This window comes from Megalobrama amblycephala, linkage group LG2 (assembly GCF_018812025.1).
Source record: "Megalobrama amblycephala isolate DHTTF-2021 linkage group LG2, ASM1881202v1, whole genome shotgun sequence".
Taxonomy (NCBI): domain Eukaryota; kingdom Metazoa; phylum Chordata; class Actinopteri; order Cypriniformes; family Xenocyprididae; genus Megalobrama; species Megalobrama amblycephala.
This window is the reverse complement of record NC_063045.1, coordinates 47,254,675-47,476,305: the sequence shown is the minus strand read 5'-3', so window position 1 is coordinate 47,476,305 and position 221,631 is coordinate 47,254,675. Positions and strand designations below refer to the sequence as shown.

At 36.2% G+C, this 221,631-nt stretch overlaps 7 protein-coding genes and 1 long non-coding RNA gene across 22 annotated transcripts in view; 4 read left to right on the top strand and 4 right to left on the bottom strand.

Annotated features, from left to right (window-relative positions):
* Window positions 1-18,182: 18,182 nt before the first annotated feature.
* rnft1 (ring finger protein, transmembrane 1) lies at window positions 18,183-64,496 on the top strand. Of its 3 annotated transcripts, XM_048181621.1 has the most exons (11): window positions 18,183-18,471; window positions 29,404-29,473; window positions 56,874-56,967; window positions 58,953-59,395; window positions 59,484-59,560; window positions 60,713-60,813; window positions 60,971-61,124; window positions 61,211-61,369; window positions 61,453-61,518; window positions 61,661-61,762; window positions 63,404-64,496. In XM_048181621.1, exons 4-11 carry the CDS (start codon window positions 59,008-59,010, stop codon window positions 63,536-63,538), a joined length of 1,182 nt encoding a protein of 393 aa, XP_048037578.1. In that variant the 5' UTR covers window positions 18,183-18,471; window positions 29,404-29,473; window positions 56,874-56,967; window positions 58,953-59,007; the 3' UTR covers window positions 63,539-64,496. The 3 variants fall into 3 exon arrangements, with proteins under 3 accessions (XP_048037578.1, XP_048037576.1, XP_048037577.1); XM_048181619.1 differs by lacking the exons at window positions 18,183-18,471; window positions 29,404-29,473; window positions 56,874-56,967 and adding an exon at window positions 57,186-57,394; XM_048181620.1 differs by lacking the exons at window positions 18,183-18,471; window positions 29,404-29,473; window positions 56,874-56,967 and adding an exon at window positions 58,699-58,846.
* A 1,460-nt stretch (window positions 64,497-65,956) lies between these two features.
* On the bottom strand, window positions 65,957-129,953 carry rps6kb1a (ribosomal protein S6 kinase b, polypeptide 1a). 7 transcript variants are annotated; one of them, XM_048181604.1, is made up of 19 exons: window positions 129,815-129,953; window positions 120,044-120,147; window positions 117,292-117,351; window positions 91,471-91,600; window positions 84,808-90,501; window positions 83,693-83,736; window positions 83,414-83,531; window positions 80,646-80,714; window positions 77,159-77,306; window positions 76,919-76,976; window positions 76,241-76,341; window positions 76,034-76,124; window positions 74,842-74,932; window positions 73,080-73,187; window positions 72,917-72,979; window positions 72,737-72,814; window positions 72,496-72,603; window positions 71,136-71,248; window positions 65,957-67,923 (listed from the first exon to the last, which is right to left on the bottom strand). In XM_048181604.1, exons 5-19 carry the CDS (start codon window positions 84,877-84,879, stop codon window positions 67,662-67,664), a joined length of 1,524 nt encoding a protein of 507 aa, XP_048037561.1. In that variant the 5' UTR covers window positions 84,880-90,501; window positions 91,471-91,600; window positions 117,292-117,351; window positions 120,044-120,147; window positions 129,815-129,953; the 3' UTR covers window positions 65,957-67,661. The 7 variants fall into 7 exon arrangements, 6 of the variants coding, with proteins under 6 accessions (XP_048037561.1, XP_048037562.1, XP_048037564.1 ...); XM_048181605.1 differs by having other exon boundaries at window positions 84,808-91,600; XM_048181607.1 differs by lacking the exon at window positions 129,815-129,953 and adding an exon at window positions 120,269-122,790 and having other exon boundaries at window positions 84,808-91,600.
* On the top strand, window positions 124,329-140,239 carry LOC125262773. Its single transcript, XR_007183601.1, has 3 exons — window positions 124,329-125,445; window positions 125,655-135,073; window positions 140,106-140,239. It is a non-coding gene; the product is annotated as an uncharacterized LOC125262773 (long non-coding RNA).
* Window positions 140,240-155,326: 15,087 nt separating this feature from the next.
* Window positions 155,327-158,387, top strand: ptrh2 (peptidyl-tRNA hydrolase 2). Of its 2 annotated transcripts, none has more exons than XM_048181656.1 (2): window positions 155,327-155,346; window positions 157,457-158,387. In XM_048181656.1, exon 2 carries the CDS (start codon window positions 157,459-157,461, stop codon window positions 157,984-157,986), a length of 528 nt encoding a protein of 175 aa, XP_048037613.1. In that variant the 5' UTR covers window positions 155,327-155,346; window positions 157,457-157,458; the 3' UTR covers window positions 157,987-158,387. The 2 variants fall into 2 exon arrangements, with proteins under 2 accessions (XP_048037613.1, XP_048037611.1); XM_048181654.1 differs by lacking the exon at window positions 155,327-155,346 and adding an exon at window positions 156,237-156,375.
* A 135-nt stretch (window positions 158,388-158,522) lies between these two features.
* Window positions 158,523-198,105, bottom strand: cltca (clathrin, heavy chain a (Hc)). 2 transcript variants are annotated; one of them, XM_048181562.1, is made up of 32 exons: window positions 197,799-198,105; window positions 187,023-187,230; window positions 186,671-186,673; window positions 183,079-183,347; window positions 182,655-182,816; window positions 182,165-182,278; window positions 181,857-182,030; window positions 177,000-177,197; window positions 176,473-176,673; window positions 175,329-175,481; window positions 175,086-175,208; window positions 174,776-174,913; window positions 174,520-174,684; window positions 174,231-174,411; window positions 170,446-170,609; window positions 167,565-167,690; window positions 167,344-167,486; window positions 166,733-166,967; window positions 166,505-166,627; window positions 165,733-165,878; window positions 165,379-165,562; window positions 165,061-165,253; window positions 164,809-164,966; window positions 163,368-163,640; window positions 163,092-163,259; window positions 162,686-162,835; window positions 161,786-161,917; window positions 161,565-161,675; window positions 161,285-161,455; window positions 160,969-161,190; window positions 159,927-160,002; window positions 158,523-159,832 (listed from the first exon to the last, which is right to left on the bottom strand). In XM_048181562.1, exons 1-32 carry the CDS (start codon window positions 197,838-197,840, stop codon window positions 159,696-159,698), a joined length of 5,043 nt encoding a protein of 1,680 aa, XP_048037519.1. In that variant the 5' UTR covers window positions 197,841-198,105; the 3' UTR covers window positions 158,523-159,695. The 2 variants fall into 2 exon arrangements, with proteins under 2 accessions (XP_048037519.1, XP_048037520.1); XM_048181563.1 differs by lacking the exon at window positions 186,671-186,673.
* A 1,595-nt stretch (window positions 198,106-199,700) lies between these two features.
* Window positions 199,701-203,814, bottom strand: btg3 (B-cell translocation gene 3). The gene is made up of 5 exons (XM_048181648.1): window positions 203,657-203,814; window positions 202,530-202,736; window positions 202,263-202,400; window positions 201,978-202,179; window positions 199,701-200,362 (listed from the first exon to the last, which is right to left on the bottom strand). The coding sequence occupies exons 2-5, from the start codon at window positions 202,700-202,702 to the stop codon at window positions 200,150-200,152; spliced, it is 726 nt and encodes a 241-aa protein (XP_048037605.1). The 5' UTR covers window positions 202,703-202,736; window positions 203,657-203,814; the 3' UTR covers window positions 199,701-200,149.
* Window positions 203,815-206,971: 3,157 nt separating this feature from the next.
* LOC125262734 lies at window positions 206,972-218,158 on the bottom strand. 4 transcript variants are annotated; one of them, XM_048181600.1, is made up of 13 exons: window positions 216,930-218,158; window positions 216,580-216,628; window positions 216,066-216,406; window positions 215,682-215,975; window positions 215,519-215,599; window positions 214,995-215,096; window positions 210,661-210,827; window positions 210,070-210,130; window positions 209,774-209,927; window positions 209,574-209,632; window positions 209,155-209,463; window positions 208,964-209,047; window positions 206,972-207,455 (listed from the first exon to the last, which is right to left on the bottom strand). In XM_048181600.1, the coding sequence occupies exons 4-13, from the start codon at window positions 215,962-215,964 to the stop codon at window positions 207,277-207,279; spliced, it is 1,479 nt and encodes a 492-aa protein (XP_048037557.1). In that variant the 5' UTR covers window positions 215,965-215,975; window positions 216,066-216,406; window positions 216,580-216,628; window positions 216,930-218,158; the 3' UTR covers window positions 206,972-207,276. The 4 variants fall into 4 exon arrangements, with proteins under 4 accessions (XP_048037557.1, XP_048037555.1, XP_048037554.1 ...); XM_048181598.1 differs by having other exon boundaries at window positions 209,574-209,924; window positions 216,930-218,151; XM_048181597.1 differs by having other exon boundaries at window positions 209,574-209,927; window positions 216,930-217,512.
* Window positions 218,159-221,492: 3,334 nt separating this feature from the next.
* Window positions 221,493-221,631, top strand: part of LOC125262717 — a 7,669-nt gene continuing 7,530 nt past the window's right edge. For both annotated transcript variants that reach the window (XR_007183595.1, XM_048181561.1), the window contains exon 1: window positions 221,493-221,631. This exon is cut by the window's right edge and continues 134 nt beyond it. The gene's annotated coding sequence lies outside the window, so the exon portion shown is untranslated.

The window sequence follows — 221,631 nt, the reverse complement described above, 5'->3', positions numbered from 1 at the left end:
AGTTTAACTCTGAGATCTTGTCATCTTTTATTACCATTTTTTAAACTAAAGGGAATAAACTGTATTAATGAATGAAATGTTCAAGGTGTCTGAATAATTTTTGGTTTGACTGTATTTACACCAATCGTGTTCACATTCAAAAACGTATAAATATTGGATATATAATATTGGAAACTTATAAATAAATTTCAGTCACAATGTAACTGGTCAAGCATAATAGATTAAAGGAACTGCACAGTATACAGTTAGTGAGGGACTTGAGCATCTCCCTGAACGTGTCCTTGCATTTTTATGTGGTTCCACGACAAGAGCCGCGTTTTTTGTGTGTGAAGAGGACTATCAAAAAGAAATATAATACACAGTGGAGTGTTAGGCGTAGTTAGACACGCAGCTGGCTGAATGAAATTACTTTCACTCAAGAGTTTAAGTGAGATGTATTCCCATGGATGTAATAATCAGATGCCAACATCATTCGCTGCTTTTCTAATGGTAGTGGGGCTCTAAAGTGCATTTAGAAAATTAAAACTTCATTGATAAGCAAACAAACCTATTAGCCACATCGGTACTTCACAGTGATTATACTTTTGGTCTATAGATTTGTACAAATATTCAAACGATATGTCCGTTAGATTAAACACTTTTACTTTAATGCATATTTGCAAGAGGTAAAATTATGAAGGCTTTTGATGTGAAGGGGAAGGACGGATCCAAAGCGAAGGAGGTGGATTGATGGCTGCATTGATTTACAAGGTCATGCCTTCACATACTCGCACAATAGATCTGTCAAAGGTTGGCATGCACATCAGGCATCTCTCTCACACACACACACTCAGATATTCTATTCATTCTTTATCTCTATTATCCATTACATAAAAAAAAAAAAAAAAAATTAAAAATATTTTTATAACAAAAAAAAAAAATTTAAAAAATTACATTTTCATGTTACTTTTTAACATTTCCGCAGATGCTGTTTATCATGCAAAGCTGATTCTCCACCTTCCTGACAGGTTCCTTTAAAGGTTTGTCTGATAGCCACACACACTTTCACACGTTGTCGCACAGGGCATGTAAGACACACCACTAGCAGACATGGGACTCATCAGTGGTCAGTGGAATGTGTGTCAATAGTAGTTGTAGGGCCACAGTTCAACAGCAGACCTGCTGTTTACACAGGCTAAGTGGTGATATCCTTCCTGCTCCTTTCAGCAAAAGTGGAGTCAAGGAGGGATTCAGAGGTTCAAAAAGGGTAATTCGTGTAAATACAGAAGCAGTCTGACTGCTTCTTTCAGTACACACATATGAATATATGCAGACATGCATTCACAAACACACATATAGACATCAAGTGGCGACCCAACACAGTACCAAAATTGTAAAAAATTGAATATTAAAATTCATCAACATTAATATTACCATAAACTACATTACTGGTCAACAGTTTGAAAAAAATAAGATTTTTTAATGTTTTTGACAGAAGTCTCTTATAATCACCAAGGTTAAAAGTTAAAAATATTGTGAAATATTATTACAATTTAAAATAACTGTTTTCTATTTTAATATACTTTAAAATGTAATTTATTCCTGTAATGTCATAGCTGAATTTTCAGCATCATTACTCCAGGCTTCAGTGTCACATGATCCTTCAGAAATAATTCTAATATGCTGATTTGGTGCTCAGTTATTATCAGTATTTATATGTTTACTCAATTATTAATAATGGTTCTTATCAGTGCTGAAAACTGATTCTTTGATGAACAGCATTTTTGAAGTAGAAATAGTTCATAACATTATAAATAAATAATAAAATATTAAAACAATTTATTTTTAATAATATTAATAGTAATCTTTCTTACCCAAACATTTTGAATGTATCATGGTTTCTACAACAAAACAAAACAAAACAAAAAAGGTTTCAACATTTATAATAATAAGAAATGTTTCTTAAGCACCAAAGCAGCCTATTAGAATGATTTTGAAGGATCATGTGACACTGAAGACTGGAGTAATAATGCTAAAAATTCAGTTTTACCATCACAAGAATAAATTACTTTTTAAAATACAAAACAGTTATTTTAAATTTTAATATTTCACAATATTGTTTTACTGTACTTCTAATCAAATAAATGCAGCCTTAAGCATAATACTTCTTTAAAAACATTAAAAAATCTTAATTATTCCAAACTTTTGACTGGTAGTGTACATGTGCAAAAAAATCAATTGAAATCAGGCCCGGTTCCACGGGGGGGCCAGGGTGGGCCTGGCCCACCCAATCAGAGGCTTGGCCCACCCTGGCCCCACACCACATAACAGCCAATCACAAAATTAGTGTGATATTCAATTCAGCTCCAGACCAAGCGGCAACCTCCCCCTTAGTAGTGCTGCTAAAATATATATTTTTTCTAAACATGTCTCTAAAATATGTTAAACCGTTCAATACCGCTTCTCTACAGTATCCATATGACAGCGAGTTCACGCACATCGCAGCCTCCTGTCACTCACTCAGCGCAGCGGCAGGCCTCGAGACTCTCGTTCGGTCCGGTTGAAGCATTTTTGTTATGATAACAACTGATACGACAACTTTAGCATTCATTCATTCAGTGTTTCCCATTAATGACCCTGTGCGCCGCCACCGTTTCATAACGAACCGAAAATTTAAAACATAAATGGTCTCTACATTGTATTTTGCCAATGAACTAAAATCAAAACCGTAATGGCTTTGTGCCTTAATAAAGCACCAAAATATATACAGTGATTAAGTATATACTATTTAGTCTGTTTGTGCTGCGTTTTAAAGAGAAGTGCGCACTTTGCTCACACGATCAGCTGGCGATTTGGTGATCAAAATTGATTAGAAATTGGCTACAAACTAGTATTTTAATTTTCCTATACGTTGTGTAAAGTAGCCTAACCAATATATATATATATTAGATTGCATTTGTTACAATAGCCTATATGGATATTACTGTCATGTATGTATTATTATTTTATTGTTATAATTGTTCGGCATCCTAAAACACCTAAAACGATGTAGACTTTATATCACAACTAAAAATATGTTTGAACCCTCTTTAAGTCAATGTTGTTTTTGGTCAATTTGCACACTGTACATGAGTTGAAACTCTTAATTTTGAGCTTCCAAAGTGCACCAGATTGATGCATTTAACCTTAAAATGTACAAAATTTTCTTACGGGGGTGCATGCCCCCGGACCCCCCTAGAGGAGGTATTGGACAAAAGTTCTAATTTCATACAGTATAAACAGCTCGTGCAAAAAAATTTAAATAATAAATGTTGCAAATATTATTTATGTTATCTCACATTATATTTTGTAATGTGATTTTTCAAAATAGTATAATAGTTTATAACAATAACAATAACAAACAACCCTAACAATTGCCTTATCTATATCAATAGACATGTGAGATTAAAGCATTAAAGCCCCCCACCAATCCGACCGGCCCACCTGGAATATCATTTGGCCCACCTTTCATCTCATATCTGGAGCCGGGCCTGATTGAAATCATTCTTTTTTTCTATTTTCGAAGTCTAATATTAATTCATTGTAATAACTTCTTTCATTTGGTCAAATGCTTCAGCAAAATGTTTAACTCATGAAGGTGCTCAAATATGATGCTTGATTTTGCTTCCAGACGTTGGCTGTGCTGTCTCCCATCATCAGGTGTGTGGATCAGCCACCAGAGACACCCTGAACGAGGAGTGTGTGAGGACCTCTCTGCTCTTCCACCACTGCAATCAGCCTAATACCCTGTTAGCTCTTCAAGCTGAACCAGAGTACACAGTAAGGGTTCACGGTTATTTTAGTAAGAGCTCCAAACCACTGAATGGGTCATTTAGGGGGTAATTGTGGCCCTGGCTGAGTTCTCCGCTGGATGTCCTTGTTTAGAAACACTGAAGGATTGAACAAGCATCTCTGCCCCTCTCATCTCTGAAACTGCAGAGAGGACCTGCTGACCACAGACGGTGGCTGCCTCCAACTATAAACCTCCCCTGAACCGTGTAAGATTGTGTCCGTCAAGCTCAATACCTTTTCAGCTGAACTCTGGGAAAGCCTTCTCCTTTGTTGCTCTAATAAAAAAAAAAAAACATAATAGCTTCTCATTTATATTCTCACCTATATATCTCACTTACTCACACAAGGAGTTTTCAGCAGGTTGTTAGCAGGATGAATTCTATTCACAATTTAGTCGGAACACCATTAAAATGTTCTACAGCCTCTTGTTTGTTTATTCAACAGTGTAAATTAAAGGAAAAATATATAAAAAGCAACCATTTTTCTTACACCTTATACATGTTAGTGTATACGCCTTAAACTTTGCTTGTACAATACTCATCAAAATGTTGGGGTTAGTAATATATATTATATAAATACTTTTATTTAGTGATTATAAGTGACAGGAAAAACACATTTATACTGTTACAAAAGATTTCTTTTTCAAATAAACTCTGTTCTTTTGAACTTTTGATTCTTTTGAACAATCTAGAAAAAAAAAAAAGATCATGGTTTATACAAAAATATTAAGCAACACATTGATTTTCTACGGAAGAGGATTAGGGCCAAGCAATAATAAAAAAAATAAAACCATCTCAAGATTAAAGTTGTTAAATTTCGAGAAAAAACTCGTTAAATTTTGAGAAAAAAGTCTAAATAAAATGTTGAGAATAAACTCATTAAATTACGAGAAAAAACTTGTTAAATTTCAAGAAAAAAGTCGAGATAAAATGTTGAGAATAAACTCGTTAAATTTCGAGAAAACAACTCGTTAAATTTCGAGAAAAAAGTCGAGATAAAATGTTGAGAATAAAGTCATTAAATTACGAGAAAAAAGTCGTTAAATTACGAGAACAAATTCGTTAAATTATGAGAAAAATGTCATTAAATTTCGAGAAAAAAGTCGAGATAAAATGTTGAGAATAAACTCGTTAAATTATGAGAAAAAAGTCGTTAAATTACGAGAACAAATTCGTTAAATTATGAGAAAAATGTCATTAAATTTTGAGAAAAAAGTCGAGATAAAATGTTGAGAATAAACTCGTTAAATTATGAGAAAAAAACTCGTTAAATTTCGAGAAAAAAGGCGAGATAAAATGTTGAGAATAAACTCATTAAATTATGTTTGTTCTCGTAATTTAACGACTTTTTTCTCGTAATTTAATGACTTTATTCTCAACATTTTATCTTGACTTTTTCTCGAAATTTAACAAGTTTTTTTCTCGTAATATAACGAGTTTATTCTCAACATTTTATCTCGACTTTTTTCTTGAAATTTAACGAGTTTTTTCTCGAAATTTAACGAGTTTAATCTCGAGATGGTTTTATTTTTTTATTATTGCTTGGCCCTAATCCTCTTCCGTAATTTTCACATTGATAATAATAAGTGTTGTTTCTTGAGCAGCAAATCATGATTTCTGAAGGATCATGTGATACTGAAGACTGGAGTAATGGATGCTGAAAATTCAACTTTGAAATCACAGGAATAAATTACATTTTAAAATATATTAAAATAGAAAACAGTCATTTTTGTAACTTTTATTTTTAAAGTAAAAAATGAATCAATACATAATCAACCCTTTTTCCAAAACGTGTTTTTTTCTAACCCTGATTCATAATGGTAAGCCTATTATAATAAATATAAAACGGATAGCTCCGGCCCTTGATTCTGATTGATTGAGCCGTGTTCGAAGTCGTTCCAAAATTCACGAAAACATACAGCTGACCGCATTACATAAATATCGATGCGCCACTGTTGCTGCATCTGTCTTAGCAACCACTCTATGCTGTGGTGGCATTGATTGTGGTTAGCTGAAAAAGTTTGACATGAAGTACACTAAATCATGCACCTCCGGCGAATCACCCGTTTTAAAAAGCGCCGAACAGAGGAGAGTCTGCTGGCCAAAAGAGAACACGACAGAGCTCCTAATAAAATCAGAATCAACACTGGAGATTCTTAACTTTACGGAGATTAGATCGGGGCTATTTGAAATGTTGTAAAAGCATCCCAGATGTGGCGTTTTTATTTAACAGGTGACTTTTATTTAAAAGATAACCATACAGTAAAAAGATAGTAATGTTTTATGAGCAGTAGGATAGCCACATTAATCCGCACAGTCAGGCAGAGCCGAAGCACAACCAAAACAATGTTCTTCCACAAAATATCCTTTTTTAACCGCTAGAGGGACATAGTTACATAGTGTACCTTTAAATGGCAATAATATTTTACAATATTACTGTTTTTTTCTGTATTTTTAATTAAATAAATGCAGCCTTGGTGAGCATAAAAGAGTTTTTAAAAACATTAAAAAAATATACCGACCTCAAACTTTTGAACAGAAGTGTATATAATATCATGAATTAGTAATTCATAAATATCATTAAGGTTTAGGGGAGTCAAGTGCCATGATATTTAATGGTGCTGATCCTACAGTTTTGTTAAAATATATTGTTTTTTAAGAAATAATACTAAATACTATTCCAAACCTTTTTTCTTCATTATGATATCAGGGCAATTGTGTCACACAGACATTGTTGACAATATGCATTTTTTAATGTATTTAAAAAAAAAAAAAAAAAAAAATAGAATGGACAAAAAAAATGAACATCATGTTATTGACCAATGCTTTCAGTTACAAATAAGAGCGTATTGTATCTCAGCTCTCTTTGGGCGCATTTTAACAAGTTCTGCAGGATTGTTTTGGGCCTATCACTTAGCATTAGGAGCCGGGATTGCTTGTATGATACCGCCATGGTACACAGTTCAGACCGGGCCTGCAAGACTGGAAAGCGCTGTTGAACACACAGGAGATTAACAGGAACATTCCCCTGTACACAAATGCAGACATGACAGATGCTTTTGTTGTGCACCTGATGCGGGGAGGGGTGTTCTGCAGGGCTGCTGCCTTTCCCAGCAACACACAACTACAACTGAACATCCCTGCCGCTAAATAATGTGACACACTTTCCCTCTCTCTGCTGTCTATTGCTGTTTCAGCACTGTTAGAAATCATGTCACTTCATTCATCTCTCCCTGTCTTTTCCCTCTCATACCCACTCCCTTCCTCTCTCTCCACGAGCAGATGGATAAAAAGCGCCAGTATCACGGCTTCTTTTAGTTAAGCTGCAGAAACAGCATGAGATTAATAAATTCAATATGAATAGAGAGTTAATGAAAGGAGCCTCTCCCCCTCCCCTCTCAGCTGTGTTTTCTGTCGTCTGAGGAGCCTGTAAGTAGCACCATTGAAAAGCAGGAGTCAGCAGAAACAGCCCCTGGATCGCAGATAGACTTTGACCTCTGCAGATTCCTCTGTGGCAGCTCACTTTGTCATTCTTCTGCAGCTTTTACCAATAAACACATCAACATTTAGATCTGACACAATATGGGCACAAAAACACATTATTGTAATAAAATGACAATCAGTTAAATTCAATGTATGGTAGTATTGCTTGAAATTAATTCAGTTCATTAGGAGGGGGGAAACAACTGAGACTGTTTTCCTGAGCCCTGGGTTCTCTAGGGATGGGGTTTTCAAACTTTTTGCAACCACACAGATCCTCAAATATAAAGATCCACCTGCGAGGGAGCCCCAGGTAAAAAAATAAAGTATACTTGAATGCACTAAAAAAATACTTAAATACAAGCAAGTACATTTGTAGTACATTCTTATTTTTAAAATGGTAAAAGTTATACACTAATTAAAAGTATATTTCTACTTCAGTATGCTTCAGTGCACTTGAAAAAGTATAATAAATACCACTAATACTTAAATTGATTTTTAGCGCATTGAAATAAAGTATACACTCTATTTAAGTACACTTAATAGAAATGCACTATAGCGCTAACACTTAAATTGATTTCAAGTGTACACTGTAAAGAATTATTTTCCTGATTTGTTATCACAACAATTTTTCTTTTGTCAAATCAACTAGTTAATGTGGTTCAGATAACATAATATTTTGAGTTTCTGTTAATTAAATCAGTCACCTTCATTGTATTAACTCAAAGTTTTAATTTCAGTTAACTTAAAATTTTAAGGCAACCCGGTAACTTACTTTTTACAGGGAAAACCAACAATTCTTTTTTACAGTGTAGTCAGATAAAGTAAACCAAATATACAGAAGTGTTTTGCAAAAGTGTACTATGAACGCTTTACATAAAATTTTAGTGAATTTTTATATATATTATCACTGTTCTATTTTAATGGATATTTCATGAAAATAAATGTATACATTTGAAATGAATTATTTATTGTATAAAAATATGTGGGCAATTCATTATAAATTTCTATTCTATAGCCTATTTTCTATACTTTCTGTGAGTGTATTTAAAAATGTATAAGATGGGTTCAAGTGGTAACTAATACATTTTTTAATACAGAGATAGTATGTTAAAAGCACATCTTAGTTCAAATTCACGGTGTCTCAAAATAGCACAGTTGAGTACACTTAGATGTTCTTAAGATTATCTTAAGAAGTACTAAAGAATCATTTTTAGTATATTAAGAACAAAATTAGTGTGTGAAAATAGAGATCTTTAAGTACATTAAGGAAGTGTATTAAGTGTACTGAAATAAAGTGTATTTTAGTGCACTTTTTTTCACCTGGGCCCCCTTCCCATTATAGACAGCTATATATCCATGTATAAAGAGCCTTAAAAAGATTAAGTGACGTAGTTTAAAGGCAACATGTTTCCAAAATTAAATATTTGTCTTTCATTTTGTCATTGTTCTAAAGGTAAAGTGAATCATAAAAAAAAATATTTGGAAAATATTTTAAGATAATGTATCATTAATTTCTATAATAAATACTGTATATTGTATTTTTTTTTTTTTTTTTTTTGTAGACACCATGATACATCATTCAAAATATCTGAGAAAGCAAGATAATTTTTTAAAATTGTTTTAATATTTTTACTTTTATTTTCCAAGGATGCATTAAATTGATCAAAAGTGACAGTAAAGTATAATCAAATAAATGCTGTTCTATTCATCAAAGAATGAATACTGATAATAATAAGAAGCATTATTAATAATTGAGTACCAATAATAACTGATAATAACTGAGCACCAAATTAGACTTCTTTCAAAAGCATTAAAAAATTCTACCAACCACAAACTTCTGAATGATAGTGTAGTACTACCAAACAGCCGTTGTGTTAATATTAATTTAAAAAGTTGTCACCTTTTACACTTAAAGTAAGACATATTCCTCTGAGCTCCATCAACAGTTAGGCAGATCCCCCAAAGATTGAAATCCTAGAATTGCCCCCGCATTCAGTCAAATCTGCGGTGCACCTGACAGACATGATATAAAGTTAAGGCACTGAAAGATGTCAAATAAAATAGATTAAAATAGCACAACCTCAAATTTAGATTTTTCTCTTTTTTTGACATTTTGACAACTGTCTCTCGGGGGACTAAGAACAGATACGCATCAAGCTTTCTGTGGAATCCAGAAATAACACCCGTGAGCGTCACCTCAGCAAGCCTGCAAAAGTCCAAACATGCTGAGACGTCCACAACGAACAAGACACTGAGAAATCAGCCACCCACACAATTTGGCCCTGCTTTCCCCTCGCTCGTCTCAAAGGACAGAATCAATGACAAATGAAAACCACTGTCCTCTCTTAAATCAAAGCATGCACACGCTGCAGTTTCACCTTGTGTCTGGGTATAGGGGCTGCCAATTAGACATGAAACAGTGGGTAGCGGCGTCCTTGCCAGGTTATCCTCAAGGACAGGCATCAGAAAGGCAGGCCTGCCAGGAGGAGGGGGGGGGTGACTGGGGGTCCGTGTGCTCGGATGCTGCCACAGAGGACATGGCTACAGGTTGGCCATCTGACCACAATTCGTACAGTATTTTGACATGAGATGCTGAATGATTATGTAGCCATTTACACAGGCAATATAATGGGAAACCCCCAACATCCAGCTAAAAATGATCAGAATTTTAACTGTAAAAGACAAAAAAAATATCCTACAGTAAAAACCTGTTAATACTTCACAGTAAGTTCACTGCAGAGAAAATCTGTAATAGATCTTATGGGGCATTTTATGTAACGTTACAGTAAAATTCTGTTAAATGTACAGTTTTTGAAAGTGAAAAAGAACAATTTTATAATGTACAGTGAAAATAAATAAATAAATAAACAAATAAATAAATTCCCAGACTTCTCTGTATGAGAATTCTGATGGTCACATTTACTGTTTTTTTCAATGAAATAACTGAATCAGTTATGTACATGAGTGTTTTTTTATTCATCTCATGTTGTTAAATAAATGTTTATTGCATTATTTTAGTGTCATGTGTTATCATGATAATGATTTGTGTTTATGACACTGTGTGTACCTTCTAGGCCTGTAGGCTATGTTATATTTACCTCAGCTTGAAAAGCTAATTGTGAATGAACTAACATTATTTCAAGGTACACTATCATGTAACATTTTTGTTCAAAATTAAATAGTAAATAATGAGTCAATGCATCATCAGTAGTTATTCAAATTCAAAATGTGTTTTGTCTTACTGATTCTCTTATATTTTAGACCTAGCGGGATGGTTTTCACAGGATATTGCGTACATAAAGTCACTCGCCTGTATAGCTTGTCATAGAGAAAAGTTGTTCCGGCTACTTTGGCGGTGGTGTAGAGAGTAGCACGTCTGTAAGAGTTCACGCCGTGAACGCAGCATTTGTCTCAACCAATCACGCCATCTCGTAATCTTGAAATGACAACACGTGACGTTATACTCGGAGCTGACTGGGAATGATGCGTTTCTATCATGCTTTCTATGGCCCCACTATCAAAGCCTAAAATGAATATACAGCGGTCAGGCGGTACAGCGGCCACGTGGTACATGTGGGAGCTTTCAGAAAACTCCCAGCTTACAAGCTGTAATCACGAGCTCTACGAGGACGTGAACGCTTTTACAAGCTAGAATCTCGTAACTACAGGAATTACGAGGCCGCGTGAACGCACCTAAAGACTATAGACAAAGAATATTCACTAACAAGCAGCGAAACTCAGTAGAACGTTCCATTGCAACAACGGCGCCCAGCAGCTGCCCTGAGTTCCCGCCATTTTGGCGTGAAAGCGACTCGTCGGTGCACTAGTTTCTATGGCAATATCAGCTGCTTTGTTAAAAAAAAAATCACTAGTACTATCACTAGTGATCATCAAATCCTTTTAAGTTTATTTTACAGACTTTGTGTTTAAGTCTTCCACTTTTTTCACAAAACCTTTGCTCTCTAGAAACCCAGTCAGTTTGGGTTAAAATTGTTTGCAGTTCAAGTATTAGCATTATAAACACTGAATTAATACCAACATATGAAATTAAATTAAGGACATGCATCAGAAAAATTGTGAATGTTGGACAATAAATAACAGAAAATAACAGCTTGATTTTGTAGTGTTGTATGTTAAAGCAAAAGTGTCCAAACGTGGGAATTGTGATAACGGACACAGCAATGCATCATGTATTATAAGATCATTATGTTTGTATAATGAACTGAAATATATTGTTTGCTTTAAACCATGCTTTAAACATGATGACCTTAAATTTATTAATTATTAATTTACTATTAATAAATGTGTAAAGTTGCATAAAATGGAAATAATAAAGTAGGCTAACTACGTTACCTCAGATGGTTGAATGGTTGGATTCCACATCTGGTAAAATAAAACATATATAAGACAATACAACATTTACTGTAGAAGCCATAAAATTTACTGGTGACTTAATTTAAAAAAAAACTGTTCTATTGCGCTTCTGATTTGGCAGTGAAATTCGCCGATTTTGGGTGCGTAAGATGTGAAGGATTCTATGGTCCAGTTAAGTATTTTCACCCGATCATGGCGGCCGCGCTACCGGAGCGCCATCTAGTGGCTGTTGCCCAAAAAGGATAAGAGTTTCGCCTCTTGGGTTCTATTCGGTTGTTAAGTCTGACGTCACGCGGCAGCGCTTCCGGGTCCTAACCTGGTCCTAACGCGAGAATGGAGCGCGCAAGATGGCGCCGTGAGTACAAGTGTTGAGACCTAGCGCCCATTAACAAAGTTAAATTTAAGCAATAAAACGGACTTTTTGCTTTCAATCTGCGCCCTATTGGGATGTTAACTGATAATTGTCTGCTACGGTTTGCTCACGTTTAAGAAAAAATGTCAACTGATAAGAAACGGAAGAACTTTGCGACGAAGAAGAAAGAATTGGCTGCTGACATGGATGCGTCAGCCAGCTCTGCTGCTGCCCATAACGTCCTTGTCGACAGTTGTCACGATTACTATGGACCTGAAGAGAAAGTGGAATTTTCGGTGATGTCTGTAGAAGATTTCCCCTCACTCCCGTGTACTCCTTTGAAGCCTCCTTCAAAAAAAGGCCGAGGTGAGTCCGCTGACGACATAATTTCGAAACTCTCTGAGCTCATTAACATGAGGTCTGATAAACTCGAGTCAATGGTTGCTGCCAACACTTCTCACATTGCCGGATTGAGAGAAAAGCTGAACTCCGTGTGTAATGATGTGAATGAGGTGAAAACCAAAGTTTCCCAAGTAGAGTCATCGCTGTTGAAAGAGAGTAATCGAATCACTGCAGTGGAGTCACGCATCACTGAATTGGAGCGGTACTCCAGACGTTGGAATCTGAAATTACATGGCGTGCCAGAAAATGTCGACGAGAAAGATGTAAGGAAAGAAGTGGTTCGCATTTGTCAGAAACTACTGCCACCAGAACACGCTGATCGTCTCCCGGATGTGATTGACACTGTGCATCGTGTTGGTGTCAAGAAAATGAACTCTGCCCGCGGTGTAATCATCCAGTTCTCTTCGCGTCTACACAGGGCAGCAGTGTGGGCAGCGGCCAAAAACTCCATTTATCTACGGGAAAACGGCCTGCGCTTCAGAGAGGATCTTTGCAAGGCCGACAGAGAAAGTAGAATGAAGTTGTGGCCATTAGTAGACGAAGCACGGAAAGCAGGAAAGATTGCCTACTTTGTAGCTGGTCGTGCCTTTGTGGAAAAAAAAGAGATTTTTCCATCAGGGTGAATTTTCTCAACTTTGAGATAAAATATTTACATGCTTATTTATAAAAAACAAACTTTTCTGTTCTTCACCAAATTTTTTTTACATTTATTTATTTTATTATTATTTTTTTTTTTAAGTTAAATTCAATTTAAAAATGGTGCTTTTGTGCACATGGTCCTTTTTGTTCAAGACCATATTTTCTGGTGACCATATTTTCATCTCAAGATCCGATAGCTAATGTCCTTATTCCGTCCGTTTATACCGACGAAGCTACAGTTGATGTGGTGCTTTCTGTTCTCATCACGTTTAGTAGTCGTCTTTGAGCTTCTGTTTTGAGAAATTTGTTCAAGTGACTTCTATTTCTGCCGTTTTATTCTAATCTTGCTTTTCTGATGTCCTTGTCTTTAATTTCTCTCAATGCCAGGGGACTTAGGAACAATTTAAAACGGAAAGCCATTTTTTTATTTGCCAAACAACATAAAACGGATTTTTGTTTTTTTCAAGAGACTCACAGCATCTCTGAGGATGTGCCTTTTTGGAAATCCCAGTGGGGAAATGACATTTTTTGTTCTCATGCTTCTCAACGCTCTGCAGGTGTTTGTACACTCAAAAACTTATTTGCTGGAAAACTTCCCTATACAGACTTTGATACTAATGGACATTTTCTATGTCATGTTGTTCAAATTCATAACTCTAATTTCATTGTCATAAATATTTATGGGTACAATACAAAGGCAGAAAATGACATTCTTTTAGATAGAGTAGAAGAGAGAATTGTTCATTGGTTAGCTAAATTTCCTAAAGCACATATGATTTTGGGTGGTGATTTTAATATCACATTAGATAACGTGATTGATAGATGGCCTCCAGGATCTTGTTCTAACACAAATGTAAAGCTAAAAATGTTAATGCAACGATTTGATTTGATTGACGCTTGGAGAGTTAAGCATCCTAATAACACTACTTTTACATGGTGTAATAATTCAAGGTCTAAACAATCGAGAATTGATCTGTGGTTAGTTTCCCATGTGCTTGAAGACAACCTAAGTACTAATATTTTGTCTACCCCATTATCTGATCATAAGGCGATACAAATCAAAATTGATCTACTGCCGATATCCTCCACTAAATTTTATAATTCTTATTGGAAACTTAACAGCTCAATACTGAAACATGAGACTGTTATTCTAGAAGTGAAGAAATTTATTCATTCCTTTTGGACTAAAGCTAAAGCAGAAAGGGTCTATGGTAAACATTGGGAGTTGCTTAAATTTGAATTGGGCAAATTTTTCAGAAATTATTGTAATAATATTGCCAAACTTAAAAGAGCCCAAGAAGAGAACATCATTTCCACCATTGCTTACTTGTCTTCTAGATTCCCTAATAGCTTATCTGTGGAAGAAAGTAATACTCTCTTTGAATATCAGCACAAATTGGATGAACTTTATAAATCAAGAGCTGAAGGTGCCTTTGTAAGGTCCAGAAGACGCTGGCTCGAAGAAGGAGAACAAAATTCAGCTTACTTTTTTAGATTGGAAAAATCTCTGACTAAAAACAACATTCATCAGTTGAAAATTGGTAACTCTTTCTCTGAAGACCCGAAAGAAATAGCCAAATATTGTTCAGAATTTTATAAGAATCTTTATAGCAGCCGATTCTGTTGTGACAGCACTATATCCTTTATGGCCTCGGTAGGTAGCATTGATGGTATTAGTGCTTCCGATAAAGATTTTTGTGATCGCCCCATCACACTAGTTGAGGTTCTTGAATCTATAAAAAATTTAAAAGTAAATAAATCGCCAGGTGTAGATGGCCTCACTTCAGAATTTTACCATAGATTTGCAAAAGATTTGGCCCCTTTTCTGTTAGAAGTAATTTATGAAAGTATTAGTATGGGATCTCTTCCTTCTACCCTAACACAAAGTTTAATAACTCTTATCCCCAAACCTAAAAAAGACTTACTATTAATTGATAATTGGCGCCCGATTAGTCTTTTAAATTGTGATTATAAAATTATTGCCACAATTTTTGCCAAACGTTTAAAAGCCATTTTAGAGGACATAATAGATGAAACACAATCAGGCTTTCTAAAAAATAGACACATCTCGAACAATATTCGATTGGTTCTTGATTTGTTAGATTATTCGGAGTTAGTAGGTGATGATAGTTATATGCTTTTTCTGGACTTTTACAAAGCCTTCGATTCTATCGAACATGGTTTTATTTTCAAAACCTTAGAAAAATTTGGCTTTGGGGACCTGTTCACTAGAGCAATTAAAACTTTATATGCCCACGGTAATTCTTCCATTAAGCTCAAACACGGCACCTCTCCAAGATTTGAACTGCAGCGGGGGATACGTCAGGGGTGTCCCATTTCGCCATACTTGTTTATATTGACTACACAATTGCTAGCCATTTACGTCAAGAATAGTGCCTTGCAAGGAGTTAGTATCATGGGAAAGGAGATCATCATCAGTCAACTGGCCGATGATACTACCCTTTTCCTTAAAAATTCAGACCAGATTTCTTTAGCTCTTAATACTATCAAAACGTTCTCCAATGCTTCTGGGCTTCACCTTAATGTGCTCAAATGTGAATTAATGCCAATAAAGCAATTCTCCGTTTCCAGCATTTGTGATATCCCAGTCAAAGAGACAATAACCTACCTTGGAATAGTAATCTCCAAAAATCCCAAACTTAGATGTGATTTAAACTTTTTGCCTATTATAGAGAAAACTAAAAGAAAATTTAATCAGTGGCTTCAGAGAGACTTATCGTTGAAAGGAAGGATTCTGCTCTCTAAGGCAGAAGGCATCTCACGTCTGACATATGCCGCCATCTCTTTAGAACTTGATAGAGTGATGTGTAAAAGGATTGACCAACTACTATGTAATTTTGTATGGAAAAATAAGACTCATTATGTAAAAAAATCTGTTTTGTCCAACAGCTTCAGTAACGGTGGTCTTAATTTTGTTGATTTTACAACGTTAAATAATACATTTAAGATCAACTGGTTGAGGAATTATTTGAGAAATCCATCCAGTATTTGGAATATTATACCAAAATATGTATTTTCTCAATTGGGGGGTTTGAATTTTCTTTTGATGTGTAACTTCAGCATTGAGAAGATCCCTGTTGCTCTTTCCAATTTCCACAAACAAGCACTATTGGCATGGTCTATGATCTTCAAACACAACTTTTCTCCAACCAGTTACTTCATTTGGAATAATAAGAATATTTGTTATAAACATAAGTCTTTATTTTTTGAAAATTGGTTTAAGAATGGAATCAATCGGGTTAGTCAACTATTTAATCAGGATGGTTTCCTATTTACTTACCAAGAGTTTCTTTCTCATTATAATATTCCTGTTACTCCAAAACAGTTTGCCATTGTATTTGGTGCTATCCCTAATGGTGTCACTATGTTATTTAGAAGCTGTAATAGGGTTTTGACAAGTTCTGAAATGCCTCTCCCAGACCCGACTGACACGTATATAGGCAGAATATGCTTTAAATCTACACTAAAAAGTAATAGAGATATTCGTTCTCTTTTTCTTAATGATTGGGTTTCCACTCCTCATGTCATTTCAATATGGAATAATTTAGTGGAAAACATATTGTGGAAGAAGGTTTGGACTCTTCCTAACAAGTATCTTTTGGTAAATAAGGTCAAAGAGATTTCATTTAAGCTTATTCATCGGTACTATCCTGTAAAAACCTTCATTGTGTCTAAATTTAAATTAAATATAGATGTGAACTGTACTTTTTGTGATACACAACCAGAAACTCTCTTTCATCTTTTCTGGCATTGTGATCATACAAGAAAACTTTGGCAAGACATTTGCCAATTTATGGTAGACTATATATATGAAGACTTTGAGCTTTATTTTAAGGATGTCTTGTTTGGATTTGTTATTTTTGAGAAGCAGCACGAAAATGTTTTTTTTCTTTCCAACCTAATTATTTTACTTGCAAAATACTTTATCCACAAATGTAAATTTATGAAAGTGACCCCCTACTTTTGTCACTTTCAAGAAGATGTTAAGATCTATATTAAATCTTTATCTACCTCCTGTAACAAAAAGGCTACTAAAACTTTAAATGTATGCTCACTTTTTGGTGTCTTTGTATAATCTTTATTTTGTTTTATGGGGAGGATTGTTTATGTTGTTATTTATTGTTATTGTTTAATTGATATTTGCCCATTTATTTATTTTTATCCTTTTTTTTTTTTTTTTAATTTAATTTATTTTTATTATTAATATTTATTACTATTAATTATTTTTTCTTTCTTTTTCATTTTCAATGTGATGTCATGTTTGGCTATCCCTGAACCCCTGGCTCTTTTCTCTTGACTATTTCTCACTTCTGTACTTTGTAAGCAAATGTGTAATTTCAATAAAAAAAAATTCAAAAAAAAAAAAAAAAAAAAAAAAAAAAAAAAAAAAACCTGGTCCTAACGCTCTATCTCATACCACAAGAAAACAACAAATGGTGCTATACATACACGATGTGGTGTATACTACAAACAAATATATAATTATAACCTTTATCTCCATACCAAAATTCCAGATGGCCAGACAATGATTCATCTTTTATAAATCATTCATATCTGTGACGCTGTGAGCACGGAGACTGTTGTGTAGACTGTAAGTATTTAAAATGTTTAACTTTTTTAAATGATTGATGTTTATAAATATTGAATAAATAGCGCTCATAAACGGCCGTCGATGGCATTCTCAAGTGAAACGAGTCGAGGCTTGGCCCCGGAAACGGCGTTCTTTACCTCACGACTTAACAAGCGGATACTCAAGAGGGTTCACTCCAGTTATGAATGGGAGAAACCATAGACATTATAATAAACATTATTATATGTCTATGGGAGAAACTGCAACGCGCAATATGGCGGAATACGTCCCGCCTTCTAAGTAAAAGAGCCAATCGCTGATTGATAAAGTCAATGCGTCACAGCAGCTGCCGTTAGAGGCTCCGGTTCCCATAGAAACCTGAGACTGACGCATAAGACTGATTGGCTCGTCTAGCCTGAAAAATAGGCTTTTTAAATGCTATTTAAGCATAAGAAACAACATTTATGAGACGGTTCATGTCAGATTTTGTTGCTGATTTGAAATATGTAATTTATTTGTGAGTTCGCCAAGCAGTTTTTGATATTTCAGGATTCCCTCATTCAAATAGATAGGCTGCCCGGAGGCGTTGCAAATATGGCCGCCGAGTGGACAGACTTTCTTTGAAAGGGACTTTGGTTGAGCGCGCAAAATCTTCAACCTCCAGGGAAAAACGCAGATGAGAGTCGGTTGGCAAAAAGAGAACGCAACAGAGCATGTAATAAAATGATAATTAACAGGGGCTTGGCTTTTCGGAGATGTCGAGAACTGAGGGATTTGAAATGTAAAAGCGGCGCGGAGATGGCGTTTTTATTACTCAACAGGTGAGTAAAATATTTTATTGAACAGTTAAATTGCCATATGTAACGTTAGCTCTGTGTCTAACAGAGTTAATAGTAAAGCGTATTGTGAAGGGTCATTTCATTATGATTGTTGTTTTAACGCTGTTTTATGAGCAGTAGGTTAATCTGTCTCTCAGAAAGCACCGTATTCATCCGCACAGTCACGCTGCGCAGAGCCGAAGCACAACCAAAACAAGTTTTTTTTCGCAAAATGCACGCAGATTTGTTTTTTAACCACTAGATGGCCATAGTGTACATTTCAGTTAATGAAATACGTGTTTGTTTGTTTGTTTACTGTAAAATTAATTCAAAATCTGTAGATCTTAAAATGATGCTATGGGCCTATTTTTATGATAAAGTTCTGGCAACCTCAGCTGCAGTTTTTGTTTTTACCGTAAATTGTACTTTTTTTTAACATTAAATTGCTGTAGAAGTAGCTATTTGGCTGTTAATGTAAAACAGACCGTTACATTACAACTGGGCATTTTACCATTTGTTTATGTGCAGGTGATGATGTGCGTGTGACAGTCTGGCTCTTATCCGAAAGGCCACTGGTCACACGCATACTCGCCGAAACACTTCTTGTGCACCAGGCCACAAGAAAGAGTGAAACTGCAATAGCAAATGGCTCAGTTTAACGGGTGTTAACACAAAGAGCTATAAAGTGCGACAACTGTGCGATAAACACTCATGATAAATTGTAATATGCTCTGTGGAGGATATGGCAAGGATGTGCAATCTGACGCTGTTTGTGCGTGTGTGTGTGTGTGTGTGTGTGTGTGTGTGTGTTTGTAAAATTGAAAACGGTTGGAATCAATATGGGTATTACAGCATTAGCCATGGAGAGATATACCATAAACTGTTTCAACATGCACCCATAGCAAAGCAATTTACACACCTGCTCAGTGCTTATGAATAATGCATACTCATATCAGTGCTGCAGCAGAGCCATGTACTGTAAGCTGCTTTAATAACTGTATGAGTAAAGTCACCTTTGATACTAATTCCTAGATGTATGGAAGTGTGTGTGTGTGTGTGTGTGTGTGTGTGTGTGTGTGTGTGTGTGTGTGTGTGTGTGTCTTATCTGAGTTCATCTTTATGATATTTCTTGGACTTTTTATTTTATGGACTTAACCTCCTAATATAATAATCATACTCATTTATTATTTCAACAAGATCATAAAATCTATAATAATAATTTTTATTATTAATAATAATATTATAAACATTTTAAGAATTTATATTTATCATTCTTAATAATGATAATGAAATACTATTATTAATACATTAATATTTATAATAATAATAATAAGTAAATATTAATGTATTAATTATTTATCATTATAATTATTACTATTTATAATAAACTATTGTTATTAATAAATTAATATTTACAATAATGACAATATTATTGCAAAAACATTTTATTATAAATAATAAATATAAATAGATATTGTAAAAAACAATGTCTAATAATATACATTTTAAAGATTTAGCATTTACTACTCTTTCACGTCTCTCCTTTCAACATTTCTTCCTTTTATTTTTGGGTTACTTATAAAACTGTCACTCCCATTTGTATCATCGGGATGTTTATCATGTTTTGATAGTTCCTTCAAATGCATTTCCACACAAAACATTCAACTCAAACTCGAGCTCTGTGAAAGTTGTGAGTCTGAGAGCCCTCAAGCAAAAACATTGTGTAATCAGTGTGTATGATTGGAACCACCAACAGTCTGCAAGAGTTTTGATGAACAATCGAACTGTTCAGTCTGTCTCTTGAACACAGATCCACTGCGAGTATCTAGATCTTGTTCAGACCATTAACGTGGGTCTGGTGATTTCAATCGCACAGACTGATTACATAACAATACTTTTGCTTAAGGGCTCTTCCACTCACACATTCCAGCATGAAAAGAAGCTTAGAGATATGGGAACAGCAGTCAACCCATATTTCAGCTATGGGCAGCACAATCACACACAGGTTTCCTTGAGAACTCTAACCTCTAATAACCACTAAGCAAATGGCTTTAATATGTCTGGGATATGATGAAACACGTCCTCTCTGGGCAAAATTCATCTTCTCAGCATTTTTTTTCCCAGCTAGTTGGTACACAGAGGTTTAAAATGTCTTTTTGCATGGTGGATCTGCATTGCACAACAATATATATATATATATATATATATATATATATATATATATATATATATATATATATATATATATATATATATATATATATATTCTGAAATCAGTGCAGTGTAAAATAAAATAAAACAAAACAAACAGCATTAGATAATATTGAAAATTGGTGTCACTGTGAGAAATAAAGGAAACACAGTAACACTTTACAATAAGGTCTCATTCGTTGTATTAACTTACATAGCAATGCACAGTAACACTTTACAATAAGGTTCATTAGTTAAACATTAGTTAATGTATTAACTAACATAAACTAACCATGAGCAATAGATTTGTTACTGTATTTACTAATCTTTGTTAACATTAGTTAATGAAAATACAGTTGTTCATTGTTTGTTCATGTTAGTTCACACTGCATTAACTAATGTTAACAAGATTTTAATGATGTATTAGTAAATGTTGAAATTAACATTAAAAAGATTATTAAATGCTGTAGAAGTGCAGTTCATTATTAGTTCATGTTAACTTATACTAATGAACCTTATTGTAAAGTGTTACCCAATGCGCAATACATTTGTTGCAGTATTTTTTTAATAAGTTAATAAAAATAAAGTTGTTCATTGTTTTTGTTCACAGCGCATTAAATAATGTTAACAAATACAACTTTTGATTTTATTAATGTATGAGTAAATGTTGAAATAAACATTAACTAAGATTACTAAATGTTGTAGAAGTGTTGTTCATTCTTAATTCATGTTAACTAGTTAACTAATGAAACCTTATTGTAAAGTGTTACCGGAAACACTTTACAATTGTTTCGTTTGTTAAAGTGAACTATCAATGGACACTTCATCTACAGCATTTATTAATCTTAATATCAACATTTACAAATACATTTTAAGATCATATGTTGTATCTGTCAACATTAGTGCACTTTGAACTAACATTAAATGCTGTAAGAATTATAATTGCTTTTTGTTAGTTAACGTTAGCTAATGCATTAATTAATGTTAACAAATGAGACTCTATTGTAAAGTGGGTAGCACTTTATTTTACAGTCCTGTTCCCCATGTACATATTATGTACTTATTATAGTAATTACTGTGTAATAACTAGGTAGTAACCCTGAACCTACCCCTATAACTACAGTTACTTTATAACTGTAAACCCTAACGCTCAAAATACTTAATTGGTTTGAGTAGGACAAACTTAAATTGAATAAATTAGTTCAGCTAAATTAACTGTTATGAGTATTTAGAACTTTCTTTTTCTTTTGAGTTCACAGCACTGATATTTTTCAAGTAAACTGAACTGTTTCATTGTTTTGAGTTGTATTAATTTCTTTTCATTTAGACAAGTTGAACTGAAACTGGGCTAGGATTTCTATTTCCCAGCATGCTTTACCCATGGCGCTCGAAAGGGAGAGTAGATGCTAAAATTAAGTGTTATATAGGCTAATGTTTTTTGTGCAAGATTAATGGTAAGGGAGATTTAGTAGTGATTAATGTTTTGTTATGTTTTGTAATGTTTAGAGAGTTACCATCATGGTGACAAGTGGCATATGCGGCTTGCTTTACAAAGAGCAGGTACATGTTTTAAGTTGCTGTACTCATTCAGTAAGTGCTATACCATGCTATTGTTAACACGTTAGACAATTAGCAAGTTGGCATTTTCTGAATTTTCTTATTTTGGAATTTTCTTCACTGTAAAAAGTGAAGTAAATAACTCATTTGATTTGCAAGAACTCAAAATAAACTAAATTAACAATTTTTTTTATCTTAATTCCTATTAAAATGTATGAGTTAGCTAACTCAGTACTTAAAGTTAGGAGCAATTAACACACATGAGTATTACTAACTCAAAATAAATACTAACTCATACATGCTTAACAAAGCCTGAACCTCGTCGTCAGTCCATCAGTCGTATTTTTTAAACTTCATTGTTGATTCGAATAGCAAACATCTCTTACTGCACTACAACAGGCTTTAAAAAAACAGTGGATGAAATAAAATGCTGCATGGAGTCAACCAATCAAAATGCTGCATGAATTCAACCAATTGACATATTCAGCATCCAAGTCCCACCCCCGAAAGTTATAGAACTTTGAAAAAGTTCTACCTAGCAAGCAGGTACTTTCTGAGGGGGAATTTTTTACCTGGTACTTAATTTAGTTCCTGCGGTCGAAACACACCGAGTACCACCCCAAAGTTCTTAGTTCCTGTGGTGTAATTTAAGTGCACTGTAAATTAAAGTGTTATCGAAATAAAATCATATTGTAATATATAAAATTTCAAGTGTGAGAAATTAAGCCTTTTTTTTTTTTTTTTACTTTGATGTGAAAATGGGTTTGACAATGAATATACAGCTGTCATTTAATTGCAATAAATTGCAGAACATTGTAAAACAAATACTGTGAAAGTACAGCAAATTTTTATTTAAATACAGCAAAATTATTACAATGACCTGTCTTTTAAAATGCCACAAAGTCACTTTTTCCACATTCTGATTCCGTAGTTGTGATCCTCTTTTCTCTTTTCCTTTATGGCTACAGGAAGCCGGCTTAGTGCTGGGTGTCTGAGTGAGTTTGCCAGGCTTTCTATGGGAGAAATACATAATTAATGAAGAGTGTGCTATTTCTCTGAACACACAGGGAATCACTCCTTTCAACTTTGTCTCAGACCCCCACCAGGCAGCGTCTGCAGGGTTCTCATGACACACAAACACACACACACACACACACACACACACACACACACACACACACACACACACACACACACACACACACACACACACAGAAGTACGACCCCCCGGTGCCCTCTCCCCCCGTCTCATGCTGAACAGACACAAAGGGAGCAACTCTCTCTCACTGCCTCCTTTTCAATATCTTCCATTCTCTCACCTTCTCCCTCCTTTTCTCTCTCTTGCCCATATTTCTTCTCCTATCGAACTCTAAAGTCTTACTCTCTCCTGTGTGCAGTGGCGGCATGCTGAGGCTAAATTAATTTGGTGGTGCTGCTTTCTTTATTTATTTTCTTTTGTTGCTTTTCAACTTTGTGATTAGTCCATAGCCCCAGATTCATGCTAGACTTGGCAATTCCGTTTGGCAGACAGTGATCTTATCCTGCAGTCAAATATTGTAAGTACATGCTCCCAGTGGGAATCTGTGCCAGGAGAGAGAGAGAGACTAAACGAGCAAAAACTCTCATAAGATAAAAAGCGAAAAACACCACAGAAAAATATTTCTCTGATGTACAGGCGTCCATTAAAAACTCTGAACAAACTAGCTTCTTCTTTCTAATTTGTTTCTTTACAGCTGGAACGAACATTGTGTTATACTAATGTGAAAATGAAAGAATGGCAACTAGTAGCTGGGCATATATTATAAACTCCTTCAAAGTCTTTTATATGGTGTGCACAAATCCTTACATCTGACAGTAAGAGTAAAAGCTCTTTACTAGGAACTGACTCATTCCTTAAAGAACATAAAGGCATCTGAACTATACAGACAGTGAAATGACAAGAAACAAATGGGACGCAGTGCTGCACTTGTGCAGCTCGTAAATAAGGCATACAGCAGGCTGAATATACTGTATGTGCTGAGATTGGTTCTGTCACTTACCTTGGAAAAATGCAGGGCAAATGTGGGTTGATGGAGAAACCAGTGGATCTCTTCTTTCATGCTTAGGTCCACAGGAGAAATGTCGCTGTGAGGCTGTTTTTAAATTCGGGATATAAGTGTAAATATAAAGTTATAAGAGATATATGTAAAGATATAAATGTACAGTTATTTATTATTGAAATAAAATGGCTTTTAAACATACAATATAAATATTCAATTATTGCTATTAAATATTATGTTTAATGACATTTTATTTATAAAACATATAAAATATATTATAATAAAAATACAACAGTAATAATAATAAGTTTATCAATAAGTTTTATACATAAAATCTAATAACAATAATGTCAACAACAAAACAACAACAACAATAATAATATTAATTATGTTATTATGATTGATTATTATGATGATGATTACTGTTATCTTCTTAATGACTACCTAAATCTTGAAAGGGATTTATTACTGAAATAAAATCACTTTTAAACATTCAATTAAATTATTAAATTATTACTATTAAATATTACATTTTTAATTACTTTTATTTATAAAACTTACATACATAACTTACAAACTTACATTTAATAATAATAATAAAATACAACAACAATAATAAAATTATTATTTTTTTATCATTAAGGCTTATACACAACATCTTATAATAATAATAATAACAATCATCAACAAAAAGTGACAATAATAATAATGTTATATTTATTATTATAATTATTATAGGAATACATTAATAATTGCGTAATTTTTAACATTCAATTTAAACATTACATTTTATGAAATATAATAATGAAAATAAAATATTATTTTTTAGAATAATATATAGAATATTGTATTTGTATTATTGTATTTTGTAAAAAAAAAGTAATTCTTATTAAATTATATTTTATAATACTTAATAATAAATGATAAAGATATATGCATTCAAATATATATATATATATATATATATATATATATATATATATATATATATATATATATACAATTTTAATGCATATAATTTTATTATTTATTATATATGTGCACATAATTATTATTATTGTTATTTTTATTATTATAGGAATAACACATGGAAGGGTGTAGGCCTGGGTAAATGTCAAGTTCTTCAAAAATACAGCATCCATTATCTACATATCTTTTGGCACATAACAAATTCCAAATTGGCATATCACTGGGGTGTGTTAAGTATCACTCCTCAAGTAAAAGCAGGTTTACCAGCCACTCAAGTTTGGTGAGATCATTTTCCCTGTTCTGCTTAAGGATTAAAACTTGTAATATTTAATGACTGTTAAATGAAACATTTCATCCATGAGAATGATTCTCTGTTTGATGCAGCTGTTAAAATAAACCTCTGCTGGAATATCGATCGATGTAAATCACTGTTCGTTCTAAGCAGCTCTCTGAAGATCTCTTCCGCAGTTACTCATTTAAAACCTTTCCTTCTGTTCTGGTTCATCTAAGCAAATGTTTTAAAGTAGTGCATGACAAATCGTGGTACACACATTACTGAAGTCATATTAGGTTGTTCTTTGGGTTCGCCAGCCATCTGCTCAGAACATTACACAGAAAAGTCGTCAAAGAAGCTTTATGAATCATTCTCATGATTAAGAGCTGTTAGCTTTGACTCTTTAGCTTGATTCTTAAAACTGTTGTGGCCTTGCAAATCATTGGCAACATTCTAGGGATTCTATTTATGTAATGTGTCCTCGATCTAATTCTCTCAGTGTTAGCCGTTGGCCTGCCTGCCTGACTGTTTTTCTCTCTGTACTGTGTTTGAGGACATGTTTCCCTAATGCTGCCCGACCACTCGCAGCCAGAGAGTCTGGCACAGGAATGATTACCTGTCTGTATGATCAATTACCTGATTACTCTCTGGATACACACTCGTGGCATGTCTCTGGAGTCATGCTTGCACACGCACACTCAACACACACACACACACACACACGGTGGGAGAGACTGAACGCCAGGGCACTTTCTGACAGAAATGGGTTGTGAAAAGAGAGGACAGAGTGAGGGAGAAAAGAAAGAAAGAGAGCTCAAGGAGTTGGCTCTAGGTATTGTGGCTTGTGGCTGGAAAACACTGTTTTGTTTCTTGCTTCAAAATAAGTCTCTCTCCTCTTTATGATGCAAACTCAGTGGTAGGGATATAAGAACATTTAAAACTACCGACCACATTAAAGGGATAGTTCATCCAAAAATTAAAATTACCCCATAATTTACTCACCCTCAAGCCATCCTGGGTGTATATGACTTTCTTCTTTCAGCCAAACACAATCAGACTTATATTAAAATATCCTGGCTCGTCCAAGCTTTATAATGGGAGTGATTTGAGGGTGAGTTTTTGAAGCAAAAAAGTGCATCCATCCATCATGTACGTACTCCACACTGCTCCTCCCCCGGAGCTCGCGCTTGCCTTGAACAGCATAAACACAGTTTACACAGCTAATATAACCCTCAAAATGGATCTTTACAAGATGTTCGTCATGCATGCTGCGTGCATACATCGGATCATGTAAGTATAGTATTTATTTGGATGTTTACATTTGATTCTGAATGAGTTTGAGGCTATGCTGCGTGGCTAAAGCTAACATTACACACTGTTGGAGAGATTTATAAAGAATGAAGTTGTGTTGCATTATACAGACTGCAAGTGTTTAAAAATGAAAATAGCGACGGCTCTCTTGTCTCCGTGAATACAGTAATAAACTATGGTAACTTTAACCACATTTAACAGTACATTAGCAACATGCTAACGAAACATTTAGAAAGACATTTCACAAATATCACTAAAAATATCATGTTATCATGGATCATGTCAGTTATTATTGCTCCATCTGCCATTTTTCGCTATTGTTCTTGCTTGCTTACCTAGTCTGATGATTCAGCTGTACACATCCAGACGTTCTGCCCTTGTCTAATGGCTTGATCATGGGCTGGCATATGCAAATATTGGGGGCGTACACCCCGACTGTTACGTAACAGTCGGTGTTATGTTGAGATTCGCCTGTTCTTCGGAGGTCTTTTAAACAAATGAGATTTATATAAGAAGGAGGAAACAATGGAGTTTGAAACTCAGTGTATGTCTTTTCTATCTACTGAACTCTTGTTATTTAACTATGCCAATATAAATTCAATATTTAATTCTAGGGCACCTTTAATAAAGGCCTTCTGAAGCGAATCGATGCATTTGTGTAAGACAAATATCCTTATTTAAAACATAAAGTTAAATAACGAGCTTAAGGCGCGACAGCCATACGCATTCGTCGTATGTCCAAAAAGTGTTAACTTCCGTGACGTAGTACACAATGCCATGACGTTCTACACTACTCCATGACGTACTACACTATGTCCTACATTATAACACATAGTACGTCATGTCGTTAGGCTTGTTCGAGATGCATCGGTGCTGTGCAGACTGATCGGCGTATGACATCAAAGTACCGTGAGGGCGTTTGAATAGCATACGACTACTTATGCTTTTGAATCGCTTTCGCGGTACTTTTAATGTCATATGCTGATCGGTCTGTTCTGCGCCGATGCATCTCAAACAAGCCTATAGTGTACTACGTTGCGGAAGTTAACGTACATCAGGTGCGTATGACTGTTGTGCCGGAAGCTCGTTATTTTACTTTATAAAGTTTTAAACATGGACATTTGTCTTATGCATCGATTCACTTCAGAAGGCCTTTATTAACCCCCCCGAGCCACGAGTATGTTTTATGATCGACAGATGCATTTTTTTGGACTTCAAAAACTATTTTTAATATAACTCTGATTATGTTTGGCTGAAAGAAGAAAGTCACATACACCTAGGATGGCTTGAGGGTGAGTAAATTATGGGGTAATTTTCATTTTTGGGTGCACTAACCCTTTAAATCCAGTTACTTTTCCTAAGTTGATGTACCTATTGAAACAATTTGTTTTACTTGCTGTTTCAATAGATAATACATAAACATAGGAAATTATTAACAACAACAACATTATTATTATTGTTGTTGTTGTTATATTAATATAATTTAAATATTTTACATTTAAAAAGAGTCATCAATATTTTTGATCAGTTTGGTTTGTGGAAGACTGAATTTTAAATAATGATTATTAAATTATTTAATGAATTATTGAATTTTTTTAAAATTAAATTATTATTGAATTTTAACAACAACAACAATTATTATTAAATATTATTATTATTGTTGTTGTTGTCATAATAACTATTGTTTTTGGTAAAATATTCTAAATATTTGTACAATTAAAAAGGGTCATCAATATTTTTTATCTGTTTGGTTCATAGAAGACTGAATTTTAAATAATGATTATTAAATTATTCAATAATTAAATTATTATTGCATTTTTATAATTTTATGAATAAAAAGGTCAACATATTTTATATCAGACTGTTTTAATCAGTTAAACTGAAAAGCATTGTGCAGTTATCTCATTGCTAACAATTAAATTAAGTGACAATTAAGCAAACTGCCTTGATACTTGATATCCACTTGATATTTGCTCTACTCCAATATGAGTCTAAAAAATAAGATTTGTGATTTTTTTTTCCATATCCACTACAATGGACTGAAGCAACGTAAAAGTGCTATTTTAACCATACTGCTGATCTAGAGTTCACAGCATGTGAATTAGTTTTGTAGAGTGTGTGTTGCTGTATGTTCACTCATTTCATATTCACTGTTTCTGTCTCAAATTTTTTTTTTTTTTTTTTTTTTTTTTTTTTAAGTGAATAGTCACTTTGAGGACAAATAAAATCATAATGATAATAAAAGGTAAAAAGTGGCCTTACTCCTCATCCTGTCTATAGTCGGTTAGCCACGCTAGTTTAAGTTAGGGGGGGTCATATCTTCATTGTGATTTGTTGATCAGGGACTAATCAGTGACCAGACATTACTCATTTTATAAAAAAACAACATTTTCTTTTTTTCTTTTTTATTGCTTTAAACAAAAAAAACAAACATGTGATGTCCATTCCAGTGGGCCCAGGAGTTAACAGTGTCTGATGGCACCTGTAAAATTTGCACTGATTTGTAGCCAGTGACATTAGGAGTGAGACCAAGAACTATTTGTTATAATAACCTCAGTTTGACCTTCTTGTATCATTTTTTTTTTTTTTTTTCAGATAAACGCACAGGTGCATGCGCATCAACAGACCCCTTGACTAGCAGCATGACAGTTTGCAGCAGCTGAAAGTAGGTTTACAGTTACAGAGGAACACACTAACCTTCCTGAACCCTCGCACACACCGGCCCATCAAATCCCTTACAAGAGAAACACATTAGACTCTCCTAAATCACACACTCACTGACATACACACATATACTGACTGGCAAACCCATATGACCACGACTAGAGTGTGATTATACAAGCTACTGCCCGGAGGGATTTATGGGTAAAGATGGTGCATCTGAGAGATGGAGAGATTACACAACAGAGACAGCTGTCAAGTCATACATTTCTCCATTACTCACATCATCAGGTCTACAGGTGGAATTATTTTTTTTACACTAGAAAAATCCATTTTATCAAGATATCAAAATATTTTCAGACTGTGTTTACAAAAGAGGTTGACAGTGAAAAGATATTCAGAAAGCACTATGACCAGAACGGTGAAAGATACTGTGAAGGAAATTGCTCACTTCAGGAGAGGAAAGATATATATTTTACAAGGGAGAAAGAGAACTGGTCTTAGCACATTTTCTAAGCCAGTCTTGTAGAGCAATCACACATATTAGACTGAAGGAGACAGGGCTGACTGCACACACACACACACACACACACACACACACACACACACACACACACACACATGCTGTAGACTGTAAGTGTTCTGAAATGAGAAGTCTTCACGATGATATGGTTTAAATGAGATTATCTTCCCCACACAGCCATTGCACAAACCCAGACTGAGGGAGAGCAGCTCTTTATGACAGCGAAGGCTTGATCTGGGGGGTTCTGGATTTCTATCCATGCTGATTGAGCCAAAGCAGATTCTTTTACATTCATAAGATTCATAAGCGTGATACTTCCATAGAGCTCATCTGCATTATCAGCAGGTGCTATAAAATGAAGGAAGACAGCAATGTTGTCATCAGTATGTTTGAATTATTCATGTGCAATTAAGCAGTGGCAAATATCATATCACAATGAGTTATTGCTCATTAAAGTGTGAGATAAAAATGCTCAAAATACATAAATAAATAACCTTAGTGAGTCATTTATTGTCTGACGTATAAGGCTGTTTGTCACTCTAAAGATGTAGTTGAGCTTTTACATTAAGGTATTAAGATGCTCTGGGTCATCCCATGACTGTGATTTGTGACTTATAAGAGAGACATTATATGCATGACATCATGCACGGAGAGTAAAGCAAATCCCCTGCTACATTGTTGATCCCTTGTTATACAATATTATACACACTGCAATGTTTGCAATTGCACTGTCTTTTTTCCATAGGCCTGTTCATTCACACATTTTAATTGAGTTAATTTGGCCTGTTTAGATGGGAAAAAAAGAGTTGTTTACTGATAATAAGTTACAATATTTAGGGCAATTTTAAATCCCATCCTAAATGTATTCTGCAGATCCTGCAACTTTTTGCATTAGAGATTAGATATACAAGCATTAGAGATACAAATCCCACTACCTCTTATAAGAAGTATTAGAAGATTTATTTACTTATTTATAATTATGCCCATTTAATTTGAAGTTTATTTAATAGTAAAAAATGACAATACTTTTTAAAATAAATTTGATTTTTTTACTTGTTTAAAATTAACGAAAGCGCACAAATTAAAGGGTTAGTTCATCCAAAAATGAAAATTTTCTCATTAATTACTCACCCTCATGTCATTCCACACCCATAAGACCTTTGTTCATCTTCGGAATACAAATTAAGATATTTTTGATGAAATCCAAGAGGGTTTTTTTATCCCCAATCAAAGCGTTCACCGCGCTCTCCCAGCTAATGAGGTGCAATAACCTATATTTCAATTAAGAATACAAAGAAATTTTTTTATTTTTATCCCCCATATCAACATAATTACTGTCATTCAAGGTTCAGAAAGGTAGTAAAGATATCGTTAAAATAGTCAACGTGATTAAAGTACCGGCGTTATGACGTAGAACACGGAAGCGCTGAATGTAAACAGCATAGGGGAATCGTTATTTTTATTTTGTTTTTGCACACAAAAAGTATTCTCATCACTTCATAACATTAATGTTGAACCACATGGACTATTTTAACGATGTCTTTACTACTTTTCTAGACCTTGAATGATAATGGTAATTACATTTCTTTTTATGGGAGATTAAAAAAACCTCTCAGATTTCTTCAAAAATATCTTAATTTGTGTTCCGGAGATGAACGAAGGTCTTGCAATGACATGAGGGTGACAGAAATTAATTTTTTGGGTGAACTAACCCTTTAAAGGTCCACTGAAGTGCCTTTGAAACGTGCAGCTTTATTTATTGTGTTGACGTAATTTCCCATGAAACAGGAAGACATGGCGGGATATATCTAGAAGCTCCTCTCTTTTTTCAAAATAGCCAATAGCGTTTCGCCTAGATCACAGCTTGGCCAGAGCCATTAAAGGGGGGGTCTAATGCTATTTCATGCATCCTGACTTATGTACACTGTTAAAGAGTTGCATTCTCATGCTAAACATGGCCAAAGTTTCAAAACATGAGTTGGAGGTATGCAGCCAATTTAGGGGCTGCACCCTTTCGAAGGCTGCGTACATCATCAAGGCAGTCTCATGTAAGTAAAATAATCATTAGATTGCAACAAAAGAAAGAAATTACAGTCAATTTTATTATGGTTACTTTTCTTAAATAAGACATCCTTGATGACGTATGCAGCCTTCAAATGCGACCTCCGGAGGACGCAGCCTCCGAAATGAGATGCAGCTCCAGTCACCAAAGAGTGTGTTTTTGGTTGTGAGGGAAAGATTACTCCCTCGCAACTTTTTGATTTCAGGGGGACTTTAAGGGTTAGTGACAGGCACAAAAGAATCAAATGTCATAAAATGAATAGAAAATAAAATAGCTCATATACTACTTTATCTGTCCTAAGTCTGACAATAATCATTTTCTGAAGGTTAAGTGCCTCCTGAAAAATGACTTTCACATTTTCTAAGCATTTCAAGTCCTATATTTGTATCCTATTCATGGAAAGTGCCTGTTAGTCCAACATATGACTTCTAATTCCAGACATGAGAATGTTCATATTTCGTGTTGGAATGTTGGATCTGTGTTGCCACAATCCAAAGGTCAAGCAGCAGCTGTGACATGCTGCCCGCTTCTTTTTCATCAAAGAATCCTTCTGGAGGGAAGTCAGTCAATAGCAGGCAATAGGAGTCGACCTTGTGCGGTCGGCCCAGCATGTGTGATATATGCTAATGTATGTACATTTAAACTACAGGAAGCTGACATTAATTAACGCATAATGATGTGCACACAAAGGTGCTTTGCTGTACTGTGTATCTCTGAAAGATGTGTTGACGACCCACTGTAAAATAATTGAAAGTCTAGGCTTAATAACTGCAGTGTGAAGGTGGAGCCATTGACCAAGCACTCAAGAGTAATGGCTGTATAAGAGAAGGTCCCTGAGGACAAAAAAGACAGAGGCATTGAGACATCTGTCCACATATCTCAAGGACATACAGTCTGTGCCAACATACATGTCATGTACAACATACATTCTGTATTTTTGAATATATTTATATAAATTTCTATCCATCTGCTCATCTATCTATCTATCTATCTATGTCTGTCTGTCCATCCGTCCATCCATCCATTATCTATCTACAGTATCTATCCATCCATTATCTATCTGTCTGTCTGTCCATCCGTCTACAGTATCTCTCCATCCATCCATCCATCCATCCATCCATAATCTATCTACAGTATATATCTATCATCCATCCATTATCTATCTACAGTATCCATCCATCCATCCATTATCTATCTATCTACAGTATCCATCCATCCATCCATCCATAATCCATCCATTATCTATCTATCTACAGTATCCATCCATTATCTATCTACAGTATCCATCCATCCATCCATAATCCATCCATCCATTATCTATCTATCTACAGTATCCATCCATCCAGTATCTATCCATCCATCATCCATTATCTATCCATCCCCAGTCTGTCCGTTTGTTTGTCTGTCCATCCATCCATCCATCCATCCATCCATCCATCCATCCATCCATAATCTATCTACAGTATCCATCCATAATCTATCTATCTATCTATCTATCTACAGTATTTATCCATCCATCCATCCTCAGTCTGTCCATTTGTTCATCCATCCATCCATCCATTATCTATCTATCTATCTATCTATCTATCTATCTATCTATCTATCTATCTATCTATCTATCTATCTATCTATCCTCTGTCTGTCCGTCATCCATCCATCTATCCATTATCTATCTATCTACAGTATCTATCTATGCATCCATCCATCCATCTAGCCATCCCCGGTCTGTCCATTTGTCCGTCCATCTATCTATCTATCTATCTATCTATCTATCTACAGTATTTATCCATCCATCCATCCATCCATCCTCAGTCTGTCCATTTGTTCATCCATCCATCCATTATCTATCTATCTATCTATCTATCTATCTATCTATCTATCTATCTATCTATCTATCCTCTGTCTGTCCGTCATCCATCCATCTATCCATTATCTATCTATCTACAGTATCTATCTGTGCATCCATCCATCCATCCATCCATCCATCCATCATCTATCCATCCCCGGTCTGTCCATTTGTCCGTCTATCTATCTATCTATCTATCTATCTATCTATCTATCTATCTATCTATCTATCTATCTATCTATCCTCTGTCTGTCTGTCTGTCCATACATTCATCTATCCATTATCTATCTATCTATCTATGCATCCATCCATCCATCATCTACCCCGTCTGTCCATTTGACCGTCCGTCCATCCATAATCTATCTATCTATCTATCTATCTATCTATCTATCTATCTATCTATCTATCTATCTGTCTATCTATCCGTCTGTCCGTCCGTCCATCATCTGTAGTACCCATCCATCCATCCATCCATCCATCCATCCTCTGTCTGTCCATTTGTCCATCCATCCATCCATTGTCAATTTGTCAAAATGTCCACACACATACTGTATATATGTACTTGTGTGTGTGTTACATAATGTCTCTATAAAGTATATTTAGTGTATAATGTAAAATGCAAGTGGACTACTGTAATATAGCATTACAGTGATTATACAGGATTACAGTATAGTGAGCATTGTCTGATTATACCTATTCTGTCTACAAACGTTTTAATGATTGAGGACATGGTTGTTCTCCCAACATTCGACTACCTTCTGACCTGCCTCAGCCTCAGTTTTCCAAATGAAGCTTCATGAGATGCACCTCTGAGCTATTTTAGAGAACTGGTTGATCATTTGTTGAGCTAAAGCTTTACATTCCCCTTCATTAGTGAAATTCAAAATTCACCTCCGCAATTCATCAATTCATTTACAAAAAAAAAGTCTTATAGAAATGTATAGAAAATATACTTGACAGTTTATAACAACTAGTTGAACCATTTTGAATTTAAAGGCTTACACTATGAGCTAATGCCTAGATGTTTTGTTTTGATGTTTTGACATAAGCAATTGATAATGTGGGAAACAGCAGGCAATTGTACATAATCAATTGCATGAATGTACCAAAGCATTTGCAGTTTGTTTGAAAGAATGAGAAATCGCTTTTATGATGTGCACAAGTGACTAGATGATGTGGAGGTTGAACAAGTAGTTTTGAGAATTTCAATTGTGATCTGAGAAATTCACCAAAGCGACTGAGAAAAACTGTAATTTCATTTACGAACAATAACCATTGCTGTTTAGTGAGACAAAAGTGGATGTTGGCTAAACATATTGACTAAAAGAGATCTGTCAATCAAATATGGAGATGACTGAGATGTACGTATGATATGGCAGATATGTGGCATTTATGTAAGCATGTTTTCATGCTGCTAAAAGCCATTTAGTGACCTCATTGAAGGGCGAATGCACATAATCTCCATTTCAGATGAGAGAAATCATCAATGTGAAAAGAGGGGTTGTCGGTAGGGGTCTGGCAAAATGTAACCACACACACACAGAGAGACACACACCTGAGGGCAGGTGATCATCTTCCTCTCCATGAAGCACCACATCCACGAGAGATCAGGTTGTCATGGTAACTGACCTACAAGCTGATTAAGGGAGCTCTGATAGAGAGAGTGTGAGTGTACGGTGGTGAAAATGAGACATTACGCTCAGACAAAGAACGACATCAAACACGTCTTCTGCTTTTTTAAATGGCTGAAAATTGCAGCTGAATTTCAATCACAGATCATCAGTTCACACCTTGAGCGGCAAACCAGCAAACCTGATGAGATATTTAAGGGAAAGAAAATCATATTTAACGTGTAACTGAAGGTCACAGTCACTTCAGCTGGACTGGTCTGACTATTTTCTGCCTGTGCCTCTTAGCTGAAAAGAGATTGTTAGTTTATATAGCCTACATCAATGAATTTGATTAGTTTTACAAAAAATTATGCTTGTGGTCCAGTATATTTTGTCTTTACAGCCTGAATAAATAAACATTAAAAAAATTATTAAACAAAAAGATGCAGATGTTAACAATGTTAGAGTTTTAAAATCAGATTGTTTGAACAGAAAAAATAACCCTTGAAATAATGAGGACAAAACCTTATATACACACAAAAAAAAACCTCACCCACATATGTAATCTTTTTTAATTTATCACTTGACTTTTTTTCTTATTAACAATATAGAGATTTCCTCAGTCAGTCCTTTGTTTAAATCACTCCTTGCTATGAAGCGCCATCTGCTGTTAGTAAAAGTACCATACCCTTTAAGAAGAGTCTTTTCTTTCTAAAGTCGTCACCTTTATTTATATAGCGTTTTATACAAAAGAGATTGTTTCAAAGCTGCTTTACAGTGATAACAGGAAACTTATTCAATGATGCAAACAGAGTTTAATTCGGCTGTACAGCAGCTCTAAAAGAAAATAGTGTCATTGTTCAGCTGAAGTAAGATTCAGTTCTGTTGTAAAGATCATCAGTTATTACAGTTTGTCTCAATCACTTTATTTGGCACCATTCTCAAAACAGTCTTAACCTTCTCTTAACTGTAAGTTCAATTGTCACAACAGTTCACTGAAACATCAGAACGCTCGCATGTCTGCAGTTACTCGTCCAAAACATTTAATTCATGCTTCAAAACCTAGTTTTGTAAATTGGTCAATGCCACCAAAATAAAAAGTCTCTTTGTCATCGTGTGAGCCATACTGCTCAAACTGTTTAGATGGTTTTTCACCATGGAAATATTTTTTTGCTTTCTACTTTTTAGTTGACACTGTCTGTTTTCTACACCATAAAAGAATGTCAGTTTTGTATGTATTGTATGTGAATGCTATTGTGTTTCTCACACTGAGCTTTTTAGATGCAGATTTCAGCAGTAAATAAAAACTTACTAGGAAAAGTCAATTCTATAGTACTCAAAGAAAATAGACACACTTTATATTAGGTGTCCTTATCTACTACTTACATTAAAAAAAAAAATAAGTACAGTGTACTTATTGTGTTCATTTTGTATTGCAAAACACTTTTGCTGCTATTGAAGTGGATACGGGTAAAGTTAAAAATGGCAGTGATTGTGCTGGGCAAACTCCATATAGCCTACTGTATGCTTCCAAACTTGATTGGTTGATTGGTAAGATTGTTATTCCTATTCATTACAATGGCAGGCCGTTTGTCAATTCAGCAGACATTACAAACATTCCATGTCACAGGTATTTATGGAATATATATGCATATCTGACAGATTTTGATAACTGAATGGATGATTTTGCATTTGGAGGCTCACACGATAAAAGAATGTTTAGAAGTTATTGTGCAAATGGTAGACAGTTGGACTTAGTCTTTTGCACATATGCCAAAAAACATGCAAATTGCTTAAATCAATAAGAAACTCAAATCTGTAGAATTCAAATATTTCATCCAGTTCCTTTGCTTGAAGATCGGATTCATCACGCCAGTATGAAGACGAAGCTGGTCATAGGGGTCTGCGCAGAGGACTTCTCTGGTTCTTTTGGTCTTTGTTGAGGATCTGTGCCGATGTTCTTCACTGGGGATTAATAGTAAAATACATTGTTTATGATTTTGTTATATTTCAATTGAAATAAGTTGGTAGCCACCTATTAATTTTAACTTGTCTGTCTTTTTCTTCAAAAAAGCAAAAATATGGGTTACATTGAGACTTTTACAAAAGAAGTCAATGGGGCCAATCAATAAACATTAAAATCTCACTAGTACAGCCAGAACATGTAAACAATATTTATGTTAGGATGATTTTAGTGTGAAAACAAATTGAAGAACATTTTCTGTGTAAAGGTTAAATGGCTTTGTGCTAAGCACATTTAAACAGCTGAATATTAGCATAAGAAAGATATATATATATATTTAATAGTTTATGATCTCATTATATATTTCTGTTGAAATAAGTTGGTTGGAAAGGAGAGACAGAGAAAAAATAGATAAAGGGAGTTTGTCTGTCACTTCTCACTTTATCCACATCCTGCTCTTGATATGTCCATTCATATCTGACAGGTAGTAATTTATGTGTCAAGTTAACCTCTATAAGCTACACTTACTGTATTCACTTGGACAACAACTTTCACATTGAGCAACATGATTACATGGTAGTGAAGGAGAGGGGTGTTGCTCTCATTCTGACCTCATTAACCTTATTTAAGGTTTGACTCCATGATGAGTGGTCTAAGAATGAAAGAAAGATTATCTAAAGCAGGGGTTCTCAACCTTTTGCAAGCTGGGCCCCCCCAAAGCTGGTTCATTGCAGTTGGGGCCCCAGTGCGTGTGAGCATTTCACAAAAACTAAAGGAAAGCTTTAACTGTAGCCTATATTCTGACTAGTTTATTCGTTTATATATATACAGGGTGCGATTTGTGAAAAAACAGAGGGGAGGATGTTTTGAATTTTTTTTTTTTTTTTTTTTAATTTGTTAAAAACCACAGTGCTATATACTATTTTTTGGCAGCTGTTACAGAAACATTTAAATATATATATATATATATATATAGATATTTGCACCACTAAAATTACATTAATAATTCTTAATTTCTGATAGAAATGCAAAATCAATCGGCCCACTGAGCAAATTACGTCCAGAAGACGTCTTTTTCAGGTCTTGTCTCAGGTTGAAAAGACGTCCACTGAGGGGCCAGAATGAAAGTTTTTATGACGTCTTTTTTGGACGTCTTCTGAACATCCGATATAGACGAACACGCACAATCACCAAAGGAGAAAAATCACAATTTTTAAGCCACCATCGTGGAGATGAGTGTTTGCTTTAGTTGGGCTCTTGACCCTTGCCTTATTAATATTAGAATTTGTTTGGGCTGTTAACTCAGTCATAACAGCCAGACAAGCAAAAAGAAATGATCAGGTGTTGGTTATGTTTTCACATAATCATTGTTTGACCTGAATCACTGAACTCATCTAGAGCCCAATCTCTGAGTTAGATTTACATTATTGATTACAGCAGCACTGTGATTCTATAGCGGAAGATCAGCTTTATCAATGCGATTCACATGATTTCAGAAAAGGTGTGTTGAACAAAAAAAAAAGCTTTTAATTTAGGCACACACAGACATCAAGAATCATCCTGTGAATCTCAACAGTGGTGACCATCAAAAAGCATGTTGCAGTGCATTCTGGGAGCAACCAATCAAAATTCATCCATGGCTCCCATCATGCATTGCTGCATGAATAAATTATGAGCTTAATTTTTTTAGTAATTTCCTTTATTCTCATATTTTATTTTGTTCTGTTTATGTGACTTTTTAGTAGCTTGTTTTCTAATGTTCAGAGTTGATCTGTTGATCAGAATATGTTGCTTGTCACCATTGTTGAGATTCACAGGCTGATTCTTGATGTCTGTGTGTGCCTAAGAGAAATTATTATTTTTTTGCTCAGAACAACTGTTTGTGAAATCCTTCAGATTACATTGATAAAGCTGATCTTCTGCTGTAGAATCACAGTGATGCTATAATCAATAACGTAAATCTAACTCAGAGATTGGGCTCTAAATGAGTTCAGTGATTCAGGTCTAATAATGATTTTGTGAAACATAACCAACACCTGATCATTTCTCTTTACTTGTCTGGCTGTTATGACTCAGTTAACTGCCCAAACAAACTCTAATATTAATAAGGCAAGGGTCAAGAGCCCAACTAAAGCAAACACTCATCTCCACGATGGTGGCTTAAAAATTGTGATTTTTCTCCTTTGGTGATTGTGCGTGTTCGTCTATATCGGATGTCCAGAAGACGTCCAAAAAAGACGTCATAAAAACTTTCATTCTGGCCCCTCAGTGGACGTCTTTTCAACCTGAGACAAGACCTGAAAAAGACGTCTTCTGGACGTAATTTGCTCAGTGGGGGTAGTTATTAATAGAATAACGAGACACAAACCTTTACATTCAATCGCGTTTGGCCCCATTTATTTTTGATCACAGTGCATACACGTTTACCTCAGATTTTTTTTATATAGAATAAGCCGGGCCGTACGCAGGGTTTCATAATTCCCGAGGTCAGAAAATGTTGTTTGCTAGGGGGTACGGGGGCATGCTCCCCCGAGAAAATTTAGATTTCCCTGGTGTACATATGTGCATTTTAAGACGTTTCAAGGCCAACAAAATGGATAACAATAGCTTTAAAACCATGTTTACATGCATGCACAGTTTTGAGGCAGCTTTAATCGCATGTTTGGCAATTTCATGACTTCACTTACAACAGAACAACGACCATCATTGCTCGTAGTTTCTTTTGCGCTTTATTTAAGCTATAATAAAGTCATTATGCAGCGCGCGCCGGCGCATTTGCGCATGCAATTCTTGAGTGCGCTCCACAAGCACAGTATAGCGGCTGATAGGACAGTCATGTTCATTTTCTGAGTTTTACAGACATAGCCTGACAAAATCTCATCTGACCGCAATTCACGGTTGTTCAACTGAAGCTCCCTCGTCGTCACCTGCACCTTTTCCGCTCTCGTTTGACTTGAGCCTGGCACTGAGACGAAGTCGGAATGCGCGTCTGAAAAGTGTCCTGTTTGTTGTGGTGGTAAAGAGACAGTTCTATAGGCTAAACGCAGCGTTTTACTTGGCGATGTTTTAAAAAAAGATTTTTATTTTTGGTATTTTATATGCTCTGTTGGTGGTTTGTGGAATAGCATCACCCGGGGGGATATTTTTTATCCCCACCGGGGATAAAAATATTTCAGCAGAGGGAGGGATACATAGACCAGAAGGGGGAAATTCCCCCCATCCCCTCATACAAATCGCACCCTGTGTGTATATATATATATATATATATATATATATATATATATATATATATATATATATATATATATAAACTAAATACGACCTCACGTTTTATACGTTTGCAGCCTCTGAAACTTCCGTCCGTCATAAAAATTAATTCGGATGGTTCGATTTTCTGCATTTTTCGCATCCGTAGCAAATATTTTGAGGGGTTTTTGACAATTGATCCACCAAATGACGAATATGAAAAAACGAATACGACAGTTTCGGACTGAGTCAGGGTGCAAGGACCTTAAACTTTTGAGGCTTGTGCAGTTTCTCGAGGAGAAATCAAACAAATGAGCGCCGTTTTCTAAAGTCTATGAGCGCAGCACACACAAATAAACAAAATTGACATACTGCAGTTAAATTTCAAAATGTGGTGTTTTTATATTTATAACATTTGAATACAGTTCAGCAACATACATCACACGACCTGACGACCAAGAGAGCTGACAATTGACCATCACTTAATTGACCATCATCACCTCGCGATTGAAAATGTGACACTGATATGACAGTTCAACAAACAAGTTAATAATATTAAGTCACTTACATTTTAGACAAAATAATGACTGTCTATTTTAGCAGCGAAAATAGATCCGATGAATCCAAACAAAGATCACAACATAGCGCATCTCACAGCAACACTCAACCGTGTTTTGAATGATTCAGTGTTTTGAACAAATCGTTTGAGTCAAAGATTCAATGACCCATTCACAAACATCTGTCTCATTCTTGATGAATCGGCCGTTTGAACGAATCGTGAATGAACGACTCAGTGACTCGCTTAATAAAACCGCTTATCACCTGCATTTGCGCCGATTTGCGCTCACTATCGACAAACCAATCAAATTTGTTCAAAACTTTTTTTTTTTAATCAGTCCAAACACATTTTAATTTTTATTCAGGAGTTATGTATATACAAAACTATAACGTTTTATGACAGTAGTTTAGTGATAAAAAATTTTGCAATTTTTTTTTTTTTTTTCAGTTTTTTTTCCTCCCATCCTTGTAGCCACTCGCGCCCCACCGGTTGAGAACCACTGATCTAAAGCATGATATCACGCTACAGTGTTTAGGGGAATCATAATTCATTCTTAATTAAATTCATAGCTCTTATAAGGTTTCTCTCAGTGCATTATATCACAGAGAAATACTTGTGTTCAGCATGAAACGGAAGTTGCGATAGTCTTTTCTTCCCTATTGCAATGTACGTCCGAGTGAAAAGGCTTCTCAAACAACAACAGCAAAAAAAAAAAAAGTAGGGCAGGACTTGATTTTTTTCTTTACATTGGGAATTGATTGGATCGTTGGATGGTTGTGGTTTGCTAGTGCTGTGATCTCATGTGAGTGACAGGTTGTCCTTCCCTCATGCCAGTAAATACGTCATCAGAGAAGAGAAGAGATATTGCTGCAAAAGGGATGGGAAAGTTATTTTGATTAAAGATTATGAGTTCACATTAATTTTTTCAAAAAAAAAAAAATTTTTTTATAAATATTGCTATATCCTATAAAAACAAGAATTGTCCATTTTGATTTCATGATGACTTTTAAAAGATCAGTTTGTATCTTTAGTGCTGGAAAATGCCAGAGGACAGTTATTATTCAATAAGCACCTCCTGCCAAATAAGACACACTCCCAGTTCAGTCATATTAACATTTTCTAAATGTACAACAAGATACTTACATCCATTCCTCCTCAAATTAAGCTGCATTATCCTAAAGCATCATTTAACATGCTCGGTTACACAGAATGACCCATAAATTTAGATTAGTATGCCTGTTATGGGGTTTTCCATTTTTTAGGGCCCGAGCACCGGTGGTGTGAGGACCCTGTTGTAATTGCTCTGTCAATTCTTCTTCTTCTCCGAAATGAATCACATTTTTGAGGGCCTTAACATGCTCGAAAACTCAGGAAACTTTGCACACGCATTAGAAGTGGTGAAAATTTACATCTGATATGGGTTTCAGAATTAGGTGTGGCATACTTTCACATACAGGTATGAAATTTGGTAGACAGATGTAACAGCCCAATACCTATAAAAAAAAGTCCCTGGGTACAAAATCTGTAAACAGGAAGTGAGATATTTTGAATTTTCTCTGCAAAATTTTTGCAGTTTTTGCCATTTCCATTTTCCAAACTTCACGTTTGATAAGAGTCACAGGAAATGACATGCTTTGCACTGTAATTCACTCCCAGAAACACATTTATATATGCCATGAAGTACCAAACATAATAGAAACACATTAAATCATGCAAAACTTGGCTAAGTGCTAATGTTTGCAATTAACGCCACGAAACAGGAAGTTGGTGTAACTCAGGCATACAATGTTCAATCTGCTCCAAACTTCACATGTTTGATAATAGTCCTGGCCTGAAGACATCTACTTGGCAATATTCAGTTATAGTCAAAGCTCCACCTGCTGGCAGCAGGAACTGTGGTGCATCAAAATGCCATATTTCTCTTCTATTTATCTGCTTAAATGAATATTTCGCCCACTGTTCACCGTTTTCCTAAGGCCACCAGGTGGCGGTAAGCCTGGGTGCAAGGTCCCTTTCATCGCTGCTTGCAGCTTTAATTTATGGTTTGTTTTTTCGTTAGCCAGGAAAGTTTTCTTAAAGCTGCTGTCCATATGTTTTGCTTCTTTGTGTCTCTTTGAAACCTGCAATTGCAGCTATATGCTGAATTATCATCTTTACGTCGGTTGTGCTTCGGCACGGCTTTTCAGTGCGGACGAATCTAATGTTTGCTGTCAGTCAACACATCAGTGGATACTGTACTTCGGAATCACAGATTCAACGTCTTGGAATTATGATCAAAATAAGAATTTTCACCGGAAAATGTCAGAACGTTAATCTAACGTTCCCAGAACGTTAGTTTTTGGTTCCTAGAACATTATTCTAACGTTAATCTAACATTCCCAAAAGGTTAGTTTTTGGTTTGTATAATGTTATTCTAAAGTTAATCTAACATTCCCAGAACGTTATTCTAACATTATTCTAACATACATCTAACGTTCCCAGAACATTAGTTTTTAGTTTGTATAACGTTATTCTAACATTAATCTAACGTTCCCAGAACGTCATTCTAACATTAATTTAACGTTCCCAGAATGTTAGTTTTTGGTTTGTATAATGTTATTCTAACATTAATCTAATGTTCCCAGAACGTTATTATAACATTAATCTAACGTTTCCAGAATGTTATTCTAACGTTAGTTTTTGGTTTGTATAATGTTATTCTAACATTAATCTAACATTCCCAGAATGTTAGTTTTTGGTTTGTATAACATTCTAACATTAATCTAACATTCCCAGAACGTTAATCTAACGTTAGTTTTTGGTTTGTATAACGTTATTCTAACATTAATCTAACGTTCCCAGAACGTTATTCTAACATTCCCAGAACGTTAGTTTTTGGTTTGTATAACGTTATTCTAAAGTTAATCTAACATTCTCATAACGTTATTCTAACATTAATCTAACTCCAACACTGAAGACTGGAGTAATGATGCAGAAAATTCAGCTATCACAGGAATAAATGACATTTTACAATATATTCACATAGAAAACAGCTATATTAAATTGTAATACTATTTCACAATATTACTGTTTTACTGCATTTTTTTTATTAAATAAATCCAGCCTTGGTGAGCAGAAGAGACATATTTCAATTGTACAATTACAATTGTAATGTTTCAAAACTTTTGAAAGGTACTGTATTTTCGGCTTTATTCTGTGATCTTTTTTTTTTTTTTTTTACATTATATAATGTGTCCATGAGGACTTAATGCACAAGTGCTTGTACATAAACCAATCATAAAATTGTCATAAAATATAGGGAAATTTTTTTTAGATATTGGTTATTGTTCAGCAGTTTATTTGATTTCTTATGAAAAGCAAATTGATTTAAAATTAAAAATTAAAAAAAAAAACTATCAATTAGACAAAGGACAGATAAAAACTGGTATTACACCCAACATTTCTGTCCTGCTAACTTCTGAAATGATGGCTACACCCCTGCTTCACATGATTAATAATAGTCTTAGCCTGAATACATCTACATGGCAATATTCAGTAATAGTCAAAGTGCCACCTGTTGGCAGCAGGAAGTGTGGCATGTCGAAAAACTGTAGGAAAACTGTATTTATAAACTGTATTTACTCGCTTACATGCATGTCACCCACTATTCGCTGTTTTCCTAAGGCCACCTGGTGGTGGTGGCCCTGGGTGCGAGGGCCCTTTCATCGCTGCTTGCAGCTTTAATTTATGATTATATTCCTGTCTGGACACAGTGTCTGTGAAAGTACTTTCTGTGGGTGGGTGGTGGTTAGACAACTGATCTCTAACCTATGTGCGTAGATGTGAATGTCTCAATGACATTACTAATAGGATATGGTTGCATCAAAATTTTGATTGAAAATTCAGAAGCTTTTGCTTGACATGTTGACACTTTTTTACAAAATCAGATATGAAGACTTCCACATGCATTAAAAGGTTTCACAAGGTAATTGTCACGGGTTGGTTCCACAATGAGGCAAGTAGAGGATCTGGTAGCACCAGCCTTACTTTATAAAACTAAATAAACCAAAACAAAACACTCTGGGCACAGGAAGGCACAGGAAAACTATACAAGAGTAACATATACATTGAAAAAAAACAAAGATATATTAAAAATGTCCATTGCGTTTTTGAAAAGTTTCGCGTACACACAACAACGTTGTTAGAATGATCCCCGTTTACACGGATCCTCGAAAATGGCTAAAAGCGCTGTATTATAAATGCCAGGCCAGTAGATGGCGATGTCACTTTGTAAATAAATACTACACGCTTATAGATTAAATGCAACCTATGCACATGATATCACTATTTTCACAAATTCGCATTTTTGTAGTTCACGTGGAGACGATAACTTGCACTTTGAGACCCATTCTCAAAGTTTTGCATTTTCAGGCCCCCAAAACATTGTCGCGTGAATGAATGGTCAAAAGGTTAGACATGGTTGTTCGCGTGGTGAAAAAAGCGTATTTAAGTGGGATTTGGCAGTACCGTACTGACTCTTATTTTGATGACTGAAGATGGCGTGGTTTGACAAATCAGATGAAAGGGTCGCGCACATGAGCGAATGAAATATATCGAAGCCATGAACAATTTGTAAACCACAAACGAAATTAAATCTCATTTTCCGTTTGTTACATTTAAAACTAGACAAGCTGTCTTTTCATTTCTCGTAATTCCATTCCAAATAAGAAATGAAGTGATTAAAACTTTCTTTTTTTCTCTGTCTCCTAATCTTAGCCCTAGCCCTGTATCTCATCCCTCATCAAAGCTGAGCTTTGATAGATAATCTTTTAATTTTTGTCTGTGTCATTGAAGAAAGTAAACATAGGGTGAACTGATATGTGTTTTATGATTCATATTCTTAGAAAAATTTATTTACTGAAGGCTACCAGGAAAGCTAGGCAACTAAGTAACTTCATTCACAATATGTGGACAGGTATGAGTGGACCAACAGCCCACTGTAATACTGCGGCCCACGGCAGCAACGCGGGGGACCTCCTTCATAGTGATGATGTCGAGCTCCTACACATCCTGTCCAAGGCAGTTGATGAGTTCAGTTTAGAGTGGGCGTCTCCTGCCGTGCCGGCCAAAAGCCGTCTGGATGAGTGGTTCCTGCAGTCAGACCACAGCCGAAAGGACACCCCGCGGAGGCCTGGCCTCCTCCCTCCTGTCTTCTGTGGTCAGCGCTGAACGAGTGGCGTATGTTAAACTCAGAAGGAGGCCCATATGGACACACCAGTGAACCCCTCAGGTCTCTTCAGCCCAGTGCTCGGCGAGACCACACATTCCTTCTGCTGCTGCTCGGCACGAACGTGAACTGGCGGTGAGACCAAAACAGACATGGCCTTGACAGGGACAGCAGGCCGGCACTGTAAACAAAGCCACGTTCCTGATGCTGTCTCTCGGAGGAGGAAAGCTGCACCCAGCACCGAAGACAAGCCACTGAAAAAATCTGCTCGTTCCCTGTTGCAGGCTGTGAAAACAACTGTCATGTTTGTTTTGACTGTTCTACTATGCAACCGTGCAATAAAGTTTAAAAAAAAAAAAAATGCAAAACTGACCTCAATATCAGAGCAATTTTCCTCCTCCTCTCACTCCTCTCACACTCGTGGTATTAAACTCCCTGCTCCCCAATGGCAGTCCACCTCGCCCGCTGTCCCAATTCATAAAAGCTTGACAGGCGCTGCCAGGGGTATCAGAGTGGGTTATGAAATCAATAAGGAATGACTACACGCTTCAGATCTTTCGCAGACCGCTCTGTTTCAACATGTCCACTGTACAGAAGCAGAATGCTTCAATTCTGCGGGAGAAATTACACAACCTTTTCGCAAATTGTGTTGTGGAGATCATGAGAGCGGCAGATCATGAGAGCGGCTTCTAGAGTCGCTATTTTCTGGTGCAGCGGGCTCCAACCAATCTTGGATCTGAGACCACTGAATCACGCACTATCAAAGCGCTCATTCAAAATAATTATGCTGAGGCAAATCCTCTCACACATCGGACCTTATTTTCACATTCAGGTAGTCCCTTGCCACAGGCACTTCCTAAAATTTGCTTTCGAGGGGATAGCATATCGATTCCCGGTCCTACCCTTCGGGTTATCTCTGGCCCCACATACGTTCACGAAATGCATAGATGTGACTCTCTCCCCTCTGAAGCAGAGTGTAATGTACATCCTTAACTATTGAGACTATTGGCTGGTTTTAGCCCAATCATAAAGTGTGGCAGGGATGTGCACAGACATTTTGGGGGGCAGGGGCTCAAGTGGAAAAAAGGGCACTTCTCCTAATTATTTATTTAAAAAAATAATAAACCCTTACATATATTAAGACAACTCTGACTTCCTTACCAATTTATATTAATTTCCTCACACTCACGCAATTCTTTATTTATTCTTGATTTAAACAAAATAATCAGTTCACACAGAGACCATGGTCTTCGTTAGTACTGACTAGGTTTATCACAAGAGCGGACAACAGCAAAGGAAACTGTGCCTAAATGTGCATGTTTTCTACACTACTATTTTCAAGTAGCTATATATGTAATGACTGCACCAAGGAGAGGGACATAGTTTCACTAATAATTTGTTTATTTTGCACAAATCAATAAATCGTTTTAATTCTTTTGATTTTATTGGAATACTTCTTTCATGTAGTGGACAATTTTAAGATTTTGGTTTATTTTTGCTGCCATGTCTTTTACTCTAATGGAAAGAAAACTTAACCCTAACCCTACACATTTAGATGGTGTTTGTTTTAAGCGTACTACCATCCATCTGTTTGCATCTGTAGATTTCTTCTTAATTAACCAAAACAAGCTAATCTACATATTAAAACACATCAAGAGTTTTTTTCCCCTGAAATGTTATAAATACATTATATATTATAACAAATGCCTGCAGAGGGCGCCAAAAGCCTGCTGATTTTTGTTGTTACACAGCACGATCAAATCCACGATTAAAGCCAACCACCATAATTAAAAAAATATATTATTAGTTAAATAATAATATTCAGCCACTTTTTTTTCTTTTTTTGGATAGAAATGCTTGTCTGGCTATCACCAGACCAAGCTCAATTTAAAATTGAACATTGGTCTGTCGAGTCTGTATGTATTTTCTACTGCACAATAGAGTGCCCCAGGGATGACGTGTTTTTGTAGGCAAAATCCGGAAGCGAGTTAGCATTTTAGGACTTCTGGTTCCAACGCCGTCAAGTCTATGGGTTTTTTGAATGGGTTTTTGCTAAATTGCCTGAAATAAGGTCTGTGGTTAACAAAGCCTCTAAATACTTTCACGTTTTGATGTATGACATAAAACACACCAGTTATAACCCACTTGTGATTTTTTAAACTTTTACTGTGTCTTAAAATCGGCGGTTGCTAACAAATTGCTAAAAGGGACTACTTCCTTTGGCGGGGACTTTAGACGTCATCATTAAAAACGGGACATTTGGACAGCATTTCTCATGAAAAAGTGGATAAGTATTAATAACAGCGCAGATCATAATCAGCGAGCATGTTTTGAAATAAAGTTGTTTTCTAAATAAAGTTTGAGGAAGCTTGGTGGTGACGACATTGATCCGCGACCATGGTGTGCTGTAGTCCGTTTATAGCCTACTGTTAGCCTTTTATATCTGACGACTTTATTTAGGCTTCAAAATCTATAAATGTTGTGTTAACTTGTAAAGATTATCTTGATAGACAAAACGTGTAAGTGTCATAACCCTTTGTTAAACACAGAGCTTATTTTCTGCGATTTTCCAAAAGTCTATGGGAAAAATGCATAGGCTTTCAACCGAGGGAACCCGTGCGCCGCTAACTTCCGGGTTGGCCTACAAAAACGCGTCATCCCTGGGGCACTCTATAGGTGAGATCAACGAGCATTCTTCATGCAATTGGATAGTCCTTCAACCAATCAGATCAACGATCCGGGTGACGTACTTACAACGCAAAAACTCCAGACAGGTTTAGTTTGTATTGGTTTGTAGCATTGATCAGCTGTTTGCAGAAGCAGCAATGGCACCGAGTGATTTTTGCAGGTTGAGCAAAAAAAAAAAAAAAAAACATGAAAGTGAGTGGTATTTACACCCACTCGAGCGATTTGTTTGCTAAACTAAAGTAGTCATTCAGCATCGTCGGGAGGTTAAAAGTAATTAGATTTTTGTGCTTGCCGTCGCTTCTCTATCGTCATCGTGTTATGTCCGCCAATAGCGAGCAAGGTGGATAAGCCAGTCTGTGATCGGTTCCCGCAAAAGTGTAACAGAAGCAGTAGAAATGAATGTATGGGTTTCCAGACTGAGTTGCTGGGTGAAATCAAATCGCCGGCAGATCAGGCTGGGTTTACCCAGTCTATAGAAATGCTACAGCCACTTTTATTGATGTATTCTCCTGTGTAAGCATAGATTTAAGAATAACATTATATAATGCTGTATTATGATTTTTAAATAGTTTTAATGAATCGTGCATCCTTAGAAAACTGTCTAATAATGCGGTTCATGGATGCTCCTCTACTGGTATTGACAGCCCTACCGATATCTTCAACATGGTTCAAAACGCAATGCATAACACATTAAAATAAATGAAATTATAATATGACATAAATTACATTAGTATCAAATCAGGCAGATTCGTTGCTGGTGGTCAAAGTATTAATGCTGCGTTAAACTTATAAATAATCTCACCCTTAAATAGTTTCACAATAGTTTCACAAATTTCACATGTTTGTGAACATAGGCTACCTGAAAGAAATGCATGGGGTGGATCCATCTAGGGCTTTTTTCTCATCGCCAGACAGCAGTTGTATTTTCCCGGGCATAGTTGTCACAAGTTTTCAGCCAGCAGCAAACGTAAGGTGGGGGCGTACGTGTGGGAATGAATGGCGTGTTGCAGAGGGAGGGCATCTGAACTCGACAAAGATGCTTTAAGAGGACCACTAAAATGCTTTAAGAGGATGCTCGGCCAGATGCTTACCACCTCAACAGTGTGCAGATAAGGGCTCCTGCGTATGTGACCGCTTCAGCTCTGGCCGAAGAGTCGTGCTGAGGAGTATGTGGCGCTCGGGCACCTACGTGTCAAAGTGATGCGCTAACCCCTTGGCACGATCACCAGGGTGTTCCTATTGGCCAAGTGATAAGTAGAAAGACTGTTATGACAAATGCATCAAGCAAAGGCTGGGGATCCATGCGATGGCAGACCAGCCTTCAGGTTGTGGTCAAAATCGGAGAAGTTGTGGCACATAAATTGTCTAGAGCTCCGTGCTGTTCACCTAGCTCACAAGTGCTTTCTCCCTGATATTCTCCACAGTCACGTTCTCATCAGGACAGACAACACGACAGTGGTAGCATTTATAAATCACCAAGGGGGTGTGAGCTCGCAGCCTCTGCTGTAGCTAGCAAAAGACCTTCTTCTGTGGGCAGATCAACACCTCCTCTCCATTCGGGCAGTACATGTCCCTGGACATCTGAATTGCAGTGCGGGGTGATCCACGGAGAGTGGAGATTACACCCTTTGACTGTCAGTATGATTTGGAGTGTATTTGGCAGGGTGGAGGTGGATTTCTTCGCACACACGAGAACACTCACTGCCTTCTGTTTTATTCGCTGACACAATCTTCCCTGGGGGTGGATGCACTTGTTCACAGCTGGCCAAAAGCGCACAAGTATGCCTTTCCTCCAGTGAAACTTCTGCCTTGCATGCTTTGCAAAATTAGAGAGGAGAGGGAATCAGTTCTGTTAATGGTACAGAAATGGCCCAACCAGCTGTGGTTGCCAGAACGGGTGGAGATGCTAGCAGCTCCTCTGTGGACTATCCCGCTGAGGAGAGGCCTCCTGTCTAAAGCACAAGGAAAGATATGGTACCACAACTTAGAGTCATGGAATCTTCTGGCCGCTTGATGGAGCCCACCAGCAGCAGATGCGCTTTCTTAAACTCTTTCTCTGAGGCCAGGGAATCTTTACACAAATAAATATAGAGTTTTCAAAAATTGGTGCAGGTCATGGGGCGAACACCCATTTAACTGCCCAATACCAATAATTCTTGCCTTCCTTCAAGTGTGTTTTGATAGTGGCCGTACACAATCCATATTGAAAGTGTATGATGTTAGAGCAAGTCAATTCAGTTGTCATACATAGTCACATTCAACAATGTTAATATGCTAAACACAATATGATTCACTTTTTATAAATTGGTAAACACAGAATATTCTAACTATATTTATAATACTTAAATTATATATATTTAATCTATTTATCAACACTTCAGTTACATTATGGGAAGGTGTCCACCCAAGTTTATCTCCAGCTCTAATCCATTGCTTCTACCTTCAGTTAAACTGCTAACAGTGATTGTAAATTAATTGCCTAAATTATTACATATTACATTTTATTACATATACATTTGCTAACTGCATTCTTTAAATTATAATGTTGACATGCATTCTCTGTAAAGCTGCTTTGAAACGATATGTATCGTGAAAAGCGCTATACAAATAAATGTGAATTGAATTAATTAAACCCACCTGAAGCAGTTAATCAAGGTCATTAGGATCAATGAAAACTTCCAGGCAGGTGTGTTGAGCTAAACTCTTCATGAAGAGGAATAAACACCTCTGATCTATGGCCATTTCATAAATCTCAGTTCATTTTCTGTGAAACTACATAGCATTCATAGACTGGGTAAACCCAGCCTGATCTGCCAGTGATTTGATTTCGCCCGGCAACTCAGTCTGGAAACCCGTACATTCATTTCTGCTGCATCTGTTACACTTTTGCGGGAACCAATCAATTCCTTTTAACCTCTCAATGATGCTAAATGACTTCTTTAGTTTAGCAAACAAATCGCTCGACTGTGTGTAAATACCGATCACTTTCATGTTTTTTTTGCACAACCTGCAAAAATCGCTCGATGCCATTGCTGCTTCTGCAAACCGCTGATCAATGCTACAAACCAATACAAACTAAACCTGTTTGGAGTTTTCGCGTCGCTCTGCAAAGTACGTCACCCGGATCGTTGATCTGATTGGTTGAAGGACTATCCAATTGCGTGAATAATGCTCGTTGATCACGCCTCTTGTGCAGTAGGAAATACATAGCAAACTCCCCAGACCAATGTTCATTTTTAAATTGAGCTTGGTCTGGTGATAGCCAGACAATAGCATTCAAGTAACAATTAACAAATCTTGCAATAAAAGAGCTTAGGTTTTCTATTAATGAAAATGTCTTTAAAGCTGTAGATTCACCTTATGTAGACCATAATCTGTTTAAATATCACAAATAGCCATGTCAGTCACATTCTCAGACTTTTATTTGAATATTTTTTTTGATAAACAGGCTAAACAGAATGGAGATTAGTTGCATTCCTCAAATTTAGTACAGATTCAGGAATATGAATGATTACTTGATCAAGATAAGGTACAGGACAGCATCAAGTCCCAGGTCAGGTTATAATCCTATTGACTACAACTCAATATATTATCAATGTCACATTTATCAAGAGAGTGCTTCTCATTTTTATTTTTTATTTTTTTTATTGTCCATCCTCATCTGCCTTCATTCCTATTAAAGGAAAGGAGTCAAGGTACTCTGCAAGCATTGAGTAATAGATGTGCACATGTGCTATGTGCAAAGTATGATATTCTTGCTCATGTTCATGTCACTTGCACTAATAAATAAAAAAAAAATAATAATAATAATTATCCTAATAAATATTACTAAAGCAAGATGGATGCACTATTTAAGAATTTAGAAAATGGATGGTTTATTCAAACACTTTAATAACGTTTTTAAATAAATATCATTAGATTCAGTAATAATAAATCAAATGCAACTAACAAGCACAAAAAACAAACAAACAAAAGAACATAGAAATAATAAGAAATATGCACCATTGTTTGAAACCCAGAGAAGTCGGGTGGTTCAAAAAACACAACTATAGGATCAAAGTCCCTTTAAGACAAGTCATTTCACTCGGCGGCCATCTTTGAAACGCCTCTCGGGCATCCTGGGCATCCATGCAGCTCCTATCTCTTTGAATGGGGAAACATCAAATTCTCCAAAGCTGCCAAGCTTTTGATTAAATTTCATATTTGAAATCACCAATGAATTCTGACAACTGTCTCATAATTTTTTTTTCCAAACGCTCGAATCATGACAAAAAAACCCTGTATTTTTTAGGCTGGATCAAGCTAATGTGCATGCGCAGACCTAAATGCGCATCTCTTGTGCCTCATTTCAGAGGCGTGCTTCTGACTGTTTCTGTAGAAACCAGTGCTTCTAATGGCCGCTGCAGTGACGCGATGACTTTACCAGTCGGCGATTGGCTCTTATTTTGAAGGCGGGACTTATTCCGCCATATTGCGCGTTACACTTTCTCCCATTAAAAACAATATGAGTGACATGTCTTGTGTTATTCTATAGTCTTTGATAGGATGCACCTGTGTTTTCTTTCGAATGAGGAGGAATTGAGTAGACTACTTAAAAGTGCACATGCAAAACCAAAATGGGCGTTTACCAATTAGTGGCCAAGACAACAGATTTTAGGCTAGGATTATAGGAATCTTGTAGGATTTGCAAAATTTGTCTCAGACGACCAAATCGTGGCCAAAATCACACAGTTGTGAACCTGCCTTTAGTTCAATGTCTCTGTCTCCACCCATGTGTGCTGTTGACTTTTATCAAAATTTCAATGTTGATCCAACATACATTAAACACTGAAATGTCAATATCAACCAAAATGATGGTTTGGATCAAAACTCAACATTGTATCAATGTCACCATGCTATTTGGGTTAAGTGCTTTCGACCCCGTTTTAAGTGCAGGTCAAAACACTATCTGCTTTCCGTCCCAAAACACTGGGCCAGGGCAGAGCCACTTACTGCATTCTTGCTGTGCCCTGTATGCGTGTTGTGTGCGAAAAGCCTGCCTATGTCCAAGCAAAAACTGTTGCACTGGATTGTCAATGCACTTGCTTTGGCTAATGGCTGTTGCCTTATTCATTATATATAATTAAGTTGAAATTAACAAAACTTCAACCGATTTACATGTGATGGCGCTGTTGCCATTGCCATTTCATGTCCTCTGTTTCACCAGTGTCAACTCTACCCCCGGTATGACAGGGTGTCGTTTTAGGTGCCGCCCCCTGAACTTCTACATGGCTTCGATCAAGTCCTGTAGACGTGTTTACCAAGAACACCAGTATCATTGCCACTCTCATTATGAATCTGTGTGTGAAACCTAACATACTTAGTCGAGCCAGGATCCCTCGCTGTAACACAGCGTGATTTTATACGTTACCCATAAGCGTTAGCAAACGCAATATCTTGTTCCCACATCTCAGGGAACTGAGGTTACAAATCACATTACATGAATTATTATTAGTTTGCATTATTTCTGTTGGTCGTTTAACATTTCTATCATAAATCAATTGTCAAATATTAAATGATTAGTTTAGCTACTTGCCTCTTATCTCACACTTTTATGAACTGATGCATCATGCTGGAATTCACACTCCGCAGCTCCTGTTAACATAAAGCCCACCTACTTTGATTTGATTGGTCATCTCAGACATTATAACATTGACGAGTGTTATTTGATTGCTGAGGAAGCTCAAATGAGAAGGTCATTTATCTTGGCATTGTGCAATATCTTTGCAGCACCAAAGTAGAGTTAATATTAGGCAATTATTTCACAACCTTTACTATATACTCCTCTGAAAAATACTGAGGTCTGGGTCAATGGTGGGTACAGCCCTGACCCCAGTGTAGCCTATAGCTTAACAGAAAGCATGCAGGCAACACTGACATCCAGTTCTCCTGTAACACAAGAGTTCATGTCTTGAGGTCAGGTCAAGCATCTGAAAGAAGTTCTTGTTTCAATACAAGTCAAGCTCAGTCCACAGCTTTTGTGCCATAATGTTAATTTACAACCTAAATTACTTTCGAAAATTCTGTCTTTTTATCATCTTTTTTATTCTTCAAAATTCTGGTTACATTGAGACAATAGAAGTGAATAGGCCGATCTATGGACATTAAAATACTCACTTTTTTAAAAGTAAAGCCAGAAGATGTAAACAAACAATATTAATATTAACATTATTTTAGTGTGGAAAAAAAAAAACAATTGCTTGGTAACCTTTTCTGTGTAAAGATTATGTTCTGTGTAATGCCTTTGTTGCCACATTTTGTAAAAATAACAAAAACAACTTTACAGCTCAAATAACACTGAAGTTTTAACAGAAGAATTAATGCAAGTGCTTTAAAAAAAATTATAAGCTTCACATTTCTATATTTAAATCCTACAAAAATTCACCATTCACTTCCACTGTAATTGCATCACGATAATCTAGTTTAAAATAAATAAATAAATAAAATGAAAATAAGAAGTGAGGCAAAAAAATTTTTTTTTGGTAATCAACATTATTTCACAAATGCTGTAAATTAAACTTAACTTGTGTTTAACCCAGAATATTCCTTTAAGTCTAACCTTTTAAAAACATTCATTTAAATGAGGTACAGTACTTTCAATAGCAGTAATTATCACAAAGACCTACATTGAGCAACAGCAAAGTGACCTGAAAGAGAGTCAGAAAGATGATAGCCCAAGAGGGCCAAAATCTATTTTGAAGTGTTGGATAGTATGTTATGTTCACATCCGAGCAGACAAACACCATGCTGTGGGGTCAAGTGAGGTGGACACTGGACATGACTAGGGGAGTTCAGATAGGCCAGACTTTGATTTTCTAATGTAGATATGCAAGGCCGTTTATAGGCATAGGTGAACTAGGTGAACTATACTAACTTCTATCATTTAATCAATCGCCACCTTAGCTGAACTCTAAAAATGTTAAAACATACTGAGAATGTAATTTAAGCCTTTGTTTTGTTCACAGAATTATTGGACAAGGTTTACTAAATTTGTGTAACGAAAAGACATTAATATGTGATTTTTTTTAATGTTTATTTACTTACAATGTTAAGTAATATTATTAAACAAAAAATGTATATTCTTGGACATGGGCTAATTTAAGTGTTGTAATAAAACACATTTTATTGAAAAAATAATAGTCTGCTGTTGCATTTTTAAAAGTAAAAAAAAAAAAAACAATACTGTTGTATTATTATTTCTTATTTTATTATTCTTCATTTTTGTGTAGATTGTGTGTCTAGAGATTGGCATTATTTAAAAGCACACTAAAATAATTCTGATATGAGATGAATACAGAGGAAGCTTTTTTTTATTAGTGATTGGGCAGCAAGTGGCAAGAGAGAGAAATGCTCATCAAGAAGTATCTATAGAAAGTAAACTGAAAATCAATTTACAATCAAAGATACTGTGCACTTGAAATCTGTAAAATGTTCATTGCTAAATATCTTAGATATACTAAACCACTGCACATTATTGTGGCTATGACAACCATTATTGACTACATGCACAAAAATGGTCAGAAACAGCCCTGTAGATATAGACTAACCATCAGAGGGAGGTTCTCTACAGGGTAGGGAGGAAAGTATATATATATGATTTGAAGGTTAAAGAAGTGGGACTCTGCCAGTTCAGTAAATTAACTCAAGCTGATGTATCTACAGTGGCTGAGTAAAAAAGAAACAGACAACAGTCACTGGCGTGAGGGCAGTGGACATTATCAACCATCCAGAACATCATCAACAAACCTGAATGCAGGTGAGTTCAGGGTTGACTGCTGCTCCAACATTTAAACATTAGGCAGAACGACAGCCTCTCACTCTCCGTTCACTCACATTAAATGGAAACAAATTATTTGTGTTTCAAAGAATGAAAGTAAGACAAGCGGTTTGAAACAACAAATGAAGTGAGTTTAGCGCCTAAATCGGACTTTTATTTTGAAAGCACGAGGCAGCCATATTGAGGACTTTTCTTTTGCTTTTTTTTCCAGCAGAGCCACAGGTTCCTTTAGTAGGTCAGACCGGATAGCTCCCGGAACAATGTCAAGTTGAAACTAAACTCCTTTAGCCGATGAGTTTTGATTATAATCTATTTGAGTTGTTTTGTTCTGATCATTCAAACACCACCATAGGCTGTAGAATGGAGATCGGTGCTTTACCATGAAACTCCGTGCGCAGTATGACAGGTACTTCTTTTTAAGACCTCTACTCTAAGCTTTCATTAAAGAGATAAAAACATCACGAGCCTTATATTTAAACCTTAGGGATAATATATTATCTTTGATTTTATGCAGTTATGGCTAACGAATATGTTCTGTCTAACCCTGCTTTTAGGTCAGTTTATATATTTTACATTATGCACTTGAATAATCATGTAAACAGACGCGTAGGATTATCACACGAGTAAAACTGTGGTTGTGTTCTGTAGCGGAGCGAGGATTTCCATTTTGGGTGGGCCAAAAAAAGTTGGGGGTGGCTACAATTTTACAGTGGAGTAGTAGTAGTGATGATATTGCGTACGATGCGATGATTTTTGCATTGCAATATAAAGCGTAGAAAAGCGTAGCTAAAAGTGATTAAAAAAATTGGTAATAATTTTGTTTTATTATTATCACAGAAATAACGTAAGCAAAGATGTAGGGTGTCTGCTGGTTCGGAATATAATATGCACAAGGCAGGTGTTGATATTCAGAACATGAATATAAATTATGATACTGATTTTTTGTTTTTTTCATGCACTGGTCAATTTTGAGATTTTGGGCTGAACAATTTTTAAGTGTTCATTTTCTTCCATGTTTTTCTGTTTGCATCTGTAGAATTCAAATTTCAGTGCATATCTTTAAATAAAAATTATTTTTTCAGAAATTTCCACTTCAGTAGCACTTACATCAACACCAAACTTTACAGATTTATTCCTAAATATATTTTGAAGGCTTTTATAGAGGGGTTTGTTCATATATAATTTGCCTGATAATTTATTCTCTCTAAATTTATTGTCTTTTTTTTTTTTTTTTTTTTTCTGGCTGTTTTATGGGGTGATGAAAAGAGATATAAACACCCTTCTGTAAAAACATTTATCTCTAATATGTCAACAAAATAAATTAAATTATTAATAAATTTATAAATTAATAAATTTTGAACCTGGCTTTATACAATGTTCAGATTTCTTTTCTGGAAATGTATGCAAATTAGTAATATATTTGTAATAATAATATGCCTAATTTGCATGATTAAAAAGGTTTGCATATTTAAAAAAGGTTTGCAATTCTTAATGTTATTAATTAATTGGGGAAGTATGGTGATATCTGTCAATTTTTTTACCTATTCACCCCAGGTGACTTGCCTAAAAATAAAGTAACTTAAGTTTCAGACAAAAAAAAAAAAAAAAAAAAAAGCAAATTACTTCATATAGTTCTTCTGTGCCAACGAAATTGGTTGCAAACGCTAAATCGCCACGCGACGCACGGATTGGACCATGTATGTGCCTGGAGCGAGGCTACGGCAATTTCCTGTTCCCACCCACCCCCATTTACAGTTGCTGCTCTTTGTTTTTTGTGTTTTTTTTGTGTGTTTTTTTTACACTCGCCGCTTGCTAGTGAGAGAAACCCCCTCCGAGCGACCATGAAGCTTGAAAAAATGTATTTCTTATTACATTATATAAAAACAGCTTAATATGTGCATAGAGTTTTGAATGTTTTATGTATGCCTTCTTCTAATCTATTGTTATGGTTTATTTTTCAACAGAGGAGCATATTGCGAGTCTAGAAGAGCGTTTAAACTGAGGGATTCACCTGATCCGATGCAACCCGACCCGAGCCCTCAGGAAGAGAAAAACGGGCTGTCATTAACCCTGCAGCCGGAGCTGCTCGCCCGAATGCCGGGTGCTGGAAGTGCCAGCGGTCCGGAAACGGGCGATGATGTCCGGGTTCCTATCGGCAGCTCATCGGGGTCGACGAATGGACGTGGCGCTACTTCGCGGAGGCTGAGAACGGCGAGCCATAGCCACTCCCATTCTCACGGACACACGCACAGCCATGAGCACGAGTCGGACAGCGGCGAGTCAGACCTGGAATCCGGAGAGTCCAACAGCTCATTATCAGAGCTCCGCTACCTCCTCCGCTGGCTCAAGAAAAGTCTTCCTTTCATAGTTATTCTCTCTGCGAAACTAGTCATTCAGCACGCTCTAGGTACGTGTTGGTGAGAACAGCTGGCGGTGATGTGTAAAGTGTCTGACCCCTGTCACACTTCTGTGTTGTTGTTGTCGTCTTTCTGTAGGACTGGCTGTTGCAGTGGGTCTGTTTACCACTTTTATGTACGTCAACAAAAGCATTCAAACGCAAGTCTTTCTCCACGTAAGTCCACCATATTATTTTGTATGTACCATCAAAGTTGGCTTGGCATGGGTTAAACAGCAGGGCTTGTAACTCGTCTAGTATGGTTATAGGTTAGTCTGTGAACTGTTGTTTGCTTAAAGCATAAAGGTCTATTCAGACCAAGAGCAATGTGAAAACCACTCTGGTCATTCACATATTGCACATATGCTAAATATATGTTTATACATTTAGGTAATATTTATACACACTACCATTCAAGTTTTTTTTTTTTTTTTTTTTAATAATTGAATTTTATTCAGTAAATGAACAGTAAATACATTAATAATGCTATATTTAGATTTCAAATAAATGCTGTTCTGTTAAACTTTCTATTTATCAAAAGGGCTTTTCACACTTGAAATAGTTAACCCTGGGTCATTCTAAACCCCGGGTAAATGGAATCCTGGGTTATCTTGCTGCACGTTTCACACTGCTCATAATTTACCCGGGTTAACAATAAATCCTGGGTGTTTATAAGATGACGTTTCACATTGTCCTAAACCCTGGGTTAGCGTTCTTATTTGCGTGATTGGATAAAGGCAGCACACAACCTGTTTACATAGCTCTAGCTTTGCACATCCTGTATTGCCAACTGTACTATTGAATTTATACTGAATGGACATTGCAACTGTAACGGTAAGAATGAAACGGTCTCTTCTTCACTCAAATTGTTGAGTTTTCTGTCAGCATCTGACATTATTCCTCTTAAACGCTGAATTTACTGTTTATATACAGTGAGCATGTGTGTTTCTGTGACTGTCCAAAGCAGGTAAATATGAGTATGCGATTGGTTCTCAGTTGCTAAGATCTAGCTGTAACTATGGTTTCACACTGTACAAGTTTGGCACTGCAATGCGGGGTTAACGCCGCAAAGGCGGTTCTAACCCTGCTCCTGGGCAGGGTTTTATAACCCCGGGTAAAAAGCGGTGCTGACCCCGCTTCTAAATTACAAGTGTGAAACGTTCCTCTACCCAGGGTTAAAAGCGATGTTTAGAACAACGATAACCCGGGGTTAACTAGTGTGAAAAGAATCCTGGAAAAAAAGCTAATCTTACTGACCCCATACTTTTGAACGGTAGTGTGTGTGTATATAATCTGAAGGCTGTTTTGTTTTGTGTCTCCTGTGTAAAGGACCGAAGGAGGAAGTTGCATTGTGCCTGGCTCTTGCTGTTCCTCACATCCTCCAGTCTCCTCGTGTTCTACACTTTTCACACTCAGTCACTTTATCGCTGGTTAGTGCTTTACAGTGTCACCAAACCTCACTTGACCACAAACTGTAATGTACTATGTTTAGTGCAGTATATCAACTAAATGACCAAATGTTCGCTAAATAACAAATACGTACCATGAAGATTACATTGACTCTCTCTTTCTTTTTTTGTCCCTCAGCCTCATTTTTGCCAATGCTACGATAGATTCTCAAAACTTCTGGGAGGTCTTATGGAGCGTTGGTGTGACCAACTTCATTGTGAAGTTTTTCTTCATGGGGCTCAAGTGTCTTATTCTCCTCGTCCCATCCCCACTCATGACATACCGGCGAAGGGTGAGCGTGATTTGTAACATTATTTCATTGTCTGCACTTAATCAAAATGAATGTTAGATTCATTGTATCGACTGTGCTTTCCATAGGGTCAGTGGTACATGCTCATAGAGGAGATGGGTCAGTTGTATCAGGTGATTGCTCCTGTCCCACTCTGGTTCCGGTATCTGGTCAGCTACGATGAGATGGACACCTCAGTGGGTCTGACTTTGGGAATCCTGCTAGCCTTAGTCTACCTCATAATGAAGGTTTGCACGATCATCACAATAAGAAATGAATACGTTATTAGAAGATATTCATCAGTCTGATCTTATTGCCTTTCTTTTTTTAGATTTTGGCACTGTATGGGCTGTCAGGATCATTGCAAAAAACATTACGGACTTTTTTCAGTTCTGAGGTACGAAAGATTGCTTTTTAACCTGTCTTATGCCTCTCTCCTTATTCTTATATTTGATGTGTAATCTGTAAGAGAAATAGTTGAATTATACATGTTTTCTATATTGTGTGCTGTATCATGTTCTTCTTACATGTCTTTAAAGGTGAACGGAGCTCCAGCCAGTCCAGCTCAGGTTAGAGAGGCAGGTGACATTTGTCCGATCTGTCAGGCTGATTTTAAGCAGCCTCGGGTCCTCATGTGTCAGGTGAGAATGTGACTCTTGAGTTTGACCTCTGATGTCAACCCTCTTTTAACCTCCTTATTCACGGGCTAAATCATGCTTCTTGAGCATAGTATTTACTATACAGCTAGGCTCAGCCTCATTCTTGACAAGAATTACATAAGCTAATTTGTCTTTTTGATGTAAAAGACAAATTAGCTTATGTAATTTGTGTCAAGTTAACTCATTATTACAGTTTGTGTTCTTAAACACTGTGAGAACTGCAGTTTATGAGTTAATTTTTCTAGCAGCTCTATAGCAACGTTATTATATATTTTAAAGGTTTTGTAAAAAATATCTATATAATATATAAAAGAAATTCCCAAAATTTTTTGTCAGTCGAACACCTTTGACCTAAAATATGGTTTAAAGGGTTAGTTCACCCAAAAATTAAATTTCTGTCATTAAGTACTCATGTTTTCCAAACCCCCAAGATTTTCGTTCATCTTCGGAACACAAATTAAGATATTTTTGATGAAATCCGAAAGGTTTTTTGTCCTCAATAGAAAAAAAAACTAAATTACCACGTTCATGGTCCAGAAAAGTAGTAAAAACATTGACTATTTTAACAATGTGACTACAGTGGTTCAATGTTATGAAGTGACGAGAATACTTTTTGTGCGCAAAAACAAAACAAAAATAAAGACTTTAAATTCGATTCTGCCCTGTCATTCTCTTATACGCTATTTATGTTGCAGCGCTTCCGTGTTTAGTTCCGAATGCTGGCTCAGTATTGGCTGAAGCTGTTCACGTGAGCAGCACGATGCAGGAGCGCCCAATACTGAGCCGGCGTTAATAGTTAATATTTCAATAATTTAACAACATGTTTGCGTGTTCATGAATCTCTAATGTTGGTTAATGGTCACGTGACACTCTTTCGTATAGGCTATTTTCTCAAAAACGACAAATATTACCCAGAATGTTTTTACGGTATATTACTTTGTGGAAAACGGTATTTTACTGTGTAAATTTGTTTTATTTTTATATGTTTTTATATGTTATTTGTTGCATATATGCAAGTAAACAAATACAATTTATTATTCATTATATCTTTTTTGTTTAAATGGTTTGTTTAAGTGTTACATTGTAATTATTTAATTATTGGTTTATCATCAACTAACAAACTCCTGGTATTCCCTCACAAACCCCAGTTTGGGAAACCCTGATATATAAAAATAAATCAAATATGTGAAAAATTAAGCATGTTTTTACAAAAAAATGTATGTGTTGATAGTAATTATATGACAGATAACACTCAAAATGTGCTATGGCTACTTTTTAAATAATTTCTATGCCACTGCATTAACTTGAACAGCTTGTTCTTATTCTACTATCCTTACTAAAGTAATACACAGTGGCTGTGTCCAAAATCACATACTCTCTCGAGCAGGTACTTATTTTGAACAAGTACTTACTTTGCAAGTGCTAAAAAATTTTCTATATAGTATGAATGTAATCAGGATATACTACATTTGCCATTTTGTCATTATCATGTGACCTGTCTCTTTTATGAGTACTGTAAATTCAGACATAACTACTTTTGTCTCATCCTTTTTGCATGCACTTTCTTGTAAGCCAACTGCCAAGAACATAAATGTAAACTGTTTATCATTTGATTGTCTCCAGCATATCTTCTGTGAGGAGTGCATAGCCCAGTGGCTTAACCAGGAGAGGACCTGCCCCCTCTGCCGCAATATCATCACAGACAAGGTGCACAAGTGGAAAGATGGTGCAACATCAGCTTATTTACAAATCTACTGAACGCGCTGCTCACTGAAAGGATGAAGAAACAGTGTTGAGACATGTTGAAACAGTCGATTCACAGGATATGTGGATTGTTCCTCTCAAACATCTGTCGAGCAAACAGCACTTGTTATAAGGCAATAGTCACTAGAAAAATTGGCAGTTTGAGAGTTTATATATATATATATATATATATATATATATATATATATATATATATATATATATATATATATATATATATATATATATAAAATATCTTGTCAGAAGGACATTCACCAGCTCTTGTATTATTATTATTATTATTATTATTAATACTATTATTATTATTGTATGTGGAACTCCCTTTTTTAATGTTTATAATATATATATTCCTATGTGTTCATGCATGCCAACTCTGGTTTTACTAATTTCCTTGTGGGTGTTAGCAAAATGTTACAGTGAAATAATGTATCAGAAATTCATGTTTGTCTCCCTTAATCTATTTTAATTTCTTTTTCTCCCCCCCCCCCTCCATGATCCTATCAGGTACTGTGGCTTTTGTAACTGAACTTGTCTTAAACACATTTATGAATCCAATTATAAGGAGTTTTAAAAAATTCTGAACCTTGTGTTCCGTTTGAAGTATTCTGGTTTCTTCTTGCATAATGTGAATGTGAGGTAATTGCACATGAACTTTTGATTTATCGAATGATGTAGCATTAGAATTTTGTAACCACGTGATTTTTTTTTTGTTACTTAACAACACATAATAGCTCTGTTACTTTTGAATAAGCAAAATATTACTGTACATGCCATATCCATTTGTACTTCAGGCCCTTCACAGATACATGGTATTTTTCTAATGCTGCACATAGTGTGATAAACCAAAGAGTTGAAGAAAAAACATCTATTTTAGTACCATCATACAGTATGCAGCTGTATTTTTATCCAGCATATTTCGATAACTGACCAAATAAATTTTTCAAACTGTTAAGAAGTGTCATTGAAATACTTGCCCAGTAAATGCAATATCAAATTCCAGGGTTGCTTGTTAAATACTCTAATTCAACTTTATTGATGAATTCTCCAGGGATTAAAATGTTTAAAATAGATTTTAATCACAAAACACCAGATAATTCATTATAAACAATCTCATGTCATTCAGTACTTTAAATCCATTCATTTTTAAACCAAAATGTGCCACTGTCTAATAAACACAGCACTTCAAGCATTTGCATTTAAAATGCAAAATGTGTCCTTATCTGCATCTCATTTCTTTTTACAAGCATTTTTCTATTCATTTTACTTTATAAACCAGGAAGTTTCAGAATTGGTTTCAACCCTGGTTCATAATGGAGTACACAGATTTTCGAGATCAGGTTCAGTTCAACTCTTTTTGAAGCTCAATTACACACATTACTTTTTTTTTTTTTTTCTAGGGAACATATGGTAATGAAGATAAAAAGAAACCCAGGCCATTAACACTTAGCACCAAGTTATGTCTTAATATTCCAACATGACTGCAAGAATCAATGGGAGACAGTTTGAAAGGATTTAAACTCAGGCCATGAGTCTTGCGATTACAGGGACTGGGCTTATGGTCAATATCCAACTCATCAGACTGTCAAAAGTGATATATGAAGCCATTTACGCCACATTATAGACCATTTGCTCAGCTAGCATTGCATAGTTTGAATAAACGGTCGATATTTGCGTATGCAAAGGCAAAATATGATGCTTCCATAGTCAAAGTACCAGTTAAGAGGCAATTTAATTAAGTTGCTGGTCTCGCGCAGATTTCAAAATCAAAGGCTTTCGCATATGAAGCCATTACGGGCTGTTAACTGCCACAGCACAGCAGGTGCTTGTTTATCAGTAGGCACTGTATTAAGCTTAAGATATTCACAATCATGCTTCCTGTGCATAGTGAGTACAGCTAGTTATTGGCTTGATGGAATCCGCCGCAAAGTCCAGACAGTTCAATCGGAGCAATGGCCTCCTAATTTCCAACCACAATTACAAGAAATTAGAGTTAGAGTTAGTGAGGATGTGAGGTTAGCATCACATTCGATCAGTGAATTACAATGTCACAACAGAATGCTTTCAAGCAGAAAACAAGCCTATTTTACATTCCCATGGGAAAAAAACGTGTCATTCAGAAACTGTTTAAATGCAGTTACACAGCCTCGCACACAGACGTTCATTGATAACAATAACAGTTCTATGAGCACAGGAATGCCTGTGAAACAAGATACATGAAAACACCCATGATGACTGTCTAAATGAACCCTTCTTACATACAGCACAATTTTAACAAGAAACAGACTCAGTGTCGAACAATTCAAAGAGTCACATCATGACACTTATTGTATATATATATAAGAACTATAATACAAGGAAAGAGCACCAACAGTGATGAAGAATTGTCTATATACAGCAATTAAACAAATACTGTTTTTTTTTTGTGTTTGTTTTTTGAAGGATTTACTATTTTATTATGCTTCCATTATTCTGAGTTCATTCAGAATAGAGATTTCACCTCAACCACATATATCCAAGCTTATTTAATCAAAACAGAACAATAAATAATCCAGTGGTTTTCCCTTTATATTGTGTATGTGTGTACACTGCACATCTTGAAAATATATTTAAAATCCCAACATTTTTACTGTCCTTGAGAATAATACAATTATTTTGACTCACCCTAAGATCACCATAGAAAGAAGTACGAAAATAAAAATGAAAGGGCATGCCGTTGTCTTTATGCAACAAATCCAGCTAAATCATCAACAGCATTCTTGATTAAGAATAAATAATTTGCATAGTTTACAAAACTATATGGCAGCTGAAAAATAAATTCAAAACACACACATATTTAGAAAAAAATAAAAGGAAACTATTTCAGAATTGTTGTCTTCAATACTAAAAAGAGAAAAGTAAAACTGCAAAAAAAGATGTTCCACCAATAGTTTTCACAAAAGGATGACATCATATTAATATTGGTGGCATTAATGTTTGTGGATGTGGCTTAGAAAGAACTACTAGTACTCTGGATTAAGAGGATTTATCTAGTGTTATCTGGTAATTTTGTGTTTTTAATACTCTTTGGTCAGAATAATGCATACTGTCCAAAAGTAAAGCATTTGATATGATGCCCACAATGCAGGCAGATTCATACTTAAATGTATGAATTTTAAATGTTATCACGAACAGACCAAAACAAGAGAAGAATGTCTTGAAGTCATCCAACACTGCCTCATGAACTTGAGCAAAGAGCATTGCAAAAAAATAAAATAAAATAAAAATTAAAAAACAAAACAAAACAAAACAAAAAAAACCTCAGCTTATTAAACTTTATAGTTTATCATTGGTTGGTAAACACAACTGTCACTCCAGAAGTGTTCTACATCTGTGATTCTAGTGGTCCTAATAACTACTGATGCATTAAGAATCAAATCCATCGCAAAATAAACAGATTCCACTGGAATGTAGAGCTAGATCTTCTCTCACCACCTTAAAGGGATAGTTTACCCAAAAATGAAAATTCTGTCTCACCCTCATACTGTTCCAAACTTAAATGACTTTCTGTTGTTCTGTGTAGCACAAAAGAAGACATTTTGAAAAATGATTCAATTGTTCATATAATGGAAGTCAATGGGGTCTAAAACAACAAAAGACTGAGAATGTTTTCTTCTTTTGTGTTCCACAGAAGAAAGTAAGTAAGTCAAACAGGTTTGGAACTGACAGAAAATGACAATTTTATTTTTGGATGAACTCTCTCTTTAAACACTGGTACTATTCCAACGTCATACAGTCAAGCAAAACAATAACGAGGGGCTCAACCTCAGACCGAACTTCAAATATAGAATAGAAGATATGCATTTCTTCCTCACTTTTTGCATGAGCATGGCATATAAAAAATAAACTGTGAAATTCATGCTAGAGTCACCTAAAGTGCAAGGTGGTCTCTTTCTCTTTCATAGCAAGCAGCAGACCAACTCACTATGGTGCAAGTAGAGAGAGGTCACAGGGTTTGTTCTGAACAAGCTCTGCATGCTTGTATGAAGTATGCTGAGGCGGCAAGTGTGATGAAAACAGGGTGCAGAAAGGCCTTTGGGTAATTTAATAAATTCCTAAAGTGCAAAACTTAAGACGATCATCAAAGATTCATCCTCAAATGCTGGGGTCTCCTGCCGCCTACTGGGTTAGCCTGTTTTATGAAGGACCCCGCGCTGGATCCCAGTGGTTTTTTGATGGGGAGAGGGGCCGACACCTCCATGCTGTTGCTAACGTCCATCTGCTCCACATTAGACACCTCCATGGGTGTATCAGTGGGTGGCAGGAGAGAGGAGGTGGTTGTGGTCACTTCTGGGAAGGGTGGACCTCGAGACCAACCGTCTTCCCCTTCAACCTTGGCAGGGCTGGAAAAAGCAAGTATGGCAGCATGGGTTATGGATCTCTATACGTGCAACATACGTGACACATAACCAGTATACACAAGACCAGATAGATAAGCATGTTACAGCATGCACAACCTTGGATTTGGTTCTCATATTTGGTCAACAAATTATACTTAAAACTCAGATAAATGAAATCACGTCCTTCCCTACAAGATCACATGCACGTCATGTCATATATTTTATATATATATATATATATACAGTACAGTCCAAAAGTTTGGAACCACTAAGATTTTTAATGTTTTTAAAAGAAGTTTCGTCTGCTCACCAAGGCTACATTTATATAATTAAAAATACAGTAAAAAACAGTAATATTGTGAAATATTATTACAATTTAAAATAACTGTGTACTATTTAAATATATTTGACAAAGTAATTTATTCCTGTGATGCAAAGCTCCAGTCTTCAGTGTCACATGATCCGTCAGAAATTATTCTAATATGCTGATTTGCTGCTCAAGAAACATTTATGATTATTTTCAATGTTGAAAACAGTTGTGTACTTTTTTTTTTTCAGGATTCCTTGATGAATAGAAAGTTCAAAAGAACAGCATTTATCTGAAATACAAAGCTTCTGTAGCATTATACACTACCGTTCAAAAGTTTGGGGTCAGTAAGAATTTTTATTTTAATTTTTTTGAAAAGAAATTAAAGAAATGAATACTTTTATTCAGCAAGGATGCATTAAATCAATCAAAAGTGGCAGTGAAGACATTTATAATGTTACAAAAGATTAGATTTCAGATAAACACTGTTCTTTTGAACTTTCTATTCATCAAATAATCCTGAAAAAAAATATTGTACACAAATATTTTGTACAATTGTACACATTAAATGTTTCTTGAGCAGCAGATCAGCATATTAGAATGATTTCTGAAGGATCATGTGACACTGAAGACTGGAGTAATGATGCTGAAAATTCAGCTTTGCCATCACAGGAATAAATTACTTTGTGAAATATATTCAAATAGAAAACAGTTATTTTAAATTGTAATAATATTTCACAATATTACTGTTTTTTTACTGTATTTTTAATTAAATAAATGTAGCCTTGGTGAGCAGACGAAACTTCTTTTAAAAACATTAAAAATCTTAGTGGTTCCAAACTTTTGGACTGTACTGTATATAGGTGGTGCAACTGTCCAGACAAATGAACAGACTAAGAAAACTATTTAAAATGGTGTCTTAATAATAAAAAATTAAAAACTAAAAACTATGGCATCATTTTAGGTTTGAAACCTTTTATATAAACAAATCTTATAAATATCAGAAGTTTTAAAGTTTTTTTTTTTTTTTTTTTAAAGATAATTGAAAAACTTTTTCCAGCAATGTGTATGTTCTCAAATGTCAGGGTGGCACAGCTGCAAACATGGCTCTTTTACTGACAAGGTCATAACAGTAAACATGATAATGCATCATCTAGATGACCCCAACTGATCCTTGTGGCAGAGTGAAAAGGTTTTAAGATCTCTCTCAAATACTGGTAAAAACTGCTAATTTCAAGTATGGGTAGGTTGGTACACTTTCCATGTCAGGTGGTACAATGACAGTATACAGGTATAACTATCTGGCTGTACTGCCTGACATAAAAATAGTCAAAAAAAATGAATTTAAACACTTAGAAATGTTATTTAACAACTGAAACTTTTTAAACGCATTGTTCATGACTCAAAGATATGCATTACATCAGTTTTTAAAAGATTTTTAAAAAACACCTTTTTTGAAGCTTTATTTGTCAGTGACCCGCATTGTATATATATATATATATATATATATATATATATATATACACTTCATATTCTATATATTCTTCAACTTGTAGATTAAGTAACCATCATTACAGGATTCATCATACTGATTCAAATGGTCACTCAGTTTGTGAGTTTATTATTTGGAATGATTCATTTAAAGGGATAGTTCACCCAAAAATGAAAATTTGATGTTTATCTGCTTACCCCCAGCGCATCCAAGGTGTAGGTGACTTTGTTTCTTCAGTAGAACACAAATGATGATTTTTAACTCCAACCGTTGCCGTCTGTCAGTCAAATAATGCTAGTGGATGGGAACTTCTTCTATAAGAGTAAATAAAACATGCATAGACAAGTCCAAATTAAACCCTGCGGATCGTGACGACACATTGATGTCTTAAGACACGAAACGATCAGTTTGTGCGATAAACCGAACAGTACCTCACTCTCATTGAAGTATATGCGCGAGACATCACTGCCGCTGTCAGAGCGCGATCAGACCTTACTAAGCGAATGCTGAACGCGGTTGGACATTGTGGTGTATTAGAGTTAAAAAATGATATAAATACTGTTCGGTTTATCACACAAACAGATTGTTTCGTGTCTTAGGACATCAATATGTCATCACGAGCCGCAGGGTTTAATTTGGACTTGTCTAAGCAAGTTTTATTTACTCTTATAGAAGAAGTTCCCATCCACTAGCATTATTTGACTGACAGACGGCAACGGTTGGAGTTAAAAATCATCATTTGTGTTCTGCTGAAGAAACAAAGTCACCTATATCTTGGATGCGCTGGGGGTAAGCAGATAAACATCAAATTTTCATTTTTGGGTGAACTATCCCTTTAAAATATGGATCAGATCAAAAGTGTCATTAGCACTTTTTTGCACTATAAGTATTAGATTAACTAAAAAGAACTGTTTCAGAAGAGTAATTTGTTCTTGAATCAGAATAAACCAGCTGGGAGAAATGTTTTTAATTCACAAAAAAGGATTAATTCATAAGAGTCATTTGTTTGTGAATCAGACCACTGCGGTCACGCGGTTTGTTTTTGATCAACTTAAAAAGACAGTTCATAAAAGTAATTTGTTTGTGAATCAGGCTAGTCACATGTCATTGTGTGAAGCCTGCAAAAATAAAATAAAAAAATCAATAGGAACAAGTTTTCCTGCCAATGTTTTGCGAAAACATGCTGTTTTTATCTTATCAAATTCATTTGAGAAAATTGGTTCAAAAATGACATGGATCAGTAGATTCAGCGGTATAGGAAAAACTGCCATAGAGTGAAAGATCAATTAAATATCCGTCAAATGAAGATCACAATTAATTAGAAAAATCTATATTTTTTATACAGCCCTACAAGATCATAAAACCAGACACTTAATACGTCCATCAAACCTCAGTGGAATGAGAAAAACATATTACCTCACTGGTGTTCTTGGACTTCCCAGAAGCTTGCGAGGTGAACGGGATTTTGGCTCATAAGTGAACTTTTCCTTGATGTTTTCAAGCACAGATGGAGCTATGTACGTAAAGCCCTGAGGAAAGACAACATCCGAGAAAAGATTAAATAATTAAAAAAAAAAAGAGTTTGGGAAGACAAAAAAAAATAGATGAGTGTAGAGGATATGCAATTATGATGAAGCAAAAAAAAAGAACATGTCACGCTAACAGCTGGAAAAAAACAGTTAAACAGTGATAATACAGACCAGATGAGAGGCATTATTCCTTTCTCGTAAGTTTGTCTACAAAAATAACTCATTTACCACACACACAATGCTGACACACACTCACAAAGTAGGTCGGGAGTCTGAAATGAATCTCATACGCATTCTTGAGTGCTCAACATAGCATGCTGAAGATAATGAAGATCAAATGGCGTATAAACAAATTTTGAGGCTTCTGTTGGTTCCGTGTTATGTTTGGGATATAGTGTCACGTACCATACAGGCTTTGGTGCTGAGTAATATTATTCTATTGGTCTGAAGAATATCTTTATGTTTACGATAAAAATGTCTGTTTGATATTTTACTACCCATGCAGTTCTGTAGCTCATGGTGACAATCTTATGAATATATATTTTAATTTAATTGTAGCATATAACAATATTTTAAAATAATTTTAGCAAAACTTGATGTTAGTCTTTAGTGAATTTATCTACACTACTGTTCAAAAGTCAGGGGTCAGAAAGAGTTTTTCAGTAACCAGTAATTTACAGTAAATATTTTTACATTGTTATAAAAGATTTAAAATAAATGCTGTTGTTTTTACCTTTCTTTAAATCAAAGAATACTGAAAAAATTAGGGTTTCCACAAAAATATTAAACAGCACAACTGTTTTCAACACTGATAATAAAAAGAAATGTTTCTTCAACACCAAATCAGCATATTAGAATGATTTCTGAAAAATCATGTGACACTGAAGACTGCACAGCACAGGAATAAATTGCATTTTAAAATATATTAAAATGGAAAAGTCATTTTAAATTGTAATAATTCTTCACAATATTACTGTTTTTACTGTATTTTTGATCAAACAAATGCTGCCTTGGTGAGCAGAAGAGACTTTTCATAAACACTAAAAAAAAAAATCTTTCCAACCCTAAACTTCTGAATGGTAGTTATCAAATACAGATTGTTTTCTATTTTTAGTTATTGGCTAATAAACACAAAAATGTATATGTTCACTATTGGTTGAAGTCACCACAGGGGTATAGTGTTGGTGCAAAGAAAATATGTTTAAAGAGCGTACACATAAATTTAGCCCAAAATGAAACACACTGACCAGGAAGACTTGGTTGGCGCTTTCACTGAGCGTCGAGTCATCGGGACTGTCCACAGGAGTCTGACTAGTGAACTTTGAGTCAAACTGGCTAACGTCGTCGGCTGATTGCTGCAGAAAAAGAGATCTATGAGGAGTTATTATCGAATACTTCATCATGAGATCTATAATAATGACAACAACAACTAGAAACACGCTTCAAGAGACAAAAAGTTGATTGTGCTAAGAGAGAAAACACTCATACCAAAAAAGGCTTAAAGGGAGGTTCAACTTTACAAGCCAGCAGATCATCCCAGTTTACGTGTCTGAAGAAGGAGTGGGCCTAAAAAAATACAATATATTTTTATAATCTACAGAAATCTGTTATATATGTATATATAATTTCCTGCTGTTATGAGAATGGGTACATCAGAAGGGCAGATACCTGGACGTCTAAAGCATCTCGAGGACCTGCTCCCATCCTGATCGATGCATTTCTCTTCAGCAGCTGGGTACAAAAAACACACACAACCCCATTAGTTGAGCAATAAGACCGAATTCCACACTGCTGCGAAACCTGAATGACCTGATTGAACTAAGACCTCTACCTTTTTCAGAAGGTCTCGTGCTTCTTGGGTCAGGTAAGGTGGAAGGTTCAGTTTGCACTTTAGGATTTTGTCAATGGTCTTTTTCCGATTTTCTGCGGTGAATGGTGGCTGGAGGTATAAGGGTTAAGAGGTTAAAGAGGAGTCTGGGTAAACTTATTCTCTCTACAAATTCATAAAACATTTGGTATCTTCACAATAATGACTTCTTTGTTTTGAAATCTGTCTGAATGGAAGGAAATTATATTCAACATCTAGTAGAAAGTCTTCCCAGAAAAGTGGAAGCGGTTTGGGAGAAGCAACTCCCTGTTAATGCCAAAGATTTAGAATTAAATGTCAAAAATTACAAGTTCAGGTGTCTATATACTTTTGGCCATGTGATGTAGGTTTCAGGATTTATCTACATTTGTTGACATTAATTGTTTGAAGAAGATTCCATCTGTTATTTTTGGGTACACACAATCAAAGTGGTATCTATTTGTTAAAGAGGTCACAAACTAGGTCAATAGAATTATTGGTAAAATGCTCTGTCAACAGAATACCTCAAGAGAGATTATCTCTAGTGAACTCTCGCATGTATCTCTGTCTAGGTCTAGCAATAAGGTGTAAGGCCTGTCTTCAGTGTAATTAACTGAAAACTAGAGTTGATGAATGGCAGGAGGTTTATGAGTTTAACGTCTCTCTGTCAGTCAAAGCCAAATCAATTTCAAAAATATTTTGCTGGGATATTTTTAAAAACCTAAAGTTAAACTTGTGCCTTTATGTTTGTGTGGAAGATAATCTTACAAACACACAAAACAGTTACAACAACCTCAAAAAACCTTCATAAAGTTTGTGTGAAAATACCTAAATTTTGGATCGTTAAATAAAAAATAAAAACATTCAAAACTGTTTGAATAAGTGGGATCATACAAAATGCATGTCATTTTTTAATTTTAAATAGCATTCATATTTTTAAGAATATTACTGTTTTTTATCAAATACATTGGCGAGCATAAGAGACTTCTTTCAAAAACATTACAAAAATCTTACCAATCAAAAACCTTTGAGTGATTTTGTTAGAGCTGCATGAGTCTGGATAAATTGAGAATAACATTTTTTTTTTTTTTTTTTAAATAGAGATCATGATTCTCTCAAGATTCTGAATTGACAACTAAACAAAATAACAGGTTCTGACAAAATGTTAATTGCTGCAGTCCATTTAAAAATATTTAGCCTAATAAATTTGAATTCATTAAAACAATATATTTTAATCCGTTTGAATGAATGATTCAATGACTCACTCAGAATGACTGTTCATTACAGTAGACATCAGTGTTTATATCAGAACCATAAACCTTTATCCCAGTACTTCTGTGATAATTTAGAGAATTTAATTTAGAATTTAATTTAACTTAACTTAAAGAGAATTAGCGGCAACACAGATTTGATTGTTCCGCTGTGATCGTACTTGTAACAGACATCTAGCCAAATCATTGTCATTTAAGAATAAGATCACGTGGGTGTTTGAATCGAGATCTTTAAACATTAATTGTACAGGTCTAGGGTATATATCTACAGTATCTATCTATCTGTATGTATGTATGTATATATATATATATATATATATATATATATATATATATATATATATTTTTTTTTTTTTTTTTTTATATAAGAAAATAATCTATATTTATATCTGCTGATATAATCTACAGCTTTGTTTCCATCTGAAAACTTTAATAAGAAGCAACATAGCAGAAGAGATATGAGAAGGGGCACTCACAGCTCCTGTTAGCATGTCATACATCAGGGCTCCCAGACTCCACCAGTCCACAGCTCGATTATGGCCACTTCTCATGAGGATTTCTGGTGCCCTGAAAGAGGGAGAGAACAAGAGAAACAAAAGACAGTGAAAGAATGAATGAATGAGTGAAGAGAGAGGCCAGTGCACCAACCATTTTTTTGTGCTGCTGTCTTTTTTTTTTTTACTTTGACCTAACTGACACCAGAGGCCATAAATAAGCCTTCAGTAGACATGAGTGATGGAGCCCCTGGCCTCTGTGAACTGGGTGGATTTTTAAAGAGGCCACATCATGGAAAACATGACCCTATTGGATTTTTCTTGCCGTTTTAAAAAATGAAGTTCAAGTTGTTAAACTTTCACAACCCAAAGCTTTCTAGCCTACACAGACCAATTTTGAAACGAAAGGCTGAAATACACTACACAACTTTTAAAATCTGAACAGATTTAGGCATCATACACCTGGTGATTCTGTAAATGGTCATACACTACCAGACTTTCAAATCATTCTGAACACAACAAACTTACAGAGAAACAAACTCTTGTTGCTAGGAGATGCATAACAGATGAAACAAACATGGATGTGCAGGAGATGAGCGCAGTAGTTGTTGTAGTGACTCTGTGTTGAGTCACAAAAGAAAAAACGAGCCAAGCGCATTTGGATGGGTAGACAGTGTCCGTTTTTTTTTCTGTGCTGATCAGTCAAATATTGAGGTTAATTTGTTATGTGTGTACAGTTAATTTACTTTTGTATTGTTGTATTTATATAGTACTAAAATCGGCTCAAAATATCAAACATGTTTTGATATCATTCTGACTGGATGGAATCATAATCTGAAGCTAAAAAAAAACAACAACACAATTTGTGAAATCTGTCAACCCCAGCTGCCCAAAATCTCCAGACTGCTGTAAACTTTCAGCAACTAAATAAATCTGCAAATCAGGGCAAAAATCGTGTAGTTTATTCTAGCCTTAAAATGCAACAGCGGGTTGCTCAGAAATCTTCATGGTTGAGTTGACGTCAACCATGAGTATATTAAAATAAACAATCAATATTCAGCAACTTGGTCAATTCTGATGAGGGAACTACAATGGTTTTATGCTGGTCTTTCACATAAAGTTTCAGTGGCATAAAAAATCCTTTAACTGGGTGAAAATGTGAGTTTGTACATACATGTACTCTATGGTTCCACAGAAGGTGTGTGTGACGGTACCGTCGTGGATCGACTCCTTACACAGTCCGAAGTCTGTCAACTTCACATGACCTGAGATGAGAATGAAATGAGCACATCCATAGGAGTAGTCTTTATTGAACAGGATATGGTGCAAGCCTGGGGACTGTCTGGGATAAAAGGACAGAGGTGAGTGTGTGATTTATTACCATTCTTATTGAGCATGATGTTCTCTGGCTTCAGGTCTCTATAGATGATGCCTTTCTGATGAAGGTGACCCAAGGCCATGGAAATCTCTGCCAGATAAAAGCTAGGAGGAGTTAAATAAATAAGATTATAAATAAAACAATACAAAGTAATTAATAATTGATTAAATAAAAAAATGGAAATGCTTTCACAATCCATGGATTTGAATTTTGTTATACAAATAGTTCCCCCCAAAATATCTATATATATATATATATATATATATATATATATATATAAAAAACATATAAAACAGTACATAAAAATCAGTATATGAGTTTGGAACAACATGAGGGTAATAAAATAATAGTTATAGATTATTGGGGAGAACTATTACTTCATTCATTCAGATTTTTCTTCAAATCTTCAAAAACCTCAAAATTAACATATAAAAAAGAACATCTCACAATTATAATGGTCACCGTTTCCAATAATTTAACAAGAAATTTAATGTATTTGGTTTGACAAACCATCAAATCAACATTTGGGTGTTCAAACTATATTTGTTAAGCTAATGAATTTTGAAACCCTCCCACATGAGATGTTTATACACAACAGAAGTGTTGCATCCAGATAGCAGACAGGTCATCTTGACTCCGGAACGATCTATACACTGATAAGACTAATAAAGCCTCACTCACCAGGCTGTGTCCTCCAAGAAGATCCCCTCCCTCTCCAGCTGCATGAACAGCTCTCCACCTGTTAGAGAAATATGATCTTGATTCCAGATACATTCTATAAAAACATGTATGCTATTTTGCCATTTATATTTTAATATTTTTCTGAGAACCAAGACAAAAACTACTAATTAAAAATGAATTTTTTCAGGATTTGCTGACTTGAGCTAAAAAAAAAAGCACTGGTAGCTGTGTTGAACTCACCGCTAAGGTACTCCAGGATGAGGTAAAGTTTGCCCCCCGTCTGAAAGGCGTACATGAGGTCCATAATGAAGGGATGCTTAACTTCCTCTAGGATGCTCCGTTCTGCTTTAGTATGAGCAGTGTCCTTTGCATTGCGCATGATCATGGCCTGTTGAAACAGACAAAAGCAACAGAATCCATTAGGGGAAGTTGTGTTTTTAAGTAAGTGTCAAAACTCACAGCACACATAAAGCATTTGTGACTGTCTCTGCATGAACATCCTGGTGCTGGAGGGTTGTAACTCCCCTGATCACCGCTGTGAACTCATCAGGCTGGTGTCATTAATGCTTTTATTGCTGTTGCAATAAACAGACGTGTGCAAATCTAACTTGGGAATGGAATCCAAAGCATTTCAATCATGCAAACCACAGAGAACAATGCAGCATTAGTCTCAGAACGATTAAACTGCACCAGTGGCCTCGGTACACGGCCAACGTTGGCTCTCCTTCCATCCTAGAATGATTTAAAGCATAAAATGTTTCTCAATAAGTGGGTCATGGAGTGTGTAGTCAAAGAAACAACAACAGCATCAAAATGTAATTCTAAATGTTGCTCTGATGAGACATGTATTTTTAAAGATGTGCGTCAAAGCTGTTGACACTTTAATGTCAGACACAGTTTAAGGGGTTAGTTCACCCAAAATTGAAAATTCTGTCATTAATTACTCACCCTCATGTCGTTCCAAACCTCTAAGATTTTTGTTCATCTTCGGAATGTAAATGAAAATCTGAGAGCTTTCTATCCCTCCATAGACAGCCTGCGCAATTGCAACTTTGATGCTTCAAAAAGTTCATTAAGAGATCGGAAAACTATGAATTGAGTGGTTTATTCCAAATTTTCTGAATAGACTCGAATGCTTTTTATTCGAATGCTGAATAGACTCGAATCTTTTTCTATGAACAGATTTAATTTAGGCTTTTATTCACATATAAACACTGATCAACAAACATAAACAGAAGCTCAACTGAACCTGAATGATGCGCGGGTCGACTTGCGTAGGCCGTCTGCCGGAAGGTACTTATTTTAGTTTATAAAACTTTAAATATGGATATTTTTCTTACAAAAACCCATCGCTTCACTTCAGAAGGCCTTTATTAACCCCTTGGAGTCATATGGATTACTTTTATGATGGATGGATGGATTTTTTGGACTTCAAAATCAGGAGCGCCATTCACTGCCAATATAAAGCTTGGTAGAGCCAGGATATCTGATTGTGTTCGTCTGAAAGAAGATAGTCATATACACCTAGGATGGCATGAGGGTGAGTAAATCATGGGATAATTTGTGGTTGAAAAGTTTTTCAATTTTTATTTTTTATTTTTTTAGAAAATGACCGATCGTTTAGCTAGACAAGACCCTTATTCCTCGACTGGGATCGTGTAGAGCCATTTGAAGCTGCACTGAAACTGCAATTTGGACCTTCAACCCGTTGTACCCGAGTGAAGTTCCACTATAAGGAGAAAAATCCTAGAATGTTTTTCTCAAAAAACGTAATTTCTTGTCGACTGAAGAAAGAAAGACAAACATCTTGGATGACATGGGGGTGAGTCAATTATCAGGAAATTTTAATTCTTAAGTGAACTAATCCTTTAACAGCCTTAAAGGATTAGTCCACTTTTAAATAAACTTTTCCTGATAATTACTCACCCCCATGTCATCCAAGATGTCCATGTCTTTCTTTCTTCAGTCGAAAAGAAATTAAAGTTTTTGATTAAACATTCCAGGATTTTTTTCCATATAGTGGACTTCAATGGGCACCAAACAGTTGAAGGTCAAAGTTTGAACTAATTGTTATATGCAATATGCTAGTTCAATAGTATATAACAATTAGTTCAAACTTTAACCTGTGGAGGGCAGTAATACACTTAGCAGTGTCTACACTGCCGGAATTCTAATAGAGAAGAAGAAGAGAGTTAGTTCAAGATGAGCATTTCTGGTTAAAATGTATAAAATGTAAATTTTTTTTTTTTTTTTTTTTAGAAAATGAGCAATGGTTTCTCTAGATAAGACCATTATTTCTCGTCTGGAATCGTGTAGAACAATTTGAAGCTGCAGTGAAACTAATTTTGACCTTCAACTGTTTGGTGCCCATTGAAGTCCAACATGGACATCTTGGATGACATGGGGGTGAGTAAATTTTCAGGAAAAGTTTATTTAAAAGTGGACTAATCCTTTAACTTAAAATACTGTTTTTCCATCAGTGTTAGTGATATTCTTACCATTTATTTGTGTTAAGTAAAGTGGGACGGTACTTGTGTGTGTCAACCATTTTTGAGAAATAATTACTTTGTTCAAATTCCTAAAAATTTGGGTCACTTCTTAATCACCATGGGAAAATGTGGGTCCTATGGCCAAACAGTTGAGAACCACTGGTTTAAAAGATATTTTATCTAAAACTGCTTCAATGCACAAAGAAGAGCCCACTAAATGTTGATAATAACAAAGCCACTTCCTGATGCAGCATATTGTGACCGCATCATATCTTTCTACCATGTTGATAAATGACCATATATAGCACTCATCTAGGGTCTTGCCAAATTAGACCCTGTAAAGCATGCGATTGTAAAGGCCTTCAGCATTTTAAGCAAAGCAATATTCCTTCTATTGAATGCTACTGTGTGTTTCTCTGTAATGATCCACTTGTCTGCAGCTACAAAGTGCTGAAATAAGTGAATAAACTAAACCATTTTATCAGCTGTTGTGAAAAAGAAAAACACACTAAAACTATACAAATCAAAAAATCATTACTGAAACTGTTCATAGGTAATGAAACATTCACAGACCTGAAGCAAACTACACCAATACAACCTGTTAACCAGCAGGACCAGGCATGACGGAACACCAGTGTTGGGTGTAACTCAGTACTTAAGTAATTAATTACTGTACTTTAATTACTTTTCCCTTGAAAAATAAAGTAAGGGATTACTCTTCATTTCTTCTGATGTATTGCATTAAATACTGTATAGAGCAATTCTATATATAAAACGATAGTGGATTTAACATCAAAATTGAACGTCTAATGTATGTAAAAATATGTTTTAATGTAACCTCCATTTAAATACTTTGCTCAGTTGAAGAATAATTTAGGCAATTTCATAATATTTATTTGAAAAGAGCAGTTTCATATCTCTATCTATCTATCTATCTATCTCTCTATCTATCTATCTATCTATCTATCTATCTATCTATCTATCTATCTATCTATCCTTGTATCGTTCAACTGGTTGAGGTTGACATGGGATTTAGAAAATAATTAGTAATAAGTAATGCAAAACTTTTTAGAGAGAGCAATTAGAACAGTGATCTAATTCCACTGTTGAAGATGTAATTAGTAGCTAGTAATTAATTACTTTTTTGGAGTAACTTACCCAACACTGCGGAACACCCATACTGATTTTCAGGGAAAGATGAATTATTGGGAATTTTTGGGAAATATGCAGGGCCGTACCTTTTTCAAGACTTTCATGGCAAATATCTTCCCAGAAGTTGGCCCAGTTACCTTGCGAACTTGAAAAACCTGTTTTGAAACAGAAGAGGACTGTCAAAAAAAAGTCTAATAAAGTCTAATAAAAATGTCTCGGTTAGATCTACAATACAAATCTATAAACAAAAACTAAAACAGCATTAACAAACAAATTATGTAGACTAACAGTCAAGGTTTGGGGTCAGTAAGATTTGTTTTGAAAAAAAAAATGATACTTTTCTTTAGCAAGGATGCATTAAATAAAAAAATGGATCATGGTTTCCACTAAAAATATTAAGCAGCACAAATGTTTTCAACATTGATAACAATAAGAAATGTTTCTTGGGCACCAAATCAGCATATTAGAATGATTTCTGAAGGATCATGTGACACTGAAGACTGGAGTAATGGCTAATTAAAATTCAGATTTGCCATCACAGGAGTAACGCAACCTTTCAAAGACAGAACTGCTTGTGATCTCGGCCAACCCAGCACTTCATCACAACTTATCCATTCAGCTAGGTTTGTCATCCATAACTCCTTCCAGGACAGCCAGGAACCTTGGAGTTGTGATTGATGATCAGTTAAACTACAACGGCCCAGTCCTGCAGATTTGCCTTATACAACATTAGGTAGATTACACCGTTCCTATCGGAGCATGCAACACAACTCCCTGTCCAAGCTCTTGTTCTATCCAGACTGGACTATTGTAATACTCTCTTGGCAGGCCTTCCAGCATGTACTGTCAAACCTCTGCATCTGATCCAGAATGCAGCAGCGAAAAGTGGTCTTTAACGAGCCGAAGAGAGCGCACATCACACCTCTCTTCATCAATTTGCACTGGTTGCCAATAGCCACTCGCATCAAATTCAAGGAACTAATGTTTGCCTACAGAACGACCACTGGCTATGCACCCAAACCTAAACTCACTACTTCTGACTTATGTGCCCTCCAAAAGCTTACATTCTACAAGTGAACGGTGCTGGTGGAATGACCTGCCTAACTCAACCCGAACTGCTGAATCTTTAGCCACTTTCAAGAAACAGCTAAATAAGTACTGAATTTTTAAAAATGTGACGATACCAGAATTTCCCCCTAGCATTTTGAGCACTGTTGAGCGGATTCTTAAACACCTCTGATTGGCCATTGTGTTCACGTGCTCAACGGACATGTCTGTGATTGGTTACAATGAGCAATGCTTCAAAAACATGTTGTAAATAGACATCTTTGATGCTCACACCGAGGACTTACACAGATAAACATGTGAGCGTTTGAAAGCAGCCGTCTATCAGCGGATCCGTCTATTAGCAGATATATTAGGGATTGGGAAAGGGATTGTAGCCAATCACAGACTTATCTGTTGAGCGTATGAACACAATGGCTTATCAGAGGTGTTTAAGAATCCGCTCAACAGCGCTCAAAATGCTAGGGAGAAATGCTGGTATCGTCACATTTTTAAAATTTCAGTAGCGACTTGGTACCAAAGTCGGTACTTTTGACAACACTAAACACTAACACTTATTTTTCTATTATATTTCTGTTCTATCTAGCTATGTGCTGTGCTAGACTAACTGGGACTAGTCACAGCCCTTGCATATTGTTGCCCTACTGTTTATTTGATTGCTTCTAAGTCGTTTTGGATAAAAGTGTCTGCTAAAGTCTTCAAACCTGCTCCTGGAGGCCAACTGCCCTGTTTATATCCAACCTTCTTCAGCTTGTGATTTTCAAGTGATCCTGAAGAGCTTGATTATCTGGTTCAGGTGTGTTTGATTAGGGTTGGAGTGAAACTTTGCAGGACAGTGGGCCTCCAGGAGCAGGGTTGAAGAGCTATGTGCTAAATGATTAAAGGTCCCATTTTCGTGGTTTTTTGAAGCTTTGATTGTGTTTATAGTGTGCAATATATCATGTGTTCATGTTTCGCGTGTAAAAAAACACAGTTTTTTCACATAATTTACTTATCTGTATACCGCTGTTTCCACTGTCATAAAAACGGGCTGATGACTTCCTTGTTCTATGAAGTCCCTCCTTCAGAAATACGTAACGAGTTCTGATTGTGCCAGCGGTTCCTGTGTTGTGATTCGACAGCTCTGAGCGCTCCTTGCCCGGAAAAGTCACGCCTCTTACCATAACGTGGAGATGCACGCGCTCAGTGTTATTGTAAACATGTCTTTCATTTTACCCTATCAATTTGAGCCGGAATCAGACCCGGTGATTGGACTGCGGGATGAAAATAACAGCGTTTCGACGACATGGCGACAAACACACTCTACAAACGCAACTCTTGTGTATTCCTGTGGGAGGAGGTTAGTCAAAAAACTGTTTTAGTGACGTCATTAAAGAAGGAAGTAGAGGGATGTAGTCCAAACTGGCCGTTCGATGTAGGCGACTTCTGTTAAATAAAATATCTCGCTTGGCATTGAACTTTGAGCTTTAAAATTTTACAGATTTTATTTATACTCTAACAACAACATTACACACTAACTAAAGTTTGAAACATGGGATCACGAAGAACGGGACCTTTAAATGTAAATGTAAACTACATTTTAAATAATTTAACTTGTAATAATATATCACATTATATTACTTTTTTTTTACTCTATTTTGGTCAAATAAATGCAGCCTTGGGGAGAATTAAAGACTACTTTCAATAACATTCACTGACTTACAAACATTTGAAGGGTAGAGTATGTTATTATGTGTCCAAAATATGCCACATGCAGGGAGGAAACACTAGCGCTGCAAGTCTTGCTTACCTTTCCATATCCTCCTTTACCCAAAACACGAAGCAACTCAAAACATTCCGGACGAATCTGCTCCGTGCCTTGATTCACACTATTTTCAGAGATCTCGAACTTCTCACAGTCTTCCATACTAAAATATAGAATATGAGAGTATAAATACATTAAAATATACACATGCGTTTGGCTTAAGGAGAAGACAGCTCACTTTTGGAGGGGCTAACTTCAAAATGACATCATCAAAATACACAAGTATAATTTTGTGCATCCAAAAGTGCATGGTGACATACTCACAATTCAAAGCCACTGCACTGATCCATGTATTCATTAAGCTTGGCCTGTGGACAAAAACAAACTTTTTGTGTTTCTGGTAGGTTTACACAGAGTTTTAGGTGTGGACTGCAGTTTTTTGTATCGCTGCAGCTTTTCCACCAATTGCACAGTGTGCAGATCTGTCACGGCCATTAAAGCTCAATCTATACAGTGACTGATGAGCACTGGCTCTCCTCCATCAACCAGAGTATCAAGGTCACTGATCACTCTTATCACATTACAGGACCCAGTCTAACAATAGAGAGAGTGGCAGACCAATGTAAGCCGGACCTACACGGAATTTTTTTCTGGTTTCACTTTCAGAGGCAAGCCTGACTTGTCAAACTTTCGAACACTAAACTCATGTCAATCTTGCTTTAATTACAGTGTTATAAAAATTAACTGCAGCTGAAGTTCTTTAAAAGTTAATATCTCTCAAATATATACCCCGTTCTATTGTTCTGTTCATTTCTCATATTACATTTTATTCCATAATCTGTCTAGTCATGAAAGTTTGACAGCCCATTAAACAGTCGCCTCCATACACCTGGCTTAAGTGATGCTGCTGGCTGGGTATCCAAACATCCAGTTTAAGCAGGTAGCTGTGTTTCTAGCTGGTCTGAGTGGGTCATTAACTAGTTAACCAGCTATTATGTTGGAAAAAATCAACTGGAATATCTTTAGTATGACCAGCTGGTAGCTGGTTTGTTGTTGGTCCAAGATGGTCCACCATCTTATTAACCAGCTTGAACCAGCTAATGACCAGCTTGGACCAACTAGAAACCATTTTAAGCTAGACTTTAAAATCTTATAATAAAATACCATGGTATTACCACGTTATACACACATACCCCATGGTAAGTACAGTAAATTTGTCGTTTGTCAAAAATAAAATAAAACCCCTTGTAAATCACATAGCTATCGTTCGGTAGTACCATGATAAATATAGTGCCATTGTTGTCATCTAATAGTTTGCCATAGTACAGTCATGGTACTTTTGTGCCGAGTTTTGAAGCTCGTAATGTTGCTGGATCGATTCTCAGGCCGGTCCAGGCTATGCGGAAAATCTGAAACCCAGCTGGTTCCCGGTTACATACCCCGTCAGCGAGCTCCTCATCTGACACGCTGTCCTCCGTTGGGTCGAGGTCGATATCAAACACACCGGCCATGGTCACAGTTTCTTTACACGCACCAATACCGAAATAATGATGAATCCCGACACCTCATGATCCCACACGACTCACCGACGCCATAACCGGCTCCGGTACGCATTACGCAACGTATCCTAACCGAGATTAACTGCCGGTAAACGTTAATCACGGCAAACAGCGAATTTCACAGAGCGTCTGTGCGAACGCTCCGGAATGTGTAAAACAAATGACAAAAAATGAATTAGAGTTTTACTCATACAAGCGAATATCTTTTATTTTACTCCCCTCGTTCTGTATCTGAGGTAAGTGGGTGTATGGATAGGAAATAGACGTCACTCTCTGTGTGTATAGGAAGCTGCTTTTACTTGTAGTACCGCCTCACTGCCAGTAGGTGTCGACAAAAGACCTGACAATGTTTTGCTTCTGTACATTCGCGCTGCTACACCTCACAGACACACAGCTACTGCATTATCACTGATATGCCCATGTGTTTTCAAGTTTAATTGATTTAATAACAAATAACTCCACTTTTCGTCATCTGATTTGAGATAGTAATATAGATTAGAACTGCATACATATATGCATACAAAGTATGTTGTATAGTAGCCTATATACAACCAATAGGGCATTTCACTAACATAGAATGGGGTGATCATACTCTTTTAGACACTAATATTATATATAAATATAATCTGGGTCAGGGGACACATATATTTTGTTTTGCTTGATCTGATTTTATAAGGTGTACCTACTTCTGTTTAGATTTTGAGATCAATGTGGAAGAAAAATTCAACCATTTTGCCCCTACTGGATTATTTGTGATTGTGAAGAGTAATTTTGTTGAATGGGGCTAGTTCTATTCAAACCTATTATCCTATCCTATACTTAAAAATGTTCAAAAGTCAGCAAGCTCGCCAAAAGGCATGTTCAGAAGAAAGATGCGAGCTCACACACTATACATTGTTACAAAGTGCTGGGTAGCCACAATTCTCTGTTCCCCACTTTATAAAACCACATGAATGGATCACAATGAGCACTTTGTGTGTGTTACATATGCTTCAAGCAGAACAAAAAAATAAAAAAATAAAAAAAATCACTATGCAAATGAGTTACAGGGACTTTCCAAAGTTGTACTTTTTTTCTTTTCAAAAAGAGGCATAATAACTCATTCATACCTACTTTACACAACCTGACACCAAAACAATGCGTTTATCCATGTTTGGCCATTGATGCTAATGTACTACAATTAAGCTGTTTTAAGCTGTATTGTTCGTTTTAAAAACGGGCCTCCTATTGTTGATTGTAGACACAGATTGTACTCCGTCCCCCCCCCCAAAATGTGGCAGTTCAGAATGAGAGAAATGAGGGAAGCTAACAGTTTATCAAAGTCAATACTTCTGCTTGTTTCTGTGACATGTGCAGATATGCAAAGCTCATGCATACGTTAGAGTTTTCCTGGATAAAGATACTAGGATCTGCGTCAGGTAGGGTGACATTTACACCTGGTTCTGACTCAACCTGGGTGTGCCAGTGTTCTCCTGTTCGGTGACAGCACATCATTGATTCATGGGACAGGTAAAGACCCTGATTCACCTCGACATCAGACTTTTAATTATGAATACACTTGCTTTTGACAGATGTGATGCATTTTCTTTCTCCCAGAATCTTCCAAAATGTGTCAAATGATCATGTAGCTACTTCATTATGTAGAACACTTTAAATGACAAAACTGCTATGCAAATAAAATACATTGTGTCCTTTGATATCGGAAAATGCTTCGTAAATGTATTTTAAAAAGGTTCACTTGTGTCCCCTACTGGTTCCTCGAGGTGGCACACTATGCGTGCACGTTTGGAAATCTAATTAATCCCTCAAAAGTGTGGTGTTGTTGGTCGCATGATTAACAAGAACACTGTATTGTGCAACCTACACAAAAGAATGGTGGTGAGAAGCAGGATGGCTGTTAAAAAAAAGACACAACTGAACATGTCAAGCCTTATTTGAATATTTAAACCTGTTTGAACGAGCTATTTGCATAATGACGAACCCTCAGGCAAAGCCAGTAACTGTAGTGGGCGTGACCTTTCCTGAGTTACTCACATCACTAAATGAACAGTGACCCAACAACTATTTCATTATGACAGAATGAAAATGCAAATATGATATTATACAGTACACATATTTCAGAGCCGTTTTTCATTGATGCTTCTTATTGGCCCATAAAAGGAATGACATTTGCGCTATATTTCTTACTGCAGTTGTCGCTTTGGTACGCGTTTATAATTGTAATTTTATTATCTTTATTTTCATACAAATTATGTATATTTACGTAGGCCTATATATTATGGCCTAGTGTTTTCTTTTTAACCGCTTTTAATTTATCTTAAATTTTAATCTTAAAAAAACTTGATCTTAACTTTACATTTTTAATTTTATTTCCTTCTCTGAAACTTGCAGAAATTGCATTCATTGTCTGCAATTACTGTTGTATTTTGTATTGCTGTGCATTCCAAAAAACTTCCGATGTGTGAACAATATATTATAAAGCTCAAATAACAAAAATACATAAAACTCAATAACTCAAATCACAAAAACCAGGACACAGATTGACATTTAATTCATTCAACTTTATTTATTCACACTCAGGACACATGCATAGTCATACATGAATGGCAGAGGGGGTTCCCTAAAAAGTACAGGATGTTCTGAACAGTTAGAGGAAATGATACGACTCGACTGTGAAAGCCAAGCAGATCACCCTGTGGTTTTACAATGGTGAAAAACAAAAGGGGGGGATTGCTGAATGAACATCTTTTTTAATTGAATAACAAATACCAGTTGCACATGTTAGATAACGACTGAACAGTTACATGACGGGGGGGGGGGGTGGACTGTAGAGCAAGTGCAATTGAAGGGGTGGGCAAAAAGATCTGTCATAACAGTGTGTTGCAATAAGGTGTGTTCTTTTTTTGATTCTCAAGAAATTCAAGTGGACAAAACCCAAGTGCTGGGCACGCGAGCGCGCGCATACACACACACACAGACACACACACACACGCCCTTTAAAGAGAAGGGCTACGCAGAGACACACATGTACGTCTATAGAACAAGCAGGAACACGCCAATAACGCTCTCTGTAAACACACACATCGAAAATATTTCTTTCATAACGACCCCACTGAAATTAGACACCAATATCAGGACAAAAACACTGTTCAGTAATGCAAAAAACTAAAAAAATAAACTAAAAATAACAACAACATCGACAGCGAATAAAAATAGAATGTTTTCAGAGGGGATGAAAAAGCCCAAAATGTCAGACAGCCTACAGACTGTTGTCGCCGGGCGAATGTAACAGCCAACACCAGTCTGATAAGCTATCTGACACACTGGGAGAGACTTGTCCACACCGATAAAGACACATAATGAAGAATTAACTCACTTACCAATGATGAGACGAGAGGGTGGGGCTGAAAAAGAGGCGTGGTCACTAATTCTAACAATGTAATGATTTAAATCCCGTTATGGAAGAACCGAAAGCGTTTTTCCCCTCATTCAGCGGATGCTGTGTGAGATAATCGAAAGCAGTCTCTCCTTTCTGTCTCACCCTAACTGTGTTTCGATTCCTAGCGAGGCGCCTACCAAGAAAGGGTTTTTGGGGCATCATCATCAAGCTCGAAATGTCCGAAAGACTGTCTCGCTGGATTTTGAGACACAGCCTCTCTCGCGCGCTACCCTTCACTCGCTCCCTCTCTACCAGCAGTGTTGCCATATCCGCGTATTATAAGCCACTTTTCATCAAGTCGCGTATTAATACGAGCAATGACGCGTTGCGCTTTTGGTTCATTTCCAGAAAACAAACGCATGTTGTGGATTTCAAAGTTAAAGAACTGTAGAATTAAACAAATAATAAAAAATACAAATTACCATAAGTATGTATTATCTTATTCTTTGGGAAGTTTTTTTTTTAAATTATGTAGCTATTTTAATTAAGTTAAAAGAGCAAACTTTTCCATTTGTTGATTTAGATAGCCAACTGCATAGCTATATGTAAAATAGACTATTTATTTTTGCGAAAGTAAATACTTGTATAAAAGAGTATTTTGTTAATTAATGCAGTCAGATTAGCTTTGCTTTGCCTTTTGTAATCTATATTATTTGGAGCTGATCATTAAAACCGAGCAATTCAGTTCGCTTGCTTTTTCTCACGAGATCTGGCAACACTGCCTCATCCTCTACGCCAGCAGCGCGCAGTGCATTGAGTTCAGCAGAGGGTTCATTTAAGGTAACGGCAAAAGAAACTCCACACTGTTCCATTTTTTTACACGCCTGCAGCTTCCAGACTCACATACCAGGGCAGCGTTACAAAAAGGCACCGAAAAAACATTTCACAAGCAATTAAAAGAAAAAAAAGACGCAAAAAGAAGCGATGGACAAGACGTTCGCCTAGCTGCCTGATGTTATGCCACCAGCGCAGTGGTTCTTAATCTGCTCCCTGTGGCCCCCCAACTCTGCACATTTCAGATCTGACACACCCATTTCAGGACATAGAGCTTCTAAAAATGAACTGATGAGTTGAGTCAGGTGTGTTAGATTAGGGAGATATCCAAAATGTGCGGTTTTGGGAAACCACTACTGCGTTAGCTAGTTCTCTGCATGTAAATTAAACTATTCAAACTATAAAAGAGGGCAGATAATTACCTTTCAAACTGATAGACAATCCGTTAGTCAAATCCAAACCAGCATCTCTCACAGCACCGAGCATCCTCCAGCGTGACCGGATGCTCTTCAGATGTATAGAATACGTGCGATAAAGGAACTACGCGCGAAACGTGGCAACCGCCCACGCACATATGTGCCTGAATACAAACGCGCTTCTTAATCTGATTGAATGCGTTATTGCATCTGGTGGAGTGGCCCTGTAGTGAGTCATGTGGTTACACACACACACACACACACAGACACACACACTCCTTCTCCCTCTCCTCTTTGGATTTCTGGAAACAAAACAATAACTCTAGACGAAAGGAACATTATGATTCACCAAGCTTTTAGAACACAACACGATCTTTGCTCAGAAAAAGTAATGCAATACAAGCACTAGTGAATATGCATAGCATCTTTTAATGACTTTAGAGTCAGTTGCATTACTTTACATTCACTTCCTGTTATGCCTTAATTGAAATCGATTTTAGAATCTAGTATTAGATAACCACTATGCAGCAATTCAAAGCAAACTCATTTTAAAACGAAATTAATGCAGTCGGTCCCTTAAGTGTAATAGACCACACACAACATAAGCCACGCTGCACCTTAACATCCCCACCAATGGGATCAGATAACCTGTGCAAGATACAGAGCTGAGAACATGAGTATCTCAGCACAAACCGCCAGCTAACCAAGCACATTAAAAAGTAAAAATGTTAACCGATAACCATGATATATATATATATATATATATATATATATATATATATATATATATATATATATATATATATATATATATATAAACTCAGGAAAAAATAAACCTATTATTCTAGCGGTAACTCTAGAATTTAGTTTAACTCTGTTTAGATAAGTTCAAGATGCATTAGGCTAGATGAGAAACAAACCACACTGATCACCATCTTCGGAAACCTATAAGGAGAGGGAAAGAGAGAGAGAGAGAGAGAGAGAGAGAGAGGAAAACACAGTCAGTTATGCATAATCTTTACTGCATTAACTCATCAGAAACATCTCAGGTTAAGCACTCGCTCATCTCCACATGCATTTCCTTCCAATCTCTCCCTGTTTCTTTAACACACGAGATTTACGTTAGTGACACGCGCACAGTGGCATCGTCTCTTCCTGCCGGTTGAACAAGCCCACAGCTTTCCTTAAGTAACTGCAGGAGGTTCAAGTTACCAGAAAAAAGGAACATTGTTCCAGAAACATCCGTAATCTCTCATTGTGCAACTTCATCTCTCTCTCTCTCTCTTTCATTTCCTCCTCCCACACGTACACACGCATACACACGAGCTGGAAAAGAGCTTTAGATAAAACGAACGAATTGCAGACGGGCAGATGAAGGTAAAAAAAAAAAAAGGTGTAGCTCTTTGTTTCCGTGCGCACTTGTGAGGGATCGGCGGTGGCAGGAATCGAGAGTACAGCCTCAACCACCCCCCTCCTCCCGCTTCCCTTCCCAACGTCCCCCCCACCCTCCTCCTTCTTTTACTCCCAGGGGCCCCTCCCGTCTCCGGCTGCACTGGGTTCAACAGGGTTCGGCTGCCGAGAGGGGGGAGTTAGTGTGACGCGGGGGAGTGTCCGGTTCACTCAAAGAACTCAGAGTATGACTCAGCATCCCTCCTCAGCCAGACCCCGAACAGGCCCCCGCGACCAACCACCGCACGGCCCACGCGGAGCCCCTGACACTACGGTCTGCCACATGAAAACAATAACACCTCACCGGAATCACACGGTAGAATAAAACCAGTCTCGAAGCGATAATTAGGGCAGGGAGGTAATTAGGATGTGGAACAAAAAAGAAATAAGGGTGTGTGTAATAAATTAAAAGGAGGAACCGAGGATAAATATACAAAAATACTCTGTATGAGTGATGGGACTTACGATTGGGGTGGCCTCTCCTGCGCGCCGCCCGTCCACCCGCCCGTTCGTCCGGTGTGGTAATTTTGCCCTCTGGGCCTCAAGGTACTCCCTGAAAGGCTTCTGTAGAGAGGCGCCAAACAGGGGAAGAGCTCTGTGACAGAAAATGAGAAGAGGAGGAGGGGACGGTACAGGAAAGAAAGAAAGAAAAAGAAAGAAAGAAAGGGAGGGAGAGAGAGAGAGAGGTCACATAAATTTCACTTACCGACTCGAAAGGTCAGTGAGTTTCCTTTACCCTGCCTCTCCTCTCTCTCTCTCTCTCTCTCTCTCTCTCTCACTCTCCGCTCGCAGACAGAGGGAGATAGAGACCGAGCTGTGTTACGGAGTTTATCCCAAAAGACAGAAACTCAAATAAGAGAGGGAAAAAAAAAAAAAAAAAACTGAAAAAGTACAGCTTGTTCTGGGAACTACATATCCTAAGCACTTAAAAAAAATGGAGGAAAAAAAAAAAAAAAAAACACAGAGAGACGCACACAAAAAGAAAAAAAAGCTTGTCCTGAAGGCATGCTCACACAGGGAGCCATCCTCACTCACACTCCCCTGTAATGTCCCTCAGCCAGGCTGAAGGAAGAAATGAATGATTTCTCAGAACTCTCACATTTATCACCAGCGGTTCCTGTAAGAACTGGTTTCAGCCAATTAATGAGGAAGCAAGTCCATGGCGTGTCATTACTGGTCGAGAGAGAGTGTAAACTCCACCCACTTAAGCAGGAAGGAGGGGCTTTGTGAGAGACAGCCCATATTAGGAAACCCTTTTATGAGATTTAGTCACTACCTACAACCCCCACCCTCCACCCCCCACCCCACTGACACACACACACACACACACACACACACACACACACACACACACACAGACACAATCATATGGAAAGGAAAAGAGAAGGAGATTGCCTTGGCATGGCAAAACAAGTCAAGGAAATAATTAAAAAATAATATAGAACTTTTTTTTAAAACACAAACTGCGATTCTTCAGGGTATTTATTGCTAAAATGACATTTTAATCAGAATTCTTTTTTTTTTTTTTCCATGACCTGATGCTCGTTGACACACTTGGACTTTTGTTTTATCACTTTACGCAGTCATGTGGCCGATAACGGTCCCTTTGAACTCCACATTTCACAGACGCAAACAAGACCCTCTGCCCACTCGAGTTTCTGAAAGTGCAACTTCACGCATAAACAATAGATGAGCTCATACTGGTTATTTTGTTAAATCATTAACCAAACACTATCATCATCCACCCATGATGTGGGTTAACTGAGCGCAAACACATCAAGCCCCAAAAAAGCGCAAAAAGGAGATGTAGGTTTGTAAGAACGTTACCTAAAATCCACCATCAAAACCCACACCCACACACCTTTGAGGAGAACATACCAAAATCCAACCAACTGTAAACACACAGAGAAGCTAGCATTAGCACATCTGAAGCTTAATCTCAGATCTAAACCTTCATTAGGTTTTTTTTTTTTTCTGTCAGCGGGATTTTCGAGCACAGGTATAGCGAAACGCTGTTGCACTAGAACAAAGAGTCAGATCAAAAACTTGTGTCTTTGTGTTTGAGAAATTGGCGGGCTCCAATCGAGCCTTGTCCGATGAGCCACGGTGAGTCAGTGCCTGTACGAGTCAGACATTACACTCCTACCAACCGTCAGAAGCATGCTACTAAAACATGAGGACGATATCTCCATGTCCATAAAACAAGGATTTTCACTTCGCTTCTGGAACTTTCTAGGGCAGAGATCTCTTTGGAAAAACATGCTGGAACTAAGAGATATATATTCACTGTCAACATTGCATGATCTGGTCATATTTACATTTTCAGATGACAAAATGTGTTGTGATATGTCTTGGAAAATGCTTGCTAAGAGCAGATTTTGTTCACGGTGGAACCCATGCGATTTGTACAATGAGGGGCAATAAAAGTGAGTACTTGAAATATTTCCAAAAAAATATCTGGCATGATTTTGGAGTGAAAACATCTTTTATGGTGGGAAAGTATTATTTCTGCTGAAAAACAAACCTGAGGGTGTATATCATGAGGTTATCAGAAGAAAAAACAACATATATTCACAAAAAAGTTCTTGTGCATATCTGAGTAGGAGGAAAATTCATTTCGAGTTGTTACAACATGTAACGTAAATGCTGCAGAGAGATAGAATGCATTTGTTTTTCAGTAGAATGTGTTGGCTAATAATAATAATAATGATAAAATGTAAAAAAAAAAATGTGATTGATAAAAATCTATATAAATTGTGTTAAAAATGTGTATCATGCTAAATTAGATGATATAAATGAATGGACACCTCAAAACCTCAGATATTTCCATCACTATACACTAGCTGAACATTTTTAATTAAATTGTATTAATGTTCATGCAAAAATTAATACAATTTAAATTGACATAACAGCTAATGCTAAAGTTGTTTCTGTCCTCTGTTTGGGAGTAAAACGAGAAAAAAATATTGTTGTGGCTGCAACTGTGTGTAACGTTTGTATAAAAAGGTTAGAAATGGAAAATTCAAACTGAAGCCAAATTATCAACTTGGCAACCCAAATTATTTCTTTTTCAGATATATAAACAAGAGAGTATTTTTTTTAAATAAGTTAATTGGTTATGCTGCTTGCTTTGTTGAAACTGTTTAAATGTGTGTTAATAAGGAAAAAACTCTAAAGGTGTGATTTGGTTTTTAAATAACTGTGAAATAAATACTTAAATGTGCAAGTGCAAACACACCTCTAATGTACAGTGCATATTGTCTATGTAAATCGTGAAAAAACATGTAATGTTTGTATTAATTATAATGAGTTTTACGTTTTTCACACTGTTTTAATGTGTTGAGACTTGTTTTCTGCAATTGCATCATATTTCCTATTTTTAGCTATCTATATCATTCACTGTATGAAAATTCATTTCTTATGAAAGTAAAAGGCTTAAATGACATTGCACAACATACATGCAACTGATTAACATGATTAAAAATACTGAAACATTAACAGATCGATAATTACTTATTGTTCAAATTGAATCATTAAAACTATTGTGTTTTGTGTATTTAAAAATGTGAGTTAATGAATACTCAATAATTCAAAATAAGATTTTCTTTGTGTCATATCAGTTATTTCAAATATACGGGATTTACAGGAAAACCATGTGTCATTGTTTATCAAATCTGTTCTGCATAACGGCTTTCTTGCAATGAGTAAAAAGCAAGCAAAACAGTTATAGTTAAAAAAAAATGTCCTTTTGTATTCAAAGTTTTATTATTTATATAAATTCTATACAAATAACCAAGCCATTAAATTCTATTAAATAAAAATCTAGAGTGAATTAGTAATATATACTATTTTTAATCGATTTGTATTTAAAAAACAAACAAAAAAAAACAAGCACTATTTATATTTCACATCATATTGTATCTTAATCAATATAAAACACAAAACTGACAAGAATCCGCACAAATACTGTGCAATTACACAAAGACAAACACACCTAATGAGCGCGTCAGCAAGTCTTCCCACCATGCCTGTTCACTCACACCTAGGATGAGTGCAGCAAGCTAACAATGTTATCAAGGTTTGCCATATTGATTAGTATGGATTAGTCACATTTAAGTGATGCTGAGGATATGTTACGGCCAGCATTAAAGCACAGGTGAGCGGACAGGGGTATCTGAGGTCATTTAATTAGTATACCGGCTCCTATGTGTCTGTCCATCTCCCAGCTGGGTGACATCAGCGACAGGAAATGGGAGATGATTCAAACACATTGCAGGGAAGGATGATGATCCTGAAGAACAGGATGATGTGGATGCCGGTCATCGGCCATGTGAAATCAAGAGCATGACAGCGCAGGCTACTTCTCCTCACGGCCTGTTTGACCACACAAGCTTCTGACTCAGCAAGCTCTAAGTCTTTGCAAACGTCAACAAGATCGGGCGAGAAAAATAAAGAAACAAAAAGAGCAACAGAAGCTCTCCAGACAAGGACGGATGACAGGCTGACACACTTTATTGAGGAGTGAAGCATGGCGGAGGAGAGGAAGACTGGGGGATTAGCTAAACAGATTAGCATGAGAGTACACTCAAAACAGTAATTCTCTGGCTGAAATTAATTCAATTTTGGAGAGTAGGAAATGGGTTTTCTTAACAATGAACTTCTATGCAAACACCTCAAACTTACTAGCAGGTATCCAACCTAAACAAAAGATACCAGAACTTACAACATACAAAAAAACTCCTCTAAATCTTAACACAACATTAAACACTAACAAAGTCTCCGTCATTTCTTTATCTTGCTCAAAAACACTTGGCCATACACTTAATTTTAACAATAAACCTGCACTTTAGGTGCAAAGCATGCTGGGAACAGGAAATCCCCTGCCTGGATGTGTAAAAAGGATCCATGTTGTTCTGTTACAAATGGATTAAGCAAATTCATATTTTACTAATTTAAATGTATTAAAATTAGCTTACAATTTGTGTTAAGTAGGTCATTAGTTAAATAAATGGAAGCCACAAAAATCCATTTTTTTGTAAGTGTAAGTCGAACCAGTATAATGGATGCAAAAACAGACTGAGGCCTTGTAACACCATTAACTGAATTACTTGTCAACACTTGTGTTTTACAAACTGTAATCTTTGGAGAGGAGACTTAAGCTTACCCAGAAGCAACATAATGCAAGAAGAACTATAGTATCAGCATGGAGGAAGGTGGAAACAGCCAAAAAACATGGGGATTTTTTGGAGGTAAACAGGTTCCAGCTTCCTTTTTCTTCACATCTCTCTATAAAACAGTTAATAATTCTCAGTCACCATCTGACAACATTCTAATGAGCTATCATTTCCTGTAGCCGTTACAATTTCTGTCTCTTATTTCTCCCCCCCATGCTATTCATTTCCTTGAGACTGAATTCCTCAAGTCTTAAGTCACAGGTGACCTCTGACCTCAGGTCCCCTCTAAAGCTGCCAGCCAATGTTCCCACTAAGCTGCGCTCGTGCACGGCCGCACACTTCTGATGTCCTTCCCGAGCAAATTTGAAAAAATTCCGCACAGAATGTAGACAAAAAATGTGGGAAAAACCTTGATATTTAATGAATCAGAGTTAAATAAATATTTCAACTTCAAGCCTATCAATTTTCAGTACAGAACTGAAGCTGTGAGAACTTGTATGTGTAAATATACAGGGCTGACTGATTCTCAAGATAAAGATTTTCTGTCATCCAAGAAGCAATGCATCATTGCATTTTGTCTTGTTTTATGATAAAAAATGAGTTATCTTGAAGAAAATTAGACTTTTTTAAATTATTTCGATTATTAATCAGACTTAAATATGATAGTTACATTGTAATTACTCCAATAAGTACTGAGTAATATTAATTAACTACTAGGGGTGTGACGAGACAGGTATCTCACGAGACGAGACGAGACTCGAGATTGAGTTCACAAGACGAGACGAGACAAGATTTTTACACACTATTTTTAAGAAATCCTCGATGGTGAAATACATGACTAGAAAAAATATTCTGCACGTGTATTTGAAATGTTTTAACTAATCATCTTGTAATGAATGTCATTTCAGTTCTACTTTCTGAGTATGAATTATCATATGCAGTAAAAGACAACAATACTCAAGCACTGTAAAAGGTTTTGTCACTAACTTTTTTGTCACTAACACTCAACTGACTGACTTCTCTTCTGTATGATTTCAGTCTCCTCAGGTCTTACTGTACATGATTTATGAGCTTCTACAACTTTTGACCTCTTAACTGAACTCCTTTCCACAAACTGATCATAGAAATAAAAACAGTATAAGTAAAAATGGTAACACTATACAATTAGGTCTCATTTATTAACATTAATGTATTAACCAACTTCAACTAACAATGAGCAATATATGTGCTATAGTATTTATTAATCTTTGTTTATGTTAGTTAATAAAAATAGTCATTTATTGTTAGTTCATGATAGTTCACAGTGCATTAACTAATGTTAACAAATGAAACCTTACTGTTTGTGCTTATTAGGATTAAGAGAAAACTGTTATTCATCTTTTATGGTAGCCTAACACTTTACAATAAGTGCAACCATAATCACACTCTCTCAATATTCAAATAAGACCAAATTTTTCTCTGATACAGAGCTAAGAGATGGTTACAACTACACTGCCCAGCCTAAAATAGCTTTCATATTGAGAGATATTTGCATTTATCAGGGAGCCGCTTTCAAAATGCGGGTATTGAAATCGCGTTTGAATGCGCGATCGCGTTTACTTTCACTTTCAGCGATCGCGCGTAACTCTGTAAATATGGAGCGGCGGCGACCGTTATCCAACTTAATTAAATGTTTTTTATTTAAATACAAAGCAAAATGACAGTGGAGGCGTAATGTAAATGAAGCGGTGGCATATTCTTTCCTAATCACTCTAACACTCTGTCATGGCAACATCACGAGACTACTTTTCGCCTCGACGAGAAATCTCGTCACATATTAGTCTCGCGAGATCTCGTGCCACGAGATCTCGTCACACCCCTATTAACTACATGTACTTACTACAGAGTTATGGTTAGGTTTATGGTTAGTTACTTGTAATTATGCATAATTTACTCTTATAACTATAGTAAGTACAAGTAGTAACGTGTAACTATCACCTTAAAATAAAGAGTACATACATAGACACACACACACTTTTAATTGTGTAATAATTAATTCATTCATTTATTCATACTGTTTATGTAATCATTTCTCCTAATTTATACACACACACACACACACACACACACACACACACACACACACACACACACATATATATATATATATATATATATATATATATATATATATATATATATATATATATATATATATTACAATGATTTGATTTTAATGATTTTATATATATATATATATATATATATATATATATATATATATATATATATATATATATATATATATATATATATATATATTAAAATCATTGATTTTATTTAAAGCCTGATAATAATAACTTAATCTTTAATAATTAATAATAATTGATAATCTAATCTTCATTTAAGTAATTTGTATATCATAGGTGGATGAAGGATACGCCCAATAAAAATAGGCTGTGCTAAGCAAGGACAAAAATTAGAGGGAACATCTGATGAGGGCGGCCATTTTTAAATAAAGGGTGGAGGCCATAGACCAGAGTACATTAAGCACAGACATTTAGAGCTTCTTACCAACATAGACACATCTGTACACACTAATGAAGTAAGGGCCTTGATCACAGTTTGTCCTATAATCATTTACAGCGTAGTTATTTTAAAACAAAAGAAGGTAGTGCTCTGAGTGAGGAGGAATTGATAACTACACTGCTGTTCACCTCTGGTCTGGTTCTTGGTGTCAGTTAAAACTAGCTCCATGTTACATGAGGATCTTTCCCAATGACCTCATGAGCAAACTACGAGGACGCGTCCTGAATGGAGATCCCCGAACTCAGGGTATTAATCACTCTCTCACACACACACACACAGACGCACACACATACATTGCTTTACGTGCACACACTCATTCCTGCTTCTCCACCAGCTGTGCCAGTCCCATGTTTAAACAGTAAGAATGAAGTAAAAAAAAAAAAAACAGACTAAACAAAGGAGAAGAGGAAGACAGAAAGAGAGGGGTGAGATCACTCCTATTTTGGAAAAGACTTATCAGCACGGGACTGGGAGACAGGGAATACTGATCTCTTCCCCTCTGGGGCTCCATGCCTTCTCAGAGGAGGAAAAAACTGAGTAATTATAGCACACTCATACAAGTGTCACTTCCCACCACATAGGCTAGACACTCGTCACCTCGAATGCACAAACATGCGTACACAAGGCAGGCAAGTGTGCTTACAAACTCACACACCTCCACTAAAGAGCAAGAACATTTACAGTTTATCCATGGACACCTGAGAAATAAAGGCTGTGAAATCAAAAGACCAAAATAATCAGATAAAAGACACAAAGCCTAGTGAGCTGCCTTGCAACCTACTGCCTACATAGGCAGCTGTCTACTAAGGAAGCATCCTAACTGTCATGGAACATCATAAGAGACAAATTTGGATCATTGTACATGCAGCAATTCCATGATGCACCAAAAAAGTGTCACCGTGAGACTCACAAATGCGTTAATCTAAAATTGACACTCAAATAAGAATAAATGCCAATCACATTAAAACATTGTGTCAAATGCTCGATGCTTATTAGTTTTTAATACATTATTATTTAACATTTTTAAAAATTCTATTTTCAGTACTGAATAAATACCTATATACAAAAACTGATTAATGTGTGTGCATATATATATATATATATATATATATATATATATATATATATATATATATATATATATATATATATATATATATATATAGGTAACACTTTACAATAAGGTTCATTTGTTAACATTAGTTAATGTACTACCTAACATGAACTAACAATGAGCAATACATTTGTTACTGTATTTGTTAATCTTTGTTAACGTTAGTTAATAAAAATACAGCAGTTCATTGTTTCTTCATGTTAGTTCACAGTGCATTAGTTAACAAATACAACACTTGATTTTAAAGTGTAATGTAACAGTAAATGTTGAAATTAACATTAACAAAGATATTAATGCTGTAGAAGTGCAGTTCATTATAGTTCATTAAGTAATGTACCTTATTGTAAAGTGTTACATATATATATATATATATATATATATATATATATATATATATATATATATCAAAAATACACAAATACAAGAACATGATCATATAAATTCCATGATCATATAAATTCCTTCACCGCTGCCTTAGAATTTGGTTAAACAATGTTTCTCAGGAAACAAGCTTTTGCTTCTGTAATGACCCTGTGAGGCCTAAAATGCTGTCTCCAAAATTGTTGCTCACTTGGTTTTGGAAGAAAGCACCAGTGATGAAATCTGTTTGCTAAAACATCAGCTGAAAATTTCATTTGACACAAACAAATCATTCCTATGTACCCATGCAACAAGCTAGGGCACGAGAGATCAGTCAGACATCAGCCATCCTCTAAGCGAGCTCTGATTACACAGGAACACAATTCACTAAGGGTGGACTGTCTACTGACTCACTGGAGGACCAAACATGCCCAGGATGACTGTGCGGGCAAGGCCAGGCAGGGCTGCTCATGGCTGGGCCAGAGAAGGAAGGAAAGCTGGGGTGTCTGGTTCAGGAGGATGTGATGAAGAAAGATGGTGTTGCCAGAGTTCACCCTGTAATGCCCTTCCCTTCCTCTTAATCACAAAACCCTGGCACTTCAGCACGGCCATTAGACACACTGGCTGGTCAGTCTGCAATATGCCTATTCTAGCTGACCAACGCTCTGTATATCTATACTGTAAATACAGAGAAAGTAGAAAAGATGTCACCAATGAGGCTATTAATAACCAATAATAAACATTTCGCTCACTGAAGGATAATAAAAATCATGCAAACAAGTAAACAGGATATTTAAACGTCAGAGCAACACTCAGAACGGCATTCAATATTGACGCACTTGCGGCTGCACCGCTAGTGTAGGTAAACAACAGATGCGAGACATAGGTTCATGCAACGATACTTGTATTTGACGGGAGTGATGATTAAGAGCAAGAGTTTTGAAACGGAAACACACACACAGAGACAGCAGCAACCGAGATGTATTTACGTATATATATCAACACAAAGATATGCTGCTGCATATCGCAGAAAAAAAATGGAATAGCCTGATAGGACTACTGTGAAAATATTAAAGGACAAAATAATAGGCTTCCAATTAGGCCAATTTTAAGGTTACACAGTGTGCTAAAGGACGGTGCCCGGCTGGGGCCCAAGCGGAGGTATAAAAATGTCTTGAAAAGAGATCTGATAGATTTCAGCATACCAACGAACTCCTGGACTCAGGCAGCGCAAAACCCAATTGAATGGGGGGCTGATCTATAGAGGAAAGGCTCAAGACCATGCCAACAACCCCTCCAGCGTCTAAAAGAAAGTCACCTGAAATCCAACAAACAAACATGAACTATGCTAGCCAATATATTTCTATGTATCTATGTATATTTAACCTATTGCCACCTGCATTGTTGCTCGTGACAGAAGCATGCCAAACAAGGATGTCATAATAAAACATAAAATTCACCTGCACTCAACATTTATTCTGAAATTTGCAGAAGAGTTATACAAGACGAATGCATTCACACACCTCCAGAGCAGTAACCGCACAGGAGCGGTGCTCTCTGTACAGTCATACAGTGAGGCAGCTGTAGGTTGAGTTATCCGGTGAGCTCTAGGTCTGCGGGTAAACCGTGCTCACCTTCAACAGGATGTCACTTAACCAATCACCCGTGACACAGAGTCACAGACGAATAGACAAACAGAAATCAAAGCAGATAACTATCATTTTATATATTTTTTAAACCAATAAAATGATAAAGAAATCACAGTTTTACTGTGATCACAGAGTCCCATTGCACTCAAAAAAAGCCTTTTTTAAGATTTACGCAATTTAATTAATAGTAAAATTCCATCCTTACGTATTTTAATTGAATAATTGAACAATCCTTAATCAATTATTCAATTCAAATACGTAAGGATTATTCAATTCAATTTGATGGAATTTTACATTTTTAAAAAAGGCTTATTTTTTGTGTATGATTTTTTTAAGCACAGTTCACTATAATATGAATACAGTTATGAACAAATATATTCTTAGTCATTGACCATTTATAAATTTCATTTATACTATTCATTTCAAGTAAGAAAAGAGCCTTACACTAGTTTAATTATTTTTTTAAATGTATTCTCATTTATTTTGGCATTTCAACATTAGCATTAAAATTAGAATATGTATTTGAATTTATAATATACTTTAATGTACTTTGCATTAATATACTTTCTCTAGAACAATCAAAAGGCATATTTCCAAATCCATTCCCCAATCCATTAAATAAGCTAAAAAATAAGATCACAAAAACATTTAAACGAAATGTATTTCCAATAAAAATAAACTTGCATATAAGAAAAGGGGATTTACCACTCTTGTGAGGTCATGCAACAAGAAGGGTCTTGTTAAAAAAAAAAAAAATTAGTTTAACGCTACTTAGTTGTACAGCATGAACAAAGAACACCTACTCCATAGCACCCACTTTAGAGCACTAAATAATTCAACAAAATCTCCCCTATTTTCCCCTAAATGCACAAAATATACCTTCATGCTATTCAGGTTTTGTTCTGATTTATCTCAGACTGTTCAAGAAAAAAAAACTCCAGAAAAAGCACCCATACATTACTATGCAAATGTTCAAAATTCTTGCGTGGCACACAACGCTCTTCTAAACTTAAACTGCTATGCGTGAAAACAATCCAGCCCTAAAAAAAAAAAAAAATCCCCCTTTTTGCACTAACATTGACCGATTGCATTGCAGTTGCCCCCTGCGAAGTTTAAACACGTTTACCTGAAACAGGGCGGCGAAATGGGCTCATGACTCAGATTCCCAGCTGGACGGGGCTGCAATGACTCGCACGGCTTACCGCACAACAAGAGGCCTTGGGCAGCAGCCACAGATAAAGCTGTCACCTCGCTCACATCTAATGAAACAAGTCATTGATCGATTCTGTTCTGTCTTGCTGGTTAAGGCCTTAGTAAGACAATTAAAGACCTTTGTTCACTGTTTACCATTTGCAAAGTTTCTGTAGCGCACTATGCCATGGCGTAACTGTTCAACTTGATGTGCAATCGGTTTATTCACTCCCTTGTGATTCTGATCCAGTATCTTTCTACTCATAAACACTGAGAATAAAGGGCTGATTATTGTCCTGCGTATTATTACGGTCAGTATTAGTAATACAACTCTTACTAACATTCCAGTGAAAAGCTTGGTCACCACCCAGTCACCCTCCATGGGGACTCAACCCTGAGACCTTCAGCTCAATGCTGTCTTTGTCCAGTGATGCCTCTCGAACAGGTGACTTTGCCCTCTGTGCCTTCCAGAAAAGAGCAAGAATTTAACTCCTCCGTGCCAGGAATGCGACGCCAAATTAGTTATTTATGATCACAATTGTAAGCCTCTGAGTGTACCAGAAATAGCAAGGGTGGTCAGTTAGTAATGTTCCCTATTAGCACTGGAATGAGTTAGCCAATCAGATTAGTCGACTTTAGTCAGCTTTGATTTGATTTCTCCAGTCAGGAGTATCTCTTTTCCCATCCGTCCACTGTTTTCTCTACTTCTCTTATCTTTCTTGGCATGTCACCATCAGTCACATATAAAGTAGTTTAATAAAAAACAGGATCATCTGCATATTCTTTGTTTTGATAATGCAACTATTCACAAATGTTCTTAAGGAACAGCAGGAGACGCTGCCAGATTGAAATGCATGCTGGGGCATTTAGAAAGGACGCATCCTCTGTTGATCAGATCACTTTGAGCTCAGATACCAAGTTAATGACTATCAATACAATTCTTACAGTAAGTTGTATTTGAATAGACACAAAATGAGCCACGGACAAAAGCCTTTTTTGAATGAAAACAACCGCTTGGCTTCACCAATCAACGGAATTGACGCGGTGTCATCGATGGGAGGGGTTATATGAGGTGAAACCACAGGCTGTTTCATTATGATTTAACACAGGCACACTCTAAGCTGATACTTAAAGGTATAGTTCAGCCAAAAATGAAAATTCACTAATCATTTACTGGCCTATATTGTTTTAAACCTGTTTGTCTTTTGTTTTTCCAAAAGTAGACATTTAGCAGATTATCTGAGCTGCTTTCTTCTATATAATGAAAGTGAATGTGGTCCAGAGGATGTCAAGTCTTTCAAAGCCATATGACAATTTTAAGTTGTTTTTCTCTGAAAATGTTCCTTTACAGCTACAGTATGAAGAGAGCAGCTCAGACATTCTGCTAAATATCTAATTTTGTGCTGCACTAAAGAAAAAACGTCAGTAAATGTGACATTTTCTTTCATAACTCAACCTTCTTTTTAACACAAACTGAAAGCAAGCCTATACAGATGGAGTGGTTTAATATCTTCAAGCAAGCCTGCTCTTGGCAAGGCATTAGTTCTAAGATCTCACTCACGATTAGCCTGCAAATCAGGAAAGAACAACAATAAATAGCATTAATATAAGACAGAACAATAAGCCACACTCCATCTGAGACAAAGAAAAAGACTGAAACAGGAAATCAAAGCCTTTCAGGACTACTAAACTACAGTAATGTCAAATCATGCATAGTCTGAAGATAATCTGCACTGAGTGAACAAGGACATGGTTACATTGCAGTAATTGCTTGTTTTCACGTTTTGTTCCGACTTTTAAAATCTCTCCCCCCCCCCCTTACATCCTGTACAAAGCTGCTTCAGGACCCTGGTATCTCCTCACGATAGATAATTTGTGTAGTTCGACAAAATAAAGAACTTATTGACATCACAGTTATTTAGCAGCACAGGTCCTCACAAATCAGCTAAGCTTTTCAGAGACTTTGCCAAAACTGGAATGCATAAAATAACTCTTAACTGAGATAAAAAATGTTCCATTATGAACAATTGTAATTTATAGATATTCCACTTTAAGACAGGACAATCCATATAGCAATAAACATACATTTATAGAACACACACTGACCAGACTGAAAACAGCCATCCATCATTTAATCGTGCGTTTGTTCTTCATTTAAACAATTCTTTAGGGCCAGCTCAGCCAAAACCATTGACCTGGTCATGAAATACAATAAATGCAGAAACTATAGCCTACATGATTATTTTAAAAATGTATTTCATTGGTATTAATCTTAAAATAGTAATGTCTGTGTCTCCTCTATGTCCCACAGATAGGATGCATTAAATAGAGCTGCTTCTCTTGTTCCCTTTTTTTATTTGGACAAAGATTTTATGCTATTTTTACATCTATAACATATATAACTTTATATATAACTATAACTTTGCTTTGAAAATAGCAAATGAGTAAAAAGTAATTTTTCTTAGTGAACATACCAGTACATGTCCATATATTACAGAACAAATAGCTGAATTATTTATTTCCTTCTAAAATGTCTAAAGACTGTATGTACAGACATAATTACTGCTTTACTGTTTTTAAATGTAAATTAAATATAGTATGAGCTGCAGAACCAACATCAACAGAGAACAAAATAGATTAATTAATTAAATTAAACACAAAAACACAAAGTTTACAAAGTAAAAAAAAAAAAGAGTTTCAATAGATTCTAAGCGTCAGAATTATACGAGTACATAAACTGGCATGTAGGATCACTTAAAAATAAGTAATTCATGAAAATCACTATACTTTAATCTTTTCTTTTATCCTGAATATAAAAATGTTTACATAATCTATGGCTTGCACATTGCTTGTCATGAAAATGCTTTTCCACACAATTTAGGGTCAACATCCAGTCCGTTATACATTCAGACTTAAATTAATGTTTAGCCATGTGTCACATGTGTGGACGAAGCCACATTTACCCTGCTAAAATGCCAACCTTATATATAAGAAATGAAGTTTCACTTTGAGGGAAAGAGAACTGAAAGCTTATCCCATATTTGCATCAGCCATAAGCATCCTGCTAACATGAAATACACCAGAAAGTCGTCTTAGATTTCACATCATGTTTACATATTTCATTACTTTTCAATGATAGCATAATGTATTAAAATGTAATGTATAATATAATATCACATATAATAGTTTTAATAATAAACAGGATTCAAATAAGCCTTTAAAATACTAAAAGTCTCACACTTTCTGAAGAAATATCAACACTAACTCACAGGCAAAACCTGTGACATGCTTCCACAATGCAAACAACAAGATACAGTCATTATAAAAAGAAAGCAAAGCAACAAAATAAATGTAATGAAAATAGTTAGCATAGAGATATCGTGAAATAGACTTACAGTTTGAACAGTTGTGTGTAAGAAAAGAAAAAAAAAAAAACACCACTTACACACCCTGCTTGTCACAGTAATAGAAAAACATATTTGAAATCATAAGCAAGGGTCTCTATTAATTAAAAACGATTTATAATCTAATGCATAACACATTACAGACATTTAAAAAGGTGTACATGTCTCCAAGCTGTATAATTCAATGATATGTCCTTGATTTTCCCCTTAATGTACAAAATGCTGTTTTGGAACTGATTTAAATCGCTACACTGAAAAACTACACTTTACAAAATTAAATTAATCTGAAAGGATGGTGTCTCAGGAAAGATGTATTTCCATAGCTCTTAAAATCACATTATTATAAACAATGAAATAACACTTTAAAAAAACTGTACTAACGTAATTAAGTTGAACAAAGTTCAGTGATTATTGATGGATTTTTTCACACCTATAAAATCAAAGAGGAGGCTATAACAGGAGCAAGGCAGGGCAATAAATGCAGAGGAAGAAGAGTTCATAAGTGGAAGGTAGTAAAAGAGGTAAACATTAACATTTGAATCATAAAGCACAGGATACGGTGCAACACACCATCCAGGCCTGAAACAGGAAGGCCCATATGACTTTTTTTGACTGGGTTACGACTAAATACTAAAAATTTATTGCTCCAGAAAGTTTACAGCGTTGACAAGAATATTCCAGAAATAACAGCATTTTATTTCTCTTTGATTGTGTGATGTTTGGATAATTGTAGTGTAAATCTAAATGCTCTCTATGGGATATTTATGAGCTGAGTGTAAAAACTAGTAAATGTAAACTCTCGTGTAAGAGAGCTGAATGTACAGCTTGCGATGTTCTGCCAAAAATGTGAAATCTGGAGAAAGGAGGACGGAGAAAAACAATTTAACTTGTTTCACAGACAGAGAAAAAAAAAAAGACTTATAATGGCAGTAAATAAAATTAATCGTTTGATGCCTTGAGGAAAAATTAGGACGGGAGGCAAGATCTTTTCTGGGTACAATCCTACAGACCTACTTTATCTGAAAAGGGTACATCAAAAGTGGACTTTTTTTCTATTCAAAAAAAAAGAAAAAAAGAAAAAAGAAAAAGTGAGGGTGTTTCTAAGAAATATAGATATTTATCCAAGAAATTGCTCTCAAGGCTTTGGTTTCGCTTTTTTTATCTTAATATCTATTCAAAGGCGCTCAACACACTCACAACACCTTTGATTTTCTGTCATGATAGGGACTTTCCATTTCTTTCTTTCTTTTTTTTAAAATCAGTAAATAATATTTTCTTTCACCTAACCCAAAATGTAACCCTCACACACACCTTTGTGAATTTTTATATTTTTATCAAGGCAACATTTAGTATGTATATTCATCGGTTTGCTGCCCACAATGTAGGTGCTTTCACTTTTCACTATGCTTGTGGGGACTTTTGGTCCCACAATGTAGACAAACACCTGACCTATACACACACACACTCACTTCTACAAAAGACTTAAAAAAAGTAAACACTCTGATCTGAGGCACACTTCACATTTCTGCAGCTTTACCTATATTTTCTCTTAAACACACACATACACAGGTTTGTTTTTGTGAATTGTGGGGATATTCCATGGGCGTAAAGTAGTTTTTATACTGTACAAACCGTTTTTTCTATCGCCATATACCAACCCTACACCCAAACCTACGCATCACAGAAAACTGTGCACATTTTTACTTTCTCGAAAAAACTCATTCTGTATGATTTATAAGCCTTTTGAAAAATGGGGACATGGGATAATGTCCTCATAAATCACACTATTCTTGTAATACCTATGTCATACCCATGTCATTATACAAATTTGTGTCCTGATATGTTACAAAAACATGCACGCACACACACACACGCACACACAATACCACAACAACCCTATCTGCAACTCTCACATTAGACACACACACACGTTTTTGTCCTCAAAATATGGTTAAGGAGATACTCACACACACATACTCTCAAATGGACTTGAGTTGCATCATATCTGAGTGTGTACTTGGTAAAACCACAAAAGGACACAGAGAGATAAACAGTAATGACACGGTAAATGCAACTCTCAAATCACATCCAGTTCCTTGAATACATCTTAATTTTCTCTGAAGAAAAACAAGTCCATAAATAACCCAAATCTGCTGATATTCCCTCCACTTAATTTTGGGTCAAAAACATCATGTGGACAAAAAGTGAGGAAAATAAAGTTTTTTTCTTCTTCATTGGAAACAGATTTGTAAGAAATTCCCTATAGCATCAGCAATTTTTGGAAAGTAAGAGGGCAACAAGCTGTTTTCAAAGCAGAGCGCTGATGCAATCTACATGTGCCGTTGCAGTTATGGCCGGGGTGATTGACGCTTAGCATTGTCAGATGGGGCTGCCCGAAGACAGGTGTTCGCAAGCCAAAAACAGCAGCACTGAACACCACCTATCGCATCCTATTACCCTGTTGCAACACTACTGGCCACCGCAACAGCACAGGTGCTTAAAGAGTCTGGGGTTTAACACAATACAGCATGTGTTTGTAATTCAACATACAGCAGATGGTAGTAATGTGGACCTTAACAGCTCAATTTATATAACTCTACTTCCTGTCACTCTGTAGACAGTCTCTAAAAACATCTCTGCACAACATAAATGTACAGCATATAATATGAAGGTCTGCAGGTACAATAAGTTTGCAAGTACAGAGGCCCCATAAGAAACACTTAACACGGATTCTTGAGATAAAGGACAAAACATGTTCTACACACAAACGCCCTCTTTAAGTTAAAAATAAATAAATTCATCAAAACACTTAAAAAGTTACATCTAAAGGAAATCTGGATACTCGGGACATTCATTGCTTTGATTTTTAAATAATTTTGTTAGTATTAAATAAATACATGCTCTATACTTGGAAAATACATGTAATTTAGCCTGTCCTCAGCATGAAGTCACAATGTAAAATTGCCAAACAAAGTGTTTAAAATGCAACACATTCAAAAATATGCATTTAAATTGAAAGGTGGAGATCTGTAATACATCAAACAATACAAAACCTAAGTCTTGAATTATATTTTCCATAAAAAATGGCTATCAAAGTTGTGTCCTCACTTTGCATCAACTGATTTTTTATAATTCTGAATAAATCAGGCAATGTCACTTACAATTTCCTGCTCATTGTAGATCTCACAGTAGGAAACATAGTCCTGGAAGTTTTATATTTCAAAAAATGTTGAAGTCTCTGCAGCTTTAACATGTCAGCTCCGTCATCATAATAGTTTCTGTAAATAGTTGTGGGATATATATTGGCATTTTTTATATGCTTATTAAGGCAGCTACAACTGAGAAAGAAAACTACTGTACTGTACTGTACTGTACAACACGTGGTTAAGGTGGGAAAAAATTCAAATTTGTCAACTCTGTCATGTTTTATGGCTGATGGTTGGCAAGTGCACTCAAAACGTCTATATAATGTGATTTATTATGTTTTTTGCATACGAGGAATATAATGCATATTTGGCCCCAGCTGGACCTTTGTCAATATTGTCAGAATTTAACACCATCAGGAGAAGGTTTTTGTTCATTTTGAAAGAAATGTCTCATTCTTTTTTCACTTCATTGTGTTAAAATATTAAAACATCAGCTGAACTACATGATATCATGTCCGATTTACCTAAGAACATTGGTTATAAATCAGTGTTGTAGTCGAGACCAGCTCATTCAAGTCCGAGTCAAAACCGAGTTCAGAGTATGTTGAGTCCGAGTCGAGACCGAGACCAGAAAGTTTGGAGTTCTAGACACGAGAGGTATCTAATCTTTCTGGGGAACACGGGGGAAAACGTTTGCGCAAGTAGTATGTGTTGGGGAATTTAAAATGTAACATTTCAATTATATTCTGCTAAAATTAACTAGATGACTTGAAAAAAGATTTTTTCATTTTGCTGAATGAGATTCAAAGATCCGAGTCAGTTAAATGATCCGAACTTCCCGCTACTACCCGAGTCCTGCTGCCTTTGCACAGTGTGCAAAGGCCTTTAGTCTCAAGTCATGCGCAGTTGCGCACAAGAAAATCACCAATCATTGGACGTGTCAACCAAACATCAATTTACAGAAATAATAACATACAGTAATAATCATGAAATATTTTTAATGGGACTCGGGAATGAGTCAGATTCCTACTATGTTCGAGTACGAGTCAATTCCGAGTCAAAATGCACATGAGTCCATGACAAGACCAAGACCATTACAATAAGGTCTCAAGACCGAGTTCAAGACTGAGTCCCGAGTCCGAGTCTCAGCTCCTTTACTGAACACCATCATTACATAATTGAAGACTTTACACTGTTGTTGGATAGATCAAATTAAAATATCATGCTTTTTAATGCGTCTGACGGAGTTTACACAAATTAAGTTCCGAGGTGAATATATGTACATTTTTAGAGAAAGAAAAAAAAAAAAAAAAACATTTTCAGAAAAACCTGTTCCCTTACATGGTTCATTAGTTGAGACATTTGTCTACAAATATATCAGTTAAAAAATAATGTATTATTAAATAATAAAAACTAACTTCTAAAACAAGTTTTGTCCCTTATCTCAAGAATCAGTGTTAAGGGACAATTAAAATGAATTTCATGAAATTACACAACAAAATATCTAACCCAGAGGCCTTTACAAACTTCCTTACGCCCTAAGGTGATTTTTATTGGATATATGAATTTCCCTTCCAAGTTCACACAGGTGCCCTAGCAGTGTAGTTCATTAACTATAAACATGATACACTAACATTTAACAACTATACAGTGTTCAAATACATTAGATTCATTTTGAACAGTCATTTAGATCATATTGTAAAAACATACAACAATATAGGATAATGTCCTACGCCTTCCCTATTCAAGTTACGGAAAAAAACGAAACTGGCGCCGCGTTCGTTCCGTAAGTAGAATAGGGAAGGCGTAGAACATTCAGCGTAAGCGTTATGAAGAATGCAGAAGCGGAAAGTACGTTCAAGGCGATATTTTGTTTATAAAGCATAAACGGTTGTATTTTTTTCGAAAATGACCGATCGATTCGCTAGATAAGACCCTTATTACTCATCTGGTATCGTTTAAAGCCCTTGAAACTGCACTGAAACTATAATTTTGACCTTCAACCTGTTGGTAGCCATTGAAATCCACTGTAAGGAGAAAAATCCTGGAATGTTTTCCTCAAAAACCTTCATTTCTTTTCGACTGACGAAAGAAAGACATGAACATCTTGGATGACATGGGGGGGGGGGGAGTAAATTTATCAGGAACAGTGTATTTAAAAGTGGAGTAATCCTTTAATGTTTCAGATAGTGTTGTCACGATACCAAAATTTTGACTTCGATACGATACCTAACTTAAATATCACGATACCGATACTTAAACGATACTACGGCAAAAACCTAAAACAGCAGGAAAAGTAAATAAATAAAATATGACAGAACTTCCTTCTTCACCAGTGTGCAGGCTGATAATTCTGGATTTGAGCTTCATTGCCGTGAAGTTAGAGTTAGATTTAATATAATTTTTAATGTTTATTACTTTCATGCTCAATAAAATTGTAAATTATTTGCTGTTATGCTTTTTTGCTGTTTTTTTAAATACATGTAGGTGTTTTTGGCAATAAGATTATTGTAAAAATTTGATTACTGTAAATACTTAGAGCAATGTTATTTAAAGCATAAATTGTTTTATAATAACCATATATACCCTTCACATATTTATGTATTTTTAAATTAATTTTATTTTTGCAACCAGATATCACTTATTAAACTTAGACTCAATAATACACCTCAGGTCTGCTTGCACGAGTAAAATAAAAAACACTCATTTAATGTTTGCGAGCATAAATCTTATGCTGGTATCACACTAAACTGTCGCTCTTTAAATTCTTTGTACAAACCGGGATGTTTGTCGGCAAGATGCTTTTGACTCCCTTCGCTTGCGTTATTTTGTAACATCTTTTGCAGACGGGCTTTGTGGTGTCCGTGGGCTTGCCCTGACTGTCGGCAATGTAAGCAAAATAATGCCATATTTCGCTTTGTGCATCTGCTTTTAAGAAATCACTTAAATAGGACCTGCCTGACAAAGTGAAGTAGACCAAAAGATCCTCAAAAGCTACACATCATGTTGAGAGCCAAAGAAATTCAGGAACAAATAAGAAAGAAAGTAATTGAGATCTATCAGTCTGGAAAAAGGTTATAAAGCCATTTCTAAAGCTTTGGGAGTCCAGCGAACCACAGTGAGAGCCATTATCCACAAATGGCGAAAACATGGAACAGTGGTGAACCTTCCCAGGAGTGGCCGGCCGACCAAAATTACCCCAAGAGCGCAGCAACGACTCATCCAAGAGGTCACAAAAGACCCCACAAGCACTTTTTCACACAGGGCCATGTGGGTTCGGATTTTGTTTTCCCTTCATAATAAAAACCTTAATTTAAAAACTGCATGTTGTGTTCACTTGTGTTATCTTTGATTAATATTTAAATTAGTTTGATGATCTGAAACATTAAAATATGACAAACATGCAAAAAATAAAAAAAATCAGGAGGGGGGTAAACAGTTTTTCACACCACTGCATATGCACACAAATATATTTTAAAGGGGACTGTTACGTTCCACGTATGTTTTTGTATTTTGTTTTTTTTTTGTTTTTTTTTTCCCCTCCCTCTCTTTTGTTACCTATCTGTCGAGTTTTAGGTTGATCCTATTGGACGGTAAAGCAGTGATCATCCTGGTGACGTCATGACGCTCTGACGAGCCAGAGCCAGCCATACTTTGTGTCTGCGAACTGTTTATTTAGTCTGTGGTTTATTGAGACGGCATCTGTGAGTTGTTTGTTTCTGTGTAATAGTTAATCTGATTGAGTTAGAGCGTGATACAAGTTCTCGTGTTAAATGTTTGTGTCCATTCGAATTCTGGCGTGAAGTCATTATCTGTCAACCATTCGGTTTTGCTGCAGACAGCCCAGTGCTAATATCAACCCCACTGACAATTGTTGATTCCGTATAGTGCGTGACGGCTTGACTTGGTAGCTAGCAATTAATGTTAGTTAGTATGTGGGTGCTCGCCTCCATTGTATTTTTTTGTTTATTTATTTAGAGGAGTTTAGTTAAGGCGCCGTGCCGAAGTTTTCGGTTTTGTTTCTACATTTTATTTTCGGTAGTTAGTTTAGGGGCGTGGGCGCTAGTTAGTGGGTTTTGTTATGATTATTTCTTTTGTTTGGCGACATCCTCGTTTTTTCTTACTTTTATTGAGTTCATGTTTTTCTTGTATTGTCTAAATTCTCACCGTGTTAATAAACATTATAATTGCATCCTTTGTTGTTTGGTTTGTTCTTCCCCACAATGCAACAGCTGCATCTCACCTAAATGTTGCGTTCATTCCAGTTAACATCTTTAAGCACATAACAGGGACCTATTATGCAAAATTAATTTTTATAACGTGTTGAAAACAGATGTGTGTCCATAGTATGTGTAAAAAAACCAGCTTTTTTTATAATCCCCTAAATCATCTCTCCAAACGCACGGTTCCAGCCCATGCCCATGACCAGTGACAATCTGCCCTATTAGCTTAGATTGTGCCCTCAGTGAGCCGCAGCAGTCTGTAGCAGCTAGACACATACAATGTATGTGCCAAAAAACATTACAAATGCTCTGTTATTGGATGTACCAGCTAACAGTTAGTTCAACGCTGGATTTGCACAAAAGATTAACATAACGGTACATGCTAGTCGATGAGTTGAAATGATTCAACTCCACAACAACTACATAAATTTATCCACTAACATTTATAAACATCCAGTTTAAAATCCATTCTAAAAGTTGTAACTTCTTCCTGAGTCTCTCCATCAGTGTCTGACAATGGTTTAAACATGTAAGGCTGAACACGTTACTGACAATTTCTGACATTTTGGCTGCATGAGATTCTCCAGTTTTGTTGTTGTTGAAGCACAAGTTGTTAAAGCTCCGCCCTCTTCTGGAAAGTAGGCAGGGAGCAGCAGCTCATTTGCAATTAAAAGGACACACACAAAAATGGCATGTTTTTGCTCACACCCAAATAGAGGAAAATTTGAAAAGCTATAATAAATGATCTGAGAGTTATTTTGAGCAGAAAATTCACAGACAAATTTGTGCCGAATTTCGTGTTCACTGTGAAAGGGCCTTTATATTACATCTTTTGAAAAGGGGCATAATAGCTCCCCTTTAATCTATACCAAAACATATAATACTTTGATTGATAAAAGTAAATAATAAGTATAAAAGTTTTACTTTATTTATAATTTTATCCCAAAGTAAACTCTTCTGTTTCCACCAAAACGGTTTGTCGGGAGTCAATATTCATAGTCAGACTGCAACAGCCAAACCTTTGGTCACGCGTGCCAATGCTAAACATAGATTTCAATGGTGCCAGCAGAGGAAATCTTGGGCTGTGGACAATGTAAAACATGTATTGTTCTCTGTTGAGTCCACCTTCACTAGTACACATATCTGGGAGAGTTACAATGTTGAGAAGCCCCAAAGAAGCTTACCACCCTGATTGTTGCATGCCCAGAGTGAAGGACGGGGGTGGATCAGTGATGGTTTGGGCTACAATATCATGGGATTCCCAAGGCCTACTAATTGTGCTATATGTGCGCATCACTGCAAAGGACTACCGAACCGTACTGCAGGACCATGCACTCTAAAAAAAGCTGGGTTGTTTCAACCCAATTTTGGGTCAAATATGGACAAACCCAACTGTTGGGTTAAAAAATTAATTTAGAGATTTAACCCAATGGTTGGGTTTGTCCATATTTGACCCAAAATTGGGTTGAAACAACCCAGCATTTTTTAGAGTGTGTGCACCCAATGCAAAACACTGTACCCTGAGCCACTTTGAGACATTTTGGAGGAGCAAGTTTTCCTACACCAGCATCACGTAGTGACCTGGCCACTGTTCTGGCTCTTGTATCATATATCATAAAAGTTTGTGGAACGTGTTAACAATATAAACTATACCGGTGGTTCTTCTGATAGTGTGTGAATGTGAGGAGAACTGTCTTTATATATCCATGAAAAATGACATCAAGACCCATTTAATAATTTAAAGAGAGGCTCTGTTGTGTTATCTAATGTGATGACATTTACTTTTAACCGTGGTTCTGTATCCAAATATGTTTAGGGGGCTTTATGTACAGACAGGATTTTCTCGTACTTCTCATACGATGCATTACTTTGCCTGCCTTTGTCTCTCTCAGTGTTTGTCTCCATCTCTCTCTCTCTCCTACTTTCTCACACACGCCCACTTCACAGTATTCCAAACAGTTCTTTTAACCATTATGGGATCTTTATGTGAAGTAGTGGTTCATATGAAACACTCTGGGTGGGCGTCATATCTTCAAATTAGAAGGACCACAGGCCACAAGCCAATGACAGAGACGACGTCAGATCCATTACATGACAGGGCCAAATCACCATCCTGCATTGTCAACAAAACTCCATCCACAAACCAGGACCAACCTGAGCTATGGCATCAGATTTGGGGTGCAACTACTCATCCCTGTGGGAAACGATAACTAAAACTGCATTAAGGCTAGACACCACAGGCAAAATCATAGTTTTTTCATGCACTGGGCAATTTTGCTTACATAACGTATATTCTTTCAGACTATTGGAAATAAAGCATAGACATTTAAGTGTTCATTTTATTACACGTTATCTATTCACATCTGTAGATTTCAATTACATCTTTATCTTTTTATGTTTTATTTTCTTATGCACTGAGCCAGAAATCTCCAATTTAGTAGCACTTACATGCACCAAACTTATCAGTTTTATTCCTGTCTTATATTCTGAAAGTTTCAGAGGGGTTTGTTCATATATCATTAACCTGATTTATATCAGGTGTTTGATAAAAAGAGAAAACCTTTAACTCTAATATAACAGCAAAATGAAACAGGAATTTTTAAACCTGAAATTACATTCATACAATGCTCAGGTTTCAATTCTGGAAAAGTGTGCAGATTACTACACTTTTAATTAGAAAAAAATCTCTCATTTGCATATTTAAACATAACATTTCAGAAAACATCAACAACTCTTATAACGCTCCGTGATTAATTAAGTGAGGAAAGAATAGTGATAAATATTAATTGAAATATTTACCCTATTCACCTGTAGTGTCTGGCCTCAAGTTCCATTTAACCCAAAAGCTAAATCCAGGCGTCATTTAATACCTTCCAGAAAGCATATATGGTTTTAAAACACATATTTATCATACAAGCTCAAGCTTAGTCTATGTTTGTGAAAGCGATCGCACAGTGAGTATAACAACAAGCAACATGTAGGCGTACAGCATCAACAACTCCCGTCTATCTAGGCCATTTAGCTCTGAAAACAAGATGATGGGAATTTCAGAGCAACGGACAAAGTCTGGACCCCATGATCTCATTTCGGCCTGTAATTTACCAATGGCACTACCACCATACTAATTTCCACAGTCAAACTGTCAATTTGATGCTTTATGGGAACTGTAGGTAGACACCTTGCAGACTATGTACAGGGTTTCCCCAGCGTACAGAACAAAGGAGCTCAGTGGTACATTTGCTGGTGACTTTCTCTCCTTGTCTTCATTTAACTCTTTCATTTTTTCCGCTATACATCTAAGTAGTCCGCCCACCCTTTCTGACACACCGAAACCACACACACACACTCACACATGTGCACACACACACACACACACACACACACACACACACACCATTTTTGCCTTTCCATTTGCTCATGGGCCCCCAGATATAAGTCAATGTCTTAAATTACTCACCCAATGAGGGCCACCATCTGCTCCACTATATGTGCTTGCTGGAGGTATCACAAAGACTTTCTGTATGAGAGAGAGAAGTCACTCCATCAGTTATCCATGTGCTCATTGGGGAGTGGTACTGGGTGATACACTCATAACCACATCAGATGCCCCCCTATGGACCTTCTAACACAGCAAATGAGCAGGCGGTGGTCAGCAGAAAGAGAGCTTTTTCTGTGATCAGAGGTCAAAGCACAACATGACACATCTCGGAGCTGACAGACAAGGCCTCATACAGATGGTGCGAGCCTTGTAAGGCCCAGGGCTACAGCTAATACACTCGAGGGAGGGGGTACTGTTAAAAAAAAAAAAAAGAAAAGAAACAAAAACATGTCTGAAAACCTGACTGGAAGAAAAGCAGGATCAAAGATGGCTCCTGTCCAGTCTAGATCCTGCTGACTCACAAGTTCAGCCATGATAAAAGGCAGGATGGGCGGTGTGGGTGTTGGGGGTCGGGGTTTTGTTGGCTGGTGCCTAGTGCAACTCAATCAGTTGAGACTTACTCATTATGTTTTTTTGCTGCAGTGTTTGTCACGGCTGTCATTGCTGATTCGCACAAACACACTCCGTAATGTCTGGGGCCTGCGTAATCACATCTGGAGGTTAATTAGTTGTATCACTTTATTTTGCAGTTTAAATTAGTATATGCTTAATTTTTAAAGTACATGCATGAATTGTTTATTTTTGAATCATGTTTTGGTGGGTCTAGGGGAATTAAGTATAAAGAATATGTGTCATGTGAAAATAAATTGTTTACAAATGGAAACAACCATTATAGACAGTAAATCTTAATTATAAAAAAATAAATAACACTTAAAAAATAAAACCACATGGCGTATATGGTTATGTTGCTGCGTAACAGCATAAATACCTATGTTTCTGTTTTTTTTTTAATATATCTAATCATGATATACAAAACAGCAAAATGTACAAAACATGCTAATACTAAAAGACCAGTACAGCACCAGATCTCAGTAAGTGCTTGCCAGAATAGGTGAGGGTTAATCCCAATGAAATAAAAGAAAACATCTGAGACGAGTGTATCATGTTATATACAAAACCATATTGTGTGTCTGAATACACTTGATCCACAGGTGAGGCCATTCAGACATTGTATATGTATGACTAACACTGACACACTCACACATTTTCTGTCTCACCGTTCGTGCACTTACCTAGACGCACACACTTGATCACACTCTTACTCTCATCAACTTACATACACACCAATGCACACACTCCTTCGCTTCACTTTTCCCCTTTCCTCCTCCTCGGAAACACACACACACACAACTTTACCACAACAGTCCAAAGAATGCAAATCTATTCTCATCATTGCATCATTTAGCACATCAATACAGTTATTATGAGACATATCTAAAGGGACTTAAGAAAGTATGGTATTTGTACACAAACTTACATTTTACTTAAAGAAAATAATTATTGTGCATTATTATAAGGCAATGCTGTAAACAAAACAGATGTGTTTTAAAATGGGTTTTCAATGACAGATTCATTATTTGGTCCCCGCTAATTTTGAATATTTTGTTACATCCTTACTGCAGTATAAGGGAATAACAGGATTGCGTCACCTCTACAAGCATTTAATTCTAAGAAAGAAACAACATTAAAATCTCAAACAGCTACACATTTTCATTACAGCTACAGATTCATTTCACTTATGCATATAAGAGCATGTGGATTGATTTCAAACACCGATATGAAGGCAGTAATGTTTCATTTTCAATTTGAGTGTTTTGCCAGCTGTCATAACGGTTATGTTAACAAGCTGTGAGTAAACTCTGCTGAAATTACTAGACGAGAGATCTTTTTCAGGCCCACTTCATCATGGTGAATGTGAAGAGGCAACATTAATACTTTTTTCCAATCTTATCTTTAGGCATTTAGTGCAAAGGTATTTAAATACACATACAAATATATAAATACATTTTAAATGCACTGGTACAATGTAAAACAAAGAGTACCCTGTATATATGATATATGTTAAAATTGAGCCTGACTCCCTAAACTTGCTTTCCGAGCATCGTTCTACTGAAACTACTGAAAGTATGCGTTACTTCATATTTGGACAATTTCCACCATAATTTAATACATCTGAGTATGGAATGAATGTCAAGAGGCTACAGCTGCAACTTTCACAAAATGGAGGAAGATAAACACAAAATGGCCGCCTCTGATTTTACTTTAGAGTCACATCCTGATTCCACAAATATGAAGTTATGGAAACATTATACTTTGTAATATACTTTGGATGAATACCTTGTAGTTATGGTTATATATGTATGGATACATATATTTTTTAATATATACATACATATAGGCTACATATAGAGACATATATTAAGTGTTCATATAATCACAAACATATACAACTATATAATAATGTACATTTCTCTTTTACCTATTTATTTGTCTTTGTTTGCATGCAAGTAACTAAGAATTACACAAACACATGATTGCTGCACAATTTCTTAAATGTCTGCATGTCAGAAACAAGTGAACCTTTGTACTGTCAAATTCATGTTAGATGACGATTGTGAATCTGAATATGTGTATATATGATTCAGATTCACAATCGTCATCTAACATGAACTGTGAACACAAATCCCACAACCTGTATACAACAGTTTATTTTCTATTGAGGAATCAGCATCACTTTTGTATGTTTGTGAGAAACAAAGTCTTTACTCACCTCCGAGTGTGTCGTTATTTTCAGTGCTTTAAGTAAAGCAGTGGTAAAGTCCAGAAAGGGTTTGGCAAAATGTCCAGAGGTGGTCCATGACACAGATATGAGATCTGAAATAGACAAAAAGATTGTAAAGGTCTAGGAAAGCATCGGGGGGAAAAAAAAAACCCATTAAATTCTGAATATATATTTTAAATAAATGCAATGCAATAAAGTAACAGTGGTATTTACTTTGTTCTTTATGAAAGTAAAATAGATAAGTTAGCATTAATAATTAAATTCTGGAAAACACATGATGAAGAACAAGAATCCTTCAGTCCGATTCCATAATAAAATTGTGATTTTTTTGAAAGTGGAAGCTCTGAATAAAGCTATTCATCACTGTCAAACAGTGACATATTCTTGCTATTACTAATAACCCTGAAAGGTTTTCTATTCGTCAGAACACTAACAGAGACACGGGCAAGAATTCCTGAGGAACCTCTAGGATTGCAAAATTTGTTCTGATGGCAAAGGTCTGAAGAAGAAAAGAGTTAAAAAGAAAAGTGCTATCAGAAAAATTAGTTATATATAAAATTAACATATCTGACTGTTGAAAATTAAGAGTTAGCCATTGAGCTTACCCTTACATATATATATTTTTAAACCGTTATCTAAGCTTTTATGCAGACTGCCTGAAGGAAAACATAACACAGATAAAACAATTGATATTTCAGTATTTTAAAGTATCAAAATTTGATGCATTTAATGTGTAATAATATTCAAAGGTCTGCTGTGGTTTAACTAACAGATAGGCTACATAATATATGAAAAGGAGGAAAAGCATATTTAAAACTGAGCTTTTACATTATCAAGAACTATAATTAGAGCTCAGTAAAATCATTTTCCACAATTGTCTAGAGACAGCTGGAGAAAAAAAGTGACATTACTAATAATTCTTTTAAAAAATGCTCACACACACATTGTGGTCTTTGCCGAGCAAAACTAAGCGTAGCTTTTCAAGGTTTTACAGAGCTCTAAAAATGATTTAACGTCTAGTAAAAAATATTTATATATTACTATGCCAGCAGGCAAATAGAAATGAAGTTATGATAATACAGAGACAAATACGACAATAGCAAAACAGTAATGATAAAGCTATTTTGTTTAATTCATTTTAACATAAGAACTGTTTGATTCTGCGTTAAAGCTTAAATGAAATATATTTTAGGGATTTAGTAATACATTAAACACCTGTCACTTTTGATTTTTAGTCAATGAATCCGTTTCACCTAAACCCGTCCATAAAAGTGAGACAAATCTGAATACACTGTGAAAAACTGCTTGCTGAAATGATTATTTGATTATTTTTTATTTGACCAAAAACATATCTAAAGAGTACATCAAATTCTTGTTGAAATAATAACCACATTGTAGTGCAGAGACATTCTGACAATGCACTAAATGTATTAACTCATCTATTTAGTTAATTTAATCATTCCCAGTTTAAAACACTTGTTTTAAACTGATTTTGATCAAAAAAAAAAAAAAAACTTTACTTCACTGTAATTAAACACTTTTTAAGAATCTTATTTTGCAAGTTTTAATTATTTAACATGATTTGGGAGGATTCTGTTAACACACAGGACAAAATGTTGCCTCGTTTTCTGAGAATATCTTACAAATCATTTAGTTTGAAAAACACATACTTTTAAAATTGTTTTTGAGCTTCAGATAATGTAAAAGCATGTCTGAATTAACTGATTTTGATGAAACAATTAGAACAAATCGAAGTATCTTAAGAACAAAGGAATCAAAGGAGGATTGATGTGGATTTTAGCCAGAATTCAAACTGATAAAGCAAGAGAAGAACAGTTTACAGAATAGAAGAAAATTGGCATGTTTTTAGCATGAAAAAGATTTGTAATAGTGCATTTATAAATTCTGTTCTCTTAGTATGTTTTTTTTGTTTTGTTTTTATATGATATCTGGTATCTACCCACTACTTTTGAGTTATCTGTAGAAAACCAAGGAGAGAGGGAAAGATAAGAAGGTCTGTGTTCACTTAAGAACAAGTAGTTAAACTACACTAATTACATCAACTTACTGTTCTGTAGCACACTTCTTAGAAATAGAAAAAGACAACTATATATTTTTTAAAAGAACCTTATTTTGCAAATGCATATATCTTGCAGGATTTGTTCTCAAAATATTAGATACATTAAAATGAACATGTGTCTTACCTAAAACATTTAATTCTTATGTTCCATACTATATAATTTTACAAAACAAACATTCAAATGTTTAACCCTTACCAGAAAGATCCATGAACCTTTGACTGACACATTTTAAATTTCCATTGAATTGGAATGGGGGACAAGACCAGACGCCTAGGTGCTTCCAGTGAGTCACAGAAAGCCTGACATATCTGAAGCTTTATTCCTCACAAAAGGCTATTTTACTGAAATGACATGGATTTTCCTGCAGATTTCCCTTTCTGGGAAGAGGGGTGGTATATATATATATATATACAAAAAAATATATAATGAAAAAAAAACATCTAGGAAAAGATAATAATAGCAGATTTTAAGGACAATGTTTTGGATGTTTGCAGATGTCTAGCAGACATAAATACTTTTGATAAAGTAACAAACTAACAAATATGCAGATTTCATTTTATTTTATGCATTTATAACAGTCTAACTAATTGCAAATTAAATGATGGGTTTAGATGGATAAGCAAACCAGGTTAATCATTTTAAAACAGCAAAATTTGTAGTAGCTAGATTTGTGCTTAATTTTAATCCTATATATATATATATATATATATATATATATATATATATATATATATATATATATATATATATATATATATATATATATATATATATATATATATATATATATATATATATATATATATCATAATGAAAATCTAAAAGCATTTAAGAGTATCATAATTTTTATTATACAAATCAAAACTGGTAAAAATAATTATTAGGCTATTAAACAGACATTTTAATGTGTTAACAAAATGACAACAATTATTCTAAATAATATTTGAGCTATTCATGCATTTTATAGGATTTAAGTCATTGTAAAAATAAAAATGCATTTCATAATCATTCTGCAAATATGAAACATTACCATTCATCTCAGGATCAATGCATGTGCATGTTTTTCATTCAAATAATTTTTTACAGTTCAGTGCATACACATATAATGCTCTATTTATCACGTATAATTGAAAATAAATCTTTAACACCCACTGATCATAAAAATGAGCAGGGGCACTGACAGAATTGGAGACAGGTGGCAAATACAATTAATATATTGATGACATGGGCCAATGATATCATCTTTAATTCATTTACTGTACATAGGTTGAGAATGCTTTTTGCTGCAAGAGATAAAAGTACATTAGCACTCAATATAATGGTCGAAGGGCATGGGAGGGGATTTTTACTGAATCAAACCTAATATGGACATCAAATCGGTCCAAGAAAAGCTGGCAGGGGAGAGAAAGGAGGGGTGATGGGGAGCAAGCAGAACAGCTGCGTTTTGATTGGACGAACTTGAAAATTCCGAATTTGTTCTGTCCAATCACAAAGACTGTTTGGACACATAGCAACAGCACATTTCATTCCATTGCCGTTTCTCTCTCTCTCTAGATTCTTCTGTTCATTTTTTACAGTAAACCAGACATAAAAATGGCTGTCGAAAATGTCAGGTTGGTAAGAGAGGAATGTCTTTTGTTGAGAGGTTGAGCACTCTGGATCAGCTTTAAACCGCAGGATGAAAGTGTTTGATTAAAGAGCAACATTCATGCCCATCCCCATTACAAACACATCATTCTGCTCCGAGCAGTGAGTCACATTCAAACGGGCACAAGAAACTGCTGAGTAATGTCAAGACTAAATCACTGCATTCAGGTCCAGTCACAAGTCTCTCATCTGTCTTCAAAGGTATCTTTTATCTCCAGACATCTGTATACACTATCACTCGCCGCCCATCTACCCCACACCGAACAGATGCAGCAAAATGTGATAACTTCCAATATTAGCAACAAAACGTACCCCATATGGCAGACTAAAAGTTATTCTCAGAATGTTTTGTATCGCTTGTGCCGCTGACTAATTCCCCTTAGTCATTTAACCCTGAAAACAAAGCAGAAAATTGATGAGAGCAAAATCGAGCAGCTATTTCAGAGTTTTATAGAGCGGTACACATGTAATCATGCCGTTATGTGACGTATTCATAATTTTAGTGGGAAGTTTCCTTCTGTAACCACAACAGTGGCCATCTGACTCAATGAATGAATAACCAGACTGGTTGTTCTTTTTTATTTCAATCTATTTCAATCTTTTTCTCATGCACATGGAAAATTACCATTTGGCAAAGCGTTCAGCCACCACAACCTCCCCGCGTTTACCAGCTCCGACCCAGCATCCCTCAGGGCAGGGTTTACCAGCAATTACATTTAAGAGATCTCGTCAAAGGTGCGCCTTCAGTAAAACCATGGGAGACAGTTTAGGCTCTCTAATATGTTTCCAGCACTATTCAGCATTTTTTGTAAAGCTTTTGATGTTATTATTTATTTTTGATTTTTTTGGGGGCTTGTTTTCAAGTTCATAAGTTCAGAGGGCATATGATTTTCTGGAAGCAGTTTATGGCATATTTTGATCATATTTCAGGACATGGATTTACCAGAATCCATTGTTGGAAAGGCTACTGATTATTTTTACCCCAAAAATGCTCTACTTAGTAATTTAGTGAAGCGCCGTAAGTCACGATAGGCTTTTGTTACCAGAGAAATGACGAGGATTGACGCATATAGACGAAAGACTTCCCTAATCCACGTTCACACCTAATAATATTCCTCTTTTCACGCCACATTCTACAGCTTCCCCTTAAGTCAATGACACCTTGGTAACAATAGCAACACTCGTATACACTACCAACATTTACCTGAGCCTGGCTAATGCTAATAGAATTGAAAAGTCTATGATCATTTATGCATTTTCTTTTTTCTGTGGAAAACAGCTTTTTTGTGAATATAATAGAAGTCAATGGGGACCAAAACAACACTGGACTTGCGTTATATGGAAAAAAATAAGAAGAAACAAAGTCATACAGGTTTTTAATGACAGAAGGGTGAGTAAAACATGAAACTTTTCATTTTTGGGACTAACTAACCCTTTAACATCAACTCTTTTTTCTTTGTTATTTTTGATACAAAGGCTAATAGCTCAGGTAATATATTTCAATGAGGCTATTTGCATCGTTTTTCATTTTCATTTGCATGGAATGTTAATTTGTCCGTCTTTGGAGCAAGTGAGCTTGCAAAAGCAAACATTACGGATGATCTAACACGATCCGGAAAATCAGACCGCCAGCTGGGAGAATCACAGGAAGACCGTAATCAGGTTATAAAGTAAATTGTAACCCCCCCCCCACCCCCACTCAGATTATTATCCCCTTCTTTTATTTTTTTTATTTTTATTTTTTTTTGAATGAAACCCTTTCAGACAGGCATCAAGACAAACGTCTCTGGCACAACATGCCACCAAATATCAAAGTCCTTTATACGAGCCGCTCTCTCTCTCTCTCACACACTCTCTCTCTCTTTCTACAGCGTAGCGCAGGAAGTGATAATGGGTGCCTGACGTAATCGGACCGTTCCAGGGAGGGAGAGACGAAAAAAATTCAAATCTATCTATCACAAAGAGGAAAAAATGTACACCCTGGAGTCCACGTTGACAAATTCTTTAACAAGCTGTGGTCAAAGGGAAGCTGGTTGAAGACTGACTCAGCCCCTCCTTTCAGCAGTTTACTGGAAACACGGGGGGAGGCAGGGGGAGGAGGGAGTTTCAGAGAAGTCACATGACCCATAAGGGCAGGGCTAACCACAGCTCCGGGAGGAGGAGAGGAGCAGAGAGGAATCAGGGCGAGGGGGGAGGCCGATACACGCCCTTCCCCGAGCAGATGCCTCCGAATCGGGTTACTTACTCGACTGCCTGGGAGTTGGCAGAGGAGAATTCACAGACTAGCTAACCCTTTAAGTGCTGGAGACAATGATTCATAAAACAATATTAGCTTTTTTTAAACAGTGTTAATCCAAATTAAACAAGGAAGTAGATCGTTTTTGCTCTTGTTTTAACACTGTTTTTTTTTTAAATAAAATAAAACAACAGCAACAACAAAAAAAAAATCCCCTAACGTGACTATGACGAAAACAGCTGGTCATGACTATAAATGGATGCAGCTGATGATGTCTCGTCGCTTTGTGCCAGCCTGGCTTGTGCGTGTTCAGTCACACACGTGCGATATGTCTGGTGCACTCTACAAACCAACATGACGACACAGACACTTGACATATAATCCCATGCCCTTGACCTTTGGGCAAAGGATGTCTGGATCCATTCTGTTAGACTTAGACGTCACACAAACACAGAAACGCACCTAGAAACACATAAACAAATTAGTAAAACACACAAAAACCCATTTAATCATCCGTCAAAGCTGAAAAATCTTTAAAAATTGACAATTACTCAATATTTGCAATACTACTGTGGATATTGTCCTGGACAAAATGCAGTTTACAAAAAAGCATTAGAAAACAAACTAAAATCAAATCCGCTTAGGAAAAAGGGACCCGCTTCGTCTTCACTCGCAGCGCTACTGGAGGATGATTTCAAATTCAAAGTGGCAGAAGATTTCGGCAGATTTTTAAAAAAGCCACAGAAGAAGAAAGCATGCCGTCTTCAGTCACAGAGCAAATGAGGAGTAAAAGCAGAGATTTGGGGGAATCAGGCTTCAGACTGCACAGGGAAACTCTCCTGCAGCGCCAGAAAGAGATGCTGTGATCCAGAAGCGGACGTCAGAATGACCAAACAGCGACAGAGAGGGAGTGAGAGATAGAAAAAGGGAGAAAGAGAGAGAGAGAGCGCAGGAGAGAGACAGATAGGAGAGGTAGAGAAAGCAAAGGAGACACACCGCAACTCGAAAAAGTAAGTTGAGAGACCTGAAAAGGAAATGCTAGTTTTCATTAAACAACTATCCTCTTTCGGTATTGTGGAGAAATGTGAGGATAGGACAACACAAATAGACATACACACATAAACATTTATAAGCAAAAAAAATAAAAATACACACACATATTAATATATAGCAGCGGCTCTCAACTAGTGGGTCGTGACCCCATCTGTTTTGATGAGAAACTATGCTGAATGCAATTAATAAAATGTAACTAATAATCAAAAAAAAATCTAGGATAGCAAAATAAACAGGCTTTTAGGGAGGAGAAAACTCCCATATCTTATGTTGTTGGCTATGCGTCCGATCAAATGCTACAAATAAATCTGTTAAAAGTTAACCAAATGAAATGCCAACATGTCCACAATGTGTTTTGTGCAGTAAAGAACTGAAATCTTACATCTGCACATTTGCTGGAAACTGCAGAGTTGTCCTAAAATAAATGCATCAATGCTGTTATGTAATCACAAAGTTTTTATTCTGTAAATGAAATGATTGGCTGTTGAGGTGCAGAGTAATTCAGAAACAAAATGACCACATGACAAATGAGTCATGATACATACTTCCATCAGTGACGGTTTGAGGTTAACAACCAAGATAAAGGTTCCCCGTAAGTCTGACATGACTAGAAACTTCCCATTCATGAGAAAGACTGTTGAGAAAGACCTACATCTGTCATAACACACAAAATGTGTTCATAGATATTTTTATTGGTTGGCTTTTTGACATGGGGGCAAAAAAAAAAAAGAATGTGAAATATGATAATTACATTTTCTGAGAAAATATTATCCATGCAAAACCCTACACCATAATGCCAGGACAATTGCCAAGGTGGTGCTATACAGTCGCTAAAGTGTTCTGAAAGGTTAAAAAGTTGCTATGCCATTGCTAGGGTGTTCTGAATGGTTAGCAATTTCTGAATGGTTAACAAGTTGCTATAGCATTAGAGTGGCTTGCATGGTTGCCATTTCTAGGGTGATCTGAACAAGTTACTATGCCATTGCTACCATGTTCTGAATGGTTGGTTTTGCACATTGCTATGCCATTGCTAGGTTGTTCTGAATGGTTTGCAAGTTCTGAATGGTTAACAGATTGCTATAGCATTACAGTGGCCTAAATGGTTGCCAGTTCTAGGGTGTTCTGATCAAGTTGCTATGGCATTGCTACCTTGTTCTGAATGGTTGTTAGCATATTGCTATGCCATTTCTATGGTGTTCTGAATGGTTAGCAAGTTGCTATGCTGTTTCAAGGGTGTTCATAATGGTTAACAAGTTGTTGCCATTTCTAGGGTGATCTGAAAAAGTTGCTATTGCTATCATGTTCTGAAGGGTTAACGCATTGCTATGCCATTTCAAGGGTGCTCAGAATGGTTGTTAACGTGGCTATGCCATTGCTAGTGTGTTCTGAATGGTTATTAGCATATTGCTATGCCATTTCAAGAGTGTTCAGAATGGTTTGGCAAGTTGTTGCCATTTCTAGGGTGTTCTGAACAAGTTGCTACACCATTGCTACCATGTTCTGAATGGTTGGAAACACATTGCTATCCCTGTTGAAAAAACCAGCATATGCTGGTAAGGTAGGTTTTGAAGCTGGTATGCTGGTTTGAGCTGGTTTATGCTGGTCCATGCTGGTCCTAAGCTGGTCCAGAACCAGCATAGGACCAGCTTAGGACCATCATGGACCAGCACAGGACCAGCATGGACCAGCATGGACCAGCATAAACCAGCATACCAGCTCCAAAACCTACCTTAACCAGCATATGCTGTTTTTTTCAGCAGGGACGCCGTTTATATGGCGGTCTGAATGGATGTTAGCATGTTGCTATGCCATTTCTAGGATGTTCTGAATGGTTAGCACATTGCTATGACATTGCTGGAGTGTTTGAATGGTTGTCAACACATTGTTGTGTGGTTGCTAAGGTGTTCTGGGTTAGGTCCCTCCTTCAATTATTAATTAATTGAATATAAATAATAATAATAATTAAAAAAAAGAATGTGAAATTTGATATTGACATTTCCCCAGCATGGGATGCCATTTATATGGCGGTCTGAATGGATGTTAGCACGTTGCTATGCCATTGATAGAGTATTTGAATGGTTGTGAATGCGTTGCTATGTGGTTGCTGAGGTGTTAGGTCCCTCCTTCAATGCAAGTCTATGCAGTTGTTTTGCTTTGAAAAGTAATGCACAACAAATAGCACAAACGGTGCAGGATGAGTTATGTGCCGTTTTGAAAAATTGTTCGATCAAATTGTGGAACAGAAAGACATCAGGTTGTGAGATTGTTTGACACCAGTTTTCAGAACAGTTGGTTATGTTTACGAGTGGATGAGGCTATTGTGGTTAAACTCCTCTCAGTCATTATCACAGTTGCCATGGCGACAGCCCACCTAATGGTTGCAGATTAATCAGAGGGATAAACCATGTGATAGGTTTCCTTAGTAATGTTTGTAAATCACTATTACGGGAGTGTTCTATATGTGAAATTTCATTCATTCATTCACAAGTCAAGTTTGTTTAAATCTCTAACATAAGTATTAGTGCTTGTTTAAGCAATCACCTCTAATAATATTCAAAAAAACGTTTTTGAGAAAAGGAGAACAAGAAACAGGCATCATGTGAAACATGGGGGTGTGGTTGTGGATTGAATACCGGACAGAAAAGAGGAATAAAAAGAGCGCTGAAATAAAAGATAGCAAGAGAACAAGCAGGTCAAATGAAAAGGTGAGAGAAAGGGAGGCATAAATGTGATATGACCCACCTGACTGCTCTTAACATTGTTGAGTGGAACATTTCTGCAAACTCCTCATAAGCTTCATCACACGGGCCCGTCCCTGACAGCTCGGCTGCCCGGGCCGTGAAGAACTCAGGGGCCTCCCCTATCACCGTTCCCACACCCTACACCCTGTGAACACACACGCACATGATCACTGACATTTTATGACTGTATACATGACTGTGCATAAAAAAAGGCAACGAATCCTTCACAGAGTCACATGATTTCGGATTATTTCATCGGAAATCAAAAAGCATTGTTCCGTGGCATATCAAATTATGACAGCTAAAGTTCAGACAAGTTTTCTCCTCTCTCGCGCTGTTGTCAGGCTGACATTAATAGGTCTGTTATTTAATCTGGACATCCTGCCTCACATCCTGTCTCTTCAACACAACTGGCTTTGATGGTGGCCGACACTGCATTACTCACAAAGCAGTTGGCCCTAATCTCCTGGGCAGCTGTCCTATTCAATGCCACTCAGTAGGAGGTGTTTGGTTAGTGTGAGTGTGTGTTCCACCTGCCCCTTGGGTGGGGAGTGTGGAAAGCCCACTAATGTCTACAGGGGGTTTGTAGGGTGGCACAGGAACAGATGAGCTCTGCAGGAGAGGAGAGCTCCACTTTCCCTGATAAACCGCCGCCAACCTGGATGGGTGTGTGTGTGTGTGTGTGTGTTAAAACAAGTAACCCTTGCCCTGAGAACTCTCACCTTTGAACAGACAGGAACACGTGTGTGTGTGTGTGTGTGTGTGTGTGTGTGTGTGTGTGTATGTGCGGCATGAGTTCTGCCCCCTTCACCATATAAAGACCTGAGGGTAAAAACACACACACAATAATGTGTAGTTAACATCCCGCCTGCCAATGACGGCGCTACGAACAAGAGTTATGACATCGTCAGTCTCCTGAGACTGGGCGCAGCCTGGCAGACAGTCTGGCACTACCAGGTGTTTTGAGACCCATATTGCCTTCACCCTAGGTTTGCTTTACTGAAAACTAACACCGAATAGGCACAGACTCAGAATGGAAAAGACCAGATGTTTGGGGGGGGGAATAAAATAAATCCAAAAGATAATTTAGGAAAACCAGCAAAAACAGGCTTTTAAACTTGTCTAAACATATTTAAATGTAATTTAACTGCCAGAAAAAAAGTACGGTGCTCGTCACTGGTACAAAGATACTTATATGTACTTTTAAAGTACTAATATGTACCTTTAAGGTACAAATATGCACTTTTAAAGAACTAATGTGTACCTTTAAAGGTACTAATATGCACCATTTAGGTGTAAGTAAGGTACAAAGATGTACCTTTTCACTTTTGTACCTTAGGGTACTCCCAGTGACAAGCACCGTATCTTTTTTCTGACAGTGTTGAAACTATAATATTAACATCTACATTATTCTTTGTATTAATCTCAATGTGTAAATCTAATCTGAATGTACACTATTTTTGTATTAATCTCAAGTTTATCAAACTGTCATCTTCTGAAAGATTGAAAAAAATTGCCATGTTTAGTGGTACTCACTGAAAAAGTACATTTGTTACATTATTTCTTTATCTGTGGTGATCAAACAGGAAAATGGCTAATTGTACATTATGTATATACATAATTGCACAATACATTATTGTACAATTTCAAACTGTTTATTCTCTTTATTATCTCCCTTAGGAGCAATTTGTTACACTCCATCCATACAAGCGAAAAAAGAAAAAAAAAAAAATCACTCATTACACATTACATTAACATTACACATTATCCTTCACATTACCCTCCTGCACATACACAATTCATCATCGTACCTATTCAGCTTTTAAGTTGGTACCCTATAAATTGGAGCTTTAAAATGTTAGTACTATTTGTTAGTATTTAATATTTGACCGCTCATGAAAAACACGGCAACACAAATTTGAAAAAGTATTTTATAAATATAATAAAATGTATTTTATTAAAACCAATGGTGTGAGTTTGGGGTGGAACAGATGGAATGGAGTGTTTGAAACTTATTACTTTTTCAATTTGTTTGTTACACAGAAATTTTATACTTCACCTTTAACATTTTTTATGCCACTTTGCCTTTAATAGACCAGGCAGCATAAAATAACAGAAAAGATGAGTTACAGAAAAGCAGATTGATACATAGCGCAGGCCGAACTCTATCATAAATCCCACATGCACTGCAGTTGTGGGCACGTGCCAAATGCTGCACCCTGACAAGCACAACATTTTTTTTTTTACAGTGCAACATGATATTTATACATCACAGAGATTTCAACAAGAGCAGCAGATCATGAATCATTTACAATGAAGATCATGAACACTAAATGCGGCAAAACTTATTTACTGTGTTGAGCAAAGACCCTGATGGTGAGTCTCTGTATTTGGAACTATCTATTTCTTGCACAAGACAATGTTGATACCAGAATAAAAATATTCATGACTATTCATGAAGCTGAAAAATACAGAATTATTTTAGACGAGTATTGCACTCTGTCCCTGACTAGATATATTTAAAATAATGTAGGCCAATTTTTACTGGTATATATGGTATATATTCCATCACTGCATTATTATACATTATATTCAACATTATATATAGTAGTTTAATGTAGTACTGACACTAAAACTCTGTAAACTTGATTTTTTTCCCCCCCTCACACAGTAATTTTAATTTTGACTGACTTATACACAATACATATTGTTGCATTTTTATATTGCGATACATTGCGACACGATATATTGTTAGCAACAACATCCCAGTTATTTCACAACAAGCAAAAGGTCATCACTGCTCCTTTTGCATGTCTAAAAGTTGTTAAACAGTTCTAAAGAAGGTCTATTTTGCACACGAAGTGTTGATAGACATGACGTGATACTGACGTCACATATTCAAGTGCACTTCCTATTTCTGAGTGGAAAAATAGCTCAAGAGCATCATTTACTGGAGGCTTCTCGTTATTTCTTTTCACATTCGTAAGCAAGTGCTGATTTTCTCTGTAATTAAACCTTCCCCAGAATTTTCTAAGAAAGCAACACATGCATTTGGACTGAAGACAGAGGTCATATAATCAGCCAATAAGTGATTTACGCATACTAGGCGTATTATCTGCATGTACTTCCGGAACTAAAGATAATGATCTTTCTCCAATTATTTAAAACCAGGAAGAATTTTTGGGAAACCTGTTAGTCTTTATTTTAGCTTTAAAAATGTAGATGTATAATATAAAGATTCAGTGAGTCAGAAATGATAACAGGACAACCTACATAGCTCTAAGGTTTAAAGCCACAACAGTAAGCAAACAACTATGCATGCATATGCACGTAATAATTGAGGTGAGTGCCAGGAAGATGGTTAGAACATTTCTAGATCAGCCTGAACCATCTTTGCCTTGTCAATAGAATCACTTCCTCATTGGGTCGTGCATATGCGCATGCGATTGGAGGGGAACGTGTTTTAAGGAACAGGCTGTACTACTCATAGTAAAAAAAAAATGCCAAACCACATGTCTGGTGTGAGAAGTGTGAAACCGCTAGTAAGCAGCAGGGAAATTCACAAACATTGACAGGTTATTTCCCCACCGCACACACTTATCATTCAGAAAAAAAGACCTCAATGAAATCAGACCTTAGTATTAATAACATTAAACTGGGCCATGTATCATAAGCAGGCCCAGACAGAATCTGCAGCCCTTTTTTTGGGGCGTTCTTTGCTGGTTTTGAATCTGCTGAATGTATTTTAAAAAAGCTTACTGGTAGCTAAACGCATTATCGAACCAGCCAAAATATGTTGTGGTCCAAAAGTCTGAGACTACGGTGAGCATGTGGAATTTAAATCTGGAAATGAACAAATGTGTGGGGTTTCTGGCAAATTCAAAACAAAGAAACTTTATGACATAAAATGAGTAAGAAATATCGCACTATTTATAAGTCACTAATATTGTGGCAAACTTGACCATATGAACCCCTTTGAACAAAAGGTCAGATTTCCTTGCCTCCAGGCTGCTGTGTGACTCTTCTGCAGTGCAGATCTGGTCAGTGCAGGGTGGTTTGGTGGTGGGTTACACTCACATGGGCGATGACACTGTAAGACAAAGAGAGATGATTATTAGTAATGCTTTAGAAATGTACAAGTACGATGAATGACTTCTAATCTACATTAAGAGACATAAAGAGGGCAAATACGGTTCTGGATAGGCGTAAACAAATAAATAATTTTTCATATTAACAAGACTGTATACCAAAAAAAAAAAAAATCTGTCATCATTTACTCATGTCGACCATTAAAAGAGAGGCAGAATGTTTGAGCGGTTACCTTCAACGCTGTGAAAGTGAACAGGAGTCAGGGGCTGTGACGCTCTAAAGCGTTTCAAGTCTAATGAAGCTGAAAAAGTTATTCATTTTTATATTTTATTTTTAAAAAGTCAGAATCTTGCTTTGAAAATCTTGCTTGACAGTTGTGGTCACCATTCACTTTCATTCTACGAAAAAGAGAAGCTTGGACTTTCTGCTATAAATAACTCCTTTTGTGTTTCAAAAGAATCACATGGTTTCCAAAGATATGATGGTAGAATTTTCATTTTGGGTGAACTGGTCCCCAAATAAACATTTTGAATATTAATATTAACAATTAATATTATTTACATTTTTTTAATATGTGATCATTTTTTCTTTATCCCTTTGTTTTACTTATATCTCACCATTTTTATTATTTCTTTTTAAGAAATGTAATATGTGTTGACTCCATACAATAATGTTTTGTTCCAAAGAGTAATAATTCTGAAAATGTAGTACAATAATTAAGTACTAAAGAACTACTATACGGTCCTTGCATCACAAATACATAGACGTTTTTTGTTGTTGTTTTTTTTATAAATGAATGTTTGATAATCACAGTGATGAGGGTCTATCTGCTTTATATCTTTCTTGTCACATTACAATAAAATAGAATGTTTGGTGATGCCACACCAACTTTTCACACAAGTTTTCCAAATATTTCAGCCTTTAAATGAAACAACAAAATGGTAAAACATGTCAAATCATGGTGGTGTAATGCTTTAATGTTTTGCATGAATTGCATTTCAATAACTTTTTAGATCGAGACAGAAATGAGAGTCACATCACTGACCCTTGTAACACATGAGTGGGAGACAGAAATGGAGGGGGATGATAATTGGAAACCCAAGGGGGCAGAAACGAGCCCCTGATCAAAAGAGGAAAAGAAACTCTGGGCAAGAAACGGCCGTTACTAAGGGTGAGTTCTGCACCTGTGCCAAACTCACTCTGACAAAAAGGCATGAATGAGCATCAGAGAACTTTCCTTTATACACACACACACACACACACACACACACACACACACACACACACACACACACACACACACACACAGGAACACACACATTCACTGCTTCTCTGCAATCCATTCATATCACAAATACAGAAATGATGTGTCACCAGCCAACTGTTGCTCCATTTAAGGTATGCATGGTGAGAGTGGGAGGGGAGATGAAACAGTGTGACCTCATGACCTTAAGTCTCATTATCCCACCTAGTTCCCCAAGTTGTGAATCAGGGCACTAGCAATGGCCTTTATTGTCAACACTGTCCCCGTCAACACTGGGACACTGGTAACTCAATCACCAGTGACACAGTGCACATTTGTCCGACATGAAACAAATTTAAATATAAAATTTCATAAACATAAAAAGAAGGGGCTCTTGTTAAACTTCTAGCAATCTTATTTTTGCATAATACTTGGAAAGACTGTTTCCTTTTCATGCACATTATTTTTTAAAGATACCACTGAATGATTACCACATTTACACACCAAGGTATTTTTATGGTACTTTAAGACAAGATGGTACTTTTATGATTCTTGCAAACTGGAACTGATAACCAACAAAGGGGTTCCTTGGAGGAAAAACACAACAAAATAAGACTTTTTTTTAAAAAAAAGAAGAAAATTTTACAAAATGTAATTTACAAAAGCTGACGTGCAAACTTAAGATATTAATGATATATATGTAATGTAAGCAACATAACTATTTTTACATAAACTAGTTTTTAAAGGTGCTGTAGAACGTCTTTTTAAAATATGTAATATAAGTCTAAGTTGTCCCCTGAATGTGTCTGTGAAGTTGCAGCTCAAAATACCCCATCGATTTTTTTTATTAATTTTTTTAAAAACCTATTTTGGGGCATCATTAAATATGAGCCGATTTAGGCTGCGGCCCCTTTAAATGCTCACGCTCCCCGCCCACAGAGCTCGCGCTTGGCTTTAACAGCATGAACAAAGTTCACACAGCTAATATAACCCTCAAAATTGTTCTTTACAAAGTGTTCGTCATGTCTAATCGCGTAAGTATAGTATTTATTTGGATGTTTATATTTGATTCTGAATGAGTTTGATGGTGCTCCGTGGCTAAAGCTAACATTACACACTGTTGGAGAGATTTATAAAGAATGAAGTTGTGTTTATGCATTATACAGACTGCAAGTGTTTAAAAAATGAAAATAACGACAGTCTTGTCTCCGTGAATACAGTAAGAAACGATGGTAACTTTAACCACATTTAACAGTACATTAGCAACATGCTAACGAAACATTTAGAAAGACAATTTACAAATATCACTAAAAATATCATGTTATCATGAATCATGTCAGTTATTATTGCTCCATCTGCGATTTTTCGCTATTGTCCCTGCTTGCTTACCTAGTCTGATGATTCAGCTGTGCACATCCAGACGTCCTGCCCTTGTCTAATGCTTGATCATGGGCTGGCATATGTAAATATTGGGGGCGTACATATTAATGATCCCGACTGTTACGTAACAGTCGGTGTTATGTTGAGATTCGCCTGTTCTTCGGAGGTCTTTTAAACAAATGAGATTTATATAAGAAGGAGGAAACAATGGAGTTTGAGACTCACTGTATGTCATTTCCATGTACTGAACTCTTGTTATTTAACTATGCCAAGATAAATTCAATTTTTAATTCTTGGGCACCTTTAAGAGGAAGAAAAAAAATCAGCATAGTTTTCTGAAAATTGATGTATATTGATATTATTCCTTTCAGTGCACCTAATAAATAGTCTTTTATCAGTTAGTAAAGACAGTTTCAAGTAATATTGCAAAAATGTATAAAACAAAACATCCTCTATAGCACCTTTAAATGTTGGACCCAACCTGCTGGGTACCTGCTCACAAAGTGGAACAACATGAGGGTGAGTAATTATTGACTGAATTTTCATTTTTGGGAGAACTAACCCTTTAACCCAACCGCTGGGTCAAAGCAACCAAAACGCTGGATTTGTCCATATTTAACCCAGCATTTTTAGAGTGTACATTTTTCAATACAGTATACATGGGTTTTATACTTCTTTCACAAGGGAAAAAAAGTTGAAAACCCCTGTTCTAATATATGTACCACACAGAAGATGTTAAAGAGTTGATGATGTGATGGTTAAATTCTCGTCTGATATTATTATTCATTTTACATGAGCACAGCTGCAGCTGGCCACGTTTGTTTTGATTCTGCTGTGTTTCTTCCCGAAAGGAGACAGGAAAATATCCGAATGACTTAGCACATGAAGGAAAGAATGGAATTCTGATGATAAATCCCAAGCTTGTCTCAACATATCTTTACACACACACGCACAGCTGATGACCAACATCCAGCCTGTCCCAACAAATCAGAAAGAGCACAATATTTAAATTGACGATATATTCTCTGACACGGAATTCACATGTTTCTGCACGGTTCAACACCACTGGTCTTTTTATTGTGTAAACAAACGTGGCTCTTTCAGGTAGTTTGTTTATGACTGAATGGTTATTTAACAGGGTGTAAAAGAGGAGTGCTCGCTGACGCACAATTCTACAAACAAGCCAGAGAAGGATTATGCAATTGAATGCTGAAAAGGCCTTTTGCAACAGGGTGGGGACCTGACTTCCGGTAAAAGTAGGGCAAAACCATCAGAACTAAACCAGGACAGAGAAACAGATCCTTTAACAATGGCGTTAACACCGGCGGGCATATTCCTTTCGAGTCAGGAATGCTTTTTGGAGTCTGAATCATCAGAGAAATCATACCAAACTGTCACTCGTTTTCCAGGGTTTCATATAGGCCTTAATGAGTCAGAGTATTCCTGATATTGAGCAAAGGCGAGAGCTTCCTCAAATCTAATGTTTTTCTGAGCATTACACAACAATGTGAATGATTCTGAGGTGCAGTTTCTACCTTAGAGAGGATTTGTCGCAATGGCCCATTGCGCCAAATGAAGGGAAGATGTTGTAATTGCCTAACAATTAAGATTTTACTTTTTAAAAAAGGAAATTGTGATAATGAGAGAAAAAGAAACAGATGTAGTTAAACATAATAATTCAGTACTACTTTCAATCGCACAGAATGACTTGGGTGATTCCGCTTAGCTATAGCCCCTGTAAAAGTGAGACAACTCCTAAAAAAAATGAAAGTGACTAAATGAGAGAAACGGCAAGTATTTCTGACTCTATATGCGTGCATTAGAAGTGTTCACCTCTGACCTGGTGTTCTTTTCAACTTCTCGTTCAGATGTCTCATTGTCTTGAAATGCCATCTGTGTGTAGAAATAATATATAGTCGGCAGATGAACAAATAGAGCAGAACATGTATTCAAGAAAAGTCTTGAGTCAGAGTTCTGAATAGTGTTTACTTAAATGAATGAATGAATAAACTTAAGTTATAATAACAGTTAAATAAATGCCCTTACTCTGTATACAGGTGGTTGATGAAAAACTTCTATGAACTTTTTTTTTTTTTTCAATATCAAGAATTTAAGTTCAAATTTATATAGAGTGGGTTCTAAAGAGACAACAATAATCTTTTTCCATTTAAAACAAGGAATAAACCGGTTTAAAAGTTTTAGAATTTTAAAAGATGTAAAACTAAGAAAAGTTAGGACATTTGATTATATATAAATTTGGTAACACATTTTACAAAAAGGTTCATTAGTTAACATTAGTTAACTACATTAGTTAACATGAACTTCTACAGCATTTATTAATCTTAGTTAATGTTAATGTAGTAGTAAATGTTTAAATTATTAAAATCAAAAGTTGTATTTGTTAACGTTATTTAATGCACTGTGACTTAAAAATCTAGCTGTTTCCTCATGTTATTAACTTTATCAAAGATTAACAAATACTATAACAAATGTATTGCTCATGGTTCATGTTAGTTAATACATTAACTAATGTTAACAAATGAACCTTATTGTAAAGTGTTACCATAAATTTATGATAAATTCAGGTCAGTAATCAAGTATATTCGTCACACCGATCATGTGAACTTCTGATTATTCGTCCAAAAGATTATATGTTCTTATTTCTATTGATAACACAATCTTCAGGTTTTACACAAACTTTCATGCAGCTAGTGCTGCTGCCATTAAAGGAAAAAGGGAAAAACCAAATACTAAGACACTCTGAAATTCAAGTGCATTTTTAAACTTTTCTGATCATTTAATTTGTAACAAAAAAAATGTATTTAAAAAAACAAAAAGGAAAATAAAAGCATTTTCACTAGTGGACTCTTGCATCCCACAAAATATATTTTGTAGGCGTAGTAAATGATCAACTTTTTCATTTTTTGTGACAAATGAACTTCTCTCAATATATGACATTAAAACTGCATGCATAATTATTAGACAAGAATTACATTTTTTTTTTTATGAAGTACAGCAACAATGCAAAACATCTTAGGCAATTTTGAAAGTAAATTTATCTTGTTTATCAAGGAGTTTTAAACGTACTTTTAAAGAATAAAGTTTTTTAAATAAAATGCATGTCTAAATTTTTTCTTACCTTACCGGCAAAAAAAAAAATCATTTTAAAATGTCATCTACCCTTGATATGACATACAGAATTATGATTTTGAGTCTGGTGCAAATCTACGTTTCGCAGCAGCCATGTGGTGTTATAAACTACATTTATAAATAACAAATTAAATTGGCCTGAGAAATTAAGAACCAGGCACTTGGCTCTTAATCTGAGTGGGAGTTTGTAATTGTCTAGCAATAACAAGACAAGAGGAGGTGAAGAGGAGGGGATGAGTGGAGAAAAGGGGAGTGAATGTGAGAAGACGCGAGGAAAACAAGAGACGAGAGGGCTGTTCGGATAACGGCCTCCGCACAGGGAGCCGTTTAACCTCCCTGACGTTCCACAGCGGAAAAAAAATAGCTGAATTATGTCAGCAACTGTGAAGTCTATAAAATGGCCTAATACTTGTCTTTTTTTCCACAACAGCCCGTCTGCACCAAACACCGGTCCAGAAGTTTAAGCCATGGGATAATGGAAAGAAAATAGCGGACATTCTTGTGGCGGCCCACAGAAACCCGGGCCGTGCAATAAAGACAGGCGAGATCACTAGTAAAGTGTATACACATTCAAACAAGGGAAAGATGCAGCCAACTCTGCCACATGGGAGGGAAGGACGTGGGGTCTGGCAGCCCTCCCTTATGATCTTAGAACTGGCAAACGGCTGCTCTCTAACTGCTGGGCTCAACTGATGTGTAGCTATGAAAAATGAAAGTGATGTATTATGGCTAATCTGAGAGACATGTTCTCTATTAAGCCCATTAGATTTTTTTTAATGTTTGTTAAATCTCTAAGAAAACAGGAAGGGAAAAAATGCCTGACCACAAAGGCAATTTGCATACAGCACATGTATAATAAGAAAAACAAACATAGGATAAAACATCAATAAATATAATACATACCCGTTTTATTTGAGTGAAAAAAAAAATAATTCATTGTCAGAGCTTTGGTAGGTTGCAGAGACCCAGGATCAAGTCCAACTTCCATGTCCTATTCCCACTCACCCTCTAACACCCACTTTCCTGTCTATACTTGGCCATCCTATAAATCAGCCCAAAATAACAAACAAATATATAGGCCTAAACTAAAGATTTATATATTGGAATTACATATACATTGTTACACGTAGTAATAACTATATAAATTATGCATAATTACATGCAATTAACCCTAAACCAAACCCTCATCCTATCCCTAACCCTACAGTAAGTACAAGTAGTTAATTATTATTAATCAGTAATTAAATGTATAATTACACTGTAATACTGACACCTTAAAATAAAGTGTAACCAAATTTCCCATCCTTTTGGATAACACAGTTAACATAGTTAAAAATAAACAAACTAATTAACTTAATGTGATGCATGTTTGTCAGTCATACATAAATGAAATTTCTGTAATAGTACTATTAAACAATAGTACTGGTTTCAATATCATACATTTTCACTAACTGAATATTGCTTGTTGCTAGCCATATATTTAAACAATGTTCATACTGAATACATTTAATTGGATTACACTTTATTTTAAGGTGACGTAGTTACATTGTACTTGCTTAAGTGAGTACTGAGTAATATTAATTAACTACATAGTTACTATAGAGTTACATATAGGGTTAGGTTTAGGGTTACTTGTAATTTTGCATAATTTACCGTTATAAGTACATGTAGTAATGTGTAACTTCGTCACCTTAAAATAAAGTAATACTTTTAATTGTTTTCTCACTTAAGAGTTTTTTGATGATTCTAAGCAAATTGAATAAATGCATTTTGATACAATTTTAATATTTATGCAAATATGATTTGATGATTTAAGCTAAATAGATGCATATAGTTAATAATAAACTATGCAATTTTTTTTTTTTACATACAGAAATCTTACCCGTGTAATTTATGTATGACAGACCATTGACAAATTTGATCACATTAACTTTATTAGTTTGTTAAAACTGTGTAATATTTATGATTAAAAAAAGGTTTTTAATATTTATTACTTATTACATGTTTACTATAACTATAAAACACGAATTAGGTTGATAATATAATAATATAGATACAGGCAATATACAATAACTGACAAAAATTAAAACAGTCCGAGAGTTCACGTTTTGTTTTACTTCAGTGGAAAAATGTATTGATTACTTGACTTTAAAATTCTCTCTCCCTCTCTCTCTCTATATATATACACACACAAACACACACACTTAAAGTATGCAAAGGTAAGGTAAAAAAAAATAAACTAAGCTCTAAATCAAGCTTTGGATGATGACTTTAGACTACCAGTGAGGTCATCTGGCACCCGCAAAGCTTCTGTGAAACTCATTTGTACTTGATGTGTGTAGGAAACATCATCCAATTCACTTTGGACTGCATGATCAATCGCTGATGACAGAGAATGTTCGGATTGCAATCTGGACCGAGAGACAGTGTATGTGTGTGTTTCGGTGACTATGAGACAGCGTCCCCTGGGTTGAAATAATGTGTGGTTGGGTGTGTGTGTGTGTGTGTGTGTGTGTGTGTGTGTGTGTCTGTCTGTCTATGTGTGGAGGTTAGCCCATGATTTATCAATGTGGGATTTTCAACCACATGATCTCATTCTAGTTCCTCCACCCACTGCAATGCCACCGGAACATACACATGCTGTCCAGCCCAAGGACAATTAGGTGAGGACATCGACGAGACAGGCCTCAAACAAGTCTTATGACTATTATTGGCATTTAAACAGACACAATGTGCATTGATTGACTGGTTACATTCACATATGGTCTTTCATGCATCACACGATTTCAAGACAATTAAAAGTCCAGCCATTTATGCCCTAATTTGTTTTGATCTGTCGGGAGGGAAGGGAGTGTCCTGCTTCAGAGAGACATCAAGCGGCACAAACACCAACGCCTTTGTAATTCATAATTTATTGGCCTCATCATGAACAGAACTGCCAACTCTCCTATTCAGAACAGCAAAGAAACAGATTCTCTAGCAACTGGAGTATGTTCTTACAAATATTTTGAGACAATGGTCTGCAGTTGGCTTTAGAAATGGACAAAGAACTGCAACTGAAAAGTGAAGGCAATTTACAATAAGGTAATTTGTATACATTAGTTAATGTATTAACGAACATGAACTAACAATGAGCAGTTATCAAAATACAGCCGTTCTTTGTTCATGTTAGTTCACAGTGAATTAACTAACATTAACAAAATGCAACTTTTGATTTTAATAATGTATTAAAAGATGAAATTAACATTAACTAAGATTAATAAATGCTGTAGAAGTATTGTTCATTCTAGTTATTAACTAATGAAACCTTATTGTAAAGCATTACTGCATTATCTAACATAAACAATGAACAATATATATTTTTTTAAGCATTTATTAATATTGGTTAAAACTAGTTAACAGAAATACAATAATTTTTGTTTGTTCGTGTGCATATAACTTATTTTAACAGAAACAACTATGTGTTGAAATGAACAAGATTAAAAAAGGCTGTAGAAATTGTTCATTGTTAGTTCATGTTAACTCATTTAGTTAACTAATGTTCACAAACGAAACCTTAATATAAAGTGTTACTGAATAATCTTTTACAGGGCTACAGGATGTAAACAAGATCAGCCTATAATCTATGATTCAGATGGTATTCAGAGGATTCTAGCATTTTTCTTACTAAACCCTTACTTAATAAAAAAAAAAAAAAAAAAGGAAAGCTATTTGCAGCAATCGAACATCATTCAATTCCAGTGAGAGTTGGCGATGTTTAGTGTCACGCAAAACATCCGCTTGCACATCCTATCCCCCTTTATCAATCAAAAATGTTGTATGTTATCTTGCGCTAGATAATCAAAAGAGCTTTTCCTATAATGTTAGCGCTACGCTAAGCTCATAGGCTAAGTGGAAAACACAAAAAAGAGAAATTTTTTAGCTGTGGTAATATAATGTGATATTTATGTAATGTAAAAGATATTAATTAACATTTGCAAGATTGAAAATAAATATACTGCAAAGCATTATGACCAAATAAGCTCTAATACATGTAATAAATAAGTAAGCACCTAATTAATTTGCATACAACAGCAGAAAAAGAACACCTACTAGAAACCTACAATCTTGTAGAACAGTTCAACATACTCAAACATGCACAAGCACAAACACAGAGGCTATTTACAAGTGTCCCTTTTGTTTTATCAGCAGTAAGTCAGACGTGGGATGAGTGTCACGTCATCGCCCTTCTGGTGAATGAGAAAAAGACTCAATGAAAACGTCTCTTTCATTCATCCCATAAACAAGATTCTTCAGATATAAAAAGGAGCTTTTGTCTACATTTTAGCACAAATAGAAAAAAAAAGAAAAAAAAAACTATTAAATTTGAGAGAAAAAGATATTGGGATCTTAAGACCTTGTGCCGAACATCAGTACCGCTTCACCTTTAACACATAAACAGGCACGTCTGTACACATTTACACCTGTCACATCACCCGTATAAATTGGCCTTTTCCTTTCGTGTGTCTCAAATGCGGTTTCACGGCCCTAAGCAGGTACAGATCTGACTCAGAGCTCAAACCCGCCCACAATCACGAATGACGCGCTCGATTACAATGCCATTGTGAGGCGATTGAGAGGACAGGGAGGGGTGAGGTATCCGAGTGTGTGTTTCTGTGCACCTGGGCAATCGTGTTTATGTTTAGGACTGCAAGTGGATTTGGTATAATTAAGTAAAGTTCATGTCAGACACAAAAAAGAATTTCTCAAAACAGTGCGGGCTTCAGAATCTGGAAGTATGTGTAATTTTATACTTGTGTGTGTGTGTGTGTGTGTACAGGTTTGGCTATACTTGCGAGAGCCAAATGTCCTCACCTCTACAGTGAAACATCATGACAACCGACTAGTGAGGACATTTTACTCCTGCTCACTTGTTAAAAAGACTTATAATTTGGCCAAAACATGTTTTTATTTAAATCTAGTGTTTTGCACGTTTATGTGATGGGTAGGTTTAGTTGGGTTAAGAGATAGAAAATATCATTAACCTGATATAAATTCACTGGAAGTCTGTGCAATGTCTTCACTGATATAGTGAAACAAACTTCAGTGTGCATGTGTGTGTGTGTGTGTGTGTGTGTGTGTGTGTGTGTACAGGTTTATATTACATTCTGTAATATAATGTGTATATGGTCCCCACAAGGATAGTAAAACCTGAAATCACCAACATTGTGGGGACCAGCCAGCAGTCCCCATGGGGGAAATGGATTAATAAACATACTAAATGATGTTTTTTTGAAAACGTAAAAATGGCAAAAGTTTTCTGTGATGGTTAGGTTTAGGAGTAGGGTTAGTGTAGGGGGATAGAATGTACAGTTTGTACAGTATAACAACCATTACTCCTATGAAATGTCCTCACTTTGATAGCAAAACAAACCTCTGTGTGTGTGTGTGTGTGTGTGTGTGTGTGTGTGTGTGTGTGTGTGTGTGTGTGTGTGTGTGTGTGTGTGTGTGTGTGTGTGTGTGTGTGTGTGTCCAGCCTAGACAAATATATAGACAAAATATGCTCAGAAGTTAGCAAAGTTTGGGGATAACCTCAAAATGAAAACAATTAAAATAAATAATTAAAATCTGACATTAAACAAGTATATAATTTTTTCTTACTTTTAAAAATTCTAAATGTTTTATGTAAGGTTTAGAGTTTGGTTGAAATGTGTCTAGTCATTTGAAACGAATTAAAATTCTTTTATGGCACAGCCACATTTAGCAAGAGAAAAGTGCGTGCTCGTGCAAGTTAATGAACGTTTAGACTAACTGTTTAAACACAAATAGCTAATTGTTCTGTAAAATATTTTAACCAACTTGGGCATTTTTGTCCAAATGTATATTAATAATGTTATTTATATTTTAATTATATTACAATTTTACAGATTTAAGTTTGAGACAGTGGAGCAATAAAGCACCAAACATTAAACACTGAAACAGTCTCTTGAAGCTTTTTTTTTTACAACGTCAAAACATGACAGACTAGAAAAAAAAAAATCTTTTCACTCTTTATAACACTAACTTGTGTATAAATATATTAAGTGCAAAAAGTAATAACATGTTATTTGTTTTTTGACTAAGTGCAATTGAAAGTTTGTTAATAAACAGCGAAACACAAAATCTATTGGAACATGATATGAAATATAATATCACTGTACACTGACCCAACCCTGACATTTATATCGTTACAGCTTCAGGGAACCAATTGCAATTTTATTTAATGGTCTTTTTAATTTGCGAACACTTAAACACATTTATCACGTTCTATAATCAGTGTAAAACTTTATATAGAGAAATGCGGTGTACTTTCTTTATTGATGGATGCCAGGTGCTTTATTTCAAATGGACTATTAGCCCTTTCCTTCACATCCTACACAAACGTGTTTCAAAGCTGATTATGACAAAATGACATTGTAGGAAACACACTATGTAAATAGCTGGAGGAAAACTGCACACACACACACACACACACACACACACACACACACACACTCCATCGCTCTCTCTTTTAAGAGGGATTGCCTAAATGACGACTTTCATTCATGTGTAAATGCTGAAATACAATGCCATCATGTTTTTATGCTCAAATTTGTTGATTTGTTGGTAATTTCCAAACTGGCCATAAAAGTGCAATGACAACAGCAATTACTGACAGCAATATATTCACGAAAATCACTACTACGGGTGTTTTTTGAACATGGTACCATGATAATACCATGTTTTTTGGACATGGTATTTCATAAAGTACAAGAGTGTCACGTAAACACTACGGTATACGATAACTATACATATTATAGCCTATACTTATATATATAACACACACCGTGGACATGCGATTTACATCACAGTCCAGTTCTGAGGTCCATAAAAGTGCCCGCTGGTTGAAGTTATAACAAGTGACTTTCCTGCGAGGGGGTAGAGTACACGTGGTCCTGCCTCCCACTGAGAGACACAAAGGGAGATGTTGGGGTCGAACTGTGACTCACATGAGTCTCTGAGATACTAGACAAAACAGCCATTAGAAACAAATCACGAGAACTTCATAAAGACCTTTATCACGGTGCTCGTTCAGTGAGTAACGGCCTTTTTCAGCTTTGAATGAGCTGGCGATATGGGTCACCTGTCATTCATTAGAGGCCAGTAAAAACTTACAACTCCATAAATTTATATTGAACATTTTCATCGCAGTTTTATGTATCCTTTCCATATTTCTGATGGACTAACAGCTCCAGTAGGAAAGGGTGACTTCACAAGAGTGGGATTGAATTGACATCAGGTCCTCTTTAAATAATTATACCCTTCACCCTCTGCCGGACAACAGCGAGAACTAAATGTGTGTCCTTAATCACTTGATCAAAACTCGGTGGATAAAACAGTCATTGATTCTCGGAAAATTGATTAATACAAATTTGGTTGTGAAAGTAAATGTATTAAACACCACTAAATGATGATGAATAGGGAAATGTTCAGGTTATATATTTACCTTAGAAAACAGACTAAATAAGTCTTTATAGTTTGCATAAAGAAAGAGAAATGAAAGCCCTGTCCAAAACTTTTTTTAAAAAACAGTAATAATATCAGGTGATGTCACCATGATTGTTTACAATTGTACTTTACAAATCAAATAATATCATTATAATTTTTTTTGTAAATTACAGCAGATCTCGAACATTTTTTTTTGTTAAAAAATGAAAATATTCATTGCACAAAAAAATAAAGATACTAAAGTTCAAAGTGATCACAAAACGCACTGTCAAATTAAAATGTAAATTATAATGATAATGAATTTGCAATGTATGCATCAAAGGAGTTTAACTGTCATGAAAATAACCGATTCAATTTTTTTTTTCTTTATGCAAAGTGTAATCTAGATGACCCAGATATTTTTGACAGGTTTCATAAGATTCACCCAGATAAACCTGCACTAAAACTGTATTTTTACTTCCAGAAATGTATGTGTTCAAGCTCAAAAATGAACTACTAGTATTCAATTCTGTTCACAGAAAAATATAGCGATAAATGACATATCACACAGTGCGTATCATATGACTGGAGACGTGCCATTACGTTATCCAACAAAGTACATTTGCTCTGCGTCACAAAAGATCAACAGGAAAACATGACTGCTGAATGCAGGTCAGACAACACCTTCACAGGTTAAAAGCAAGAATTATTTCTCTAGATAAGAGAAATCCATTTTGAAAATCTAAACAAGTCTGCTTTTGTAGTTTCAGCACACAACAGGTAACAAGGTCTATTCATTTCTTAAACACAATGTGGAGCAAAATCATGTCGGTCTCAGATAACATCTGGAGTCTTTAGTAACAGCAGGGCCAACAACTCACACTGGCCTATGGCGCCATCTTCTGGACATTATGTAGAGTTGAAGGAAAACAAAACAGAATGAAGGTCCGTATGTCTATTTTAATATTTTCTAAATCTTAAAATCTAAATCTGTTTATTTTCAGCTTTAATATGTAATAAATTCATAACCAGCAACTAAAAAATAAACTGTTTGTGTGCTAAATTAATTTAAAAAAAATCTATTTTGAAAAAATAAAAGACATTTTCTGAATTGGAAAAAAATACTGCTTATAACAATAAATGCATCTGGATAAATAGTCCTTGAGATGGAGTAACAACCCATTCATTAAATAGTTGATATAATCCACCATTATCTTTTTAAATTAGTGCTAGATTATAGCAATACTAATCTTAAAATAAGCAGAAACAATAGCAGCCAATAAATCTCAAATATCGGACCACAACAACAAATAACCAAATACCCTAAATGTGTGTGTGCAATATCTATATCTATCTATATCTATATCTATATATCTATCTATCTATCTATCTATCTATCTATCTATATATATATATATATATATATATATATATATATATATATATATATATATATATATATATATATATATATATATATAGAGAGAGAGAGAGAGAGAGAGAGAGAGAGAGAGCTTAGTCTGTGTCTGTGCATGACTAGCTTAATTTATCAGTTCCTAGTAAAGCAAAATCTGTGTGTGTAATAATAATATAGGCTTCTCTCTCTCTCTTTAATCTATCTATCTATCTATCTATCTATCTATCTATCTATCTATCTATATATATATATATATATATATATATTATATGTGTGTGTGTGTGTGTGTGTGTGTGTGTGTGTGTGTGTGTGTGTGTGTGAGAGAGAGAGAGAGAGAGAGAGAGTGTGTTTTAATTAAAGTCTATGCATGACTATCTTAATTTATCAGTTCCTAGTAAACCTCAATGAATCCGAGGGTCACTGGGTTCGTCTGTTACATAACCAACCACACGATGTCGCTGCTGTTCTAGCAAGATAACAGGAGAAATCTAACAACATGCCAAACCGTAAAAAACAAGTCACTAAACCTTCTCAGATTACATTTAGGGCAGGAAAGTTCTCTTTCCAGAGGAAGTTTCTAGTACATTCTTTCAGCACTTGAATCCAGAGATGGTGCCAACTGAAACATAGCAACTGCGTAGCGCGTGTGACGCAGAGGGATATTCACAGTTAGTCAGCCCTCCCTAAAACCTACCAGATGTTTGAAGCATCTGTCTGTGGCCGTGCCAACACCTGTATGTCAAAACAGAAGCTTAACGTAAACATTTTTGCGACAGAGGATAAAAATCAGCGATGGAGCAAGACACAAGGTGCAGAGAGAGAGAGAGAGAGAGAGAGAACAACGACAAGACAGAGACGTACGTGCGTGCGTAAGAGAGGGGCGTGTCCTCAGCGAAACCGCGGGTCAACGGGTTCGTTCATTCCAAAAGCCTCGTGAAATGACAACCGATCCCAAATACGATGTGCCGTTCTGACACACACACATTCACACACACACACACACACACAGCACGGAACCAAACACCCGTTATCGATTCGAATCAACACAGACACACACGTACAGACCCCAAACACTGCTGTGAAAGCATCACACGCACGTGGATTCACTTTCAGCCCCAACAACATACATTGTTTACAGGCGCATATGCAACAAGGAAGCGATGTGTGGGTTACACAACCACTCTCACCAGAATAACATTATTGCACAAGCCTTTAGGAAGATGCAACCTGAAATACATGCATGCAGCATGAAACCATCCCCATAAAAACTATAATAAAATACATTTGCATGGCATAGCTTACACATCATGCAGGTGGTTCTTACCAGATGAAGAAGCTGTGCACGCCAGTCCAGCAGGACAGAAAACCTCGGAAACTTTCATCATATGCGTAAGGTACACCGACACATCTGAAGCAGGCAACTACATGTGAGAGAAAGTGAAAGACAAATGAGAAGGGAGCAGAGAGGTATACGACTTATGGGAAGAGAAAGAGAAGTGCGACACAGCAGGAAAGGGGAGAGGGAAATAGATAGAGAGAGAGAGAGAGATGTAGAGAGTGAGAGAGGTAGAGAGAGAGAGAGAGAGAGAGAGAGAGGGGCACCTCAGTGTGAGTTCTTGCTGTTGCAGAGAGGGGTGGTCGGAGCTGTAGGGTACCAGAGTTCAAAGCACTGAGAGAATAAGAGTGTTATTCTGCTACAGCCAGCCAAGTCTTACACAACACCAACCAGGGGCAGCAAGTTCCTTCTGCCTATCTCTCCCTCCCTCGCTCTCATTCACCAACTCGCTCACTGTCTCATTCTCTCGCTCACAGATTCCCTATTCTTTCCATTTCATCTATTTCTGTTTCTCTTTCCCTCAGATTTTTCTTCATCACTTCCCACATGAAAACAAAAATGAGAATTCTTTTAAAGACAAAATACATTGCAAATTGCATATAGGGATGGTTCAACCAAAAATAAAAGTGATATGAAATATAATGCATTTCGAAGAGCATTGGGAACCAAACAACATAGACCCATATTCCTCAAAAAATCATATAGTTTTGGAACGACATGATTAAATGATTTTCATTTTGCTTCTTATATTTGTTTCTGGAGATTCAGAAGAGAATAATGTCTCAAACTGTGCTCAGATTTGCCACGACACCAAATATATTCTTCCGAGATCACATGATCTAAACTACGTCATTCAAATTCATTTTATAGTTGTACTCTCTTGGTGCACATTAACAGTTTTGTATAATTTGTGTCTATTTTTATTGCTCCTGAGGAATTTTAGGAGAAACATCTGACATGAATTCATTAATTGGCTAAGAAAGAGCATGATCTGAGCTGTAAAATGTTCCTCTGGGTTTCTCCATCTCCTGCTGGTGAAGGGGGCATGTTGTTTTGCAGACCTAGCGAAATTTGTGGGTTTATATTATTATGGAAGCACTGAAGAGTTTCTGGAAAAGGGCTAGAAATCTGCATCACTGGAATTCCAGGAAAGTAAAACCGTAAAAGGTATCATTCTGCACTTCATACGACATTAAGTTGTAAGTGTAGACCTTTGTAGACCTTTCAAAGCCATTACACAGCATGCTGCTTTGCTTTTATGGCTATTATAAATATAAGAGATTAAACACAGCATTCACAGTAGGATTTTGGTGAGGATTTGGTTTAAATTTAAGGTCACAGCTTGGTTAAGGTGTTTGTTTGACCACTGGCACTGCTGAATTTGTATTTAAAGGGATAGTACAAACCAAAAATGTAAATTGTAATCGCTCTTTCAAACCTGTATGACTTTCTTCTGTGGAACACAAAAACAATGTTTCAGTGGAGTCTGTGTGTTATTTTTGGACCCCACTGACTTTCATTATATAGACAAAACAGTTGAAACAGAATACCATCTTTTGTGTTCAACAGAAGAAAGGAAGTCATACAGGTTTGGAACAACATCAGGGTGAGTAAATGATGCCAGAATTTTAAATTTTGGGTGAACTATCCCTTTAAGGATTTGAATGAATAGGGGGTTTTTATATGCAACGTTTTGCAAGATGCAGGTAGAAACTGTTTATACAAGTCTGATATAAAATCTGCAAAGTCATCCTTCATAAATCACTGGTGTCAGGTTTAACAATAATTAGAGTTTGTTATGTGGAAGAGATGGAGATGTCAAGGCATGCTTTTGTGCTGAGCTAGAGAGGGCATTACGCAACCACTCAAAAACTAAATAAATAAATAAATATATTTTTAAAATAACAGCATCATAAATTAGGGTTTTAATGCAATCAAATCAATGCACAACGTGATCCAAGATCAACACCAGCTCATCATCGTTTCTAAAAGACTTGACACTATTGAAGTCTAAAAATAGATAGAAAGATTTCATAATTGTTACATAACAGTAGGCTCAGCTTCACCTTCTGATGTGCTGCCTGAAGAGAGACGGCAGTAAAGAGGAGGAAACAAGGCCGCAACGATGGTGCACATTTGGCCATACAAAAATGTACACAAATAAACAGCCGATTTGGAAATGTGCAATAGCACAATGCAGCAAAGTAACCTAGACTGACATCTAAAGTCTTTAAAAGACAGTCCAGGTCGGAGCTGTGGCCTAGCAGTAAGCAACAACACATTAAGCAAAGGTGCTCAAATGGAAAACAGCAGTTTGAGTCCAACCCTCTATCTCTTCTCAGTAATTCCATTTCAACTCTCTACTGTCTCTTACAAGAAAAAGTGGTAGAAAACATTTAAAATTCAACAATTAGCAGTCAAAGTAAATTGTAAACATATATATTGTCTGGACACCTAAAAATGTGCATAATTAACTCTAAAAGTCATTTTAAAAGTCTGATCAGGTAGAAAAAGCTTCTTAAAGCAACAATGCTACTACTTCACTGTAGAACTATCCCTTTACTTTTCATATTAAAAATGAGCTGTGAACAAATGGGAACATGCTCAGGGGAGTGGAGCATCCGTTGGCCTATTTTGCTGCAGTCATTTGCGTCAACTGTGAGCCGCCGTATTGGAAAAGCCAAAGTCTGGTCCGGGAATGTCAGACTTAGTCATATTAGAATCATTTCCACGTCAGTCGTACGAGTCAGAGCATTTCGCCTGATTAAACGCTCCCACACATGCTGAGAGGCGACTTGAGTTTTTCGCATGAAAGTTGTGTTTTTCCACGTAAACGTGCCAGTTAAAGCACAATTAAAGCTGCACATTATCAGCCCCTGAACGAAAAGTAGTCAGTCAGTATGAAGATGGCAGGCTGAAAGAAGCGAGTTTCTGTATTATCTAATACAAAAACTAAATACAATGCAATATTTACAGATTTGTCATGTGCATCACACTATGTAAACATTAAAGTGGCCTTCTTGAACAGTATGTGCTCTTGAAGCGCACGTAGAGCACACACTCTATCACATTCAGCTGTGTGGGAGGAAACCGCTCAGAGGCCCCTAGTTCTAAGTGTTTAACTACTGGTATTACATACCCGAGGCTGTTTCGCAAGAACAGCCTTACTCACCTAAGCTTTTTCAAGCCTCTTCTGCAGAACTGAAACAAAATCTATTAAAATAATCTCAGGGGGTTTTAATAAACCCAGACCATCTTGGCAAAGACTCCCTCCGACTTACAGTTAGAACGTCATTCTTAATTTGCGAGAACCGCTGCAAGTGTTTTTATTGGATTAAGATGAGGCTTTAAGATGTAAATGAAACTGTTAATGGTGATTCTTAAATCTTTTTGAGGCATAAAGAGTCAAGCATTTAGATTTCATTTTTGGAATTTGACCTTTTGATCAACTTCAACATGAGTGTCTGTAGCAGGAAGTACTGCAGCAGGAGGACTGGCCTCATCCACAGAACCTCTTCTTATCCATTTGCTTCTACTGCTTAACATGTACATTTATATGCACATACAAAAGTTGTATATATACACACTACTGTTCAAAAGTGACAATAAAGACAATATAACTCCTTATAAAATACTGCTTGTGAATTTGCAGGATGCAACAATATAATGGATTTACATCTGAATTTTCAATTGCCAAAAGTACAACATTAAGTGTGCACATTTCTGTTATAGTAAGGTCAATTAGTACATTAGAAGGAAGCCTGCAAGGCTGACCTGTATTTCCAGAGCTCTGATTTTGCTGGTCCCACAGTCCCACTGTTCTTCAAGGAAACTTTAACTCTGTCCCATTTTCAGCCATCTCATTATAGAGATTCAGGCACCTGAGGGACAGAAAATCACAATGTTTAAAATGTCTTTTAGGCCCACACAGAGTAAGACGGAAAGGGTAAGTGGCTGCATTCACATTCTTGTCTGTTCTCTCTCTTCTCTTTCTCTGATCATTCTGGCGGCTGCAGTTCTTTGCAGTGTTTTGCAAATTACTGTAACCCAATCAGACCTGTGCATGACCCAGTGACACAACCATCTGCACTGCCAGAATCATCATGAATGCCAAGGCTAAAACCAACAAATCTGCCTGTTCTTTTTCAGATTTTTTTAAATTTGGAACCTAAACATCCCATCATTATCATTAAAATGACAGTTCACCTAAAAATGAATAGTCTGCCATCATTTACTCACTGTCATGTCATTCAAAATCTGTATGACTTACTTTCTTCAGTGGAACACAAAAGGAGATATTTAACATGGTCACACTACACTTTTCCATACAATGAAACTAGATGGTGACCATCCCAGAGATTGTGCTAAACTTTCTACAGAAGAAAAGGTCATTTGAAATGATAAAAGGGGTGAGTAAATGACAGAAGTTTAATTTTTGAGTGAACTATCCCTTTAAAGTCGACATGAAAGTTGCAATAGTCATTTCTTCGCTATTAAGATGTATATCTGAGTAAAACGGCTTCTCAAACAAGAAAACATGTAGGGTGGGATTTTTCTTTTTGGGTACTGATTAAATCATTGGATGGTTGTGGTTTGCTGTGATCTCATGTGAGTGACAGGTTGTCCCGCCCTTGCACCAGTAAACACGTCATCAGAGAACAGAAGAGATGTCATTGCAAGAGGAAGGTTAAGTTATTTTGAACTGAGATTATTATTAAAAAAAAAAAAAAAAAAAGCACTCATGCATGAATAAATCATATATAATAAATACTGTAATATTCCATAAAAAAGTAAGAATAGAATTTTGATTTCATGGTGACTATAAGAGTAAAAGATTGCATGTGACAAACTCACAGGAAGGATGAGTATTTGTGCGCTTAACGATACCCTAGTGTGATCTCACATGCACTAAATAGGCCAGTGGCATGACAGTCTATATAAAGAAAGACTCTCATTCCAGTTACCAACCACACAAAAAACCCTGAGGCCCACCACAAACGCACCGAAAATAACCCCAAGTGCTGCAGGGTTTTGACAACACGCAAACAAAAAGTTTTTTTAGCAGTGCCATCACTGCAGAAGGTACTGCACGTTGCTGTGAAAACGTTTGATGCAGGCTTTATCTTGGACCAGATCTTTTCACATCTCTTTCTTTTGTTTGTCAAAAAACATTCAGTACTTGTTCTCGATTCTCAAATTTCACTGTGCAGCAACACAAAGACATCAGAAAAAAACAGACCCATCCTGCAAATTCTCAGCTGAAATGCATGCCTAACATTAAGTAATGTGCATTTGTAATTGTATTCGTTTTTGGATTCTTTACAATTACCGATTTCACATAACGCCTTCACTGAAGATGGATAACCTTCACTGTTGGTGTCAAATCAGCAGATGAACCGCAACCTAGATAAACAACAACAAAAGAGCCAGCAGGTAAGACAATCTTGAATGTCAAAATCAAGAACATTTTGTCAGTAGTGTGAGTCTTACACAATCCTGAGCACACCTGCTCTCCCAAGGGTACACTAAGGGTGAAAACCATGAGAGACCAGGCCAAAAAACAGTGTCTGGTTTCAAAGCCTATTTACACTATCTTAAATTAGGCTGGGCCTCTGGGGGTTTAAAAGAGTAAAGAATTAAAAGTACCCGGATATGAGATTGGGCCCTAATTGTGGGAGCAGATAGGCAGCTGTTACTGCATGCACCTGCCTTTAAATGGACTATATAGCTGGGTCACCACAATTTTGCCAAGTAAGACATGTTCCTGGATCAACATCTTTATTGATCCTGGAATAATATTTCAATCAACCATCAGATTTGAGAGACAAGTTTACCCTTTATGTCAAGTTTAGGCTTGCAACCAGGGTTAGGTGTTTCTATGTCATGTTATTCACCCCTTTTTCCCCTCTGATTTTAGGGATAAGTTATGGGTAGGATTAGGTTTAGGGGTAGGAATAGGGTTAAGACTAAATTTTCAGACTGGAATGTTCCAGGATCAACTAAATATGTTGATCCAGGAACATGTCTTAGGCTACTTGGCAAAATCACGGTGTGCCTTAAGTAACCCATAATTCTCAAAAAATCTGTATCAGCAGGTAGGTTACTAGATTTTGTAACATAATCACACTTACAATGTCAAATGTCATAGGCATAAAGAGGCAAACAAGACAAAAACACATTTAGCCTAGTGAAATGATGGACTATAGCCTGCTTCCTTTCTACAATCCAGAAAAAAAAATCAAGAGCCTAAAAAAGAGGTGAGAAATGAAGGTGCCCGATTTACAATAGTCGTGAATACGGATAAAATACTCATTATAAAATCCTGACGCAAATTTTGCTCCATATTTATCGGTTTTCCGCGGTTTCTTTAAACTCGTGACGTCATCAACCCGCGTCGGGTTGAAAGAAGCGGCTCGTGGAGTTTGCAGGAAACTTCAGGTTGCTGAATCATTTTGATTGCTGGTGAGTCCGATTTCAAATAGTCTTAAATACATTTATTCTAAATAGTCTCATCAGCAATGGTTAGTTTAATTCAGAGGGTCGTTTAAATGAACACGTTTTAACTAGATTGTTCTAGCCGGCCAGATTGTCAGCAGTTGCCATGAACATGCAATGGCATTAGAGACATTCATATGTGCACGAAGTGATTCGTTTTATAGAATATAGTAACACGAATATTAATGCTCATTTGACTTAGTGCGCGTTATAACATATTCTTACCAAAATTACCATGGTTACCATAGTAACAAAAAATGAATATTTCATTTCCTCCATACACTATTTTCAGAATCTTTCTGTCATATAGTTTCATTTCATATGCTCTTTTCAATTGCACCTCAATGCTAATATGATCAATTCTGATTTAAACACTAGATTTATTGCAAACTGGCTTCTTATTACATCAGATGTGACTATTAGTATAGTTAATGTTTATAACTGTTATTTTTACTAATATAAAGACATAATAAATGAATGTGTTTTCCTCCATACAATGTTATCAGAATCTTTCTGTCATTTAATGTCATTTTGTATGGTAGATAAGTTTTATTGTAGTAAAATTAACCTTTGTACTGTGGTTACCATGGTAATGTTGTGTAAGGGTAGAGAACTGCATTGATGTTCCATCACTAATCACCAGTGTTGGGTGTAATTAATTACTTTTTCCTTGAAAGACTAAAGTAATGAATTACAGTTACTTCTGATGTAATTGCATTAAATACTGTATAGACTTTAGAACAATTCTATATAAATATATATAATAGTGAATGTATGTTTTTAATGTAACCTTCTCCCCTTAAATATTTTGGTCAGTTCAAGAATTATTAATGCAATTTTATATTATTTATTTGAAAGAATTAAAAGAGCACTTCCGTGTCTATCCTTGTATTGTTCAACTGGTCAAGGTTGATATGGAATTTAGACAAGTAATTAATAAGTAACACAGTGCTTTTAAGAGAGAGTAATTGGTACAGTAATCTAATTACAAATTTTTTTTTTTTAGAGTAACTTACCCAACACTGCCATTCACTTTGTATTTCATCAGGTATGATGGATTCTCTGTATGGGCCTGTCGCTCTGGGTATACTGGCAGGTGTGGGGTGTGGGCTCTGCCTCGGATGGCACCTCAGTGGACGTTTTGGCAGATCGTCCCGCAGCATGATGGCGGCTTTAGGAAACAGCGCCAGTGCTGGCAGCGAGGCCAGTGTGATGGGAGAGAGCGGAGAGTTCAAAATGATCCTGGTTGTCCGAACTGATCTGAAGATGGGCAAAGGTAAAGCTGCGGCGCAGTGCTCTCATGCTGCGGTGTCGGCCTACAAGCAGGTCCAGCGCAGAAACCCAGAGCTCCTGAAACAGTGGGAATACTGCGGCCAGCCCAAAGTGGTGGTCAAGGCTCCAGACGAGGACTGTCTGCTGGAGCTGCTGACCCACGCCAAAGAGGTCGGACTTCCGGTCAGCTTAATCCAAGACGCTGGAAGAACCCAAATTGCACCAGGGTCTCGGACGGTTCTTGGCGTGGGACCTGGACCAGCTGATCTTGTTGACAAAGTGACAGGACACTTAAAACTCTACTGAATAACACTATTAAAATAAGATGGGACAAAACTGGGGCAGAATTCTTTTGACGTTATAGTTTTTATACGATCATATTGAGTGGAGAACTTGAATCAAAAGGGTTAAAATGACACCGATTTATAGGTTTAACCATTTATTTTAAGTAAACAGTTCACCCATTCCACCAACATATGAGTACATTTGTTTTATCATAAGTTTATGTACATAAAATTAGTTATTTGGGAATCTCTTTTTTTAATCATATTAGAATCACCCCCCTCATACCCAATGGAATTGAGGACTTTTGTTGGTTAAACTTTGAAAAATTTCCTGCTGTTCTTTTTTTAATTGCACAACAATGCTAATATGACCTGTGAGCATTTAACTGGATTTATGTTTATTAAATCAGACTTGAGTGTTAACATTTTTATTTACATGTGTGATTGAGCCACAAATTCTCACTTTAAATCTTCATTTATGTTATGCATATCTGAACGAAACCGTCCAGTGAGTATGAAGAGGGAGGAATTACAAAAAGAATACATGGCACATGAAACTGTGGTTAGACCAGATTTTTCTTGACAAACAAGAAGCCTTTATTTATATGGTAGTCTGTGGGGGGGAAATCTCATTCTCTTTGTGCACAATCAGATCACTACAATATACGTGTATATGTATGATTAATCTCAACTCAGTGAAAACTGAGTACAGGTCACATAGTTTAAATCTTTCTTAAACCAAATTACCATTTGTGATTTCTCTTCTTTACAAATAAAGGGTAAACTGAGTTTCGGAATAACTGGCAGGATAAACTGGCTTTCTAGTCTCACTTCGGTGCCGTACAGTGACCTAAACATCACAACAATAGCATACACACATACGCACACACACACGCTGCAGCACAGAGAGGTAAGGTTAGTAAAATACACACAGGTGTGGAGAGAGGCATATATTTATATATATTTTAATCATTATCCCTCCTCAAATGGATGGTCCCACACAATGAGCACGGGTTACTGCACAACAAAAGTTTGTTTTTCATTATGGAAAACAAAAAAAAAGGTACTGGAGAACCTGCATAGGTCAGGGAAAAGGTTTGCTGTACGAACATTTCTTTACTCATTTAAAATAACCTTTTTTTATATATATATATATCTCTTGAGCGCTACACACCCGCACTGAATTACTGGTGTTGAGTAGTGTTTGTTTGTGGAGGCTGTAGTCGCACATTTTCCTCGATTTTATTTTCTTTCCTGGAATATACAATAGTTAAATGCAGACAGACCGAACAAGCTGCTCACACACATCAAAATGATACATTAGTTGTTTTTCTCTGACCACGGAGTGCAAATCAGATTTTCTGTCTTATTTTAATTAAATTGACTTGCTTCCTCCCACAAGTCTCCTCATTGTATACACCATTCCCCTTTAAACTGACAGATAAAATTGAAAGGAAATTAAATCTAGTAGATATTTGGAATGTGAAAAAAAATAATTCTCGATGAGATCTTTGACAATATAGAAATAAAGTCCTTCATGATGGTATAAAGAAAACATGATAAACAAAAACAATCATTTTAAAAAAGGTAAAGTAAAAGAATAACATTTGCTCAAATCCCCCATTGTGAGCACAAAGTAATCGAGTCGGACTGAGGGAGAGAGATCCATGGGGAGGCTGGACCGAACCAAGCGGCAGCAGGAAGAGGGGTGAGCGGGAGACGGGGTGGTCCTTACATGCCGTAACCGAAACCCGGCTGGGCCTGAGGAGCCTGGGGGTAGCCAGGCGCTGCTGTGTACCCGTAGCCGTAAGCCTGTTGCGGGGGAACGGCCACACTGGGGCCTGCTGTCAGCATGAGCTGAGGTGTGCCTGAGGAGTGGGAAAACTCGTTAAAATGCATTTTAAAAAAAATATATATATATAAATAGTCAGTTTCCATTGCAATGCGCTTTCATTGTTTTACCATAAACAATGGGTTGAGTTTCCGTCGCCTGCTCCTCCTCTTTCCTCAAAGACTCGGAGGTCTCCAGCTTGTCCACCTAAAAACAAGAGAGAAATAAGTTCTCAGTCTGTGTGTTAACTTCTGTTGAGGACTAGGAATAACTTTTAAAAATGAAAATTTATTTGAATCAATAATAAAACTAATTAATACAGTCATTGAAAAATAATGTAAAAACAAATATAATTTACTAATATATTTAATAATAGTTATACTAATAAATGTACTATATGTAAATGTTAATCTTTTCAAACTGACAAATAGATTTAAAATGTTAGTCAAATTTATTCACATTTTTATTTTTAAATATATTGATAATTGATGTCTTCATTTTGTTATACTAAATTATAGTAATAGAATTTAAAGTATATAAATTAATAAAATCACATTTCAAAGTGACAAATAGATATTTAAATTCATGTTTAAAGTCGAATTTATTCTTTTTTTTTAAATTAATATATTAATTTGTGTTCATTCTGTTATACTAATAATTATTTATTAAAAATTATACTAATATAAATGTTAATAAAAATCACATTTCAGTGACAAATATTTAAAAATGTTTAATTCATGTTTAAATAGTCAAATGTATTCATTTTTATTTTTAAATTAATATATTGATAATTTGTGTGTTCATTTTATGTTATACTAATAATTATTTAATAAAACTAATCTAATATAAATGTTAATAAAATTACATTTCAAAGTGACATATGTTTCATTTGTGTTTAAGATTAAAATTATTCATGTTTTTTTTTCATTTTTGGGTGAACTAACCCTTTAAGATATAAAGACATCAATTATCAGTGTATTATACTAATAATTAGAATTATTTAATAATTATATGAATATAATTTACTGCAGGCAAATGTTAATAAATCACTTTTTTTAAAATGAAAAATTAAAATGATTTATGTTTAAAATGTTAGTCAAATTTTAGTTTTAAGTGCCACTTGTAGTCCTCCACACATTTATACCCCATTTTAGAGTTGAAGCCTGTCCTTACCTTGCTGAGGTATTCCCTCATCACCTGGATGAAATAAGGCATGGCAAAGTCCATGATGTTGTGCCTCCATGCCGTCTCCAGCACCACATCAGGCCTGAGCAGGTCGTAGCAGGTAAAGAGGCAGGCAGCGAAACACTCCTTCTTATCCTCCTGAAGGAACCACTGCAGCAGCTCCTCGGCCAGCTCTATGTCCTTTGACTCAGATGCATACTGCATGGCATCCTGGGTAGAAGAACATGCGCAGCTGTTACGAATCAGATCAGCTGCACATTTACAAAGAGCTTGACTGAGATAAAAACCCTGTCGTCCACCTCACCTTGTAGAGCTTATCTTTCTTGCATAGCTCCACGCTCTGCTTCCATCTGTTGTTGCCTTTGAAGAGGTAAGCAGCGATTCTCCTGAACTCAATCAGCTCGTGCTTCTCCAGACGCTGGGCCAGCGAGATGTTGTCGAAGTTATCGTATGCATCTATAGATGTCCTGAGTGCCTGTGGATGGGACAGATCAACAGCAGATGAGGTGGTGGACAAGAGCTACTGCTATAAGCTACTATAACGGTTCAATCAATGTTTTTCAGAAAAATGCTGTTGTTTGTACCTGATAGTCTTCCTCTGAGATGAAGAGGTTGTTAAGTGCTTCATTGACAGACTTGTTGTTGTGGTTTTGTACTGATCGCAGGTAAGGCTTAACGAGAGGAAGCTGCTTAACCTGAAGAAACGAAAAACTCGTTTTACCTGATCTTAAGAGGCATTGTTGAAGTTAAAGAAGTTCAAAGGTTCGCCACATAGAAAAGTTGGCCTTGCGCTTGCATGATTTACCTTGCTGAAGAAGTTGACGGCTCGTGAGTGATCCAGTCTTGGGGAAAGAACTATGAGCAGGTCGTTCAGTACTAAGGGCTTGAACTCCAGGTAAAACTGGATTGCTTTGTAGTACAGCTCCACGTTGGCCACCTAAACAAGACAAGAAACACGATCATTTATTTAATTCATTTCTTGGTGTTATTTTTAGTATTATTTATATACTTGTATAGTATTTATTAACTTGCCTTTATATTAACTTTACATTTTTAGTCATTTTATGACCTTTTTCATTTCATTAGTATGTTTTTTATTATTATTTAGCTCTTTTATTTTAGTTGTAATCATTTTAGTACTTCAAAAATGTAATTTATTTTATTTCAACAAGCTGCCAAGGCAACGTTTCTATTTTATTGAATATTCATTTATTTTTTTAATGTATTCATAATTGATGTCTTCGTTTTATTTAATGTTATACTAATAATTAGAATCATTTAATAAAAATTACACTTACACACAAATATAATTTACTATATGTAAATGTCAATCAATCACTTAATTTTCAGATCGTTTATTTTTCTTGACATTTTAAACAATTTAGTAAATAAAATAAACATTCACATTTGTTGATATATTGATAAGATATTTAATTTATTTGATAAATGTCTTAATTTATTTTATTTCCTGTTATATTAATTATAATTAATAATAATTATATAATTAACTATATGTAAATGTTAACAAATTTCTTTTAAAATTGACAAATAAATAGAAAATTCATGTTTATATTTCAATTTATTTCAGCTTTTTTCCAGTTAACAGAGACAATTTTAATAGCTTTAGATTTAGTAGTTTTAACATAACTCAAAAGAAGTTCATTGGAATTGTATTTATCCATATATGAAAGCAGTTGAACTTTACCTTGGTGATGATGTCCTTGAACTGTCCCTCTTTCCAGGCATCTGTGGGATGGCTCATCATGGTGATGATGGCATTGTCAAACTCTTCATACTTGTCGTAGAGGAAAACAAGCTCCGCCCACAGGTGAGCCTGCTCTGCGGCCCTCAGGACCTGAAAGAGAAAAATGTCAAGAAGTGAAGGAGACAGACTTTGTAACATCTGTGCATTGCACATGATGACACTAAGATCATCCCTTTGGAGAATATCAAATTACATGTTGAATTAAATTATAGCTGGAGGGGAATAATGGGAAGAGAAATCAATGAACTCCTGCTGTTTAACAGAACTGAGTGAGGGACACTTAAGAGTGAAAGAGTGTTACAAACAAACATCTGCAATAACAATCATATCTAGTACTGCTGTGTACCTTGGGGATGTTGACTCTGGACCAAAATAGTTCCAGGTGCTCCCTCATCTTCTGAGGTTTGAATTTAGAGTAGAGGATGGCCAGCTCTGTGAACATGCCCATGTGAGCGCGCTCCAACCCCAGCGCCGCCTCCAGCATGGTGATCAGCTCCTCGAAGTATCCACGGTCCTACAGAGAGCATTTTAAAACAATACAATTCAACTTTATCAGATCTGCAAGTTGCAGAATTTTCTTTTTTTTGTGTAGAATTTTCTCCTTTTTTTGTGTGTAACTTGCCTGGTAATAGTTGATGAGCTCTTCTAGTTCATCGGCATGGACCACGATGTGAAGGCCGCACATCTGAGCCAATCTGAACTCCTTCCCGTCCACACAAGCAAAGCACACCTCCTTCCAAGTGCGAGTGCTGTTAGCCTTACGGGCACCGTCCACGGCGGCCTGATACTCGCCCAAGTGGACCAGTGTAGAAGCCAAACGGCCGAAGTTGGAGACGTTATTGTACAGCAGTTTGGCCGCCTCGTACATTTTCTCATCATAGCAGCGATCTCCAACCTGTGAGCGATAATAAAGCAAGGGAACTTCAAATGTGATGCTTCATTTGTCTTAGCTAAAAATCTAAAACTCTATCAATCGTCTTAATAAACAGTGTTGTTATCGTTAAAGGGTTAGTTCACCCAAAAATGAAATTTCTGTCATTAATTACTCGCCCTCATGTCGTTTTTACACCCGTAAGACCTTCGTTCATCTTCGGAACACAAATGAAGGTATTTTTGATGAAATTCAAGAGGTTTTTTTTATCCTTAATAGAAAGCAACAAAATTACCACATTCAAACTCTAGAAAAGTAGTAGTTGTTAAAACAGTCAACGTGAGTACAGCGGTTCAACCTTAATGTTATGAAACGACAAGAATACTTTTTGTGCACAAAAACAAGCCAGAATGCCGACTCAGTATTGGCCGATGCCTGTTCACGCGAGCAGCACGACGCATGCATGTGATGCTGCCGGCCAATACTAAGCTGGCGTTCGGACATAAACACAGAAGTGCTGAACTGCGTTCACTGCGTCAACTGCGTACGAGTGATAGGGTAAAGAAGAAATTGTTGAATAAAAGTTGTTTCATTTGTTTTTGCACACAAAAAGTATTCCCGTCACTTCATAACATTAAGGTTGAATCACTGCAGTCACGTTGACTATTTTAACGATGTCTTCAATACCCTTCTGGACCTTCAATGTGGTAATTGCGTTGCTTTCTATGGGGGATTAAAAAAAAAAACAAATCGCTTGGATTTCAATATTTTAATTTGTGTTCTGAAGATGAACAAAGGACTTATGAGTGTGGAACGCCATGAAGGTGAGTACTTAATGACAGAAATTTCATTTTTGGGTGAACTAACCCTTTAAATAAAACTAAAACATTAATAGTTTTTAAAATAAAATATAAATATTTGATGGAAAAACTTGCTGCCCTGGCAACTAACTGAAATAAATGCATTTAAGTTGATGTACTAAAATTACTGAAATAAAAATTAATTGAAGCTAAATAGAAACATAAAAAAAATAAAAATAAAACAACAAAAGCACATGAAAACGAACACTAAAATTAAAACTAAAAATATAAAAATAAAAGCTCATTTAAAATGTTAATAAATACTATAATAATGTATAAATAATACTAAATAATAAAATAACACTGTTATTACACATAAAATTGTGCATTACCTGCTGGATGTGTGCATTATTTGGTCCATTTATAAACTCCTCCAGTTCAGCGAGACGGTTGGTTTTGGCCAGTGCGAAGATCAGCTCCGTCTCCACGTATGACTCTCTGGCCTTCTTTCTGGCCATCTGCAAAAACTTCACCAGGTCCTCCCAGTTACCTTAGCCAGGAAAAAGTCATGAATAAAGAATCAGAGGAAAAATTCCACAAGTAAAATGATTGATTATCTAGAACTACAACTGAAGAGGCCATACCACTCTGGTCAGCAGCCTGAACAACCTCCATGTAAGCCGAGGGGTCATCAGCCTTGATATACGAGTCAATGGACTCTTTGACGAGACCCTTTTGCAGCTGAGCCTTAGCCAGCTGACTCCATACCGCAGGTTCATTACAGCGCTCCGCAAACTCATAGGCCCGGTCCAGATTACCGATGTGCTCAATCAGAACCTGAGGAGGACAGGAAACATCAGCTCTTTACGTATCTGTTATTAAATAAATCACATTATCAAGCCTACTTGAAAGTGAAGGATGAGGCTGCTGAGAGATTTACTGAGTATGGCTCAACTATATACCTGCACTGCCGAGGTGTTGACGTCAAACTTCCTAAAGATAGCAAAGGCCTCCTCGAACAGCTCACTGCTGATGGCAATGTTGGCGATGTCTGGGGCGTCGTAATTGTCCAGGCGGTTGATGTATTCCATGACGCGGGTGCGGTCAGCTTTGATGGCTGTTAGGATGAGCAGGTTCTGCAGGTTTCTAGGAACGGGATGAGGATTATTTAAATGAGATAAGAATTAAATATTAATTTGCTTTTAAAAGTTGTGCAAGACTGTTTGGGCTAATTTAATATCTGTCGAAGTCAGAAAATACACAAAAATGCCCTGTTCCAGCTGTTTATATGTTGGAATATTTTTGGGCTTATGCACCGGTGTTCACTGAAGACCGAGTTGTCCAGGACGATCTTTTCCAGCAGCTCAATGAGTTCATTGGGCAGGTCAGCAGTCATGAAGGCCTTCACTGTGACCGACACCTCCTCTGGGTCCTGAGTCTCTGACAGGGCTGTCTGCACCACCTAAAGACACAAACAACAACTTGAACCCCAGCACATTCCAAAAACATACAAGAAGGTCAAAAGTGAATCAGAGATTTTAAGACATACTGTTTATAGTTTTAATGACAAGTGCAGGCATAAAACACATCTAAAACATTAGCTGCACTTTGTGGTCGGTAATGTTTCAAATGTTTTTGAAAGTCTTATATGTTCACCAAGGTTACATTTATTTGATTAACAATACAGTAGAAACAGTAATGAAAATGACTTGTGAAAATAACGTTGGTATTTGAGTATATATTAAAATGTAATTTATTCCTGTGATGGCAAAATATCATTACTCAAGTCTTCAGTGTCACATGATCCTTAAAAAATTCAGACTGTTCCAAACAGAAGGTAGCTTAATTATGATTAAGAATCCCAGAATGCATTTCAACATACTTCATCCCATGAGTTTTGAATGGCGATTTATACAATACATTCAGTAAAGCAAAGTTGAGATAAGATTTATTTTATCTATTTAAAATAGACTATTTCACCCAATATTAATGTGAAATTAAATATGATAATCATTCACTTCCAGTTCCAGTATGAGCCATGATTATGTATTATGAGAGATGAAAGCAAAACATATATATATGCGTTACCTGGTCAATAAGAGGCCTCCTAAAGGGGTTGGTCTCCAGAAGCACACTGGCCCAGAGCTCCGGGTCTCTGCGGCGCACCAGGTACCGGGACAAACTCTTGAACAGTGAGTTCTCATTGCAGACCTGTGGAGAAATATATAAAAACATATTTTATTCTTCATGTTGTTTGGTTGCACAGAACTTGGTATGAACTGGCTTAAAACTTGTTTATGGTCAAGCGTTACTAACGTTTATGAGCTCCTGATCACACTGTCCTCTCTCATAGGCCACACAGGCCAGGTGAGGGTCTCTTTTCTCACAGTATTTCCCCACCACACGGCTGTCGTAGTACGGGTTCTCCCGCAGGAATCGTTCTGGGTTGTTATTGCTGTCGATGTAGATCTTGGCGAGGGCATTGTGGGTAGCTGGCTCCTCACAGCCCTCGTGGATACGAGACTCCAGCCATGGCAACAACAGCTTCAGTCTGCGAAAGAAATAATTTTTTTAACTCAACTCATCTAAGCTATCATATAATTCTTTTCTCCCCCAGACATCCACTTACAATGTTTAAGTTTAATTAATTTTTCCCCCTCAAAAAATGACTATAAACACCATATTGCAACTGCAAGCGCCATCGTTAAACAATCAGAACAGCTACTGCTGTTTGTTTTCCTTGTTTACTTGTGCAATCAAAATTTCATCTGGAAACTCTCATGATGTACACAAACAAATGATTAAACACTGCCAAAAATAAACAGAAGCATCCTGGAATAATCCAAGATAGCATAACATCGTCCTTTCAACTGTTTTATTTTGATAACTTTGAGTTCGATATTGGCATTTAGATGCAAAGTTCATACCTGTTTCTCTTCTCGACCTCTGCCACCAGCTCGTCGGTGGAAAATTGGCCCCGCACAACCAAGATCAGATTCTTGATGACGTCCTCAGAGCAGTCAACATCAAGGAGCCCTCCAATCACCACAGGCAGACGACTTGGGTTCACCTACATGTACAAATTATCCTTTACTTTTTGTTCATTGCTTGACTACAGAGGCTACGTGAGTAACTAAAGGTTCTTTACCTTCTGCACGTAGATTTCAATGTACTTCTGCAGGCTGTTTCGGTACAGGTAGAGTACGAGGTCATGGACAAAGTCGAAACGATCGCACACGATGATCAGAGGCAGTTGGTCAGTGAGTTTAGCTTCCTGTCAGTCAAACGATGGGGAAACGAGAAGATAACATCAGATGTCAAACAGACATAAGGCATGTGTTCAGGAATACAGTCAAATCTGCAAAAATCTCCAGGCGATTTAAAGTTTAAGAGTGACTTTTTAAATCAGTAGAATGAAATTTAATGCAAAACATTGCATTAACTATTCAGTATAACACTTAATTTTACATAAACTTCAAAATGTATATGGATGACAAAGCTTATAAAAACAGATTTGACTGTATTTGTTAAAAATAATACTAAAATTACTGAAAATTATTAGATCTACAAAAACCTACCAATTAATAATTAAAAAGTAAATATTAAAGCAATAAAAAAAATGTTTTATAAAACCTACTAATTAATAAAGCAAATTTAAAGTAATAAAAACTAGTTCTATAAAAACCTACCAAGTAATTAATAAATTTAAAAAGTAAAAATTAAAGCAATGAAAAACTAGCTCTATAAAAAAAAAAAAAAACCTACCAAGTAATTCATAATTTAAAAAGTAATATTTCATAAATAAAAACTAGTTCTCTAAAAACCTGCCAAATAGTTCACAATTTAAAGACAGAAAATAAAAAATAAAATGTTTAAGCAATAAAAACAGGTTATAAACAAGATTAGAGGGTAATTGAGTAGTCCACAAAAGATGTTTTTTGAAGAACTGTGTGGTTAGTGGAAAAAAAAAAAAAATCTATAACGAACAAGGCTTGAATCAACTCAGGGTTTGTTGTGGCAGCTTTGCTCCCCCTGCTGGCTATAACATGTAACGATTCTTCTGCCACACAGTGCAGTTTACAACACATACAGGATTAATAAACTGGGATTGTACAATTCACTCCACAGAAACATCACAAATCGACCTCCACAACCTTCAAAACATGAAGCTTGTCTACAAACATTTACAGACAAGACTATATTAAACAAGACTATATTAAACTTAAGTCTCAAAATCATTCCACAAAACGTGGCTCTCCGGATCCACCCTTTAAAGCTGGCATGGCAGAGTCAAACTGTGAGGTCAACTTTATATGACCCGACTCTGGTGGAATAGATTCTGAAAAAGACCCAAGGCTTCCATTTCTGCAGAACATGGTAACCACAAATCAACCACAGCCAAACACACATCAACACACTACCACAAAACCACAAGTTCAATTTCAGCCCGGTCATCAGGGGTGGGCTCAAGTTCAGGCCGAGAGAGGGTTGTTCCCAACAAACAATGCTTTTCGAAACCTCCCTGTATGTGCATCGCACACACCAATCCCAGTATTAATCCTTCAACTGACCACTGGGAGAAAAGAAGGGATGATAAAAGAAAAGAGAAGGGAATAAAGTAAAGGGAATCTTATAGTACTTAGGATGAATTTACCTGATACAAGTCCTGACCATCCCAAAAGTACAGGGTAAAGCACAGGAGATAACAACAGCCACCGTGAGGATTAAAGAGTGAGATCAACTCCCTAAAACTGGAAAACTACAGTAACATGGCTGCCTGATCTAAATGTGGATTATTTTTTAATAAAAAGAGAACACGACCCGTTTTAGATTTTTCCCGCCAAATTTGCAAGACATTAATGCTCACTTTTATTGTGCTTAGGTTTAGTTAATATGACAATGTACTAAATCCAATATAAATTAAGCTCTTTCAACAGCATTTGTGGCATAATGTTTATAACAAAATAATTTCAACTCATCCATAAAGGATTAGTTCACCCAAAAATGAAAATTCTGTCATTAATTACACTCATGTCGTTCCACACCCGTAAGACCTTCGTTCATCTTCAGAACACAAATTAAGATATTTTTTATAAAATCCAATGGCTGTGAGGCCTCCATTGACAGCAAGATAATTAACACTTTCAGATGCCCAGAAAGCCACTAAAGACATATTTAAAACAGTTCATGTGACTACAGTGGTTCAAACTTAATGTTATGAAGTGACCAGAATACTTTCTGTGCACCAAAAAAAACAAAACGACTTTATTAAACAATATCTAGTGATGGGCGATTTCAAAACACTGCTTCATGAAGCTTCGAAGCTTTACGAATCATTTCGAATCAGTGATTCGGAGCGTGTATCAAAATGCCAAAGTCACGCCCCCCAGTGGTGAACCACTGAAATTTCGAAGCCTTGTTTACTGAAATCACGACTTTAACAATTTAATACACGCTCCGAACCAGTGATTCGAAACAAAAGATTCTTAAAGCTTCAAAATTATTTTATGTGCTAATCAACATTATTCCACAAATGGTGCAGAAAGAGCTTAATTTGTAATCATTAAAGTTTAAATCTTTTGGCTTGATTTTAAAATAGTGCATATCTAATATTTATTTTAATATTTGCATTATAAGCCTCTTACTGTAACCACAATTTTTGTTTAATTCTGTGGTAATTGACATTATGCCACAAATGCTGTTAATAGAATTAATAGAACTTGCATTAAACCCACAACATTCCTTTACCATAAACTGCCAGATCAAACACACATTTCCATAAAAAAAGAACAAAATAAAAAGAAGTTCATTTTGTCAGAAAATTAAAACCGCTTGCATCTGAAATTGCAAATGACTTGCGAGTAAATGATAAAAGACAGATCAGTAGAAGAAAACAAAACAGGAAATGTAATGAGGGGAAACGATGGAAAGAGTTTTAACAGATGAGAAACTAGAGAATATAATGTGCTTTTTGCGGTCGGCTATGGATCATTTCTAGACAGGTTTTACTGACAGAGTCTTGGCAGTACCTTGAGAAAGTTCTTGACACGTTCAGGGTCGTAGCAGTTGCTTTCCCGACAGATCCGCTCCACCTCTTTGATTTGGCCCGTCTTGCACGCGGCCTGGATGTATTTGAAATGCACCTCTGGGTCCTGGCTGAAGTTCACAATTGAGCCGAGGAAGTAGAACAGACCTACATCCAGCACAGAACAACAAATGATGCTTGACTTTTACTGGACAGACTTCTGGTTGCGGTTTGATCTACACATTTTGTATATGCAGGTTTTGTGTGGTATTTTTATGGTGCTTTTTTTGTCCTTTTAAAATATGTTATGCTCCACAGAGGAAAGTCAAACGGGTTTGGAATGACACGAGGGGGAGTAAATGATGACAGGGTGCACAAACCCTTTAAATTACTGATCAAACCGCTACATTTGCATGAGCACTACATTTCCATTAAAATCTAGCTTCTTGTCAAAAGCACTCGTACTCTTGCTGTCATGTAAAAAGCCTGAGGGATTGTGGGTGGCCGCAGGCCCTGCGCTGCTGCCTGCTCTGGTTGCCAACCCTTTTGTCCTACTTAGCCCAAAACTAAAGGCTACATGCTGCTCCACACACAGAACAGAGCCATTATACGGCCAAGATACCAGTCAAATTGTGTCTGCACTATGAAAGCCAACCAGCAGAGTGACCGCGATTGTTTAGATACAAGTTCAAATACACTCAGGAGTGATTTACTGGCAGTGTCTGCCAACAGAAGTGTTAGGCCAGCCAGATGTATCAAATGAAACTACATGGGCAATGTAAACTCTAGGTGGGATTCATATTTGCAGGAAAAATGTTGGGTTTATCCAACACTTCTTTTTCAGTCTTACTGCTTTTGAATGAACTTTATGAACCTTACAGTTGTTTCTCAACAAACAAAATCATTCCACCAAACGTGGCTCTCCGGATCCACCCTTTGAAGCTGGCATGTCAGAGTCAAACTGTGAGGTCAACTTTATATGACCTGACTCTGGTGGAATAGATTCTGAAAGGCTTATTGGATAAGGATTACTTTTTAGATAGCTTTCACTAACCAATTTGTATGGAAGCTCATTTCCGCCACTAAATAATAATAAAAAAAAAAAAAAGGGTAATTCTGAGATTGTGAGAAATAAAGTCAGAATTGCGCATTATAAACTCGCAATGGCGATTTATAAAGTCTAATTCTGAGGAAAAAAGACTTGAAATTCTGACTTTATAACTTGCAATGACGAGTTTATATCATGCAATTCTGAGAAAAAAAGTCAGAATTGCGAGATAAGTGGCGGAAACAAGTTTCCATAATTTGTGCATTTGGTTTGGCAAAAAAAAAAAAAAATGGAAACGAACTGACTTGTTCTTGCTTTCAAAATTAGCCTCAAAATGCATTTTTAGACCTTTGACTTGCTGAATAAAATGGTCTCTAAATTCATTTGGCAAGGAAAACGGCCAAGAATAAGATTTAAAATATTACAGTCACCAAAAACAAGTGGTGGGCTGGGACTCCCAAACTTTAAGTTTTACTTTTGGGCAGCTCAGTTGAGGCCCCTAATTTCATGGATGAGTGAAGATACACAAACTCGTTGGGTCAATATCGAAAATAGCCTCTGTTCCATGCCCCTAAAAATTATACCCTTTTCCAGTGTTCCTTTTTAAAAAATGGCTCCATGGGTGAATGGACCAAAGTCACTTTAAAAATTTGGAGAACTATACAAACGTCATTTAGTTTGTCAAAAAAAATTTCATCAGCAGCTAGTATTGGTTATCTCAATGACTTTGCACCATCTCGTACAGATGCAGGTTTCAAAAAGTTGTCTCACTATGGACTCAATTATCTTCACCAATTATTTCATAATGACACACTTAAATCATTTGACCAGATTAGAAAAGAATTTACACTCCCAAGGTCTGAATTTTTTAGATACTTACAATTAAGACATTTCCTTACAACACATAAAGATCTAGAAATTGTGAAAAAACCCTCTCCATTAGAATTGTTTTTTAAAGAAATACAATGTGGACATGCGGTCAAAAAAATCATTTCTAAAATATACGTGTTATTTCTATCTAAGAACCCAAACCACACATTACAGATAAAGGAGAAATGGGAGGCGGAAATTAACGAAACAGTTCCTCTCGAAACTTGGGAGGAAGTTTGCAGAGAGGTACACCTTGTGACCAACTCTAATATCTGGAGGGAATTCAAATGGAAGATAATAACCAGATTTTTTCGAACTCCACAGATAATTGCAAAATGGAATCCTTCTTGCCAAGACAAATGCTGGAGAAATTGTGGGCAGTATATTGGCAACCACACCCATATTTTGTGGTCATGTTCAAAATTAAGAAATTATTGGAAAGACATATTTGACGCCCTTAAAGAAATCTTCCATTTTGAAATCCCCGAAGACCCTACAATTGCCCTTCTAGGGGTTCTTCCAGAGGGCTTTGAGGGTAGAGCTAAAATATATTTACTACAAATTCTTTTTGCTGCAGCCATCAAATGTATTACATGCAGATGGTTAAAACCTGACCCCCCATCATACAATGCCTGGATTCAAAAAGTATGGGAGTTGTACGAAATAGAACAAATCACATATTCACTACGACTTCAGAAAGCTAATTTCTTAAAAAGATGGGCTCCTGTAATGCTTTTGATACTCCAGTGATCTCATGTTATATGATTACATCCTTCATGTGTTGTCCTCCGCTTTTCCCTATTTTTTTATTTTTATTTATTTATTTATTTTTTTTAATCCCATCCTACCCATGTACTAGGTGGATTTGTTTTCACTTTTTGGATAATGTGTCTGATGTAGTTACAATGTAATACTTGTTAAGGTTGTTGGAATGTGATGGACTGACATGTTAAAAAACAATATTATACTGTATTGTATCTTGTTCTGTGGTTTAAAATAAAAATATAAGTTCAAAAAAAAAAAAAAAAAAAATGCATTTTTAAAAATTTGACTTGTTTTTAGCTTCAAGAATACAGCTATGATCCGCACTCAAAATTTGAAATCTTTTTAGTTACTTTATTTTACATTTTTCACAGGGGAATAACATATGTTTCGGCTTGCATGCCTTCTTCTGTTGTTTTTAGCCATTTGGTTTTAGCTTAACATATTGCTTTAAAAACACAACACCTGCAGTGGTAACCTCAAAAACAGTGGCGCATTGGGCAAAGAATGTGCATTGTTGTAGAAGCAGTGCTTTAAAGTCATAAAGCGGAAGTTGCGATAGTCTTTTCTTCCCTATTGTGACATATATCCAAGTGACACTGCTTCTTGAAAAAGAAAAAAATAAGGAAGAACTTGATTTTATCAATTGGAGATTGGATGGATCGTTACATGTTTGGTATTTTGCTATTGCTGTGATTTGCTATTGCTGTAAAAGAAATAATCATGTGCACGGATAAATCATTTATAATAAATACTGCAATATTCCATTAAAAATAAGAATAGTCCATTTTGATTTCATGGTGACTTTAAAGGGGGGAGGGGGTTTAAATATCCAAATTTTCAGAAAACATACTAATCTATGAAAACAGTATAGTGCCTAAAGCACAGTTAAGTACAACAGCTAAAAATATAAAAAAGAAAAATCTAGCATAATTTCATAAACGCCAATCAAGTCTTTAGTAAAACCTTTTTCTGATCTGGAAAACACCGTTTTAATATTCCCTGATATTTCCAGGTTTTCCATGACCGTGGAAGCACTCATGTCAAAGTGGTTAAACTTTCCTGTGACACCAGATAATAAATCAGATGGAATGAAAGGATGTTCTTACCCTCAAAACTCTTGAAAGACTCGAAAAGTTCCGTGAGGGCCTGGGTAGTCAGCTGCTCGTGATACTTGGAGGCCACCTGGACACAGATCTGAAGGTTCTGCCTGATGTTAGCAGACAGCATGGCTCTCAGACACTCCACAGAGTCCTCCACTGACAGAGAGCCAAAGTAGTTCACCAGCCACTGCAGACATTAACAGAGAGCAAAATGAAGAGAGACAGAATGAAAAACAGGTTATACTTTAATTTGGCATGAATAAAAAGATAAGAGAAGTCAACACTTGTTGGGTACCTCCGGGTTGAGCAGGTGGGTGTGTACGACAGCTCGTTTGATGTCGTACAAGTCAGTATAGTGTTCCAAAGCTCTCTGCAGAAGCCCTGCCTTCTCACACAGCTGGGCAATATGGGCACGATCGTAGTTAGTGAACATCTGGTTTCCTAGGATGGCATCTGCAACCTGCAAGAGATCATTTTGCTTGAAAATAGTCTAATGCAAAGACAATAAGTGTGTCGCGGTGCTTATTAGTACGTTTTTCTGCATTGTGTACCTGTGGTGCATGCATCAGGTTCATCTCCAGCAGACGGGTCTGCAGTGGTCCTTCTGATGGCCGGTTGTTTTTCAGAGCATCCAAAAGGAAGGACGTGCACTGCTGGACCAGGTTATACTCCATAAACACATCAACGATCTGGGAGAAAAACACAGTTTGTCAGTGAATGTCCTTCTGAGTTCATTAAATAAGACAAACAGCCTTCTGGGTCACATGGTTTCTCTCTAAATCATTTCAATTCTCCTCCTTTTGTTCCTTTCTTCTCAACCTCCCACTTCACTTTCATCTTCTCTCCTCCTTTGTTCCTGACCTGTGTGATATCAGCCAGCGGTTCCTCATCCTGAACAAGCATCTGAGCAAACTGCAGACCCTGATCCGGACTGATCCGCATCACGTTCCTCAGAAGGAAGATCCAGTCTGGAGTGTAGCCCACCTATGACCACCAAATGAAGTACAAGTATGTTTTCAACCCTGTTTAATTTGAGCCTATATTTCGATTGCAGTTCATTCAATTTTATTTAAGCTTAAAATACTGATTGATCTGTCATCATACCTTTTTGGCGTACAGGACGATCTTGGGGAACTGGCCGGTTTCTGCGAAACACTGAATGACTTTGTTGGGTACGTTGGCCCTCAGATAGACGCTGAGAGCAAGAGTGGGGTCCACAGACTTCACCAGGTCACCCAACTCCTCTGAGCATTCAAGCTGAGGAGAACAACAGACTTTCACAATAAAGTTTAAAAACACATCAAAAGCACAATTTTAGAGTGCAGTGTTGTTCGATTCACAGGCTTTTGATTCTTAAGAACTGGTACTTTTTAATGAATAACACAAAGGGTTCACAAAATGGTGGTTTTGAACTCACTCGTGAGTTAGCAAATTCAACTACGTTATTCATTCAAAATCATTCAAAGTCGCTTCTAAATTTACAACTGACATCCTCACTGAACGGTGAATCATTTTTTAGTTATGTCTGAATGAAAATAAACCTGTGATGTATATTTTAGGTTATTAACACTTACATCAGTCTATTTAATGATTGCTAGATTATATGACTTTAAAATTAATTTATTTATATTTTTAAACAGTGGTATATAAGGTCCAACTGTAAGGTTGAATTGAATGCAAGGAAATCTTTATTTGGTATAGTGTCCTTTGTGTGTATTTACGCAATTCAAATGCATTTCAGGACTGAGCAAAACTTTCCTCAACTTTCTAAATAGATCATGTTCGTGGAACAACAAATCACGTCAGTACAATCAATAAACCGAGAGATGTAACTTGTTGAGACTATGAGAAAGAACATTTCTAGTTATTTTGAGTGTGGATAGTAAAAAACAGGCTGGAATGAATCCCAAGACTTTCCTCTTCTGCGCTTTAGACGGAAAGAACCCAAACACCCCTCGCCCCACATAACAAACACATGACATCACATCTAAAGCAAACATCTTAGATAACAGACACACAATCACACACAAACACAGTCATTCTTACAATCAACAAAGTCTGTTTTCACACAGACCCCTTCTTTGTCAAAAATATGGAAGCATTCTTTCTGTTTGTGGGGGAAATAAAAACATGTGAAGAGCACACCCTGTTCCCTACGCCTCTCACACAAACAGTTGCGTACAGAGGAAGAGGCTCTTGTGGGTGTGTGTGGAGATAACCCATCTCCCCTGCGACCTCCTCCACATACCTTGTCCTCCTTCAGCCATTTCTCCAGGAGTTGTTTGCGGCCCTGCTGAAGGACGGGTCTGCACAGCTCCAGAGACTCAAACTTGTTGAGTTGGCCCTGGTCCAGCAGGATTCCAAAATACTGCAGCAGTGGGGACGTCTGGCCAGGCTGGGCCGGGACGCTCTGGAACCGGCGGATGGTGTCAGGGGTACGCAGGATACCCTGAGATAAACAAGACGTGAAGAGAAGTGGGTCAGGAAGCAAATATGACTCGCATACATATAGTAGAGCCCAATCATTACATTTGTTGAATCAAATGAATATTATTTAAAAAAATAAATAAATAAATAAATATATATATATATATATATATATATATATATATATATATATATATATATATATATATATATATATATATATATATATATTAGTAATAATAATAATAATAATAATGTATATATTTCACAATAATACTTGTTTAAATTTAATTTATAATATTATGCTATTAGTTTTAATATTTTACAAGAATATTCAGCTCTCCTCACTTTTGGAGCGTTAGCGGCCACTTTAGCTGCCTCCGAATAGCTCCCTGCGGCAAAAAGGTTATTAAACTTGCGGGCGAACAGCTCTTCTGCTCCTGCCAGATTATTCCGGACTGCCATCCGTAAAGCCAGGTCTGGATTCTGCAGCACATTGGTGATGTACGGGATGATGTTCTCCTCCTCAACACACACTGACAACACCTAGGAAACACACACACAATAAAGCAACAAAGTTTATGATTTACATTTGCAATTAGTATTTAATGTTTTCCTTCACAACTGATGTACAGTAAAGTGAGACACAGGTGAGACATTTAATCTTTCAGACCACATTTCTGGTACATATAAGGGCTTTTCACACTGCGCTTAAACCCCGGGTTATCGTCGTTCTAAACACTTTTAGAACTTTTAGGCTTTTAACCCGGGTAAAGGAACGTTTTACACTTGAAATTTAGAAGCGGGGTTACCACCACTTTTTACCAGGGGTTATGAAACCCTGCTCAGTGTTAACTCCATATTGCGGTGCCAAACTTGTGTGGTGTGAAATGATGCAGTGTTAGAATGTTACAGCTAGACGCTTCGCAACAGACAACTAATCATGTACTCATATTTGCCTGCTTTGGAAAGTCATGGAAACACCTCGCATTATGTATACACAGTAAATTCCGCATTTGAGGGGAAAAATGTCAAATGCCGACAGAAATGCGACAATTTTGAGTGAAGAAGAGACGTTTCATTCTTACCTTTATAGTCCTAAATGTCCATTCAGTATAAACGCTATAGTGCAGTAGGTAATACAAGGATGCGGATTGCTAGAGCTATGTAAACAGGTCGTGTGCTGCATTTATCCAATTAGTGCCAATGACACCACAAATATGCAAATAAGAACATTAACACAGGGTTTAGGAATGTACAACATGAAATGTCAGCTTATGAATACCTAGAAATAATTGTTAACCCCAGGTAAATTATGAACAGTGTGAAACGTGAAGCAAGATAACCAAGGATTCCGTTTACCAGGGGTTTAGATTGACCCGGGGTTAACTATTTCAAGTGTGAAAATCCCTATAGAGAATCAGACCAGAAAAAGAGAGGAGAATGAAAAACTCTTAACATTTTTAATTTCTTTCTTTATTATTATTATTATCATCATCATAATTATTAAATGTTACATTTTGTCTGTTTTAATTTTCTTTTTTTTTTTTCAAATTTTCTTAACAGAGCTTGTAATTCAGCACCAGGAAGGAGGAACAAACAGGAAGTTCTGGGACATTCCCAGTGCCCAAACCCTCAAAGTCTATTTAACTATGTAATTTTTTAGCTTGACCAAAACATTTAATTTGTAACAAATTACAAATCTAATATTTTGAGACGTCTAAATAGTGATTACGGTAACACTTACAATAAGGTTCATTAGTTAAACATTAGTTAATGTATTAACTAACATGAACTAACCATGAGCAATACATTTGATACTGTATTTACTAATCTTCGTTAATGTTAGTTAATGAAAATACAGTTGTTCATTGTTTGTTCGTTACTTCACAGTGCATTAAATAATGTTAACAAGATTTTAATAATGTATTAGTAAATGTTGAAATTAACATTAACAAAGATTAATAAATTCTGTATAAGTGCAGTTCATTATTAGTTCATGTTAACTAATGAACCTTATTGTAAAGTGTTACAGTGATTACAATATCACATCAAATTACACCAGGTATCTATAATTAGCTCATTTTTGACAGTTATCACACTCACTAGGATATTGTGAACTTGAAAATTTTCATGGCCACGTTTACCTGCATAAAAGCAGCTGGAAAATCCATCACACACAGAGCACAACTGATCTGTTGTACAATATCCCCTTTCAATGACCCTTAATGAGAAAACATAACACCTCGTATCAGCTGACCTCCTCACACTGAAGCTAAGGTGCATACTAATGCTCGTCTCGAGTATGTAACATGATCAGATGCAGGAGTGCAGTGAGACGTGGAGGGAGTCCTCTTTCATTCAAGAACTCACTGCTTTGATCAAGCATCTTTTATCTTTATTTCCAATAAAACACGCTACTAATAAAACCTCTAGAAATTACTGACCAGATGCTTATAAAGTTTGACATTATTACTGTAGATGTTTGGCCAAGAGACACAAGCTGAAGTTGCCAAAATCCCATCAAAGCACAACATTCAGCAATATTTCTCTGGAAGTACAGTACATTTTGAAGCCTAGAAGGACAATTTCTTCAGCTACTAGGTTGAAACAGTGACACACAAGCCAGTAAAACAGATTTATGATGTTTAACGCATACTTAACTTGTATGAACATGGATTAGACTAAACAAGTGAGGACAGGTTATTTTAAATTAATCAAGATAAACCCCCACCCCCCGCAAATCCTTTAATTTGTTGCGAACAAAAAGGTGGACACTGTATTTCTGCTGCATGTTGTAAGTGTTTGTACGCTACTATGTTCTAGAACGGCATCAGCAGGTCAAAGTCACAGCCGTTATTATACATGGATGCACATCACTCTCCGTTTAAACCTAAACCCGCACAGCCCACCCCCAACAATATGGGTCAGCTCACCCAGAGATGGAGCGAGGCAGAGACACTAAAGAGAGGAGTAAAAATAGAGCAGCTCATTGTGTCTATCAGCTTTCCTCCACAAAGAGGCAGTGAAAGAGAACGAAAAGGAGAGGGCAAGTGAATGAGAGATTACATTTGCTGCAATAGCCAACAGGGAAAAACACTGCATTGACGTCAATAAAAGCCCAAGGCCTGAGGAGATGATGATAGTAATTAATGAGTCATTCCTGATGAAGACCCCAAACTCAAACATCTGCCCAGAGCACATCCCAGTATCTCTGTTCTCAAATGGACAAGATATCTATTCCAGTTTGAATAAATGAATAATGTATATACACACATATTCATATATATATATATATATATATATATATATATATATATATATATATATATATATATATATATATATATATATATATATATATATATATACATATATACATATATATATACATATTCATATATATATACATATTCATATATATATATACACATATACATATATACATATTCATATATATATATATATATATATATATATATATATATATATATATATATATATATATATTATATATATATATATATATATATATATATATATATATATATATATATATATATATATATATATATATATATATATATATATATATATATATATATATATTCATATATATATATATATATATATATATATATATATATATATATATATATATATATATATATATATATATATATATATATATATATAAATAAACTTTTGCTTGAGAGTCATGTTACAATAGTCCAATTCAGTACTACAGTGTAGTAGGCATGATCGAAAAAAAAAAGGGAGGGAAAAGCGTGATGTCACAGAAGCCGATGATGTATTCTCCCTACGCATGCTGTGACTGGCGGTCAGGTTCTGCCTCCGTTAATGTGAAAGGATTAAGGACGCCAGTCAATGCCTCCCACGGCAAGATCACATGATAACTGCCACTTTTTTTCTCTCTCTCAGCCTGTCTCCCTCTTGCATTCTCTCCGCAGCTATTTTCAGTGAAGGCTCTCTCTCAAGGTCACTCTGCTCACGAGTGCAGACGCAGCTGGTTAGAACCTGACTTTTCATCACCCACCAGTGCTGAGTAGTGCAGAGGACAGGAAGATGGAGAATGCCAGTATGAGCAGGGGAAATAGGGAAAGGAAGAGAGATCTGCATACCTTTTCCTTTACCTTAACTAAATAAATAAATCATGTTCAGATAATTATTCCAGTGTGAAATTTACTCTATAACGAATCCATCCATAATGTACTAGGATCTTACTACCACATGATAAATAATAGATACACTTATTGTAATTACGTAACGCTCTACAAAATAACTGTAAGATAAACACACATAACCTATCAGTCTATTAGTCTACAAATGCCGTTCATCTTTGTGATGTTGTGCATGGCATTGTTGATTGACCCAGGCGGAGGTTCTGTATTATTGAGAAAGGTAACAGTGCTCTTCAGGTTCAGCGTGACACAGTTTGGATTGGCTTTCTGTCACCTGCTGCATAATTTAAGACTTTCTCCAGCATGGCTGGAAAATTATTTACCCGCTCGTGGGATCCATTAACAAGCTCATAATAGAGCATTGTGAACAAGGAGAGCCTTTGGACAGATACTGAACACCCTAGTATTTATAAATCTAATATTCTGGGATTCAGTATGCTGAACCAGGGAGAAATTTATCCTTTTGATATAAATTTACCACATCATAATGCTTAACTATGGTGTCCTCAATCTACATGTTTCAAGTAAAAAATTTCAGGATGGAGAAGGATAAGAGATGCTTCGAGCTAGGAAATGAAAAAAAGAGAGAAGGAAACGTGTAGAGGGAGGATGGGTGGTTTCCGTGTCTCAGTAAGACGGGGTATTAAATGTTCCGTCTCTGGGGTAATCAGCTGAGTTGTGTCCTCCTTAGATTCCGTCTGACAGAGTGGAGATCCAACCAAACACACACATAGAGCTCCAAAGTGCAGAATCAAAGTGACACAGCTGCTAGAAATATGAAATACTGACAGTAATTACAGCTGAAGCATGTAATTTTTTCAATGTTAATACACCGCTTAACCCAGCTTAATATGCAGAGACAACTTTAAGTATGCCATCTGAAGGTTGATTTCCTTGAAAATTGTAAACACTTTTATCATTGATGGTTTGATTTGCTGGAAGAAGGAGATCCAGATTCATTCACACTTCATGGCTCAATCTGAATTTAAGGTTCAGCACGTACCTGTCCTTTCCTGTTGACGCCGATGATTCCAGCTGTGGCTTCGTGGGGTGCCGTCACAAAAATGGTCTCTCCGCTGATTCGGTTCATGTAGATGCAGGTCCCTGTCTCCAGGTCGTACAGATGAATGTAACCATATTTAGTGATGAGAAATACGACGTCCTGTTTGGAGCTGATCTGTGTGATGAGAAATATGTTGCGTTCCACTAAATTTACATTAGCATTCAAAACTTTGGGGTCATTAAGATTTTTTAAAATATTTTTGAGAAAGAACGAACGAAAGAACTGGAAAAGACCAAGAAACCACATACCTGCATGGCCACAGGGAAGTCATTTTGCGCTTCTGGAGGGAAGAATACATCCACAGCTTTCTTTGGAAATGGCTGGTTGCCGGTCGGTGGTGTCCCCACTTCAATAATGTGAAGCTGCATAGTGAAACCTTTAGTTAATTTCATGTTGTGAAGTAATACACACATCTCAAAGTGCTTCAAAAATGATGCAACAGATGTAAGTGACAAATTAAGTGTTCATCAACAATTAGCTCTGGAAAGTAATTAAATTAGGTGATGTTTAATAATATTAGTAACATGAACGTCTGAAACTAAAACTAGCAAGCTACATGACCTCTTCCTCAAAAATGGCAGTTTACACCCAAAAAAAAAAAAACTGTCCAGACCACTTCCTTTTTTTCTTAGACAACTGAGTTAGGAATACTGGTAATTTAGTCATTTATGCATCACTGCTGAGTAAAATGTTTCTAGTTATTGTAATTAAATGCCATAAAGACATGTGGAAACGCACCTTTCCTCCTGCCTGACCCCGCACAGCGAAACAGAAGAGTGTGGATTCTTCTGCATTTCCCTCCATTTTGAACTGGCCAAAGGCTGCGGCGTGACCCTCGATAGGCTGTGAAACCTTCCTGTCAACCGAGTACAGCTGCATGGCACCAACAACTCTGTTTTGCTATAACAAGAAACAGAATACTTGAGAGATCTGGAAGAACACCTTTGTTTTTCTTTCAGTCGAATGTTGGATATTGAATCAAAGGAATTAAATAAAAAATGAAACAAATTACAGAAAAAGATTATGAATTAAATAATTTGAATGAAAAAGAAATAATGAAAGCATATCGCAATGTGAGCATGTGTATGTCTACAATAACAACAATTGTGTGCATAATTCTAGACCACAAATCATGAATGATCATTTAAAATGATTATGACACCTGAGCAGAAATGCCAATGAGCAGCAGCCACTTCTGCTTGGCATCGGTGCGGTAGTTGATGATTTGACAGCCTGCCAGGCTGGAATGTCTGTCAAACACTTTGATCGGCTGAGAGTCTCCCTCCATGCTCCAATGATAGACGGCATTATCGGTCACCAGGGCGACCGTGTTAAGAGAGATCCACTTCCAGAAAGTGACATCATCAGTCATGGTGTGGGCTTTCATCTTACTCTTCATCTCGATGTTAAAGATCTGAAGGGTTTTGGCAGCTGAGAGGAATAAAGGAGAAGTGTCATGTAGAAGACATTTTCACATTTACACACATAAAACAATTTAATTAGATTACAAAGACATCAGGGTAGAAATATTGTCAGTCATGGCTGGAAGTGCATCAGGCAAGCCCACCATGACAGCTCATTCAGCAGTTAGACAAATGAAGCCAAGCAATCAAAAAGCGAGTGTGGAGAGAATTTGTGAAAGGAACAATTTAGACATCTCAAATCAAACACCAGAGATTGATTTCATCTTAGCACAAGACTTACTGCACACACATTGTGAATGGCGAATAATGTGTGTTATGGGAAAGGAAAACGTGGCGGCAACTCACCTGATTAACTTCCAACCGATTATTCATATAAACACTAATCTATGTGGTGAATTACTTCCTTCAGGTTACAGTTAATCTGATCTTTGTGCACAGATACAATTAAGACAAGGATTACAGTATAATGCAAAGGTCTCTAAAGTCAACATGAAATGCACCCCTTTTTACTTTAGCAATGTGGTTTCACTGCCGAGGCAGCCATTTGACCAGGATGTGGAGGTTGAAGGTCAAGTTCACCAAAAAATTATAGATTTGTATAAATTGTATAATTTAAAGGGTTAGTTCATACAAACATTAAAATTCTGTCATTTACTTACCCTTATTGTTGTTCCAAACCTGTATGAGTTTTTTTCTTCTGCTGAACTAAAAAGATGATATTTTGAAGAATGTTGATAACCAGACAGATGATTGTGGCCATTGACTTCCATTGTAAGGAAAAAAAATTAAAAATACAATGGAAGTCAATGGCTACTGTCAACTCTCTGGTCATCAACATTTTTCAAAACATCTTTCGTGTTGAACAGAAGAAAGAAATTTATACAGGTTTGGAACAACATTAGAGTGAATAAATTACAGAATTTTCATTTTTTGGGTGAACTATTCCTTTAACCTTAAACATTAATGGAAACCAATGTAAAATGATTGCATTAACTACAGGTAAGCTTTGAGGAAGGTTATGCACAACAGTAAACCAAAATTATACCTAAATATTTGGGACTGGTTAAAATCTCCTCTGTGCCCAAGATGATGTCAGCAGAATATTGTTGTTTCAAAAACATTTTAATTACTTACTTTTTGTTTAATAAAACATATACAAATAAAAAAATAGAAGCAGGAATGTGTATTAGGAAAGTTATGGTCAAATTTTAAGTTCATCTTGACTTCAAACAGCTGGTCAGATCTATTTTTTCTGTGCTGGCATTACTACAAGTTGCGATGAAAGTAGTGACAGATCTTTTCTTACACATCCAGGTGAAACAGATTATCGAAAAAGATAAAGTTGGGCAGGGACTTGGTTCAATCTATCAGTTCAATGGATTTGGATTGCATTGCATTGGAGTCAGATCTGAATGCGAGCATACAAGTCAGGGTATAGACAGCCTATGATTAGAAAAATCTGGCTTACATAATCAGAGAGAAGTCTCATTTACACAGAAAGATCTAATTCAATAAAAAAAAAAAAAAAAAACATTATGCACGAATGAATCATTAATACTAAGATCAATGCATTTTGAAAATGGATCGATTTCATGCCGACTTTGAATTTTCAGTAGAACTAGTGTGAGATTGCAGGCTGCTGTGAAGTTGATTGCTGCAGAGGTCAGAATTTAGTCTATATGCATCGACAGAAGCAAATTAACAGGCCGTTATGGATATGATTCCCATAATACAACCTAACACTCAAATCACATGGCAAGGGTGGTAGCGTGAGCATTACAGAGTGAGAAAGGGATAGAAGGGATTTAAATCCACATTTAAGACTGTCTCAATATAATAAGAGAGCAGGAAACAGCACTATAGTCCTAAACACACTAAACAGAAGAAGACAAAAACAACATCTCAACATAATAATAATTATATGTCAAGGAGCTCAACTCCTGCTTTTGGACATCAAACTCAATATAGAGTGTCGTTTCAACCTAGCTCTAACCTGAAAGCCTTAATTGGTTCATATGATTGATATGAAAAAATCTGATTTAATAATTTGGATAGTCAGCCCTAAAGATCAGCAAATCAGATTTATATGCAGTGAACAAAGGCCAAAAGCAAAACTGTGCAAGTCTACATCACTCCAGACAAAATATTGCTCGGAAAATGTGCTAGTTGATTCATACAGGATATTGTGAATCCAAAATAGGCTAATAAAATGGTTTGTAGCCATAAACAAGCAATCAATCTAATTTTAAACTGCAACAGTGACTGTTTTGGCTCTCAAAAGCAAGCTATTCACTGCTCTTTTTTCCTCTATTGAAAAGGCAAAGCAAACAGGTTTGATGCTACAAATAACACCCTTTAATATATCGATTACAATTAAACCATGCTAAGAATTGGAGAGATGACTCTGAAATAGCCATTTGCACAGCATGACAAAACTTTCAACTCTACAGGAGGCACTAAGCTTAGTGCTAAAAGCTATTGATATTTATTTAAACATCAACCATGACACTGATACAATGTTAGTCACACTATAGCTACCTAAACACAAGCTGCATAGTGACTAAAACCTAATGGACTATGAACTACCACAGGAACCATAAAACTATGAGGCTACCTTTACCCAGGTCATTTATATGGGCATATTGAGACATTTGATGTTAAGATTACAAAGTGAGGGTGGAGGAAAGGACTCAATATGGCAAGCGTTTAAAAAAAAAAAAAAAAAAATTTGAAATTAAATAAACAGAAAAGCACATGTATGCCCAACAATATTTCAGACCCCAGGAAGAGAAACTGGATTACTTATGTCTACAGAAATCAACATGATGTGAAAATTCAAGCTATGAATTTTGTGAAAGTCGAATCCCGTTTAGCCGAATTGGGTTAATTATGTGGTATATTGTTGGCTAAATAGTCTTTATCTATGTAAACAATATCAGAGAGATGCCACGACATGTTTGCTTTACATTCCCTATCATGGCTTGTATTTGCATGAGGCCTAAGTCCGAACCTTGAGCCACACCTCTCCTATATTTACAATGGCAATATTGTTGATTTTCAAACTGCCGTTGTTCTTATAACACATTAAATACAACCAAATATTTCAGCTTTTAAAGTTTTAATGTCATAATAATGGAAGCATTTCTTTGCGAAATGGACAGGAACAATGTATCCTAAAACATTATTTAAAACATTTCCTGGCTTGAAGTGGAGGCTCTAGAAACACCTACACACAAGGTTAAGCAATGAGGCCAAACAATTCTACATGATGTTCATTTTAGAAACAGGATTATAACTTTCACAAATGATTGTACTAAAATATTAACTCACCGTCTGCATACACATGAGAAAGCAGCAACAAAAAAGGAAACAAAACAAAAAGACAAAGCAATTATGGCTGCATGACAAAAAATACACAACATATCATGTTACCGTAAGCTAAGATGTAGACTATAATGAGGAAAATGCAAAAAACATTTGCTCCAGAAATTGGTCTAGTATAATTTAAACTAAAAAGGAACTGTGTTAATGAATGAATCTAAGAAAACAACACACTTAAGTTCTAGTTTAAAACAACAATTGGTTTGGATCAGTTCTACGATTCAGTTCAGCTAAAAATGCAGTACTCATTACAATTAGGTTAATACGGGTATATGTGGCTCTAATAATCTACATCTCCTACCTTTAAGTGCAATAACTTTGCTTGCAGGGTTCATGATGGCGCTGTCTGCAGAGATGGGCCTGCGGATGGGGGTGTTTGGGTCCGCCATGTCGATGATCACCACCTGTGCCTGTTCTCCGACCTTCTCCCGGACACAGATGAACTTATCCGACTCCATCGTCAGCGTGCTGAACCCGATGTTGGCCGGGTTGATCCCCAAATTTTGGAGCTAGGAAAAGTTTTTTAAAATTTTATTAAATTTGATATAAAAAACAACACTGAAAAAACAATTATATGATTAGTGAGTACAATTCCCATTTTAGAAGTGTATACAAACAAGAACATGTCCTTTTCAAGAGCCATGAATGAAATCATCACACATGGGGATTACTAAATGATAATAGGTTTCACTCTGACCCTGTGAATTATTATAAGAATTGATCTTCAAGGAAAAATCAATGACTGTGTATCACACACTCCTGATTAAAATGGATCCAAGGCGTAATTTACAAGGGGCACAACCACACCAAAGAGTAACAAAAAGAACTTTGTTCCAATGTAAAAAAGTGCTTTTGTAATCACAAAATTTCAGCAGTAGTGGTGTCTTTTGTTGCTTATGAGATTAGCAATACTTTTTCACTTTTTCACCCACTCCACTAAGCCAAACACATGGTTTCACTGTCTGAAAAGGCCTTGAGAAATTTATCTCAGGGACTCAAAGAACAGATACAAGAAACAGATACATTAAGTAACAAAATGTGGTGAAAAACTGTTAAACACTATTCTTTTTACATCACATGTAATTTTTTTTACTGTACACATCAAATGTATGTTTTTTGCACATAAAAACTTTGAATAACTGTATAATTTAAAAACAGTAAAAGGACATTCCCAGAAGTCCGAAAATTGTTGCGATTCGCAAGTCACCAACAAGCTAACCTTTTTACAAGCACACAGAAGCAACGCATCTGGAAAGATCAGAGGAGGAGACACAAAAACACTTGAATCATTTAGTAAAGCACTTGAACATCTGCAGTTTCTCTCAATTACCTCAGATTTAAAAACAGCAGGTCACAGTATTTTTCTTGGCACAAGCTGCTCAACATATACAGCAAGACAACAGCAAATACAGTGTGAACGACGCTCGGGACAGTAGACGGAACGGTCACTTGCTTGATAGGGGCCAGTGCTGTAGGGTGTGCGTTATATATCGTCTATGATACTGTAATTGTTGATTTAACGATCTGACATTATCGAGTATGTCCCTCACTTTACAAAAAAACAAACAAAAACACACCCGTTGAGTGCACGCGTGCACTACGTGACGTAGTCTAGTCGGTTAGACTAGTGCGCGTGCATATTTAGAGTGCACGCTTTCACTGCATGATTTAGTCTATTAAAATGCCTTTATAATGCCCCCAGAACTCAAGATAAGGGGCAAACATACATGTTAGACACCAAATCGTCTGTTTTGCTCTATTTCGCCAACAAAAATAGTTCCAAAGTCCACGGCATTGTTTTGCATCTTTGAGCAACACTTAATGTATCAGCCGTTTGAATGAATCGGTTGAATCTCAATGATTCGCTCATTAACAGTGATTTGCTGCCACCTACTGGCAGGTTTAATTTCACATTTAAAATGTCTAATTTCAAATAACAGTATTTAATGTTTTATATTTTCAACATTAAAAACATTTATGCATCTGTTACTGCTCTTGACTGATTAACTTTAATAAAGTTTAATCTATTCTATAGTTGTACATTAGATCACAATTTCTGTACCTGAAAATCTCCTGCTTAAACCTACATGAAAAACTTGTGAAAAGCACTGTTTATTTTATTTATACGTTTGTTCTGTTGTATTTATTTGTGCTATTACTCGTAATTTGATTATTTGTTACCATTTTCTTACTTATTGTTTATTTTTCTAACAATATTTAAAATATAAGTTAATCTAGCTTTTGGTGCATAACCCTCTTTATTGAGGTTAAATGTAACAAAGACAACGAAAACAATAACTATTTTACTTATTTTATAGGCCCATTTTCTTGTTTTTTACTTTTACTAATTTTTTGTTGTGGGGCCAGTGAAAATTTTGGTGGGGCAAGTAAAAATTTGAACCACTGGCCCAACCGGGCCAGTAGAAAAAATCCTTAGCGTTGAGCCCTGAAATAACATCTAACACTATCTTGCAGATTATAGACCTTTCACAAAATAAACGGACATAATTATCAAGTAATATCTGCCTTTTAATGCTTATGGCTGATGATTTTAATTTGATCAGTAATCAAGCGATAAATATCAGTGGCATCTCTACCCACTAACATTTCCTGTAAGGCCACTTTGGGAACATACCAGGTAATACTCAACATCAACAATGAACTCATATCCGCTAATGAAACATGTTTCAAAGCGGGTTTCAAGCCATTAAAGAGACACTATCTCAGCCTCAGGTCTTAACTATTAGAACTAAACCAACCATGACGAGACTCAGGTATAAGTCAATTAGAGACAAAAATAAAAGTCAGTGGGACGCCAGCTAAGCAGCACCACACCAGCTGCCTTAGAAGTCTGAGTCACCAAAGTTTTGGTCAGAAAGACTGACCCTGAGATGGATAATAAGATCCGCACTGATCTTCACACTAATAAATGCAAATCTTTTCTTGTACAGTAAATTAGTCTAATTCTAACTTGTCTGTCTTAGACGGTATGATTCACACCATATGACCAAGCACCACATGTAGACGAGAAAATGCAGAGACATCAAATCTGAAAAGAGACTTACGTTTGAAATGGGTTCAGAAAGGAGCAGAGGAGGAGGATTTAGTGTAGGAGACATCTTGAATTCAGGCATTTTCAACTATACTGACAGCTGCTTCTGAAACGACTCTTCTAATACAAAGTCAGATGGCCGAAAGGGTGAAGTTGTAACTTTATTTCTGATGAGCAGCCAAAACCCAGCCTTGGTTTTTATCAGCCGCCAGACAGATCTCGAATACCAGTAAGCTCAAACAGAGGCGGCAGTCGAGTTTGTGACACAGATGTATCGCCAATCACAATTCTAATGTTTGAAACCATGCACCAGCTGCCTCACTCTGAATTACGGAGATCAGAGCTGACAGCTGGACACACAGGGATGAGAAGCCGTGGTCTTATGTAACATCACCTACAGCACTCAATGAAAAACTGTGACACAAATGAACCGTGATGCTGTACAGGAGGAGTCCTCTGTGACATTAACAATGGTTAGTGTTTAGCAGTTATTTCCCTATAGTGCCAAGCTATGCTCCCACTACTATTTGTTTTGTCTAAAATCCACTTATGTTTTTGCTTTGCATTTTGGGCTGACAACTGTCTCAAAAAGCATACATGAATTAAAGCCGACTTGAAAGTACAAGGACAAATTAAGGACAAATTTGCCAGATATTATTATTAATGCGATATTATTTAAATAAAGTCATGTGACTACAAAGTCTATATGGCTGCGGAAAACTTGGAATATAGTGCATGAATCATTTGGACTACATTTAAGATGGCTTTATGATGATTTTTAAGAACTTTTTGAAACTTTGACAGCCCCTGGTCCCAACCCACTTTTTAATAGTACAGAAAACAAAAGAGTGAACCTAAATCAGAACTTCTCCTTTCCTGTTCTACAGAAGAACGTCATATGGGTTTGAGATGAAATGAGGGTGAGTAACCAATGACGTTTTTAATTTTTGGGTGAACTAAATTACAAGAGCCTTGGATATCTAATATAGAGGCTGGAGGTTTAAAAAACAAAAAAACAAAAACAAAACATCACTGACTCTATAATTATTAATAATTATAAAACAATTATTAAAGAGGATGGCAAAAATGGCTTGGGAGATTTGTACTTTAATTTGCTAAATACTAAATTACTAAACTAAGAAAATAAATATTGACTAAAACTAAAGAGTCAGTTGCCTTTAGCAGCAATGAAATGCTGTATCTTTGTCTCATGCTGCAGTTTTCAGGCCTAATCAAAGAACAGGAAGGAACAGGAAACACATTTTCTAGGAAGAGCTCAACGGAATTAGCAGCACCTTTTATCAATGGGTAACGGACGCAGACACACCCGAAGCCACACCCACATTCCTTTGTCATGTGGCACAGAAAGCCACATCATCACTAGCTGTAAGCAAGAATTGTGAAATGAAAAAATAAAAACCAAATGATATAAAATATTAAAAAAAACACATTAAATATAATATAACATGAGGCTAATTCTGAATTTCCATTCAAACTGAAAAACAATGTTTAAAGCTATTTTCATGGCAGTTAAAAATGAAGTAAAAATGATTATTACATACATTTAAAAAGGAGATAAGGGATAAACAGACAAAACAAAATTTTTACAGAAAAATAAAATAAATTATAAATATAAAACATGGCTACTGAGAGAACAGTAGACTGCTCACGCACATTTCTGTGACCTTTCTTACTGCATCTCAAAGATGACATCACATATGATGGCGTCACTGCTGAGCAGGGAGTTCTGATTGGCTGAGGGGAAACTCTGCCCTTGCAAGCTCTCATAACGTAATGAGAGAGTGTGAAGCAAACGTAAAGTGAAAGAGCTCTCTGCTGTAGCGTCAGCCTCAGGCCAAGCGTGATTCATCCACAGCATGTACCTGCTGCTTGCTTCAGTGTCGTCACAGACATGCCCAGAAACTAACCCTCTTTCCCATTAGGTAGTTCATCACTGTCCAGCCTCCAAGAACATGCTGCGTAGCTCGAGAAACATCTATTCAAAAATAGCTGGCCAGTTCCTTACTGGATCTTTGTGGACATCTCTGGTCTGTGCAAAGGAGGATGTGATACTGATTTTATCCTGGCAAGGAATTTGGATCAATAAATGCTAGGTAGTAAAAGGAAAGCTGCTCTTTTTGTACCAGAAAGAATTCAGTCTAAAGGAAGATATTGAAGGTGAATATTACATTTTAAAATATATATTAAGTCAGATATGAGCAAGATCTAATATATGCTACAGGTCAAAAGTCTGGACACGCATACTCATTGTTTATTAATTACTAAAACAACAGACTATTCTTTGATCTTGTATCCAACTTGACAATGAAAAATAAATCATTTAAAGCACTGGTCTCAAACTCAATTCCTGGAGGGCCACAGTCCTGCACGGTTTTGCTCCAACCCTAATCGAACACACCTGATCCAGCTAATCAAGGTTTTCAGGATTACTAGAAACTTCCAAGCAGGTGTGAGTTTGAGCTGGCTGGAGCTAAACTGCAGAGCTTTGGCCCTCCAGGAACTGAGTTTGAGACTACCGATTTAAAGCATTTGAGCATAAACTTTTAAAATGATTCGATATTTCAATCGAATGTGGTAGTTTGTACAGCTTGGTAAACTCAAATTTGGCAATGGCATATGTTCATTAACAGACAGACACTCTAGCAAACAAAATGGAATTATCAAGCAGTTGTTTGAAAGCATTGACAATATCTCCCCAGTCTGCTAGTGTATATTTGACTTCCCAATCCCATTTTAGACTGTTTATTTTACAGTGGTTAGATAAAGATCAGTGCTGTGAACTAAAGGCAAGATAGGAGAGATGATAGTATGAACAACAGATGAAGAAAGAGAAACGGACGTTAGCTGAATCATGCCTCCTAACAGTGCATGTATATAGAGATTTCGTCAAATAAAAAGATTCAGATGCAGAGTGAGTTTGGGATCAGTACAATTTTTTTTTAAAGAAATTAATTCATTTGGTCACTTTAGATTAGGGTCCAATTCTCACTATTAACTAACTATAAACTACGACTATTGCCTCAAACTCCTAATTACTCCTTATTAATAGTTAGTAAGATAGTTGTTAAGTTCATGTATTGTAACAATAGTGAGAATTGGATCCTAAAGTGTTACCAATCTTTTATTCTGCAAGTAAGCATTAAATTGATCAAAAGTGAGAGTAAAGACATGTATGATGTTACAAAATATTTCCATTTCAAATAAATGCTGTTGTTTTTAACTTTCTAGTCATCAAAAAACCTGAAAAAATGTATCACTGTTTTTACAAAAATAATGAGCAATCCAACTGATTTCGACATAAGAAATGCTTCTTGAGCACCAAATCAGCAATTTAATGATTTCTGGATCATGTGACTGGAGTGCTGAAAATGGCTGCTGAAAATTCATCTTTGCCATCTCATAAATAAATAAATTTAAAACATTAAAATAGAAAACAGCTATTTTAAATAGTTATGATATTTTACTGTATTACTGTTTTACAGTATTTTTGATCAAATAAATGTAGCCTTGCTGAGGCATAAGAGACTTTTTTCAAACTTAAAATTTTATCTTCCCCAAACGGTACTGTACCTACTTATTTTACAGAGGCAAGATCACATGCATGTAGAAATATACTGTATTATTGCTAGCTTACTCAGATTAACATGGCAAGTGTGCATGCAGCTACACCTACATTGTTGATAACTTACATAACGTGGTCCCATTAGGACATTAAACTTGCCTCCCTGCTGGCACTTTCACTGACATTACCAGTGTGGCATCCTGCATTAAACCTTAAGAACAACCACAGACACTTGACTTTACTGAGTTAACTTGAGTGGTTTTCTGTTATGCTGACCTACACTACTTTTGAAGTGTTCATGCTTTTCACACATTTTAATGGTCGAGCTTTGCTTTCACAAATCAGGGCGAGTGAGAGAAACGCGTAATACTTGAAGTGTCAAGAGCTTTGTTGGGTTTGAGCAGATAAATTCAGCACGTCATTTAAATTCATGACTTTTTAAAGCTGTCAGCACATTTTTTTCTCCAACCTCCTGTGCTCACTTAACCCCTTTCCTTCTCCGTCCAGGGAAATATGGCACCTTGCTCAGCACAAACCCCTTGTGCCTTATGACAGCAGGAGGCTCGGGGAAGGATACGCAATATGCTGAGGCTTGCATTACACTGCCATCCTTCTCCATAACAGGAAGCTGGAGCCATTGTGCAGAAAGCTAAATCAACATGTTAAAAGCTGTGACCATATGACCATAGGTGGCATGTGACCAGCCTAGCAGGTTCAGTGTGGACAGCAGAGCGGGAAGTGAACGGGAAAGGGAAAAGAAGGAATGAATTCCGAGTTCAGTCAGTGCTGAGCAGTTCAAAATGGATAATGGATCTCCAGCTACATGAGACAGTCATGTGTGATCAGCAGGGTAGAGTTCAAAGATCAAATGCATTCACAGGGCTTTAAGGTAACGTATTAAACAGCATCACATAAAACAAACGAAATCCATCTGAAGATCATCTGACTTGCCCCTGTATAATGCTTATTATGTTACTCTTAAAACCAACGTAATTTACTCAAGTGATCTGCTTTTAAATCAATGCACTACAGGTTATCAGAAACAACTAATTTGCTGCACTGCACTGATATGCAGTGCTAATGTGCTTAACTAATGTGCAGCCATGCTTCCAGCATTCAATGAATATTATACATTTCATTCAATTGAAAGTTGTTGCCTAGTTTTTAGTTTGCATTGCTTAGGTAAGGCAACTGCAAAGTGATATTTCTGAAAACAACCTACATATAGACCTACTACCCTTAGTGTTGTCAAAATTATGGACCGCGATACCAAGTTGGTACTGAAATTTTAAAAATATGATGCTTTGAGCGCTGTTGAGCAGATTCGTCACGCGCTCATCAGATATGTCTGCGATTGGCTACAATGATCAATGCTTCAATAACATGTTGTAAATGGACATCAATGATGTTCTTCACTGAGCGCTTACACATGGAAGAGTTTGAAAGCAGGTGTCTATCATCAGACAGGTCCGCTGATAGATGCCCGCTTTTCAAATGCTCCTCCTCCCAAAATGCATTCAAACACTTCTATGTGCTTTCCCGTGCATTGATCATTATAGCCAATCACAGACATATCTGATGACCTTGTGAATACAAAGGCCAATCAGAGGTGTTTAATAATCTCAAAGCGTCATATTTTTAAAGTATCAGTACTGACTAGCGGTCGGTAGTTTTGACAACACTGACCTTTTATACCTGAAATCATTTAGTAAGGTATATAGTAACATTTACACTGCAGGTCTTGATGCCCAATTCCGATTTGTTGACTATATCCAATTTTTTTTGACAACCAGCTTACATCTTTACAGATATCGTAAGCTTAGGCCAGAAAGGGAAAAAAAGACAGATGCAGAAGAAATGATAATACAATCTTTAAAGGTCAGCAAAACATTGGTCTCTCAAGGCCAAAAAAAAAGAAAAAGAGGGGAGCCCTTTTCTCGCAGGCTGGGCATCGAAAAGAGTCACGTGATCACGGTTGGTTGACGTCATTCGCCACTGTTGCTTTTTTCAATGACGTACAACTCACGTTGACGGGAATATCTAATCTGTCCGCTTACTTGACAGACACGTGGTATGCACATACCCAGTTAAGATCAGATTTATTTCCACTTATGAATGAGGCCTGAAACTGATGTGAGAATATTGGAATTCTTGTTTTTTTTTTTTTCCTGCTTACATGTTCGTGGGTCATATCTGACCTGTGCCACATAGGAGGAAAAAAATCGTAATTGGGTCAATGTAATGTAAATGCGGCCTCAATGATGTATATGGAAAAAGTCATTAACATACCAGTCTTTATACTATTCATTTGGCATCTAATTGCTGTGCCTTAGAGATTTCAGCAAATCGAAATAAGCAGCTCTACTATGTGATTTGGACTACACAAGCAGGTTTTGTCTTTATGATACTATCTTCCTATTCCTACTGACTCCTGTTGTATTCTTACCATTAGCTGGCACTTCACTGGAAAAATGCTGTTCCACATTTGCATTTCATGAAGTGAAAATACCAACTAAGGGCTTCAGGCTCTTTTTGGTCATTATGCTCTTTGCACTACTCTGCTTGGGATCAGTATCCCAAAATATGACAAATTTTGACAAGATATGTAGTATGGCATGCCTAAACTAAAAACACATTAAAACACATTTCCGCCACTGATAATGTCACTGTAAAAAAGAATTGTTTTAATTTAAAAAAGTGAGTTACCTGGTTGCCTTAATTTTTAATTCATTGAAATAGAATGCAAAATGTAATGTTATCTGAAAAACATTAATTATTTAAGTTGATTTGACAAAAGAAAAAAATGTTGTGATAACAAATAAAAATAATTCTGAATGTTCAGTACAAAAAAGACAAATGTGCATAGACCATCTACAAATTTTCTTGATAAAGCTCTAATCTGATTGGCTGCAATGTTATTTTAATATAATGTACTATTACAGTGTTTATTAATTTTGAATTAGCATTTTTTTTTTATTTTAAATTAGCTTTAAATTTTAGCAGTTTTGTGCACGTCTGTCTTTTTCACTCGTTTTTTTTATATTTCTATTTTATTTTAATTTATTTCTGTTTTAGTAATTTTAGTACTTATTTAGGTTAGTGCCAATACTATTTTCTTTTAGTTTTTAACCTAATATATACATTTTAAATTTATTTCAATTAACTAAATCTATTTTAATAGTTTTAGCTTAGGTAACAACAATAACAACAACACTGAATGGCAGACTTTTCAATTGGTCAGCCTGGAGTAAAAATCCTGTTTGGTGCCAGTTAAATACTACAATTGTATTCGAGAATTAAATAATCAGTCAATAGCACGCCAAAGTTTGTCACATTAATGACATCTAATTGTGTCTAAACGGGTTGTTCTAGTCCAAAATAAGCTGTGGTGTAGACAATTACACAAAATTATGACAAATGACAAACACCATTACAGGCCAGACACAGTGCAAATATGATGCTAAACAATACCAAATATACCCAGCAGTAGGACTGTTGGTCATAATATGACCTATGTCAAGGACACAAAGCAATAATACACTCAAAAAAAATATTATAATTATAAACCCAAAACGTCCATTATAATTGTAAAGACAATGTTTTAAGATGCATTACAAGTATAACTGGTGACCAAAATGAGTTACACCAAGCCACTAACGTGACTGAGAGCCTCAGCTGATATAGTATTAACAGATAAAAAGTGACAGCAAAGCAATGTATGAGTTCAGTGCAAATAAGGAATGGTTGCAGAGGCATCATGGGACCACACACACGTCTATAGGTGGGGCATTTTACACCTGCTACCTGCAGCAGGTAATCTCGACACCTCAAACAAAAATCTGTCTTATTAATACTCCAGGAAATAGGGTATAAAACAAGACTCAATCTCTTCTCTTATATACAGTGATTCATTTCACTAATTAAGAGTCCAAGTTTTCCTATGTAGATGACACACACACACACACACACACACACACACACACACACACACACACACACAAGGACACGACCAGAGGCCAAGACAGCTGACTAGTGTAGATAAGATGAATCCAAATCTCAATATATTCTCAACACAATCACTTTAATCTTCCTGCCGTAAACCATTTCCAAGCTACATTATTTATAGTTTTAATAAACTACATTCGAATGACTTGGCCAAATCCTCTTGAATGATCGAACAATTATACCCAAAAAGGCTGTCTGGGAAGGCAGGTCACTAGATTTGTATTTTTTGTGACACAACCAGTTTTTAATATTCAGCTGGTTAACATCGCCAGTAGCTAAAGCTAACTGCTACTTACTACAGCTGATGGGAGGTCATATTCATCGGCGAATGGGTTACTACGTCTGTTTATTAAAAAAAAAAACACACTGATGTTTTCACTACAAGCGCATAATAAAATAAACGAGAACCTCATTTAAAGATGTTTCAAAGTCCTTACCTGCAGGTGCTCCTGGAATCTGATGGGCAGGATTTGAGCCATGATGATGGTGGTTCCTCTTCGCTTTCCTCTCTAATTCCTGCTATTATCTCTGCCCAGTCTAAACTACTCCAGAGCCGGGAATGAATGGAGGTGGTCTTGTGTTTTTTGGGGGGGCAGATGAACCGGGAATGTGTTAGGTTTCTCTAGTCGCCCGTTGAATGTAAATGAGGCGCTTCAACTCCAGAATGTCAACCGCCGCTGAGAGGAACTCTAGAAACCTGCAATGGCGGCGGAACCCGTCCGGTGGAGAAACGCACCGGAAAGAGACGTAGATCTCAATGGAGGCGGAGGGATACGAGCACTGTAGGGAAGAGGGATTTTTTGTCCGTTTGACAATAAAACGCAAGTAAAATACATGTAGGGATATTGTGAATGTGTTATACGTATTTTTCTTAACATGGAAGAACTTACTAAAATAAGTTTTAGCGTAAAGGCTGAGGGTACTAGTTCTTTGCGAATCGCCCTTTGCTTTTTGCCACATCATTCGTCCTCGTGAATTGACGTCAGTTCCGATATTATTTCTTATGTCTTATTTGTATATTACAGCAGGGGCGTTTCATCAGTACTGGGAACAGTAGCCTGCGAGTCGTTTTAATAAACTTAATAAAGATATTTTTCGTCGCATGCAATTTAACAATAGGATTCATTTGCAGGTGTGGTGGTCTCAATTAATTGTAAATAAATCGCTTTTGTTCTTTGTGTTGAACGTATCTCATGTTTTACTGAGTGAAAACCACTCCGAACGATTCAGTGTGCGAGAGATCTGTCCGAATCATTCAAACTGAATCTCGATCTGTTTCTGTTTGCCGAACGATTTGAGCAATTTATAGAAAAGAACCGACTCAAAAGAATGATTCATTTGCTAATCAGGTAACGCTAGCTTTAGAAAACGAGGTTGGAGATCATGTCTGTTTTATTTACTTGGCAACAAAGATATATATATATATATATATATATATATATATATATATATATAGTATTATTTTCAATATGTGCATCTATTTTTTGCAAGTCTAAGCAAAAACAGTATATTACCCATTTAGGTCAAATACAATCAATTGTGTGTGCGTGCGTGTGTGTATATATATATATATATATATATATATATAAATAATACACAATTTTTCATTAATCTACTATAAATGTACCACATACAAATTGTGCAATTGTAAACAGCTCAACCACCAATTAATTCTTCATCTTTGTAATTCCAGAAAGTGGACAAGTGCATTACAAAACACTATAATATGAAATTAAGGAAGGTAATGCAATATGAAATATACTTGTAATGAAGCACAAATAAAGATGAACAATGCACTGTGACAGCAACCTATTTTCCCAAGCACCTGGTTCATATTGGATGCACACTATAGTAATGTGAAACAGACAAGGGTGTGGGAAAAAGGCGAAGTGAATTTGTTAAGCAATTCCTCTCGAGTCTGTAATGGTGGGGCTGATAGCCATGAATTATAGTCATTTCCTCTTAAATTTGGTCAGAGTTTGTGAACAGTTTGCTCTGCTCAGAAGAAGGTGTGGCCAGCATAGTGAACTTGTTGATCTGAATCATAAAAAAAAAAAAAAAAAAAACCACACACATCTGCACTGCTTGTGTGTCCATGACATTTCCATACACCACAAAACAGAAGCACTGCTTGAGAGAATGAGCCTAATAAAACTATACAATGAAACAGTATTGCAGTTCTATGCTATTTAATAAAAACAACTCAAAGATATTGTACACCAAGACCTTGATGGCTGTGCCCTATTTAAAGAAAACGTGAAATACTATGCCGTACTGCCACCTAGTGTTTTTCTAACCAAACTACAAAAACAACAGTGACATCAAATAATCAAAACCAATTTGTATTACTTGAAAATGTTTTTTTTATTGTTATCCATAATTTAAGTGGTCTATGCAATACATAATACTTTACTGTGAATAAATAAAACATTTGGTCACTGAAACTATGACAAAAACATGATGTAAAGTGTTATCAAATGATCCCATATAACATAAATACAGTACATATCTCCATTACCATAAAAATTGAAATACTTGAAATTCCTAATCCAATATATACGAAGTTTACCTTATACACGTTCTATTACAAATAATCTAAAGTGCAAACAGTTACTGTTATCTTTCTTTAAAAAATAGACCAGTCACAAATTCAAAAAACAGTGACAACTACAAAAATACACTTTTAAAAAATTTGGTCAGTCATCTTAGTGGTAACTTCAAAAAAACCTTTTCAATAGAACACCCCTCACATTGACACCAATGAACTAACATACTGTAGTAACAGTGGTCACTGAAGCTGGTGTACAAAGTTGGAAGGGCTGCCCCAGTAGCCATGCTTGCTACGGTAACCCTGCTGGACCCAGCTGTGCGGTTTAAAGGAATGGTTGGGTCTGCAAGGGGGGCGGATCATGTAGTGTGGCCGCTGAGGGTAATGCCCTTTCCCTGGGCCAAATTTCTTTCTTGGTAGAGGATTCCATACTGGGGCACTGGCATATATAAGCTTTACAAAAGAAAGAGATGAAAGAAGAAATTGATATAAATGGTACATACATGTGCATTGTATTTCACCGATTTCCAGATGAAACCTTTTTAAAAACATCTTTCAAAGGGATAATTGACCCAAAAATGAAAATTCTGTCACCATTTACTCACCCTCATGTCATTCCAAACCCGTAAGACTTTCGTAGGAAAAATATTATGGAAGTCAATGGCTACCGTCAACTGTTTGATTACCAACATTCTTTAAAAGACCTTCATGTGTGTTCAACAGAAGAAACAAACTCATATAGGTGTGGAACAACACGAGGGTGAGTAAATGATGACAATTTTCATTTTTGAGTGAACTATCCCTTTAATGGCATTTCTAAATAAAACTGCTGCAAGACAGTCAGTCCGTAAAAAATGTAATAACCATACAATATCTTTCAAGTTTGGAATCAGTAGATTTTATTTTTTTTAAATGCAAGGACACTTTAAATTGATAGTATTTATGATGTTACAAACGATTTCTATTTCAAATAAATGCTGTTCTTTTGGACTTTTTTATAAGAACCCTGACAAACTAAAGTTTCCACCAAAATATTAAAAGGTTAGTTCACCCAAAAAATGAAAATTCTGTCATTAATTACTCACCCTCATGTCGTTCCAAACCCGTAAGAATTTCGTTCATCTTCGGAACACAAATGAAGATCTTTTTGATGAAATCTGAGAGATTTATGTCCCTCTAAATACAGCTACGTGATTACCACTTTGACGCTTCAAAAAGTTCATAAAGAGACCGTGAATTGAGTGGTTTAGTCAAAATTTTCTGAAGAGACTCGACCACTTTATATGATGGACAGATTTAATTTAGGCTTTTATTCACATATAAACATTGATCAGCGAACATAAAAGCTCAACCAAACTTGTTTGAAGCACAGGAACAAACCTCTTCCTGAAGCTCAAACGTGCCACGTAACATGAGAATGAACCTCATTGGTTCTTGCACGTCAAGCAAACATGCTTGAGCTTCCGTTTACCACAACTGATGTGTGAGTCGATGAATGTTTATATGTGAATAAAAGCCTAAATTCAATCTGTTCATCATATAAAGTGATCGTGTCTCTTCAGAAAATTTGGACTAAACCGCTCAATTCATATGGATTAGTTTTACAATCTCTCTATGAACTTTTTGAAGAGTCAAAGTGTCAGTCGCATAACTGTCTATGGAGGACCAGAAAGCTCTCAGATTTAATTAAAAATATCTTAATTTGTGTTACAAAGGTGAAGGTGAGTAATAAATGACAGCACCAATTTTAATAATAATAAATTTTCAGCACCAAATCAGCACTGAAAACTAGAGTAATGATGCTAAAAATTCAGCTTAGTCATCATAGGATTAAATTACATTTTTAAATATTATAACAAAAAAAACTTATTTAAAATTATAATAATATAATATTTTGTAATATTACTTTATTTACTTATCCATTTTGATCAAATAAATGTCACTTGGTAAGCAGAAGACACTACTTTCAGAAACAGGAAAAAAAAAAAAAACATACCAACCCCAAACTTTTGAACAGTACTATGCCTTTGGCAATCAAGGCAATACAAATACATTTAGGACATTGTACCTGGTATGGAGAGTGGTTGTGGAAAGGTGGGGTGTACTGGGGCTCTCTGCAGCTGGTGTCCTCATCCGAGGAAGATCCGGAGTGGTAATCCGACGTGACCCTCTCCACAGCGCTCGTCACCTTCTTTGTCACATCCTCTTTATCATCATCGTCATCACTTGAGAAGGTGGCCACAGTGAAACCATGATTCCTCTCGCCATACCTGCAGCCATTTCAGAAGTACAGATTTGTCAAAAAACAAACCAGCAGAGCAACAAACAGTTGTAAAGAAGTAGAAAAACTCACCTACAGCACACCTCTCCAGGGTCAACCCAAAGCGTGAGCTCCTTAGGCAGACCAAGGTCTTTGTACTGCACTCCACTCTCAGCACATGCTCGGAACAATTCAGCATCCTCTTTATGGAAGCGGTTCACTCTGATGCACCTACACAGGATACATTTATAGCTCATTTTAACACGTGAAGCATCACATGCATTGTGTTCTGACTAACTGTAAATCTAAAGAACATGAGATCTCTGTCATTAACATGTACTGCTTATCAGACTGAGGCACCTGAATGCTTGGCCCTTGCTGGGGTTGTCTGGATACCAATGACCCTTGTACTTCTCCTGTAATGCTACAGTTAACCGCTCCACAAACAGGTCCACCTTGTCTGCATCCAACTTCTCAGCCTTCTTTATCAACCGCTTCAGGAAAAATACAACCGCTGCTATTTCTTTCTTCATTGTTAGCTGTTTAGCTGAAATTCAGGTCCAACTTCTGTGAATGCAAATACAGACTTATAAATACACCATAAATACCACAACAACACTGTGATATTAATGCATTCTCATGAATATTATTGTATAATACAAAATAAATTAACCAAAACATTTGGTTAATAAAAGACTTTTAATAAAAGAAATGCAGCCATAAATAATAATACACATCAAAAACATCAATCTACGCATGTACCAGAATCATAAGCTCCTAAGATCTTGGCTGTCTATGGACACAAACCCTAGAGAGCACTACAACAAGTGATTAACATAAAGCTGGTTGGTCAGACGGCGGGACAGAACAGCAGGATGGCGCGCTAATACATCACGACCGTTTGAAAAACAAGACCATGACAGAAATGACCATTAGTCGAAGGACCTTAACATCACCAGTATATATAAAAACACACTCAATCTTATTTTTTTAAACTGAATTACATTTTCATAATTATTGTATACTTTTAAATATAAAACACTAGCGCATAATAAGCGTCATATAACACACACACACATATATATATACATATATATATAACAAACAAAAAAAAGGTATTAATGGTTATTGCTCATTATACAAAAGCTTATTTGGAAGACTGTTAGTACCAGAGGTAAAATTTGTTTCGCTTTCCCAACTGGAATTTAATAAGTAACACGAGCTAACCGCAGCGGTCTTATTTAAAAGGCATATTAAAACTATACTCCATTTCCATATTTAATAAATATTGAAATAATTATTACAACCTGAAACTAGCTAGCCTAGCCGAAGTTAACGTGGCCTCGATTCCATTTTCAGTTGGCTTTTCTGAGAGTTTCCTTTAAAACTAGTTATTTTTTAAATTATTTTTAATGTAATATTTGGAGCTTATAAACATATTACTTGTATGCGAATTCGCTACCTTACTACAAACAAGAAATACTGACCTTGTTTTCCTTTCATCCACATGTGGACAACTCCTGCTGCCTGGCGCACTAGACACTTCCAGATCTGCTGCTCCGCGCGAATACGATGACGTGACTTTGTCTTGTGCGCATGCTCAGAGGAAGCGATTCAGGAGTCGATTCTTTTGAGTCATGAAACGAAAGATTCATCGATTTTGGCAGAGGGTGGAGAAGAGCCGAGCACACACATAAATAGGTGCGGGTTGGAAGGGTTTTACTCTGTAGATTTTACCAATCAAACAAAGTAATCAGATTAATCAAAATAAATATGCAATATTTAATTTTCTTTTTAAATTTTGGGAACAGGAATTATAAAGTAAAGACTAGTGTCCTGTCACTTCACTTCAATGAGAACTGTGAGCAGTTTTATAAGTTGGACAATGGCGCCCTCTAGCTTGCAAAGTGATGTTATAGTTTGCAAAGTGCTTGATGAATTGTGATAGGGTGTCTGTGTTTTGAATAATTGACCTATCCACTCAGAAAGAGTATACCTTTAATTTTAACATGTGAAGCACATGTTGTCAGCAGGAAATATCTATATCAGGGTATCCACCGTAGTGCTAAACTGAGGTGGCACATCTTGTCAACAGGAAATACATATCAGGATGTAGCTACTCTCACTTCACTTCATACACTTCATACCACAAGGACAAAATAACATTGCAACCTGGACTGCATGGAACTTACTAAAAATAAAAACATGACACAGGGTTTTGTGTATAGGGGTTATTGAATTTGCTCCACTCCAGGTAAAATCAGATCAATCAATCAATGTTGCTTTAAAATAAAAAATAAAATAAAAAAAATGACACAAATCAGGGTTTTAAACTGTACAAGTTATACATGGTTCACTGGAATAATATTCTAGAATAATGAGTTTTGTGGAGGTGACTGTTAGCTGGATGAAGATCACTCTGTACTGAATACAGCAGCTCTCAGTCTTCAGGTCAGGGTGCAGGATAAGGTCAGACGCAACACTGACCTCTACAGGCTGTTGACAGGATCTCCATGGACAACCTTGAGAATATTATTGATGCAAAAAAATCTGATCATTGATGTTCATATTGATGAAAACATGGGGAAGAGGTTGTGTTGGAGATAAGATCATATTTTAAACTCAGTGACATACTCACACATTACCATGATAATCAGGAGAACAGGAGTTAGCAGTGCAGAGATGAACGAATCGATCCAAATTTGACAGTTTTCTGTATTTTTATGCTTCTATACAGAATAAAAATATGTATGTATGTAATGTGTAATACCTCTAAAGCTCTCTCTGTTCTCATAACAGTCAGCAGGAGACAGGTGGAGAATCATTGATTGGCTCAGGGATGAGTGATTTACCCAACACGAGTAGTTTGTACAGTCAGATACATTCAAATATGAATGGAGGGTGAATGACCCATCTGGGTTGGTTTTGTTAATGTTGTAGCCTATGTGTGAGAGACATTTCTCAGGTACTGACTGTTATAACTAATAGCATTGCAAATGAAGAAGTGATGTTGGTCTGCAGTCGTGGTGTAATTTTAGTCAAGTCAGAAACGAGTTCAACCAATCAAACTGTGGCAGTCTGAGATAATACACAATTAGTGTGTATGTGGAAGAGAAACAAATTAAATCACTCCTTGGGTGCTTAATACAGTTACAAAGTGCAGTGTTTTGTTTTGTTGATCAGTATTCATCTAGCGAGCAGCCAATCACAACTGTTTTTTTCTTTCAGGCCTTCATTGATTGGACGACACCAGTATAACAGTGTTGCAAGGCTCTGAAAACAACTCAGGGTTTAGCCGAAGAAGAAACATTATGACCTGCAGCTGAGTGACAATTTCTAAAAAATAAAAAAAAATAGAAATTTAAATAGTGAAACCAAATGTCCTTGTAAGGAACCCTGCATCGGCCCAAAAACGGAGTCCGACGCCCCCGGGCGAAGGTTAACACGTGTATGCCTTTTCAGCGCCTCTATTAAGTTCACTTAATTTCACTCCCTTAATCTGACTCCAATTTCAAATGATTCTTACACTTAGGTTGTGTTTCCAATTAGAAATTCATCATTAGTTATGCATTAATTTAGATATTTGATGATTCTGGATATTCCATATTTCAATTGTTCAGTCATTAGGGACCCGATGCCGCACAGAGATACTCGCCCCGGGATTTCGCGGTAAACTCACGGACATAAACTCGCCAGTCTGATCTTCGTCAGAGGGTGTAATAAGTGGGCTAATACCTTTAGTCGGTTGCCTACTGCTCACTCGAACAAAAGTGTATTTTAATTTAGCCACTTCCATACAACTTGCTAAATCAGTGGTAAACAGAAATCAAAAGGTCTTCAGATGAAGTGCCTACTGCTCCTTCATTCATGCGCCTTCAGTTTGTTCTACCCTGGACACAGATTTACGGTAGCATTAGCCTCCCATAATTTACTGGTAATAATGATATCAGGAGAATCCAGAGTAAATCAAATATAACATTTTATTTGTCAGGTAACAGTGTATCGTGTCAATTACACACATAACCAATTAAAGCCAATTCAGAACTTATAAATGCATAACATCGATTCCTCAAAGAAATGCATATATACACAGTGATGGGTGAATGTCTTCAGACATTCACCCATCTCTGTGGGGTCCTCTCCTACAGATGATCCCCCATGACTGCTTTGCACTTTACCTTATATACAGACCAGAACAGAAAGGATCATAAATATTTACTACACCAACACCTGTTTTGGGGGAGAGGAGTGGGTTTTCACAAAAGGCACCACCCAAAAGAGGACAGAATTTTCCTTAGTTTTCAATCTTCTTCATGATACTAGTGACTGCTGTTACCAATCGCACTGAGACAAATTAAATGATACCAAACATGAAAAGGGAAAAACAATAGATACACAAGTTACATTATATGTTTTGAATAACTTTCAGTGACTTGAGCCAGAGGAAGGGGAGGTGTGTGTGTGTGTGTGGTGGGGGAGGCGTTGTCCTTTTGGGGTTAGGGCAAGGCGTCGTCCATTGCTACTTCTTTGAGATCTTCTTTCCAGATTAAAGTTTTATTACTTTATTGCAGGACGCTTTATCTCAGTTTTTGTTTAGCAGGAAAATCAAGCCTTACACCCTGTACACCTTATTTGCTTATATTTGTCTCGAACAAGACTCTTTTTAGAGCATCATCTTCATGATCTGACTGAGCAGCTGAACTGAGAAAATGAAGCGGTCTGGTTATTTTAACCACACAGTGTTTACATGCAAGGTGGATGTAGGTCACGGGAAAAGGTGCAAAAGCAGTACATGTGACAAATAAAGTATTAACTATTTATTAATAATTATTTAAATAGGTAGTACGTCAACACAGGAGAGAAAACTGCACTTAGCAAACAATTTCATTGAGTTTTTAAGTTGCACATAACAGAGGCCTCATTGTATTTTCAGTGTCATATATTTTGTCAACACACATATATACAATCAAAATGTTAAGCGAAGTTAAAAAAAACAACAGAAATATAAAACATATAACTATATTACATACACAAGTTGTCATTTTGTCAGTGAATGATATAGACATGGATCAAGCGATCATTGTAAAAGGTATTCATTCGGTGTTTATCATGGAAATGAGCGGACTCCAACAGGGCTGCACGGAACTGGATGATGGTCACCCAGTGTTGAATACACTATCTCAGTCTGCAGGTGAGCGTGGAGGACAGGCTCAGGTGTGAAACTCACTCCTACAGCAGATGCAGACCGCCTACGTGCTCTTTCTGGAAGAACGTGAGAACTGATTGCTATTATGGGTCAAAAAGCAATGCATAAGAGGAGTCGTCTTCACCCCCCTTTTTGTTAAAAACAGTTTGCACTGTTATTTTGTTTACATGTTTATATTCTGTATAAAATGTCATTTTTATTTTCTTAAAATGGATTCATGAAGAAACACACAACCTGTAAAACAAGACTACTTCTGATATTCATACTGTGAACAGCTAGGGGGCCTATAGGTAGGAGGCGTATGCGTATTTCACTTCATGTAAGATCATGTGCGTGAGTACACACATCATCTGATAAACTGTTCATGTTTTGGTCATTTCAATTTGAGTCACAGTAAAGAACCTTGGTTTCATCATGTTTGTGAGTCATTGTCATTACTCGGGTGTGTTACATTATACGTTGTAAAAAAATTTGCTGAAAGAAATTAGTACAAATGTACTCATTTTGGGGTGCTAATTACAAAAACAGTGTTTATTTTGCTCTAGATTGTCAAACTTAATATGAAGTACGATGTGCATTTTGTAGCATTTTTGTTTTCGACAACCACTTGTAAAGTAAAGAACTGTATTATTGTAAGGTGAAGAGCTGTGACATCACTTAGTGACCATTTACACATACCATTATCAACTAAAAATGGAAAACAATTTATGCATTTTGGCCATTCACAACAACAGCATTTTGGGGGCCTAAAAAAAGAACTTTTGAATACGGGTTTCAAAATGCTATTTTTTTTTTTAAACAATGCTGTTATCGTCGTGAATTTGTGAAAACGGTAACATCGTGCGTATTTTGTGTTTCTTTACAAAGTGATGCTGCCAACTACTGGCCTGGCATGCATAATACAACATTTTCAGTCGTTTTCACGATCTGTCAATGGGGATCGTTTTGACAAAGGAAAAACTTTTCCGTTATTAGTATTTAGTATTATTTGAACATATTTTTCCACTCCTAAATGATACAAAGTTTTGACATTTGCCTGCTTTAGTTATTTTGATAAGTGCATTAAAGCATTAAAGTAGGCCTATATCATTTATACATATAAATTAAAAAATGTTTATTGTGAAAAATTTTGTGAAAAAAACTGTATGTGATACAAAGTATTGATATTTTTGAACTCAGCATCATCAAATTAGATAATATTAGGTCTTATTTTGCAAATCAGCAGAAATTAATTCAAGGAACAGCAACTCAAAATGCTCTTTTTTTCAAGATGCAGGGCTGTGTTATTGGAGTATGTTTTACAAGAAAATTTCACGTTTAATTCAAGGTTACTTGTCATATCTTTGTAATTTTTTGTTAAATTTATGAGCAATTTCTTATTGAAAACTCTTTCACTGTAAATCCCACACCAAATTACTGAACATATGAAGGGATATGGAAACTTCATTATTCTTTCATGCATTTGTTTGTTTGTTAGATTTCACTAATATCATTATTCTGTGGTAAAGATTCCATACCAAGAGAGTGGTTACTGAGATTTAAATTGATAGGAACAGACAATATGTTTTGAAGATCAAATATTACTCACTGAAACGCTCACACACAACTGTCATAATCAGTATTGCGAGAATCAGCAGCACACAAGTCATCAGAGTCATCCATGTAATTTTATCTATAAAAGAGGGATATTGAGCAGAATTACATAACAAAATTATTGCTATTATGTGCTGTAAATTAAAAAATATGTAATACAGAGGTAATGTATGTAATGTGTAATACCTCTAAAGCTCTCTCTGTTCTCATAACAGTCAGCAGGAGACAGGTGGAGAATCGTTGGTTGGCTCAGGGATGAGTGATTCACCCAACACGAGTAGTTTGTACAGTCAGATACATTCAAATATGAATGGAGGGTGAATGACCCATCTGGGTTGGTTTTGTTAATGTTGTATGTGTGAGAGATGTTCTGAAATCCTCCATTTCTCATCCACACCAGCTTCAGAAAAGAGGGGTAAAACCCCTCAGAGCGGCAAAGAATCTCATGAAATCCATCTGATGCTCTTACGTGTGAAACAGACACGTTGGGGTGTGCTATAATAAATAAAAGAGTTATTAGAAAAATGCTTATTGAGCCGATATATATTATATAATATCTACACTCATGTCACTATGATTTCTGATTATAGTCAAAATAATCTTACCAATCACTTGAACAAATGTTCTTTCTTCTCTCAAAGGCACAGAAGGAGGTGGTATGTTTCTTGTCACAACACATTTGTAAATGTCAGTATCATTTATCTGCAGATTTGACACCTCAAATGACATTTCAACTCTCTTTGGAATCCAAATGAATCTAAATAGAGCTTTACATGAGTGATTTATCCATGATTTGTTAACATACATTACGGAGCACAATGTATTGGTAGTTTCCAGTTTCACTGTGAAACTTTCAATGTCACTTGATGGTTTGTAGTTACAGCTGATATTGACCGACTTTCCTCGATCAACGGTCTGAACTAAGGTGCCATTGAATTCTGTATGTCCATCTATAACAACTGAAAAAACAGGACACCCAATAAAAATTATGTTTTGCATTTGAAGTCATATTAAAAAAAAAAAACTTTATTGTCATTTTTGCATCATGATGGGTCAATGCAAAGAATTTTCACATTTTGAACAGTATTGCATAATCATTACCAGAAAAGAAAGACAGCAGCATCAGTGCAAATGTGGTCACAGAGTTACACTTTGATGATATCTATTAAAAATAGACAGAGAAATACAGTGATACATATTTAGACTACTAAAGAATTTTTTTTTTTTTTTTTGGTTTGTTTGCAATAATGACTGTTTGACTTACATGCTTAGGTGCTTAGTTAAATAAATAAATATGAAATATTGATTAGAACTGAAATTGTTAAATGAGAGGATACAAAATACATGAAACTAGCACGAAAACTAACAGACCGCTTGCTAAACCCAACGGTAGTTATACAGCATTTTTTTTTAAAATGTATTTGACCATAGAATGCCACAATTGACCAATTAAGCATTCAAGAACATAAGCAGCTAGTCTTTTCAAAAACGTGATACATTTCAATACTACAAACATCACATGAATTACTCTATAGCTATGCTTCACAAAACTGACCAAACCATGTATCACATTTGAATGAAAAAAATAACAAAGCAAAAGCTGGTTCAATCTATTTACGAAATTCACCATCAACAAAAAACATTTTTGCATAGATATATTATTATTTTAACATGAAAATCTCATATTCTCACCATTTCATATATCGGAAACTGCGTCCTCTTTTGCATTTTGCAGGTACTGGCTGTTCTAACACATGATGGTGCAAATGAAGAAGTGATGTTGGTCTGAGGTGGCGATGTAAGTTTAGTCAAGTCAGAAACACGCTCAACCAATCCGACTGAGGCAATCTGAGAAAACACTTAATTTGTAGACAGAAAAATAAACAAAAGCTTTTTTTTAAAAATAATTATATATATATATATATAATTAAATATATAATTAAAACATGACAATAAAGAGTAGGCTACTATAAGTTTCCCATTAAGTTAAACAAACAACCAACAATAAAGTTGATATGTATTCATCCAGCAAGCAGCCAATCACAATGTCCTTTTTTAAGGCCTTCACTGATTGGAGGGGACCAATATAAGAGGCATTACTCATTGTCCAAGATACAATGGAGAAGTAACATCATGACCTAGCTGTCTGACAATGTCTAAAAGTGCAAAGGAGCTTAAATGTTTAAACCAAATGTCTTGCAGACCTCATTTGCTCATAACTGTCTGCACCAAGACCTCTTTTGTAGAGCATCTTCACGCTCTGAAGAGGCGGTAAGGTCTAGTTATTTTAACCACATCGTGGTTGTATACACGTGAAATGCAGAGAAGTTTCAGATGCAGTTGAAAAGGAAGTTTTCTTTGTTTATTTATACAGTATATGCAATGCTATTTTTAATGTTTAGTTCCACATGTTAAAGTTTGCCATCCTTTTATTCATGCAATTGATGTGAAGAAATGTTTTTGCTCTATGTTACGTTTGTTTGTGTTTTGGTAAGGTGGTAGCCTAGTCTTAAAGTCGTCATGAAATGGAAGTTTCAATAGTCTTTTCTTCCCTATTGTAGCATATATTCAAGTGACACGGCTTCTTAAAATAAGAAAAATGTAGGGCAGGACTTGATTAAATCGCTGAATTGTTGTGGTTTGCTATTACTGTTATCTCATGTAAGTGACAGTTTTTTCCGCCCTCACGTGGAGAAGAGAACTCAGAAGAGAAGAGTACTCTAAATGACCGAGGACCACACGGTATGTTCACGCCATTATGAGTAATTATGAGATTTCAACTTGTAAAAACGCTTTCACGTCTGCGTAGAGCTCGCAATTTCAACTTTCTGAGAGCTCCTACTTGTACCAAGTACCGCAGCACCACCTGACTGCTGTAGATTTATTTAGACATTAATAGTGTTGCCATAGAAATGCAAAATTCCCAGTCCGATGATGCGAACAACATCGTGTGTTGTCATCTCGAAATTACGGTAATTACGACATGCCGTGAACGCCTGCTGCTAGTAGCTGCATGACAATTATGTGTTCTGAAATCGGCTCAAAATATCAACCATGTTTCCTCTGACTGGATGGAATCATAGTCTGAATCCCATCATACACTATGTGATTTTCTGTGTAATTTGCCAACACAGACTTCCCAAATTCTACAGACTGATTGAATGAACACTGCAGAAAATGAGAAGTAGTAAAGCAGTTGCAGATAATCAGAGCTATGCTGTAAACTGCACGATTGCAATGTTTGATTTTGCTTAATAAACAATACATTAGTTATATAATAGGGTTAGTTCACCCCAAAGTGAAAGTTTTGTCATTAATTACTCATCCTCATGTCGTTCCAAACCCGTAAGACTTTCGTTCATCTTCAAACACAAATTAAGATTTTTTTGATGTAAAATGGAGGGTCTGTCCATCCATTGACTGCCTTTGCAACTTGATCTTTGACCCTTAAAAAAAAACCTCTTCTGGAAGCTCAAACACGCTGCGAGATCCAATGTGGTTCATTCTCGTGTCTTGTGTATTACGCAGCACGTTTGAGCTTCTGGAAGAGGTTTGTTCTTGTGCGTTATTCATGTTCGGTTGAGCTTCTGTTTATGTTTGCATGTGAGTAAAGCCTAAATTAAATCTTTTTATAATAAAAAGAGATCGAGTCTCTTCAGAAAATTTGGACTAAACCACTCAATTTACAATTTGGAAATTGGAATTTTTCCAATTTCTTTATAATCTTTTTAACCCTTTCGCACGTAAGTTTCAAATATTCTGTCTGACCCCCCAGCGTGAGTTTTTTAAGGCGACCGTTATTTAGAATGTATCACTTTATGGTTTCCATGGTGACACGTCATTGCTTGTTATGTTACACACCGCAGCACTGTATGAATGATGATCTGCTTTCATTTAATTTTTCCTTTTTTATTCAAAATATTCACAAATTTGTTAACTATAGCATGAAATATCTAATATTCCGATTGCCAAATATGTGCAAGTGGATGTGTTTTGCTGTTTAAACACCTTTATAACGATCGCGTTAGTTGAGCCATATGAGCGTTGGGTGCCGCCATGTTAGTTTGCACCGCGCAGAGAATCGGATCTGTTGGATTTACAAGCCGTGAATTTATCCACTTCTCCCGAAATACATGAAAGTAGGCTAAGTGTGCCGGTGAACTGGGGAAGAATAGAGTAAGCTTTTAAGTTACTTTCACAATGTATATCTGATATGAATTAAACGTGTTGTCAAGTTATAATGGAAAGGGTTGTTATTTCCGCTTCTATAGACATCATTGTGTATTTTACAAACTCTAAATATATTGTTTTGTTAGTACCCATGTGCATTTAAATGTCTGAAACCTGAAATGAACATTATTTGGTTGAAAACACTGCATATATGTGATATGAAAAGCGCTGCGCGCGTCCGTCTCTGGTTTAGCGCCAGTTAAAGCGCGCACGCACATTTGAATTTGGCAGTTGATCACGTAATGCACTGAACGTTCTAATCACACCGGTGTGATCGTACGCTCCTGGGGCCAGCCAAGACTGATCACACCGGTGTGATCGTACGTGTCAAAGGGTTAAAGTGTCAAAGTGGTAGTTGCATAGCTGTCTATGGAGGGACAGAAAGCTCTCAGATTTCATCAAAAAGATCTTCATTTATGTTCCGAAGATGAACAAAAGTCATACGAGTTTGGAATGACATGAGGGTAAGTAATTAATGACAGAATTTTCATTTTGGGGTGAACTAACCCTTTAAGCATCTGAATGAATCACTGTTTTTTGAACAAAACGGTTAAATGAATGATTCAATTAATCACCCATAAAGAGTCACTTGTTTTGTTCCTGAATGAATCATGTTTGAACAAATCCATTAAGTGAATTCAGTGCCTCACTTTTAATAACAACCACTTGTCTTGTTGTTAATTGAATCAGTTATTTTAATCACTTGGTTGAGTGAATGATTCAAAGACTAGCATGTTTCATTCCAGAATGATTCAGTGTTTCTAAACAAATAAGTTGAATGCATGATCAGTTGAATACATGACACTTGTTTATAAAAAAAAAAAAACATTGTTGCCTTACGTATCGATGTAACCTGCTGAAAGACTCGCCGAATCTCTTCCACTAATGCACTTTTGGATCGCTATACTTGGCCAATCAAATTGGAACTACTGTTGTACAACTACTGTTGTATAATTGTACTATAGTCATGGGCGTCAGAAGCCAAAAAAATGTGGGTGGGTCCTCCCTCCAAATGTTTTTTTATGCAGTTATATATATAGCTTTTGATTTTCTTGGTGTACATATATGCATTTTAAGACGTTTTAAGGCCAACAAATTGGATAACAATGGCTTAAACCATGTCAACAGATACATACATGCATGCATGCACAGTTTTGATCGCACGTTTGGTAATTCCATGACTTAATTTACCTCAGAATAATGATGGTGCATGCACGTAGTTTCTTTAGCGCTTTAGTTAACCTATAAAAAAGTAATATGCAGCGCGCGCCGGCGCATTTGCGCGAGCAATTCTTGAGTTCACGCTTCGAGCACAGTAGGCTATAGCCTAACGGCTGATTGGAGCTTTACTGACATAACCTGACAACATCTCATCTGATCGCAGTTCACTGTTGTTCAACTGAAGCTACCTTTTCCGCGCTCGTTTGACTTGCGGCTGGCGCTGAGGCGAAGGTGAAATGCGCGTCTGAAAAGTGTCCCGTTTGCTGTGGTCGTAAAGAGACATTTCTTTATAAACGCAGCGTTTTACTTGGCGATGTTTTAAAAAATATTTTTATTTTTGGTATTTTTTATGCTCTGTTGGTGGTTTGTGGAGTAGCATCACCTGGGGAAGTGAGTGGGTCCAATATCATTGGTCTTAAAAAGTGGGTGGGTCTTGTCCCACCCACATACAATGGTTCCGACGCCCATGACTATAGTGAATACACAGATCCGTCATTGTAAAATGTCTTCATTCAGTGTTTATTGTGGAGATGAGTGGACTCCAACAGGGCTACATGGAACTGGATGATGGTTACCCAGTGTTGAATACAACATCTCAGACTGCAGGTGAGCATGGAGGACAGGCTCAGGTGTGACACTCACTCCTACAGCAGACACAGACCGCCGACCTGCTCCTCCTGGAAGATCATTAAAACATTTATTCAGTCATTGCGATGGTGATGAAAGTCTGAATTACATACAAGGGAAAATTAACACTCTATTAATTAAAAATAGAACATCATCTGTAGATTTGTGGTCATGATCAGATTAGACGACTGAGGTCATTAAGGTTTCACCAATAAAACCAAGAACTGATACTAAGCATGGTATATTTGTGACTCACTGTGACTGCTGAGGTATAATGTTACTTTTTTATAATTATGCGATAACATTACATGACATGATGCCTAATGACATTTTGCTTGCAATTAATATGAAGATATTCTGATAGAAACACTTTCAACAACAACAACAACAACAAAAAAGTTTCTACACAGTTTCCATTTCAGAATGACATTTAAAACAAAATTTGACTTTTAGGATGGACAGTGAGACTTACTGTAACGTTTACACATGACTGCAATGATCAAAAAGACAGCCAACATCGAAGAGACGATAAACACCACATTCACAGTTACACCTACAAGACAGAATAATTCCCAAGGCCTCATAAATACATGTAACACATTTAAATAAGAAATACACGATGTCTCAGAACTTACCTCCTCTTTCATAGCAGACAGAGCTTGATAAACTGGCCACAAGTGGTTTGTTTAATGACGAGTGGTTTACCCAGCAGGAGTAGATTGTGTCAGTGAAGGTTTGTGGCGGCAGTATAAGGTATGATTTCTGATTGAAGGATCCATTGAATGATTTGTTTGAGTATGAACTGTTGAGGACGTCTCCATCTCTGATCCACAGCTGTTCAAGAGAATCGTGGTAAAATCCCACAGAGCACAGAATCATGGGAGATCCATCAGGCCTCTTCACACAGGATAGAGACATTAAAGGATGTACTGCAAATAGTGGAGGAATTAAAAAAATATTATTATATATTATTATCAATCAATCAATCCATCTATCTGATTACAAAAAAGTATACTTACCAATAACTTGAACTCTTTCTATTCCCAGATCCTCTTCAGGTGGTTTTGCAATCCTCTTCACAGTACAGGTGTACGTGCCGGTATCCTGAATTTCAAATTTAATAGCTCAAATGATATTTCCATAGTCTTATTAATCCATATGAATCTGATGTGATCTTTACAATCTTGTTTTATCCATGAATCCACACATAAATACGAACACAGTGTATGATTTAAAGTTTGAAGCTTCACTCTCATGATTTGTGTGTCATTTGTTCGTTTGTAGTTGCAGCTAATTTTGGCAGACTGTCCATGGCTGACAAATAAAGTTGTAGTGTGATTTACTGCCGCATTGCCAAAAGCTGAAAAACAAAGACCAACAACAACTTGAATTTCTCATGCTTTCTTATTGCACACGCAGGTGCTTCCTGTGTAATTTGCTGAGGCACAAAATTTCTGATAGATTTAACATCAAGTACTTGATGATACATTGTGATCTCTTTAGTTAGATGATATTTAATGCAATTTCTATTACCGAAAACCGAAGACAGCAGCATCCACCCACAACAGATCAGAGAGAAACGCTGCAAAAAAAGTTTACACATTAAACAGAAATATCATATGAAGTATATCATTTCAACAAAGATCTTATGTATTAAGAGATAGGATTCAGAGCAGCATATTTTGAATTGGTTAAGACACTGAAATTTAACAAGCATCAATTTTTGAAAACGTTTACTTTTTTGCATACAGTGATAGCATTTTTTCCATTTTAACAAAAACAAAAGAAAGATTAAACCTGCTTTCAACTTAGTAAACACATTATATTAATTTAGATCTAAAAAATAATTTTCACATATCGTCATAAGAATATCACACACTCACCATCCCTCTTTCCTGGGAAAGTGTTGCTTGTGGCTGCTGTCTCAATGTGTTTTGCTGAAGTGCCTCATGCTGAAACTGGGCTGAGGTTGTGATTTCCTCTTTATGTAATGCAAAAAGTTTGTAGCAGTAGACAGCAATATGTGATCTGGATCCCGTCAAATTCCTTGTATACTTTATCGAACGTTTTAAAAAGAGGAAATGACTACAATCATGGTACTAGACAAAAATTAATCAAAACAAATAAGAAGAACACAACTAACCAAACAAAATCTTACAAACAAAATCAGGACTGTTTGTCCCATTTTCTACCACCAACAGAGAGTAATATAGAGATGTAAATTGGTTTAATTTATTTATTTTATTTTAATTTTATACTCTATATCTGCTTGTTAGCCGAGAGTGCGAGAAAAGGATGTAAACGGTTTGCATCATATCTTCGTACTTGTCAACCACAAACACTGGGCAGGATTGGAAAATTTAGTTTCAGGCCTATGACGCACCCACTGGTATTTATTTAGCACTGAAGTTAACTTTGTTCAAAGACCATTATTCCTAGTGAGAACTGGGGTTTTTGCATTTTTCACTGCAACCCACAAGTTCATCAGTGCCTAGATCGTGTGAGATAGCAACAGTTTGTTTTGACAGTAGAGTGGCTTTGACGCAAAACATTTTTATGACATGTTATTTACAAAAAATACACACAATTCATTTGTAAATAAAATACAGTTTCAATATCATTAGTCCAAAGACCATAACAAAAACAAAAGTCATGTGACAAAAAGTGCAAAGAGAGATCGCAATTCCCTAGCATTTTAGACAAGAAAAATAGATATGAATTTCCTGCTCATAATCATAATTTAATTTAAAGGGGTCATGACATGAGAAATCAAATTTGCCTTCATCTTATAAGAGGTCTTTATACCATTAAAACGTCCTACAAGTTTCATAGCACAAAACCGTCCTCCTCATTATAAACAAAGCATATATATTTGCATCTGACTACCTCCAGAGCAAGATATCGACGAATAGTTATACATCATCACACCATAGGCTCCACCCACCAGCATTCAGTCACTTAAAAGGCACAATATGTAAGATTTTTGAATTAAAATATCCAAAAACCACTAGCACAATGTTATATATTTTGCTGACTTGTGTACTTACATTATAGCAAATGTTTGCAAGAATGTTTAAATGTTTAAACAGACATATGACAAAGATATGGCATATGACAAACAGAGATATGGCTAGGAACTATACTCTCGTTCTGGCGTAATAATCAAGGAAGTTTGCTGCCATACCATGGGTGCAGCAGGTGCAATGATATTACGGCCATATCGGCCTAGAAAATCGCAACTTTTCTTTTTCCGTCGGAAGAGTCAAGTTTTAAATAGGAAAAATATTGAAACTCTTTGGTAATTTTTGAGCGAAATGCTAATGGTCTTATCAGATTCAATGAACTATGCTAAGCTATGCTAAAAAAGTGGTACCGCCAGACCCGGAGATCGGCTGAATGGATTCGAAAAACGGTAAAACTCAACTTTTTAACTCTAGGGGAGCTGGAAAATTAGCCTATTTTCAAAAAAGTGGAGTGTTCCTTTAAAGGGTCATGAAACCCCCCTCTTTCAGCTCAAGTCTAGCTCACAATCTTTTTGAAAAATGCAACTTAAATGGGCGTGGTGGCTGTGAGAGGAGAGGAGAGGAGAGGGGAGGGGGGAAACTCTCATCGCCAGTAGCCCATGCATATCGACTGTCACTAAAAATCAGTGGTAAAACGTGAGGAAATACTACAATTTTTTAAAAAACTGGAAAAGTTCAAATCTAATGAAATACACTGACACTTTATTTTTGTCTTTTCAAGAGTTACTGAATGCCCTGCTACATATATCCTACAGTAATCGTAATTCTATTTAAAACATATTAATGTACATGTGTAATTACAGTCATTATAAAATATATAGTTGTTTATATACACACTATACATGCATATATTTGGAAAAAAAAATAACGCTTAAAAAAAACCCTTGCGTACATAGCATAGATCTACGCGCCGAGCCTGCAACACACTCAGTCAGTCAGGCTTGCGTGTCAACTGGAGCAGAGCAAGCGACCAGAGCATTTTTAGATTAATTCCTATGGAAGTTGAGCGTCACATTTAACTTACACGCGGCTCAACTTCCATGAACCGAAAACACTCGCGCTTACCCGCTCGCTCCGCGCCAACGGACACGCACCGTCAGTCAGTCAGTCTCTCTCGCTGTTTAGTGCCGTTAACCGTCCTCGTCATTGGAAAGATCCACGTGGTGTCATGAATAATTAAGAGAGTGTCTTCTCATTGGATAAAAAACTCAGTCTCGTTAATAATTATGAAACACCGATGAGTCATCAAAGTACTATTGTGCTCTGCCACGTCACAGCCTGTGACGTGGACAGGATGAAGATTTTAAACACGGAAGACGAAAATAGCGTACTAAAACTAAAATTTAACCATTTCCCCCTACTATTAAATCTAACAGATGCTAACATTGTCTTCAATGGTGTTCAACACACATACCTCTGTTAAAATCTCAGAAATTTTGGTTTAGGGTTTCATGACCCTTTAAAGGAGCCACCCCGTAAAAATGTATATTTTCAGAGGGCCAGAATGAAGGTTGAAAATAATAGTTTTTTATATATTTATATATATATATATAAAACAAGCGTTATTAACATTATAAGTGAACCTCAAGGAACATATACAATGTTTAAAAACAATGACAACACAGTTATTCTGAAAATATTAAATGTATGTGCCAACTTACCGTTTTATTATTATTATTATTACTATTACTGTTATTGTGGACTGTCAACATGAAGGCATTATAAACAATACAATAAGAATTTGCTTCACACTCAGAGAGCACACGATCTTCTCAGTAAAAGCGCTTAATACACTTTAGCCTACATGTTGCCTTTGTAGCAACTGTAGGGCACGTTCGGCATTAAAGCAAAGGTTAGTTAGTTCTTATAAATACACTCGTGGCTGTGGTTTAGCAAAGGCTTTATTACAGAATCAATTACATTTTTAGATGCATTTCCATCTCTTGTCTTTCTGCCTGCACAATCAAACAAACCCAGTGGGTAATGTTAGCTTATGTTAGCAGTTGCTAAATTTTAACTCCCATATGATGGCAGCAACTAAGGGGGCTTTAATAATGGCAGTTTAGTTCAACAAAGAATGGTTTGCATGAAAAATTAGTAATGTGTATGCTGTCATGAGGACCGGGTGCTCACCGGGGTACTAAACCTGAAACTACCTGTAGGAGGTGGTCAGAGATCATTTGCGAAGTAACTATGGCGCGATTTGCGTGAATGTGAAAGCAACTCACTCAATCTTGAGTCTGCACTTGTTCAGGAAGTAAAATATCATGCACAATCTATACCGACAAAGATGTTATTAGTTCAATGAAACATGTGGGGAGATGACAGTGCTGAAGATTTACTTTGGATACGAGTGTGCAGTGTAAGATCGAGTGCAATCAGAGTGGCAAATGAATGGCTCGCAATCAGTTGTCTCTTCAAAAGACATTGTAGCCTAAAATATATTGACCTGAGTTGTGTTTTCTATCATGCACTGCACTGTGCACTTTTGTGATGATGCAAAATGAACCCAAATTTTTTTTTTTATGCGTTTTTATGCGTTTTGGACTTGTTGTTTAAGCTCGGCTCATTAAGCGACCAGGTTTATGGAGTAATTAAAGTGAGCAGACACGAGTCGCGATATTTTGTTCTTATTTAGAGCATAAAGCATTTGGATTTATTTCGCTTTATTATGGGCTTGTTCTTGTTCGCTGATTTGTCTAGCAAGATCTGGCAACACAAAGGCTCGTGCTTTCCCTGTGATTCATCACCACACATACAGAAGAGATCCCAGATAGCACACGTACGTCTGCAAGATGTCTGTTAAAGATCACTTCATCTGGAAAGCATCTGCTGTTTACAAACATCTGATAGACATCTTTAAGATGTCAGTTTTACATACATTCTAAATCATAAACATCTTAAAGACATCTTCTAAACGTCTATTTGACATCTGACAGGAAACGTCCTATAGACGTATTGCAGATGAGCAAACACTCTGAAAAACAGCCTACATTTTCCAGACGTAAACACACACATCAAATAAACGTCTCCGAGATGTACGATGCACGTTAAAAACATCATTAACACTAGTTGTTCAGTTCTGTTCTGTACACACTGCACAGAATTTCTGTAAATGCGCTTGTCGCTACCCTTTTTCGGGAGTTAATATGGTTGTAGAATGCGGTGTCACTCCCGTATTTTACTGAACTGTGTGTGTACAGAACGCAATGAAGCACTAAAAGGTGAACTAATAACCGAATTGGCCAACGTAGGCTATAGCATTTTGTTCTAAAGTTGAGAATATTATAAAGTCTAGATAACTTTGAATTAACATCCTACTAACACTACTGAAAAAAGTTTGTTTGTCCTAAGTTTGAAAGAACTTTGCCAGAACATTCTGAAAATGTTCCGTTTTTTGTTTTCCCATAACGGGGATGTTACTGCCACATTTGCGTTTCTATTCATTTTCTGTATTTTATTATTATTACCGTTAAGTGCCACTAGGGGCGCTGTAGCTTAAGAGCGAGCTTCGTATGCAGAGAAGAGGTTAATAAAGAAGAAGAAGCGAGCTCTCTAGAGA

Coding starts and splice junctions, on each gene's coding strand:
- cltca (XM_048181562.1), bottom strand. CDS start 197,840: ATGGCTCAAATCCTGCCCATCAGATTCCAGGAGCACCTGCAG. Junction 177,198..181,856: donor GCGTCAACAGGAAAGGACAG/GTACGTGCTGAA, acceptor TGTGTTTCCTAG/GTGTTGTCAGTGTGTGTTGA. Junction 163,641..164,808: donor ATAATGCACACATCCAGCAG/GTAATGCACAAT, acceptor TATCGCTCACAG/GTTGGAGATCGCTGCTATGA.
- btg3 (XM_048181648.1), bottom strand. CDS start 202,702: ATGAAGAAAGAAATAGCAGCGGTTGTATTTTTCCTGAAGCGGTTGATA. Junction 202,180..202,262: donor CCTGGAGAGGTGTGCTGTAG/GTGAGTTTTTCT, acceptor AAATGGCTGCAG/GTATGGCGAGAGGAATCATG. Junction 200,363..201,977: donor ACAACCACTCTCCATACCAG/GTACAATGTCCT, acceptor TCTTTTGTAAAG/CTTATATATGCCAGTGCCCC.
- rps6kb1a (XM_048181605.1), bottom strand. CDS start 84,879: ATGGCCGGTGTGTTTGATATCGACCTCGACCCAACGGAGGACAGCGTG. Junction 80,715..83,413: donor GTAAAGGAGGATATGGAAAG/GTAAGCAAGACT, acceptor GTTTCAAAACAG/GTTTTTCAAGTTCGCAAGGT. Junction 72,604..72,736: donor CTCCCTTTAAGCCTTTTTTG/GTATGAGTGTTT, acceptor CTTTTTCTGCAG/CAATCAGCCGACGACGTTAG.
- ptrh2 (XM_048181656.1), top strand. CDS start 157,459: ATGATGGATTCTCTGTATGGGCCTGTCGCTCTGGGTATACTGGCAGGT.
- rnft1 (XM_048181619.1), top strand. CDS start 57,369: ATGAAACTCCGTGCGCAGTATGACAG. Junction 59,396..59,483: donor AGTCATTCAGCACGCTCTAG/GTACGTGTTGGT, acceptor GTCTTTCTGTAG/GACTGGCTGTTGCAGTGGGT. Junction 61,519..61,660: donor GGACTTTTTTCAGTTCTGAG/GTACGAAAGATT, acceptor ATGTCTTTAAAG/GTGAACGGAGCTCCAGCCAG.
- LOC125262734 (XM_048181597.1), bottom strand. CDS start 215,964: ATGTCTCTATCCTGTGTGAAGAGGCCTGATGGATCTCCCATGATTCTG. Junction 210,131..210,660: donor AGTTTCCGATATATGAAATG/GTGAGAATATGA, acceptor TATTTTTAATAG/ATATCATCAAAGTGTAACTC. Junction 209,048..209,154: donor GAACAGAGAGAGCTTTAGAG/GTATTACACATT, acceptor CCTCTTTTATAG/ATAAAATTACATGGATGACT.